The sequence below is a fragment of the Canis lupus genome, chromosome 27, assembly GCF_003254725.2.
Source record: "Canis lupus dingo isolate Sandy chromosome 27, ASM325472v2, whole genome shotgun sequence".
NCBI classification, from domain to species: domain Eukaryota; kingdom Metazoa; phylum Chordata; class Mammalia; order Carnivora; family Canidae; genus Canis; species Canis lupus.
This window is the reverse complement of record NC_064269.1, coordinates 19640001-19909886: the sequence shown is the minus strand read 5'-3', so window position 1 is coordinate 19909886 and position 269886 is coordinate 19640001. Positions and strand designations below refer to the sequence as shown.

At 38.0% G+C, this 269886-nt stretch overlaps 3 protein-coding genes and 1 non-coding gene across 19 annotated transcripts in view; 2 read left to right on the top strand and 2 right to left on the bottom strand.

Annotated features, from left to right (window-relative positions):
* Positions 1-36151: 36151 nt before the first annotated feature.
* Positions 36152-161835, bottom strand: PTHLH (parathyroid hormone like hormone). Of its 7 annotated transcripts, none has more exons than XM_035707364.2 (5): positions 161614-161835; positions 102859-102945; positions 46361-46483; positions 40038-40460; positions 36152-36627 (listed from the first exon to the last, which is right to left on the bottom strand). In XM_035707364.2, exons 3-5 carry the CDS (start codon positions 46459-46461, stop codon positions 36618-36620), a joined length of 534 nt encoding a protein of 177 aa, XP_035563257.1. In that variant the 5' UTR covers positions 46462-46483; positions 102859-102945; positions 161614-161835; the 3' UTR covers positions 36152-36617. The 7 variants fall into 7 exon arrangements, with proteins under 7 accessions (XP_035563257.1, XP_025311276.1, XP_025311274.1 ...); XM_025455491.3 differs by lacking the exons at positions 102859-102945; positions 161614-161835 and adding exons at positions 46866-46966; positions 47082-47353; XM_025455489.3 differs by lacking the exons at positions 102859-102945; positions 161614-161835 and adding exons at positions 46700-46966; positions 47082-47351.
* Positions 161836-184406: 22571 nt separating this feature from the next.
* On the top strand, positions 184407-184479 carry TRNAK-CUU (transfer RNA lysine (anticodon CUU)). The gene has a single exon. It is a non-coding gene; the product is annotated as a tRNA-Lys (tRNA).
* Positions 184480-227763: 43284 nt separating this feature from the next.
* Positions 227764-265369, bottom strand: LOC125753818 (nischarin-like). Of its 5 annotated transcripts, none has more exons than XR_007406416.1 (3): positions 264078-265199; positions 247377-247565; positions 227764-232360 (listed from the first exon to the last, which is right to left on the bottom strand). XR_007406416.1 is itself a non-coding variant. In XM_049102558.1 (2 exons), the coding sequence occupies exons 1-2, from the start codon at positions 264539-264541 to the stop codon at positions 247526-247528; spliced, it is 504 nt and encodes a 167-aa protein (XP_048958515.1). In that variant the 5' UTR covers positions 264542-265199; the 3' UTR covers positions 246963-247525. The 5 variants fall into 5 exon arrangements, 1 of the variants encoding a protein (XP_048958515.1); XR_007406419.1 differs by lacking the exons at positions 227764-232360; positions 264078-265199 and adding exons at positions 260816-261109; positions 265223-265369 and having other exon boundaries at positions 246963-247565; XR_007406417.1 differs by lacking the exon at positions 227764-232360 and adding an exon at positions 260816-261109 and having other exon boundaries at positions 246963-247565.
* CCDC91 (coiled-coil domain containing 91) overlaps positions 264002-269886 on the top strand; it is a 332348-nt gene continuing 326463 nt past the window's right edge. For all 6 annotated transcript variants that reach the window (XR_003140462.3, XR_007406415.1, XR_007406414.1 and 3 more), the window contains exon 1: positions 264002-264139. The gene's annotated coding sequence lies outside the window, so the exon portion shown is untranslated. The remainder of the gene's footprint in view (positions 264140-269886) is intronic.

The following is a 269886-nucleotide window of genomic DNA, read 5'->3' as shown; positions in this document are numbered from 1 at the left end:
GCTTCCTGGCAGCAAAGGGGCTGCTGCACTCAGGGAAACACTGAGATACAAATAACAAGGCTGAGCTCTCCCTCTGTGATATCTGCATTTTAATAATTGTCCCATTGTGAAGTACAAATCAAAACTACAATGAAATACAAATCAAAACCACAATGAGATACCACCTCACACCAGTGAGAATGGGGAAAATTAACAAGGCAGGAAACCACAATGTTGGAGAGGATGCGGAGAAAAGGGAACCCTCCTGCACTGTTGGTGGGAATGTGAACTGGTGCAGCCAGTCTGGAAAACTGTGTGGAGGTTCCTCAAAGAGTTAAAAATAGACCTGCCCTACGACCCAGCCATTGCACTGCTGGGGATTTACCCCAAAGATACAGATGCAGTGAAACGCCGGGACACCTGCACCCCGGTGTTTATAGCAGCAATGTCCACAATAGCCAAACTGTGGAAGGAGCCTCGGTGTCCATCAAAAGATGAATGGATAAAGAAAATGTGGTTTATGTATACAATGGAATATTCCTCAGCCATTAGAAATGACGAATACCCACCATTTGCTTCAACGTGGGTGGAACTAGAGGGTATTATGCTGAGTGAAGTAAGTCAATTGGAGAAGGACAAACATTATATGGTCTCATTCATTTGGGGAATATAAAAAATAGTGAAAGAGAATAAAGAGGAAAGGAGAAAAAATGAGTGGGAAATATCAGAAAGGGAGACAGAACATGAGAGACTCCTAACTCTGGGAAATGAATAAGGGGTGGTAGAAAGGGAGGTGGGCGTGGGGTGGGGGTGACTGGGTGATGGGCCCTGAGGGGGGCACTTGATGGGATGAGCTATGTTGGCTCATTCTATATGTTGGCAAATTGAACACCAATAAAAAATAAATTTTAAAAAATTGTCCCATTGCTCCCATTTTTACACTGCACCCTCCGCATCATTATCCATCCTCCTTACTTTTCCTCCTCTTCCTGTTCTCTTCCAATTGCTTTCATATTTCCAGCTTCCCCAAGTATCTGCCATGGTACTTTCTTCTCACTTTTGCCCACAACATGCTCCTAGTTCTTCTTTGCTGGCAACTCCACTGCTGCTAGAGTGCAGGGTGGCCCATCACCTCTCACACATGGCTTTCTTGGACTTCTGTGGTATCCTAATGCCTGTCAGTTTTTACAAATTTGTGTCTGAGCAAAAGAAATAAGAATACTTATTTCTTTGTAACTTGTTTTCTAGCTACTTAGAACTCCCAAATCAACAACAAACCAGTAAACTAATGAACTTGCAGTAGAATTAGATGAGTAGAGGCACTTACAGGCCACAGTGATCTAAATGGAATAGAAATGCATCACTTAGGATCTTTGGTTGTAAGAAAAAAGAGATACTTTCTGCCTAACACAGGGGAAAGGAATTTTTTGAAAGGATCTGGAGTAGCTCAAAAGAAAAGCTAAACAAAAGAGTCATCATGACAGGGTTAAGAATACGGGGAGCTCTGGGGGGTCTGGGCATCAAGAACTAAAGTACAGGCTCCTGAGGCATTGTGGCCTGAGAAAATACTACCTCCACTTTCCCCAGTCTCTGATTTACTCTGCTCAAGATACAAATGCCAAAGTAAGAGAATACGATGAGCCAAGCTTGGGTCACAGGCCCACTCTTTCACTGGTGACAGGTGAGGCACTGGCAAGAAGGAGGTATTTAGGCCCCTTGATCAAAGTCCAAGCAGTAGGAATCCAGAAGCAGTGAGGAGTTCTCCAAAATAACATCATGGTGCTATGATCGAAAGAGGAGGTGCTGGATGCTAAGTGGGCAAAGTCCACAGTGGCCACCAGAGTTGAGAAATAAGTAGATTCAAGTGAGGACATTCATTCATTTTTGTAAAAAGATGTATTTATTTATTTTAGAAAAAAAGAGCATGGGTGCACCTATGGGAGGGAGGGGGAGAGGGAGAGAATCTTCAAGCAGACTCCCCACTGAGCATATAACAAATGCTGATCTCTTGACCCATGAAATCATGACCTGGACTGAAACCAAGAGTTGGAGGCTCAACCGACTAAGCCACCCAGATACCCCAGGACATTCATTCATTTTTAAAAGTGAGTTTCTGTCTAGTGAGAGCAGTTCCTTACCCCCTCCCCTTTTTAAACAAGCCAAGACATTAGGGTTAGCATTCAAGGTCAGGCAGTCAAGAGAATTCACTGATTAAGAACAGCAAATATATAACCCTATGAGTCAGTATATACTAAGTGCTTTCCATATACTAATTAAATCCCACAATAACCCATGAAGTAGGCATTATTATCAACCTCATTTTACAGAGGAGGAAACTGAGGCCCAGAGAAATTAAGTAACTTACCTAAGACTGCACGGCTGATGCCATAGGTAACCAAGTAAGGATTCAAACCCAGGTCTCTTATGTTATCTACCTCAATCTTCATATAACAAAATATACTTCTATAACAAAATACTTAAAGAAAATATGGGGCTCTGATAATCTCTCCTGTGTTTGAGAGAGGGAGCAATGGAAACAGAGACATTTTAAATGATAGTTAATAGTCCCTCCCACCACATGGACCAACTTGGGGATTTTATCAATAAACACCTGTTCCCATTGAAATGTAACACACCAAGACAGAAATCACTGGCATGAGAAGACACATCCTCACATCCTGGGAAGTCAGCTTCATGATTTTATTTCCTAAGGGCAATTATTCGAAAGTACGGTCGTTTTATTTTTAGTTTCCTTCAGATTATACCCCAGAGCACATCTCTTCACTGTCTCTCCCAGACACTCCTCTGCTTTTCAAAAAGAGAAACACTGAACCTTCTCTCCTCCACACTAAAAGGCCTTTGTCCGAAACCACACATGTCGATTTTAAACAGAAAATAATATTAAAGCACAGAGCTTCCTTTATGTGCTTCATGCAGCTTTCTGAGTTCCTGTGTCCCTGGATTTATGATGTGCTCTACACTTTCCACATTCTCAGTGCTGTTTTCCCACATTTGAAGGAGAAATGATCAAGAGATTTGTGCTGGAGTAAATTTATTCTGTCTTGAGCTGGGTGAAGGTTCCAAATTCACCACAGCATGGAAAATATAAATGCTGTAAGCATCGTGCTTCCTTCCCAGACACTGCAGACAGGCAAACACTGGGCCTAGGGCAGAAATGAACGTTGCGTTCTTGTAATCACTCCTCTGCTCAGCGCTGTTTAGCTTTTCTGAATCGAGTGACAGAAATGACCAGATTTCATGACCCTACCACTTGGTTTCCCATTGGGGAGAAAAATTTTTTGTGCCCCTTATAACTCCCTCACTCTCCTGAGGGATGAGAGAACCATGAGCTTTGGGGAGTCTGAATGCTGAGCTGGAGAATTGCCCTGAGTCTTGGGACAGGACACTGGAGTAAGTGAATTTCTACCTCACATACTCTTCTAGAAATTAAACTATTTGGGAATAAAAGACACAGCTTATGGAATGTAGTCAATGATATCACAATAGCATTGTGTGGTGACAGATGGTAGCCACACTTGTGAGCAGAGCCTAACTGTATAGAGATGGTGAATCACTACGTTGTACGCCTGAGACTAATGTAACATTGTGTCAATGATACTCAAGTAGAAAAAAAAATTAAAGAACTTAAACCGTTGACCCAGTCATAATCCTAGAGGTATATGGCATTCCATTAAAAAATGAGAAAGGCAAGGGGAGAGGAAGCTTGGAAATCATGGTTTGCTAGTGAGATTTCTTCCCAGTGTGTCAGGGTGCCTCAGTCTTCCTGCTGACTTCTAGATGTCAAGTAACTGTCCACCTGCTCCTGTCATGTCAGAAGGCTTCCTTATCTATTGGATTAATCCAGAGGTCAGTCACAGGCTTGAGTAGGGCAGCAGCAGACATACCAACCTTCAGATTTGGGCAGGGGTATCAGCCACTTCCTCCTTGTTTGAGTTAGGCAACTCCCCATTATAATACATGTTTCTTATATAAATTTGGTTAGGTCAGATATTTCCAGTTTTTAAACCCTTCATGTTTTGCTGATTTTTTCCCTGCCCCTTTATTATAAAAACCGCTCACTTCATAGTTTGTCTCAGTGTCCTAATTGGCTGGATAGCAGGGCAAGGGCAGACAATATTCTACCTCTTGGTGATATTCTGGGCAAGGCCAAGAGTATCTTTCATCTAAAAGGAGGGACAAATGGCAGGATTGCACTAACAATCAATGGGGAAAGGCATGGACTATCAAGAAGGGATGCTAAAACGATTGATTATCTTTGTGGAAAAAAAGAATGGAAGACCTTTGCTTATTACCCCATTAAAATCTCAATTCCAGGCTTACTAAAGATCTGAATGGGAAAAATAAAAACTTGAATGCTTCTAAATAAAATATAACGTTTCCATTCCGAAGACTTTCTTTAAAGAGGACTCAAACACCTGCACACCGGAATCAGAAAGTTAATAAATTTGACTCTATTAAACTTAAAATTTCTATAAAGCAAAGCAGATACCTAAACTAATTGAGAAGATGAGCAATAGCCCAGGGAAACATTTGTCACACACATACACACGTACATGTACATATGTAAAAGCAGAGACCTTTCGTGCCTCCCTAACCTGGATCCTGTATCTCTCTCCTCACTTTCTTATCTCCAGTCAGGATAGCCTCCCTGGTGTTTCTAGAACCCACTAAGCGCTTTCCTGCCTTAGGGCCTTCGCTCTAGCTGTTCCCACTCCCTGGAATGCCCTAGCCCCAGATAACCACTTGGCTAGTATCCTCACTCTCTTTGTCTTTGCTCACTTTCTCAGTGAGGTTAATCCTGAACATCTTATTTAACTCAGCTACCTGCCTTATCTTCCTACTCTCAATCCCCTCACCCTGCTTCTTAATTCCATAGCGCTCATTCCTTCTCACAGCTGTGACCCCTATTAATGTATTGTGCTTAATACAGGTTTTCCATGTTTCCTTCCATTAGAGTCAAAGCTCGGGGGGGGGGGGCGGCAGGGATCATTCTATTTTTGTTTAGTGGTATATCACAAGTACTTTGAACACCAACTAGCATAACCACTCAAAATATTTGTTGGAATTCAAAAATATTTGAATGAATGAATGGATGGCCATTACTAGGAGTCAGTGCTCACCAATCAGTGTGACACAATACTTTGATGTGCCACCGGGGGTTAGAGATGTGCTGAGACATTGATACACTTAGCCTATGAGGCAGCTGGCCAGGGTTTGGGGCAACAGAAGACCTGGACAGCTATGTATTATTGCAGGTACTCTGCTCCATTTATGTTAATGTCCCTTATAATATTGCCAATTTTAAGTGTGCCAGGACATTTTAAGTGTGCCAGGACATTTTAAGTGTGCCAGGACGGTTCAGTAAGCACTGTGATGGCTAAGCTGTCCCTTGCCTTGTGAAAATAGACACATTGTCTGCTTTCACCCTATTGGATGAAATGCCTGGGTCTCTGCCTGTAAGTGCCTCTGTATCTCCACATTGGTATCCCCACCCCCCAACTCAATCAAGCATCAGTTCGATGACAATGTCTATAGTTGATCAATGAAATATTTTTTTAAACAGATGATTTCATGCCATTAACTGCATATTTTAGAGCATAAAGAAGAATGTATATTTAATAAATAAAAATTAATATGTAACAAAGGAGTTGGAGAATATTTAAAATGTTAAAATTATTGGTGTTGTGGAGAACAGTGGTGAGAAAATCAGGTCTGAAAGGTGGTGTGAATGAATTTAGCCCTAATTTTTTATTTCTCATTGCTCTAAAATGGAGGTTCCCTTTTTTAAAAAAATATTTTATTTATTTATTCACAAGAGACACAGAGAAAGGCAGGGACACAGGCAGAGGGAGAAGCAAGCTCCATTCAGGAAGCCCGATGCGGGACTCAATTCCAGGTCTCCAGGATCAGGCCCTGGGCTGAAGGCAGCGCTAAATCGCTGAGCCACCTGGGCTACCCTGGGGATTCCCTTAAGAGGGAAGAAGTGTGTTCAGGGAAGAAGGGTGGCTAATGGAAGATCTTTCTTACAAAGACATCAAAGTCTAGGGATCTGCTTCCCAAAATAATTCTCCTCAGCCCCTTGTTTATCACAAAGAAAACTCTTCACATCCTCCTCGAGGTTGATCCTAACCTGGATATAATGAGGAAGGTCATAGTACTAGATCTTTCTGTAGTAGGTTTCTTAAAAAACAGCATTGTGGGGCATAGGCAAGGTGTTGGCTGCTGGGTGAGTGGGTATTAAACCAGAGCTATAAAGAACTGACAGGCGATGAGCCAGAGATGGAGAATCAAGACCAAAAGAGCCAGGGGAAGCCTGGAGGAAAGCTCAGGCCAGACAAGGCTGTTGGCTGGATTTGAGAGTGCCCAGAATCTGGCAAGCACAGCAGATCTTTGAGCCAGCAGTTAGGCAGAAGCCAGGAAACTCTGGGTTCATGAGGTGAAGGCTAAATGGGGTGGGGAGAAAGAGTCAGGAACAAGGCAGCAGGAACCAGCAGCAGGGATGTCTTGAAATCAACACAACTGCCTCTGCCAAGGAGTCTCATGGATACCTCCTGCCAAGGCAAAATGCAATATCTGGAACAATGTGCCTGGGCCTGCAGGTGGGAACAGGGTGAAGAGGCTAACATGGCTCAATGGCCAGGTTGGAGCTACATCTAAGGGAAGATTCTGGCATTCAGAATCTCTCTCTCTCTCTGAGAAGTCATTATCTCTCTTCTTTTCCTAGATTTTATGCAACATGGAAGGATGAGAGTTATATGTACTGTGACCACCTGTTAGAAATTTTTAGGACAGTCATTAATTTTAAGCATTCCATCCCCTAATGAAGATGTGACCCTGTGTTGGTTCCTCCTCTGGTATCTCTCATGTTACCCTGATCCCTTTAAACCCCAATTTTGACTTAGAAACTTTTGGACAGACATACCAGGAAGCCAAAAATAATGCACAATCCCTAAAGTCCCTTCAATAGTGGGGTTATGGCTAGAGGAGTCATGACTGTCAACTCTGAAGACTCAAGGAAAAATTGATAATGTCTGAATGGGAGGAGTTCCAGATGGGACACACCCAGGATCTGACCATCATGCAAAAGACCTAGATTCTCTATTTGTGATTTAAGAATCAGTGCTCATCAGTTGATGTAATGAACATGGTTTCTTCCTCCATCTACCCAACTAATATTTACTGAATACCTGCTGTATGCCAGACCTGTGCTACTCCCTACTAGCGTTAACCTGACTCTCTTGGACAAGCCTAGATATTTGAATCGTGCCATTGAACTCCCCTTCCCTTTAGCTGACACTTAGCGCTCTGGAGTTTGCTACACCTTTATGTTACTCTTACCTGCTGCAGGTTTTTGCTTGTTTCTTCATTTCTAATCATTATGCAGACATCTGGAAGATGGCTGTTAGCCTTCTACATGTTATTTTTCTATTACACATTCCAAAGCAGGAAGGTGTTCACAAGGAAGATGAAAACTCAAGAAGTGAACAGTTACAATGTAGCCTGTACCCTGCTTTCCAGCCCCAAAGGCATTTGGACTTGGTATTCTAGGCCCTGTGAGCCATTAGGGCTTATACTACATTTGTGACATGCTTAGACCCTGGGGACAGATGTGTTGATCAAGTAGGTCTGATATTGAATATGAAAATATGAATAGAAGAGATGATAATAAATATGGTAGTAATTTGGGAGTCACTATAGCATAGTTATCAGGGAGAATGTAGACTTGAAAGTCAATAAGACACAAATAACAGCGGTGACACTTGCTATCTGTGCAATCCTGGTCAAGTTCACTAAATTTTTTAGGTCTTAATTTCTTCATCTCTGATATGAAAATAAGGACACTTACTTCTTAGTGAGGGTTGCTTTGAAGATTAAATTAACAAGGTCATGTATTTAAGGTACCTAGAAGATGAGTCATGTGGTTATGACACAAAATTGGTGCTTAATAAAAGGCAAGTCATAGTCAGTATAGCTGCTATGCATGGAGCACATGTGATGCTCTAGACTGTAGCTGCACAGTAATTTACTGTCACTTATGGGGTAAGACTTGCTCCCATTTTAGAACTGGGGACTCTGAAGCTTAGGTAAATGATATGAATTACTAGGGTTCACCCAATCAACAAGAGAAAAGTGGGCCAGGAAAGGGAGTAAAGGAGAAGCAAACGAACATTTATGGAACACGGTACCAAATACTGTACTAGATGCATTATAAGCATTAGTTCATTGAATTACTATAATAATCCTAGGAGATAGTGTTACAACCCCATTTTATACGAGGAAATTGCAATTTTATAGATACCTATACGTAGAGAGTTGGGATTCTAGCCCAGACCTGGCTGTTCCCAAAGCTTATGATCTTTTCATCTTGAAAGGAGGGAGGCAAGTTAAGGCTCTGAATTTGTCCACCATGAAATCAAGCTTGTCCATATCTCCTCTGATGATTTGCTTTGCTTCCATTCTCAGGCACCCCAAATGTACTCCAGACAAGAGCCACTATCCCTGGGAGATTAAACTCTGTAGGCATTCCTGATGCCTGGTCATTTAGAGAATCAATGTCCCTGGTTTGTGGGGTCTAGGTAAATGTATCAAATCATTCAGGGCAGATGGTCTCTAGACCTGGGCACAACACCAAGCTTTAAGAATGATAAAGAAAATCCCCTATTTTATCCTGAGAAATTAAGAAATATTGTTTTTTAGAAAAAAAGTCAAAATAAAAAGTAAAGAGAGGGAAACTCAGGTCAGATGGGGCCACTTGGTCTGGCAAGCTGCCACTTTAATGCATTCTCTTCCCAGGATAGTTCCATCCTGACTCAGAATCCTCCAGGGCTTCTAGAGACATTGGCAATATGATTGCTAAAGGAAGCAGGAAGAGAAAACAGAGTTCTCTACCAGGTGCACTGTGACAAAGAGCAGGAAGGTGAGGAGGAAGGAAGAAAAACAAGTACTCTTGGAAAGTCTGCATCTGATTTCCCTTTATGGTCTTCACAGTGACAAGAGGGGGTTCACTGTTATGCTCCAAGGAAGGGGGTCTTACACCCAACCCTGTGCTGGGACTTTATTTTCATTTATTCAGCATTCAGGAAATAATTATCAAGTACCTACTGTATGCTGGATAGAATGCAGTAGTGAGTAATCAAAGTCACTGCCCTCCTGGGTCTTACATTCTAATGGGAGGGAGCATGCATAGACAAGTAAATAATAGAGTATTTTATAGGATGATAACTTTCATGGAGGAAAATAAAGTTAAAAAATGGGGATTGGTACAGGTACAGGCTTCCAGGGGAAAAAAGCGTGGGGATTAGGAGTGCCAGTACAATCACTCTAAGAGAAAAGTATTCTTATTATATTAAGTTTTTAGGCAAGGAGACAGAGGCCAAGAGGAGTTCATTTCCTGAAGCCACACAGTTGAGTAGAGGAGCTTCAATTGTAAACTAGCTCTGTTTGAATGAAGCTCATTCTTTTTAATTTTTTTGAAGTGCCAACTATAATTTTAGAGTAAAGGACATTTAAAAAACCTTCAATCTGTTATCACCATCATTCTATAAAATAATGATTAAAATCTGTAGCTTTTTTATTGCTCATTTTCTTCTATATACCTCTCTGCCGTAGCTGTACGGCAATAAAGGAAGCTTCCGAAATAAAGGAAGACTGGAAAGTGCAAGACAACTTCTTATTGAGAAATCTTTTCTAATTGCCTGGTGGGCAGTGATGGAATTCCTTAGCATATGGCAATAGAGAATGAATGTGGACTATATGGTTCAGTTAAGAAATTATTTTTCCTCTGCTAGAGGCAAAGATGTTTTTGAGGTCAGCATTTCAGCCTTGGAGCCGAAGATGAGCTAGAATGAAAATTCAAAAAATTCTATTTTAGATAATTTGTATTTCCATTGTGTGCAAACCCATGGTAAAGCTTACATTAAAGTTCTGAACTTTGCTGTTGACAAGCATTGTTACCAATCAGCAGCCCATTTCCAGCATTGTGGTCATCATTTGATCTTTTATTAAAGAATATTCTTCCAAAAATATTAATTTAAAAATTAATGTCAACACTTTCTGACATTCCATCCCTGAATGCTGAAGAAGAAAAAAGTTTTAGAGTTTTTTAATAATCTTGGTAAATATTATTTGAACTTTACTTCAAGCCAAAACAAGTTTCACGGGGGAAAAAAAATCCTTTCTTCAGCCATGGGCAATAAATTTGGCCAGGAGGGCCTGGAAGCAAGAAACTGAACATGCTAAATACTAAGTGGGCATTCATACCCATGGACATCAGGATTTTCAGAGACATTTATTCTACTCCCCTAAAATGAGACATGTTTTCAAGAAAATCCTCAATTCCTGTTCTTCGTCTTTTTATCTCCTGAGTGGGTATAGAGATATACTACATGGGCTTTTTTCCCTTTTTTTTCTTAATATTCAGCGGTTAATAAAAAAGCCACTGACTGGACACATTATCCAGTGTTCCTCATGTTTGGTGGAAAGAAGAAAGAAATGGGAGGCTAATGATTCACTCTAAATCCAAACATCTCTCTCCAAGATCAAGGTTTTTAAGGATTAATGAACTTATGTGCATGTGGGGGGTGTACGTGTGCGTGCGCGTGTGTGGGCACATATGTGTATGCAGAGCAACTAATGTGTCAACTAAGCTTTCCCTCCTTTCCTGTAAATGGAGTTTTTCTTTTTCTTTTTTCTTCACTGTTGCTTATTAGGAAGAGATCTCAAGGGTTTGAAGTAATAGATAGGATTCCACAGGGTTTTTTCCCACCAAAAGAGAGTGTTTACTTTGTCTTATTCAGTAATTGCTTGAGTCAGTAGAGGAGAAAGGAAGACAGAGAAATAAAAGCAAGGAAGGGGGAAGAAGAGGGTGGAGAGATGAAAAGTGGCTTGGGGTCCTGGGGCTCTGCATTGGCTCAGACGTGGAAAAGAATGAAAACGGCCTAAAGAACTGGCCAGCAATTCTCTCAATCCTAGGCTCCAGATAAACCCAATCCAAGAAAATGATGTACAGATGGTGAAATGAATTTAGCCCAGCAACATTACTTGGTAAAAGAAGAAAACAAGCAACTTTTGTGTCCTCATGTGATAGAGATTAGATCTATTCCCTGAAAAACATGGGCAGAAAAGCCACTTACTGTGGGCTGCAGTCCATCTCTGCTGCTCTCCAGCTGGGTGACCCTGGACAAGCCACTCAGAATCCTTCACCTACAATACATTGGCAGTAATGTTACTTTTCATTCCTAATCCATATGGTTGCCTTGAGAACCAAATGAAATAATTTATTATATATTTTTTCAGTAAGATTGATCAGGTAAAAAAAAAATGGACAGACTCCTGTCTCATGAAGCTTACATTCTAGGTATATTCTAAATATATTTTAGTATATGTTGCAATGTATGAAATGTGTGTGTGTGTGTGTATATGTGTGTGTGTATGCACCAATGTATATATATACATACATGCTATTCAGTATAGTAATATACAGAAACATTTTATTCTGTAAAGATAGTTATTGTGTTACTCTTACATAGGTAGAAGTTCATAAGAGCATCTTCTTGTAATCACATATGACACGTATTTGTGTGTAGATATGTGAATGACAAATTTAATCGAGCAGCATGTGTGGATGGTTGGCATGTCACCTCACTGACAGTTGGCTCCATCCAGATCATCTCTATTCATTTAAGTTTTCCAATATATAACTGGTGCTGCCAGTAAAAATACCTTAGGGAGCATTGTTTTTTTTTTTTTTTTTTTTTTGAGGAACATCTGTAGGCAGCCTAACTGAAGATACTGTTAACTGCTTCACTCAGTTTCAATAGAACATTCACACCCAGACAGGCTCATTGCTCTCAGACTCACTGAGTAGGATGCTGTTGACTGCTATTCTTTAGCTGAGACATTGACTTCCTCAAAGGCAAGACAATCACTGCTCCAGCTGTTAATATCTGAATAAAATATACTGAGAATTTACTCTTGCCTTCTGGCAAACAGTAAAGATTCTTTTTTAGCTTTCTTGTCCTTGTCCCTTCCTATTCCAGTTTCATTCAGATAATTACCACAAGATGGAGGTAGCCAAGGCCAGGGGCAAATGGGAGTTCATTAACCCCCTGGAACAGCCACTTTGGGACTCTGACCCCAGGTGTTGGGAGTGATGAGACAGAGACTCGGGCCAGATGATAGTGTCAGGGATGGAGATTTGTCAAATGAAAAATAGTTCTGTAAATTATTTTTATTTCTATTTTGTAGAAATGAAAGTGAAAGTTCTGGGTTGAGATCTTAGAGATGTCATTTTGAAGAGATACATGCTCACAGTTACTTTTCTTTTGCAATGTTCTATTCTTCAGGTAGCCCTATGGTGCTTATTGCATGACCTTGTTTGTTCTCTGAATACACTTGTTTATCCATCTGATTTCCACTACCACATGTCTCCCTGGATGCCAAAGAGAGAAAATCAATGTGTAAAATTGTAGGAATGGAATGAGTAGAATGAAGTATAGCATTGATTTTCTTTCATTCTATTTAATCCCATCGGTATTACTACCACTAATTGTAGAAAGAATCTGTACCACTTAGTGATTACTGTGCCAGACATTTGTTAATTGCTTTACCTGCTTTATTTTAATTAGTTCACTCAACCCCATGAGGTAGATTTGAGTGTTATTCCCATTTTACAATTGAGAGAACAAGCTTAAAGAATTGAATAGCTTGCCCAAGCCACCCAGCTGGAGAGTGTGAAAGCCAGGATTTGAAGCCATGAGTTAATTCCATGGTGTTAATCACTCAGCCATTCTGCTTTGCCTTAAATTTTCTCTTTAGCCTCTTTCCTGGCACTATGTGACTCTTCTTCCTTTCTTTCCACTCCACTCCTCACCTGCAGTCCTTCACTCCCATCAGATAATTAAAGAACCAAATGGCAATGTTAACTAAAAACAACAATCTAAAAAAAGTAAAATCTAAAACATATAGAACATTAATATTTTTCTTACTCTTCTATGTTTGCAGACATATGTGTTCTCTCAGGTAGTCTGCAACAAGCCTAGAGTAGGTTTAAATAATGACATTTCTTGTACGTACTCAAAGCAGATTTCAGGCATAGAAGAGAACTTGCACTTTATTAGAGGGTTGATTTCTAAAGGCTTTGCTTTTGCCAAGGACAGAACTGTGAGATGATTACAGGCCATTGGTGGCCTATGGCAACCAAAGTGACAGGGCTCTTCGTTGCCTCCCAAGAGGAAAGACAGCAAATATCTGAAGACTTATGTGAAAAAAATTCCAACTTGATTAAATGAAATAGAAAACAAAGAGTTGAGTGATGCTTCAAGAAAGGTTTGCAAAAGTAAAAAGAGCAAATATAAATGACTCTGAAAAAAAAAAAAAGAAATAAAATGCCCCAAAGAAAAATCTCCATACTTGTTATGAATAGTGTCTTAAGTCTTTTTAAAGCAGTAGTTCCATTGGCTGGGAGCGCTTCAGGTTGTTCCATTGGGGTTGGGGTGGTCTAAGACAGGGAAGGGTTCCATGTTTCAGTGTTGGATAGGGGTGTAAAGAGCATGGCTCCAGTTGAGGGAATGAGCAAAAACAACATGAATTTATAATGCGCTAATCCTACATACAGCCCCTACCCAGATGCCAGGCTTGAATTAAATCAGCATGGAAAATTTTGGTTTGCTCAGTTCACTGCAACTCATCTGTGTGGGGCATTTAAAGTATATGTCTGGCAGATGTATTGAGACTATTATTAAGTTATTTGGTGAATATATAAAATCTATTTTTAAAGAACTGATATTTAATATTTTTGCCAGCAATTCACATATTATCCACTAAGCTGGAGTGGAGACATGGCATTATGCTCTTTATAAGCTCTTTCCCCTCATAGGCTCAGCCAGAGGTCTCTCCGCAAGTATATAACGAAGGCCTCCAGACTCCATGGTAGAAGCCTGCTCCTTCTTGCATGCCTCCCTGCTTTTGCCAACTTTTATTTCAGATTCTTGTCTTGTTCTCCACCTTGGCATTGATGCTTTAGATTTTCTCTTGCTTTCTGGACCATCTTCACTTAGAGGATATGTTTCAGTTACCATTTGCTTTTGCCTCACAGTTGAAGGTCAGTTTTGCCCACTCCCAAAAGCAGACAAAGTTCCTTAGACCCAAATCTAAAGCAGGAACCCGGCCTGTCTCTCCCACTCAGATAAGGGAAGAGGTTGCACTATTCCACAATGCTTAAAATGGGTGGTCTATATGAAAGTCCTATGTACCAATATATGACCAATTTTCATTTGTTCCTTACCTACAGAGTGGATCCAGGGATCCCCTTACTCCCTAAAATCACAGATAGATTTTTCTTTTTCCTCCTTCATTCCCCTTTTCATTCTCATTGCATTGCAAATTCTGTTGGCCTGGATCTCCGCTGAGGGGATGTCTGGTATTGCGTCTTGGTGTCTTGGAAGGAAAAAAAAGTGTGAGAAACAGTTTCTCTCAAATGCAGTCCTCTTAGTGCTTTACAGTCCAGACCAGAGGTAGATTCGTCTCTGTACTATGGGCATGTGAACCAGAATAAATCTTCCCATGACTGAGTGTTAAAGTACTTTTGTAACTTACTGAGTCATCACCAGTAATAATATAGTTTGCTACAAATGTGACTTTCTTACTTAAGGACACAGAGGATTCTAAAGATTATTTCCAAGTAGCTTCTGAGCACTTCCCATTATGCTTAACTGCTGGCAAGCTGCAAGTGTTCAGAAAATGTTCATTCCCTTTCTCTCTTTTCATTTATCTTTTTCTTATTTTCTCATTCATTTTTCCTTTCTTTCTATTTTTTTTCCTTTTGCCAATTTTCATTTTTTCTCCTTTCCTTCCTGTGCCTCCCTTCTACTGGTGGCCCTCTGGCTTGGAAAGGTTTGTGAGGTCTTCTGTTTAGACCTGCACTGTCCCATATGGCAGCCACCATGTGGCTACGGAGCACTGGACACGTGGCTAATCTGAACTGAGATGAACTTTGAGTGTGAAGTGCATACTAGATTTCAAAGATTTAGTATAAATAAAGAATGGAAAATATCTCACCAGCAATTTTCATAATAATTATATGTTGATATTTTTGGTATATTGGGTTATGTAATACATATTGAAGTTAATTTTGACTATTTTGACAGTTTTGTGGCTACCAGAAAATTCAAAAATTTAATTTAAAAAATTGAAACATTTCTATATGTGACCCTCACTTTATTTCTATTATAAAGTGCTGACCTAGACTATTTGCAGGTAGTTTTTTGGGAGTAGGAGGATGATCTGCATATTAGATTGCATTGCACAATCATCAGTAAATTGCATAAATTTACATAAATTTTTTTTGGCTTATACAGACCTGGAGCTAGAAAAAGATGCAATGTTATTCTCCAAAATAGTGTCTTATCTTTTATTTTTTTGAGAGAGGTAAATACAATACATAAATACATTCAATCTTTGGTATATTCTCCCAACCCTGAAGATTTTATTGAACTTTATTAACTGTAGTATGTATTAGAAGAGCAATATAAATACTGCTTATCCTAAACTACACATGTCTTTCCATCACTGTAGGGTATCATACTGTCCATCCCTTGGAAATACTTCTAAATGAAAACTGAAACAACAGTTGGATACAACCAACAGCCAGTGGCTTTATCTAAGTTGCAGCTGCTTTGACAGATCAGAGAGTATCAAATTATAAATCTGTGCAGTGATATACAACAATAAACCAGTATGGAGAAAAAAGTAGTTAGATTGATTGACATACATTTCAATTTTTCTTAAGAATCCCGATTGCTAGATCAAATGCAGTAAGATTTAAGTGGAAACAGTCTCAGAATAGACTTTATAGCGACTGAGATATTCAAATGCCTTTGCCACTGTCTAGTTGGGTAAATTATGTCAAGTCACAGAATTTAGCTTCATTGTGCAGTATATCTATTTTTAAATGTTTACTTTTTTAAATGGAGGTAATACCTGTTCAAAGAGAAAAATGCATTGAGAAAAATACATAAATCATTAACAGCAGCAATTCAAGGAGGAAGAAAATGACCACTAAGTAGAAATGTACGCAATGAACCTTAAACTTTGAATTTGTTGTCTGGAGAAACAAGCTTGTAAACTACTGGTCTACAATAATAAATGGATGAGAATCAAAAAGAATATTCTGAGTATGTGTGTTGGGGAGGAAGGTGGGTGATGGAGGCAATTAATAAGGGAAGGGTAGCTCTTGTAGGCGTATAACATATTGTAAAAGTAAACATAATCAAGGCACAGAAGACCTTCAAGAACATGGAAATCACTGGAACAAATAAATGGCCCAGAAATTCATTAAAGACAATTCAATAGGGAATAAATAGTCTTTTTAGCCAGCGGTGCTGGAACAACTGGTATCAATATGTAAAAGAATGAAGTTGGATCTATATCTCACATCATATACAAAAAGTAACCAAAAATCAAACTTAGATCTAAATGAAAGAACTAGAACTATAAAACTCCTAAAAGAAAACATAGGCATACTCTTTATCACCACCGATTAGGCAATAGTTTTTTAGAAATGACATTAAAAGCACAAGCAGCTAAAAGAAAACATAGGGAAATAGGTCTTCATTAAAAAAGCACTTCTGTACTTCAAAGGATATCATCAAGACAGTGAAAAGACAACCCACAGATTGGGAAAAAATAAAGGACTTGTAGCCAGAATATACACATAAATTTTTTGACTCAAATACGAAAGGACAAATAGTCTTATTAAAAACTGAGTAGAGGATTTGTATAGACATTGCTCCAAAGAAGATAGGCAAATGGCCAATAAGCAAATGCAAATGTATTCAACATCATTAGTCATTACTGAAATACAAATTAAAACCACAATGAAATACAATGTCACATCCACTTTCATGGCTATAATAAAAAAAGACAGATAATGTTGATGAGGATATGGAGTAACTGGAACTCATGCATTGCTGGTGGGATTGTGAAATGATCCAATTGCTTTATATACAGTTTGGCAGTTCCTTAAGAAGTTAAGCCATATGATCCAGATATTCTACTCCTTAGTATATATCCAAGAGAAAAGAATATCTCTTTATATATCTATATCTATATATCTGTATCTATACACACACACACACACGGAAACCTGTACACAAATGTTTATAGTTGTATTATTTATGACAGCCAAAAAAGTAGCAGTTACTCAAATGTCCATCCACTAATAAATGGATAAGCAAAATATGGTGTATACATATATCAAAATCTTATTTGGCCATAAAATGGATGAAGTACTGATACATGCAACAAGATGGATGAACACTGGAAGCAACTAAAATAAATCAGTCATAAGAGACCACATTTGTATGATTCTATTTACATGAAATGTCCAGAAGAGTCAAATTCTGGGAGACAAAAAGTAGATTAGTGGTTGCCAGAGGCTAAGGGAGGGGAGGATGGCCAGTGACAGCTGCTGGTGGGTAGTTTCCTTTTGGGGTGATGAAAATGTTCTGGAATTAGGTTATGATGATGGTTGTGCAATTCTGAATGTACAAAGCCTGCTGAGTGGTACACTTTAGAGTGAATTATGTTTCAGTAAACTTATTAAAAATTAGTTCATATAAATGGCTTTAATATATAATTGAGGCATTACAGAACAGTGAGGAAAGATTATTTAGTAAATGGCATTGGGACTATCTTCAATTTTGAGAAGGTAATAAATTTATATCTACACTGTGCTTCAACACCTTAAGACTTAAACATCAAAATTGAATAATAGAAAAAGCCAAACAAGAAAGTAAAAATAAATACTTATTGAGTATTTATATATGGAGAAAAAAATTTTCGACACTTAGAAACAATAGAAGAAACTCCAAATTAGGGATCCCTGGGTGGCGCAGCGGTTTGGCGCCTGCCTTTGGCCCAGGGTGCGATCCTGGAGACCCGGGATCGAATCCCACATCGGGCTCCCAGTGCATGGAGCCTGCTTCTCCCTCTGCCTGAGTCTCTGCCTCTCTCTCTCTCTCTCTCTGTGACTATCATAAATAAATAAAAATTAAAAAAAAAAAAGAAACTCCAAATTAAATGATCAATATAGAAATGACCACACTGAGAACAAATATGTAAAAATTAAGGAGTCTATGCTATCAATAGAAAAAAACACTAGCAAAAAGGAAAATAGATTGACAAAGAACATATTGCAAAAGTATGACTAACAAGGGTTAATATCTTTTTTGTAGAAAAAAAGTTTGATATGAAAACAGAGCAGTTAACGCACTAAAGAGAAAGTCATGCAATTCAAGGCAGGATAAAAGTTGTATAATAACTTTTATTATAAAAAGGCTATGTGCTGTGGTCGTGCAGAGAGAAGAAATATCCATTCAGCTCGGGGAGGGAAATAGTAAGGGGCAGTGCAAACAAAATGTGGAAAAATACTCATCCATGCATGTAATCAAGGGTGTATAGTTTAATAATTACCCGTTCTCCATCTATTAAATTAGCAAACATTATAATTCTTAAAGATGATGTGAAGGAAAAGCGAAAGTGGTATGTTCTCAAGCATAGACAATCAATGTAAGACAGATTAATATCAAATGATAATTCTGTTACTTACAAGCTATATAATCTTGGGTAACACAATCCTCAATCTGTATTATTAACTATAAAATGGTGATAATTCCTACCTTGTAGCATCGATATGAGGACTAATACTATATGCAAAAAATCTAGCTGAATGTTTGGCACGTAATAACTGTTCAACAAAAAGTAACTAGTATAATATTACTGTTGGTCTTATAAATTAAGAAAGAAAGTTAAGAAAGAAATTTAGCAATAAGTAACAAGATCAGAAGCAATAAATAATAAAATGTTTATATTAATTGATACAGTAATTTTACTAATGGCAGCATAAATTCTAAGGAAATAATCACTAATACTATTTTTATGGCATTATTTGGAATGGTAAATAATATCCCATAGTAGAAGAATGGGTAAGTAAATTATGATTCCACTTCCTAAGTGGAAGGATATGACTGTCATAAAGATTGAAAATTGTGAAGACTATGTAGCTTCCTTTTATAAAAAATTGATACTTCCTGTGCACAAAGAACAAAACAGAGTGAAAAGGCAACCTATGGAGTGGGAGAAAATATTTGCGAATCATATATCTGATACAGGATTAATATCCAGAAAATACTAAGAATTTCTATAAACTCAACAATGACGATAGAAAAACAACCTGATGAAAAAGTGGACAAAGTACTTGAATAGACATTTCTCCAAAGAGGAGAAAATGGACAAAAGAACTGAAAGCAGAATGTTGAAGAGATATTCATATGTCCCATATTTGTTGCAGCGCTATTCACAAGAGCTGGGAAACAACCTAAATGTTCATCAACTGATGAAAGGATAAAGTATATGTGATATATATACATACAGTGGAATATTACTCAGCTTTAAAGAGGAAGAAAATCCTGTCACATGCTACAACCTGGATGAACCATGAAGATATTATGTTAAATGAAAAAAGCCAGTCACAAAAAGGCAAGTACTATATGATTCTCCCTATATGAGGTATCTAACAAAGTCAAATTCATAGAAACAGGAAGTAAAATGGTGGTTGTCAGAGGCTGGGGGAGGGAGAAATGGGGAGTTGTTTAAGGGTATAGGGTTTCAGTTTTGCAAGATGACAAAAATTCTGTCACAATGTGAATATAAATTAACACTAGTCAAGTGTAACTTAAGAATGGTTAAGATGGGGAACACCTGGGGGGCTCATGGTTGAGCATCTGCCTTTGGCCCAGGGTGTGATCCTGGAGTTCCTGGATCCAGTCCCACACTGGGCTCCCTGTATGGAGTCTGCTTCTTTCTCTATGTCTCTGCCTCTCTCTCTGTGTCTCTCATGAAGAAATAAATAAAATAAAATAAAAAAGAATGGTTAAAGTGGTAAATTTATATTATGTGGGTTTTTTAAACCACAATTTAAACAATTTTTGTAGAATAATAAATATGAATTGAGTGCTTTTCACTGTGCTGGGTGCTGCAGCCTGAAGGAGGGTGACTTTGGAGAGGTAAAGGCCATATGGTCCAAACAGGGCCATTTGGAAGAAGCAAGGAGAAGCCACTGAAAACTTTAAAGCAAGGATAGAGGATGGCTCCATTTACATTTTGAATATATGAGTCTGACTACAGTGTAGAAAACGGATTAGATGAATATAAAATTGTTCACCACAGCTATGCAAAGATATGAATGTGAAAGAAAGAACTAAAGGGAATTAGCTTATGGGTGTCTGTTTTCCTTCATTAAAATAAAATTCTTGTTTTTGTCTTCTCTAACCCATAAAGGATGTAGCCAGAAAAGCCACACAATTTGAATTTATAACTATTCTATACCTTTCTCTGACTTGGCTTACCCCTCCAGCCATGCCAATAAAAGTTCAGTTCAGGCGCTGAATGTCTCCTGTGCCGCCACCTAGTGGTAACTTCCAAGCTGTCAGCAGAAATTAAGATTATGACAATAATATTTTGTTCATGTCAAATAATCGCAGCATAATCTAGGAATATGGTTGAAATTATTCTAGTACATAACCTTAAAGCATATTTCTGTATACTAATCTTGATTGCAGGTGGTTGGAGGATGAACCTTGGGATCTCTTTAAATCTCTTCCAGCTTTCTTTGACGTGGTTTAAATTGGAAAAAATATATTTTTTTAATCTGGAAATTTTATATTAACATGCCATAATTCACAATAAGAAATTCTATTGGTTAGAGTTCTTAAAATGCCAATATTTAATAATGGAAAGACACTAGAGGTTTTATAAAAGTGATTTTTATATACAGGTATCATGGCTAAATTTTTTAAATTGGCGAAATTGATATTGTCTTTGTCCACTTGTTATTTTGCAATTAGAAACCTCCTAAAGTGTACCATCAAATAGTCCTCAGGGGCCAAAAATGGTATACTTTGAGATTCAAAAAAATACATTTTAGTATAAGAAAATCTGTGGCACTTGCTAATTGATGAATTTTAAGTATGGACCAAAGTAAGGAGTTTATCTCATAATTTAAAACTACTTTGTAATTGATGGCAAATGTTTCTTCAGAAGAAAATACCATACGGGATCCCTGGGTGGCGCAGCGGTTTGGCGCCTGCCTTTGGCCCAGGGCGCGATCCCGGAGACCCGGGATCGAATCCCACGTCGGGCTCCCGGTGCATGGAGCCTGCTTCTCCCTCTGCCTGTGTCTCTGCCTCTCTCTCTCTCTCTGTGACTATCATAAATAAATAAAAAAATTAAAAAAAAAAAAGAAAATACCATACACATCAAACCAATATAAGATAATTTCAAAATCTTACCTTATGCATCTGGGATTCTGTTTCCCCTTACCTTTTCCTGTTTATCAGTTGTAAAATCTGTGAAGCAAACTTTTCTACTTTTTAAATTCCCAAAGGATGTCTCAATTTACAAAGGAATCCATATTTTACAAAAAGGGAATTTGGACTCAGATTTTCTGCTTCCAATTCTGACTATGAACTTCCTATACTTGTTCCTTGGACAAATGAGTCTAATGGTTCTCATCTGCAAAGTGGGGTAAAACCCTACTGACTTGTAGGGATTTTGAAGGATTAAACAAAATAATGCGTACATGGCATTAACAGTGCCTGGTTTGTAAGAAATGCTTAAGTGATCTTAGCTAACATTATTACAAATGAAGAGATTCTATGCTAATGAAATAGATCAATAATTATCAACGCATCATAACTCAAAAATCTTCCGCCCATCAGTGGCATGATTTCTTTAAAACTATGTATGTCTGTGTGTTGAATGACTTTTATTTAGGAGTTGTTATTTTGAAGAAATCATGATCACATACAGATGCCAGAGTCTCTTCTTCCTTAGATATCCATCCTGTACAGAGTATTCAGAATAGAGACAGGAAAATGAGCTTGACTCAGAATAAGGCCCATTATAAATTTCAATTAAAAGGATATAATAATTCAAATATTGTAAAAAGTGTATTCCTTCTCCAAAATATTTAAACTTGTACATCAGTGCCTTTTAAGTAAAGCTTTAATAACTCTTGAATTTAGCAATATTTGGTTCAAATTTAAAGGTCATTTTAATAAATAAGCCTTTTAAATTCCATTTGAAGTTCTTTAAAGCATTGATTGTTGCTTACCATGTTATTTAACTGGGGAAACAGTTAAGTAAAAATATGTGCAGTATAAATTAAGTACAGAAATCAGAGGGATGCAGAGGGAATTAGAGTTGGGAGTAGAGTAAGGAAATCATCTATGGAATGTTCTGGAAGGTGGTACATTGGCAAAGTTCTGGATTTTTGGAGACACTGTCATAGACTGAGTGAGATTCTGACCAAGGGTCAGGCTGGCCAGAGTAGATTTGGTCGACAGAAAAGTTGGCATCTCTGCTGGATCCTGAGAAACAGGGGAGGGTACTCAAGGTATCCAAGCAGGGGAGATGGAATGGGCAAAAATGAAGAATATGAAATATACATGGTATGATTTGGCCAAAGAAAGAATGCCTGGATGGTGCCTCTGCTAAACATTAGAATTAAATTCCAGACCCTGGTGTGCTGACCTAGGCTCTGTGCTCCTGAGGTCAAGGATGCACTGCTGATGAAGAGAGCTGCTATATCCCGCTTATTTAGTCATGTTTACTTAACTTATTATGTAGCAGAAACCATTCCACACTAAAGAATATGACGTAATCCTTGCCTCAAGGAGCTTGGTGGTGACAGCTATGTGAACTTGCAATTACAGAGCAGTGTGATGAGTGCTCAATAGGCTTCATAGCAGAATGCTTAGAGCAGGGGTTTTGGCATTATCTGGACCCGCATTCTCACTATGTAACCTTGGATGAGTAGCTTGATCTTTGTAAACCGCAGGTTCCTCATCCATAAAACGAGGACACTAACAGAACCTATTTTGTTCGGGTTATCATGAGTTTTATGTGATATGATGCCAGCCAAATTCTTAGCATAATCCTGCTCATGGGGAGTACTTAATACACGTTAGCGAGGAAAAACACAGAGCTATGAGATGTACAGGAAATAGCCCGATTATGAGGAAGCCAAAGAACATGTAATAGAAGATGTAACATAAGACCCAAAGAAATTAGCTTGACAAAGGTAGGGACATGGGGACTGGGAGGGAAAGAGTAGTTCTAGAGAAAAATTCTAGAGGTGAGAGAATAAAGGCATGCTGGGGGAACTAGAAATAATGAATAAAGGAACAAGTCTGCGGAGGTCGGCAGGTCTTTGATTACGTGGGGTCGTATATTGTTATAGAGTTGTTCAAACTCGCCAAGCACACCTACCTCACGGGCAATTGGCATTCCCTCTGCCTGGAATGCTGTTCCTCCAGATACCCACACACCTCTCTCCCTTAATTCCTTCAGGCCTTTGCTCAAGTGTCTCCAAATGTGGGAAGTCCCCCTTGACCACCCTGGATAAAATAAGGTTTATACAGTACAGGGCACTGGTAAAATATGTAATTTAGGGGTCAGACTGCTGTGACTGGGTTCCCAGCTCTGCCCCTTCCCTGCAGCAACCTCTTTTTGTGTAAAATGTGAATAATAATACTGATGGCAGAGAAGCGTCATAGGGATTAAATGAATGAATAAGAATAAAAATAATTGGCACTTAGGAGATACTCAGTACGTATCTGCTGCTGTTATTGTTACTGTTGATTTGTTGTTTTTCCAAATAATGATGAAGGAATGTGGCTGGGGCTATTCCACAGGTGAAGTCAGTGGCCCTTTCACTCTGCTTTGCCTTGGGGAAGCTGCTGGAACCTAGGGTTCCGTGATGAGGATTTAAAAAAAATTTTTTTTTGCATTTAAGAAATCTATCAAGCACATCAAAAAGAATGTACAATTATTTAATGAATACCTGTACACCCACCATCTGGCTTAAGAACTAAAACATTACAAATACAGCTCAAGCATCTTAAGATATTGTGGTTCTGATTTCTTTGGTATTGTCCTATACCAGCTTTTTCCAAGTGAGCCACTCGGAAGCTATCTCTGTGGGGTGTCGTATGGGAAAAGATATGTGAGAAAAAGGTTGGGGAATTGCGTTCTAATTTGCTTGGGAAGTACTGGATTTTAATATAATAAAATTGGATTATTTTCTGCAGGATTACTCAAAGCTTTCCAGCCTGAACACAGGATCCCTTTTTTATGCCACATCTTTTGGGACTATATTTCATAAAATATTTTTATTATTTATTATTTTTTAAAGATTTTATTTATTTATTCATGAGAGACACAGAGAGAGAGGCAAAGATATAGGCAGAGGGTGAAGCAGGCTCCACACAGGGAGCCCGATGCGGGGCTCGATCCTGGGACTCCAGGACCATGCCCTGAGCTGAAAGCAGAAGCTTAACTGCTGAGCCACCCAGGCGTCCCACAAAATATTTTTAGAAACACTAATTTATGCTATAGTTATCAACCCCGAAAAGTACTAGTAACTTGATTATTTCCACTCATTCAAAAAGGATGGATTAGTTTTAAGAAATAGGGCTTAATGATTAATCATCTTAGTGCCAAGATCAGAGCTAAATGAGCAGCTAAAGTTTAATAATCATAAAGGAGTCTATGGCCTGCTTATTTACATTTCAGTTTTCCCCATAATCTTGGTATTTTATTCTATTCACATTTTCCCTCTTCTTAACGCTACTTTTAATTGCCATTGTATTCTATGTGTTATAATCTCAAATTCCTGTGGAACAAGGCAGGAATAAACTTATTAAACTCAAATGAAGTACACCTAATTGTATTCACCCCCAAATGTTAAGTTTTACAGTGCTGATTTAATGACTATTGAATATTTCTTTTGGTTCTTTTAAAATCTAACATTGATTAATAGTGAGATTAGGCCATTAGTATTGACGTAAGCCAGAACTTGGACCACAGCCACACCATGCTTATAAATTCAACCATCTCAAGGTTATATTGTGGTAGAAGTCAGAGTCAGTGATGATCTGATGGATTGGAAGATGGGTGGGGAAAAAACTTCTTGGAGCAATTGGTCCTTGAGCTGTGATTTAAAGAGGAGAAACTTGTGGTTTGGTTGTTGTTCCATAGATATGGAAAAAATTGAGCAAAGGCTCATGGCCAGCAGAGGAAGAACCAGTGGAAGGAGCCACATGACAATAAATTTAGTTAGTCTGGAAGGTGAAGGCTAGGTTAGGGTAGGAGATGAAAACAGTTAGAAAGGGTGGATCTACCTGGGAGGAGCCTTTGAAAGAAATACTCGGAAATTTGTGTTTTGGCTCAAAGTGTAATAGGAAATCAATGCTAAGGCTACAATTCATTAGAGGTTATGGTCAAAGTGACGAACAAAGGAAACAAAAAGAGAAAAGAAATGACCTTAGAAAGTGTAGCCTACGAGCATAATTTATCAGAAAATATTTATTATACACTCTATTTGAAAATAAGTAAACTGTATTTGTCGAATGGTGAGTAAACAAATGGTTATGCCAATGAGGGTGGGCAATTCAGTTTATGAAACCCAAGTAATAAGGTTAAGAGCCCACAATCAGGAGGATGGTTTGTTACAGACTTCCTTTGGGAAAGTCAAGAGGAATAATAATATATATATAATATATATAATATAATATAATATATATATAATATATATACACACACCCACACATATATATTTTTGTGTGTCAGGCACTGCTCTGACAATTCTACAGTGAAAGAGGTGAGGTAGATAAGATCCTTATCTTTAGGGAAGTTAAAATATAGAAGTAACACATTCATAGCCATTCAACAAATTCTTACTGAATGCCTGATACTGGGCAGGCTATGCCATCTGGTAGTGGTGCTAGTTCTCATGGAGTTTACAGCCAGGATATAGGAAGTAGGTGGGCATTTACAACACAGTGTAAGAGGAATGTAGGAAAAATACAGAGAGCCAGAGCTAGACTGAAGGGGTAGTCTAGCTGTGCAGGGTGTTAAACATCACTAAACACGTACAAAATTGGAACAAGTTGTATTTTTAAGACTCAGGGGAGTGTAATTGTGATTGAAGGACTATTTTCATAAGCATCTTGATGTGGAGTAAGCAACACACCACAGGACTATGCTCGAATAATAATAACAGATTGCATTCTAAGGAAATGAGGCTGGTTATCATTGGTGCTTTCCTTTTACTAAACGGGATTGCATATCTGATACAGGGAACCGTTCACAGGCAACACAAGAAAAGCTAATTGTTGGCTACCTCAAGAGGTTTTCCTTCTCTACTCTTCCCCCTTATAGCATATGGCTTCTCTTCTATTTAATAATTAAACTTTAAGTTATTGATTTGAAGAGGTATTCATTGTTGCCTTATTTTTCTTGATCTTGATTCCACTCTGCATTGTGCTATAGGAGCATGTGAGTGGGGCACTGTGATGGTTAGTGTTCTGTGTCAACTTGACTGGGCTATAGGGTACCCAGATATTGGTTAAACATTCTCCTCCTCCCTCTTTCTTTAGTGTAGTTATTACCATCTGGCAATGCATAGGGTCATTACAATATTACTGGCTGTATTCCCTATGCTGTACTTTTCAACCTGTGATTATTTTATAACTGGAAGCTTGTACCTCTTAATCTCCTTCACCTCCTTCACCTCAAACACAACAGATTTTATATATTAATTTTGTATCTTGCAACTTCAGTGAATTAATTAATTTGTTCTAGTAGTTTTTTGGTGGAGTCTTTAGAGTTTTCTCTATATAATCACATAATCTGCAGATAGTGACACTTTTACTACTTTCCCACTAATTTGGACACTTCTTCATTCTTTTTCTTGTCTGATTGCTACAGCTAGGACTTCTAGTACTATGTTAAATAAAAGTGACAAGAGCAGACATCCTTGTCTTGCTCTGATTTTAGAAGAAAAGCTTTCAGTATTTCACAACTGAGTCGATGTTAGCTTTGAATTTTCATATATGGCTTATTTTGTTTTATTTTGTCCCTCTAAACACACTTGTTTAGGGTTTTTATCATGAAGTTAAACATTATTTCTGAGTGTAGCTGAGCATTTCTGGATGAGATTTACATTTGAATCTCTCTTTTTTCTATCTCTCTCTTTATATATAAAAGTCTGTATAATCCATATAAATCTATGATCTCTCTATGTATCTATATAATCTATATAAATCTATGACATAAATCTATGTATTCATATAAATTAATTAATCTATTATGAAGGAAACAATAATATGTAAGAGGAGAAAAAAGTTTCTTAAAGAGAGAAATTGATTTACTCTAAGAAATGGAGTCACGGAATTATGGAGGCTAAATTCAAGATTTGTAGTTGGCAAGCTAGAGACCCAAAAGAACTGATGGTGTAAGTTCTTGTTTGTTTGGGATGATAAAAAAGATCTATAAACTCAGGGGTCAATTGTCAGAGGAAGTTATTTCAGCCTTGAAAGGTATGTGGTAAAAAGAAACCCCAGAAGAGACTGCCTTCTGCTTTAAACCTGTCAATATAAATGAGTAGTGTGTCACTCCTTCATCTCACTTACCTTTATTATCTTAAAATGATCTTAGCTGCTCAAATAAGTTTAGCTGCTCACAGACATTTTCCGGAGTGGATAGATTGCTATTGGAGAAGAAGGGAAAATCAGGAAAGGTCAGAAGTCAGGTTTGTTTGTTTTTTAGGAAACTTTTAGATCCAAGTGACAGAACCTAACCAAACTAATTTAAGAAAAAGTAGATTGTTCCTCCTCCCCTGCCCCGTGCCATATAACTAAAAATTTTAGGTATGGGTGGATCCAAGGCACAAACCATGGTTTCAGGTTTATCTTCTTTCATCTCTTTTCTCTGCTTTTCTTTGTAAATTGGCTTCTTTCCTTCCTATACTAGTTTACTTCATGCAATTAGGGGCAATGATAAATAAAAAAAAGTGTAGACATTTTCTTACAACCTAAGACTGCAAAGAAAGCAAGAACATTATTCCATAATGCTCAGAGGAAGCTTCCAGGGAGAACTCTGATTCATCACTTTTGATCATGTGCCTGTCCTTAAACCAATCACTATGGTCGGGGATAATGGAGTTCTCTGTTCGTCGAAGTTTGGGTCATTTGCCCACTCTGTGGACTGAAAGGTTGTGTTAACTTTCCTGTCCCCACCTCCTAAACACATGGAATGAAGAAAGGGTAGATCCCTCATGTGAAAGATACTGGTGTTACAAGATGACTAAAAAAATAATAAGTCTAACATATATATATATAAAAGAGCATTTGTTAAAATTTTATTCAATACTCTAATCAATGAGGGACAGACAGATGCTATAACATGTTCAAAAAAGATCGAAATGAACGTGCAAATGGAGGCAAAACTTTTTTTCCAAGGGTGGGGAAAGAAGTCAATTGAACCTCTACCAGAAAGGACAAAATTGTAGACAAGAATTATTTTACATTGCTGTCAGTTACCAATAATTTACAGCACTATAAAATACTTCCCACAGAATCAGAATCGGATAACCTCAAAGAGTTTCCTCTAGAATCTAGTTACATAGTTTTCAACTGGAAACACAAATATTTTCTCTACACTGGGAAGACAAATAACACGTGTTCATGAAACAAGGGATGTAGTATTTGAAGGAAGAAATATTTCTCCTAATACCAGGTGATACTAGCAGAGAGCTTACCTAACTTGGATTGCAATAGGTAATCTCTTGGTTCTTTGAAATAGAGGGACACCTGGATGGCTCAGTGGTTGAGTGTCTGCCTTCGGCTCAGGGCGTGAACCTGGTGTCCAGGATTGAGTCCCACATTGGGCTCCTTGTGGGGTGTCTGCTTCTCCCTTGCCTGTCTCTGCCTCTGTGTGTGTGTGTGTGTGTGTGTGTGTGTGTGTGTGTCTCATGAATAAATAAATAAAACCTTAAAAAAAAAAAGAGTAGAGACTATGCCTCAGTTGTCTCTGGGTCCTGTGTGCCTAACACATGAGAAATGTTCATTAAGTATGTGCCATGAATGTTAAATAGGGCACTTGCTGTGTGGACTTCCTCTGGAATGATAGAAAAGTATCCCCACATTTATGTGACCTAGAACCTTTCTGAAGCTCTTAGTTCTTGGCCAGCAGAAAAGCACTGTAATTTTTATTACTACAAAATTCACTGGGGGCAGCCCGGGTGGCTCAGCGGTTTAGTGCCGCCTTCAGCTCAGGGTGTGATCCTGGAGACCCGGAATCGAGTCCCACGTTGGGCTCCCTGCATGGGGCCTGCTTCTCCCTCTGCCTGTGTCTCTGCCTCTCTCTCTCTCTCTCTCTCTCTCTTTCTGTTTCTCTCATGAATAAATAAACTAAATATTTAAAAAATTCATCGCATTTACTTCAAAGATTAGAAGTTTGAATTTGTATTGTGGATTACTCAAGGTGGACTGTGGTTCTATGGAGACATTATTTCTGCAGTAGCTGGCTACAGTAATACTAACAAGCATGAGGTGCTACTATTCTTACATTATAACTACCATAAAAGATGAGAGAAACTGTCTGGGATTTACCTTAATGTACAGTCTCTGTCAAATACAAGAAATGCAACTTCTACCTCCATTGAATAGGGATGTTTCCAGATAACTCAGTCACTCCTAACAAGATATGTATTTCCTGGCCGGTAGGCTGCGTGCTAGACCAACTCTCAAAGAAAAACTCAATAGGAAACAAAGGCTAAAAATATTTATGTGATAAGAAAAGACCAACAATTGTAGATTCTGCATGGAATCCAGAGAGATGAAGTAGTATATGAACTGTAAGCCCAACAATCAAATCAGTTTAACATAGTCTGCTTGACATTTACTTCTCAAGCTAATCACCTCTTGATTGTGACACCATAGGAGAAGGTGATTTAAGTACAGAATCAGACACCCAGCATAGTAGTCATCCACAGAAGAAGATAGAATTTAATCTGCCTTTAGGTTTACAGAGTTGCCTTCCCTGCTTGGGCACATGAATTTATATGATTCTTGGAAAATGTAGGACAAGGAGACCTGGAAATGAGAACTATAGCCAATTGGAGCGACATGGTCAAACAGTCTAGCGTAATAAAAGGTAAAAATATCTCCCCCTACCATTCAATGTATCCGTATAAAGTCTATGCAGCCATTACCCTAAGGTTTGTGTATTCCTTTGGGCAATAAAATGTATATTTAATTGCGTATCTCTTTAAAAGAATCACTTAGTGTGAAATGGAAAGAGGGTTTTAAGCAGGGCAGGGTTCTTCACAATCAGATTGAGAGTTTATGAAAAGGGAAGAATATGTAATTGGCTACAAAAGGTAGGGAGTTTCAGAGTCTGAGGACAGTTGGGAGAATTCGAGGGGCTGCAGCAGTAGTCAGTGCTTTCAAAAGTTAAGTCAAGCCAGCACCTCCAGGAGCTGGTGTGTTACCTTCACCTTTGCCCCCAGCTGGTTTCCAAATGGAAAGGAGCTGCAACTCCAGTCCAGTCCGGCCAGGTTCATTCTCTCCACAGCGCCCTCCCGTGATGAATGGCATTCTTCCTTCCTAAATCAAGTTGATCCCAATGGAAACATTTTCTTTTCCCTTTCCATTGCAATTTAAAAATAAATAAGTAAGTGACCAAAGCCAATTCGGAGATGAAAGCCCATTGAAAAGAAACCATGACGGCAGGCTCATTGTTTGCCCGGTGGAGGAGCACGCAGAGTGGGCACACTCATCTGTTAGGCAGGGAAATAATTAACTGCTGAGATTATTTCTGACTGCTAACTGGAGGAGTAGGACTGCCCTGTGATGTGCCAAGTGTTCCCATAGAAAATCTGCATTCTCCAGGGAAGTGGGGGGAGGGAGAGTGAGGCTTGGAAAAAGTGAATATTGGAGTTTTGGAGCAGGTTGAGAGGTAGCAGGAGGGGAAAGATTTCATCTCTGAGGTGGTCCCATTTTAAATATGTTTTAGCCTTCTTACAGAAAGTGGCTCTCTGTATACGTTTACACACCCGCCTGCCAGCCAGTGCTCCCTCGCCCTCCACTGCCACCCTCCTTTTAAAGCAACAGCTGCCCATTCATGGGACTGTGCAAACACCTGGGCTTCTTGGCTGCATGCGTGCACGCGTATGTGTGTGTGCGTGTGTGTGTGTGTGTGTCTGAGAGAAAGAGGGCATTTTTTTAATAAATTAATTTTTTATTGGTGTTCAATTTACCAACATACAGAATAACACCCAGTGCTCATCCCGTCAAGTGCCCCCCTCAGTGCCCGTCACCCACTCACCCCCACCCCCCACTCTCCTCCCCTTCCACCACCCCTAGTTCGTTTCAAGAGGGCATATTTTATGAGTTTTGCGGAATATAAGGCCATAGTCAGCCTTACAAGATGCCACGAAAGGCAGAAGTTAGTAAACATAGAGAATGGAGCAAAATAGGATTGTGTCAGACCTGCGATTTCACTGAACTCACTGAAGGCAAGACGGACATGGTTTTGTCTAAAAGATGTTGAAAGCCTTATTCCAATAGTTGTATCTGTAGCACGTGGAGTACAGACTTGGGAGGGCAGGTGAGGCTTGCTTTGAGTCTTGTGAGCAGCTGGGTGATCTTGCACAAGACTTTTAACCTAATGCAAAGCTGTATCATCTGTAAAATGGAGACGAAGTATCTACCTCAGGGGATGCTTGGAAGGATTAAATAAAACAGTGTCCATTGGATTAGTGCAAGGTCATAAAAAAACAATATTAGCTCCATTATATGTTGGCTTGCTGTTAGGCTAATTTATTCTTTCTAACATTCTGGTTGTTATAATGTTATAAAATGTTGTTACAGAATAAAATTTCCAATTCTTGAGGAACAGGGCAATTAGAATTTCTTACTGTGTCATCTGAAGAGGAAAACATTCTCCTTAGGAAAACATACCCGCTTTCTAGTTTCTTTTACCTGTAGGGTAGCCATAATGCAACTCTTCAGTATATTGTTTTGTATTATACACTGACTCAAGCACTCTACTAAAACTCACAATGAATTTAAAAAAGAGTAATATGAATATAAAATTACTAAGTCCAACATAGCATGGTTTCTTATTGTTTTGCATTTATTTTGTAGAACATGGAACTCAATATAGCCAGGTCCCATTAGTTTTTCAGTGGCAACCCAGTGAGCTATAACCATCAATTACCTTACTCAAATGGAAGATGGATAAATGATCTTGCTTTTCAGACCCCCAAAGCAATGTCGATTTGGCAAGGAGTAGGAGTTACCATTTTAAAACAATAAATTTTTTCAGGCATGACACATTTTTTATTTCAATTTTTAAATTGTCTTCCAGGTTGTAGGAAAATGTAATGACATTTTTCTGGAAGATGTTCTGAAGTTTAATTAAAATGCAGTTTTAAAACATATCCCTTGTGCTTTGCACTTGTAAATATGAGCATATCAGGAACTTACACAGAGATGTGAATGTTCTCATCCCGATGTTGGGTAGCTCTGGTTGGGAACTGTGTACATTAATCTTTTGACAAAATAGCAGTGTGCCTCTTTTGCACAACTGGGCCCTGTGGGTAACTTCTGTGCAGTGTATTCATAGGAAGAAAACCTGATATTTTAAATTCTCCTCCCTTCCTCTGGGAGGTCGCTGTGTACTCAACAAAAAACCCTTGCTTCTTGTACTTACAGAACTCAAAAAGTTCCTATTAAACCAGAGGCTGCAAAACAAAGGGCACTCTGGTGAAAAGTTGACAACTTAGAGCAGTTATTCGCCAAGCTTCTTGTTACCGGAATAAGAAAATGGCATGACATAGGAGTCTGAAATACTCAAAACTCTGATCCATCTCCTAAATGTCCTGGAAGACATTTTGCTCGACTCTGCTTTTCAGTTGATTCATTCAGAAACTGAAATAACTTTTAAATTTTGTTCAATGAGTATTTATTGAACACCTGCTGTGTACTACTCCTATTCTTTGGTATTAGGTGGTATATATTGAAAGATAAGGTTCCTATCCTTAAGAAGTTCATAAAGAATTAGGGAAGTAACATTGGTAACTTGGAAGGTATAGTACTTCTCTTTAGGAGTTAACCCCATGGCACATGACAATATAATTCATTGAAGTAATGTATTTAGCCTTTGGAAACTTAGTGGCTACCAGTATTTAATACATCCTCTGGAATGTTCAATTGAGTCCTTAGGGTAGCTCACCATGAGCAGCATTTTGCTAACTATATAACAGAATCTTTAGTAATGGTCTTGTTCTTAACACCTGCTGGGTTATTAAATAAAGGGAAGTGGCAAACATTTGTGATTGGAATGTCTGTTACCCTTTATTTGAAGAAGGAACGGTGGCTCTGCTGGGAACACTTAGAACTCTCAATACAAGTGTGTACTATTTACAGAAGATGAACCCTCTCTCAGCTTCAACATATTCCTTCTGTCCATAGCTGATTGTGTTTTTCTGTGGACTTTGTGGTCAAAGGGGGAAAATAGCAGTTAAACTGTAAGATACTCTAGAATTAAACCAAGATTATTCTCAAGTTAACACTCTGTGATGGTGTACGTATTTTAGGATTTCTTACAAAAAGCATTAACTTGTGTTCTTCAAGCACTAATGGGGACCTATTAAACCATATTTCAGTATTTAATTAATGGATTATAAGATACAATTGAAGTTCTACTTGACTTTGTTTTTGTTGGGTCCATTAGTGTTTGGCTAGAAAGAGCTTTTTGAATTTTAAGAAGATTGACTCCCTTTGTTCTTGCTCGGTAAATAAAGTTAAATGCTTGATTTGTTCAACTGGTACTCAGAATAGGTAATAGAAAATTACCATCAAGATATATGATTATGCTGTCTCCGAAGACAAGTGTCTTTCTCAGATTGGTGCTGCCTGCATTCCAAACTAATTTTTATAATGAGTAAGGGAGATGCCAATATTCACTTTATTTCAGGACAGGAAACACCTGGGTAGGTCAGTCAGTTAAGGGTCTGGCTTTTGGTCCCAGCTCAGGTCTTGATCTCAGTGTTACGAGTTCAAGCCCCACATTGGGCTCTGCAATGGGTGTGGAGCCTACTTTCAGGACCAATAATTGACATTACTGGACTTTGATTCATAATTTAATGTAGCCACAAACTTAATGTTCCCCTGAACGGTTGTGTTGTAAACACAAACCTTTAGAACACCCCTGTTTTACAACAATGGCTAATATAAGAGGAGAGGAATAGGGGCTCCACTATCACTTCTTGTCTGTTGAAGTTGGACTCTATAATGTCCATGACTATATCTTAGGTGTCTAATTCAATACCAAATTTGTCTGAATTAAATTGGAGGAAGTTAACACTGAATTAGTGGATTAAGTTTTCTTAATTCTAGAATATTCAGTCCAACTCACCCAGATTTAAATTGTTATTGCTTTATAAACATTACTTAAGTCAAAGCTGAGCCATATTCACTGAGGCTGTAATTTGCTAAGAGTTTATTTATATTTAAACACTTATTATCTTAAATTATATAGTTCAGTTTTTCTTTTGTAGAGAATGCAATGTCATTTAAAAAAATCACCATTTGTTCTTAAAAGGCTCTTTTTGCTTCCTTCATCTTCCCACTCCATCCTTTATCCTATGATTTTAGTCTTTATCATTGCTAGAAGGCCTAGGTATGACTCTAAAGGCAATAATTGTATTAATAATGCTTTAGTGAAACTTGATAACCATAAATTCTCAAGTTCCCTCTTCCCCCTTTGCTTTTCAGGAAGCAGTTATTTGTGAAGAAAAACTTCAAGATGACCTAAATCTAATACTTTATTCCCTTAATATTCAAGTATTTACCAAACCAGTATTTTTAAAAAACATATTTTTCATGTGAAAATTTTTGATGGATTTGGTGTAATCTTAAGCTTTAGAGTTTTAAATGGAGTTCCATAAAATGTGGTCATATCTGTTGTTATGGCACTCCATGCTAGTTGTATTATACAGGTTTAGTGTATTTGCCTTCAATTTTATCCATATCCAACAAATTCATGTGTGAAGCTAAGCACAAATCCTAGATTTTGCTTATTAACATAGATTCACATTTCTTACCAAAAGAAAAAAAAATAGTAAGATGGGCCCTGTTTTGAAGGCTTGGGGACTCAGTGAAAATATGAGTAAGTTCAATCTTTGAATATTTGAACATCCTAGAAACATACCAATCACCTACAGCTCAGACCAATGTCTCCTTATGTGTGTGTATTTCCTTTTTAAAATGTTCATAGAATTTTGGACCATTGAAGTTTCTTGAATGCAGCATTTAGTTGTTTCTTATAAATGTGTGTATCTATCTACCCACTGGAATGAGAGAGTCTTGAGGGCGTTACAATATTTCACTTCTTGTGCATCTTCCAAACATCTAATAGGTATCTAACAGGATTGGGAGCATAAACAGAATACTTCCTAAATGTGTGCTTGCTTGATACATAGACTTTTTGTTTTGTTGTGTTGTTTTACTGATGAGTCGTAAGCTGCAGAGAGTTAAAGAAAAAATTCTGTAGAGGGAAAGATGTTTGTTTTCATCCAAACATAGAAGGAGGAACAAGTAGGATGACACTCACAGTGGAAATGGGATTTCATATGGTGTTACACCATGCTGTTGGTGACCAAAGTCCCCAGAGCTGTGAGTGATACAACAGGAGAGCAGTCTTCCTCAGTGAAGGGTTCCCCCCACCCCCCCAAGTTGTCACATAACTCCAGGGACTCCGCCCCTTTCCCTTTCTCTGGTAAAATCCTCAAGTAGCCCTTTTATGCTTATTGTTGTTACCAGTAAGAGCAAGCTCTTTCAAAATCAGCTTTACATTGGTGAAAATTACCCCGGCCTTAAAGTTCCTAATCTGCCTCTCTCCCTTTTTTCAGCTTGGACTGACTCTCTGGACTGAGTTTCTTTAATCTTTTATCCTGACTTCTCTGCTTTTTTTTTTTTTTTTTCTGCCCTCTCCCATCTTCACTTCAAACTGGACATAGTTCATAAAAGATGTCTAGGTAGTTCAGTCATTCTATTGAATCAAACTTAAATATTGGACGAAATACATTTTAAGTGGTTTTTAACTAAAAGCTAATGTGAAAATGTTGGAATATGTACCAATATAAACATATTATACTTAAGACCATATTTAAATACAGTTACATGTTCCTTCTAGTAGAAATCTTAAAGGGTATACATAATTCACTTTCTGAGTCATGATGTAATTTAGATTATATTTTATTAGACATTCTTTACAAATTTAAAATACTGCTATTTTTACATGCACAGAGGAAAATCAGTTTGGATAATTATATTTAGGCATTATTAAAATCAACCACAAAATAAAGACACTTTATTGTGTCATTTATCAACATACTTGATATGTATACCTAAAGTGCATTATGTTACAAAAAATAGAGAAATTCAGCAGCACCAAGATACATTTACAAAATAAATACATCAGTTGACAAAATAAATTATGGTAAATGTGATAATAATAATTGGATTAGCCTTGGCAAAAAAAAATATTCACAATGACCAATGTGCAGTTTCATAGAGCAATGGGGAAGACAGTTTTATTCCAATGCATTTACAGTATTTACAGACAATAAATATTTCTAATACTTTCCATATGTTCACTATTACAGAATCCTGTAATACGTCCTTTGAAGGTCTTTGCTAAAAATTTCAATGCCTCCTGAAAAGAGAAGGAAGGGAAAGAAGAGGAGAAAATAGGTTAATTCACCCTAACAAATGAAAAGGCATAAAAAATAAACATAGAATTACAATGGTAAAGATTCCAGGGATTTCTTGTAAATATTCCCAAAAAGAGGTATCAGTGGGCTCCACCTGATTCTCCAGAACCTTTGCTATAGGCAGGGTCTTCAATATGATCAAATGATCAATGCAGTGCAGGAAGAGAAAGGGCCTGCATTTCTAATTCTATATCTCTGTCTGAAGGAGACCCTGGGAGAATTTTCCAAAGCTGCCAATTGGCAAGTCTGGGAAGAGAAGGGATACATTTGAGAGTCTGGGAATAAGGCTACGTTGTACAATCTATCATCAAATACACCTTGCTAGAAGTTTATTCCTCAGCGATCCCTGATGAAGGTGATCCAAAGGTTGCTTATTCTGTTCAGGTTTCCATTTGGCCAATCTTTCACTAAGATAATGGCTTTTAGGACAGTAAAGTGTGTGGCTTGGAGTAAATATTGGAAAGATGCATAATTAAGCCGTATGTTTGGTTGATGATTTGTTGATATCAACCATTCCATTAGCTGTCCTTAAACAGTAATGAATGAAACTATTTTTGGATTTTAGTTTTTGGAGTCAAAACTAAGAATTAATTTGTCTCTCGCTCTGCTGGTTTTTGGAACTGATCTGGAATTAGAAATTGAGAAAGCCCATCTTAAATTAGAGAATAAGAATCAATTGATTTAACGTTTAAAACAGCAGTGTTTATTATGCAGAATAAATCACCATCTGGGATTGACATTTCTAACCCTTTCTAAAAACACTATAGTGACAGTATTTTAAGATAGGCTAAGAGCATTTTTCTCTGCTTCTCTCTCTGCCTTTCTCTTCTCTTGTGTCATCTATTTTAGTGGTTTCTAGGGAAGCAACTATAGAATGGAACTCAATTGGCTGTGCCATTGCATTAATAGCCAGTGTGTAGGCAGAGTTTTGGATGGCAGACCCATATGGGAGTGAGACCTACAGAAGAGACAGCTCTTGACAAGTTAGGAACTTTATGTGCAGCTTGAAGAAAGAAAAACAAGCTGAACATTTAGGGGATTTTAATGTCTTAAGAAATGGCCTCTTCACCAATAGTTTTGATTGGAATGGCAAAATAGCTCCTAATTACAGAGAAAATAATTTCAGATTAAAAATTTTAATGGTGGGTAGATGTGGATGTATGTTACCAATAAAATCCAAAAGACCATAAAACTCAATAATTTGTGTGCTGTATCAATTTTAAAATGTTCTTGTACTGAGCAGCATCTAATGACTTGAACTTAAGAATAATGTAAGCAGGGAAGGAATGAAGAGTATTTTGAACAATTATTTCCTCAGAAGGAAAGAAAGAGAAAAGGAATAAAAGACCAAGGAAAAGATCTTTTAATTATATTTCCCCTTGTCCAGCCAGTTTGCTTGTTAAAATGGCACATTTTGGAACAGCCAAGCAAAACATATAACATGACCTGAAAATATATGTGTATATTTTGTGTGCGTGTGTGTATGAAAGCACTTGAGAGTCTCTTTTGAATATTTAAAAGCTTTTGTATTATTTCTAAGTCAGTATTTATGAAGGCAAAATATATGGTAACTAAATAAGTCCTACTGTATCTGGACATCTCATTTGCAACATCAAAAATTCCAAAACGTAGTTTCCAACATTTAAACTATATATTCCCCACTGGTTCATGTCAGAGGAGCGTGTTAGCTGAATGATTTCTCTTAAGAAATACTACTACATATACTGAATAATTTCTCTTAAGAAATACTACATATAAGAAATACTACATACGTGCTTGCCATATCATCAGACCTCAGATCACTGTATAAGAATGCAAAGAGACTAAAGAGAGGACACTAATAAAAGACTGTTTGCTTACAAAACTTTAAAGTAGTTATTCTGAAAAGATTCTCTTTGGATTAGAACATTTGCATGGCCCCATATATTCTCATCAGTACACTCCTAAATTTCCCCGATCTTCTCTGCACCTCTCTTGGGTTGTACTGGGAGAGTGCCAACATCCGGCTGCCAAACAAACAGTGCTTTCCATGAATGTCCCTCACAACCAGGGAACAGAAAGGAGAAAGTAGAAGCATTCTATTTCTTTCAGTCCTGGGTCTGGATTTGATTAGGCCACTGCCTAATTTTTACTAGATCTCCTTTAACTTAGGGTAGCTTTGGGCATAAGAACTGATGAGTGCTGAATTTCATTAAATTCCCAGATACTTCTAAGCACTGCAAATCCTAAATAAATGAAATCCATAAAAAAATTATACTTTTGTTTTTAGAACTCTAACATATGTATGTACACACACCGAGAGTAAGACAATGGATAAAAATAGGTTCTGACAATAAAGCCCTCGCATTAGGAATAAATATGTACAGTTAAGATCCTATCTCAAAATACATTGAATATGTGCTTTGAGCCAAGATTTATAGAGTTCTTTACCCACGATAGATCCATTAAGTATTTGGAGACTAGGTCATTCACTCTGCTGATGGTTTCTCTAGTTTTATTATTCCTTAGTTACTGAAGTGGAAATATTTGTCCAAGATAATTAGCATTTTATATGCTATTTAATGATGAGTTTTGTCAACCTAACTCAAAGAGCGAAGTGATGGTACACAGGTTCAAACTCCCCTTTGAAACATCACTCCGTAATCCTATCTCTACTAGTCAGAGGAAAGGCCTGCAGAAGTAACAAGGGACTCTAATTAACGAGATCATTAGCTGCATATGACATGTCCTTGTGTGGTTTCCTCTTTCAAACCCCACGGGAGAGCTAGGCTGAAAAGTAAAAACCAAGAAAAGATCCTGTTGGTGGCAATGCCCGAACCAAGTTAAATATAATTAAATGAAAAATGTGACCGACTCAGAATTGTCTATGGTATGGTATTGTTCTGTAGTGTTCATAGATAATTTCAAAGCCTTCTGTGTCTGCCCCTGAAGTGAAAAAAGGTAAGAAATGAGAAAACGGTCCAGAAATTTTGCCAAGGTGTGAGAGTAGGGGAATAAATACACTTCGCCAGCAATTGATGAAGGTGGTCCCTGGCTTCTGAAGCCTGACTAAGAAGAGAAATTCTTTAGTAGAGTAGTTAAGGACTGGTATTGGGGTTGTGATGGTGGACGAAGAGAAACAGGTTATCCAACCCCTGTATGCATTTAAGGGGTGGGAGGACACTGCTTGAAGGCAGATGATATACTGAACCATCTTGCTTTTGTAAGCTTTTAAATTGTGGAGCGATTGATAGAGGGACAGGAAGGGAGGACATTCTAGGTTTGTCCAAGCCTATGGACATGGTGGAAGGGACACTAACACACCCCAGCTGAGAGCACCAAGGAAAGACTATGAGGCATAGAAGCCAGTTACCGTAAATTGAGCTCCAGCGATGTCGCTGAGATGTCATATGGGTGGTCGCCTTCTAGCCCACTTTCAGCCACGCCAGAGTTTAGCCAGGCAGACCGAGTTCGACGTTTCTTTTTTTCCTGCTCCTTGCGTTTTCCGGGTTTGCCTTTCTTTTTCTTGCCAGGTGTCTTCAGTGGCTGCTCCTTGTATGTCTCCACCTTGTTGGTTTCCTGAGTTAGGTATCTGCCCTCATCATCAGACCCAAATCGGACGGGGTGGTTCTTTGTGTTGGGAGCAGGCTTGGAGTTGGGGGAAACCTCCGAGGTAGCTCTGATTTCTGCTGTGTGGATTTCTGCAATCAGGTGATGAAGGAAGAATCGTCGCCGTAAGTCTTGGATAGATTTCCCCTTGTCATGAAGGAGCTGATGTTCAGACACAGCTCTTTTGCTTTAAGAAAAAAAGGCAGGAGAGGAAGAAAAGAATTTTTTAGTTGTTGGTATAAACCTCAAAGACAAGAGGAAAGGCCTTTAGTTTTCTAGTTGGTCCTATACAGAGTGTAAGCTGGAAGGGCAGCAAGCTTGTGGAGCGGGGATAGAGCAGGGTGGGAAGGGAGTGTGGGCACTTAGGAGTCTGCAGCCCCAAATCTCATTTATGCTATTCTATCTAGATCTGTGACTTTGCTGAGAACATCGGCCTCTCCACTGAAAAGGAAGGAGTCAGATTCAGAGATTTCTAGGCTCTCTTCTCAACTGAAAACATTATGATTCAGTTATTCTCAGCAATGGACAGAAACCACTAAACTTATTTTCACATTTTTCAGACTTGTGTTGGGAAAATAAATCCAGAAGTTCCAGCTTGTGAAATTAAAAGGAGGGTGAATTTACCTGACTACTCACCCAGGCACATGCACCTCACACACACACACACACACACACACACACACACACACACATACATGCACACACACTCTGCTCCCCTAACAAGATGCCAATAGTACTGAAACTCAAAGAACTGCAAGCTGTAAGAGTAAAAGAAACAAAGGCTGAGGATGACGTGAGCAGTAAAGCCTGTCGAGGGAACTATCTAACAGACTGAATTTTAATATGATAGACTACAGGCTACCAAGGACCTACCTACATTTGAAAGCCAAGTGTCAGAGAGAGACAGAGTACGTGTATTTTTCTGTAAAGTAGTGGGTAGTGTCTTTAAAACGGTTTTCTCTGTGTTTAAATTGAGATGATTCTATTTCTCCCATGCATCAAGTTATTTTTAAGTTCAGAATTTCAGAGGGTATTATCCTTAATTGAGACATTCACTTTTCTACTTGTTCTCTTTGTCCTAAAAAACATCTCTAGGAACAAGTATGAAGTGACTTTTCTGTTTCTTTTTTATTTTTTTAAATATTTTATTTATTTATCATGACACACACACACACACACAGAGACAGAGAGAGGCAGAGACAACAGGCAGAGGGAGAAGCAGGCTCCATGCAGGGAGCCCGACATGTGACTCAATCCTGGGAATCCAAGATCATACCCTGGGCCAAAGGCAGGCACTAAACCACTGAGCCACCCAGGGATTCCCCGACTTTTCTGTTTAAACAACACTTTAATGAAAATATAGTGGAAAAGAATAAACTCATCTCCCATCAATCCATTCAGATGGCAGCCTGACTCTTGTTTAAATGTCCATCCACATTATTCTCCACATATATGATGAACCATATGTAGGGGTCACATACATTAATGAGTCATATCATGCCCTGCTTCAACCCCATCTTACCTTACTCCCATTTCTACCACTGTGTAACTCTTCAGAGTGCTTCATTTTCAAGTGTCTCAGGGTACCTCCCAGGGCTATCTACCATGTATTCCTACCTCTCTGACACACCATCGCTGGGTCCCTTATTTGCCTTCATTAGTACAGCTTTTTTAACTCCTCAGAGAAAAAGAACGATAAAAATGGCATTATCTTCATTTTATAGGTAGGGAAGTTGAGGTTCAGAGAGATTAAATGACTTGCCCTTGCCCACAAAATGAGAACAGATAGAACCAAGCATCTAAAAACCAGGTCCCCTGATTCGGAAGCCAGAGATTGCCTTTCAACTACCTCAACCCTTTCTCCTATGGAAGCAGAAGTATATGTTGAGGAAACCAAGAAGTGAAGGGCATAGAGTAAAAAGCCTGAGGTGGAAACCCTGACAGTGGGCAAATGGTAGCAATGTATCAGTTTCCTTGAAGGCCAAGCTTACTGCTCCGAGAAGTCCATTTTTTCATCTCCCAAATAAGGAACTAGGATTGCTAGAGTTTGGATGGTCCCTGGGGAAATTGAGAGATTTCTTAGGTGTACTGTGAACCAAAGAGGAGTAAGACATGAAAATACCAGCATTACTTCTCTAGACCCGATAGCCAGTATACCAGCTTCCTTTTAGTATTTTGGTGTGTGGACCAACTTTAAGCCATGCAGCTTGTTCAAAAAAGACATGACTTAATGGAAAGGAATTTAACAGGAGCCTGGCTTAAATGAGGCATGAAGGAGTCTCTCTTCCTTTTTGAAGGTGCCATATGTGACTAGATTAAAATTCACTTAGTTTATGGTAACAGCTAGTATTCTGGAAACTTTTAATAATATACAAATTTGAGGTTTGGGCACAATATAGTTATACTCTCTAGTAACATTTTTAAAGAATAGGACTGAATTAATTGCATATTTCCTAAGTATTGCAGTTGAATAAGTACCTTTTAGCAAAGCGTCAATTAAAAGAAGTTCTTAACTAGTGATCATTTATAGTATCTGGGGTTTTTATTTCTTTCGCAATTCCTGGCAGATAACCACCCCATTTGTATTGCTCTCCAAATGTATAATACAGCTCATTCTAGCTTAACCCCAAAGCCAAAAGTTTTAATGGTCGGTCTGTCCTAATCAGGCCACCACTGCTTATGCCCCCTCTGCCTGGCATATACGCCTGTCATCTTGGCCAGCCTGTCAACTGTGAGTCACAGTGCCTTCTTAACCCAAGCACTGCACTTTCCCAGGATGGTTCTCATGAGAAAAGGAATGATCATTCTATCCTTCTGTTTTATAAAAAGTCTACAAAGATGGTACAACTCTGTCCAGTTTAAAATAGCATTTCTCTTGTGAGGTACAAAGCTTCTTTCTGCCTTTTAGGGGTAATTGTTGATATAATATTAGAAAACAAAGATTTCCTTAATGCTAAATCTGAAATGCTGTTAACACTACGAACGGTTCAAAGATGTCTGCATTTAAAATATTGTGAAGAATGGATTTCTGACCGGGCAACTGAATTGGAAGATCAGGAATATAATCCTATCTTTATCATCAACAAGGAATAAGATCCATAGAGCATTTTATTTACTTTCAAAATATGACATGAACTGACACCAGGGTAAATAACTAGCATGTACAAACTGATATATATAGGTGAGGAGCAATGAATCCAAATTAAGGAGGCTTTCAACTTAGAGAAGTCTGAAATATTTAAGTTGTATATACAGCCTCAATAACAGTCTATTATTCTATTCCCCTGCGAATATCCCATAGCACAGTAGTTCGCATGGCATTTGTTACAATCCTAATATGGTATTGTATGGCCTGTGATTATTGTAAAATTTTTTTTCAGAAATATGGGGGAAATGCTTAATACTGATAACTATGGATTCAGTCAAAATGTAGCTCTTCTGCTCTAAAGAAAAATCATCCTCAAGGAAGTTTTCAGGGAGGAGAGTCAATTCAAGGAGCTATCAAGGAACGCAGGGAGTAAAGGGAATGATGGAACTGCCTCTTCCAACACGGGAAAGAGCAGCATGTTTGTGCTGATGCTCAGCTACTTAGGAAGGAGTCTGGGTTTGCGAAGAAAAGTTCTGTGGTACATGCGCAGGTCAGGGTTCGGGTGTTAGAGTGAAGATGACTCACCACAAGTCCCTTCCAACCCAAATGACTCAGTCAGAAGTAATGCTTTTCATTAAATGGAATAGACCCAGTCTGGCTCCTAAGCAAATCAGCCAATTATGTTTTCGGTTTCTGAATCTGCGGGAATTCCCTATCTAACTTAAACACAAAGGTTGCTATCTGCCAAAAGGGGGACAGAATTGGGACAAGAATATCTGTAGACCTCACTCTCCAACCTCCAATTTATTCACACTCTAGCTCCACTAATTAAAATCTTCTGAACTATCACAACTTATAATTGCTTCCTTGGGTGGCTTAGGAAGCATTATTGTTGTAGTGGTCCTCTTCCCTGCTCCCTAAAGTCAGGGCCTCCTTAGAAAAACATCTAAAAGCAATTTCCCCAATCCTTGGTGTGAAAAGTAATTGGGGTGTAATATGTTTGATTATATGTTAATATTTCTTTCAAGAAATTAGGTTGATTTCATGTAACAGTAGACTAATATTTTGTCTAGCACACAGAATTTACTGTTACTTGGCAGCAATGCAAAAATAATGACTTGTTTTTTTAAACTCCATGTGGCTGTGATAATTTGATGAAACATCTTCATCTACTGATGATTTCAGCCTTCATGAAAAACCATGGCTGTAATATGATGATCTATTAGCCATTAACTATAAGAATGTTTTGTGGTAGTTTATAACCATCTGCTGAGTGTGAGTGTTTAACTACAATATTATATTTCACCCACAAACAAAACTGTAACAGAGTCTCTGGCTGTTAAATGGTTTCTGATGTGTATTTTGCAAGGTGCAACAAAGAAAGAGTTAAAAATAGCCTTTAGGACAACTTAGCACTATTTTTATGTCGTAACTGTGGATTTAATCATGGTCCATTTACTGTTTCTCAAAAGAGAAAACAGGTATTTCTCAAGCCACTGTTAAGAAAGAACTGGCTCAGTTCCAAGACACTGTTTCTCGGCCAGTATTTAGGCGTGCTTTTAAAAATTCACTCTTCATCTGTATTTATATATGGACTTTAAATAATTTAATACAAGTCTCAAAAGGAGCAAAAAGTCTGAAGACAATTTTCAGAAACACATCAGCAAAATGCTGATTTGAAGAATACAATGCAGCTTTATCTTCAGTACAATGTTCTACACAATTTGCCTTAGGAGATTCATAATAGATTTTCATTTTGGTGCCAAGGTTCAGACACGTCTAAAGTAATTTCATTTAAGGATTTTCTGCTGTAATAATAATAGACCAAGGGCACATATAAAACAGTTGCCTTTTTGTACACCCTCGGGAATTTACAAGGAAGCACCATGAACTTGATTGTAAATATTGGATATTGCTATTTTTATTGTTGGTGTAAAAGCTCCTTAATTCCTTCTCCAGAGGCAAACTCCTTTCAGTTCTCAAACTTTTATGCTTTTCCCATCCTGAACACGGAGTCTGCAGCTTAAAGATCACCCAAAGATGGCATTTACACACATTACCGTACTGCTAGGTCCAACAGATTATTAAGATAGTGTTACTCTACTGCTCTTCCAACTTTTCAGTCACACAACATGGTAATATTTCTCTGGTGTGCTTAGATGTATGATTATGTTAAAGTCAAAATTATCCTGAAGAGAACCACCAAACGAGAATGCCAAAATACAAGCTTTCAGTCTACAATGCAAATATTTGACTCCAGATTAAAGAACTGTTAGCAATAATTCCAAGAAAAAAAAAATAAAAAAAAAAACAAGTTTCCACACCCAATATTCATTTTGGAGTCAAGCACTCCAGCGTTCCTGAACTGTATCAATACTAATGCTGGAGCTGTGCCATTGCAAAGTTGTTACTACTTTATTATATAATATGCCTTCATTATGTAATGTGGTCCATTTTATATGCTTAAAATTATGTCATTCATAATAAAGTCAGATGTAAGGCTTTTGCTTTTCACACACACACACACACACACCACACGCACACACACACACACACTGCCACCCACATTCAGTTTGTAAATCAAACGCACACAGATGTAGGTCCTCCCCGGCTCCCTCAGCCTCTTCCGAGTTATCTCCCACTTGTAATCAATCCTCAGGGTTCCCCCAAACCTTCCCAGGTCCTGAAAGTGGAACCTTCCCCTTTCACTGGAGGCAGATGAGCTTTGTCTAGCGGAGATCTCTGCGCTCCCTCTTACGGAAACTCCTGGAAAATTGGTCTCTCCTGCCTGTCTCCCCTAGAGGTCCGACCAGTTCTCCCGCCGGGGTTGCGGGCACGGTCTCGGCCCCCCGGCAGGTAGCCGGATCTCCCCGCTTTCGGAGTCGGGCAGGGAGCATCCGTGACCGCTGCGAGCCCTCGGCAGCGCCCCAGCCTGGCGGCCTCTCCCACTGGCCTTCCCAGCCCTCACCCGGCGCCCCGGGGAGCGCGGGGGCACTTACAGCCGGCGGCCGAGCTCCTCCACCGAGCGCCCGCAGGAGGGCACCGAGTAGCTCAGCAGGAACACCGCGACGCCCCACTGCTGAACCAGCCTCCGCAGCATCGTCCCCTGTCGCTCGCGGGACCTGCAACAGAGCGAAAGGGCCCGAGGGGTCAGCCCGCGATCCCCATCTCCCCCGGACTACCACGCTCCCCGTTTCAGCGGGCTCTCCAGCAGCCTCTTCAACCCCAAGGGCATCTCCCAAGTTGCAAAGAAAAGAAGAAGAAAAGAAAAAAGAAAAAAAGAAAAAAGAAAGAAAAAGGAGCACACGCAACTTTCTCTGAAGCCTCTCAGCACTTACTTATTTAGGAATCAGCTACTGCAACTGTGCTTTTCCCAAAATCACACAGGCGAAAAGGGACCAAAAGGGGGGGGAAAAACAAAAAGAAAAAAAGAAAAAACCAAAGCAAAACAAAATCAGAGACGGTCCTCTGAAATAACAACCACAATGAAATGCTTTTATATACGCATCAAGGATGAGCAGCGTGTGGACACGTCTTCCCTAGCAAAGTCTCATTAGATCTGGCCGGCACTTCTCCCGGGTTCGTGGAGCCGAGCTGACCCCTTCCTAAAAAGAGAAGAAAAAGTTTCCCCCTCGGAAGTCAGCTTCTTCGCGAACTAGGCCGTCTTGCTCCAGAGCCACTTGTAGAGACCCACGTATATATACATAGCTGTCCGTCTACCTCCTCTGGTGGGCTGGTTGCTTCCGGAAAGTTGATGCCGCACACCCTGGGAACAAGTTTCAAGTGCGCGTGTCGTCGACCAGGAGGGCCAGGTGGCCAGGAGGGCGGGGAGGCGGCGCGCGCAGGGGAGGCGGCGGCCCGAGCGGCCGGGCAGCGGCGGCCCCCGTCACGGGCGGGGAGGCATGCCGGCCGGGCGGCGCAGGTTGGACGCGAGTTGAAAGCCTAGCGGAGGAAGGTTCACACGCTCCCGGGCAAACCTGCCGGAGAAGTGAGCTAGTCGCAAAGAGGTGGCGCCCTTGGAACGCGCGCGGGGCGAGCGAGGGCGCGGGCGCGCGGGGGGCGGGGGCGGCGGCGGCGGCGGCGGGGAGCCCGGGGCTGGGAGTGCGCGGCGAGCGGCGGAGCTGCCCGGAGGCGCGCCGAGCCCCCCCACCCCGCCCACCCCGTCCACCGCGTCCACCGCGTCCACCGCGTCCACCCCCGTCCACCCCCGTCCACCCCGGGGCGCCGGTCCAGCCGCGCAGTCCCGGGGCCGGAGCCGGAGCCGGGGCCGGGGCCGGGGGCGGGGGCGGATCCGCTCGTTCCCGCGGGGACTGCGCGGCGGAGCGGCGAGCGGAGGTCCCCGAGGGCGCGCGGGCGGCCCCGGAGCAGCCCCGGCTCCCCGCGCGCCGCAGCGGCCGCGCCCGGCTGGACCCGCGGGCGCCGAGGCCGCCGAGGCCGCCGGGGAGCAGGGGCCGCAGGGCGCGGGCGCCCGGGATCCTCCGCGGGGAGCTCGCGAGCGGTTGACCCGGGGCTTCAAGGAGCCGCGACTCCAACCGGGAGCTCGGGGAGCGAGATGGGAACCCTCCTCCCCGGCCCTTTCGGGGGACCCGCTGAGTGGGGAGCATCGCTAAGGCGTGGGGGTGTAGGAGGCGGGGTGCAGAGCCTAAGCTTAGAAGAGTCCGAAAGACTTGAGACTTCAGGTCGGGATTGCATTCGTTGCTGTCTTGGAACAGCCGAGGACGTGTGGCGGTGGTCCCGGGAGACCCGCGTGCGTGCTGCACCCTCCTTTGGACTGCCGAGGGGCGACACTCCTGCGGCGCGCACGCGGCCCTCCGGCCACCCGCAGGCCTCTGACCCGCGCGCCCCCGGGCAGCTGCGCTCTCCCCCGCAGCCCACCGCAGCCCCCGCCCAGCCCCCTGTTACATATTCTGGGATGGCCCTATCCGGGTCGCTTCAGCCCGCAGATGAAGCGGAACTACCGCTGTGTACGCTGCTCGGCCTCGGAGGAGCGAAGGGAAAGCGGGGGACTCTTCCCAAACTATTGGGCGGGGAAGAAGGACGGCCCCGAATTACTGGGCAGTATCATCTGCAGAAAGGACTGCGGCGGCTGTGAACGCCCGCCCCGCGGACTCTATCTTTCTGAAATGAACGCGGGTAGTTGGGAACCACTCAAGGGATGCTTGTCTTCCAGACAGACAACCCCACTGGTACGTTACAGCACTCTCTGGAAGGCTTAGGGAGATTTGAGATGATTTCGGGAGCCTGACCTTTATCAAGCCTGGCTTCCTGGCGGATGCTCCACAGATTTTACCGACGGTGGGTGAAACAGCGCCCTCTCCCTCGCGGGGCTCGGCTCCCTCTCCCCCTCCTTAAGTGCAGATAGTCAGCCAGCAGTTCACATTAGCTGCTTAGTTTGGGTGGGAGTCACCCCTTCTTACAAGCTCCTTTCTTTCTCCCTCATTTGATTACTCTAAACTCCACACTTAAAAAACTTGGCTTCCTCCCACTGGAAAAAAAAAAAATCTGGGAATTTCCACAATTCCCTCGTTTAAGAATTTCTAAATGTTAGATCTGTTTGCATGGCATGAAAAGACAAAGTATCAGCGCTCAGAAATGTCAACCTTTGAACCCCTGACGCTTTCTGATTTATAATAATTTCTTTCCAAAAAGAAGCAGGAGCCTTAATGTAACCGTTAGATCTGAAGGAGGAAAAAATCTAGAAAGAAAAAGTAAATCACAAATGAACTATTTAATAGTTGCAAGTTATTTAATATTAAAATGATAATATTTGCTTCCACAGTAAAAAAAAAAAAAAAAAAAAAAACCCAAAGGTACTTAGCCAAATTTTAAACTACCCAGGCTTTAAAAAGTCAACCCTCTCCCAATAAAAGGTTAAAAGTCAGATCGAAAATATCAAATCACTTAGGCCGTAAATAAATTCATTATACTCTGAGAACGCTATAAATTAAAGACTGGCATCAATAGACTGCTTTGATTTATGTTGCTTTTTCTACTAATGAAACGAAATTGACTCTCCTCTCCCTCCTTTCTTTTCCCCCACACACTCTTCTGGTGTTAATGGCAAAACATCTATCAAATATTTTTAGAATTTCCTCTCCTCCACAAAAAGAGAAAATATAGACACAGGAAAAATAAATAGTCTTTATATACTTGGAATCCTGAAGCTTCCTCATAATGTATTACTTCACCTTTTCCTTGATTTACAGTCCTCTCTTCTCTTCTGGCCAAACGAAGGGGATCTTCTCAGCAGTCTCTTCCAGAAATTAATTTTTTTTTTTTTTGCTTCAAAAGAGTAAAATGAAGTCTTAAATGAATGAAAAACTTCCTAAGGAAGCGTTTCTATTCTCACTAAAGGCAATTATTAGAAAGCAGGTACCTCTTCTAAGCTGCCTTGTTACTTCAAGCAGAAATTCTCCTCAATATATACTCGGGACCCTGCCTTTCTGCCTTTCTGAAAAGGATATTTTCTGACATCATAATCTCATTCCCAATATAACTGAATAACCTCCATGATAATGCTGAGAACACATGACTACAAATGAGATGACTCCACACTAGGAGGGTTTGGGTTTTTTTTCCCCCCCTGGGCTTAGGCGGAGAGTGAGTGCCAACAGAGGCTGAATGTCTGCTTAGGCCTTGCTTTCACCTAAATGCACCTTAGCAAATAGGAGGATTTGAAGGCCTGTCTTTAATCTGAAGTATTTCCATGTGAAGACAGGTTAGCATTGTGAGATCTACACCTACACGAATGCCTAGCTCATGAGCAAGCCCCAGACTCCCATCTTCCAGTCCCTCATGGCAGCATTATATGCCAGTTTTAAGAAGAGATTTCTAAATTTTTAAGTTCACCTTTACTCCCCAATTCATGTTAAAATAACCAGTTTATGTATATCTCCAGGGTTATTTACTACTGCAATTTAGTAAGACAAAAAAACCCTAACACTTATGTTTCGCTTTTTCATCTCTCTTTTTCCCCTCCTCAGCCCCAACAACCAGCAAATAAATATACTAACCAAAAAGGTACTTAGAGCTCTTTAGGCAGTGCATCTGGGCTCAGAAATTCCCTTATGGCCAATCAGCATCCCTTATCTTATTACCAATAACATTTGCCAGTAGTTCCAAGGTATTTTTTTTTTTAAATCCTATGAAACCAAACAACTAAACTCATCCCTTCTCCTAAATTTTTCTTTGTTTACATAGGGAAGTTTGCAAAATTACCTCAAGTAAAATTACCATTTGATTCTGCTAAGAATGCAGTCTGAGACTTGAGAGGAGGCTGTTACCAGCTGACCTCAAGGTAGCACAAAGGGGGATGCCATGCCTTTAAATCCCAAGCAGGTTTAGGAAAGGGCGTGTGACTGTTAAATCTCTTCCTAGTTAGATGATAAGACCTAGAGCCTTTCTTCTCCAGGAACAGGACTGTCTGCTGACATCTGCAGGAACTGCCTCAGGGAGCACTGCCTAGACATGCATCGGGCTGATGGGATTTTCTTATTGGAAAAGTGGGTTTCACACCATCCTCACCCTTCCCTACGTCCTGGGCAATGCTCAGCTTTCCACAAACAGGACCAGGAAGTTCAGCAGTGCGGCACTTTTCTCTGAGACCACAAGCCAACGTGAGCTCAGAAGGTCTTTAGGAGATGGGGGTGTCTAGGGGCCCGTTCGCCATGGTCAAGCACGTGTGCACCTCCTAAACCCATGACCATCATAACTCCTCTGAGGAGTCTTCTGGCCAAGGATGGTGCTCCTGTGTGTGTTGGGTGAGGTGGGGGGTGGGGATTGGGGGGGGGAAGTTGGGGAGCGGTTAGGAACAGGAGTCCTGATATCCTGGACTGATGCCTGATGGATGCCCTTGGCTGGGCCCAGTTCTTGGCTCCGGGAAGTAGGCAATTCTGAACTTGTGCGAGACCACAGGGAGAGCCCCACCTGGCTCACACGACAACCCCTCAACCTGCAACTGATCTCCGGTGGAGCGGTGCCACACAGGCTTCCTGGCCGGGTCCCAGCTCCTCTGTGAGTAGAAGAATTGTCCTTTCTTAAAATGTGAGAGCCCTGCTGTCTGCAAGGCGCTGCCCCCCCCCCCCCCCCCCCCCAGCTCGGGAGTCACTGGGACCTGGAAAGCTGTTTACTTCCCCAACACCATTCTCCATCCCTGCAAAACAGGGCAGCTCCCAACCTCTCCCCAGAGCAGCACCCAGAGTAGGGCATCCTACTAGGATCCTAGTAGGATGCCCATCGCCTCCGGCACAAAGACATCCAGCAGCCTCGCTTGGATGGGCGTCGTGTCTGTTGCGCTTTCAGCCTGTGACGACGGTGTCGTCGGGTTCCGCTCGCCCTTCCTGGGACTCCTTTAAGAAGCGAGGCCTCCAGGAAAGCTGCGCCTTCGCTCTGCGGGGTATCCCGCCTCCGTCAATGCGCGCCCGACGCAGCAAGGCGAGGTGTGGGTCTCTTAGGGAAAGAGGATCTCGGAGGAAGCGTGCGCACCCCTCAACGGTCTATATCAGCCTCCCCCTGCCTCCCGCTACAGAATTAGCTCGCCCCTTTGCAGATGCTATCTAGCCACCCCCCCACCCCTCCCACCCCCCCCCACCCCCGCCCCATGTAGGATGCTGGCTTGGCTCCCGGGGATCCTAGGCTTGCTGCAAAGTTCAGAAGCCTGGGAGCCCGTTGGCAAGTCTAGCTGTGTTTCCTGGGTTTGGGGGGCTTCCTTCCCTGGGAATCTGGCTTCAGGCTCGTCGCACAGTCTGTCCCGAGCCGTAGAAACCAGGCCTTCGCGCCCCGCCCCGTCTCGCTGGGTTTTGCGCGCGGTTTCGCTCCGGGGCACAGTCAGAGTCGCCCGCCCAGCCCTCCCAGCCCCCCCGCCTCCTCCCAGGAGCCCCCCCAACCCCCGCTCCCGGCTGCAGGCGAGAGGAAGCCTGGGGAACAGTGTGTGACCCGAGGACAGGGTCCGAAGGCGCGAGCGAACTTCCTCCAAGTGGGGCTCTCCCCTCCCTTTCCCTCCTGGTCAATCTATGACTCAAACTTGACATAAGCCCCTGGCAGACGGTGACGACAAATTCCCGGTGGGGGTGGGGGTGGGGTGGGGGAGGAGAAGGGTGGGGGCAGATGCACCCCACCCTGCCACCGCCACCCCCTCTGCGCCCCGTCCGGGTCCGGGTCCGGGTCCGGGTCCCCGCGGGGCGCTGTGCGGGGACGGCTCCCTCCTCCCCGAGCGCCGGACCCAGCCCCCGGCCCGCCAGCCCCCCTCCGCGCCTGCAGCTCGGGAGCCCCGGGCCCGTCTGTTTTATTTCATTTAACACGATCCGCGAAGCCAAGGCGGGGTGAGGGGCCGCGCCGGCGAGGAGAGGAAATGAAGGGACTTGGAACAAAGTCCTCCCTGCCAACTCTCTCCGTCTGATTCTTCGAATCCAGGGGAACCTTAGAGGACCGGGGTGCGGGCAAGGAGGGCTATTCATTCTCCAAGCCCGCTCCGTCTCTACATAGCGGCTCGGTGGTTGCACTTGGCGATCGCGGGGGTGTGCAGAGCGTGGAACACCTGGCCCCTCTCCAGCGCAGAGGAATCCGGCGAGCCGGTGGCTCCCGTGGAGTTTGCGAGCAGCGCGGAGCCGGCTGGGGGAAGCCAGTGAGCTGTCCATGGTGGTTAAGAGTCCTGGACGTGCGTGTCGGGCGGTCCTGGCGACGCGCAGACCCCCCCACGCCGGGGGCCTGCCAGCCACCGAGCCGCTGCGCACCCGGCACGAGGCTGGGTGTGCTCGTTTGCACGACTCCAGGACGCTCTGTCACAGAGGCAGGACTCCAGAGATAGACGGAAACCAACTCTGAAGTCCAAATTGTGGGTTTCCTTTTAGCTCCTTCCTGAAGGTGTCTTTCCCCCCTCGGGCAACGTTTAGCTTGCTTCGAGAAACGCTGGTCCATCCAGCAGCCTGCTGCTGCCTGCCCTTCCCTGCTCTAAGGTTCCCTCCTCAAATGAAGGAGCATGATGATGTGGGTAGGCTTCTCCTGGAGAAGCCGGGGAGTATCGCTATGGTGATGTCCACAAAACCACTTTGTTGCCTGGGAAACTGCTTCTGGGAGATTGTCGGATGTCTCGGAGCTTTCCTAGGGGGTGGTTGGGGTCCTGTGTAGAGTATTATTGCTCAGAGGACAGACTTCTTTATTATTCACCAGAGCCCTAGAACCCTGTGATTGCCACTCTTAGGAGGAAAGGAGGAAACAGAAAAATTCCCATGGAATATGCGATACTGTAGGTCCATTCTACTGAAGTCGATTTTGCCCAGTTCTTGTGACATATTTGTTTATGAACCCAGTTAAGCTCTTATACATATGTACGGCAAAGAATATTTCGCCTTTTTGTCACCACATCTTACCTTTTAATTTCTCTTGTCAATTCTCACCCCTTAATATAAAAAATAGTGAAAGGAATAAAGGGGAAAGGAGAAAAAATGAGTGGGAAATACCAGAAAGGGAGACAGAACATGAAAGACTCCTGACTCTGGGAAACGAACTAGGGGTGGTGGAAGGGGAGGTGGGCAGGGGGTGGGGGTGACTGGGTGACGGGCACTGAGGTGGGCACTTGACGGGCTGAGCACTGGGTGTTATTCTATATGTTGGCAAATTGAACACCAATAAAAAATAAATTTATAAAAAAAAATTCTCACCCCTTATCTCTATTAGCCATTCCATTTTCATCTGAATAACAAATTCCCTTAAATACTAAGGAAAATTTAAAAATATATGTTGTAAACATTTATAGCTTTTATTTGAATTTTGTGCCTTTATTTATGAGGGCATATCTAATTAGCATCCAGTACATAACAGATCCTTTTATATATTTCTGTATAAATCAGAAGATATCAGATTGGAACACATTACTTGTTTGTTTTTACCCTTCTTTCTTATGGTGGTGCAGTACTTAAAAAAAGAGAGAGTGTGTATGTGCTGATAAACCACCTTGAGAATGCCTAATTTAAAATAGAAAGTGTGATGATTCAGTACTTTTTCATAGCTTTTGTCTCAGTTTCTGGATCTACAAAAATAAAATAATGAAGAAAGTGGAGTCTTTCTATATATTCTTCCAAGTATTTTCCCAAGTCAATAAAATTGATATAAAGCCTTTACTTTCCCCTTTTCTATCAAAATGAATGAAATAAGACTTAAATGTGTACCCAATTCCTTGAAAATTATGAAACTGGGATAATAATATTTTAGCATTATTATTTTGTAATCTAGATTAGTTTTGTTCTATGAATTCTTTGATAGTAAACCTCCCCCATACACCTCTTTACTCTCCTTTCATCGAAAGGAGAAAAAAAAATAAAATGGTATAAATAGATTTCATTCTTCTATCCTTTATGTGCTCATAACTTAAGGAGCTTCTTCCCCCTACTTTTCCTCCTCTCTATTGGTAGCTTAGCATTTTCCTCTGTCCCGTGGTGATATCAATTGAGAATTCTCCCTTCGAAGTTTATCTAAGTCCCCAGTTTCTTTATTTTTAGAAAATTAGTTTTCCTCAACAGCTCATTTATTAGATTTTTAAGATTTCGTTCTTTTATCCATTAAATTTGATAAATTTATTAGGGAGGGTTTTAATCCTTCTCACCAGCAGCTCCGTTAAACCTGCTGGACTGTTTTTTCTGCTTTCAAGAGCAAAATACTCAATTGGTATAATTGTCTATGACCTAAAAACAACAATAATAAAAAAAAATCTATCAGTTTCTCATTTGTGTTCTGCTTACCTTCCTAATGTGCCCAACACTGTTATGCGCCCAGAGTATCTGGAGGTATCTGTAGAATCAAATTGAATTGTAGCCCTTCCTACTTGCACTTTTGAGAAATGAAAGTGTAGTTTTAGTTATTTTAGATCTGTTTTTCAAAATTTGTTTATAAAGCTCTTTGATCTGCTACTGGGAACATTTTTTTTTTTTTGTAAAGCATATTCTTTTTAAAATTGTGGATTTGGGGGCATCCTGTGTCTCATTCAGTCTCAAAAGCTTCTTTCCTTCATGCTTAGTGCATGTATTACATACTTTCCCTGAAGATATTTCCCTCTCCATTTCATTTGTGCTTCACTGCCCAGAGACTGGTAAGTGAGGGGGAAAATGTGGACTTTTGATGTATCATAATATACTGAAGTCAATTACTATGTGAAAGTACTTATGTTAAGAAAATTTAGACTGACCTTAGCAGAATTTTCTTGCACTTTGTTCCTTTAATTCTCATCCTGCTAAGCTGTAATTATACGTAAAACTGCCAAAGTATTTTTAATGGTAAAAAAAAAAAAAGAAGAAGCCGCTTTTTGTGGAAAGGATTAAAATTTTTTTTTGTCCTATAAACACAGGTCATATTCTTTGTAAAGCTGTTCTTAACAGGCAAAAATGTACATGCCTATAGCAGTTAAATTACTCCTTAAAAGACCTATGATGGCCTTAAATGGAGCAGGAACTCAAGTGTGGTTGATATGGTTCCAAAAAACCCCCATTTTAAAAGAGTTTCATTGTCGAGGTGCACCAGGATGTTCTTTCAGTTCTATAATACACAGTCTGGGCATCATAGCCACATATTTCCCTCATCTCATTCCAACCCCGGTGTGGTAAAACCAAAGAGACACAGGATCAAGGAGAGTCTGAGGATTTGCAGGGAAAGAGCTGTGTAAGTACAGTGAGTACAGATCTTTAAGATCTTCCCCAGACTTCTAAACAGTTGAGAAGGTAGCTTGTTTGCTAAGTAGTGCAAAGTGTCTCCAGGTCTATCGCTGGAGCTGCTGACATAATTAATGATTTCATTCAGAGCCTGAAAGAAGGTACTTGTATTCCCTCTGGCATGGGCAGGCCAAGTTCTTGTCCAAACTCTAATACCTTGGGTTGATTTTAGCCAACAAGACTGTTGGTCCTCTTGTTGCACACCCAAAACTTGAAAGCCAAATATTATATTAGGCTATGATACTTCCCAGCCTTGAGGAGGTTGACACATCCTAAATATATAAACAGCCACTATTATCTAAAGACGGATTACATTCTGGTGAGAGATTCATTACTCCTAGGTCAAATTGGGAAAACGAAAAACAGTAGAACCCTCCCACCAAACACCCAACACATAGCAAACTACTTTAAAAATCAATATTTCCCAGTAAACCTTATATGCAAAAAGTTTTTCTTGTCCCATTTTACACTATGAGGTTAATGGCAATCCTTGAAAATTAATTACGGTACTGAAAAGACTTTAATAACATTTCTGCTAAAAATAAATTGGAGGCAGAGTATTGCCCTGGATTCATGATTGCTTACATCTGGTTTCTATTTCTGTGATTTTCATTTGGTTCTCAGAGAGTTCATTCACAGTCATCACAAATTTCGTTTCCTGTTCTCCAATGGGAGAACTTGTCTGATGACCCATGTATTTTTCATCCAAATGCTGCACTTTTCTACATTAGGAGATGTAGAAAGGAAGAATGAAAAATACATCAGACTAATTCAAGCAAACCAAAACCTGAAAGCATCTTTCAGCACCTGACTAATCCAGAATCCAGTGGCAAATAACAAGGAGGAAATCACTCCATCTTCTAGACCCTTGTAGAACGAGGTAGGGAAGAAAAGAGAAAATAGAAGGAAGGAAGAGGAAGAGAAGATGGAAGGAGAAAAAGGGAGGGAAGAAGAAATTAAAGGAAGGGCTTCTTCTGATTTTTCTTTATCAATAAGAATCCTCATGCCTACCCCATCATTCCTCCCATCACCTGTAATACATGGGAAGGTAGTTTTCTTTCTCACCATGTTAACTTTCAGATCTTTTTCAAAGAAGGGGATGAGCTATCCTGGCCTCTGGTTGAAAAATCTCTTGAACTCCCCCACACATTTAGGGAGGAGCCTCCATACATGTTGATCTGGACTTGTGTAGAACAATTTGACTCTTACTTCTATGCCATTCTAATATCTTTTTTCACTATCCAGAGCATCTCAGTTGTTCTCTAGGTAAGCAACACCTGCCTCCCTCTTGAGATGATTGTTTTATCTAAAGATCCTATCTAGTTCCTACTCCAAAGTTTCGGGAAGTCTACTCTTTTCACCTTACCATACGATTTTTCTTAATTTTCCTTCCTACTGATGTTCCAGAAATGTAGTCTCCAAATTATCTCAGATGCTCTCCACATTCAATAATAATTACAAATATTATTGAGCTTTTATCCTTAGGACGGCAAAGACTTTTCATTTCATTTGCCATAGATTGATGCCCAAACTACCATAGATAATTACTAGAACTGGGACCTGAATTAAGTTTGTCTGACATTACATTACCTCTAGTATGATGTAGGCTCTGGCTGCCACATTTCAAATCCATTGATCTGTTAGGGTTGATTTGGCTAATGTGACTGGTTAGGCAACTGGTGTGCTCTCTACTCATCCATGTGGGTTCTTGAAAGCTATGTATTTAGTTGAAGAGGTTGAGAAGAACCATTCTTTGATCAAGTGTTATTGAGGCATGAAACAATAGGATGGTCTAACTCTACAGACTAAAATTTAAAAAAGAATATTTTAAAAAATGCTGATTGTATGAGCCTATTACCACTCTATAGAAATAGTCCAAGAATTAATTTTATCTGATGGTCTTATGTTGTCAACTTTTATTAAAATTCTAATTTATGCCAACCAAGTTCTATTCTTGAAACTTAAAAAAAAAAAAAGATTTATTTATTTTAGGGAGAGAATGTGCAATTGGGAAGAGGGGCAGAAGGAGAGAGTGACAGAGGGAGCAGACTCACTGCTGAGTCCAGGCAGGACTCAGACTCAATCTCAGGATCCTAAGATCCTCCTTTTCTTTCAAAAATCACATTTGGACCTGCCCCCTCTCAATTTTTGATAAGGGATGTAGTGTATTCTTGAAAAAGTTTTGTAAAAATATGTATGCATCTTTGGGAAAATTGCTATCAAATATACTTTCATTTAAGCTATTGATCACCTACTATGTCTAAATCCTGTATTTTAAAGGAGCCATACATCATGACTCTATTTCTTCCTTTATTGCTTAGGCTATATTCTTTACCTAAGTTAATTCAAATCTTTTTTGGAAGAAAGAGGATAATCAATAAACACTCCTTGAATATCTCTTAAGTCAGGCACTGTGGTAAATTCTGGGATTATACTAATGATATGGGATTTACAGTCTCTTTAGGACTCTGAATCTCTTCTTATTTACTAAATATCTCACTAATGCTTTTATTATAAATCTTTAAATTTTGATATATTAAATATTTTACTCACATTGTTTATTGTCTATCTCTTCCTACTGGAATAAATACAAACTCTAAAGGCCAATAATTCATCTGTCTTTATTATACCTCCAGAACCTAGAGTAACACTTGGCACGTGGTTGTAAGTCAATAAAAGATTTTTTTAAATTTAAATTCAAGTTCGTTAACATATAGTATATTATTAGCTTTGAAATAAAATTTAGTGATTCATCACATATGCTTAACACCCTGTGCTCATCACAACAAGTGCCCTCCTTACAGTGTGCCCATTTAGCCTGTCACCCCACCCACCTCCAGAAGTCAATAAATATTTCAAAGGAGAGAATGAATGAAAATTAAAAGGTGCAAATACTTTTTTTCTAAATACTTATCGTGGTACATATACATATTTATTTATTTATTTTTTTTTTATAAAACAGATTTCTACCCTGAGTCAGCAATTTTCTTCGTGAGTGCCACACACTTATATCAATAAACTAAAGGATTACTGATAAATGAAAATAACGTCAGTTTAAACACAATAATCTTTTAAAATGTGCTATGTAATAATAAGTTAGACTTGTTCAGAAATGAATTATTTTTAGCATCAAAGGCAGGTCCTATTTTTATTCCTGCATGCATTTATTTTACCTCCCAAACTTTAACACAATTAGAATAGTCTCTATTATCAGATCATACAGTCAGAATGGAGAATGGTATTTTACCACACCCCAGTAAGGATTCCTACTAGTAGGAAAAGCTGGCTATTGTCCTTTAAGTGGTTCCATTATAGCTCAATCATTAATCAACCAAAGCCTTACGTATGTTGAATTTGTCTTTTTTTCCGACAGTAAGTAAATACATTTTATTGTCATGGCAGATGAGTTGGATAGAATAGTATCATACCTGAGTCAGTTCCTTACTCTTTTCCCTGACTGCCACATTCAATTGTATAATAATGCCTATGAATGCATTTTTCAGTTATGTTTTGAAACCACATTTTCCCCTCAAATGACCTGTTATAGCTGTGGTTTAAGTGCTACATTTTCCTTACAATAGCACTGAGCAATAGTCTTCCACTTCACCATGGAGTTATGAGCTTAATATATTTGCTACGTTAATTCAAAAGAATGCAGAATTATATTAAACACCTAAAATAAATCTGATCTATAAAATCCTATCTTGTATAATACTGTATATGACATTTCATTGGAGTTTCAGACATCTATGAATGCATGAAAGCTTTTTTTTTTTTCAATCCTGACAAGAAAGGCATAGCTCAATGTTTAAAACCTAAAATGCAAGCAACGTTGCATTACCTGTCAAGAACTCATCATGGGATAGAACTTGAAAATCATAGTTACTGTCCTGTTCAGTCATCATAAATGTTGGCCTAGAGTTCTTGGCAGGAAGAGTGTTTGAATGGAGCCTATCTCCAACTCTAATAGATGCTGTTAGAAGAATAAAAGTTGGCAACATTTTCCACAGAGAGCCAAGGGTAACAGAAACTTTCGTATTATAAACTGGAGATAATAGAGCAGCATGACCCTAAGTGTTGGTTTTAAAATGGACTTTACACAATCCTGTGTTTAACAGGGCATTGTACTCTTGATTTAAAGGAAGAAACTCAAATCATCAGAGCATCTGTGAATGCATAAATAGTGAAAATCAGGGTGTTCAACAATTTCAACGGAAGAATATTCCCTAGTGTCATTCAGCCAGGCTGTAAGCACATTGTACTTTCCAAGTCTCCATGGGAATATTGCTCATTCATTAGGTACTCTCAAATGCTCCATAAAGAAACATTATTGTGATCTTACATTAAACTGAAGAGAAGCAGACAGGAAGGCAAAGCTATAGTCTCCACATAAAGGAAGGAACACCTGAATTACAACCTGTTGACTTTCAATTTTTGGTACAATTGCTTAGGCAACGAGGGCTATAGCTTGTCATGAATGTATATTGGCAATGTGAGCAATGGCAAGGGTGAGTCGAAGATCTAGATTTTAGTCCTGTCTCTTCTTACCAGCTAGTTTTATAAATTTTTAGAAAGGCACAGAATCTCTCAGAGGCAAAGTTTACTCACCTGTGGAATGGGGAATGGCATTAGCACATACTTCACTAGGATGTCATAATCATCAAATGAAATAATACATGTGAAGTTACTTTATAGACTGTAAAGTCTTATTGAAATATTTAATTAAATGCATATATTACATGTGACTATTACTCTATATAGAAATACAAAGGTAGATATTAATCTAAATTATTCACTCCTCAGGCATTCAGATGAACATTTGATAACACATTGGGACAATTAGACAATGAAAATGACCTTAAAATTGAGGGGTTTTTTTGTTTGGTTTTTAAATCTCTTGATATTTTCCTTCATTTTCTTGACAAATATTAATTAGCATTGTATGAATCAGTTCAGGAAATACCATTCTCCCTGATTTCCAGCGTGAATACCATACTGAATATCTTTCAAATAAGGGGTAGCTAATTGATTTGTAACAGGGGTTGGTCATTTTTAATAGCTGCTGTTACCTAAGCATCTTTGTTTGGATAGTTATTCCAGCTGTGGCTATGACAGTCCCTGAGGCATCCCATGAATCAGCAACGTTCAGTTTGACCCTTTTGAGTAACCATGGTATCTAAGGACTTCTCAGACATAACAACAAACTTTGAGTCTGGGGACAGAATAGAGAGATAAGAATTGCAAGTCAAGGAATAAGAACCCAGGGTCATGAATCTGTATATTCAGCAAATATACCATGTCACAAGGGAGGGGGGGAAACCCCAAATCTTTTAACGAGGGGGATTAAATAAGAGAGGAGGATAGTAAAGAGAAAAAGGAAGAAATCTGAAATCACATAGAGAATTTCATCTAAACCTATTATTTGTGTGTACATCTGTCTGAACATGTTGAAGTTTTGATATTCTCTCCTGGGGGATTTTCAACCCACTAATTCTTTTTTTTTTTCTAACCCACTAATTCTTAAGAATGAGGAACCATCTGATGGGCAAAGCTAAAAGAAAATGGATTGGTAAGGTCTTATCAAAGTCTGAATTTCTCCAGGTAGTGCTTGTCTGATTTAAGCAATGCTATTTTTTTTTTTTCCAACTTAAGCCAGTACCATGACTGTGAAGAGCATTAGAATTCCATCTTGAAAATCCCTGCTTCTGGATGATACTTGTGGTTGGAGGCGTGGAGAGGAAAGTATCCTAAAGCCAAAGGATCTTTGCTAATGCACACAGGTTGGATATAGACCACACCTAGCTTGGAGACTTAATTAACTGTCACAAAGGTTAATCCTGGAAAGAACGAATGAGATTAGGAATTAGACTCATCATTTCTTTGTTGAATGGAATTCTTATTATATACAGCTAGCTTCATAGGATATATAAATAGTAAAAAAAGACACCATTTGTTCCCAGGAGAGGTTTATAGATTTGTTTGTTGGGAATGGGGTGGGATTATGCCTATATAAAATAATTAAGCTCTCCAGTTTTACTCCTTCTCTATCAGAAGGATAACTTGAATAAAAATAATTCAGCCAAATACAGTGTCATTTTCTAGCAAGGAAGAAAGGACATTTAGAGGTCTCTACCTCTTTTTGATGACTCTAGGCTTCTGATGGAACAGAAAGCACCCAGTGTGCCAAAGCATAGTAATACCTATTCCTAAAGAGCAGGGCACAGCTCTGTCACCAATGAGTATCCTTTCATCAGAAATGATTAGAGTGTACCATTGCTAAGAAAAATTTATAATTTAGACAGATTATTTATTTAAGAGATACCACTGGTTACCTAATATCTTTTCTTATTTTGTTTTGTTTTTTTAATTAATTTTAAAAAATTCTAGTAGAGTCAACATACATCTTTTTTTACACATACTACCTCCTTTCTAATAGGACTCTGATTTTGTTCAGGCTCTTCCCCTCTTTGTGTGACTTTATTCTTTGGGGTGGGTAGGCCCCAGTTTTGACTTCAGTGCTGGGGGTGGGTCCTGGTGGGACAAAACCAATCGTAGTAGTCCTAACCCTCTATAGTGATTGGTTCAGTATTGGCTTGTGATCCAATTCTGTTCAATAAAGTCTTAAATGGAGGACAGCTGAGAGATTCTCAGAAGAGTTTATTTGTTCCAAAGAGAAGCAGGGAGAGTCATCATTAACTTATGTAAACACTACTGTATCTGGATATGATGCCTAGATCTAGAGCAGCTATCTTATTTTCTAAGAATGAAAATAACCTACAGAGGCAGACCCAAGAGGGTCTTAGAGAAACAGAGTCAAGGTCACTTAGATTGATCTACCTATGAAATTTTGTTAGGAGAGATAATAAATGTTACAAATAGTAGGCCACTTTGGGTTGAATCTTCTGTTATTTGTAGCTAAGAAATTTCTAACAGATACAGTTACTATATGAGGCAGCCAGAGTATCCATAACTCTTACTGGTGTTCTGTGATACAGAGGAACCCACTTTCACCCTTCCCCATAACTGAAGCCCATTTTTTTTTTTTTAACTTAGACACCATGAGATTCAGCAGATGTGAATGTCAATGCTCATCTAATTGAAGCCCAGGATACACCTTGAGATAGAGAACTCAGAAAGCAATTAAGTATCAGATTTCATCCTGTGGAAATAATGCAATTTTCCTGAAGGAGGAGTTGAAGTCAGTTGGTCTGGGCGAATTTTGAGGCATGACATACGTGGGAATATGTTTTGAAATATCTTTCCTAGGGGCCCCTGAGTGGCTCAGTCGGTTATCCGTCCAACTCTTGATTCCTCGCTGGACATGGAGCCTCTCTCCCCCCGCGTCCCCCGCCCACTCCAACCCCATGCTCACGGGTGCTCTCTCTCTCTCTCTCTCTCTCTCAAATAAATAAATATATTTCCTAGTGTAGTACTGTGAAAGTCCAAATTAGCTAAGATCAGATCTTTTGTTCCTCCATTCTGAGACTGCTTATTATAATCCCTCAGTAAATTACCTTGAATATGTGTCATAGTCTTATGTGTTAGGATGGCGGAAACTGTAAAACAGGTGGCCAGAGGTAGAGGTATTTGTTTTAGGCACCAATAACCAGTTTTTCATTGGATGGACTGAACTCTAATATATCATAGCAATGGAAAGTGACTCCTACCCCTGGAATCACCAATGGCAGTAGAACATACTTCATTTTTTTCTAAAACACTTTTTTTCCCTAATGTATTTACCTCTCTAATTGCACTACTTTTCACAATTGCTGTTGGACAAGTGGCAGTTATGATGTAGCTGTCATTGCCTATTCACATGCATCAAAACTCATAGAATTGGCCCTGGTATCTTAGAAGAAATTCCTAGAGACCATAGCGGAGCATTCTTTTAAGAAATGCTGTGTCCTTAACAGTCTAAATGGCACAAAGGATGATATTGTGTGCCAAAACATGGGCATGGTTGATTTTGAGTCTGAAAGTCACTTAGAAAAGCCAGACTTTGAGGGGTGCCTGTGTGGCTGGCTCAGTTGGTTGGGTATTCTAACTCCTGATTTTGGCTCAGGTCATGATCTCAGGGTCCTGGGATCCAGCTCCACTTTGGGCTCTGCACTCAGTGAAGAGTGTACTTGAGATTCTCTCCCTCTGTCCCTCCCCCAACTTGAGCTCTTTTTCTCAAATAAACACAATCTTAAAAAAAGTCAGCCTTAGAATGTGAATAACTTAACCAATACTTTTTTATGAAAAAAATCATTATGTCTAACATGTTTTTGATAAGTATAAAATAAACATTCTAAGTTACAAGACCACATCATATCATAGCTTTATTGGAAGAATTAAAAATTATTTTAGAAGTATGAAATAATGGTTCTTCTTTAAGTTGATAACATCTTAGATTCAATGAAAGATGGTAACTAGAAACTCAGATCTCATTGTTACTGAAGAACTAGATGCTTCTTCTACTACATTTGCCGGAAGATTCCTTCCTCTGAGCAGTCACCTCTCATGTTTCTCTTTTGTTTTTTTTTTTTTTTTAATTTTTATTTATTTATGATAGTCACACAGAGAGAGAGAGAGATGCAGAGACATAGGCAGAAGGAGAAGCAGGCTCCATGCACCGGGAGCCCGACGTGGGATTCGATCCCGGGTCTCCAGGATCCCGCCCTGGGCCAAAGGCAGGCGCCAAACCGCTGCGCCACCCAGGGATCCCTGTTTCTCTTTTTGAATCAGTTTATCAAGCTGGTACTCCTTTTTTTTTTTTTTTTTTTTTTTTTTTTTAATTTTTTTTTTTATTGGTGTTCAATTTACTAACATACAGAATAACACCCAGTGCCCGTCACCCATTCACTCCCACCCCCCGCCCTCCTCCCCTTCCACCACCCCTAGTTCGTTTCCCAGAGTTAGCAGTCTTTACGTTCTGTCTCCCTTTCTGATACCTCCCACCCATTTCTTCTCCCTTCCCTTATTTTCCCTTTCACTATTATTTATATTCCCCAAATGAATGAGAACATATGTTTGTCCTTCTCCGACTGACTTACTTCACTCAGCATAATACCCTCCAGTTCCATCCACGTTGAAGCAAATGGTGGGTATTTGTCATTTCTAATTCAAGCTGGTACTCCTGATTGACTAGACTCAAGTCACATGACTTGAGGACTGTAAAGGAATCTGGGGATGTGATTTCTAATTTCTGAGGTAGAAAGATGGGACTCAAGACATGAATATATCCTAAATAGTAGAAAAGTAGCCATACTTCAATAAAGAAATGACACTTGAGATGGATTTCAAAGTTTAGATGCTGTTTTTAACAAGTAGAGATGAATATAAAAGATGTTCTTAGCAGAGAAATTAGTGTGGAGGCAGGAGAACATTGCCTATGTTTGGATAAAAGGGAAAAGCATTGCATATTTATGGGGATTATCAGAAGGCACACTGGAACTAGATAGTGGCAAGTCTTGGATTTCAGGTTTAAGAGTTTGTATGTATTTCAGGGGCTATATGGAACCAATAGCATGGGGAAGTGGAAGATGCTGTGGTTGCTTTTGTCTTCAATAATACATGGACTCCAGCATAATCCCAGAAGGACAGGATTGGTTCAAGGATATAAATGGGGGGGAAAAAGGATATAAATGGGAATTTAGAGGTAATCTGCATTCAAACATAATTTTCTTTGCGAATAGATTTTCTAAAGTATGAAAAATATATACTTAATTAGTTACCTCGGTTCCTAAGCAACTTTCTTTGTGAAGTGCTCACATTGTATGATTATTTTCTAAGAATAGTCATTGTGGGATTTGTTATGGATATGGATTCTATCCTAAGTGCAATCCCCTATTCTTTTTTCCACCCTCTAACAAAAGAATTTGAGTTGGTTTGAGGTTTGGAAGAAAGGTTGGAGGATACCATGCTTCAGCATGCCAGTCTTCAATATTGAAGGATTGTTGACATAACAATTTCTTTCTCTTCTTTTTGTTCTTTTCTCCTTTTGACCTTCAAACCATAATTCTTACTTCTTATTTTAAAAGCTATGACTAATGATCCATTGTGATGGGAAATGGATACAGATCAGGAATTATACTTAAGGTTGAAAGAGTTGAATCTGATCATTTCAAGAAGGGATGCCTCATATATTCTCATTACCATCTTAGCTCTCTATTATGGATGCACTGGGCAAAAAAACGATGCCCTGGAAAAGTAGTAAATTGCATAAATTGTTATCGGTAGATCAAATGGTTGAAGTGACTGTAGCTATTTGTGTTTTTTTCTGCTATTTAAAAACTAAGACACTATACGTAAAATTTATTATGTGCCTTTTCCAATTTCTAAATACACTACTAGTGGCAACTACTAACTCTGACATTATGACATGAAAAGCTAATGTGACTAGTAATTTTTATGCCATGCATTTTTTGTTCTTTAGCTCTACTGCTGTTGACAATGACTGTTGCTATTTGCAGATGGCATTTAGCTTCATGATTTGCCTGATTCTTCTGTTTCCAGGGTCACTCATTTTATCAGTTTCTTAATAAACACGTAGTGGCTTAAAATAACAACCATTGGGCAGCCTGGGTGGCTCAGCGGTTTAGCGCCGCCTTCAGCCCACGCCGTGATCCTGCCGTGATCCTGGAGACCCAGGATCAAGTCCCACATCAGGCTCCCTGCATGGAGCCTGCTTTTCCCTCTGCCTGTGTCTCTGCCTCTCTCTCTCCTGTGTCTCTCATGAATGAATAAATAAATAAAAATCTTAAAAAAAAACCCCCAACCATTTATTGTTATTCATGAGCTATGAGTCAATTGGGTGCTTCTGCCTATCTGAGGCAGACATGTGGGTAGCTAGGCTCACTCCTGTCTGGGGTCAGCTGGTGACTTGGCAGAGGACTATGTGTGAGTGAAGGTGGCCAAACTCCTATGTCTAGTGGCTATCTCACTGTTGGTGGGGAAGTTGGGGATGACGTGGGCCATGTGCCTCTATCATAGTCTGAAAACTGTAATGCTTATGGAGGCCCAAGTGCAGAGCTCTCATGTGGCAACTTCTTCCATATTCTATCATGTAAGTCACAAGGCCATCCTAAATTCAATGGTTGAAGAAATAGACTCCACCTTTTGGTGGAGGAGATTCAAAGTATTGTGGCCATTTTTGCAATCTATCACAATCATTTTCTTTCAAGATATAGTACCTGGCTGGTATGTCTTCCCCTATGTTTTCCATTTGCAAAATCTATACTATGCAAAGTTGTTTTCCTCTCTTCGTGTTGTTTATGGCTGATTCTTTCTGGCTATAAGTTGAAAATTTTGTTTTCCTGACTTCTTCTTAAACATTCAAACAAATATAACCTGGCCTGACCAATGTGAGTATGGAAAGAACATTAAGCCTTTGGTTTTATTTTGATATGTCCAGAGGCAATGGGAGAATTTTTGCAAGTAAAGCCTTTGCCACAATTTTAGAGGTTATATTCCACACAATGTCAACTAGTTAAGGTGGAGTGGGTATTCCACTTGCCATATTGACATCCTAGCTGCTTCCCCATGGAGCATAGATCATCTTTTAATTCATACATGGGCACTATACAGGCCTGGCATCCTGATTAAGAGCTCTCTGAGCCCCAGTTTCATCAACCTCAAATGGAACGGGACGAGGAACTCAACACAGTTTCATGATAAAAACTTTCAATAAGTTAGTTATAAAATGAATTTACCTAAATATAGTGAAAGCCTTATATGAATAGCTATGGGCTTTTCATATCATACTCTAGTGAAAAGCTGAAATCTTTTCTTCTAAGATCGGGAATAAGGCAAGGATGCCCACTCTTGCTACTTCTATTCAGCATAGTTCTAGGAGTCTTAGCCAAGCAATTAGGCAAGAGAATGAAATAAAAGATATCCAAATTGGAAAGGAAGGAGTAAAATAATCTCTGCTTGCAGATGGCATGATCTTATAGTTAAAAAAAACCCTAGAGACTAGAAAAAAACCACTAGAACAAATAAATGAATTAAATAAAGCTGTAGGATATGAAATAAACATACAAAAATAATTTCTCTACCCTAACAACAAACTACCTGAAAGGGAAATTAATAAAATAAAAATACTTAAGGACAAAGAAACTTAACTAAGGAGGTAAGTGACTTGTATGCTGAAGCTATAAAACATTGATAAGAGATATTAAAGACATGTGTGTTCATAGATTGGAAGATTTCATATTGCTAAAATGGCCATACAACTGAAAGTAATCTACAAGTTCAATGGAATACCTATCAAAATCCTAATAACATTTTTTTAGAGAAATGGAAAAAAAAAATCTAAAATTCATAGGGAACCACAAAAGACCCCAGATAGCCAAAGTCATCTTGAGAAAGAAGAGCAAAGTTGGAGGCATCATAGTTCCTGATTTCTATATTATAAAGCTACCATAGTTAAAATAGTATGGTACTGACATAAAGATAGATATGTAGATCAAAGGAACAGAATAAAGATCCCAGAAATAAACCTATGCATATACAGCCAAGTGATCTTTTACAAGAGTGCCAAGAATACATCATGAGGAAAGGATAATCTTTTCAGAAATGGCACTGGGAAAACTGGATATTCAGTTGCAAAAAGTGAGATTGGACCCTTCCTACACCATCCACAAAAATCAACTCAAAAACATAAGAACTGAAACTGTAAAACTCCCAGAAGAAAACATAGGAGAGAAGCTTCATGGCATTGGTCTTGGCAGTGACATTTTTGGATATGACACCAAAAGTATAGGCAACAAAGGTAAAAATAGATAAGTGAGATTACACCAACCTACAAACTTCTGCACAGAAAGGAAACAATCAATGGAGTGAAAAGGCAATCTATAGAAAGAGAAAAAATATTTACAAGCCACAAGTCTGATATTGGGTTAATATCCAAAATATACAGGGAACTCCTAAACTCAATAGCTAAAATAGCTAAATAAATAATTAGCTAAGTAAATAAACAAACAAAACCATTTAAAATGGGCAAAAGGCTTCAACCGGCCTTTCTCCAGAGAACACATACAAGTGGCCAACAGATACGTGACAAGATGTTCTGCAGCACTAATCATCAGGGAAATGCAAATCAAAACCACAGTGAGATATCACCTCACACCTGTTAGGATGGTTATTACAAAAAAAACAAAACAAAACAAAACAAAAAAACCCAAAAGATAACAAATGTTGGAGAGGGTGTGGAGAAATTGAAACTCTTGTACACTATTGGTGGGAATATAAAATGGAGTGCAGGTAGTATGAAAAACAATATAGGGATTCCTTTTATAGATAAAAAAAATAAAATTACCACAGAATCCAGTAATCTCACTTCTGGGTATATATACAAAACGATTTTAAATTGGCATTTTGAAGAGATATAGAGATACATGCATTCCTATGTTCATTGCAGCATTATTTGCAGTAGCCAAGATATGAAAATAACCTAAATTTCCACCTACATATGAATGGATAAAGCAAATATGGTGTATGCATTCAATGGAATAGTATTCAGCCCTAAAAAAGGAGGAAATCCTGCTATATGTGACATCATGGTTGAACCCAGAGGATGTTATGCTAAGTGAGATAAGCCAGAATGGTAGTTGTCAGGGACTAGGGGTTTGGGGAAATGGGGATTTACTGTTCAGTAGCTATATAGTTTTAGTTAAATGTAATTTAGTTAAATGTAAAATGAATATGTTCTAGAGATCTGTTGTACAACCAGGTACCCATAGTTAGCAATACTATATTGTGCACTTAAAATTTTGTCAAAAAAGGTGGATCTTAGGGTGCCTGGGTGGCTCAGTTGGTTAAGCATCTGCTTTTGGTTCAGGTCTTGATCCTAGGATCTTGGAATTAAGCCCCATGACAGGCTCTCTGCTCATAGAGGGCCTGCTTCTCCATCTCCTCCCTGGTGGTGCTCTTTCTTGCTATCTCTCTCTCCCTCTCAAATGAATAAATAAATGAAATCTTTAAAAAAAATGGTTGGATCTGATGTTAAGTGTTCTTTTTTTTTTTTTTTAAGTTTCAAAACCCTTTATTTAGATAAAAAGAAAATTTTAGTGAGTTCCAAACAAAACAAATAGATTACCTGAAAGGAATAAGAATCAGACTGACATCAGGCTTCTCATCACCATACTAAATGCTAGAAGAAGAAACAATGCCTATACATTACTAAGGGAAATTTATTTAAATGCATAACGCCTTTGCCATGTAAAATCACCAATGAAGGACCAATAAAGCCATTTTTAAACATGTAAGAACTAAGAAATCTTAACATCCAAGAATCCATTACAATGCATTATTAGAAGACATAGAATAGCAACACCAAAAAAAAAAATTTAAAGAGAATGATGAGAAGCAAAAAACAGTAACATCTGAACATGAACCAGGAGGAGTAAAAAAGCTGAAAATAATTAAAAGAGGCTCCACTGGAGCTTGACACTCAAGACCATCTATTCTGAGCAACAAGATTTTTAGTGACACAGGATTAGCTTTCCTTCAAAATGGGCACAATCACATGGCTTAGTTGTTGCTGTTTTGGGGGGCTTAAATTTTTTAAAGTCTTCAGAGCAATAACAGAAGAGTTTAATTTTATTAAAGGAAAAAATGTAAATGACATAAACCTTGACAATTTAGAAATGATAAAAATCAGAAGTTGAAGCAGGAAAGGGAAGTGAGAGGTAGTAAAATGCTTTTGATTCCTCCTGGGAGATGTACCATGCATTACAAAGTGATAAAGCAGGAAAGAAAGTTTAAGTGTGACTATGTTAGGTGATGAAATAGTGACTTGTCTTGATGTTAAGTGTTCTTATCACAATAATTAAAAAATTATTTTCAACATTTGTCATAAGGTTGTCCTATGAATTCAATGGCACAATTCCCATAAATCTTTGAAAAAAATAAAGTGTGACAAAACTACTTGGTTGCTATTCTTATTGCTATTTTAATACTAATGGATGGACTTATATTTTAGGGTCTCCCAGTAATGAGTGTGCTTTTGCTATTTCAAGTATCACTCATCATGATCAATGAAACCATTCAGGAAGACAGTATAAAGTATTTATTGCCATTATTCAAACAAACAACAAATTGCTAAGCTTCTTTTGTATATTCAGCAATGTCCAGGCACTGTATGAAATAAAAGTATGAGATGAACATCATCCTTGTCTCTAAGTAATTTAACAATCTAGTTAGGAAAATGAAGCTGTCATGTACAAGACAATTAACAAGGAAATAAGTAGAAATGAATCAAGTAATAAGCAGTCTGAGAGCCCAACTGAAGTTTAGACAAGAAGAATCATGGAGGCGTGAATGTTGCATAAAATCTTCTTGGAAAAGGTGGGACCTCAGAGAGTTAGGAAGAGTTGGCTCACTGCAGAACATTAGCTATGGGAGCTCTATTGGTATCATCCAGCTTTTTATGCTCTCCAAAACTATAAGGAACTTCTTGATTTAGTTGTCAATAATTAGACAGTATGTGGTTTAAGAGCAAAATTCCTTCTATAGCCTGGAAAGAAATTTCTCCCTATACATAAAGTTTCCTTCGTACAGGCTGGTGCATGACCTTGGCCCTTCTTAGCTTACAGAATGTTTTATAAAGTCTTTACAGCCAGTATAACTTCTGACAGGAGGATATCTCTGATCTTGATGATAATCATCAGACATCTACATTATTTTATTATGCTTTCAGAAGATGTGCAGTTACTAAATAGATTCACCCAGAGATACACATCAATCAACAACCAAATTAATTGGCATCCTCATTTTATAGTGTTTCTTTCTTTTTCCTTCAACAGTTTCTTAACGCAGTGTTTCTTGAATTGTGTTTTACTGGTTAAAATACAAGTTCCTGAAACCCATCCCAGGCCTCCTGAATTAGAATCTTTGGGGAAAGCTCAAGAATCCACATTTGTTGGAGCTGCTCATATGACCTTTAACACACCAATCATGCCTTAATGTTTGCTATGTTTAAAAACATCCTGATGTCCCCTCTGCCTCCTACCTCTGTCCCTTAGATCTCTGATGTTGTGCCTCAGGCATCAGTGTTTTTAACCTCCAAGGTAATTCCAATGTTCAGACAGAGTTAATGACCATTGGCTTAACAGCACTATGTTTCAAGTTTGAAGGCGCACAAGAACCTGGAAATCTTGTTAAAATACAGTTCTGATTTTACAAAATCTGGAATAAGGCCATAAATTCTGGATTTCTAATAAGTTCTCAGATGTTGCAGATGCTTCGGGTCAATGGACCACAATTTGTAACAAGAACTTCGAGAAGAAGACCTTTAATTGCACAACTGCCTTATTCTTCACTGGCACAATCTTCTGTATGGCTTCTCTGTGATTGGACCTAATTCCTTATTAACTAATTTATGGCCCAGCAAAAACTGTTTAAAAGGATCCTTTTGCTAGCTTCCCATAAAAATAGGATTTCTTTCAAACTTTGTACACCAGCCAAACAACCTGACATCTACTCTGACCTCCTCTCTTACCTTTCCTTCTAAACTGGCCTTCCTTCTGCTGTTCACATATACCAGCTAATTCTTGTTTCAGGCCTCTGCCTGCTGTTTCCTGGAAAGCTCTTCTCTCAATTCACTGCAAGGTTGGCCCTCTGTCCTTTTAGAACTAAGTTTCAATATTGTTTCTGTAGTGGGCCCTTCCCTGATGCCTTCCTCCACGCCATCGCGAGCATACATTATCTATTACATCATCATGTGTGTTTTTTTTTTTTTAAATAGAACTTATGATCTGAAATTCCTGTTGATTTATTTCTTTCCTTTTTAATTTGTCTATCTCCCTACTCCACCCCTATGATCATGTAGGCCATACCAGGATATAGGCCTAGTTTATCATGTTCGTAGCTGGATTCCAGTGCCTAGAACAACACCTGGTTTGTGGTGATTGATTAATAATTGCTGAGGGAGTGAGTGGTAGTCTGTAAAATCACCTAGAGGAAAGGGATCAGAATCTCTCCAGTATTGGTTTAAAATGCCAATTTCTGGATCCCAATCGCAGAATATTTCAGTACTTTAGGGATGGGCTCCTAAGACTCTAGACTGAGAAAGTCCTAAAGTGTGTATTCCATTCTTGTTTCACTGTATTTTCTTGGGTAATAACTATGGATTATCCTTAGCTATTAGAATTCCTTAATTCTTTTAGAAAGGGACTATCTCACAAAAACTGATTTTTTTCACTTGGCTTATGAGCTAGGGTGGATCTGGATGTGCTTCCCAAACCATGAGCACCATGTCAGACTGCACCTCTGATCTGCTGAGACAATATTCCTGGGTATCAGTTCCAATAATCTTTATTTCTTAAAAGATGTCCAGGTGATTCTGATTAGTATTCAATTTTGTGCAGCACTAGAGTATGAAGAACTTCTTATTAGAACTGATGGGATGTGAAGCACTGATGTTAATTCTCCACAAGCATATACAAAAAGACTCTGAATAACATGCCGTATCTGATAGAAATGCTCTCAGGGCAAGCAACAACAAAAAATCTGATTAATAGTAGATTAAACAATAGGTGCTTTTTTCCTCTCTCCTAACAAGAAATCTGAAGTTAGGTGTTCGCTGGCAACGGTTCAGTAGCTCTGCATGCCACCAAGGATTCAGATTGTTCCTATCTTTATCTTCCACCATCCTCATATGCTTGTTTTTTTCCTCATACTTATAACTTTGAATAAAGCCAACACAGCTTCAGGCATCACATTCACATTTAAGGAAAGATGAAGAATGAAGGGTTCATTTTTTTTATCTGGAAAGAAAAATCTCTCCCAGGAGCTCCCTCGAAGACATATTGTTTTTCCTTGGCCAGAACTTGGCATTCTACCCCAGCTGCAAGGAAGCCTGGGAATGTGAATAGATAGCTCTCCAGACGTTCGCGGGAAGTGGCTAGTGAGAAGGGGACCTAGAGTGGTTTTTAAACAGCCAAGAAACAGCATCTACTACATATGGCTGTTGTAGGAACATGGCTCAGCCCAAAATGATGTCCAAGAGGAAGCATTCCACCCTCTTTTGATCTGTTCAATCAATGTTTTCTAGGATTATTTTTCTTTTTGTCTAGAGGATTTCCCCCAAAATGACTGATTCTTATGTCCACGCTTTATAAAAATTGAGATACAATGGATATTTTTAACATTAGTTTCAAGCGTACAACATAATGATCTGACATTTGAGTCTATTGTGAAATGATTACCACAGTAAGTCTAGTCAACACATATCACCTCACATGATTACAAATTGTTTCTTGTGATGAAAATTTTTAAGATCTACTCTCTTAAGAACTTTCAAATATACAGTACACCATTATTAACGATGGTCCCCATGCTGTATATTATATCCCCAGAAATTATTTGTTTTCCAACTGGAAGTTTATACCTTTTGAGTTTCCTCACCCATTTTTGTAAAACCTCTAGCCTCACCTCTGGCAACCATTAATCTGTTCTCCAAAAGTTCTGTGGGTTTTTTTTATTTGTTTGCTTGCTTTTTTAAAGATTCCACATTTAAGTGTGATCATATTTGTCTTTCTCTGACTTATTTCATTTAGCATAATGCCCTCAAGTTTCATTCATGTTTTCACAAATGGCAAGATCTCTTTCTTTATGGCTGAATAATATTCCATCGTGTGTGTGTGTGTGTGTGTGTGGGTGTGTGTATACCACATTTTCTTTATCTATTTATCCATCTTTACTCATTTATTTATTCATGGACACATAGATTATGTGTTGGCTATTATAAAGAATGCTGCAATGAACATGGGGGTGCATATGTTTTTTCAAGTTATTCTTTTTATCTCCTTTGCATAAATACCCAGAAGTGGAATTGCTGAATCATATGGTAATTCTATTTTTAGTTTTTTGAGGAAACTCCATACTGTTTTCCATAGTGGCTGCACCAATTTACATTCCTACCAACAGTACACAGCTTTCCCTTTTCTCTACATCTTCACCAACACTTGTTATTTCTTATCTTTTTTGTAACAGCCATTCTAGTAGCTGTGAGGTGGTATCTCATTTTATTTGCATTTCCCCAGTGATTACTAAACCTCTGGTGGTAACAGCAACAAGTTCATATATGCCAGGCATTATATACTCATTTAATCTTCAAAACAAACTTATGTAGTAGCTCCAATTATTACCTACAGTTAACATGTGTTAAACTGAAGTATAGAGAAGTAATTTGCCCAAGACCACTTAGCAAGTGAATAGTAGGATGGGATTCAAACCCAAGCAACTTGGTTCTAGAGTCCATGCATCTAAGCATAAAACTGTAGTGTACTACCATCCATGTGTACTTAGGTAAAAATCCACAGACTAAAGAAGCAAAACTTAATCAAACAAACTTAGACTTTGTTAGTTGCTGTGAGGCACTTCAAAAGGGGAAATTAAGGAAGAGTACTTCAAGGGTTTAGAAGACAGGAGTCAGTCAAAGGAAGGTCTTAACAGGGATAGCTCAAGAATTTGTAAACTAGGAGAGTTACTAGAATTCTCTCGTCTTATCTTTAGAACATATGAATCTATCTGAAATTACTATTAGAGCAATAAAGTCTGAATGAGCTGGAGTTAAGAGAATTTGAGCTTAGATATTTTGTCTTTATCATATTTTGCTACAGTTTATCTGTTTTGTGAATCGTGCAGTTTTGCAAGTTATGATTTGTATTTCAATTCTTAGTACTCTCCTCAGTAGCTAACTACCAGCAGAGACGTTGTTCAGCTGTCAGTGTCTCCTTCTGGTCATTCCTCCATCTAAGTGGAAGGATAGGTCATTCTCTTTCAAAAGAATCTAAATCTGTACCACTGTTCAATTGGTTGTGATCTTGTATTGAGTATGGCTATCTCAAGTGACAATCCTTCTGATTGTTTTTGTTGGATAATTTATAGAATCTTCTAGAGGGAAAGTGGCTCTAGAATTATTCACACTCAGTGACTGCGACTTAGAAACACTGAGATGAAAAAGTACGTATGCAAATATGATTTATCTATTCCTTAAGCTACTTATATCGTTTCTTAAATAGCCACGTGGCCTTTTCCTTTGATCCGAGAAGGGTAGTTCAACTTTGTCCATTGTCTGGAGGTTGAAGTCTATTTCTAAGATATTGTATGTGCCATGATTAAGGATAAGAGTGTCTACTAATAATTTAAATTCCTGAACCAGTGGATAAGGCAGAAAATAACCAAAAGGATAAAGAACAAAAACTTGCAAAGAAGTATGTGGCAATCTGTACCTTTGGGCATCTGGGGTCTTGGACATAAGCCATCTACCTCACACTGTCTTCTGCTTTGGGGCCAAAACAGCCCTGGGAGTCTTGTCTTTGTCATAGATAAATTCCCAAAGTGATGAGCGCAATGATATCTATGAGTTTATTCTCTCTAGTAGCAATGGTCCTTTACAGAGATTCTTTAGATGCTTTTTTCCCCCCCAGAAAATTCATGTCTTCAATACTTTAGTCAGTACTCTTAAAGTTACACATTTTGGCCAAGAGAAGTGGGGATCTCCATCACAAGTACCAAGAAAAGGCTCTGAGTTCATGTTTTGTGTACTTAAGGTCAGAACGACATCAATGCAAACACATAACCGCCTATTTGAATATACAACATAAAAGGGCAATCCATCATTAATTTCCCCTAAAACACACTTGCACCTGCAGACTTCCTGGAGGTTTTTTTTTCTTCTTCTTTTTTTTTTCTTTAGGGGGAGTGTCTTGAAGTACCAGGACTCTCAAACACCTGGAGGCCAACAACTGCAGATGTCTGCCTGAAGGCAAAGATTTGATCAAGCTGATGAAGCCAGCATGGTATGTCCTAACAAAACAATGATCTACAGAGATTATAAAGCTTGAAGTGGTTTTAATTCTGAAGATATGCAAACCCTATGCCTGAAAAGAGATGGGAGATTCCACAACAAAACTATGAAATGATTACCAAATGTGTACCATCAAGAACTAGGATTTTAGTTGACATTAAGGATTTTGTTTTACACACATTAATTCTGTATTGTTTGAATATAATAATCTGTGATTGTCTCAAATATGGCTTAAGTAGAGAAGAAAAGAAAGTTCTTTGTGGCCATGCATTTAGGATCTCTGCTATTGTTACTCCAAACTAGGACTCTCTGAACTTTTCCCAGAATTTAAACTAAGTATTGTAGTTTTTAAAATAAAAAAAAGTATCAATATTTACTTTTTAAAAATCTCTGAAAACTTTTTGGCTACCTAAAATATATCAAAGAAGAATATTTGAAACAGTTCAGAACAATTAAGTAAATTTCATTTGCTTAATAATTAATTTCTATTTAAAACAAAAGAAGATATCTTAGAGTTAAATCAGCCAAGATGCTGGTTTTATATTTTTATATTTTTAAATTTATTTATTTGAAAAAGAGAGAGAGCACAAGCAGGGAGAAGGGGCAAAGGGAGAGGGAGAAGCAAGCTTCCTGCTTCTTCCCAGCAGGAAGTCTGTCAAGGGCTTGATCCCGGGACCCTATGATCATGACCTGAGCAGAAGGCAGACACTTAACCAACTGAGCCACGGAACCCCTAAGATGCTTATTTTAAAAGCTGTTGGGTTTGTCTATCCTTGATTCTCCTTTTCTGATTTCCTTGTAGGCCTATCCTGTTGCTAACAAACCTGACCATTATGCTAAATTACCATAGTTCACTTCTCTAAGTGAGATTCTTTATGGTACTGTGTAAAAATTAAGCATTTAGCAAGCTTAGTCACACCATATAATTGCAAAAGTTTTTAAGTCTAGGTCAACTTGAGCAAGTTTGTTCTTGATTTATGTGCTACCTCCAAAAATATGTCAAGGTATTATTTGCTTTCAGAATAGCTTACATTTCCCTTCACAGAGGAGTACTGAGGCAAATATAGTGATTGTGCACCCACCTGGGACTATAGGACCTGCATTTTGGATTTTGGCCACACCAATTTAAAATACATAACTTTTTATTTTTTTTAAGATTTTATTTATTTATTCATGAGAGACACAGAGATAGAAGCAGAGACACAGACAGAGGGAGAAGCAGGCTTCTCGCAGGAAACCCGATGTGGGACTCGATCCCTGGACCAAGATCAGGCCCTGAGCCAAAGGCAGATGCTCAACCGCTGAGCTACCCAGGTGTCCCAAAATACATAACTCTTATGGTCACATATTATTTATTGGTACTGATTTACTTCTCAGATTTGTGCTAAATTATTTTCTTTCTTTTTTTGAACCTCCTATACCTCTGACCAGCTAAACGCAGACAAATAGGTAGAAATGCCCCTTTAAAAACAGGTGGGAGCATACCAGTTGTTATTCTCAAACTTATTAAATCCAAGAGTTATCCTTAAGAATTCCTTGACTCATGCTATAAAATTTTCAGAAATATTTACTGGAAAAAATATTTAAACTCTGAGTCAGCTGTCATATAATCTCTACCATCATTTATATTGTACGCTTGGGGCTGTCATGCTGTTCATAGTAGTGAGGTGATACAATATAGGTAGGAGTGATGTGTGATTACTTATATTATTTAGCTTCAGGAGAACTAAGAGGCATCTCACACTGAAAGAGTCAAAACTTTGCTGATTTCTGATTGTTTCAGAGGGACTTATTTTACTACTGTCAATAGTGCTTTTAGTTAACTCCAGAGAACGAATACATACCTACCCAGCCAACAAATCAGCATATTCAGAAATGATCCTATTTTTTTTAAAAGAACTTTATGTATTCTCCTACACTTATCTCCCAACCAAAGTAGAGATGGAAACTGAGATTATTGAACAATGGTTCCAGGCTCTCTTTTCTTCAGCTGCGTTGATCAGCTGTTGTTTATGGGTGGAGTAGGGCTGATATTTGCCTGTTCCTTGTGCTTTGTAATTGAAAAGAAGTCAATTTTAGGGGATGGGAGGATGAGCTGATTGGATTACTTTAATTTTTTTAATTTGTTTTTTTTTTTTTAAAGATTTTATTTCTTTATTCATGAGACAGAGAGAGAGAAAAAGAGAGAGAGAGGCAGAGACACAGGCAGAGGGAGAAGCAGACTCCATGCACGGAGCCCGACATGGGACTCCATTCTAGGTCTCCAGGATTAGGTCCTGGGCCAAAGGCAGTGCTAAACCACTGAGCTACCTGAGCTGCCCAATTGGATCACTTTTATACCAGTTAAGAGAGAATATACCCTACTTCAATATGCAGGGGCTCAGTTTTATACATGCCTCACCTTTACCCATGGCTCTTTTAAATCAACCCTGAAAATGGAACTAAAAAAATTCAAGAGTTAACTGCATATAACCAATTGAAGCCATAAGTAGACTGGGTGCTCTCTGGGAATAGACCAAGCTTTTTACCTGAACATCGATTACTGAGCAACCAGAAATGGAATGTTACCAAGCTAGCTTTGAGTAGAAGACTAGAGAAGTTCTGGTTTAACCAGGATTTTGGAAAAAGTGGCATTTTTAAAAACCTTTATTTTCAAGTATGAGTAATGATGAGACCAAATGGATCTTCTCTGAAATCAGTCTATCCCAAAGTCAAAGGAAAATATATTAATAAGAACCTAACCCCCACTCACCTACTAGCCTCTTTTCTTTCCCTATTTTCATTTAAACTCCACTTTTCTGTCAAAGTTATCTTTCTAAAATTCCAATCTAACCATGCTATTTTCTGCTTAAAAGTCTTTGATGGGTCCCCATTCCCTTAGAAGATAAGGTCCAATTCCCTCAGCTTGACATTTGAGACCTTTCATAATCTGGTCCCAGTCAAAGATCCCAGATACTTCTTTTCTGACCCAGATTGTCTGCAACCACACTAAGCTTTTAATTATCTCTTGAATACATTGACTCCTCTGTACAGTTCTCTGTATCTGGAATGCCCTCTCCACACCAAGATTTAAGCATCCCAGATAGCAATTCCTCTGAGGAGTCTCTCTCATCTTACTTCTCCCCATTCTACTTAGAAAGAAGAAATAATGTCTCCACTCTGAACTTGTCATAAGGCCTTTTTTGGAATTAGTTACATGCTCATGAGTCTGTCCTACCAAACTGAAATCCTTCATGGAAAGGATAATATAATATTCATCTTTATTTCCCCAGCATATTGTGCAGATGTGGTACATAACACATATTCAATAATTGTTAAATTCCAGAGTGTTTTTTAAACAGTAAATTTGGTCAGGATATGCAGCAAATATGTGATAATAGTTTTAAAATACTGATTTATTTATTTTTAGTTCTTAGTACTTATTCTGTTAGAGCAGTGCCGTCCAATATAAATATAATGTAAGCCACAGATGCAAGCCATATATACATAATATAAAATTTTCTAGTAGCCACATTAAAAAAAGTAAAAAGAAACAGGTAAAACTAATTTTAATAGTATATCTTAATAGTATTTTTATTTAACCACATATATCCAAAAAATCATTTCAATATGGCATAATAAATAAATGATTAACAAGATATGTACATTCTTTTTTTTTTTTTTTTTTTTTTGGTCTTTGAAATTCAGTATGTGCTTTTCACATCTCAGTTTGGGCTAGCCACATTCCAAGTACTCCATAGGCTCTTGTGGCTTATAGCTACCATACTGGACAACACAGCTCTAGAGATTTCTATTTTCATTCTGGAAGTTGCTGGGTGCTCTACAATAACTGCTTCAGTGGTGGAATGCAAACCTGAAAGAAAAAAACAGGAATGATTTTCCTCTGGCGTTTGAGTTTCAAAAGTTTAGGTCCTTGAGGGGAAAGAAAAGCTGTGTACAGAGGAAATGAAATAGATTTGGGGAAAAGATCATGACGCAAAAAGGAGGATTCCTGTGGCATTCTCCTACAAGTACATACATGAGCAGAGAGTCCCTATGCCAGAGAGTGGGGAACAATTTAAGAGGAAGCAGAAAGTGAACTGAATCCTGGAGAAAGAAGGGCTCCTGCCTCTCCCTCAGGTTCAAAGGAGGAGGCCAACTGAAATTCAATTTGGTTTGGGGGGTTTGAGGGCCTGGATTCTCTCTTCTGGGAAGAACTGAGGAAGGTGGCAAGTAGAAAGTCTGCTATGTAGCGTGTTCAGGCTGATGGAACTGAGATGGCCTCATAGAATTTCCACATGTTTCTGGAGCTATCCAAGAGCAGTTTGCAAACAGTGATGGCTTCTTCACAGTCACATTGGGTTTTCTGTAACCCAGCCTTTTGTAAGGGAAACAGAAGGATCCCATGCCCCAAAAAGGGAGAAGCATGGACATTAGAAGAAAATGACATAAACGGACAGGTTTAAATAGGTAGGTATAAACAGATATAGACAGACATGGAGAAGCCTTGTAAATAGGAAGGGAGAACAACTGAGTAGTGACGTCAATGGACATGGAATCAAAGACCAGTTAGAAACAGAACAGCAGGACAAATGTCATTGTGGTTTGGTGATGAGGCTGATAAAATGACACCCCCTCAGGCTTGGATACCAAGACTTCCTAGAAATTAGACATAACTCCAGGGAGAGAATGACAAGCCTACGTTGACTGGGTTTAACCTTCTCCTAACTGAAGCATGAAAGTTTATATTGAAAATTAAGTTCAGTTATAGAAAAATACAGGAAGTTACATCTCTTTCACAGCTGATTTTGTGGACAAAGATTCATGACCATCATATGAAGGATATTCTGGACACCTGGTAACTTGGCTGTTTTGTTTTGTTTTTTTAAACAGTGTTTAGAATACAGTCTTGTTTTTACTCTTAAACATTTTTTAATGAAATATTTTTTAAAAATTAATTATTCATGAGAGACACAGAGAGAGAGGCAGAGACATAGGCAGAGGAAGAGGCTGGCTCCCTGTGGGGAACCTGATGTGGGACTCCATCCCAGGACCTTGGGATCACGACCTGAGCCGAAGGCAGATGCTCAATCACTGAGCCACTCAGGCGTCCCTAGCTCTTAAATATTTTCATTCAGGAAGGCCTTAAAGTTGCAAAAGGAATCTGGAAATGTTTTTAAGTATAAGTTATAATTAACCATAATTAAAAGTGTCTTAGATTGAGAGCAACTAAAATGGAAAGACAGATAATCTGCCTATAGTCAAAAAGGAGATAAATTAAAATATAGATGGTGTTGAGTATTGAGAAATATAGGTTCAATGAAATTAATAATTGTCTCTAGTGCTCTAAAGAAGTGCTAGTCATAAACAGATACCATCTTTCTACAAGGCCTCAGTGTACCCCCTTGATCTTGCTACGTTGCTTCAGGAATTCTTGAAGAGAAGAGGAAAATCTAAATTTTATGAAAATGAGGATTCTGCTGTAGATTTCTCATGAACAAAGAACTAGAATTATTGTTCTGAATTCAGAAGAAATAGGTGACTGCCCTCAGCCTATTAAAACACACACACACACACACACACACACACACACACACACACAAACACACAAACACAAAACCAAACCAAACAAAACAAAAATAAAAAAACCATGCCCATCATGGGTTGTTGGAGGTTATGGGACTGAGGAGGAATGCAGGTAAACTACATCTGGATTATGGATAGAATACATTTAAGAACCAAGATTTGATAAGGCAGGATATACACTCTAAAGTTACATAAGCATTAGCTCTCCAAAGACTTTGGTCTTTTATGTTTGAAATCCTCTACTCTCCCAAGACTAAGAGAGAGAAATCATGAAATCTCACTAGCTTCAGGGTAAAGATCTTTAACTAACCCCTTCTGGAGAAAAACTTTGGTTCTAATCATCCTGGAAGTCCGTCTGATCCAATTGGTCAAGGAGAAATAGAGATTCAGAGCTCTCCAAACTCAGGAAAGTACAAGGGCAGTAGCAGGGAAGTGATAAATTGAGAGCATTCTAAGAAAATCTACTTCAAGTGACTTGACCTCTGTGGGAATTGAATATATTGAAGATTTCTAAAAAGTTAGAAAAAGAGAAACTAATTTACCAAAAAAAAAAAAAAAAGAGTTGTCCCTAAGTTAACAGGGGTGCACACTGTCTCACAGGACCTGCTTTCTTATTTCTGCCATCTTCCCTAGGGAAACCACATTCTGCCCAGCACCCCACCCCCCATCACCAGAGGCTTGTTAAAGACTCCTTTCTTTCTTTCTTTTTCTTTCTTTCTTTCTTTCTTTCTTCTTTCTTTCTTTCTCTTTTCCTTCCTTCCTTCCTTCCTTCCTTCCTTCCTTCCTTCTTCTTTCTTTTCTTTTCTTTTTTCTTTTCTTTTCTTTTCTTTTCTTTTCTTCCTTCCTTTCTTTCTTTCTTTCTTTCTTCCTTTCTTTCTTTCTTTCTTTCTTTCTTTCTTTCTTTCTTTCTTTCTTCTTTCTTTCTTCTTTCTTTCTTTCTTTCTTTCTTTCTTTCTTTTTTCTTTCTTCTTTCTTTCTTTCTTCTTTCTTTCTTTCTTTCTTTCTTTCTTCTTTCTTTCTTTCTTTCTTTTTCTTTCTTCTTTTTTGGATGAGATAAAGGGGAAGAGATCACAAATGTTCACTTGTAGGATGGGAGGGAGGAATGCAGAAGAGTAGATGTCAGAAATCTTTCTAGAGATCCAGTTTAATGATTACTGTTTGTGATGGGAATTGCAAATGCTCTTTGCTGTTTCTTGTTTCTTAAAAGATGAAATGGTAGTTTCTTGTTTCTTAAAAGATGAAATGGTAATTTCAGTTCTCTCAGAGATTTCTTAAAGCTTATTTATTTATTTTTATAGTAATCTCCATACCCAATGTGAGGCTCAAACTCATGACCCCAAGATCAAGAGTCCCATGTTCTTCCAATTGAGCCACTCAGGTGCCTCAGAGTTCTCTCAGAAGTTTTTTTAACAGCTAGCAGAGAAAAGTTGAGGAACTAGAATCCACATAAGCACAAAACATTCCTGAAGATGTTAATTCTGTGCCCATGTCGATATCTTTTCCTTGGGATCCAATTTATTTTTATGTTAGTTGTCATGGCATTGAATTAGTAATGGTAAATGTAGTAGTAAGTGGAGTATTGGATATTAATTGAGACTTTATTATGTGTCAGGCACTGGAGCAAGTACCTAACCTAGAGCACCTAATTTAATTTTCATTATAGCTATTACTGTTATTATTTTAATTTTTAAAGATTTTATTTATTTATTTGAAAGAAAAAGAGAAAGGATACAAATATGGATAATATCCAGTTCATGTCCTTAAGGGTCTACAGTCTAGTCAGGAAAACAAACATATACCCAGAAGATTTCTGTTTTCAGGTAAGATAAAGCCACAGAAATCAGAGACAGAACAACCATCACCCAGCCTGGAACTTCTGAAAATACTAATTATTGTTTGTTGTGAACACAGTAATAGAAGGACCTCCCTTGATAGTCCTTTCTTTCTTTCCCTGGTTCAGAAACAGGACAAGGAAGTCTGAGAGAGATAAAATGTGGCCTTATGACTGAGAAACTGATTGGACAAGTGGCGGTAGTCATGTGGCTGAATGCGCTTGCTCCCATCCAGCTCCTGACTGAAGAATCCAGCTACCTGATTCTGGCACCAGGGATAACAGGGGACCCCATGGGCTGCCCATGGAGGGCAACCTGCCCTACTCAACCCAACAGAAGTGCTTAGGGTCTTCTCCAAAGGAGCAGAAGGAGCAGAAGAAATGTGAGTGAGGAGAGAACTGTCAGAATTTTTGTCCAGTAAGGTTCCTCTACATGAAATCACAAGGAGGGCAAAATGAGCATCCCTCCCATCAGGACTCAAAATTGTTGTGTTAGGGTGGATTGGCTCACATTTTGATCTGATTACCAAACCTTTACTTTCTAGCATGGAAGTATTGTTTTACTAATTCCTATGATCTTGTAATTCTATAATGATTTTTGAGGAATAGGAAGAGAGTCTATATTCAGAGTATCATCCTCCCAAAATTTTCAGTCCTCAGGGAGTAGAGAAAAGCCTTCTTGTCTCTAGATAGTAAGATGCTTCTGATTTATCCTTCTAAAGACAAAAGGTTTCATTTTAATGTTCTAGGTTAGATTATGGAACAACATTTAGTGTATAGAGATGGTTTGAGTGGAGTAAATGGATGAAGACATGAAAGCCCTCTTTGTTAGAGATGTTTAATATACTAGTAATTAGAAAATTAGTAAACAAAGAAATACTTTAAAATACTGGACTCCATAGTGGGCTTTTTTCTCCTCTTTTTAAGTGGATGTTATGAAAATGTTTCATTTTTATTTGTTTACTAATGTTGTGAGAAAATTCCAAGGATAGTACCCTGGGGTATGTATGTGTATGTGGATCTAGGACAGTGTCTCTCAAAGTGTGCTTTGATTCTTGGACTAACTATACCAGAATCACCAGGGCAACTGATTAAAAATGTACATTCCTAGATTCCACCATAGAAAATCTGCAGAAATCTACATGTATACTATGCTTCTTAGGCAAATCTTTAGTAAACTGAAGCTTCAGAGGCCCAGAAATCCATTTCAAATGACCCATCTCTGACAAAAGTCAGTAGTTTGTGGTGGATGTGATGTGGGTATAGAGGGAGTCATGATATGAGAGTTTGAAGGAGAAAGCATTCACCCTAAGCTGGGTGGTTGGTGAGGCTTTGAGCGCAGGGAGGAGAACCTTGAGCAGAGTGAAGGAAGGATATTTCAAAGGAGGAAAGAGCAAAAGCCCTGGGGAAAGTTACTATAAATTCTCTTCTGGAGGCAGATCTATATTTCATGTATATTTGGGATGGGGGGTAGAGGTAGGAGCATGTGAATTACTGATCTTTTCTATAATTTTTTTGTTCCTAATTCAGAGTGGAAAGCAGTTACTCTCTCATGGGCCTCCATAACAGTTATCCTCTTGGTCCTATATAGATGGTATATTGAGAAAGAAATGATGGCTGTAGATGCTATCTAGGAAGGACAGTATTACAATGAAGATGTTGACTGAGTCCACGAAAGAGAGAGAGGCCAGGCTTCATAATACCCATGACAGGCTGCCCAGAAAGTCTCCTGTGTTTGCAAGACCAAAGGAAATGAAAGAACTCATTTATCAGACTTCTTTGAAGCCATAATTGGGGACTTTCAATCATTTCTAAATTAGGGATCTACTTTTACTATCAATCTGTACCTCATGTCAACTCCCTTAATGAATCTTTACTCCCATCACCTTCACCCCCAACCGGTGAGCACCTGCAGGTGAAGCCCTTTCCCTTAGGAAAGCAGAGCCAAGTTTGAGGCCTGTTCTTGGGTTTGCTCAAAGCTGATCTATAAATCAGCAAGCCGAAGGTTGGTAAAATAAACTCATAAACCAAGAACCTGTTTTAGAAACACATTTTAAAAATGTATTTACAGGATTCTCTGACTCCACCCATTTCATATTTTTCAGCTGGGGTAGAGCACTTTTTCTATTTAAGTTTATAGTATCATTAAAAAGAGAAGCGTGAACCCACAATGAGGACTGTGTTTTTATTTTAATATTATCTTTAAATATCACACATTATTAAATTTCCACAGACTGAGGTGTTGTTTTATTTATTTTCACACTACATTATGAGCCCAGGACTGAGTTCTAGCCACAAAGACTTATGAAGTCTTAGAGGGCTGCCTGTCCTGGCCCAGACACACACAGCATCACTGAGGTGGCCACAGATGTTCGAGTTGGGGTACAGAACATCTGTGAAACTATCTGGGTCATGTTCCTTACTCCAAATCCCCACCTGTCCCAGGCCATTCCCTTTCTCTCACCCCCCCAACCCTCCATTTTCTTCTGTAATGAAATTCATTTTCTCTGTATGCCAGGGATATAAGAAGAAAGTAGGTGGAGGACACGTCTTTTGATCCCGGGGTAACTCCGGAACCCCTAAAAGAAATCGAATACTTGGATCCCTATAAGACTTTTCTACTAATTGGCTCTGTCTCAGGGTCTTTTGAGACCACCTTCATATTCAGTTATTTTCCCCAAGGCCAGCCCTCCCTGAATTCTCTTCTCTCTATTTCCAGAAGTAGTATACTTGGGGGTGGGGCTGGTGGATAGTAGGAGGTAGGAAAAAATCAGAGGTCAGTGAAACATGGGCAGCACATCCTTCAATGAAAAGAAACCCGTATGTTGAGATTTGACCTCCCAGGTGAATCGTTCTGACTGTGGGCTTGCTGTGTTTAGTGGCAGCTCTGGCCTGAGGAAGATTTGTAGCGCAGGAAACATTTGTTTGAGTATCCCCTACACTGCTTTACACACCCCTGGCTCTCCAGGGCTCTCTGTATTCTATGGTGTCTTTTCTCTTTTGACAGACATACCAAGAGATCATACAGACCGACACAATGTCATTACCATGCACTCTGAGGTCTTCATGGCTTCTCAGCTTGGATGTTTCTCCTTACAGACAGCAAACTTCTCTTGTATTTTCCTGTAACTTGCATGGCATAGGCCACACACCTAAGCAGCTAACTTATTAAGTGTTCAGTAAATATTTGTTCATTGAGAACAAAGTTTTGTTTTGTTTTGTTTTGTTTAAACCAAAGAATAAAATCTCTTATGGTGAAATTTCAGTTACTATGACATGAAGATGCAAGGTATTTGGGGGAAAGAGAAATTTATTTACACTTCCAGTCACATATGTGGTGTTCTTTTAGAGCATGGAGAGCTAGAAGCATCTCAGAACTGTAAGGATGTCTGCTGGGGCTGTGATGGCCCAAGCCTTCTATGGCAATGGTAAAAGCAAAGATGAGGCCTAAAGATTGAGTGGAAAATATTGGGAGGTGGGGAGGGCTTCAGGTCTTCTGAAAATATCTGGATTTCTTCTTTAAAAAAATAGTCTTCCCACCATCCAAAACTAACCAACTTGCTTGGTATTAGAAGTTTTATGAATACTTGTGTCTCTATTCATCTGGACCTCTGAAAAGGAGCAGATACTTGGAAGCTGCTTAACAACAGTGCATATCCCATTGTTTAATTACTTACATTAATACTTCTTGGGAAAAAATGTGACCTTCTATAATGATTTTTATACCAGACTCTAAGATGTTTGTTGAAGTGGCGTAATTTCTTAATCCTAATTAGTATAACTAATTATTAGACAATTTTTCCATTGTTAACATATTATTTTTATTGCCAGCTAAAATTACTATTTTCATTTGCATCACAAAACTCATAAGTGGTTTGAAAAAATGTGAAAATGTCACAAAACTTCCCTTGAGGTGCACTGGATACATATTGGATAGTTTTTATTTCTCTGTGTAAAACATGGAGATTTTGGCTGTTCTATTAATTCTTACCTCAGCAGATTTCTTTTTTCAGACTGAAATTAATTGCTATAACAGAAATTATTTTTCTCATTCTATAAGGAGCAGATTCTAGTTCAGGGTTCATTCCAGTGTTATGTCTGTTTTGCAAAGTGCATAGAACATAAAAGCCAGAGATCTTTGGAAATTCCAATATGGTATAGTAACTAAAGAAAATAGTGATAATTATTTTCTCAACAATTTATGCAGTCTTATTTGTTACTGTAAGAGGAAATGCTAATTGAAAAGCTAGACTGGTTGAATATATGGTTTCTTTGTAGGTATGCAATGTTAATTAAAAAATAAAGGAGAACTTTAATTTTTAGTTATTTTTCATGGTTTCTAAGTTAAATTTCAAATTACAGGAAGTTCCTCATTTTATTTTGTAGCTCTTCATGGCACAAAAACCTATTTCAATTAGAAAGAAACAAAGTAGGTCAAATTACTTAAATAAGAATCAACAATGCCTCATTCAAAGCCCGGAGGCCAATTTATTCCACTGTACCTCTCATCCCTGTCATCTTGGGCCAAGACTCAGTGGCAGAACTTTTGATGATCTATCTCCTAGATGCACAGATTGATACTGCGCTGTGCTTCCTCTTCTTGATCTATTCTGTTTCCACTATGCCTTTTGGAAACCCATTTCAATAGGTACCAAGATGAAGGAATCTTAATTGTTTTCTCTCAGCGGTAAGCCCATGAAGTGTTTTTTTGTGGTAAATGCCTTGGTTGGCCCACTCAGAGGCTGGGCCTCCTGGGCCTGTTGGCAGACTAGTGCCCTAAAAGAATAGGGTCAGAGCTAAATTTCCCTGGATAAGAAGGAAGAGGGATAGATGTAAGCGAGCACCATGTAAGCGAAGTGTCTAGGAAGAGAGAATGAGACTCAACAGCTGGTGATTTGTTGAGTGACTTGGGAAGACTTATCTAATGAGGATCTTTGCAAAGAAATGCTATGTCCTGGGTGATGTCACTACCCATGGTCAATCTCAAATTCTTAAGAAAATTTTATATGTTTAGCTGATGTTCTATGTAGTAGTCTTGTTTTTCTTTGTGGGGAGAAGGTGAAGAAGTATAGAATCTTAGTTAAAGTCTGACATTATGGGATCCCTGAGCAGCTCAGTAGTTAAGCGTCTGCCTTCGGCTCAGGGCATGATCCTGGAGTTCCGGGATCGAGTCCCATATCAGGCTTTCTGCATGGAGCCTGCTTCTCCCTCTGCCTATGTCACTGCCTCTGTCTCTGTGTCTCTCATGAATAAATAAATAAAACCTTGAAAAAAAAGTCTGACATTAGACAAAAAAAAAGGTTGTCCTAGACCTACTGTGTCTTAGAATGTCTCACTGTGTCTCACAATGTCTCATTGTTTGACCCCAGAAAATTTCTTGGAAGAATGCCCACTAATTGTTTCCACTTCCACCTCTAGTTTACCTGATCCATTCTCCTTAGTCAACTCCTGTCTGTGGCTAAACTATTAGTAGCTGTAGATGATTCACAAGTTGTTCTTTAATCCAGTCTGCTCTCCAGAAATTCAGGCTCATATATCTACTTCTACCTGGATGTTAAGTAGGCCTGAACTTCATCTTGATCCTTCTATGTTTCTTAATGAAGCCAACATGTGAAATCTGAACTTCTCTTTTCCCTATCTTCCTCCTCTTTTCCCTAAACCTACTTTTCCTCAGGCTTTCTGCAACCTAATGTCACCAATATCAATTAGGTGATCTAAGCTGAACATCATACTAGACTCCTTGAACTACCTATTCAGTCATCAAACCCTAATGAACACCTTCAACATCTGGATTTAGCTCTTTATAATTTCTCCTTTAGAAAACCTGCATGTGGGAATCCCTGGGTGGCTCAGTGGTTTAGTGCCTACCTTCAGCCCAGGGCATGATCCTGGAGTCCCAGGATCAAGTCCCACATCAGGCTCCCTGTATGGAGCCTGCCTTCTCCCTCTGCCTGTGTCTCTGCCTCTCTCTATGTGTGTGTGTCTTTCATGAATAAATAAATAAAACCTCAAAAAAAAAAAAAAGAAAAAGAAAAAGAAAACCTGCATGAAATATATGACTGCATTTCTTAAAAGGTGCCTTTATGTTTATATTCATCATGAGTTCCTTGATGGCAAAGGTTGTCTTACTCATCTCTTTCTTTGGCTATCTCTCTAGAGTCTAACACTTAACATAATCTATCATTATCTATTGCTACATAACAAACCATACCAAAACTTGGAGGCTACAAACAGTACTTCCTTACTTGCTCATGATTCTGTGGTCAACTTGTGGAGATTTCATTTGTGAAGCCTGGTTTCTGCACTACAGGGTATTGGCTGAACTCATTCAATCCTTTGCAGTCAATTGGCACATCAGCTGGGGCCTGGATGGTTTTATTTGGCTTCATCTATATGTCTGGCAGTTGACTGGGGCTGTTGGTTGAGGTATATTTGTTCTCTGCTATATGGTTTCTCATCTTTGAGATGGCTCAGCCAGGCTTCCTTGTATAGTAGTCTCAGAGTAGCAAGAGGGTAAGAGAAGATCATGCAAGGCCTCTTGAGGTCTAGAGTCCAAAGTTGCATAATGTCACTTTGGCCACATTTTTATAAAACCAAAGCAAGTGGCAGGGTCAGTCAAGATTCAATAGATAATGAAATAATCTTTACCTCTTGATGGGAGGAACAGCAAAGTCACATTGCACTGTTCATATGGGAAGGAATGATTCACTGGGGCCACAGTTGCTTCTGGCACATAGTTAAGCTTCACAAATGCCTGTAGGATACACTGAATAGATGGCTGGGAGGACGGACAGATGGAAGGATGGAGGAAAGACAGTATGGCATGGAAGCTAAAACTAGGATGAGGAATCCTAGTCCTGATGTTTGTCACTAATCATTTGGTCCTGGGCAAGCCACTTTGCCTCTCTTTACCCATCTTTCTTCACCTATAAAATAAAGGCAGGGAGTAGATAAAGTCCAAGGCCTTCGTTGAGCTAACATTTATGATTTTATAGCTATTAATCCCACTATTATACCACAGGTAGCAATAATTGCTTGCTACTTGCTTTCTTGAAATGACTTGATTCATCCATGGATGTACATTGCTAGGGAAAAATCATGTTGGTACTCATTTCATGGGAACATCCCAAATGGTGTTTCTATTGTTAGTCAGCCAACTAGAAGCAAGAACATGTTCATAATAGGTATTCTTTCAGCTTCTTTATTTTTTGTATTCGTGGTTCCTTTGAAATGACTATCAAGACTTTCTATTTAACACTATTAAAAATGTAATCCTTGTCCTGAAATACAATTTAGAATGTATGGGCTTCCTCTTCATTCATCTCCCTTAATGGAGGCAGTTGGGAAAATATTGTTGGCTACTTAGGGAAGAGATTAGGTTTGCTTAGAATTGTACTTACTTTGCAAAATATATTCTTTCAACTCTGTTCAACTTTTATTCTGTTCGGTATAAATCAAATAAAACATGTCAACCTGTGAGTTTGCAAAGGCTTAATTGCCAGGTATCAAGTAAGTTATTTCCTCTGCACACTGAAAATAATATTTAATCTTTCAAACCCCTAAAAGATCTTCAAATTACATAGTATGACAGAATTGAATTATATAAATATTGTTTGGGTTTTACTTTTCCAATTCCTTCTTTCATATGAGACAGCATAATATACTACTGATTTTTTTTTCAATTTTCTGTTCGATATCAATTTATACTGGTGGTGGTAGGATGAATGGGGAAGGTGGAAGGCAGGATTGGTAATTGTTCTAGAGGTTCACTGTAGCTGCCTTCATCTACTTAGATAATTAGCCTTTTGATATCATACTCAAACTAGTCTCCTCCTATACATTTCCAGGCTGATTTTATTTAGATGGCATTTCTTTTAAAGGGAACTCCATGGAAAGGGGTGTTAAGAAACCTTGAAAGAGAATCAGATGCAATGAGTTCACTTGTACTCTTATACTAGGTAAGTCTCAAAGCTGTATTAAAATGAGCTACTTAGATCTGTGAGTGGAATAACCTATAAAGTGAACAACTGAGTTGTGTGAGTCTTGCTTTTAGTCATGACAAAACAGCTAAAAATACAAAGCGCTAAAATGGAGCAAGAAGGATTAAAGTACAGGTCACATCCTGAGAGAAAAAGGGCTGTGGGGGAGGAAGGGGGTGGTTGCATGGAAGGGAATGGGGGAGGTAGTGTCCAGCTGGAAGCAAATGATGCCACGTAGTTCAGCTGGCCGTGAATTCTTACAGTACATCCTGTGCTGAGGTAGTTATTGCTGTTACAAGTTTAAAATAAAAAGACATCATGAGTAAGTAATTTGGTAGAGTTTATCTTAAGGGTGTTAGTTCTTTTTCAGGGAGGGAGTGGAAGTGAAGGCTGAAGGAGTAAAGGAGTTCGCTTTAATTAGCATTCAGATGATTTTTTTCTAGACAGCTAATGGCATCTGCCTAACTCAGTACTGTTCTACTTTATGTATGGCTTACTTATTATATGGTAATCTTTATTGTTATTCATTTATAATCCTTCTACTTCCAAAAAGGATTTGAAGCAACCTATGATAAAAGATACAGATATCATAAACCCTTCAAACCATTAACAGAAGAGTAAAAGTCAAAAATAAGTATTAGGAGTAGCAGAGGTAGAGGAAATAATTATATTAGAAACAAAGGGGGAAGGAAGTTGCTATAGCTCTGAACTTCTTAATAGTCAAGACAAGAATTTTTTTTCAAGTTACCAAAATTTTGGTAACTTATCCTACAAATAACCTGAGCAATTTAGATTATTTTTTTGAGAAGAGTAAAAGCAATTTAATAACAACATTAAAGGGATCCTTGGGTGGTACAGCGGTTTAGTGCCTGCCTTTGGCCTGGGGCGTGATCCTGGAGACCTAGGATTGGATCCCACGTCAAGCTCCCTGCATGGATCCTGCTTCTCCCTCTGCCTGTGTCTCTGCCTCTCTCTCTCTGTGTGACTATCATGAATAAATAAATAAAATCCTTAAAAAAAATAACAACATTAAATTGTGAGAAGTTATTAAAGACAATCTCTTTCTCACCTCTCTCACAGAATGACTTTTACTTTTTAAACATATTAACTTCTAGCTTTTGCCCCTATGCAAACATATTTTAATATTAGGGTAATCAGACTGTATTTTGTATTTTTTTCCTCATTGCCTAAATATTTTTCAGACTTTACCAATGGCTGCATATTATTGTTTTCAGCCTACATAATAGTCAATCACATTGTTGTAATGTCTTTTGCTTAACCATTTCAGTTTTGTTGACCTAGTTTCTAACATTTTACTATTGTAAAGAATGCTTTCATGCATGTAACTTTTTTTCTCTCCTGACGAATTTCTTCTTCATTCAGTCAATAAATACTTAATGATATTTTTTTTTGCATATGCCAGTCATGGGCTATGCCCTGGGGACACAGAGTTAAATATTTTCAAAGTCCAGAGGAGAAATGCATAACTTTCTTGGGCAAGGAGATACCACAAAAGGTTTCACAGACAATGTGATATTCGAATAGTCCCTAAGAATAATAATGAAAAAAAGTACTTGCCAAATTTCTTTCCAGATAGGTTTTATCAGACCACAATGTTGATATTATAAAACATTTCCTTAAAAAAAATTCCTTCTTTTCCTATATTTTCAAAACTATACCAGTATTTGTGTTATTATTAAATTTTAAAAAAATAGAATGCTTGAAATTTACCTCAATTTGCTTTCTTTTGCTTAGATTATATTTGAGGATAATATAGTATCTGTGTAGATTCTGTTCATGGTCTTCATGCTTTCACCTCTATGACAGGACAAGTAGAAAGAATAAGACTTGAGAGTCTTATTTATAAGACAACTTTGCCATTTGTTGGTAACGTAAATCAGGGTAAATTATCTGATCTTGCTAAGCTGTAGTTTTCCCAACAGCAACGTTAGAATAACAATACTTAACCTTGTATGATTATTGGAAAGATTAAATGAGAGAATGAGTAAAACATCTGGAATATTATCATGTATTGAAATACTGATGTTTTCCTGGTAGGGTTAAGGAGTTCTTTACATATGTTAACCCTATGTCCTATTTGGTGATAATAATTCCCCCAACGTATTGTTCTTCTATTTTCAATTTACAGTAAAAGAACCTTATATTTTAAAAGCTCTCTATTTTTGCTTTTATTTCCTTTATGTTTTAAAGTTGAGTAAGTGTTTTGTTAAATATTAGAATTTCTGACAGTTTTTCTATTGTAAGATTATATGGAATTCTTTGAACCATTTGGGATCTATTTACTTATGTAGAAATATAATGTTTGACATAGCAAATATCAATTGAACTTTTATACACGTTTTTCTGCAATCAAAACTACTGTCTCAAAACATGAGAGTTCAACATTGCTGGTATTTTCTTTTCAGTACCTAAAATCACAGATTTCCCCAAGCAGGTTACAATAGACCTGCAGCTTGTCGAGATAGATTTTTAGATAGAAACTGTAGACTTGATGTGAGATCAATGAAATCATAAAGGCTGAGATAATATTTACAGAATTATTCATGTCGACAAACACTTAGCTCAGGTTCCTTGCATATTTACTTGTCATAGAGCATTATAAAAAAAGGTAAACATTTCTTAGAACTGTCTTTATTATAGCCTGAGTCTAAAACCTTAAACAAAAATTCTGAGCAGTTGCAAGGTCTAACTTCCATAGTCTGTAAATTTAAATTCTATTTTTTGACATGACTTTGAAATGGCATCTTATGCATATTTAAGAGATGAAAGATAAAGGAGCAAGAACTCAATTAAAAATTAGTGTTTCATTTAATGGGAGAAAACTCTTTTGCAGGCCAGCTTTGGTTTATCAATTTACCTAGCCTCAGTTCCCACAGCTTTGAAATTTATACCAAAAGTTCTCACATTTGAAGACCTTTTTCTACCTTGTATGCCTTTGTGTGTTAGTCTTTCTACCTATAATGGACTTTCAAGTTTTAGAGTTCTGATCAACTTCTGATCTTTGTAGACCCAAAATAAAGGCAAAACCTTCTCTAAAACCTTTAGACATCATTGCTGACTCTTTCCCTTAGTAATCTCTGGAGTTTTTATGTTTTCACTGTTGTATGAAACCCATTGCCTATGTCTGGGAGGCAGCATTCACTGGCTTTGGAGCAAGGACTTTTAAATCGGTTGTGGGCTTGAGTCCTAGTTCTTCCATTTACTAGCAGAAGAGCCTTACACAAGTCAATGACCTCTCCATGTCTCAATTTTCTCATCTGTAAAATGGGGATAATAATAGTATCTTATGAAGTTATTTTGAGAAATAAGTGAGATGATGCATATTAAACATTTAATCTAGTTTCTGACACATAGAGACAAGACATATGCTAGTTACTTTTTGTTATATAACCATTTCCCCCACCCCAGCTGTCTATTGTTTCATAAAAATGCCCCAAAACTGGATGACTTAGAATAACAAACACCTATTATTTCCATTTCTATGGTCAGGAATCTGAGTGCAGCCTAGTTGGATGCTTATGGCTCAGAGTTTTTCAAAAGACTTTAATTAAGATATTGGCTAGGGCTCCATCTTCAGGCCCTTGTCTCATGGGCCACTCCATCTGTTCCTTGTCTCAAGGGCAGCTCACAGTACAGCAGTTAGCCTCTTTTACAAGCCAGTGAGAAGGTATACCTAAGACAGAAGTTATGGTTTTTGTTTTTTGTTTTGTAATACAATCATCAGCCCATCATTTTTTATTTCTTGTATTTGTTAGAATACAAAGTCCATTACTCTAGGTCCAGTTCACATTCAAGGTGAAGAAATGACACAAATTTCTGAATATCAGGAGGAAGAAATCATTGGGGTCATCTCAGATACTGCCTAGCACAAGGAGGGCTGGAGCCTCCAAATTTTTGTTTTTATGTTTTCAATGCATGGCATGACATGGCTCAATAGATCCTTACCCTATAGCTAAGAACTTTTTCTTAGTTCTGGAAAGTATGAGAGATTCTTAGTTATCGGCTACCTACACAGCATTGTTTTTGTTCTTCCTCCTTAGGGTAATAGCTATTACCAAAGCATGAACCCACAAAAGGTAGAAGGATATTGGCAGCGGCCTGCCTCACATCTTTGTAACGGGAGGGATGGACTCCCAGATAGCATGCATGAAGAAAGATTTAAAAATGGGGGAAATTTACGTATATCAGTTACTTACCTGAAACTTTTGCTTAGTGTGAAGAAAGAGAATGAACTTTGTATTCCTTCTAAACTTGTTAGATGTTGCTACATTAAGGGAAAGAGAATTCAAATGATAACCAGTTAAGACAGATATCTCCTATGATATAGCACCTGGTTGTATACATCTGATTGTAACCATGGCTTGTGCTGATCAATCTCCTAATAGCTGGCTAAATAAATTCCTAATATCCCAGGGCTCCTGGGATGAACCTCCCTCAGAAAATCCCTGGGCTTATGAGTCCTGGGCAGAAATCTTGTTTCATCTGATGTCATTGAGTATGGAGAGATGCTGGTGGAAAGATAATGCTTAGTAGCCAGCTACTTATTTTCTTTATTTTAGTCTTCCTGCAGAGTAACCACAAAATCCCTGGGTAGACCACTTAGAAAATATCCCTCTAGTCTCACAAATGTTAGTTTTCCTCCATGTTCTTTTAAACATCTTTCATGTTGATGGCTAGAAATTATTAAAGCAGTATCTGATTGCAATTTTTAAATTTTTAACCATTGGTAGGTAGGATTGAGGAAGTGTTTTTTCCATAATCTTAGGCATAGGAATGCTACACAATAGATCACCAATAAATGCAAGCTACTGTAATAATATTACTATGCTTTTTCCAAAAAACAATCCCCTCTTGATTGTTTCATAGCAGCTAATGATCATGCTCTGTTATTTATGCATTTATACATCTACAGAGAATTCTAGGATAGTAAGCAGTAGGCATGTGAAAGCCCCTTGCTCAAAAGGCCACCCTGCCTGGGGTGTAGGCCTTTTTTTGCTGTCCATGATTGCTTTCTTCTCTTTCCAACATAGGCTCTCATCATTCTGCTAGACTAGCCAACTGACAGTTCACAGAACTTCTTACCATCCATCTCACCCTACAGTTCCAGAGTGTTCTTTGTTCCTCCTACAGAGCAACTTTAGGTTTGAGGCTGCTAAGACTCTTCCTTCCTCTTTGGAGTCATGGAGCATCTATTTCCATCTAATCACCCATCTATTCATTCATTTGTATATTTGTTCATCACTTTTGAGAAAAAAAAAACGATAGGGTTCTTGGGATCCAAGAGTTAGCAGTCTAATAGGTTTGATGAGACATGAGCATAAATAATGGTGATGAAGAGCAGTGTAGGAGAGGCAGTGGGAGGCTGGCAGCCAGTGTTCCAAGGGTTTGGAAAAAGAAGGTCATTGCTGCCTGAAGTGATCAGAAAAGGCTTTGTGGAAAATGTATGATGGGGAGGATTTTATCAGGTTAAAATAGTGAGATGGACCTTTTACAAGGTGAGGAGAACATGAAGAAGTGGGAGAAGGCCGTGGATGGAAGATGGAGACAAGTCCAGTGTGCAAAGAAGCAGGTCTGTGGTGTGGAGACAGGGTTTGGATCCCAGGCCTTCTGGATGGAGAATAAAACAGTGCCAAACTGGGATGCAAATGCCCGATGTATTACTTAAGCTTTCTAAATCTGTTTCCTCACCTGTGAAGTAAGATTGTTTACCTCACAGAACTGTTATGAGAATCAAATGAGACAATATGTATACTGTGGCAAGCTAATTTTTTATATATTACCTGAGGTCCTTCCCCACTACTGCTGTCCATAAGTTCCCCTCCTCTGTCTTTATTCCTACCACCTTCTCCTTGCAGTAGCTAGACCTATTCCTTGTCTCAGGGCAAGAATGTGGCAGAGCAGAAAGAAGAGAAAAAAGGGAGTATCTTCCCATTTCCAAATCCCACCACCTTAGGGGAATGGGAAAGACTGTGGAATTATCCACATTTCTGAGAGTCTGATAATGTTAGAACTCTCTAGATTATCACTTGGATTCCCCCCAGGAAAGGTGGAGTGGAGAGAGTGAGGCACTGGTCCTACACAGCAAGGTTCCACTTGGTCTCCTCGATAGGTGAGCTATAAAACTCAGGAGGTGGACATGTGGATAAAGTCCCTGAAAGCTACTTAGCCTAAGAAGGGAACTGCTTTGCAGTGAGTATTGGCAAACAGGGCTACAGACCCACAGAGAATCCCATACTCTAATTTACAAGAAAGCCACAGAATGACTGAGCTGCTCCAAAGGGTGGAGCTCACCTAAAATGGCCAGGAGACAGGGGCTCAGGCTGTCTCAGGGCTGAGCTGGGAGAAGAATGCCGGAAGGGCCATAGATCGCTAAGCAAGGACACGGCACTTGGAGAACCAGATACTTCCCCAGACACTACAACAGCTTGATATTGGGTGAACCCTTAGATCTCTCATATAACCCTTGAGAAAAAGGGATTTCAGCTGAACTAATAATCAAATTTCTGTGGCCGCAAGCAATAGAACTCAAAATAGAAATTCAGTTGGTATAGAAAAAAATAAATAAATAAAAACATTTGCCTTGCATATCGGTGTTGTGGCCTGAAATAGGTATTCATTATAGTAACTTTAAAAACTTTAAAATGTTAACAACTAAAATGAAAACGAAGCTGGAAAACTAGGTGCGGACTGGAGTGTGCACTGCCCTGGAATAGCATCTGGCGAGGGTTCTCTACTTCCCTATTCTCAGCCTCAGAACAGTAAAAACTGTGGCCCAGCTGTTCTGGTTGTAAAGGGCAGCTATGTAGGGCAATACTCCCAGAAGCCTTCTGTGCTCCCAAATCAGCTCCATAAAAAAGTAAGTGTTCTAAATATCAGGCATGTCGATACCAACAACCACAGAAATTCAGCACCAAACGTTTTTATCTTTGTGGCAGATGGTGGCCTCTTTGTGAAACAGCATTTCTCAGAGCAAGGATGCTTTTCAACACTTGAAATAGCTGAGACCACTTACAATCCTTAAAATTAGAGGAAGCGTCATCTCGGAGAAAACCTTCAGGGCAACTTAACTCTTCGAACCAGATGCCTTGTGGAAGAGCATCTTTTCATATCTGGAACTTTTTTCCATTCCCTAACTGGAATTACGAATTGTGATTAATTCATATTTATTGAATACTCTCTCTGAGCCAGACAGCATGATAGGGGCTGGTGGTACAATAGTAAAGAGGCAGAGCTCCTTTCTTCAAGGAACTTAAAAAATTTTAATAGCATGTGTTAGTAACAATAAGGCTATAAAGAAAGTAGTCTTATTATCTTCATTTTACAGCTAAAAGAACTGAAATTCAGATAAATTAATAAAATAGCCCCAGGTCACCTAGCTAGAAAAGGCCAGATCTGTGATCTTAATCACGACACTAGTGTCCAGTAAGGAATGAAGATGAACAGGTTTGGGACTACAAAACAGCATGATGGAAGCTCTGATTAGGTTCTCTGTAAGATCTTGGGAAAGGCTTTATCCTGTCACAGGAGGGCAGGTGCTATCTAAGAACTTGAGATGGGCCCTTACCTGTCTCAGAAGGACAGGGTGGGGTTCCCGGAGGAAGCTACATAAACAGAAAGATTGTCAACTGGGTACCTGGTTCAGAGGATTTGCTCTGGGTGCTAGGTCATGGCCATTAGGATTCATTTTTCATTCTTCAGTCTATGAAAGTTAAGTTCAAAGCACATACTCTTTGATGTTTGTCCTCAGTGGAACAAGGACAATTGCTTTTCATTGAGCCTGGATTCTTTATTACCCTTCTTCTTACCCTGCAAATATAATCATGGAGCATTAGTGTTTACTGGCTGTGGAGACTACCTAAGGGGTGAGGCAGTGGGTGGGGCTACCATGGCTGGGGTCAGCTGGTCCTGCAGGCAGCACGATGGCCCTGGTCCAGCCTCCAGCCCATGCCAACAGCCTCTCACTCCATCTGTGTCGGCCAGCCTCCAGAAACACCATGAGACGGGTCTGAGTCCACACTGACCCTGCCTAACCCTTGGCCAGAAAATGACCTCACTAAGCATCAGTGGGGACTCCAGACACAGCCAGGAAGGAAGCACACCAGGAGAAAGCGGTGTGAGGCAGTAAATGACTGTTATTATTGATGTGTCTCGGAAAGGAAGGAAAAGGTAAGACTCTGTTTTGAGGTAAAATTCGACACAGAAAACCAATGCTCTCATGTTCTAGTCTTAAACCCTTGAAAGCACCTGGGAATTCCTGTCAGCATTACTTGAGCCACCCACCATTTGTCTTCTCTAATTAGATCCCCATTTCCTCACACATGAGAATCAAAGGTAACTAAGACCAATAATTTAATTATGTTTTCAACACTATTTAGTTACAGATGTCTCAAAGCGTTCCAGAAATTACTATATATTTTATTTTTGATGTATATTTATAAGGCCTAGGCTTAAATACGCATCTACTAGTTTGAAGGTAATACATTCTCCAGGATCATTTGTTCTTTTTGATTGCAAATATGCAGTATTTCAGCGACATGTGGGTCAGATATGCTTGGGAAAGAAGATAGTCTAGGACTGTCACTACGGTTTGTAATGTTTCTTTGGAAAATATTAGAAATTAACCACTTTATAATCAAATTTTACTAACACATTCAGGAGGAAATAACATACACATGTTAAGGTAGTTGTGATCTTTTCGTTAGTATGTTTTCTGGGTGCGTATGACAGGTAATCCAGTGATGTGCACCATCGACACTTGTTTTTTCTTTGTAGCTATTGATGAAGGGGGGACTATTTCTAGCTCTCTAGAAGTTAATGCGGCTGTTTAATGCTCAGAGAGGAATGGGGCCACCCTCTGGGCTTTTGTGGCTTGCTTATGATGTTTTAAAGAGGCCTGCCAGGAACAAAACAGGCAATATTTATGTAATTGTAAACAGATCTGTAGATCCTTTATAGCTGAGATAATCTGTACAAGGAAGGGGGCTCTCTTTATTCTTTAGAAGGGAACCAGGACCTTGTCTACTCGCTCTGTAACTGTCTTTGAGGCCATGTACTGTGCGGCTGTGTGTCCTGCTAAGCAAATGGTCAGTATGTGATAATTCACTGATTACTCAAGCCTTCCCGAGTTAGTGGCATGAGCTAGGTAGTGTGGCAACCTGTTATTAGTGTCTGTACAGCTTGGGCCAGGCAGATTGCCCCGAGAGAGGACAAGGTGTGCCAGAGAGAACTTGAAATGGGCATCAGGGAGGTAGATTCCAGACATCTACCTTTTACAAACTGCGTGGCCAGTGCCTCCTACCCCACTTCTTCAGGAGCAAAGTTTCTATACTGATTCTACACATACCAGAATCTCAATGAAGTGACAAGAAAGCCAGCCAGGTCCAGGCATTTCAGTGTCTGATACTGGGGTGGTTGGGACATAGGAAGTGGAGCTCTGACATGTCACATCACAATACAATACATATGTTGTAATAGAGAGGTTTATGATCTTCATACACTTTATTCTAATCTGACTGTTGTGTTTGCCATAAAATGTGTTAGATATTGTTAGTGATCTGACATTTTTTATTTTTATTTATTTATTTTTATTTATTCATGATAGACGGAGAGAGAGAGAGAGAGAGAGAGGCAGAGACACAGGCAGAGAGAGAAGCAGGCTCCATGCCAGGAGCCCGACTCAGGACTCGATCCCAGGACCCCAGGACCGCACCCTGGGCCAAAGGCAGGCGCCAAACCGCTGAGCCACCCAGGGATCCCCTGTTAGTGATCTGACATTAAAAAAAAAAAAAAAAAGAACAGATTCTGCTTTTCTTCTTATAACCCTCTGGATCAATCTAATGAGAAAGAATCCTGAGCTTCTAGGGAGGACTGTTATAAGAGCAACAACAACAAAGTATCATCCACAACTACTTACTCATGTAAACCAGGGTTCCCTCAATATTATGAAACAAAACAAATACAGAAATAAACCAAATTCTGAGGCTCATGTAAGAGTGCAACTATCTCAGTATGATTTTTTTCTTTTTTTGTGCTTCTTGAAATGATCTATGTTCTCTCATCAATTGGCTTAATAATAAATAAATATCATGAATTTGTATTTATAAAAAACATATTTACACTGGCAAAACAGAGCCTTTGTTATTTTATAACAGGGTGACCTCTATCCTCCTTTGCCTGGGTCTGTCCCAGTTTTAGCACTGAACATTCTTCATCCTAAACCCATCAAATGTCCTGGTCAAACTGGATGGCTGGTTGCCCTGTTTATATATCAGAACTCTATGTTAAGATTTAGTTTTTTAAAAGGATCCTGCTACTGAAAATAGTTTTTTTCAAATTACTGACGGATGTTCAAATATGGTGAGCAAATAATTTATTATCCAAATCTGGACATCCTTGAAAGTGAAAGGGGGCATGCATAGGACAAGAAGCAAACCCTATCTTGAAGATTCCTTCCAATTCTAAAAGGCTAGGATTCTCTCTGATTGAGAAGTATTTCACATCGTTTTATGCTTAAGGGTCATTGATCTGAGCATAAATTCACACTCTTTATTTGATCATAAACAGAAAAGAGAAACAAGATGAGCCAGAAAAGAATTTTGACTAATACCTGGTTACGCCTTGGAACTGGTTGGTTCAAAGATAAATCCCTCATGTCAAATTACTTTCTTGTGATTCACTTCATTTCTCATCGAAGCTAAATGAAAAGGAAAAATGTTAATTAAAGGTTGTAGTAAGTTAGGCTCCAGTTGACTAAGGCTTTATTTTGTCTAAACCAATCTCTAGGGTGAATAAACTAACTATTCCATGAATGAACAAAATTCATGTGGTCTGTTACCTCTGCACAATCTGAAGGAAAAACAAATGCCTGGCAACTTGCAAACTTCCTGTCCCCAAAAGGCGGTGGGAGGGATGCGTGGGGGGTATGACACGCCTGCTCTTCATGCCCACACCAGCTGTTTGTAAGGCAGTACGCAGGCTCTTGTCCTTTAGCAAATGTGCTTTGTATAAATCCTGTCCACACACATTGGGCTCTTCACTGACCTTTCTTAAATTGCTTTACTTTAGTGGCCATTACTAACTTCCTTAGCTCTGAATCAGGAAACTCCCTCCCCCTACCCCTTTTCTTTTTTTTTTTTTTTTTTTTTCCTGGAAGGGTACTCAAAGATCATCTAGCCCTTTTCTGTCAAGATAGACATAATAGCATGATGGCAGTGGCTCGGATGCTGGCGCATCGAAGCAAATGAGGTGCCCTTGGTAATTCTGCGATGGTATGGTTTCTCCCACTTTCAGGTTTTCACACTAAATATGATTAGGGTGCTTTTCAGGTCATAAAAAGAAGCCTTGCTCACTACTACTGAAATATTTATATTGTATTCTTTTTTTTTCTTTTGTATATCTGTATCTGCCTATTATCTTTAAATTTGTTTAGGAACAAGGAGTCTTTTCTGGTGAATGACATATTCACATGACCATTTAGGATATACTCTATATTTCAATCTTTTCCTTTTTTCCATGTTGAACATCGTAAAGTTATCTAAATGATGACAGATGAGCACCGCACTCCAGCCTCTTCCTTAGAGTTTCATCGCTGTCAGCATTTGCACGGAACTACATCATCGTTCTGATTCACCCGCTGAATAATCTGTTCTGTCTCTGTTCTATTTCCCCAACTTTGTAACACCTTACTTGGACTGTTTTTTTAGGTGATTCCAAGACCCCTTGTATCCTCCACAGAGAAAGCACCAGCACTGCTGCAAAATTCCTGAGTAATGTAGTCCTCTGAGCTGTGGATTTGAACATTGTATGTGTGGTTTATATGTAGACTTCAATATATGGATTTAAATGATTGATCCATAGATTAATATGGACATATAAAAATAAATATACAAATAGTTGATCAATAGATTAATATAAAATGGATAGATAGAAAAAAATGGATAGATCCATTGTGTGTGTGTGTGTGTGTGTGTGTGTGTGGCTAGCATGTCAGCTATTGGTAAGACAATGATCTGAACAAGGACAGACTTGTTTGTTGTTGTTGTTGTTTTTTTTAAGATTTATTTATTTACTCATAAGAGACACAGACTGAGAGGGAGAGGCAGAGGAAGAAGCAGGCTCCTTGCAGGGAGCCCAATGGGGGACTCAATCCCGGATTCTGGGATCACGACCTGAGCTGAAGGCAGGCGTCCAACCGCTGAGCCACCCAGGTGTCCTGTACAGACTTGTTTTAAACAGCTCCACTGTAAGCACCCATGTAGAACTGACTTGTCACTTATGGTCACATTGCTGGCTAAGCAGAGGTTGATCACAGATAATAAAAATCACCCATGTTTATTGAATGGAAACACTTATGGACACTCTTCCACACACTCTATTACTCACTTTATCCTCATGGCACTATTGAGGTAGGTACTTCTATTGTCCCACAGAATTCAGGCAAGTTTGCCTGGCTAGCCAGTTGTAGAACTTGAGTGACCAAAGTCTCGGTTTGTCCAAGACTGAGGGGGCTTGCAAGAGGTGAGACTTCCATCGTTAAAAATCAGAAAAGTCTCTTGCAAACCAGGACAAATGGGTCTCACTGTCAATATGGCCAGAAACTGAAACCAGGAAGTTGGGGTTCAGAGGCTGCCCTGCTAACTATCACATTACTCTGCCTCTCTTGGCTGAGTTCAATAGTAAGTCACAGTTTGCAACATGCATGACTGTTTCCCAGTGCAAATATTCAAGAACTTGAATAAGCCATTAATATTAGGGTGGACCTGGGAGCATCCTCACTGACAAGGCTTTCCTGCTCTCTTCCTCAGTTGCATAAACCTGAACATATAAAATGCTCTTATGTAAGTCAGCTCTAAATTACTATTTTCCCTTTTCAGGGTGTAATTTCTTGAATCCTTTCTCTTGTTTTTCCTACCTTACAAACCCCAATTCCTGAAGTTTAGTGTTTCCAAACACAACTTTATCCCCACATAAGGAGGGAGCTTTTCTAAAGTTGCTCTATGCTGTAGAGTTCTGCTGCATTAGGCAGAGCATTCTGGTTATGTGACTTTAATCTCCTGGTTTACATGATTAAGGGTGAAGAAAATTCAAGGGTTTTCTCTCAAATCCCTAAAAGAGGAAGACTACCATGCTTGCTTTCTTCTTGGAGCGTTGTTCCTCCTTGGATTCTGAACTCTGGAATGGAGTTCATCTTTCCCCTCCCATGGAGGACTCCCTTGTGCAAAATTCTTTAAAGACCCAACCTTTGCCCGAATCTCTCTCATGGCTGGGTCCTTGGGAGCTCCAGAGACAGCGTTTTACTTTAAAAAAAAAGGGCACTTGACGGGATGAGCACTGGGTGTTATTCTGTATGTTGGCAAATTGAACACCAATAAAAATAAATTTATTATTAAAAAAATAAAAAAATAAAAGCAAAATGGAAAAAAAAGAACTAATTGTGGCAAAGTTCTTTTTTATAATGTGCTGAGATTTGTCGGTTTTTAACATTATCCGTTCACTCTCCTGTTTTCTGAAGCAAATAGCATGAACTACTTCACTTTAAGACATACGAAGGTAGCTTGAATGTCTCCCTTCAACTTTTTCTTCTCCAGACTAAAGACCCCAGGTCCCCCCTCCGTATCAGTGGTTTCCACATATTTTTTTCCAAAGGAAACCTTACATTGAAATAAAAGGTGAAAAAAAAAAGGTGAAAAGGTGAAATCAATGTTTAATTAGTGTATAGTTATTTTATAAGTTTACATTTATAATATTTCCTTATTATAAAGTCAGTTAAGGACAGTAATGGGACTGTATATTAAAAAACTAAAACAATCGAAATGGAGCTTATAGACTTGCTGCAAAATTGCATCAGCACCCAGTTATCTTCTGTACTGAGGAGATCCTGATTTGCAAATAGTATTAGTTTTCTAAAGCAATGTTCGTTGCAATCTGAAGATTCTCTTTAATTAAATTGATGCAAATGATTGAAAGAGAATTAACAGGACACTTTTGTTTCAAAATTTCACTGCCAATAATATCTGTCAATTGCTTACTTTTTTTACAATGCATAATAAGTCACATAGGAAGCTCACAGTATGCCAAAGCTCTTTCACATTTTGTCACTATGACTCAACAGGTCTTGGTCATCTCTTCTTTTTGTACAATTCATTATTATATATAATACATATTATACATCATGCTAAAGGCATGTGCTGAACAAACTTAATGAAGCCTTACTTGACCTTCATTTGAATGTGGCATATCTGTACTCGACTCTGGAGAAAAGTAATATACTCATAATTTTATACAAGCATATATGAGCAGAACTGGATTTTTGTGGGTCAATCTGGAAGGTTCTGAGTGAGTTTTATCCCTTTTATTATTTTCTGCATTTTCAGAATGTCTTAGAGTGAGCTTATCAACTTTTGGAAATTATATTTTTTTCATTTTTATTCTTATTACGCATGTCTGCTTTAATAATGTAAAAATAATTGCATAACAAGAAATTCAGAGATATCGCTAATATAATTACAGAGTGAGACTCTGGGAATGTTTTTCCCTATTACACTTTAGGTTCTCTTATAGGAATATGTCATTTTTGACAGTTCTCTAATTTTTATTTAATGTGGCAAAATTAAAGAATTACTACTGAGCATAGACATTTTATTCAGGACTACATTAAAAAACTGGTTCAAAGCTGCAGCATTTCTGATAATATTTGCAGGAAATTAAAAGACATACAGGGTGATGTGAGGAAAAGCTTCATTCATTCAGAGTACTACGCAGTGATCATGTAACCTGGCAGTGCAACTCCATAAATGAAGGTCTCCAATGGATCCAATCTTGATACCTACTATGTTTGAATATTTTTATTATAGTTTTAAAATACTTAAAAATATAACTTAAAGTAAAATTCAAATTGAGCATTTGCAAAACTCCAAAATATCACCCTATAACCTATTTTGAAAACCCATGATATGTCCATACAGGAATTCATTTTCTCACAGTTCTGGAGGCTAGAAGATTAAGGTGTCAGCAGGTTTCTCCTGAGGCCTCTCTCCTTGGCCACCTTCTCCCTGCATCTTCAAAGGTCTCCCTTTGTTCATGCGTCTGTATCCAAATGTCCTCTTCTGACAAGGACATCATCATACTGAATTAGGAACCCTCCCCCCCCCCCCACCCACGCCATGATCTCACTTTACTTAATTACCTCTTTAAAGCCTCTATCTCCAAATATGGTTACAGTCTGAAGTACTGAGATTTGGGACCTCATCATATGAATTTTGTGGGGAACATGATGTAGCCCACATTGCAGAATTCTCCTGATTTTCTATATCCTTGTTAAAGAAACTTCTTCCCTCCGCAGAAAGCCATACCCAACTTCTCAATTTTTATTTAGTTACGTGTTTGTGTATAGACAGACACATTTATAGAAGTAAAAGGTCCATGTGTTGATGCATCACTTATTCCGCACTCATACAAAATTTTTAAATGTTTCTAAAGAATCATGTGACATTTTAAGGGAAAAAAACTGTTTTGGGGGTTCTGGAATGACTTCACCTTTGGCTATTTGCAATTATCACACGGACTTGTGTAAACCAACCAGTATCAAGTTAAAAGAAAATCAGATCAATGGTTAGAAAAATCAAAACAGATGCTCATTAGATTCGTCTAAGTCAGAATTAACTCCACCTTTCAAATTTTGTGGGAATTGTGTTTAACATCTGCAGAACAAAGCAAATACATTTAATTCGCCACAGCCTTGAGTTTATAGTTCAAATTTGGCCTCTCTGATCTGTTATATTTGTCCTAAAAAGCTGAGGAAGTAAGTTATAAAAACAAAGAAACTAGAAATATTAATTTTTCTAGTCCAAGATAATCATCCTCCTTAGCTTTCACTTTGTATAACTCGGGGAAGTTTTTGGTATTAAAAAGGAATACTATCCATTCTCAGCTTACAAACCAGTTATGTTCCAAAAATTCATTTGTAAGTCAGTTATTAAGCACTTTCAAGAAACTTTCCCATAGAAATAATGTTATTTATGATGATTACATCCTAGGCCAACCCATAAAATCTAGTGTAACTCTCATCCCCCAAAGTACGGTATTGATAGTATAGTGCTCTGAGACCTCCTTACCAACTAAAATACTGCCTTGATGGAAAAAGAAATAGTGTCATGAGGATAATATATATTTTTAAATCTATCAGCATGCTTTTCTTGTCTGTATTTCTCTCTGATTTGCCAGAGGCATCCGTTGGTGTCAGGGGGGTTTGGGCTTGTTACCGCAGGAATGCGAAGTCTGTATTCAGCTTTTGACAACTGGAATCGAAGTTTTGAGACTATAGTCTTAAAATCTAAAATTTATCGAGAGAAAGAGTTTCTTAGTTTCTTAACCAGTCCCTGCATAGCCACATGTGGACAAAGAGTTAGACCCTGAAAGCACTATGGCCAGGGCCTGTGAGAGCCCAGAGTTCCAGGAAAGAGGTCCTCCTGCAGCAGAAGGGGGGAGTGCCTGTGGAGTGGGAGACTGAGACAGGGAAGGTGGCAAGTGAGTTCTTAGACCCAAAGGTAAAAGACCAAGGAGGGATTTAGAGGGATTAAAGGAAAAAACCAGAAGAAGGGAGGCTGTTTCATTCCAGGCGCCATTTTGAACTCTGGCAAGGAGACAACCACACAGGATGGCCTGCCTCAATGCCCTTGATCAGGCCCAGCTAAGCAGAGAGTACAGGCCTGGTGCTCACCAGTCGGCCTTCAGCGTTGTTCCCGGCATGTGTACCCGGCGTGTGTCCCCGCAGGGCTCAGGCCCAGACACTCCACTGTGGAGAACAGTGCAAACTAAGGCCCTGGACAGAGATCCAAGCCCCCAGAACATGCACAGGGACTGTCACTTCTCAAATGTGTGGGATTTATTTCTCGCTACTGTGCCCCACTCCCAGCAACACTGGGGATGTTAAATTAGGTATATGAAATAAAGGAGATTTATTTTATTTTCATATCTTTGTAGTTTAATTAATTTATAAATCATTTATCATTGGAAAAGCCCTACTCTGTGCTTAACCTCAGCTCCTCTTTAGAAGAGTCTTATATGAATACAATGCCTGTACAACTGAGGAAATTGGAGCAATTGTGCCCCAAATTTCACAGCTTCAGAGGGAGAGAGCTGGGATTTGAATCAAGATGAGCGATGCTCTGAAATTCATGTTTTTTCAAAGAATTCACAGTTACAGTTTGTAGTATCTGGATCACATATTCCCTTTATCTCCTTTATTCTGACAAGGGAGAAGGTAGCCTATGGTGGTGAAGGGATGAATGCCAAGATCTATGGAGCGAGGGCTGAGGCCAAGACCTCAGGTGGATATAATTTCCCAGTGATGTTTCTCAGTTCTAGGCTGTTTTCTAGATACCTTCATTGTTTCTTCAGGGATTCACATATCTACTTTCTGTTTCCATTGCCACCACCTGACCAAGACCTCTCTTCTGTTATTCCCTACGTTTTTAAACTCATTTACCATAATGTGCTGTTGCAGTGTGGCAATGTTCCGAATGGTGTATAATGTCACAGAACAATTTGATATATCTTCCCAGAGATATATCTGGGAAGAAATATCTTCAATTTTACTCAATGATAATTGAGTCATTTTTTAAAAGATTTATTTATTTGAGAGAGAGAGAGAGAGAGAGAGAGTGGGGAGGGGCAGAGGGAGATAATCTTCAAGCCGACTCCCCACTGAGCATGGAGCCCAAGATGGGGCTTGATTTCACGACCTTGAGATCATGACCTGAGCTGAAATTAAGAGTTGGCTGCTTAATAAATCCAGATGCCCCACCGTTTTTTAATTATTCCCAAAAGGCATCTAAATAAAGGGTGGGTGGGTAAAGAAGCAAGCATGGTGTGAAATTTTAAGGTGTAGTGTTAGATTGCTAGTGAGAGCTGCTTTAGGCTACAACCCTAGGCCCTTGGGATATATGCTTAATTAACTCTGCTATTTAGGGTAGTATATTTTGATGGAAAATTTAGAGAATCAGAGTGCTAAAAAAAACATTTTTGAGGTTTCCTTAGGGGCTTTTCTGCTAAGAATAGTAAGCAAGCCCAGCTTTCCCCAGAAAAGTAACTAGGACAGGGATTTACCCCAGGAAACCAAAATATAGAGGGAGGGTGACAGAAAAAAAAATTAAACAATAATTTTAAAAGCTTAGCACTTACTTACCATGAATAATTAGCTAAAATAGGAAGCTACCAGATGGCTCAGCCTTGTTATTAAAACCCACCTGTGAGCTACGTTATAAATTGGGTTGTTTGAGGGAACTTTGGCCTCATGTCAGCTGCCCTGCTCCAACTGTAGAAGTGCCAGTGATGACCCCTCTCCCCTGATCCCTCCAGTCTCAGCTCCCATCGTTTTGTCTCTTTACCCACCCCCAATCTGGTTTGCTCGAAAAGGTTTGTGCAGAGGCCACACATAGGACTTTATATACACAAAGGAGTTAAGTCATTTAGCTGTCACATGCATGGTACTTTTCTTGGTTATTTCAGGATGGAAAGGGAAAATGATCTGGGGAAGACAGAGTTGGGAGACAGTGGTATATAACATGGAGGTGTCGGTGATATTACTTTAACAAGTGGGGTGGCTGGAGGATGACAAGAATATAGTGGCTTGGTGGGGGTTTACTCCCCTTTCCTCACTCTCTTCCTTTCTCTTTGGCAGCTACCTAGCCCCCATAGGATGACACAGGTGATGATCCCTCTCCTGGGCAGCCATGATAGGATGATTATGTGAAGTGACACACGGTAAGATTGCTTGTAACTAGACACACCATTGGTTCTTCCTTCAACTCTTAGAGGGCTGGGAACCTGGTTTCTGAAGATTCAAAAGTCTGCACAGTGGCAGATATTCTGGTGTGCATATAATGCTTATTGCTAATTAACGCACAAAGGAAAAACACCCCTGTGTTTTTCTGTCTGTGAGGCATTTTGTTTATCAACTCTTAAGTATTCTCAGAGCAAGTGACACATTGGTGTTTAATACCTGTATGTTTCTGTCCTTACAAATTTTTTCTTTTCTTTTTTTTTATAACATTTTTTTTCTCCCTTTGACACTCAGAATGCCAGGTTGTGAGACTCGTCACCTCCTAGACTTCATGTTAATTAGGTTAGATGCATTTATAGTGTTTTGCAGAGTCCTTAACACATGTGAATACTATGAATTTAGTTTCTGTGTTGTTTGTATTTTAATATTTTGTTTATTATGACATTTTGACATCTTAAAAATCCCTCTGGCTGGGAAGAGTTTACCTTCCCTGGTTTGACCAATTCTTAGATTTACCAAAGGACTCAATAGGGAGCCTTCCTTTTATATGCAAATTAGCTAATCTGGAGCCACATTTCCTTTATCTGGCCCTTACCCCAGGAGGCAATATTCCTCCTCTTTACTCATCCCAGGACCAGGTATCAGACAACTAAAGACTATCTTATAGCAGTGCAAAACCCACTGAAATTAGCCAGACTAGTCAATCCTAACCTACCTTGTCGTGCCTTGCCTTTGTGGCTGAAACTCAAATAAAGGCATGGTCTAAGTGCTCCCCATATTCTCTCCAGTCTTCTGCCTCCTGGTGTCATTTCCACGTGGTCCTGTGTGCCATGCTGTGCCTCCTGCCTCTAGGACCTGTGAATACCATACATTTGTTTCCCTTGAGACTCTCATCTGTCTTCTTTTGTGGCTGTACCTGACTGATCAGCTCATAAAATAATGCAAAATAGTAGGTATTAGAGTAAGAGCTCAATTCATGATAAGTCCTGTTGTTAAAATTATGTGGTCATTAAAATCTTCCTATATTCATTAAATACCTGGAAACTCTGGATATTGTAAGTGCTAGAGTAAGGACACATATTTTATTCTAGTCCCAAGAAATCTCTGTGCCGTTTTACATGGCATTTTCTTCCAGATGTTTTGGCTACAAACCATTGTTATAGTGAAGATAAAAGTAGTTAACAAGACCAGCAACATAAGAGCTAAAGTATAAAACCATGTAGAGTCCTTTAATCATTACCAAATTTTCAAATATCAATTAACCAAAATTTTGCAAGATTTGACCTCAATGGATTGTGGGTAGGAGACAATGAATTCCAAGGAAGGTAAAATTGACTTAAACAAAAGTGTGTATTAACTTGTTATTGCCAGCAGAATGAAGTTGGCACTTGTGACTGAGAAGTCAGGCAAACCCATGAAAGGTACGAAGATTTCAGTTAGATATCATTTTAGTATCCTGCAGCTTTGTGTAGACCTAGCAGGATGGAAGTGGAAAAAAAAAAAAAGGCAGAATTGAGGTTCTAAGGGTTTTAGAGTTCGAGGTTAAATGGGTGCCTGGGGCAATCAAATGGCTGGTTTGTATAGTAGTTTCAGACTTCTGTGAGATGAATTGGGATGAGGACCTCACCGAAGACAAGGCCAGGAGAGCCAGGAAACCAATACTTCTTTAACTTATATGTGGCCTCTGTTATAGGCTAGAAGTGGGCTTAGTATGTTCCCTCAGAGTTACCAACAAGAACCCAGGCAGCATCCCAGGTCAAGTCTCTGGGGGAGAAGTAGACTCAGTCAAGGAGGTTTCCTAGTGGGTATATTTAGCATTAATTATAGATGATTAAGAAAATCAAACATATAGCATTCATACCTTTTTAAATAAATAATCTGGGATGTGTATTATTTTATTTTGCAAGATTTAAGAATATTTTTGTCTATTCAATAATAGCTTAGCCTTATAATTTCAATTTAAAATGCATATACTTGCATGATCGATTAGATATATTCTTTTCTTTCTTTTTTTTTTTTAAGATTTTATTCATTTATCCACGAGAGTCACAGAGAGAGAGAGGCAGAGACACAGGCAGAGGGAGAAACAGGCTCCATGCAGGGAGCCCGACTTGGGACTCAATCCTGGGGCCTCCAGGATCACGCCCTGGGCTGGAGGCAGCGCTAAACTGTTGAGCCACCCAGGCTGCCCTAGATTTGTTCTTTTAAGTTAAACCTTACCAAGTTTATTTAGAGTATTGGAGGACATAAAAAAACCTAAAGCTCATCATATTTGTAAATCCAATTAATTAGAATGTTAAGATTCTAAAAGTACTCAGAAAATTATTGTCACAATAGCAGTACTTAAAAATACATTAAATGAGCTAATGCATTTAAAATTATATGAAAGTGTTTGGCAAAGTTTGTAAATGAAATAATACATTCTAAATGCTTTTCTAAGAAATTGCTAAGTTTTAAGGCTTATTTAATAAAATAATAATAATAATAAAAAAATAATAAAAGCTTTAGGTTTTTAAGTTTTTAACTTCGATAAATTGGAAGGTTTTTTTAAAAAAAATTAAGTGAACTTACAAATAATTTTTTCTGCCCAATAAAACACTTCAGAGATCAAAAAAGTCACATTCAGGCAATTATGTACATTGAAAAGCTAGCAAATTTGTTTTGCTGGAATGAAGAACATACTTAGGTGAATTTAGAGAATACAAGAGGGGTGCCTGGGTGGCTCAGTTGGTTAAGCATCCCACTCTTGATTTCAGCTCAAGTCTTGATCTCAGGGTTGTAAGTTCAAGTCCCTGTGAACTTACACAAGTTTAAAAAAGCAAAACAAAACGCAAGTAATACATCAGGATGGGTGGTGGCTTCAGATCAAGCTGTCTCTTGTATTGATATAAGGGGATATATTGTGGAGAATCCCTCCATATATTAAGCAAATTTCAACAACAAAGTGCCACTTTAAATCTTAATGACTAGCAAAATGATGGTAATACTATCTAGTTGGGAGGATGAAACACTGCTAATAGAAAATCTGAATTAATTATGGAATTATGTATAGGATAAAAATTAGAAATATTCCAAACATTCATGAAATTCAATGAACAAATTATGTTGGAAACATACAGAATACTATAATTAAAATGAAAATTATAAAGACTGTGAAGGAGCCTGAGGAAATATATTATATATTATAGGAAAAGGGGAAAATTCAGAAAACATACCTCTGTGCTAGGATTTTATCTATATGATCAAGTGTTGGAGGAGAATATGGGAAAAATGGGTGAGTTTGCCTTTTAAAGATGTTATATTTTGTTACAGCATAAATGCAATAAAAGCATTTTCAGGCCATACTTTAGAATCCATTCTTTGTTAGCATCCTATTATGGATCTACTATATATGAATTCATCTACATTTAATTTAGGATTCCAGGAATTTCCAAGTAATTTTATCCTGAAAAATCTGATAACTATAGCTATAACATTTACTGGAATAGGCATCTGTTGCTGTTCTGCCTCATAACCTCTTTTTTCTCTGGTAACAGAATGAGCACTGTGGTTCAGAGAACGGCCCTACCCCCACTGGATTCAGCCTTGTTGGTATTGCCAATCAAAATGTTTGACCCTCCTTGGCCAGCCAAAAAACACCTTTAGTGTCTGCTCCCTACAGCCAAAGAGTTACGCTGGTTCCTGTTGATTCAGAAATCTGTTTTCTCAACTTCCATTTCATTTTCAGAGTTATTCTCTATCCTTCCGAAACATTTCTATCTTTGCTTATGTTAGATTTCCTCCATTGGTATATTTAGATGTTCCATTTTTTCAGAATCAGCTCTACTATCCTCAAGGCTATTCCTACAGAAGCTATCAGTGTGAGTGTCTTAATATAGTTGGGAAAAATTAGCTACTAGACATTGCTCCAAGTCTCCCGAGAAGTGACTTCTGTTCTAAACATCAGGAGACTATTGCCTAATGTGAGGTCTGTTTCTTTTGCCTAAAAGACTATGCATGGTCAAATGTATAAGCTGAATTCAAATCCTATCCCTGCAAGTTACTGTGTATGTGACCTTAATATCTCTCTCTTCTGTATTGCAAGGCTGTCATTGCAAATATAGGAGAAGACAAGTAGAAAGCTAAGAACAGGATCTGGCACGTATTAAGTTCAAACAGTCAATAACATATCAGCTCTTGTTATTTAAATAAAAGTTGCTTTAGGGACACTTAGGTGGCTCAGTCAGTTAAGCAGTGGACTCTTGATTTGGGCTTAGGTCATGATCTGGGGTGGAGAGATGGAGCCCTGCATTGGGCTCCCCACTCAGCAGGGGGTCTGCTTGAAATTCTCTCCCTTCCCTTTTGCCCCTCCCCCCACTCATGCATGTTCTCTCTTTCTCTCAAAATAAATAAATCTTTTTAAAAATGTTGCTTTAATTTGAACTTTTAAAAAAACTGAGTAGTTTAGACACTCTTCTAATGACTCATTGGAAAAATAACGTGCAAGACAATAAAAGCCAATTTGACATATTCATTATTATGTTTGTGATGTCTTGTCTTTCCTATTAGATTATATACTTCTTAGAGCAAATTCCCAATGTTGTTGAAGACACATGGGCCTAACAGTGTTTTGCATTGTCATAGTCATTCAGTAATATTTACTAAATGAATTAGTTCAAATGCATGCTTTAGTACTCCTCATGTGCTGAGCATTGTATTAGGGATGGAGGACACAGAGGAGCAGAGCATGGTCCCTGTTGACAAAGAGCTTGCAGTCTGGTGGGGAATATGTATACATATTCAGTAGTACCATTAAGTTCCACTCGGACAAGTGTCATCTAGGAGATTTGTTGACTCATCCTTTTATCACAAGCAGTCATTCAGTAAGTGATAAGTTAGTGCTGATTTGGCACCCTGCAGGATGCTAGGAATGGAGATATATTAGTGAGCAAGAAGGTGTGGTCCTGGCCTTACTTTCTAGAAGATAAGTGCTATGGGAGTGCAGATAAGAGTCCTCGCGACACCTGGGTGGCTCAGTGGTTGAATGTCTGCCTTTGGCTCAGGGTGTGATCCTGGAGTCCCTGCATGGAGCCTGCTTCTCCCTCTGCCTATGTCTTTACATCTCTCTCTCTCCGTGTCTCTCATGAATAAATAAATAAAATCTTTTAAAAGAAGAGAGAGAGTCCTCAATTCTGACTTTGATGTTGGAGAAGTGTTCTCATAGGAGGGACCAATGCTAAATAGAATTTCTACCAGTAGTGGTAAGGTGGAAAGTACACTTCAGGGAGGGAGAACAGTCCTACAGTGGTGTAAGAATATATGACATCTTTGAGAAACAGTTAATAGCTGGGTGTTGCTAGGCTCAGGATACTTGCAAGGAGCTTGTGTGAGGTTCTTATAGTTCAAAAGACTGTTTTTTTCATCTTTGTGGTCTATAGTGCCCAACATAGAAAGAGTTCAATGTATTTATTGAGAAAATGGTTGAAATAGGGGAGTGAAAGTAGAATTAGGTAAAAAAAAAAAAAGGTGAGATGTAGATTATAAAGTTCTGAGAGTGTGATGCTCAAGAACTTGGGTTTGTTCTGAAGCCCTGGGGATTATCAGTGTTTCAAGGAGGGGAGTGAAACAATCAGAGAATGAAAATATAGAGGAAACAAATGTATGATGTTAACACTAACCAAAACATTGGAGCTGTTGAAAAACAGAAGTGAGCCATTCTGCAAACACGTGGGTCGTATGTGTTGTACACTGACAATATTAAAGTGGAGACTAGCCATCTGTTGGGGACATGGTATGGTAGATTTTCTCACTCCATTGAGTGGGAGTTGGATCAGATGGCATTTCTACACCCCAGACTAAAAGACTTCAGTTAGCTTCTGAAAAACTAATTTTTTTTCTCAGACCCACTAGAGACAATCTCATGGTTTTGTCATGGAATGCACCTTCCTATTTTCAGATCTAATCAAAAGGCAGCAATCTTTTTAAAGAGTGGCGTCCTTTAAGAGTGACATGACTAATGAATTCAGGTCAAGGGTTGGATACTAGAACCTTCCCTTGTGCTGTTTTATGCAAATTAATAGAAATGCCTATGATAATTGGATGCTATATTTGGGCAGTGGAATTGGCTGATTTTGCAAGTTACCAGGAAAGAGAATGATTTTGGCTCTAAGGATGACACTTTTGTTTCAGGAGCCTTGGGCAGGGACTGGGCAGATAGGATTGAGTAATGAGCATGTTGTGCTTTATTGTTAAGCCTCATTGTGCCTCATCTGTACAAGGCCAAACCTGCACATTCTGAGGACAAGGTGTCCAGGTGAGGGCTGCTTCAAGCTCCCCTTCTTTCTCTCTCCAGTCCCAACTTCCCTTTCTTTCAATTAACAATAAAACATGGATTGAGAAAATCCCGAAGAATCCCTCTTCTCAATATACCCTTTCTCTGCCCTGGTAAGAAAAGGAATTCCCAGTTAGATGTCATAGGAGATATTTGCTTTTTGCTCAAGACATGCAATGACTGTAGTCTCTCAAAAGAAGTAGAGGTGATAGAAGCCACACAGGAGTGTAGCTCCAATGCTAGACCCTTGCTAGAAGAAAAAGGCATCTCATCTAATACTGATGGATTTGTTCACCTGCAGGTTGTAAATATTACCATCAACTCCCTGTTTCAACTTTTCTCTATTTTTTCTCTGTTTCAAATTTCTCTATTGTATAAAAAGAAATAAAGAAATACTTATATGAATGGTAGAAAAGGTAAGTAGCAATAAAAAGATTAAATACAGATAGAAAAACAATTCCCCCCAAAACAGTCAATATGAATCTTTTCCTAATTTTACTCTACAGCATTGAATGAGAGGTAGACAAATGTGAAACTGGAAACAAATTGTGTTGCTCTTTGGTTTAAAACAAAACAAAACAAAAAAAATGCTCACTTTTTTTTCGAAGTTAAACTTTGCAATTTTGCTGGTATGTACATAGTGTATTAAAAATACAGCTTTAGAAATTACTGGATCTAGGTAAATTCAGAGGAGTTTTGTTATATGATTATGAATATAGTTGATCTATATTTCCCTTGATCTTTCCTTCAGATCTTTCCCTTGATCTAAAATGATATATTGGGGATCCCTGGGTGGCTCAGCGGTTTGGCCCCTGCCTTTGGCCCAGGGCATGATCCTGGAGTCCTGGGGTCGAGTCCTGCGTCGGGTTCCCGGCATGGAGACTGCTTCTCCCTTTGCCTGTATCTCTGCCTCTCTCTCTCTGTGTCTATCATGAATAAATTAATAAATAAATAAATAAATAAATAAACCTTTAAAAAATAAAATGATATATTGAGGAAAGGTTTAATCCATGCATTATTGTCTTTTTACTTAAAATTGCTATATTTAAATGACCTGTTGGGTCTGAGCTGGTGATGCTGCCAACTAAGTTAATTAATGTCATAAAGAAAACCATGAAAGGTAGCAATTCAGGAAGAGAACATAGGTCTTAGCCCAGAATGACACTGCAGCCTCTGTTGTTGCATTCTTGTTCTAGAGTAAAGGTAGAATTGGTACAATCCGCTCCAGAGCCTTGAGTTCTCTTTCCACCAGTGTGGTCTGCTTATCCTGATCCTTACCCCTTACCCTGCTTCCCCTGAGTGGGAAGGGGCTCCTCCCAGAGCACTTCCTACAATAATTCCTGCCCCAGAGAGCACTACTTTCCACCTCAGCAATGTTCTTATTTCAGTGGAGTGTGCAGGCTTTGCTCCTCTTAGACTTAGAGCTTTGCTCCATCACCAAGCAAGCAACTGGTAAATTGATGTGATTATGGATATTCATGTGTCATCCTCCCAGGTAACCATACTGGCATTTTAACATGTGCCTCCTGGAAACGTGTCTTAACTCTGAGGAGTGACTAATGCGGGGGGCGGGGGGGGGGGGTGCTCAGTATCGGTCACTGTGGGAAGCTATTTGGATCAAAAGCCTTCAGATAAAACGTTTCTACCTCTTTCACCTAGTTTTAGACCTATTATTGCCCATAACCAGACTGAAAAAGAAGCTTCTATAGTGGAAAGTTAATTTTTTTTTCACAAATCTTCTGTATTTTGGTCTTTCCACAGAGAAGCTTTGGCATTAGCAACCTCTGCTCTACGGTGGTAGCTATAGGGTATGCTTCTGTCTACCACAAAAAGAATTTATCAACCACCTTATCAGATCAGACAAGTGTCAACATGTAACCACCTGGGTAACTGCTTTTTATTAATACCGTAGGATGGATTTATATTAGGCTCTTAATGAGGTTAAAAACCCCAGCCTCTGATTACCTATCTCCTGGTTTAACTCTTCCACCTTAGATGGATTTCACTTTTCCTGATGTTTTATTAAAGCTGTTTAGCTTGTATGACAGCTAATAATTCTAGTTTGTGGGAAGGAATTAAGTGGTTTATGTTGTACTTTGGCAGTAGTACATTTAGAAATGAAAGCAGACTCAAAGTACGCTGATTAATCTAGGAAAACGAGCCTCCTTCCCCAGTGGGGATGCCTTCCGCCTTGGCAGACTAATTCCTGATGCCAGAGCCTGATCTTACGGATTTTTTGTCTTTTTTTTTTTTTCTTCCTCTTTTGTTGTTGTTTTCTTGGAAGAATGAACTAAGCACTACAGTCATGGCAATTTTCCTGTATTGAATTAGGGTTGTGCCTTCGTTCTTTCTGAGTTTCCTTTGATCTGGATGTTTTGGCTGCCCCTAGGGCAAGGACCGAGCAGCTGCAGCACCCTGAGCAATGCTACCTGTCCCTGTGCCACCTCGTTCACTCTTCCCAGGACACGAATGTACGCTTAGCATGGGACCCAGAGTGTTCAGCTTGTTATGGAAAAAAAAAAAAAAAAAAAAAAAAAAGACAGAGTCATCATTGAGCAGCACACTGTGAGTCTGTTCCGAGCAGCATGGTAATTTGGACTGCAGCTGCTACAGTTATAGCTAAATCTTACCAGATGACATGAGAAAAACTGAATTAAAATAAATAGACTTGAGCCCACGGATCCTTGCTGAGAATAATAGATTACATAAGGGGTGCTATTTACAGACTCAAAATGCTAAAATTTCAACAATGAACGTGGTACTTCCTTAGTTCATTTCTGTAGTGAATTCATATTCTTTGCAAATCTTCAATGAATTATAATAAATAGAAAGGCCAGTTCTTAAGAAAACAGCATTGTACATCAAATCAGCAGACGTAGGGATTAACAGAGCTTCTGTTTGGGAAATGACTTGGTAGGCTGGACAACAGACACCAAGGCTTCCATGGATAGGTCATCAGTGTAAATTCAGCACAGCCAGTGGTGGATAAATGTCACTACCCATATGGCTTGAGTCTTTTGGAAGTATCTGTCGCTTCTGGCCTCATGAGGCAAGTGTATTTTGGCTATGATGTGCCATGGTGCCAAGTTTAGGAGAAATAGAAATAGGAAGAGTACCTTCAGTCCTAGTAATCTATGATCTGCTCTGAGAATCACATTAACATTATTAGATGTTATCATCACCACTTTACAAGCAAAGAAAATGCAGCCCAAAGAGATTAAGCAATATGCCCAAGTTTACGTAGCCACATGGCACAGACACAGTCAAACCCAAAGTCCCCAGAGGCCTACCCTGGTTCTGGTCCAACTCAAGTAGAGTGCAGTGTTAATTCCCCAACTCTGAACTTTTCAACTTGTGTGTGATCTGAATCCATGAAAACCCTAATGCTATTATCAGAAATCTGTGAATCTATTGGTGTACCAAATATGTCTGTGGCTTCAAAATATCTTCTACATATATGCATTATTGTTTTTCAAAAGTGTATAAATGGCTTTATGGTTAGTTAAAATAGAAATTCGTTTAAATGTTTCTTAATAGCTAGTAGCAGTATCAGATTATGTACTTTCCTAAATAACATACACCAAAAACATAACCACAATTTTGTGTGCTTGCATGTGTATGTGTGGTATGTGTTGATGATTGCTTTTTAAATTAAAAAATGGCCTTCATAGGAAAAAATACTGAGAATCAGTGATCTAGTATGATAACGCTAGTATTTGAAATTATTTTGTTGCATCTTATTCATTCTCTTTGTTGCTCAAATCAATAGATTATATACTGCAAGGAAGAAGTTGCATTTCTTTTATTTTCTTCCATACAAATCTCCCCAACAATGACGAGTCAATCATTCCACAAATGTGGAAGGAAATGGAATAAAGACAGTAAAAGAGAAGTTTCTCTGCATCCTTCGTTAGCAACTAGAAACATCTGCTGGAGAAATTTGATGCCAGACAAAAACTCACAGTGCCTTTCGACATTCTCTAATCACCAAGCATCTTCATACCTGGCCTTCAAGGGCCACCCTGCAACCTCTGCTCAAAAACGGGAAACAGAAGGTGGCTTGAGAAAGATGCAAACAATCTCTGTAACAAACATATAAATGGAAACTTAATTGGTAGGGAGACAAATAATTTGTGAACATGCGTTTGTGTGACTTGGTGAGGTTTTCCCAAGTTAAAATTTTGTAACTTGTCCATGTTGGGCAGTCATGGAAAAATAAGAACGGCATTAAGAGCTCCTTAATTTCCAAGGCCAAAGAGATTTTTCTTCAAAAAGGCATCCAACATTTTGAAGCCAGGAGCTCTATGTGGTAATTTGGGTGTGTTGTATTGGACAAGTGAGAAACACGCTACACCCAAAAATCAGCTTAAAACATGCCTAAAAATGCCCACACGTATAATAGGCATCAAGAAAGACTCCATGGAAAAAGCGACCTTGTGTCCAAGACTGTTGGGGTAAGAGCCACCCTTTCTGATATTTCTCTTCAGTTGGATATGGTATCTTCTTGATCCAAGTCCATAAGTATATGAGAGGGAAAAAAACCCAACCAGCCAACCCATTACCTTGACATTGGGGGTTTAAACTACCTTCCAAACTAGAGCCTCTCTTTACCAAAATGTCACTCTAATTTGAACCTGCTTCCTTGTTTCAACACAGTATTTGACTGGATAAATCTTCCAGCAAATAATTGTGAAGTGGTTTGTTCCTCTACCCCTTGGATAAATCTAGAAAGCACAAGAGGACTTGAAGTTCATTTGAAAATTTCTGATAAAAGGACTGTGTTTCCTTTGAAAATGTTTCTCATTTGTTTTCCTTTAAGAGCAGAGTTTTGTCTGTCTTGCTTACTCCTAAATCCCTAGCACCTAGAAGACTTGCCAGGCCCTGGCAGATAATAGGCACTCAATAAATATTTTTTCAGTGGATGAATGAATCCATCTCAGTCACACATCTCTTCTTACGATTATGAGATGAAAAATGCAGGCCTGGCAACAATTGTTAGGCTAGGCTGGCTTCCACTGGCAACCTCTTCCGCTGAAGAAAGGATAACTAATTGCCACTGCTGCTAGATTTATGTCAGCCTTTCATCATGAAAACTGTCATATTGTCTCTGTGGCCAGGGATCAAATTAGGTAATATTAATCAAATTATTATTAAATGAATATTATGTTTCTGATATTGGGCTCTTAGGGGCTCTCCCATCGTTTCTTGCCTTGGTGGACTTAAATAGACAGCCTAGGGGATTTGAGTGTGGTTCCATACTAAAAACATTTGTGTAGAACTATGGCCTTGTGATTTTTCTTATATTTAGATATATTAACCAAATCCAAACCATTCCATCAATTATGGATAACTTAATTTGTTCTTATACATTTTTATATTTTCTAAATTATATCATGGGTGTATTTTTCTAATCAGAAAAAAAGAAAATGAAAACATTACCCATCCTACCTAGGACTTCAAATAGAATGTGGCATTTTGAAGGCATAACCTAATTTTCTTTTTTCAGGGCCTGAACAGCATATTTGGCTGTACTAGAACAGAAGCAAAACAACACACTTTGTGAATGAATGCAAGGACTGTGATCACTTTAGCAATTGGCCTGAATTGGCATTTGTGACAGTTGTTCTGGTTTCCAAATTTTCTGGATCTGTGGCCATTGAATCCTGACCATTCTGGTAAAGGAAAAAAAATGCTACATTTCATGGAAATTCCAGGTTATAGAGAAAATACCTGAGACCAGATCAGTACAATACCTGACTATAGCAAGTGCATTTTGAGGCATCATGGTATGAGTGAAAAGAGTAGGAGTTATGGAGTATGTGTTTGAATCTTGACTTTCTTATTTACTGCTCTGTAACTTCTGTCATATACTTATTTTAGCTTAAGTCTATGCATCTGAAGAGAAGGCATACTATTATTTTCCTTCTATTATCAGAAGGATTCAGTGCAATAGTACACATGAAGCACCCAGGACAAAACTTGGAGTACAGTAGGCACTCAATATTGGTTAGTTCTCCTTGACTATGTAACCATGTTCTAGGTCCGTAGGGGAGATATACTATATATGATGCCTCCCTAAGGAGGGCAAGTAATTAGAAAATAGTTATCCTAAAGTCTAGCTTCATTTAGTAATTTGAAAACTAGCCTTGAAAGTTGACTAAGGTATTTTTAGGCCTCATCTGGTGTGTGTGTGAAGGAGATATTCAGTAAAGGTTTAAATGGAATACATTAGATTTTTTATTTTTCTTCAAGACTTACTATGAGCTTTTAATTACAGGAGAAGGACAAGCTAACAGCTTTAGCTTCCACCTCCACTAGACAGAAGAGGAGATGCATTAGAAAACTTGCTAATCTTGCAGCCCCCACCAAGGAAATAAAAGGAGGGGGTCAATTTGTTTTGCTTCTGATTAGAGATATTTACTCCTGCTCTTTAGCCTGCTGACATAATGATAAATGGACACAAATTCTCAAATATTTTCGTAAGCTAAGACCAAAGTGTTGAAATAATTTTCTCCCTATTTTAGAGTGAACACAGAGAGAATAAAGGATATTACAGAAATGGGGAAAGTGTTGAGTGAATAGATCCAGGGTGCCAAAAATATGAGTTTATGAAAGAGTTCCATCAAGGGGGCAGATATTTAAAAATAACAATTCTCAATTTGCAAATGAGTTAGGAATAGTGTTTCTCAATTTTAGTTCCCTTGAAGTTTTTTTTAGTGTGTTGGCACTTGTTTTTATTCCTCAGAATCTGAGCCTCTTCTGGTGAGGGTACACATACCTACAGTTGAAGCTTATAACCTACAGTGAGCCTCTTGGACGCTCCCATGTGGGACTCTGAATTTTGAGGGAATGGGGCAAAGACACACACACAAAAAAACAGATTAGAAGTTATTCCTGGGACAGCAGTTGCTGTCATCTAGTGTAGTGTCCAGCTGTAGCCCTGGTGGAGATGCCAGTGGCAGTGTTGTGCACAGATTATTCATGTGGAACCAGTCCATGGTTCTTCATTTTCCTTGGTTCTGGCTTTTTTTCCTCAACCTTTTGTTCGCCTGCTTTCCTATTTATTATGTCATGTAAAGTATGCATACTCCCCATGATTTCCTTTTTTGTTTAAGTAAGTCAGAATGTATTTCTATTGCTTGCAACCAAGACCTGACTAATACATATTGAATTTTTAAAAATCACATTTACATTCAACTTTTAAAGAGTTCATGTTTTGTAAGGAAAGACACACTTACGTTTAAGTATGGAAGGGGGATATAAGGGAGAGCAGTGGACAAGTTCAAGTGAAGTTCATCTGTAGAGACTTCCCAGAAGTATGTTTTAAAAAGGTTTGTGAAGCACCAACAGACATGGATCAGCCTCGAGAGTTTGTCTTCCCAAATTCTCCAGGCTTGCGGTAGACATGTCAGTTATATCCAGCCCAGTTCCAGTTCATGAAAATTCTTTAAAAGGAGCAAATCTTTCTGAGGAGAATGAGAGATGCTGAGTGTCCTCAAAAAGAGACCTCCAGTCTGACTGGGTGAGTGTCATTTCCTATCCAACTCCCCTTGCAATAACTTAACAACTGCCACTTAATGATTTCAAACCTCTCGTTTCTGGGAGATGGTACAGAGAAGGCGGAAGTTGGCCAATGCAAAGGAACACCTGGAGACCAACGACATCTTTTTTCAATTATGTTTTTGACTTGGACAGGGAGTGAAAATTCCACTGAGGGCCCAACAGGTGATCTCCTTTGGGCAATGGACAAAGGCCACATGCTCATGCTACTAGTTAAGCTACCTGTTTTTGTGTTCCAGCCAAACATAATATGCTACCTATTTGAATTGAAGACAGTGAGTCATGCAGCCTCAGAAACTCACTTTCGTGAGAGGATGTATATCTGTGCCTGTGTGTATAATCTGTTCATGACCACAAAATACCATTACTGGCTTTCTGGAAGGTAATTAAACATCATGCCCCTAAGGGCTTGGGAGAAACCCTCAAAACTACTAGGAGAAATCATAATGTATCAGGGCTTGCAGTGCCACCAAGGAATGAGAACTTCTGTAGCCAGTAAAGATTGGACTCTTCTGGCCTCTTCAACAGTTGGGGTACATAGAGCCATCTGGAGAGCTCTAGGCTTACTTCCTCCTTGCATTTGTTTTCTGGTCCTCAGCAACTGTCAATTCTTTGAGTCAAGTTGGTTAGGAGTGGGAACAAAGGATTTCTGTTTGAATCTTAAGATTTTTAAGATATAGAAATGGCAACTTCAAGTGATGACAGGGCACGCGATTGCTGTTGAAAGTCAACAGGAAACTTGAAGAGCATACACTAGAGTCTTTGCTTTCATGGTTCTCTCAGTACATATCCTGTTAATGGGTGGGTGAAAACTTTGATGTCAGGGTGTTCAGAAGTGTATAAGCATACAACAGGCTGTGTGTTTAAGAAATTGGTTAGTTCCTTTACTCTGTGTTAACTTTTTGTGACTTTTTACTTTGTTATAATTTTTTAAATGTTGAAAAGTTACAAGAAATAGGACAAGGAGCTCCTATGTATCCTTTATCCAAATTCACTGATTATTTATAGTTTGATCTATTTGGTTTATCATTCTCATCTGTGTCTCTCTGTCTCCATGCATACATACACATACATACATAATACATACATATCTCTACATATACATGAAGTGTGTCTATATATATATATATATATATATATATCCTTAGTACAGTTATCAGGTTCAGGAAAATTAATATTAATACTAAACTTTAACTACTATCCATATTCCAAGTTTATTGTCCCAATGGTATCCTTTATAGGATTTTTTTCTCTACTACACAGAATCTAGCCTAGGATTCTGTATAGCGCCAGTGGTCTCGTCTCTGTAGTCTCCTTTAATCTGTAATAGTTCTTCAGCCTTTCTTTGTCTTTCTTGACCTTGATATATTTGAAAAATCTCTATCTTACTCTTAAAAATATGATACTCCTACTTCTGTCCTCTTAACTACTCTGATTCTTCTCTTTGCTATGTTCTTGTTACGTATTTCAACCATTGACCCTTTGGCTCCCTTATCTTTATTAATCTTTCTGATTTCCTATTTCTTCCTTCTCTCCATCCTGTAATCAGGTTTTCTGCACTCTTTATGGCAAGAGAGGAAAGTGTTCCTAACAGCATATTGAAATACAGTATCAGGCTGCAAGATAGCCAATGTGCTTTCTTGGACTTAATTGTCTTACTCTCTTCCTTTAATTGATCAAGTAATTTAGAGGTATCTCTTTCCTTAAAGTACAGAAGTTTATCTATCAAGAAAACCTAATACAGTATGCATGACACCCTGGATTTCTCTTTAAGAATTAGGCCCATTTGTAAAGATTTCAGCAATTAGGCACATAAGAGATATGTATTCCAAAGATTATTTGGAATCTGAATTCAGTTGGGATAAACTCCTAAATACTAGGTAAATGCAACCACCCAGATGTTCTCATCTTTCCACTTCTTTACACTAAATAAATAAGGTAAGGCTCTCAGCTTAGTTCCCATGAGTTTTTTCCTTTAGCAATTCTCTTTTTGGAAACACTTGAAAGAAGGGGAAGCTCTATCTCATTGGGGTCCAAATGATCAGTACTTGGCATTCCTTAACCTCACCCCATGATATTTTCTTGCGTACAATGTTAAGTCTGGCAGTTGATTCTGGGCAATACTCAAGATTCAATTTACCGCTCCAATGCCAGAAAATAGGACAATCATACATAGAGATAAACTCTTAATAATTACCTCTGTTTTATGAAATCTGAGTGAAAATATGACGTCAGAGTCAAATTAAAAACTTCAAGATTCACTGTGATTTCTGTAAGACTTAAGACTCAGAGTTTGAGTAAGGAGTCCTGATTTATACCTAAGACCCAAGCTTCCTGAGCAGTCTGGGCAAGTTATTTTTTTCCCTTAATTTCTTCCTTCCTTTGCAAAATGGAAATAATTATATCACTGAGATAACTTTATGCAACTGCTATAAAAATGGTAGCAAAGACTCAAGCACAGAATTAATAAATATTCATCCAGAGCCATGATCATTTATGAGGTGTATTGTGAGCTCCTGACACTGTTTCACACAATGGGCAGCTTACTGACAGAGCAATGTTCACCTCTATTTATTTAAAGTCACTTCTGAAATAGATGATGATGGACGATGACTCTAGGTCTGTGCTGTCAAACAACTTGGATTAAGCAGACTAGCATTGTGATGAAACTGGCATTTGTGGTGGCTTATAAAAGGATGAGAGTTACCTGTGAGCACTCTTAAAATATAGTGGAGACTTTTCTGGCCTTGGTGTATGTTGCCTCCTTTCCTCATCCCACAAATGCACAGATTCTTGGTTACACTGCACATGGTGGGAGGGTGCACATAGGCATGCATGTGGCACACATACATGCCGCCCACATGCCATGTACCAATCATTGCCTTTCATTCAGTCCCTCATTCCCTCTGCTTCCAACTGTCCCACCCTTGCCCCCATAAGCCAGCCCTCTTTAGTACTTAGCAAGCCTGTGTGGACCTTCCCACCATCCTCTCTTTCTCTCTCTCTCCCCCTCATACACACACACACGTAAAGACATCCAGCTCTGCCCTAATCCCCCCAGATACTGCTGAAATAATATGTTTGAATGAGATCATGAACAACAATGGCTTTATGTGTTTCTCCTTCTCCTGCCTTACTTCCACAAAAACTTGTTGCTGTCAGTGCCTTATAGCATCCTGGCAGACCAATAAATAACACTTGGCAGTTGGAACTTTTTTTCCTTTAAATCACACTGTTTAGGTTGGTAGTCCTTAGGGGGCTAGCTCTGGGTCACTGCACTTGTTTGCTAATTTTGCATTTTGACTAAACACAATTCCTGAAATAGAGCATCGAGTGCCACCATTCTTGGCAAAGAAGTTGGAATTCAAGGCCAGAACAACGGAGAGTGAGAGTGACTCACTTTGTTCCTGAGCTCCCAAGCCTGGAAATTTCTAGAAGATGCTCTGTTGCTCATCTAAGATAATGTTCGTATCTTACAAAACTAAAAGTCCCTACTAAGCTAGACACAAGGGCAGCCCGGGTGGCTCAGCAGTTTAGCGCTGCCTTCAGCCCAGGGTGTGATCCTGGAGACCCAGGATCGAGTCCCATGTAGGGCTCCCTGAATGGGGCCTGCTTCTGCATCTCTCTCTCTCTCTCGAATAAATAAATAAATAATCTTTAAAAAAATTAAGCTAGACACAAGAGTGTCAGTAAGAGTCTCTGTTAGGTCAGAATGAGTTGCTCTTTTGATACTGTAAAAAAAAAAAATGATGAAGTAAAATAGCCAATTTGAACAGGGAAGGTTTTTTGTTTTGTTTTGTTTTTGAATTCCTATATATAGTGACCAACAGTAGTATTTGATTTTTAGGCTTAGAAGGTAGAGGTTTCTTCATTCATTAATCATTCCCTGTCACCATCTTCTTTCTTTCATAATTCATGTTTCCATTCTCATTTTTGCTCACACGTATTTTCCTTGTATTCTTGTTCCCCTCTTTAATGCTCTCTGAATTCCTTTCTTTTCTTTTCACATTCATCCTTTTCACTTTGTAAGAATGCTTGTCCACCTTTATACCTGATTTCCAACTTTTTTTTTTATCTTGCGGTACTGATTCTTCTTATCTAACTTAAATGCATCTTCCAAACCTTCAAAGATCCAGTCATACTCTTCTTGGACTCATTGCAAGAAGTTGTCACTGAGTCAGGAAATGGAACAATTGGCTGTATGTTGGCATGAGATTTACCTTAGCACCAGCCACTTTGGGCTCATCACTGAATGCATTCTTCTAGAATAAAGTTGATCTGATCAGCACACTAGCCTCAAAGGATATTTCTAATTCACACCATGGTTACCTCCCTGCCTTTGTGCAACCATGTACAGACTCTTTATCCACACACATATATTTACTCTTACAAATGGGATTTGATATAGCCTTTAATTTGCAGTTTGCCTTCAAGGAATTTAGTTGCAGTACTTTTAGATATGCTCCCTCAACTGCATCAGTTTTAATAAAACATAAATTAGTGGATGGGGGCTTAAATTTGCCAATCCAGATAAAGTGTACAGGATCATCGTAATGTGAGCTTTCTAAATAAGAATTTGCTGGAATAAATATGATGCCTTGGGGAAAAGTTGGCAATATCATCAACTAATTAAGGAGAAAGAAACAGTGACACCACCTTTGGAAGGAATCTAAGATGCCACATAATTCCACTTTATTCTTGGGAAGCCTTGATGACTATGACATAGGTGATCCAGATAAAACATTAATTTCAAGACCTTAAGGGAGGAGAAATTGATTTGTTTCCAGTTCCAGAGCATATCGGTGGAGGCATCAAGACTTGATCTCAGTTCTTGGCAATTTATAGTACAGACATTTGGATTTATCCCCCCTGAGAATGTTACCTTAAAGTTACTATGAAATTCTTTATTCTAAAAAAAAAAAATGCAGTCTTAGAGTAGAAGCATCTTTTATGGTAGCTCTCTGGCCACTCAATCTCAAGTATTCATTGAGATGAACTCATATAAAGGCATATGGTAGAAAATAAAACACTTGCAACTATTTGATCTGATACTGTTATGTTAGCATATTGATGACATAGCCTTCTTTTTTTCCTTTCTGGCAACTCATATTTTAGTAAGCTTGATATATCCTAAACTTTTGTTGAAAGGAGAATAACAACTCTATTTCGAAATTGGACAAAAGCTCACTAGCCTGGAAGTTATTAAGTGGTTTGTCTCCTACTTATACAGTGAGCAACCACTTATATAAAGGTAGTGATAATAGGAAGTTTCCTAAGCAAATGTACAGTATACTATAATTTAGGTTCTTTGGTTCGTAGTTATGTGCTTTTAAAGGTTTGGGGCAAATTCAGGCAAATTAAAGAAGCCTTATGTTGACTCATTAGGCTACCTAACAATTCCATGAGCATTGACAGTCACAAATATAAGAGTGAAAAGCAGAATTTAGAGTGGGAAAGGAATCCCTTGTTCATGTGATGTAACTCCTCATAATAAAGCTGAGGCCCAGACAGCTCACATGAAGTCTTCTAACTCTGAAACTTGTACTCTTCTTTCTGTTGCCAGGTGAGATGTTGCCGAATAAATAAAATTTCCTAACATTAGGAGGATATCAGTAATTGCTTTTTCAGAGCTGAGCAGTTTTGTCCTCCAATCTTTATTAGGATGAGGACTAAAATTTGGACACAGGATATGGCTGTAGAACAAGGAGTATTTCCTGTGCAGAGTTAACTGACTTAACCAGAAATTGCATCCTTGATTTCATACTAAGTTGAGAGTTAAATCTTTCCACAATTTGGCATGTGGGAACAGATATCTATGAAACACTTGATATCCATGAAAATGGGCAAGAGGTAGAGATACTCCAGGAAAAGGAGAAATACAAATAACTTAGTGTTTGGCTTTTAAATGTACTGAATCTGAAAAATCCACAGGATTAGGGTGATTTTTCAAGTCCAAAGAAAATTTTTACACCATTCTATTTATAAATATAGATAGAACCATATTAAATGTCTGTTTTATGGGTCAAAAATGGTCAAACATCAGCAATGTCTTACAGTTATACCCAATAGCATGTAATAGAGATCTATAGGTAACTGGAATGTATCCATACATTTCAAACGACTATGGGTTTCACATTCATATTAGTCTCCTTCTGAGTTAGTTGCTGCAATGAATTGATAATTGATCCTGAAAAATAGGAGTGGATTAGCTGTAATCCTGGTCTGTCCCTTACATGTATCTATTTAGACCTGACTACCCCCCATAACTGCACATTTTACCCCCACCACTGCATTCATTTCTTCAGGATAATCTAATGGTATTACAAGGAAGCCTGCTGCCTACCCCAGAAGCCATCGTGCTGCTGCTTCTAGGCAGTTTGTCTTCCCCTGTGCCTTGTCTGTCAGTTCCTCTATTTCTTTGCTTTCTCACTGCTGTGCTCCTAGAAATGCTCCGTTGCCTCTTTGTTCTACATGCTCTGACACTTCTGCTTAGCTAAATGATGGCTAATAGCAGTGGGATAGGCTGCCAGCTATTATGAGGACTTTGTGGGGAGTCTATCTGACCTTTTTTATTATATAAAAGCGTTAAGCTAGTTATTAAGGGAAGAGAAACTGAAAAAAAAAAACCATATGAAGAAAAAAGTGGCAAAGCAAATCTGCTTCTAAATCTGCCGACCTTTAATTATCTCGGAAGCAAGAACTTCCTTATTATGAATGACGGAAGAAAATAAAGTTGAAGGCTTATCACCTAATGATAACCCTGTGTTGGCATCAATTATAGGTTATCTTGATGAATGTATTGGGATGTTGATTTCAGGAGCTCAGACCAGACTTTAGTGGTCAAGAAAGCAGGTTACTCAGAGTGATACAGAAAGGCTAATTCAAACACAGGCTTTGCTCAAAAGGGCAATCCTGTTTGGTAATTCAGGTTTTGGTCTTAAATCAAATAGGTGATGTTTCCTCAGACAGTGCAAGAGCTAATGTGTATCTAAAATGTCTAGATTCTACTTCTCAAGTGCTTTAAATGTCCCCCCCGACATCAAAAGCTAAATTCTAAACTGTGCTCACCTTTATCTCTTTTCCTTTCAGTACATAGTAAAAATTCTGTTTGGAAAATACCAACCTTGCTTTGGCAAAAGATAAGAAAAACTTATTTGGACTTTTCAAAATGTGTCTTACCCCCACACTTTGAGTCTTCACCCAAAGCACTCACTAAACCAAACATTCTTTGAGGTTTGAAAGTGTCTGGTTCACTTAATTATTAATTATTATTATTATTATTATTCCTTTGGGCATACCTCTGCATTTCAAGATATATTATGATAAACATTATCATTTCCAGGCCAAACACAGGCAAAAAGTCCTGGAAGAACACAATTTTGCAGACTAAAGATTTTCAGAAAAAAATTGGATAAGCCATGCACGAGCATTTAAATTTTGGGGTGCTTAAAATAGAAAGTATCAAAATGTATCACTAGCCCAAATCCTCATCTGACCCAGATCTTTTCATGGTTATAGACCTTGAAGTTTGCCCTCCATTAGTCTGTCAAAGACCCCCATGTTCTCTTCAGGATTGATTTCTTGGTTTTTATAAAATACGAGGGTCAGTTTCTCTAAGGAAGCTGCTGTTTATTTGGTAAGCCTTGCTAATCCTTTTCCATTATAACAAAAAGACAATACAGCTTATCAAAGAAGTAAAAACAGACTTTTGCTGGATATTTTCACATTCTAACTGGCACTTGGGTCTTGTACGTTTTGTTTTCGTGAGATATCTAGGTTTACATGAATAATACACTGGGAGGTTTGGGTGATTTCTCAAACATTATTTTTGGGAGTTACAGAAGCCAAACCCAAGAGGAATGTATATGTTTGTGACAATTTAATTACATTTCTATGGGCATAGGAGAGGAAACATCATTAAATCAATACTCTAAAGCACCTCGTTAGGGTGAAGTTACACTGTAGCCTCTATGTTTTGAATCAGGTTCTTGTTAAGCTTTTTAACCTTTCTGATACTGTCATTCGAAAATATTTTGTATTCTTTTCTTTTTCTATTTATCTGATTTGACTCCAATCCATTTTGTGGTGTTGGCTGGCTTTTTGGTTTGAGTCAAATTTTCCATACAACCCAAAACTTCTTTGCTCTCACTCTGAGAATGTTCCTTAAGTCAAGAATAGAGAGCTGAGGAAGAGCTTGTATTAACCTGTCTGGGAAACATGTTTGTGACTTTTTTTGGGTCGTCTTTCTTTCTCTCCTTCTTCTAGTAAAACTAATAACCTGAGGTCTTAGCTGAAATAATGGAGATGATAAAAGTGGCTATGAAGATGCTCATAGTGGGGCACATAGGTGGCTCTGCCCATTGAGTGTCCAACTCTTGGTTTCTGCTCAGGTCATGATCTTAGGATCCTGGGATCAGAGCTCCAGGTCTGGCTCCATGCTGGGTGGGGAGCCTGCTTGGGATTCTCTCTTCCTCTGCTCCTCTCAATTGCATACACACACACTCTCTCTCTCCAAAATAAATAAATAAATTTTTTAAAAAGAAAAAAACAGAAAACAAAAGAAAATGCATAATAGCTACTAATCATGCTGAGCTTTCTAGTGGTTCACTTGTGTAGTGCTTTTGAATTGACAGAGCAGACATGATGGGTGTTTGGAGGGGAACTGATACATGCCCTGATTTATGTGGCCCAGAGGCTAAGTCTACTTATTGGCAGGAGGGAGAGCAGAGGGGTCTCCTTCAGCTGCGGTTGGGGATGACCTGTTGCTGTGAAGTTCATTTAGGGAGAATGTTTCCAAAGGGCAGTTCAGTCTGCAGCAGAATCACAAGTGTCTGTCCTCTTGGTACCCCAAACGCAGAACTCAAGCAAATATCTAGGCAAATCAAACCACAGTGTTTCATACTTTGAGGTCATCCTGAAAGGTTATGGATGGTGAGCCCATGCATTTCTCTTTCTTGCCATAAGCTTTGTGTTTCCCCAAACCTCATCTTTGCCAGTTCACACCTTTTTCCTAAAATATGTGTGATCTTCTTACGGTTGCTTTCTTGCAGCCTCTTGGGGGTGTGTGGATTTGGTAGTCTAACTGCTTCTCCTCTCTCTGCAAATGACATGTAATTTTCCTTAAAACAGCATTAAATTAAATAATCCTTATATTTTATTAATGTAGGACAGGAATAATTAGTAGAATGGAATAAAAAGAGGGAAAAAGAGGAAGGGGAACTACTATTTACTATTTATTTATGAGCCAGGCATCCTGCTTGGTATTTTATGAACATCATCTCATAAACTTCTGTAATATAATTAAGATGGATTTAAAGCATGAGGATAATTATCCCCATCCTCTATCTCAATTTAATTAGTAGATACAGCTCCATGCTTTTGATCCACCTTCGGATGGCATTCTATGGATCAGACTACTTCTTCAGACCAAAGAATATGAAATTGTAGCTATCATAAGTAAAACCAGTCTTTAAACTGCTTTGTATACACCAACTTAGCAAACTTAATTGTTTGTAGGAGCAGTATGTCATGGTGGGAGCAAGACCTGAATTCAAATTAGAACTTTAATACTGACTAGATTATGTGAGTTGGTCACCTTTTTACCCTTATGTTTCTTACCAGTACAATGAAGATAAAAATAGTATCTGCTAATGCTTAAGTAGAAAGCATTTTATTCATCATCATCATCATCATCATCATCATCATCATCATCAAATATCCTGCTCAATGGCATGAGCAGATACTGGTTCTTAGGATGTAAAACTAAAAATGGATGTAAGCAAGGTTATAAAATCAAGGATAATGTGGGTTAGGAAAAACTATACATAGAAGGGACAAAAATCTCACAAGTCTTTTCATATTCCTCCTTTCTTTTCTCTTCTCAGAGTTAGCTGAAGGCCTACCACCTCGAACATGAATCAGACAGTGTCTAGCTTTACTAATGATTTCTGAATTTTATTCATCTGCCTTATTATTCTAAAGTATAGCTTTCATCATGTCAGTCTTTCTACTAAAGATCCATGTACTATTGGTTGTTTGTTGAAGCCCACTTTCTCAGTAGGGTGGATAAAAACTCTTAGGATCTGTCTCTAGGCTCCAGTTACTTTGCTTCCTCCGGTCTCTAGCACAAACATCCTATTTCATTTGACTTGTAGTTTTCATATGCCAATTTCATCCTCTCTCAGTCTACAACATACATCCCTGTGTTCCCTTGCTTGAAATTCTTTTCCTTTTCTTCTCATCTATCTAAATTTTAGCCATCTTTCAAGGCCCGTATCTTTTGTGTTATTCCATAGTAGACTAAATGCTGAATCGAAGTAGAATGAATATGGGCAGGACCTGTGAAAATGATGGGATAGTCCTATCTTCGATTAGGGTATGTCATATGCAAAAGTAATGGCGTGTCATTCCTATAATAGTGTGACATTACTTAATTACAAATTAATAGCGTGACATTGCTCTTTAGTAAACTGACTTTCAGAGATTTGAAGCAAGAGGAATGCTTTCCTGCTGGAAAAGCAAATTGGAGACACAAATTGCCATGTTAATGAGAGAGCCATGTAACAGGAAACTGAGGGTGGCCTCTGGGGTCTGAGAGCAGCCCCCTGCTGACAGCCAGCGAGAAAGAGGGGAACTCAGTCCCACCACAGTGAGGAATTAGCTATGGCAAATAACCAGTGAGTTCAGAAGAGGACCCTGAGCCTCAGATGAGATCACAGTCCCAGCTGATACCTTGATTTTAGCCCTATGGGACTCTGAGCAGAGGCGACTCAGCTAAAAGGTGCCAGACTCCTGCCCCACAGAAGCTGTAAAACAACAAACTGTATTAGTTTAAGCTATTAAATTTGTGGCAATTTGCTGCAAGCAATAGAAAACGACTGTAGTGGGTAATTGAAGGCTAGACCATCTTTGTGAGTTCTGATGTTTAGTTTCTGGAAGCCCAGATGACTGGCTCATTGATTCTTTTGTATATTTTCCCATGAGTGGCACAGGCATTGTTTCTGTCTAGGAAAACATTTAGAGAAGTAGAGCAACTATAAGTGTTACGAAATAAAGGATTTATTATAGGAATCAGACCACACAATTGTGAGACAAGCTGGAAAATTTAAGTTCAGGAGGGAGAGTTGGAGAATTAGAGAATTATGAGACTTACCAGTTCTGCAGCACTGTACAGGGGTGAACCTCTTTCTTAGTAATAAGGAGGGATAAAGAAAAATTATTCTTCATCTTGGACCTCTAAAAACCTCACTGAGATGGTGGGCTGACATTTTTTTGAAAGCAACCTTCTTGAAGTACAATTAAATACAGTATTTTAGTGTAAGGTTTGGTGAGTTTTGGCAAATATATACACCTGAATAGCTGCCACCACAATCAGGATATAGATCATTTCCATCACCCTAGACAGTTCCCTTTTGTCCCTTTGTAGGTAAAAATTCTCCTTCCCTGGGCCCAGGTAACTCTAACCTTCTATCAGTCACCCCAAATTAGTTTTCCCTGTTTCAGAATTTCACATGTATGGAATCATGCTATGCCCTCTTTTGTAATTGGCTTCTTTCACTCATCATAGGTTTTCTGGATTCTTCCATATTGTTGCTTGTATCAACAGTTTGTTCCTTTTTACGGCTGAGTAGTATTTCATCATATGGATGTGCTAAAATTTATTTATTCCTTCAGCATTTGATAACCATTTAGGATTCAAGTTTTTGGATATTATGAATAAAATTTCTATGCACATTCATGTGCAAGTTTTTTTTTAATTAAATAAGTACTAAGGTGGAATGGCTGGGTACTATGAAAAGTATATGTTTAACTTTATAAGAAACTGCCAAATATCTTTCTGAAGTGATTGTACAATTTTATGCTTCCATCAGCAAAATATGAGAGTTTATTTGCCTCATTTCCTAGCCCAGATTTGGTATTGTCAATCTCTTTAATTATAGCATCATAAGATATAAAATACTATCTGGTGGCTTTCATTTTTATTTTATTGCTGACTAATAATATTGAGTATCTTTTTATATACTTATTGGCCATTTATGTAACTTCTTGTGTGATAAATTTACCCCCAATACTTTGGCTATTTAAAAAATTAGATTGTTTGTTTGATTTTGAACTCTAAGAATTCCTTGTAAATTTTGGATATAAGTCTTTTGCATTGCAAGTATTTTCTCCTGTATGTGGCTTGACTTTTCAAAAAAATTTTTTAAAGATTTTATTTATTTATTCATGAGAGACACACACAGAGAGAGAGAGAGAGAGAGTGAGTGAGAGGCAGAGACACAGGCAGAAGGAGAAGCAGGCTCCATGCAGGGAGCCTGACATGGGACTCGATCCGGGGTCTCGAGGATCACACCCTGGGCTGAAGGCGGTGCTAAACCACTGAGCCACCCAGGCTGAACGTGACTTTTCAATTCTTAAAAAAGACTTAAAAAAAAAAAGACTTTATTTATTTGAGAGAGAGAGAGAGATCACAAGTAGAAGGGTAGAGGGAGAAGCAGACTCCCTGCTAAGCAGGGAGCCCAATGCAGGGCTTGATCCCAAAACTCTGAGATCATGACCTGATGACCTGAGCCAAAGACAGATGCTTAACTGACTGAGCCACCCAGGCATCCCTAACTTTTCAATTTTTTAAAGGTGTCTTTCAAAGACAAATGTTTAAATTTGATGAGGTACAATTTTCCAAGAATTAGTTATTCTGAGAAATCTTTGCCTACTCTAAGGTTGCAAAGACTCTTACGATTCTTTTAGAGCTTTCATAGTTTTAGTCTTTATAATTTGGTCTATGATTTATTTTGTATTAAATTTTGTGTATGGTAAAAGCAGGAAATGAAGAGAATATCCTTTCTCTGTTGAATTTCTTTAGTAACTTTGTAAAAAAACAATTTGCCATATAATTTGGATCTATTTCTAGACATTTTATTCCGTCTCATTGACCTATTATATGTCTAAACATATAACAATACCACACTTTCCTGATTACTTTAGCTTTATAATAAATCTTGAAATTAGAGTAAGTCCTTTAATTTTATCTTCCTTTTACAACATTGCTTTGGCTGATACAGGTTCTTCTGAATTTTCTGCAAGTTTTAGAACCAGATTGTTAATATCTACAAAAAGAGAGAAAGCCTTCTATCTTAGGTTTTAGTTGGGATTACGTTATGTCTGAAAAACTCCATTGGAAAGAATAACATCTTAACAATATTGTCTTCCAATTCATGAACTTGATATATCTCCCTATTTACTTAGGTCTCCTTCAGTTTGTCTTGAATTTTTTTTTACAGTTTTCAATATGCAGTGAATCTATTTTGTTAAAATGCTATCATTATAACATATTTAACATTTATAATATTTAACATATTTTTGTTAAAATGCTATCATAAATAATATTATTTTATTTATTTATTTTTAAAGATTTATTCATTTATTAGAGAGAGAGAGAGAGAGAATAAGTGAATGTGGGGAGGGGCAGAGGGAGAAGGAGAGAGAAAACTTACCAGACTGCTTACTAAGCTCAGAGCCTGACACAGAGCTCAATTTCAAGACCCTGAGATCATTAGAGTTGAAACCAAGAGTCAGATGCTTAACTGACTGTACCACCCAGGGGTCCCAATAATGTTGTTAATTTACTTCTACATTTAATTTATTTACTATTAATATGGTCAGTTTTTGTAATCGATTTTGTATAAATCTTGATAAAATCATTTGTAACTTTTAAAAAATTCCTTATGACTCTACATACACAATCATTCAAATGAAGACTTTTTTTTTACCCTCTTTCCAATATTTCTGACTTTTAATTCATTTTTCTTGCTTTGTTGCATAGCTAGGACCTACAATACAGTGATGAACAGAAATGGTGAAAATATACATTCTTATCTTGTTCCTGATGGGGGGGAAGTATTTATTCTTTTACCATTGTTATAATATTAGCCATAGGTTTTTTGTAGATGCCCTTTATCAGATGGAAGAAGTTGACTTCTACTCCTAACTTTCTAAGAGTTATTATCATGAATGGATATGAATCTCTTTTCAAATAAGCCTTCGTATATTCTTTATTCTATTAATATGGTAATTTATACTGATTAATGTTTTAAAAGATGGGCAGCCTGGGTGGCTCAGTGGTTTAGCACCAGCCGCCTTCAGCCCAGGGCCTGATCCTGGAGACCCAGGATAGAGTCCCATGTCTGGCTCCCTGCATGGAGCCTGTTCCTCTATCTGCCTGTTTCTCTGCCTCTGTGTGTGTGTGTGTGTGTGTGTGTGTGTATGTCTCATAAATAAATAAATAAAAATCTGTAAAAAAAAAAAAAAATTAAGGTTAAACTAACTTTGTATTCTTGAGATATACCCCAATTGGTCATGATGTATTATCCTTTTTTAATATTACTAGATTATATTTATTAATAATTGGTTAAATTTTTTTTGTTTATGTTCATGGGGAATATCAGGCTTTAATTTCTTTTTTTTATTTTTTATTTTTTTATTTATGATAGTCACACAGAGAGAGAGAGAGGCAGAGACACAGGCAGAGGGAGGAGAAGCAGGCTCCATGCACCGGGAGCCCGACGTGGGATTCGATTCCCGGTCTCCAGGATCGCGCCCTGGGCCAAAAGCAGGCGCCAAACCGCTGCGCCACCCAGGGATCCCCAATTTCTTTTATAATGACTCTGATTTGGTATCAGAGAAGTCTGGCCTGATACAATAAGTAGGGAGGTATATCCCCGCCCCCCCGACACTTGTATTTACTAAAAGAGTTTGTGTAAGATTTTTATTGTTTCTCCTTTAGACATTTGATAAAATTCAGCACTGGAACAAATTGGGCTGGGAATTTTCTGTGCTGAAAGGTTTTTAATTTCAAATCCAATTTCTCTAACATATGTGGGACTATTCTTCCTGTTACTGGTTTCTAAATTATTTCATTGTGGTCAAAGAACACATGATTTTAATAACTTTAATTATATTGAGACTTCATTAATGACCCAGAACATACTCTATCTTAGTGATTATCCCATGTTCACATGCTGAGTATACATTCTGCCTGCATTGCATGTAGTATTATATAAGTGTTAGGGCAAATTAGTTGGAAATGTTGTTCAAGTTTTCTATATCCACACTGATTTTCTGTCTGCCTGTTCTATCAATTGCTGAGAAAGGAGTGTTGAAATCCCCAGTTATAATTGTTGATTGGTCTATTGCAGTTGCCCATTTTTGCTTCATGTATTGTAAAGTTCTGAAATCAGTTACGCTTATGTTAGAATTACTGAGTTTTCTTTATAAATTAACTCATCAATTATCATGAAATGTCCTTCATTTCTGGTAACATATCTTGTCTTATTTATCTGATGTAAGCACTACAGCTTTCTTATGATTAATGTTTTCATGACATGTCATTTAATATCTTTTCACTTTAAATTTGTGAGTCTCTAATAGATAGCATATAGTTGGGTCTTACTTTATAAGTTTAAAAAACATGTCTCTCCTCCCAACAGATAAAAGTCCAGAACCAGTTGGTATCGCAGGTGAACCCTACTAAACATTTAAAGAAGAGTTAGTACTTATTCTTTTCAAACTATTCCAAAATGGAAGAGGAAGGAATACTTCCAAATTCATTTTATGAGGTCAGCATTACCTTAATACCAATACTGGATAAATACACCACAAAAAAGAGAACTACAAGCCAATATGTTGTTGAACATAGATTCAAAAATACTCAATAAAATAATAACAAACTGAATCCAACAATACATTTAAAAAATCATTCCCCTTGATCAAGTGGGATTTATTCCTACATTGTGATTCAATATTCACAAATCAATCAATGTAATTCATCACATTAATAAGAGAAAGGATAAAAGCCATATGAGCATTTCAATAGATGTAGAAAAAGCATTTGACAAATTGCAACATCCATTGATGATAAAAATCTTCAACAAAGTAGGTTTAGAAGGAACATACCTCAACATAATAAAGGCCATATATTAAAAAAAAAAAAACCCACAGCTAAACATCATCCTTAATGGCAGAAAAACAGAGCTTTTCCCCTAAGGTCAGGAATGAGACAAGGATGTCCACTCTCACCACTTCTATTCAACACAGTACTGAAGGTCCTAGCTGCAGCATCAAAAAACAAAAAGAAATAAAAGGCATCTAGATCAGTAAGGAAAAAGTAAAACTTTCACTATTTACAAATGACATGATATTCTGTAAAGAAAACCCAAAAAACTCCACCAAATAACTATTAGAATGAATAAATGAATTCAGTAAAGTCACATGGTACAAAATCAGTGTACAGAAATCTATTGCATTTCTATACACCAATAACAAAAAAACAGAAAGAGAATTGAAGGAAATAATCCTACTTAGAATTGTACCAAAATAAGATACCTAGGAATAAACCTAACCAAAGAGGTGAAAGAACTATACCCTGAAAACTATATGAAACTGATGAAAGAAATTGAAGACATGGAAAGACATTCCATGCTTACAGATTGGAATAATAAGTATTGTTAAAATGTTTATACTACCCAAAGCAATCTACACATTTTTAAACATTTTTTAATTTTTTTATTTATTTATGATAGTCACAGAGAGAGAAAGAGAGGGAGAGAGGCAGAGACATAGGCAGAAGGAGAAGCAGGCTCCATGCACCAGGAGCCCAATGTGGGATTCGATCCCAGGTCTCCAGGATCACGCCCTGGGCCAAAGGTAGGCGCTAAACCGCTGTGCCACCCAGGGATCCCCAATCAACACATTTAATATAATCCCTATCCAAATACCAAGAGCAGTTTTCACAGAACTATAACAAATAATCTAAAATTTGTATGGGAGCAAAAAGATCCCAAATAGCCAAAGAAATCATTAAAAAAAAAAAAAAAAGCAAAGCTAGAGGCATCACAATTTCAGACTCCAAGTTATTTTACAAAGATAGAGTGATCAGAACAGTATGGTGCTGGCACAAAAATAGATGCACCAACCAAAAGAATGGAATAGAAAACCCAGAAATGAACCCACAACTGTATAGTCAGTTAATCCTCAACAAAGCAGGAAAGAATATCCAATGGGAAAAAGACAGTCTCTTCAATATATGGTGTTGGAAAAAAAATTTTTTTAAAAATATGGTGTTGGAAAAACTGGACAGCCACATGCAGTTTTAGGTCTAGTAAACTGGACCACATTCTTACACCATACACACCATTACACAAAAATAAATTCAAAATAGATTAAAGATCTAAATGTGAGACCTGAAACCATAAAATCCTAGAAGAGATGCGCAGGAACCTCTTTGAGATTGGCTGTAGCAACTTTTTCCTAGATATGTCTTATGAGGCAAGGAAAACAAAAGCAAAGATAAACTATTGGGACTACATCAAAATAAAAAGCTTCTGCAAAGTGAAGAGAACCAGCAACAAAAGTGAAAGGCAACCTACAGAATGGAAGAAGACATTTACAAATGACATATCAGATAAAGGGTTATTATCCAAAATATTTAAAGAACTTACACAACTCAACACCCAAAAACAAATAATACAATTTAGAAATGGACAGAAAACATGAGCATACATTTCTCCAAAGAAAACATCCAGATGGCCAACAGACACATGAAAAATATTCATCATCAGTTACCATCATGGAAATGCAAATTAAAACTACAGTGAACTATCACCTCACACCTGTCAGAATTGCTAAAATAAACAACACAAGAAACAACAGGTATTGTTGAGGATGTGGAAAAAAAGGAACCCTCTTGTAAGGTGGATAGGAATGCAAACTGGTGCAGCCATTGTGGAAAACAGTATGGAGGTTTCTCAAAAAGTTAAAAATAGATCTATTCCAACAATCACACTACTGAGTATTTACGCAAAGAATATAAAACACTAATTCAAGGGATACATATACCCCTATTTTATAGCAGTGTTATTTATACAATATCCAAGATATGGGAGTAGCCCAAGTGTTGTTAATTTTTAAGTCTTCTTTGATTAATGAAGGGAGAAAGAAGATGTGATACACACACACACACAGAGAAATATTCAGCTAGAAGAAATATCTTTCCATGTGCAATGACATGGGTGGAGCTAGAGAGTTTAATGCTAAGAAAAATGTCAATTGGAGAAAGACGAATAAATGTGATTTCACTCATGTGTGGAATTTAAGAAACAAAATGAGCAAAGTGAAAAAGAAAGAGGGAGGGAAATCAGAAACAAAACGAGCAAAGGGGAAAAGAGAGAGAGAGAGACCAAGAAACAGACTCTTAACTACAGAGAACAAACTGATGGTTACAAGGTGGGGAGAAGATTACATTAAATAGGTGATAGGAATTAAGGTGTACACTTTTAATAAGAACCAGGTAATGAACAACTTTATTGTACACCTGAAAATGATATAACACTGTAACAACTAACTGGATTTAAAATAAGAACTTAAGAAAAAAAAAAAAACCCCACAGAAAACACTGCCTTTCAATTGGTAATTTTAGTACATTAACATTTAATATAATTAACAGTATGATTAGGTTTAAACCCATCATGCTATATCTTTTTTTTTTTTTTTTTTCATCTTTTTCTGGCCACTTGAATTTTTTGGTACTCTTTTTTTGTTATTTTTTTAATTGGTGTATCAGCTATTCCTCTTTGCTTTATTGTTCAGTGATTGCTCAGGGGTTTAAAATATGCATCTTTAACTTAACACTATCTTTAAAGAGTATTATACTACTTCACATATAATTTAGGAACCTTAAAAGAGTATAGTTCCATTTCCACCATTTTTTGTGTTATTTTTGTCATTCATTTTACTTCTATATTTATTTCATTTTTTTAAAAAAATTTATTTATTTATTCATGAGAATACACAGAGGAGAGAGAGAGAGAGGTAGAGACACAGGCAGAGAGAAGCAGGCTCTATGCAGGGAGCCCGATGTGTGTCTCCATCCGGGGTCTCCAGGATCACGCCCTGGGCTGAAGGCGGTGCTAAACCATTGAGCCACCCAGGCTGCCCCTATATTTATTATAATCCGCCAATACTTTACTAATATTTTTTTACTTCAAATTTTCAATTAATTTCTAAGAAATGAAAAATAAGAAAATGTCTTTTATGTAACACATATGTTTACAATTTTGCTTGTCTTTTTTTCTTCTATATAAATCTGACTTTTCATATGATTTTATTTTCTGTTGGCCTAAAGAACTCCTTTTAATATTTCTTATGATGTAGGTCTGCTGGTAACAAATTCTCTCAACTTTGTTGAAAAACTTTATTTTTGCAGACATTATTGTCTTTGTTCCTCTATGTCTTTTTTCCTTCATTTCACTGCTTTTAACATTTTTCTCTTTATCACTGTTCACCAATCTGATTATGATATGTTTAGGTATGGTTTTCTTTGTGCTTATCTTTTTTGGACTTGTTCAGCTTTTTAGATATGTAGGTTTATAGTTCACAATAAATTTGGAAAATGTTTGACCATTATTTCTTCAAATGTGTTTTTCTGCCCCATTCTCTCTTCTCTTTCTGAGGCTTAACTATATATTCAATCTCTTGATACCATCACACTTTCTAAGATTTTGTTAATTTTTAAGTCTTTTTTCTCCACTGTACTTTGATTCAGTTTTTATTCTCCAGTTGGTAATCTGATATAATTTTAATTATAATTATGCAGTTACTTTGTGGTAATCCAGCTGTATTAGTTCCCTATGGCTGCCATAACAAATAACCACAAAATGGATGATTAAAAACAATAGAAATTTATTGTTCCACAATTCTAGAGGCCAGAATTCTGAAAACAAGGTGTTAATGAAACCTGTTGGGAAGAATCTTTTGTTGTCTTTTCTAGCTTGTGATATTTGCTGACAATCCTTGACATTCCTTTTCTTGTAGAAGCATTGCTCCAATTTCTGCCTCTACTGTCACATGGCCATCTTCTCCTTGTGTCTCTTGTCTCTTATAAGAATACTGGTCATATTGGATTAAGCACCATCTTATTCCAGTATAATCATATCTTAACTAATTACATGTACAGTGACCCCATTTCCCAATAAAATTGCATTCCGAGGTACTGGAGGTTAGGACTTTAACATATCTTTTTTGGGGGGCACAATTGAACCAGTAAAGTTTTCATTCAGGTATTACATTTTTTACCCTTCTAAAAGTTCCCTTTAAGATATATTTTCCATTTGTTTCTTCATATTATAATAAATGTTTTAAAATCATTGTTTGCTAACTTCATCAGCTCTAACATTTCTTTCTTTTTTAAAGAAAAAGATTTTATTTATTTGACAGAGAAAGTACAACAGGAAGGGTGACAGGCAAAGGGAGAGGGGGAAGCAGGCTCTCCTCACTGAGCAGGGAGCCCAATGTAGGGCTCCATCCCAGGACCCTGGGATAATGACCAAAGAGCTACCCAGGTACCCCAGCTCTAACATCTCTAACTCTGTTTCTTTTTTTTTTTTTTTAATTTATTTTTTTATTGGTGTTCAATTTACTAACATACAGAATAACACCCAGTGCCCGTCACCCATTCACTCCCACCCCCCGCCCTCCTCCCCTTCTACCACCCCTAGTTCGTTTCCCAGAGTTAGCAGTCTTTACGTTCTGTCTCCCTTTCTGATATTTCCCACACATTTCTTCTCCCTTCCCTTATTTTCCCTTTCACTATTATTTATATTCCCCAAATGAATGAGAACATATAATGTTTGTCCTTCTCCGACTGACTTACTTCACTCAGCATAATACCCTCCAGTTCCATCCACGTTGAAGCAAATGGTGGGTATTTGTCATTTCTAATAGCTGAGTAATATTCCATTGTATACATAAACCACATCTTCTTTATCCATTCATCTTTCGTTGGACACCGAGGCTCCTTCCACAGTTTGGCTATCGTGGCCATTGCTGCTATAAACATCGGGGTGCAGGTGTCCCGGCGTTTCACTGCATCTGTATCTTTGGGGTAAATCCCCAGCAGTGCAATTGCTGGGTCGTAGGGCAGGTCTATTTTTAACTGTTTGAGGAACCTCCACACAGTTTTCCAGAGTGGCTGCACCAGTTCACATTCCCACCAACAGTGTATGAGGGTTCCCTTTTCTCCACATCCTCTCCAACATTTGTTGTTTCCTGTCTTGTTAATTTTCCCCATTCTCACTGGTGTGAGGTGGTATCTCATTGTGGTTTTGATTTGTATTTCCCTGATGGCAAGTGATGCAGAGCATTTTCTCATGTGCATGTTGGCCATGTCTATGTCTTCCTCTGTGAGATTTCTGTTCATGTCTTTTGCCCATTTCATGATTGGATTGTTTGTTTCTTTGGTGTTGAGTTTAAGAAGTTCTTTATAGATCTTGGAAACTAGCCCTTTATCTGATATGTCATTTGCAAATATCTTCTCCCATTCTGTAGGTTGTCTTTGAGTTTTGTTGACTGTATCCTTTGCTGTGCAAAAGCTTCTTATCTTGATGAAGTCCCAAGAGTTCATTTTTGCTTTTGTTTCTTTTGCCTTCGTGGATGTATCTTGTAAGAAGTTACTATGGCCGAGTTCAAAAAGGGTGTTGCCTGTGTTCTTCTCTAGGATTTTGATGGAATCTTGTCTCACATTTAGATCTTTCATCCATTTTGAGTTTATCTTTGTGTATGGTGAAAGAGAGTGGTCTAGTTTCATTCTTCTGCATGTGGATGTCCAATTTTCCCAACACCATTTATTGAAGAGACTGTCTTTCTTCCAATGGATAGTCTTTCCTCCTTTATCGAATATTAGTTGCCCATAAAGTTCAGGGTCCACTTCTGGATTCTCTATTCTGTTCCATTGATCTATGTGTCTGTTTTTGTGCCAGTACCACACTGTCTTCATGACCACAGCTTTGTAGTACAACCTGAAATCTGGCATTGTGATGCCCCCAGATATGGTTTTCTTTTTTAAAATTCCCCTGGCTATTCGGGGTCTTTTCTGATTCCACACAAATCTTAAAATAATTTGTTCTAACTCTCTGAAGAAAGTCCATGGTATTTTGATAGGGATTGCATTAAACGTGTATATTGCCCTGGGTAACATTGACATTTTCACAATATTAATTCTGCCAATCCATGAGCATGGAATATTTTTCCATCTCTTTGTGTCTTCCTCAATTTCTTTCAGAAGTGTTCTATAGTTTTGAGGGTATAGATCCTTTACATCTTTGGTGAGGTTTATTCCTAGGTATCTTATGCTTTTGGGTGCAATTGTAAATGGGATGGACTCCTTAATTTCTCTTTCTTCAGTCTCATTGTTAGTGTATAGAAATGCCACTGACTTCTGGGCATTGATTTTGTATCCTGCCACGCTACCGAATTGCTGTATGAGTTCTAGCAATCTTGGGGTGGAGACTTTTGGGTTTTCTATGTAGAGTATCATGTCATCGGCGAAGAGGGAGAGTTTGACTTCTTCTCTGCCAATTTGAATGCCTTTAATGTCTTTTTGTTGTCTGATTGCTGAGGCTAGGACTTCCAGTACTATGTTGAATAGCAGTGGTGAGAGTGGACATCCCTGTCTTGTTCCTGATCTTAGGGGAAAGGCTCCCAGTGCTTCCCCATTGAGAATGATATTTGCTGTGGGCTTTTCATAGATGGCTTTTAAGATGTTGAGGAATGTTCCCTCTATCCCTACACTCTGAAGAGTTTTGATCAGGAATGGATGCTGTATTTTGTCAAATGCTTTCTCTGCATCCAATGAGAGGATCATATGGTTCTTGGTTTTTCTCTTGCTGATATGATGAATCACATTGATTGTTTTACGGGTGTTGAACCAGCCTTGTGTCCCAGGGATAAATCCTACTTGGTCATGGTGAATAATTTTTTTAATGTACTGTTGGATCCTATTGGCCAGTATCTTGTTGAGAATTTTTGCATCCATGTTCATCAGGGATATTGGTCTGTAATTCTCCTTTTTGGTGGGGTCTTTCTCTGGTTTTGGAATTAAGGTGATGCTGGCCTCATCGAATGAATTTGGAAGTACTCCATCTCTTTCTATCTTTCCAAACAGCTTTATGAGAATAGGTATGAGTTCTTCTTTAAACGTTTGATAAAATTCCCCTGGGAAGCCATCTGGCCCTGGACTCTTGTGTCTTGGGAGGTTTTTGATGACTGCTTCAATTTCCTCCCTGGTTATTGGCCTGTTCAGGTTTTCTATTTCTTCCTGTTCCAGTTTTGGTAGTTTGTGGCTTTCCAGGAATGCGTCCATTTCTTCTAGATTGCCTAATTTATTGGCGTATAGCTGTTCATAATATGTTTTTAAAATCGTTTGTATTTCCTTGGTGTTGGTAGTGATCTCTCCTTTCTCATTCATGATTTTATTAATTTGAGTCTTCTCTCTCTTCTTTTTAATAAGGCTGGCTAATGGTTTATCTATCTTATTAATTCTTTCAAAGAACCAACTCCTGGTTCTGTTGATCTGTTCCACAGTTCTTCTGGTCTCGATTTTGTTGAGTTCTGCTCGAATCTTTATTAACTCCCTTCTTCTCTTGGGTGTAGGATCTATTTGCTGTTTTGTCTCTAGCTCCTTTATGTGTAAGGTTAGCTTTTGTATTTGAGTTCTTTCCAGTTTTTGAATGGATGCTTGTATTGCGATGTATTTCCCCCTTAGGACTGCTTTTGCTGCATCCCAAAGATTTTGAATGGTTGTGTCTTCATTCTCATTAGTTTCCATGAATCTTTTTAATTCTTCCTTAATTTCCTGGTTGACCCTTTTGTCTTTTAGCAGGATGGTCCTTAACCTCCACGTGTTTGAGGTCCTTCCAAACTTCTTGTTGTGATTTAGTTCTAATTTCAAGGCATTATGGTCTGAGAATATGCAGGGGACAATCCCAATCTTTTGGTATCGGTTCAGACCCGATTTGTGATCCAATATGTGGTCTATTCTGGAGAAAGTTCCATGTGCGCTTGAGAAGAATGTGTATTCAGTTGAGTTTGGATGTAAAGTTCTGTAGATATCTGTAAAATCCATCTGGTCCAGTGTATCATTTAAAGCTCTCGTTTCTTTGGAGATGTTGTGCTTAGAAGACCTATCGAGTATAGAAAGAGCTAGATTGAAGTCACCAAGTATAAGTGTATTATTATCTAAGTATTTCTTCACTTTGGTTAATAATTGATTGATATATTTGGCAGCTCCCACATTCGGGGCATATATATTGAGGATTGTTAAGTCCTCTTGTTGAATAGATCCTTTAAGTATGATATAGTGTCCCTCTTCATCTCTCACTACAGTCTTTGGGGTAAATTTTAGTTTATCTGATATAAGGATGGCTACCCCTGCTTTCTTTTGAGGACCATTCGAATGGTAAATGGTTCTCCAACCTTTTATTTTCAGGCTGTAGGTGTCCTTCTGTCTAAAATGAGTCTCTTGTAGACAGCAAATAGATGGGTCCTGCTTTTTTATCCAGTCTGAAACCCTGCGCCTTTTGATGGGGTCATTAAGCCCGTTCACGTTCAGAGTTACTATTGACAGATATGAGTTTAGTGTCACCATGATATCTATTCAGTCTTTGTTTTTGTGGACTGTTCCACTGAACTTCTTCTTAAAGGGGAATTTTAAGAGGCCCCCTTAAAATTTCTTGCAGAGCTGGTTTGGAGGTCACATATTCTTTTAGTTGCTGCCTGTCTTGGAAGCTCTTTATCTCTCCTTCCATTTTGAATGAGAGCCTTGCTGGATAAAGTATTCTTGGTTGCATGTTCTTTTCATTTAGGACCCTGAATATATCCTGCCAGCCCTTTCTGGCCTGCCAGGTCTCTGTGGAGAGGTCTGCTGTTACCCTAATACTCCTCCCCATAAAAGTCAGGGATTTCTTGTCTCTTGCTGCTTTAAGGATCTTCTCTTTATCTTTGGAATTTGCAAGCTTCACAATTAAATGTCGAGGTGTTGAACGGTTTTTATTGATTTTAGGGGGGGATCTCTCTATTTCCTGGATCTGAATGCCTGTTTCCCTTCCCAGATTAGGAAAGTTTTCAGCTAGAATTTGTTCAAATACATATTCTGGCCCTCTGTCCCTTTCGGCGCCCTCGGGAACCCCAATTAAACGTAGGTTTTTCTTCCTCAGGCTGTCGTTTATTTCCCTTAATCTATCTTCATGGTCTTTTAATTGTTTGTCTCTTTTTTCCTCAGTTTCCCTCTTTGCTATCAACTTGTCTTCTAGGTCACTCACTCGTTCTTCCACCTCGTTAACCCTCGTCGTTAGGACTTCTAGTTTGGATTGCATCTCATTCAATTGATTTTTAATTTCTGCCTGATTAGCTCTAAATTCTGCAGTCATGAAGTCTCTTGAGTCCTTTATACTTTTTTCTAGAGCCACCAGTAGCTGTATAATAGTGCTTCTGAATTGGCTTTCTGACATTGAATTGTAATCCAGATTTTGTAACTCTGTGGGAGAGAGGACTGTTTCTGATTCTTTCTTTTGAGGTGAGGTTTTCCTTCTAGTCATTTTGCTCAGTGCAGAGTGGCCAAAAGCAAGTTGTATTGGGAAAAAGAGAAAAAGAGAGGAGAGAAAGAAGGAAAGAAAAGAGAAAGAGAAAAAAAAGGGAAGAAAAAAAAACGAAAAAAAAAAAAAAGAAGAAGAAAAAGAAAGGAGAAAAAAAAGGGGGTGGGGGAAGGAAACAAATCAAAAAGCAAAACAAAACAAAACAAAAGAAAACAAAAAAAAAAAAAAAAAAAAAGAACCACGGGGCAGTATCTTCTGATTCTGTGTACTTTAAGTCCCTTGGCTTCCTCCGGAACTTGTCCGTCTAGCTGGTGTTCTGGGGGAGGGGCCTGTTGTGCTGATTTTCAGGTGTTAGCAGTTGGGGGAGCTGCTGTGCCCCTGCCTGGTGCAGGGCTCGGTGGGGGTTGTTTACCCCGTGAGGCCGCAGGAGGAACAGCCCCAGTGGCGGGGCAGCTCTGGAAACCTGGATTCAGCTCCGGCAGGAACTCCGTCTGCAGGGCCTGGAGGCTCCGGGCGGGGCCGCTGATCTGCTCAGCTCGGGGCAGGAGCGTCCTCGGTGTCCTGGGCCCTCCCGGCCTCTGCCTGTCCCGGGGGAGGCCGGATCCTGGGCTGTGTCCCGGCGCCCTGTGCTCCGGAGCCTGCGCTGGTGGATTCGCGCTCCCGCCCCGCAGCCCCCTCTGCGGAGCCGCCCCCGAGCCCCCCGAGCTGCTCCGGTCCCGCCGGGCCCCGCCGTGCGCGCTGCAGCCCTTAGGGAGCTCGGCGCACTCTCCCGGGGCGCAGGTGTCTGTTAGTGTCCCCGGGAGCCCGAGGGCATCCCCGCCCTCCTGGGTCCTGCTCCACCTCCCCGCGAGCCCCTTTCCGCCCGGGAAGGTCGGTGCAGCTCCTGCGTCTCCGGGACGGGGCTCTCCTGTCCTGGGGACACTCGCCCCGGCCTCAGCCCGGCTCCTCGCGGGCCCCTCCCCCTCGGAGGCCTTTGTTTCTTTACTTCTTTTTCCCCGTCTTCCTACCTTGATAGAAGCGCGAACTCTTCTCACTGTTGCATTCCAGGTGTTCTCTCTTTAATTCTCAGGCCGAATTCATAGATTTTCAGGATGACTGGAAGGTTTTCTAGGTAATTTGGTGGAGACAGGTGATTTGGAGACCCTGCTCTTCCGCCATCTTGCTCCTCCCCCCTCTAACTCTGTTTCTGTTGACTGGCTTTTTTTCTTTGTGACAAGTCATATTTTTCTGTTTCTTGATTGGTTGTCACACATTGTGAATGTTACTTTTTTATTCTTTTTGAGTGCTGGGTTCTGATTGTCTTCCTTTAAACTTTATTGGGCTTTGTTCTGGTATGTAGGTAAGTTAGTTGTGGAATAGCTTAATCCTTTTTTAGGTTTATTAGAGTGGGCCTAGAATAGCCATTACTCAAGAAATGGTTTAATCCTACTACTAACATTTGACTCTTTTGGAGTCTCTATTGAATTCTCTCTGAGTTCAGTGAAGTGAAGTCTCCCTTCTCTGATTGGTCAGAACATGAATATCTCCCTGCCCTGTGTGAGCACTGGGAATTATTCCTCCTGTAGCCATCTACTAGTTTATCTTTGCCTGGCATCATGAAGAGTCACTCTACACATGTACAGCATATTAATCAGCCAAAGACTCAAGGGTACCTGTAGTCAGGTTTGTAGAGTTTTCAATCTCATTCTCTCTCTGCATAGTTTCCTTTCCTCAGATACTCAGCCCCACAAATTTTGACTCCCTTATCCTCCTCAAATTAATATTTATGCATTTAGTGCTGCAGACTGGTAAGTGCTTCCATGAAGAAGTTGGGGTCTTATCTTGCTTGTTCCCTTCTCTTAGAGATCATAGTCTTTGCTGCCCTTTGTCCCAGTGTCTGATCAGTGTTGTTTCATCTTATAGGTCAAGTTTTACAGTTGCTTATGGTGGCAGTGGGTAAGTCTTACATCAGTGATGTTTGATGGGCCCCTAAGTATTTGTGGAATTGATTTCTCATCTTCAAGCCCTTATGGGTCTTCTCAAGCTTTCCAGGGTAATTGCTACTTTTTACTCACCACATTCAATCAGCATATCTTCAATATATTGGGAAAGTGTTCTGTAGAATAAAGAGGCAACCAAAGTCCTGTTGACTATGTTAGGATTGTCAAGAATTCATAAAGCCCTGAACAATGGTACAATAGTGAATGTGTATTGGTGATCCTCCAAGATGAACCTTGAAGTTGAAAGCAAAAAGGTCCTGGTGGTCTTTACCAACAAGCTTGAAACAAAGCAATACAAAAACCAAACAAATAAATGTTCACCAGCTCAACAACTGTATACCAACTGTCAGAGAATGTGTTGATTTGTCCAGTAAAGAGACTACATTTAAAAAAAGAGAGAGAGAGACTACATTTTTAACAACAAGTGCAGTTTGAGTCACCAGTTGATTAAGTTTATGATCATACACTGTCATTCTTCAGAATCCATCTGTCTTATGCACAGGCTTAAGAGGTTATTTGAATAGGGATGTGTTAGGAATCACCACTTACATATCATTCAATTCCTTGATGATGACACAAATCTCCACAGTCCTTCTAGGAATGTGGTGCTGCTTTCATTTAATATTTTGGAGGATATGGGAAAAGTTCTAGGGGTTTCCACCTGGCCTTTCTTACCATAATATCCCTCACTCCATAGGTCAGAGAACAAATATGGGGGGTTCTGCTAATTACTGAGGTTATATATTTTAGAAGGAATGTGCCTTCTGAAATTTTGAATATAACCATGAAGTAATTTTGGAGGCCCACTGGTCCATTGTGAGATAAACCTGTCCTAAAATTACACTGATCACCTGACCTTTATTAGCCTCTACTCTGACTGGTGAGCCTGTGTCTTTGGCTCTCAGGAGTTAGTTTCAGTTCAGAGTCAATGTCAAATAATTTCTTTAAAAAATGGTTATTTTCCCTTTTCAATATACAGTCACCAGGATAAGTGGCTGTGGTTCTTTTGGGGAAGGCCAAGAAGAAGAATTCCGATAGTAAGTTGATGGCAGTGTACCTGAGTTCTTCTTTAGGCTGAGTGCTGGCTTCTCCTAGAAGTGTGCAATATCCCCAGGCTACCTTTATCCCTGATATTCTCCTACCTATATTTACATTTCTATATATTCCACGCAAACCTCCCTTTTTCCTTTTCAAGGTAGGAGATAGGGGTGAAAGGCACTTTTGTGAGTCTGACCTCTTACTTTACTCATTACTTCTCACAATCTTTCAAGCTGGATGGATTTCTGTTTTATTTTCCTCTATGAAAGGGCCTTGTCCTACAGCATATCCGTCTCTACTTGGCATCTCATACTTCTCCTCTCCCTATTCTGTAAAGGTTGATGGGGAATAAGCAGATGGACCTACGTATGAGGACAGAGGCAATAATAGTATTCTCATTACAATTTTATTAAAGAGCTTATTAAAGTTTATTTTTTTCTCTTCCACACAACCCCTGGTGCTCATCACTACAAGTGTTCCAAAATTTATTTTTTTATAAGCTAGACTACATACTTCCTAAGAATAGACTTGTTATTTCATTTTCAATCCTTAAGCCTATTAAACTTTTGGCACATGATAGGCACAAATTAAATTTTGTTGAATGCAGAGCATGAATGTTTGAGTGCAAATGCAGTGTTATTATCAGCAGAAAGCCTGAGTTCTAATTGCAAAATTAGGATGATTATCCTGAGTTTGTAATGACTGTAGGCCACTACATTGGAAAGGTTTTTCTAACTAGCCAAATCAGGAATCCTTCAGGTACCCTAAGAAAAAAACATTTTCATACGCTGAAACCAATTATGTGAAGAAAAAGTTAACAGAGCTATTTTTTTTTTTAAATGATAGTCACAGAGAGAGAGAGAGAGAGGCAGAGACACAGGCAGAGGGAGAAGCAGGCTCCATCCATGCACCGGGAGCCGGACGTGGGATTCGATCCCGGGTCTCCAGGATCGCGCCCTGGGCCAAAGGCAGGCGCCAAACCGCTGCGCCACCCAGGGATCCGCCCCGCCCCCCCCCCTTTTTTAAATTTTATTTATTTATTTTTTTTAACAGAGCTATTAAAACAAAGGTAGCTTGACATCCTCAGCTTTTGCAGGACAGAACTCAGAGAAACTCTAATAGTTTTAATGACTTTTTGTTTGAAGTCTGAAGTTCCGTGAGTGAATCACTTTTAGCATATTTAAATTTATTAACTCCTTTGCTTCTGGCAATTTATTTTTGGGAGTGTCTTCCTTATGATCCAGTTGGGGAGTCGGTAGGCAAGTACTACAGCCATGTCAGAGTTCTAGAATCAAAGGGAAATGTAAGAAAGAACCGACTTCCTGTCCTCTGACTATTTCCCCTGCATCCTACACACCTTTTTCTGTGGGTGGTTAAATCCCTACTGAGGAAAGTAACTCTGAAGTTTTTTGGAAGGAAGGAGAAAGAATATGGGAGGAATGTGTAGGAAATATGAATATGGTAGACCCAGAGACTGTCTTCAATAGCTAAATGTCTACCAGTTGGGAACATATTATGTCCTTCTTTCATTTCAATTTAATCCAAGGCAGAAGAATGAGGCACTAGGAGAAAAGAGATGTAGTTTCCCTTCACAAAGGAAAATAAAATTCTACTTCAATTTTTCCTTTATTATATGTCAGATTTCTCAGTCTTTCTCTCCTTTGGAGTATTCAGTCAAAAGCTTCTATGACAGCAGGGAATATGTCCTCAGAGGCTTGTTCATATAAACAGGAATATATTAAATTAAATTTTTTATTTTAGTTTTTAAGAAAATTATGTATTTATTTTAGAGAAAGAGTGTGTGAGTGAATTGAAGGGAAAAGGGAGGAAGAGGAAGAGAAAGAATCTCCAGCACACTCCACCCTGAGTGCAGAGCCCCAGGTGGGGCTAGATCTCATGACCCTGAGATCATGACTTGAACCAAAATCAAGAGTTGGACACTTAACTGACTGAGCCACCCAGCTGCCCCCAATTTAAAATTTTAAGTGAGGGGATCCCTAGATGGCTCAGCGGTTTAGCGGTGCCTTCGGCCCAGGGCGTGATCCTGGAGTCTCGGGATCGAGTCTCACATCAGGCTCCCTGCACGGCGCCTGCTTCTCCGTCTGCCTGTGTCTCTGCTTCTCTCTCTCTCTCTCTCTCTCTCTCTCTGTCTCACATAAATAAATAAATAAAATCTTAAAAAAAATAAAATAAAATTTTAAGTGAAATATACATGTGTGCATTTTTTAAAGGCAAGCAGTATAGAAGAGTATGAAATACAGGTATTTATCTCCACTTCCTTAGCCCCTTTCTTATTCCCATGCCCCCCAAACCACCAAACAACCCATGGTTTTATTTCTTCTGGTGATTGTCTTCATATTTATTGATTTATCAGTTTTATATATCTTTGACTCTGCATTATAAAAGACGAAGACTCTATATACCATCTCCCAACTCCTCCCAGCAGGTCTCAGTTTTTATAGTTAACATTACTTGGTTTGGACAAGTTCTGGTTGAATGGGTGAGTGCACAATCCAGTTTCCTTCTTCATTTCTTTACCCAAATGATGGTACCTGCCTTTCGAAACCACTGGAAGCCAGACCTCTGGCAAACAGTGAAAGAGCTTCCCATGCTGTGCCATTGGGTATTTGTGTTGGTAAAAACCCTCTAACATGCTCAGTGACCTCCTGGTTAATTTTAAAACAGTATGTATGCCCTTCTCAGAAACATCTGAGTCTTATCAGGTCTCAAAGCTTGAAGGGGGAAGTCCTGACACTGGAACTTGAAAATGTTTAGTCTTGCTCTTTAAATCCTCCAGGATGCCTTGTAGCTTCCTAGTGAGCTGCCGACTTGGGCTGAGCAAGACAAAAGTCAGTGGAACTTATGCTTAGTGACTAGAGATCGTCAACTGTTTTTATTATGTCTGTATTCTGAGGCTTTCTCTTTGGCTGTTGTCGGTTGTATCAAAATGAAACATCTCCAGGAAAAAATATCAGAGGACCTAAAATTAATGTGTTATTTCAGATTTCTTCTATGCCAGCAAAAGAACGTCCCTCTCTGACTAACGTCTGATAATACAAGCCTCTGAGGCCAGCCCCTTTAACGTGCTGATTTAGGGCTCATGCCCGTTTTCCTCTTTCCTCTTTTCATCTCTGTCTCTCTGATGCAATCAGCATGCTGGCCTTAGGCTCACCTCAGTTTTGTTTTATTTTTTAAGGAAAAAAAAAGTCTTTTGGTTTTTCAAGTGAATTTAAGATTAAACTCTTCTCCCCTTTTACAACAGATTCCCTAAATCTTAGAGTTGGAAAGGTTTTTTTTTTAACTTTTTTGCCTTAGAGTGGGTCACAAAAAGTAGATTCTCATCAGTGATCTACTTTGATAACACCGCTTGACTCTCAGCTGTGGTTTCCTAAGAAAAGCATGAAACTCGGAATTGAAAAACCAGGTTTGAGCCCTTGATGTGTTTACTTGCTGTGTGACTAGGGGTAGGTCACCTCAACTCTCTGAGCTGTCCCAGCTGAAGATTGAAGATAACAACATAGCACTTAGCTCACAGAGCTGGTGTGGTGCAAAGTGGGTGCTCAATAAACTTATCTCATACTTCCTGTGTCTACAATTAAGTTACTGATCTTGTCTACTTCTAGTTCTTCTTATTCTGGTCAGTGGCCATCTAGATCTTCTAGTTCCTTCTGTCATGCTTGACACTTTCTCACCTCAGATCCAATACATCAGCAAGTCCTCTCGGCTCTGCCTTAAAAATATATTCCCCAATCTGATACCCCCACTGCCACCATTGTCTGAGACACCATTACCTCTCACCAAATTAGTACAATGGCCACCTAACTGGTCTCCCTATTCTACTCTTGCTTCGCTAGGGTCTGTTCTAGAGAGAGAGAATCCTTAAAAAAAAAAAAATGAGTCTGATGATGTCACTCCACTCAAACATAGCCATGATTTCTTGTTAAGGCTGATCTCTACCTGGCTCATACTGGAACTAGGTACCAGTTGTTAAAATATTGAAATCCTTCCATCTCTATTGGTAGAGAGTCTTTCCCCAAGGTACCCTTTTCCTGATGTTCCCTTTCAGTTCACAAGGGGATCTCCCCACAGTGCACCAACTCAAGGGATAATGCTTGACTCTTCAGGGAGGTCTCTAGGATGCTGCTTGCATGCTCTGGCCAGACATCCATGCTGATGCATTGGTGTTTGTGCTGTACCTGCTATTAAACATTTTGAATAACACCTGGTTTTGTCCTTTCATTCAAAATAAAAGCCAAGTCTCCACATTAATAGGATTCTTTGATACATTTTTTTACTGCATGTCCCACTACTCCCAGGCTTGTTCATTCCACACAAGCCATGAATGCCTTTTGGCCTTTCCTCAATCAAGCTAAGTATGCTCCTGCCTCAGGGCCTTTGCACTTGCTCCTTCCTCTGCCAGTAATGCCACTGTACCAGATATCCATTTGAGCAGCTCTTGTACCTCTTAGAGCTATCTGCTCAAATATCTTCTCAACAAGGCATTTTCTGACTATCCTATGTAAAATGGAAACCCTACCCCCTTGTCCACTGGTATACTGTAATTACTGTTCTTGACCATGTTTTTTTTCTCCACAGCATTTATCTCTGTCTGACATGTTATGTGTTTTGCCTATGTATTCATTTAATGTCTGCCTCTTTTCTTCCCCACCCCAACTAGAATGCAAATTTCTTCAGAGCAGGAATTTTGTCTCTTCTGCTACTGTTTTATCTCCAGTGCTTAGAACAGCATCTGACAAATAGTAAGTTCTCAGTAAAATTTTTTGAATGAAAGAACTACTCAGTGCACAGTTTTCTTATTAGAATAATAAGGAAAATAATACATCCCAGACAAATTGTGAAGATTAAATGAATAAGAAGCAAGTACCTTGTAAGGTATAAGGTCCTGAGTAAAGATTAGTTATCATCAGTCTCCCCTTGTTGATAAATATTTGTGGATCATAGATACCATCCCTAACACTATTACTGACAATAGTCTCCATGTTTGAAGGAATCTCTAAATATTCTTCCCTGGTGTTCTGAGTGTCACAGCCCTGACTGGCCTGTGGTACTGAATGTTCCCGGAATTCTGAGTGGACCAGAGAGCCTTCCCAAGGCATCAGGACAAGTTGTGTGGGTCAGAGGCCAGGGCAAGCACATGGCACATTTTTACTAGCTCTTTAATGTTTCTCTTGTGGGCATATGCAGGGGTGGAGGCAGTGTCAGTAGACATTTGTGCTCTGGTACTTTCATCAATAAACCCTATAAAGGGAAGATAAAGCAGAAGAGGAAGGAGTAGACACCTGCTTTATTCTCCATGTCTGGGAAGAGAAGTCCGACAGTAATAATAGGTTGAGCATATGGCAATGTCTATATAACTTCACAAGAGTGTTTTTAAAATTTAAAGATTTGCTTCAGGAGACCTTTTGGGAGATGTGATTAAGGATCATGGGAAAAGCATGCAGGGAGTTTTGGATTGAAAAATATTTAAACCTACTGAATCCTCATATCATATATTCCACTGAACTCTATTATTCATTCTCATGTCTTTAAAAATAAACAAGCACACAATACATACAGAAGGTGAGTTGTACTATGTGTTTGGAGTCTAGCATGTAGGCCTTGTTCTCAAGGTAATCTAAAGTAAACCTACTCGAGACCTGCGAAGACATATAGTCAATCCCACTGAAAGCACTTTTCCCTAAAACCTCACATCCCCTTTAATTCACAAAAGAGACTTGGCATCTTTACTACCCTCTTAGAATAAAAAAAAAGGAAAGATAAAGCACTCTTACTAAAGTTATCGAGAGTAGCCTGCCTTGTTACAGAATCCTTTTTCCCCTGTACCTGAGGAAATGAGGGATTTTGGTTCAGAATCAATCATAAACTTGTGGCAAAACAATGTCATCCTGGAGATTGGAAGGTGAGTCCTGCCCCCCAGGCCATTATTACAGGGACTAGACCCCACCTCTACTATGCATGCTTGCACATTGGAGATAGGTGCCCTTTCTCCAGTTGTAAGATAAATATTTAATTCTGTAAGGATAGGAGTCTTTAGGTTTGCACAATGATACATAGCTTTAAGTTAGTGGAAAATAATTTTGGAAAGCAGATCTTAGTTTCCATGTCATAAAAATATTTCTTTCTAGTATTTTGTCCTGACAGCTCAAACAAATATAATATGAGAATACTACCTGTGGCTTATTTTTTTTTCTTTTGGTTTCTAATGCTGAATTTATAATCTTCTCTTACTTTGTGCGACCACACATATTTAAAATTCCTGTATCAATTTGATTCACTGCCACATTTCCTTCTGTGTAGAAAAGGAAGTTACAGACCTCAAATGGCTTTTACATTGTCTGTGTGATAAGTATACTAAACATATGGGATATCAGATGCCTCATTTCAAGGCTGCTCTTGACATTGCTGCTGTTAATGATTCTTCCATTTCCATTCCATACCAAAAATCTATTGAAAGGGTGAAGGAAAGTGGTGAAAACAGGCACTCCACAGATGCCAGCAAGTTTCCCAATTGGCTAGGATCACTACATCATTCCAAAAGGGATGACTGGGGGTAGGAGTTGGGGTGGGGGGTAGAAATAAAAACAAATTTTGGCAGACCCAAGTTTAGAAGAAAAACAATACTTTCACCGAATTTAGCCTCTGCTCTCTGTCATAGAAAATTATAATAAATACAAGAGAATTGCATTCAATTTTGGTCAAGTATTATTCTTGGAATATGCATTAGTCAGAATTGGCCTCATTAGGAGGGCACTTTTTGAACAGCTATGTAGTGGTTCACAAAGCATGCAGACTCCTGAGAGGGTGTGATTCGAAGTTTAACAAGCTCATTTCAAGCTTGATAACATTTACATTTCAAACAAGGATTCAAACCAGGGCTTTGCTGCTTTACATGACCAGAAGTAGAACAGAGTACATTGCCACAGAAGCATGCAGTGACATTATCAGAATTGCCAGAGCCCACTGATTACAAACCTATCTATTGACACCACAACTAGTATACTAGGCTGCTTTTTTTTCTCTTCTTCGTTAGTCAACAACTGAACCTATAAATGCATTGAATTCACATACCAATCTACAGTGAAGCACATGTTTTTATTTTGCTTCCCTATTTATAATCTTTATTTTGAAAACAACAATTGTGGTTTGGATTTACTATGAGGCTGAATGTTACACATGTAAAGGCTCATAATATTTTTTTCCGGAGGCTCTTAAATCATTTTTAGCTATATTATCTGATTTGCCATCATCACATCAGTGTAAAAGTAGATACAGCATACATTTCCAGATATATTTAATGGATGAAGAAAAGGAAAGGAAGAAGATTAAACAGTTTGCACACGCTTACAGTAAAATTTAGGGGTATTTGGTTGAGGTAAAACTGGACTGCGGAGTAGATCTAAAGAGGCATAGAAGAAAATCTTATCTACTTTTCACTCAGGGCAGAAAGACCGAGCAAACTAAACCTCTACATATCCTGTATCTTGATACGAATGCAAATTCAGAAATTTGGTAACCCAGAGCAAAGAAGCCAATAGCTTAGAAATATCAAATCTATTTACCTGGAGGAGGTGCTCTGGGAAGGATATCGCAGCCTCAACCTAAGAGCAGAGATATTTCTTTCCAGCTGGTTTGGGCTTCTCCCTAAAAACACTGTTGTTGCCCTTTACTTCTACAAAGTAAACAAAGAAACATTCGCACTAGGTGCTGCCAAACTGTTTAGATCTTCAAAACTGGTGCTGATTTCAACCCTAGCACGGAGGTACTTTCCTCTCTGACTCCTTATAGAAGAAAGCTTGACCTGGGTGAAATCACTAGAGCTTCTGTTGAGATTTGAGGAGCATACATACATACATAAGCTTGCTTAAAGCTTTTTGGGTTCCTCTGAGGGAGTAAATTATCAGTGAAACTCGGTTCCTTTACTGGTGCTGATTTACATAGCCTTTCTCACAGAATTCTAGCATTCTCGCCTCTGGCCCAAGTCAGGAAATGCCCAGGTGCGTGTAACTCAGCACTAAAATTAACATCCATGAAGCTTTTTAGACCTCACATATTCGAGTTCAATTTCATTTTGGTAATTAGGTTTCAGGCAGGTTTTTATTTCTTTTGAACCGAGTCATCTAGCCCCGAGTTTTCATCAAAGAATCTTGGTTAACTTTGATTTTTAATTCTCAGACACCCAACTCGTTGAACCACCCATCCTGACTCAATACCCTGCTATTTTATTCCATATAAGGCCTTGAAATGTACTCACCTTACTCAGTGAAAATCCCTCTGGGATGGGAAGCTGCCAGCACATTAGAAATGTGATCTAGAGTCGCTCTGCCCGAGGTTGGTCATATCCAGGTTAGAAGATATCAGGTATAAAATGAGAAAAAAATATTATCTCCCAGCACTTATCAGACCATCTTCTTATAAGACTTTTTCTTGTTTAGTTTTTTAGTTCATTTCTTGGTTTTTCTGGAAAAAATGCTGCAGTTATGTTGCTCCCGCAGCCAAAAATCTGCACTTAATTGGGCACATAAAAAAATAGCAGACAGGAAGTCTATTTCCTCACAGAGAGATATTGTGGTTTATGGACTCTGCTTTCGTACTGCAAAGCCAGTGCATTATTTTATTTTTTAATACACTCCTGGTAAGATGTCTCTGGCAACCCAAAAGCTGTTTAAGTGCCCACCAGAATCAGTATCAGCCCAGGTAGAGCTACTTGATTACCAAATATTAGTTTACTCTGGGTTTGATTTTGAATCAGTCTCAGTTCTTGCATTTTTATGGATGCTAGAGAAATCGAGGATTTCATATTTGTGTATGCACTAAGAGAGTTATACATATTTGTGAGAGAGACCGCAGCATCCCACAAGCAGGGCTGCATTGACTCTCCATGAGTTCTGGGAAAACATTTAAGTTGCCTGTGTAACTTCCGTGGCACACACCCTCAATCCACTCCCCTTGGGAGCCAGAGAGCTTCCTGAGGTCTCTCAGGTTACAAAGGGGAAGGAAGCCTTTATCAGAAGTTTGAAGATTCTTACTTTTCAAGTTGTCTTGCCATCTCCTCAGCCCTATCCTTTACATTGTTCTTTAGTCATGTTAACCTCCTGTATTTGACTCATAATAATTACATTTCTGAGAATACTGAAGATCTCAGAGTTTTAGAGTCCAGCTTCCCCTTGACAGACGAGGAAAGTGAGACAAAAAGGAGTTCATGATTTTCTTTTTTTCCAAAGAGACATGAGACTCCAGTAGCAGAGACAGGACTAAAACCAGATTTTCCCCCTGACACCACGCTGCCTTTCTGCGTGAGTGGAGAAACAAAAATGAAACTTATGTTCTCTTGTCACTTGGTTTAAGCCATAAGACAGGGTACATTTGGTTCTAGGCACTTTCTATTTACTTGTCATGGGCACAATGCCTCATAATTGGGAAGAATTATATAAGCCCCAATTCTTTCCTAGGGCATGTGAGAAACTGCCATTTGTTTTTAGCAACCTAGTGTCATAAAGTTAGTGTGGGCCTAATCCCACCTAAAAGTTAAATGAGAGCTTTTGTGTAATTGCCTTGCCTTTTAATTCAGACTAAGCCACACGTAATCAAGTCTTTCCCTAATACCCTGGCTTTATAGAAACCCAAATCCATTGGTTTGTACAGGTATCACTGGCCTCAGACTGCAATTCTTTAATGCTCCTGGTCAACTCAATCCCTTGAGGGGATTTATGTCATGCTGGTGTTTTCACGTAGTTCTTTGTCTGGGACTAATTTTGACACTTTGCCTGCCAGAGAAGATAAAACTTGGGGTCTTTCCCCAGTCGCTGCCCTGTCCAGATTTGGCTGGGCACTTCATCAAGAGGATCAGAGAGCCTAGACGCAGTCTCAGTTTCTCAAACTTGTCTCTGATTCTTTGGCGCAGTCTTCAAAGGAATAAACCAAACAGGAAAGAAACTATTGCATATGGTCATGGCTGGGTGTATTTTGATTTTGTATTTTTTTCTCCTTTGGTTGTTATAGAAGGGAATTGTGTGTGTGCCTCAATATCTCTGCCAGCTGATTTGGGGATTTGGGGGTGGGGAATAGTACTCCCTTACTTTTACAGGAATGATGGTTCTGGATTTTCTTGGATTGTTCTGTCCTGACTTGGTACTAACTACCTCATATAGGAAGGGAAAAATAATGATACTCATTATCATTTATTATCAAGTTCCTATTATTCCTCAGGGCTGGTTCCAAAGTCTTCATCTGTATTATCTTCCGAATCACTGCATAAGGTAGATTTCCTTATCTTTATTTTATCGGTGAAGTGGGAAAAATCAAGTTCTTTCCCATTACCCTCAGGATAAAGTTCAAATCTCTTAACAGGAAGAATCAGGAAAAGGCAGTGGTTAAGGGTACAAACTGTATAGCTAGGCTGCCCGCCTTTGAATCCCAGATCTGCCATTTACTAGTGGTGCAAACTTAGGCACATTCTTCAAGTTTTCTCTGCCTCAGTTTCTGCATCCGTAAATGGAGACACAACCTTATGTGGTTATTAGAGAGTTAAATATTGAGTAAACTTAAAGTGCTTAGAACAATGCCTGGCTCATAGTTCTAAATGTTAGCTAAATTATTATTACCACCTTCATCATCCTTATTCCATTTAGCAACAGCAATGTTGAATGAGGCCTTATTATCTCAGGTTTCAAAGTTGAAAATACTAGCTGGTAAGTACCCTGACATTTTAAAGAGGAGTCCCAGACACTTCTCTGCAGGACTTACTGAAATATAGCAGAGGAGTCCTGATTCTATTACTCCCTACCTCTCAGGCAGAGAAAAGACTAGAAATTCAAGAATACTTTGAAGTGGAGAATTCATATGATTATATTCTTTCTTTCTTTCTTTCTTTCTTTCTTTCTTTCTTTCTTTCTTTCTTTCTTTCTTCTTTCTTTCTTTCTTTCTTTCTTTCTTCTTTCTTTCTTTCTTTCTCTTTCTTTCTTCTTTCTTTCTTCCTTTTTTTCTTTTGGATTAGTATGTTTTCAATCTAGTAGGTGGAGCTGTGATATTTCCCTAAAACAAGGAACTGGCTTTAAACATCGTGTGCTCCCAGGGAGCTCTCTCTGGTGAGGGAGACTGGGAACTTTGCCTCACCTGGAGGCTTGCTATGCTGGGGCATCTGTAGGTTGCTCTGGCATTGCCTGAGCAGAGTGTGAAGAGAAGATTCTGGGAAGTGAACAGAGAGATTCATGCCTGCTTCTTCCCTAGTGTATTCTTTTTTTCCCCTTAATTCCAGTATAGTTAACATATAGTGTTATGTTAGTTTCAGGTGTACAATATAGAGATTTAACAATTCCATACATCACCCAGTGCTCATTACAAGTGCACTTCTTCATCCTCTTCACCAATTTCACCCATCCTCCACACTCTTCCTCTCTGGTAACCAACAGTAGTTCTCTATGGTTAAGTCTGTTTCTTGGTTTGTCTCTATTTTTTTCCTTTGCTCATTTCTTTTGTTTCTTAAATTCCACATATGAGTGAAATCATGTAGTATTTGTCTTTCTCCAACTGGTTTATTTCACTTAGGATTATACTCTCTAGCTCCATCTGTGTAGTTGCAAATGGCAATGTTTCATTCTTTTTTATGGCTGAATAATATTTGTGTGTGTGTGTGTGTGTGTGTGTGTGTGTGTGTGTACCACCTTTTCTTTATCCATTTATCTATTGGGGGGGTTGCTTTCATAATTTGGCTACTGTAAATAACACTGCTAAAACATAGGGGTGTATATGTCCCTTTAAATTAGTGTTTTTGTATTTTTTGGGGAGGGGTAAATACCTATTAGTGTGATTACTGGATTGTTTCCCTGGTAGATTAAGGAGCAGTCCTCATTGGCAGGGTAAGGAAAGAGAGTTTCATGTGGTGAGGACTTGTAAGCTCCCTATGGGTCAGGTGGATGCCTTGAAAGCTTGGATCATCTTAAGATACTCTGGAGGGGACTGTCAACATTGGGAGTCTGGAGGTATATGGCCAAGGTCAGAGAGAAGGTGACAAGAGTGGGCTGTAAAGTTCGCTAATCATGTGAACTGTGGCAGTGGAGTCCCACAAAAAACCTACATTTCTGCCCCATGAAAAATCCAGCATCTGAATGCCCATAACACCCAGCCAGTCAGCATTAGTGCTCACTCTGAAGGAACTATATCAGTAGGACCAGTTAGGTTAAAATATATACTTTTATTTTATAGTTCTCTATGTTCCTCTTCCTCTTCCCTGACCCTAGAAGGACAATAGATGAAGAGAGAAAGAAAAGACCATGATATTTTATCCAATGCACATCACTGAGCCACATCTCAGAACATTTGGAGATTGAAATTTTAATTTAGACTTAACAAGGCTTTTTCCTATCTAAAAGTGAGTCCTAATTAATGAAATTAAACTATTCTTTTAGCAATAAGTAATCTAAATGTTATGAACTCTGAAAGATCAAGGAGCAGGGAAGGAATATTCAGCAGAATGTATTTGAATTCTTAATGTGAACAATTAAATATTTTTAGTAACTTGCCTAAGATTACACAGCTTAAATGGCAGAATTTGAAAATGAACCCATGTCTGATTACCAATGCCATGGTATTTTTACTACATGGAATTTCCCCTGAAATTTTATGGTAAAATTAACCAGAAGAATTCTGTTAAAATGTACTACAACTCATAAAAGACTGGCTAAATTTGCATAACCTATTAAAAATGACTTATAGAAATAAGCAGGGATGATTAAAGTATTTTGGCAGCCCCTTAACATTTAAGGCATGGTACCTTAGGGAGGAATATCTAATCATAAAAGAAGGACACTAGATTGACACCACAGCTAAGAAATATATATGTATGTATGTATCTCATATATATGCTTATATGCATATATATACGTATATACTCATATACATTTATAAAAACTATAGAATAACAGAATTGTAGGGGCATGGAGTCTCCAGTCAAACTTGTTATTTTAAAGATGAAGAAACTATTTCTAAAGAGATGAAGCTGTTAACTTAAAGTCTAGGAGATTAAGTAACAAAGTCTTTATTCCAAGTCAGTTATTTTCCCAGTTAATGTAGCTTAGGTGCTGGGCAGAGCCAAAGGAGATGTATTTCTGGGCAAGGTACCACAGAAGAACTCCTTCTAAAGTCCTGGATATGACCCCTCACCTTCAGGTGGTTACACGGACAACCTAAAGAGAGGATGTCCTTTATTTGGAATCTTAGTAAAAGGAAACAGACTTAGCTGTAGAGTTGGTTTGAAAGAGTGATCATTCTTGGCCCACTCAGGCTGAGTTGACATATGCTTATGGATCTAAAGACAGCCTGGAATGCTGTGGCCCTACAATCAGGAGCTGAGCCTGTGGCTAGGATTAAGTGGATCGCCCTCTTTGGACAAACAGTGGGCTACAATTTAACACCCTTGTCAACGTAGGGCAGGAAAATGGCAGAGGGTCTCCACTGAAAACGAATCTTTCCCTTTGGGAATCTAAGTGACACTGAGGTCCTTATAAAGACCAGAATGCTTAGTCTTAAAAATCTATATCAAGACCAGAACCTTAGCTGTGATTACTCACACATGGAAGCTGAGCAGAAACAAATGGTCTGGAAGGCTTTCTTGTAATTATAAAGGAATTGTATTGCCAGAGAAGCCAGAAAAACAGCCTGCCAAAACCTGTGACAAATCAACCCGACTTCTGGATCTATAAATTGACATCGACAAGAAACGGAGTGTGGAAGTTGTGGTGGCCCTAAGAAAGTGTACTCTCCAGTGTCTGCTTCAAATGCAGCCATGGAAGGCAATGGACAAAAGGAATCCTCCCAGATAGCTAAAGCCAGAGCTGCCAGATGTGTTGACTGAAGGACTCACACCACCAGCAGGACAGGAGTTTGTACAGTTCCTTTCCAACAAGACTTGATCATTCTCATAGATTGATGACAGCTGTTTGTTTCTCATTTTCCCTTTTCCAGTGGGAGTTTTATTTTGGTTTTCCTGTCCCTACTCCTTCATTTTTATATTGGGTATTCAGAGACAGATGATTTATCTGTTAATTATAGACCACCATATTATAAAGAGCCACATCAGGATCTTGATATAGCGGGCTGATCTCATCTAGAGAATCCCCAACCTTGACCTAGATGCAGGAAGTGGATAAGGCTTTGGGATTGTATTCCTTGGGAAGGGATGAGGGTATTCTCTGTGGAGAATGAATAATATAAACATGTTCAAAGGGATGGAATGTGGCCAAGACTATCAACTGTCCCTCAAGATCTGTCCTTTGCCCCCTTGTAGATGGGGTGGGTATGTGAAGTTCCACCTAATGGGTTATGTGCAGAAGCAAAGAACACAATTTCATACCCATGTCTCTCTTAATGGAGGGGACATGTTCTTCCTCCTTCCTCCCACCCATTGTTTGGAATGTGGATGTGATGAGGAGCTACCCAGGATCTTGCAGAAAGAGAACACACTAGCAATAATGGATCTGTAAGGCAGAGAATCGAAGTCCCTGGACAATCTTGTGGAACCTCGGACTGCCTGCCTTTGGACAGTTACATGAGAAACAATTTTCTGTTTTCTTTATGCAACAGCTATCAGGACCTCTGTTACATAGAGCCAAATTTTTATCCTTTCATTCATGCCTACTTTAATATAACCTTTAATACATGCTGTCAAGTTTACAATTCAGACTTTTCTTTCAATCTCTAAACACTAAGACCAGTTCCCTATATATTTTGGACTAAATAATATAGAGCTAAAATGTAAACCTACGTGGTCCAAGATCTTGTCTGCCTTGTTCATTACCACTGTATTCCTGGTACATGGTAGGCACCAGTCTTTGCTCTTTTGCTCCATGCTCATAAATGATCATTTAATTAACCAGTTCAGACATGTTTATTAAGTACCCAGTATGTGTGAGATTCTGGGCTTGGAGATCAGAAGAAGAAGGAGGAGGAAGAGGAAGAGGAAGTGGGGGAGGAGAAGGAGCATTTATCACTTACTGAGTACTGGGCATCACTCCAAGTGTTTTATTTTTTTTTTTTTTTAAGATTTTATTCATGAGAGACACACAGAGAGAGAGAGGCAGAGACACAGGCAGAGGGAGAAGCAGGCTCCATGCAGGGAGACGGATGTGGGACTTGATCCCAGGTCACCAGGATCAGGCCCTGGGCTGAAGGCGACGCTAAACCGCTGAGCCACCGAGGCTGCCCACTTCAAGTGTTTTAAACACACAGTATTTATATATTTACTCCAAATTGTAAATCAATAAAGCAGGCTCTATTATCATCCTCATTTACATATGAAGAAACCAAGACACTGAGAAGTTAAGTGACTTTCCTAAGGTCATACAGATAATAAAAGGAGTATCTGGGGCTAGAACCTTGGCAGTTTGCCTTGGAGCCTCACCTCCTAAGCATAGTACTTTACTGCTTTCCTGAAGAGTAGGAAGCATCATTCTCCCCCATTAAACAGTTATTTGAACCTCCAAAGACTGTAATCTCTCTAATGCATGTTCTGGAAAATGAAAGTTCATATTTAAAATCACAAAGCCCATTTTAGACAAAAAGTATTATGCATTTGGTTTAAATAGCAATTATTTTGTCAGACAGTAATAGAGCTCCTCAAATGGGTAATTTCAATGCAATGAAAGTAACTTTCTAGTACACAAACCTATTTTCTAATTTTACAAACCAACAATTTAATTTCCTGGTCATTAAAAAAAGGAAATTTTAGAGTCTTTACTAATTGTTTAATAATACTTTTGGCAAAATTAAAATACCATTTTTTCTTTTGATAACTACTCATTATATAAACCAAGCAAAGGAATAATTCTCTTCCAAAAATAATGTCCAAAATAATATAAAAAGACATGTCCAGAATAATTACTTTCTTTAATAAATTAAAAATAATTTTTAAAAGATGAATATAGTTACTCAAAGTACAATTCTCACATGAAAGACTTGCTGCTAAATATAAAACAGCTTATACACTAAATGGAATAAAAAGGAAGGAGAAAACAAAGTGCTTATACTCAGAATGCTTAAAATCAACTGGATGGTTTCCACCATGGACTATCTCAAGCTACCAAAGTAAGGTCACTGCACATAGACTTGGGAAGAGATGTGTACAATCTGGATTCATGGCACATCTGAGCAAACTCCAGTGCACCACTGGCTCATGAGTCACCACATTTCAGGTACAAACATGAGTGTCTACTGTGTGTAGACAGGGACTACAAGTAGAATGTATCCAGGACTATAAGAGTAAGAAGGTCTTGTGCAAGGTCAGAGATGTATCTCAGATTCAGAAGGATAATAATCATGATTTGCAAAATGTCTTCAGAGATCACTTAAACATATAGCCATATCTTGGAGATATTATAGGTTTGGTTCCAGACTACTGCATTAAGGTGACAATTACAATAAAGCAAGTTAAATGATTTTTTTAGTTGCTCAGTGCATATAAAAGCTATGTTCACACTTCACTGTAGTCTACTAAAGGTGCAATAACACTGTGTCTGAAAAAAAAAAAAAACAAGGTACGTACCTAAAAATGCCTTATTCCTATAAAAAAAAATGCTAACCATGATCTGAGCATTCAGAGAACTGTGACCTTTTTGCTGGTGGAGGGTCTTGCCTTGATGTTCATTGTTTCTAACTGATCAGGATGGTGATTGTTGAAGGTTGCGGTGTCTATGGAAATTGCATAAAATAAGGCAGTGAAATCTGCCTAGTTGATTGACTTTTCCTTTCATAAACATTTTCTCTGTGCCATCTGATAGCATTTTACCCAGAACTTCTTTCAGAATTGGAGTCAATCCTCTCAAATCTTGCTGCTTCTTTATCAATTAAGTTGATTAGTATTCTAAATCCTTTCTGTTATTTCTACAATCTTCACAGCATATTCGCCAGGAGTAGATTCTACCTCAGGAAACCACCTTCTCTGCTCATGCATAAGAAGCGACTCCTAATCCATTAAAGTTTTATCATGAGATGGCAGCAATTCAGTCCCATTTTCAGGCTACACTTCTAATTCTCTTGCTATTCCTTTTTTTGGATAATAAATTTATTTTTTATTGGTGTTCAATTTGCCAACATACAGAACAACACCCAGTGCCCATCCCGTCAAGTGCCCCCCTCAGTGCCCATCACCCATTCACCCCCACCACCTGCCCTCCTCCCCTTCCACCACCCCTAGTTCATTTCCCAGAGTTAGGAGTCTTTATGTTCTGTCTCCCTTTCTGATATTTCCTACCCATTTCTTCTCCCTTCCCTTCTATTCCCTTTCACTATTATTTATATTCCCCAAATGAATGAGAACATATGATGTTTGTCCTTCTCCGATTGACTTATTTCACTCAGCATAATACCCTCCAGTTCCATCCGTGTTGAAGCAAATGGTGGGTATTTGTCATTACTAATGGCTGAGTAATATTCCATTCCCATCACACCCTCAGTTACTTCCTCCACCCTCCACTGAAGTCTTGGGCCCCTCAAAGTCACCTATGGGGGTTAGAGTCAACTTCTTCCAAACTATTTTTCTTGTTGGTATTTTGATCTCTTCTCACAAATCATTAATGTTCTTAATGGCATCTAGAATGGTGAATCCTTTGCAAGAAGCCTTGAGTTGACTTTTCCCAGATCCATCAGAAGAATAGCTATTTATGACAGCTATAGCCTTATAAAATGTACTTTTTAAATAATAAGAGTTGCGAGTCAAAATAACTCTTTGATCCATGGCTGCAGAATAAATACGGTGTTAGCAGGAACATTGTACATTTGTATATTGGACATGTACATCTCCATCAGAGTTCTTGGGTGACCTGGTACATTGTCAATGAGCAGTAATATTTTGAAAGATAATTTTTTTTCCTGAGCAGTAGGTCTTAACAGTGGGCTTAAAATATTCAATAAACAATGTTGCAAAGAGATGTGCTGTTATCTAGGCTTTGCTATTTCATTGATAGAGCATAGGCAAAGTAGATTAAGCATAATTCTTAAGGGCCCTAGGATTTTCAGAGTGGTAAATGAACATTATCTTCAACTTCAAGTCATCAGCTGTATTAACCACTTAATGAGAGAGTCCGTCTATCCTTTGAAGCTTTGAAGCCAGGCATGAACTTCTCTTGTCTGGTTATGAAAGTCCTAGATGGCATCTTCTTCCAATAGAAGGCTATTTTGTCTACACTGAAAATCTGTTGTTTAGTGTAGTCACCTTCATTAATGATCTTACTGGATCTTTAGAATAACTCTCTTCAGCTTCTGCATCAGCACCTGCTGCTTCACGTTGCATTTTTATGTTATGGAGACAGATTCTTTCTTCAAACTTCATGAACCAATCTCTGCTAGCTTCCAACTTTTTTCTGCAGCTTCTTCACCTCTCTCAGCCTTCCTAGAATTGAAGAGAGTTAGAGTCTTTGTCTCTGAATTAGGCTTTGGTTTAAGGGAAAGTTGTGGCTGGTTTGATCTTCTATCCAGACCACTAAAAGCTTTCTCCATATCAGCAATAAGGCTGTTATGCTTTATCATTCATGTGCTCACTGGAGTAGCACTTTTAATTTCCTTCAGGAACTTTTCCTTTGCATTCACAACTTGGCTAACTGTTTGGCACAGGAGTCCTAGCTTTTGGCTTATCTCGGCTTTCAACACGCCTTCTTGACTATGCTTAATCATTCCTAGCTTTTGATTTAGAGTGTGAGATGTGCGACTCTTCTTTTCCCTTGAATACTTACAGGCCACTGTAGGATTATTAAGTGGCTAATTTCAATATTGTGTCTCAGGAATAGGGAGGTCTGAGAAAAGGAAGAGATGGAAAAACAGCTGGTTGGTGGGACAGTCAGAACACGCACACCCTTTATCAATTAGGTTTGCTGTCTTATGTGGGCACAGTTTGTGACGCTCCAAAACAATTACAACAGTAACATCAAAGATCACTCATCACAGATCACTGTAAGAAATATGATGAAAATATTTGAAATATTGCAAAAATTACCAAAATGTGATAGAGACATAAAGTGAGCAAATGCTGTTGGGGAAATGGTGTCAATAGACTTACTTGATGTGGGTTGCCACAACCTTCAATTTGTAAAAAATGCATTATTTATGAAGCACAATGAAGCAAATGCCTGTATTTGGATTTGTGAATACTAGTAAATCTTATACTTACTGTAGCAATGCAATTCTTTGTGTGTGGTAAACAGGAAAGGAGTAATACATCATAGCTTTCTTCATCTATAAGGAATCTGAGGTTTCACCAAATCTCTTCTTGCTGCAATTCTAGTATTTCCTTTAGGCTCTATAGAAAAGGATGATGAAAAGACAAAAAGGAACAGCAATTTATTAAAACTCTTCTGCCCTCAACTTTTCAGTTAGGCTTGTGTCAAAGTGGCTTTTGGACTCAGTGGCCACACCCTTTGACACAATCTCCATGCTTTAATGGAAGAGAGTGTTCTGCTTTCCTGGGCACAGTTGGCCTTGACAACAGTCCATCTGATATTATGGAAATGCAATGGTACCGTAAGTAAAAGAGAGAAAGCCAGGGAGCAAGACTAGAAGCTGCTTGATCAGCTGCCTCTTTCACTTGAGATTTTCCTTCCAAAGTTAACCTTGGAGATTCATAGATAATATCACTTAAAAACAACTATCACCACGGTCGCATCGTCCAACTGGTAGGACCTTCAGCTCTTTTCCACTATCTCAGTAGAGACATGAACAAATTCCTTCTCTTCTCAGTTCATTAGAGACAGCATCACATTTTTTCTGTGTAGTAACCTTTTCCTACCCCATTTAAATAGTAGGTGCTGTATTAAAAGATAACTAATGTTTTACAGAAATTATTGGCAAATTTAAAATTCAAATCAAAATGGGAGTTTTCCAGCACAGATTTCTTATCAAAACCTTTTTAAGGTCTATTCTACTTTACTTTGGCTGGAGCATTTAATGGGGTGCTCAGGTTTTAGCCTCTTTTCTCAACTTGAATTTACTATGAGTTTGGACATTAGACAACCTTACCAAGACCAATGTGGTGAGGGTGCTTCCAATTATTCCTACTACAGATAGATTTGGTGAGCCACCCCCTCCTGCCAGTAGCAGCTTGTAATCTTCCTCTTCCCAGTTTCTGAACTCCCAGCTGGTTGCCACTGTGCCTAGGATTCCCTGCACTTTTGCCTTCTATCACCTCAGAAATCTGTAAGAGCTTCAGGCTCACTGGGTGAGGAATTTCTGGATCATTCCCTACAAACTTCTCTCCTGGGTTTTAGTTTTCTCTTATCTTATAGGGGATCTTTACTTTGCTATTCCCTGCCAACCCTTTTCACCTCCCCATTTCCTGCAAAGGACGATTCTTCTTTTTCTTGTTCTTTTTCTTACTCCTTCTCTTCCTCTTCATCTTCCTTCTTCTTCTCCTCCTCCTCTTCCTTCTCCTCCTCCTTCCTTTTGCTTTTGAAACATTTATAATTCATTTGTAGAAATAAGATATTTTCTACAAAAATTTTAGGAAACATTTGTGAAAGAATCCAAAAGCAGATGCAGTGATTTTCTTATTAAACTAAAGAATAATCCTATTTAGTGCCTTTATCTGTAGGCAGAGATCTAAAGGAGCACATTCTGGAACCACAGTAGCTATGTGGAGAAAGTTCTTATTCTTTTTAGTGTGCCTTCATATCATTGTCCTACTTCAGCCACTCAGTGATCCTATGAAGAAAGACAGGTACTCTACAGCTTTAAAGATGAGAAAAATGAGTCATAAAGAGATGGAGTCACTTGTTCAAGATGGGCTCTTAGTTCTGGAGCATGTTATTGCCTTTCAAGGATTCTTACTATTGTCTGTCTCCCTGTACTATTCGCACTGTGTGAGGCCTATTCACAAACTTTATAGCCAGGCTGGTTCCATTCTTAGGTCAAGCCAATCTAGCCTCTCAGATGGTCTCTCTGCCATCCAAGTAGTCTTAAAGGCTGACACCATTTTTTGGGATCCTGCTATTTCACATCACTGCCCTCTATCCCCAACTCACCAAAGATCATCAACTCTACATAGCTCAAAGGTTTGCACCCTAGTGAATTTTCCACTTACTTATCTTTTTATTATTTGTTTCCAGTTTGTTTTTTGACCTGCATAGCTCAGGTTATCTGTTTCATGGAGTATCCCAGTACTATAATCATTGCATTATTTGCCTTTTTGCTTCTTCCTCTCTTATAGCAGGAAGGAAATTAAAAACAGAGAAGAAAATAATCCTTCATATGCAGTAAAGGCAATATATGAATAGCAGTAGGGGTCATTTGTACAATGGGTGAAAGCCAACAGTTTGTTTCTAGTATCTATGAGTCTGTTTCTGTTTAAACAGGCCTAGATTTAAAAATCAATTCTATCTTCTGCCAGATGCATGAACACAGTCAAGTTAGCTTCATTCTTTTTAACCTTAGATTTCCCATCTGTAAATAAGTATAATAATAATACCTATTTTGAAGTTGCTCTTGTAATGTTTAAAGAAAATTAAATGATACAACATATGTACAATGCCTAGAAGAGTGCCTGACATTTGGTAGTGTTTAACAAATACTAGATGCTCTATTAAAGATAACTAATGATTTAAAATTTTATGGCCTAGATCTATATGTTTTTTTCCCAAGATATTTGATTTCTATAACCTCTTACTTCATTATTTACTATAAGTCATGTTCCTACTCAAATGCATGGTTGAGGGAAGAGAAAGAAGTCAAACTTATTATTAGTTAGATGAACATGCTGAATTGTTTAAGTTATTTTCATTCTACTGAATATTAAGTTATACTAATTGATATTTTTATAATATTTCAATTATGGCATACTTTCCCATATATTGGAGTAATTTATTTCTTTCAAAATATGAGTATTAAGTTAGAGTTTAAATATAAATTTCATTAATGACATAAATTACTAATAATTTGAGCTTTAATATTCACTATGGAAAATACATGACCTAAACATTTAAGAATTAACAATATTAAGGGGCATCTTTTTCTTCCTGAAAATTGAAAACGGACAATATTTAGAGGCATATATTTTTATACTTGGAAGGCAGGTCGATCCTCTGTAAGATGAATCAAGAATTATTTACTATGGGTGATAAATACAGATAAATAATGAGTAGTTCGGTTTCCAAGTTGGGTGGCGGAATGGCGGAATAAAAAGAAAACAGATATAACAGGCACTTTTAAAGTAAGCATTAATCAATTTTTCCTTACTTAAATAATTCAAAATGGAAATACTCATTTAAAAATGTTTGTGTAGTTATAAACTCAGTAACTGAAAAATCCAAAAAATCCATCATCTTTGCAAGTAGGTAGTCTCCCATTAGATAAGAAGAGTGATTATTTATTCTGGGTGAGGAAAATGCTGATTTGATTTGCTTTTACTGTTCATGTTATCTCCTGGGAGGGGAAAATGATAAAAATTTTAGTAGAATGATGAACTTTCTAAACTCCTTTTTAATGGTACTTATTGCCAGTTTCTTATTGCCTAGAGTACTCGGTTACCATATCTGAGAGTGATAGAGTTTTGCTGTATCACTCTCTTCAGGCCTCCTGCCACAGAAAGTATTATAGGTGAAATCATGTGAGAGCAATTCCCTTTGGCACTTACAGTAACTGAATCTTCTTGGGTGGGATCCAAACTTGCTATACCAAACTTCACACCCCAGTGGGTTGTGTTATATAAAATGAGACTCTGATGTGCATGTAATGTTTCTCTTTGTTGACCGTTATGAGAGGATCTTGATTTCTGGTGAGCAAATTTGTTGTCAAATCACTCACCCTGTGAGAATTCAGAATTTATTTCTTGCCTCAGAGGATAATTTCTAACCCAAAGCTAAGTTTTTACATGATTATTTGAAAGTTGAAATAATCTTTTTTCCTCCCTGTCCCATCCCATGCTAAGAGGAGAAATTGATACTGGGAGAATTTTCAGGTCCTGGGATTAGTAATGCAGTATGCCTCCTGGAACATATAATGGTACTCGTACTACCATTTCCATTTTGAAGGAAGGAGGGGGAAGAGAGCTAAGAAAAATAAACCGGTGGGCAAAGTATTATCTCTGGAAGTTGTATTTTGTGTTGGTTGCTACAGTAGCATTTCTCAGACAAGCTATTGTTCAATGTTTGTTGCTCAGTTACTTCATTCAAACCCCATTTATACCTGAAATATAAGTCATGGGGTTATTATTTTTATTTTGATTTTTTATTTTTTTAAATCAAATTATCCATTAATCTCTAGTGGCTTCTCAGTGTATTGTCCTCCTTTAAAATTGTCCATTTTGGATCAGAATTCTAGTCAGTTTTTTTTCTTTCCCTACAACAGTGATGTGAACATGTCAAATGACTTAGTGGTTCATCTGGCACAAGTAACTGAAAATTTGAATGCTTATCTGAACTTTATCTGAACTATCCTGAGTTTTCTTGGGTCTGTAAAATTGGAACTGAAATCTCATGGAAACTGGCTTTCTCAAGAAATTTTTGGTGAGCCAGAAATACTGTGAGAGCAGCCTTTCCCGTGGTGTTTTGGCAATTTTACTTTGGCCCGGACAAAACCAGGAAGTTCAGAGGTGAATGAGAATGAAAAATAATGAAATGGTAACTGATCTTTTTTTTTTTTTTTTTTTTTTTTTTGGTACTTCAGAAAGATTCAGTTCAAAATGCTTAAAGAACATATCAAGTCAGCCTCAGTAACTATAAGCCTACGAGAAGCATTAAGAGGGAGTTGTGATGCTATTAACAATTAAGTCCATCTATGGTAATGAAAAACGAAATTAAAAACTACCATTTTTTCTTGTTCTTCACACTATTTGACTAATATATCATTTTTAAAATTGCAGATTCTACAAATTATTGGTCAGTTTAATTAACATATATCCCCTAACATTAGCAATGACATGGAAGATAATTTAATGAATTAATATCAACTTTCCTTACCATACCTTAATTCAAATTCTTACCACTAGGTAGATTGCATTTCCATGGATTTTCATATTTAGAGATGAGAACCTGTTACAGTTTACCGTAGATTTTAGTAGATAGATTATCACAGATTTTCATGGAAATCAAGTTTCTATTTGTATGCCAAATATCTCTAGAAGATGCGTGAATTATATTCGTAGAAGCATGCTGAAGGAGAGGGAGGAGGTTCTTATATATTAAACACTAGATCTCAAAAAAAAAAAAAACACTAGTTCTCAAACCTCGGTCTACTGTGGTATTTTTAAATGGGGATGCCCTGGCCTAACCCCCATCCACTACATCCAAATCACTGATTGTGGAGCCCATGCCGCTGTATTTTTATCTTGCTCCACTGGTTCTCATCATGCCCCACTGACAAGTGTTCACTTAGGTGTCATGATTGCAAAGAGCAATCCTGCATGAAAAATTGTATCTATATAAGGCTTGAAGAGGTTATTTCTATCATTCTTGCTTAATGGTTGAAGATACTAAGACTTAGAGAGTTTTAGTAATTTTCCCAGTTATTAAGTGGTAGAGTTGAAACTCAAATCCTGCTCTTTTGCCTCGAAGCTCTAGACTTTTCCCACTAAAACACCAACGTACTGCAAGCAGAGAAAGGAGGAACATCTGTTCCTACTATTTAAAAAAATTAAAAAGGGATGTTTTGTCTAAGAAAGATATGCCATTATAAACATTAACACCAAGTGTATGACAGACATCTATTTCTAAATTACCTTATGAGACAAAAAGGTAACTGAGTCAATCTATAAATAACTTCTCTCAGATACCTGTTCTTAATTGTGAGTGCTCAGTAAATCCTTTGTGATAGACTGTTGACTTGAAGTTTTTGTTCTCTTTGTAACCCTTCGAAAATCATGGCAATGGAAGTGCTAATTGCGGATTCTGAAGGCTGTATTGTCAGCCATTGGGAAGTGTCCATCTACCTTGTTAGCCACTCCATTAATTCTGTGTCCATTTGTGTGCAGAGGCTTGGACAACAAAGGGACCAGAAGCCATGCTGAATTATTCCATTTTAATATAATAACATATAATTCCTGTAGTGTTCTAGAAAGCCAAAGTTTACAAATGTCTGAAAATTTTCAAAATTTTTTATGAAATTAATGCCCCCCAAAGATTCTTACTTCATTGTTTTTGCTGGCTCTATTTTACAAGCCATTTACCTTCGGTGAACTAAGGTATTGGGCTTTGAATAAATGATGCCCTTTGGATCAGTTGTGTCTGCTCTGTGATTTGTACAGGATTGGCAACCATCAGCCTGGCCTTTATCCCAGGCATTCATTTGAAATGTAGTCACATAAGATAGGGTAGGGCAGGAGGACATGAGGGCAGTGGGATGATTTCCAAGCTCAAGAATAGTCAGGGGGAGAAGTCTATCCCTAGAGGAGAAAAGTAAGTGGAGTTTGTGTGTAACCAAAATAAAAAAGTGCGGATGGTTTCTGAAAAACACTGAAATGTATACAAGTTACAACAGACCGCCCTTAGGCAGTTTTAGCGAGTGCAATTGGCATTCGTACAAAAGATAACCTAACCTGACACTAACCCTGCCAGTAGTTCAGGGATAATATTTTCACTAGGATGAACTGCTCTTGAACTGTTTCTGTAATTTATTTGGTGCAAACAGGCTTTCCTTCAACATCAGACATGCATGTCTTATGGCCACCCATTTGTTTATTGTAAAAACATATTTGTTATAGCCAATGCAAGCAAAACCCTCCTTTCCACTAGTGTTTGAATTCCCCCTGAAGCCTTCTCATACTGTGTACCACAGCCCTGATGATGAAGTATACGCAAGCTTGTTCCAAACCATGTCCCATGTTTTCTTTGGACTTATCTTCAAAATCTATGGCTAAAGAGCAACTCCTAGTGTTTTATGACCTTTTAGCATGATGGTGCTTATCCTTTGGACTTGAAATGATTTTCCTTCTCTTGATGAAAATGTCAAGTGGGCCTGAAGATCCAGTGAGACACTGGACATTGGGCTAACTGAAAAGAAAAGAGAAGAGCTGACTAGATGTAAGAGAAGAATCTTGTTTTAGAAAATTATGGATATGTAGTAAAGATCACTCGGTGGAGTCTATATAAAGCACTATAATGTATGATCAGTTTCATCACCAGTATAGTCATTGATATTATATCATATTCTACATGAGTTGCCAATACTTAGCTACTGGACTGATCCTGAAATGAAGGAGATCTTGGATGATTCTAGAGATGATGGCTTCTATGGGCACTAATTGATTCCAGAAATATTTCCTTGAGTGGCTACTATGTGCCAGTAAACAATCCAGAAAAAAATAATTTCCTTTGCCAAGTCCAGTTATTCTTTTTGTGTTTGGAATGACTCAATCCCCATCTTGTGTTAGTAAAGCAGATTGTTTTGGGTTTATTCCCAAACTTTTGGATGCCATCTTTTAGAATGCCAAAGACTCAAAAGATCTAATGAACATTTTATTTATTTTTTTTTCTAATGAACATTTTAGACTTCATTTATGAGCCTGAAGAGAAAAGGAAATGAGGAATGATTGATTCTTGTTGCCCAGGAACTGCTTCGATAGAGTTGCAGTGATTCTACAGAAGAATTAACACTTTTTAAATAACAGATAGTAGGACTGTTGCTAACACATATGACATCTTCGAGTAATTTGGTGTCTTGTTGGGGATCCTTGGGTGGTTCAGCGGTTTGGTGCCTGCCTTTGGCCCAGGGCGCGATCCTGGAGTCCTGGGATCGAGTCCCGTGTCGGGCTCCCAGCATGGAGCCTGCTTCTCCCTCTGCCTGTGTCTCTGCCTCTCTTTCTCTCTCCCTCTATGTCTATCATGAATAAATAAATAAATATTTTTTAAAAATTTGGAGGCTTGTTATAATAAATATGCAAATCCATGACATCCATGTCACTCTCTTAGATATGTTTCTCTTTGCAATGCACAACTTGCCCAACCATACGTAGTGGCCCTATGTAGTGGCTGTCTCAGACAGTTTGGAGGGACTGCAAACAAATTGGAACAACACATCAATATCAATGTGTATCCTCCCAACAAGGAACATGTGTTAATAATATTCTACCACCAAATTACTATGACTTTCTCCTTCTTTATAGTTTTTTCCTAAACACATATTTAGTTGGGAAGCTGAATTTATCTCGAACATTTAAACAAAAGCTATTTTTACTACCCTTCCTCTTTAATTTCCCTAGATTTTTTTCTCAGTTGAAAGCTCTGTGTTTCTGGTTAATCTAATTTCACCTTGCTACCCATGGATTATAACCTGTTCATATTTCTGGCTGACTTCTTTTTAAGATATTTTCCTCTAAATCAAATGGATGATAAAGTCCATGAATTATCTGACCATGCAGGACAAAAATGATATATAAATATCAGACATCTATGTAACCCCTACATATCTGAACAGTGTGTCATGGAAATTCTGGAACCCCGTAATTCTAAACTAAACTAAAAAAAATGCGTATTTATTTTCCTGCCCTTATAAATGAACTTTCTATCATTTTTGTTAAGTACTTACATGGCAGAAAGAAGAAAGTGAATACAGAATAAATTAGTGAGGTTATCATTTTCTTTTCTAGCCTCAACATCTAGTTCCTGGAAAACCTCAATATCTAAACCTTCAGATAGCTTTTATACTCAGGCACTTACCTCACAGATTTTGCTAAAACAAAACTGAATTGGTCTCTTAGAATTTGGTTGATTTTGAAAAGCCAGCTTCTAAAAATGTGAGCTTATCTTATACTTATCACAATCTAAGACCTATGTGGAATACCCTAATATATACAAGACCTCCTACTAAATACGTGAAATCTTCAAATGTTTTGTAGACATTTGCATAGTGTCCATAGTATACACCAGTTGATGTGGTCAGTTGGGAAGAATTGAGGAACAAAATTGGCAGTAATTATCACAAAAAGTCATCCGTAGAAGTTTGGGTTTGGAACATCTGGTTTGTTGATCAGCAATAGAATGAGAAAGAAACTTGCTACTGTCATCTTTCACTCGTTTTTATCTACCTCTTTTTATCCCTCATTCAATTCTACTTTAAAATTGTATTCTAGTCTGTGGCACGACCTTCCCAACACATATAGCAGGAAACGGCTAGTACACATTAAATATATCTGTTCTCAACTATTTGGACAAAATAAACATATGTATATACAGAGTAGGGATTAGAAAAGTCTCTTTTTTTCTCCCTGAGCTATACTCTAAAACCCCCAGGAACTTCCATAGAGGAAACTTAAGGGTTGTAAGGAAGTAAGATAAGGGACCTAGCAGGAGAGATTTATAGTGTCCCATTCGTATTTCAGTCAGAGGAGTTCTGCTTTTATGTGTCTCATAACTTTGGCCTACACATAAAATTTCATTTGAAGAAGGATTCAACAAATGCAATAAATTTAAAACCCATTTGCTTTGGAAATGCTTTGGCATAATACAACCCTTAAGTAATTGCTGTGTATATTCTCCATTCTAACCTTGCCTCCACCTAAATCCTCACTTCTCAAGGGCAGGCCCTGTGTCATAATTAATTCTTTGGCTGGCATAATTGCTTCTTAAATAAACAAGTCTATAATAAAATGCTTCAAATAATTTACTGATATACAATGAAAGTAAACTAGCATCATATAATTTCTAGGGCTGTCGGTTGGGTTTAGACTGATGAAGATTGGTCAGAGAAGAGTAAGGCAATCATAAAGTGAATAATTTCCAAAAAATGCCTTTTAAAAGCTTTGAAGGTGGACTGGTATGCCTCCATGGCATTTCATGTTCTGAAACACTGGATACCTCTAAAAGTAGCCATATTTCAAAGAACACTCCTTTTTTCTTACTTAGTTACTACTTCTATTTCCTTTACAGTGGTCCAGGTGCATTTATTTGTCATCTGAAAGAAGAAGGAAATAGCTTTGCTTTTCAGGTTTTGTAGAACATAGTCCCAAAAAAATGTTCTAATACCTCAAGTGCCCAGCCTGTTACAAAAAGAGAAAGTGGTAAATTGTACTACTCATTTCCAATATCCAACGCCTTGAACTCAGACAAAGCCATGTGACTTGCTTTCATTGATGAAATGTGACAGGGAGTCTCATGTGTCCCTTCCATGTGGAAGCTTTAAGGGACAATATGTGCTCCCCCTCTTCTTCTGCAGCACTCAGTTATCAGCAGTACTGTCTGTCCCCTCAGGAGGTAGAGAGTGACGAGCAGAGAGCCAGCTGACCACCATGGGCATTGTAGTGTGAGCAAGAAACACAAACAACAGCAACAGCCACAACAACAACAACAACTTCGGTGTTTTAAGCATAGGAGTGAGAGTGAAAAAGTGGTTTTTGGACGTATGTTTTTATTTTTGCGTGTGGAGTCTGAGTCCAAATGTGTTATCAGACTCTTGTGGTCTTCCTGTGATCTGGGCCAAGTCACTATGTACAAAAACAAACCACACTGGTTTCTAGTCCCCCCTAAAATCAGAGAAGGGGGAGATGGAACTAGTGCAGCTGTGGCAACAACCTTATTGTTAGAGAATGAGGGTATCTGATTTATAAGTGCCTAGAAGTTTCAGTATGAAAAAAAGAAACTATGCATATCAGGGCAGAGTTTTTCATTTAGTGGGAAACCATTCTTGTGTGCATGTGTTGATTAGTTATTTTCATCCTCAAAAATTGAGATGTAAATTTAAAACTCTTACTTTTTACTAATTTAACTAGAATTGTTGAGTTTTAGTGTCTAGATTTAAGGCTACCTTGGGCCAAGTTGCTTTAATTATCTGGGGACCCAGCATTCAACCCTTTCCAGCCCACAGATTACATGTGGGCCTGTGATGGAGAATATCTGAGTGTTCTTCCTGGTAAGCATTAATTGCACTTCCATTGCCTCTCATGGAAAACTTGCCAGGAGCCCAAGCCAATATTTAGACTATTGACATTAATTCTGTCCCTCTCCTTCTCTAAGGTGGTATACAGTAACTTCTAAGATCAAATTGTTAGACAAGCAAAAACATTTTCAGATTTCCGATAATTTTATCTTTCATTTTATGCCAAAGATATAAATTTACATCCAGCATTTGCTATAATCACATGGCCCTCCACAGCTACCCAAGCAAGCAGCCAGCAGAAACAGGAAGTTTAATAAAACCCTATACTTCCATAAAATGTAGCCTGAAATGTGTCATGGACCTGGGCCTCCCCCTTCCAAAGTGATATACTAACATTTTATTTTTTTAAATTGCCTATCAAAATCTAAACATGTTTGATTCCTTAAATGACAAAAGGGAAAGACACTTCTAATGGCTACAGTCCTTGATTTGAAAATGTATGAGAATATGTTTTCATTATCAGTTGCCTTGGTGTTTCAAAATAATACCTTTTTATATCAGCTTCCCAATTTCACACAAGCATAACTTTTATACAATGATCTTTATGGTGATATGTGTATTTTGGAATTAACTGTAACATTTCATTTGTATGTTATACATCATGGTGTTTGCTGCTTATCATAGAGAAAAAGTTTTTTCACAATTTCATTGTGATTTTTCTATTGAGCATATAATTATAAAATTTTCTTAATTGTAATTCTATACTAAGAAGTGATAATTTAGAAGACTAATAAGTGGGGATACCTGGGTGGTTCAGCGGTTTAGCGCCTGCCTTCAGCCCAGGGCATGATCCTGGGGTCCCAGGATCGAGTCCCACATCGGGCTCCCTGCATGGAGCCTGCTTTTCCCTCCTCCTGTGTCTCTGCCTCTCTCTCTCTCTATGTCTATCATAAATAAATAAATAAATCTTAAAAAAAAAGAAGAAGACTAATAGTATCCTTAAGTATATACCAGAGGTTTTAGGCAAGGCTCTAAAGTAAATTGTTTTTTATGCTTTGTAGGGACTATGCCCTTATTTCTAAAATTCAGTTGCACAGGATTGAAAATAAGTTGTAAATAGTCATAAAGAAAGGAATGAATGTGACTAAAGAGTTAGAAATCAAAGCAGTGAGAAATTAAAATGGAGTATTTAAAAGTTTTCTGCCATAGAGACTCCTTAAAATTTAAATACAGAATGTACAGTTTTTAAATGGATAAAATGGGGGTGCCTGGCTAGCTCAGTTGGTAGACCATGAGACTCTTAATCTCAGGGTTGTGAGTTCAAGCCTCATTTTGGGCATGGAGCTCACTTAAAATAAAAATAAAAGTAAATGAATGAAATGAAGAAGATATTCTCATCTTCTTGTCTTAGAAATTACACAAGTAAAGAAAAAGAACAGGAAATAAAAACCTAAAACTCAGTTCCCTGACACTAAGAGATACTTTTAACTCTGAAGCCTGACAGAAGGAAGGCTACCAAATCTTTTGAAACAGAGATGCAAGAAGATGCTGAGGGAGGGTCCTGAGGCTGTGGATCTAACTGAAGGTGGGCAAAGACCAACTCTTTGTTGGGGCAGCATAGTTAGATGAATTGTTTAATTGCAAAAGCCTCCTTAGACAAGGTCTGGTAAAAAGAAAGGACAGGTGGAGCTGGGTGAGGAAATAGAAACACAAAGATAAGCTATTTTGCCCGAAGCAGTTTCTTGGTGAAAACTGGGTAGAGTAAAAAGAATGCATTGTGAGAAGCCCTGAAATATCAATCTCTATCAGCTGGAAAGAGTAATTCACTAATACTCACAGACTAGTATATTCAGAATTCCTTGTGATCTAGAATATAGCCCTAGTCCTCCCACAAACATATCACCCTACAGATAGCTAGTTCTGGAAGAAGTAACTTCATTTAAATAGGAACTTTGAAAAAATTGCCATAAATCATTCAAATATAGTATATATAACCATTCAAAAACTGAACAGTAGAAATGTGTGGGAAATATCAGAAAGGGAGACAGAACATAAAGACTGCTAACTCTGGGAAACGAACTAGGGGTGGTAGAAGGGGAGGAGGGCGGGGGGTGGGAGTGAATGGGTGACGGGCACGGGGGTTATTCTGTATGTTGGTAAATTGAACACCAATAAAAAATAAATTAAAAAAAATAAAAAAATAAAAACCGAACAGTGTTTGGCATTTTAAAATGTTAGGAAGTTATTGCTTCCATTAAATAGGAATTCTAAGTATAGACATACGAGTGTAGGAAATGTAGGGGGAGGCAGCAGAATGTAATGTAATTTGAATTGGCAAGCTAAAAAGAAGTGGAAGAGAAAACAAAACTATCATAGACATAATGGCCTCACTGGATGCAGCACAAAAGAGAATAGACTATACTGAAAACAGTGAGGGGTATTAAATATTGTAAAGGGAGGGGCACCTAGGTGACTCAGTCAGTTAAGCCTCCAGACTTGTGATTCCAGCTCAGGTCATTGGATCGGGGTTGTGAGATGGAGCGCCTCAACTGGCTCTGCACTCAGTATGGAGTCTGCTTGAGATTCTCTCTCTTCCTCTCCCTCTACCCCTCCTCCTACATACTCTTTCAAATAAATGAAGAAATAAATCAGTACAATCTTAAAAAAAGTATTGTAAAGGTTGCAAAATAGAATAGAAAGTTAAAAAGAGATTAGAAGAATTCGAAAATGTTATTCCTGGAAAACAAGTATGAACGATCTAATAGAATATCAACACTAGAATGAAACATAAATTATGAAAGAATAAAAATATTTAAAGATGTAATTAAAGAGGGATGCCTTGGTGGCTCAGTGGTTGAGCATCTGCCTTTGGCTCAGGGCATGATCCTGGGGTCCTAGGATCGAGTCCTGCATCGGGCTCCCTGCAGAGAGGCTGCTTCTCCCTCTGCCTATGTCTCTGCCTCTCTCATGAATAAATAAATAAAATATATGTTTTTAAAAAGATATAATTAAAGATAAATTTATAACACTATAAGTAGCCTTAGATATTTAGATTAAGGGGTTATGTATAGCATAAGCTAGGAAAAATTGCCTTAGAAAACAAACAGAAACACACTCTGATAAGTTTTCTACCTATTAAAAATAAAAAAATTACTTGAGTCTCTTGTTAAAAAGATAATAGTTAAGGTGGACTACAGAAAAGTTTATAGAAAGAATGAATTCTAGAACACAGACAAGAAATAGAAAGTATAAACTAAGAATTTTATATCTGTCCAAATTTATTCAAGAACAAGTAAAGATAATTTTCTAGAGGAAAACTTTCAGTGAACCAAGAACTTAATGTATTAAAAAAAAAAAAACCATAGGATGGAGAATTGAATCCATGTAGCTGTCAAACTCAAAAAAACAGAAGACAGAGTTTATATATTGGGGGATATAAATATTTTAAAAACTGACAATGTAGCAAACAAGCAATTAACAGAAAACAAAAGACAAATATGCTTGAACGCTTTGCTGTCTTATAAGAAAAGAAATAGAAAGTTTGTAATGAACAGCAAGAGACTCCAAATAGCCAATATAATCTTGAGAAAGAAGAACAAAGCTAGAGATACCACCTTTCCTGATTTCAAACTATATTGCAAAACTATAGAAATGAAGACAGTATGGTACTAGCATGAAAACAGACTCATAGATGGATGAAACAGAATCGAGAGCCCAGAAATATACCCATGCATGTATGATCAACTAATATTGACAAGGGCACCAAGAACACTCAATGAAGAAACAATAGTCTCTTCAATAAAAGGTGTTAGAAAAACTAAATATTCAAATGCAAAAGAATAAAATTGAACCTCTGTCTTATACCACTCACAAAAATGAACTCAAAGAGTATTAAAGACTTAAATGTAAGATCTGAAAATGTAAAACTCCGAGAAGAAAAAAGGGGAAATCTCCTTGACACTGGTTATGGAGATGATTTTTTGGATATGACACCAAAAGCATAAGCACCAAGCAGAAATAAACAAAAAAAGGATTGTAGCAAACTTAACAAACCTCTGGGATAAAATCTTTAAAAAAAAAAAAAAAAAAACACTTAAAAGCTTCCGTACAGCAAAAGAAATGACAAAATGAAAGGGAACGTATGGAATAGGAGAAAATATTTGCTGATCATATATCCAAGAAGAAGAAAATATCCAAAACAGATAAGGAACTTCATGTAACTCAATAGCCAAAAAACAAATCAGTCAATTTAAAAATGGGCAAAAGACATTAGACATTTTTCCAAAGAAGGCATACACATGGCCAACAGCTACATGAGAATGTGCTCAACATAACTGATCATCAGGGAAATGCAAATCAAAACCACAATGTGATATCATCTCACACCTGTTAGAAGGGTTAGTATCAAAAAGACAAAAGATAACCGATGCTGGTGAGGATGTGGAGCAGAGGGAACCTTGTGCACTGGTGAAGGGAATGTAAACAAGTGCAGCCGTTATGGAAAAAAGTGTGGAGGTTCCTTAAAAAATTTAAATAGACATATCTTATGATCCAGTAATTTCACTTCTGGGTATATATATCGAAAGAAAATGAAATCACTGCTTTGAGGAGATAGCTGCACTCCTATGTTCATTGCAGCATTATTCACAATAGCCAAGACATGGCAACAGCCTAAGTGTCAGCCGACAGATGAATGAATAAAGAAAATGTGATGCACCCACACACAGGAATGTGTCATGAAAAAGGAGGAAATCCTACCATTTGCAACAATATGGATGAACTTGTGGACATTGATAAGGGTAAAATATTAGTAAGTAAGGTCTAAAACAGAACAAAAAGTACATATCAATGATGCCACAAAAAGGGGGGAAAACCTAGAGCATATTAAACTCAAGATAAACATTTCTGTGAAAAATTCAATAGAATGAAAGGGTTTGAAGACTTGGTCTGCTGGGCTACACGACAGGAAGCACATGCCAGGAAGTGTCATAGCTTAGCAGTTGAGAATGTGGGCTTTGGTACTGAATTGCCTGGGTCAAGTTTTAGTATTTTGCACGTTAGCTGCATGAGTTGGAACAAGTGTCTTAACTTCTATATGCCATGAATTAAAGATATGATAAAAGATATAGTATACAAATATTTAGCAAAGCTGCTATATTAACATTAATATCAGATAGATAGAACTTGAGCAAAAAGCATTAATAGAAATGAGGATGTACATGACGTAATAAGTCATGATCCATGAAGAACATATAGCATGATCTTCAAATTGTATTCAATAGACAAAACCAAAAGAGATATAGAAGCTTTAAGTAAAATTTATATAGCTTTATACCCCCCATTAAAAATTTACATTTCTTTCAAGTCCATATGAAATATTTTTTAATTGACTATTTTTTAGGCCACCAAGGACATCTTAATAAATTATAAGAAATTAATATATATAAACCAAATATATAATATATATAAATATATATATATTCCAAAGAAGGCATACACATAATATATATTTTATATATATATAACCAAATTAAATAATATAATTAATTAATATATATAAACCAAATATATAATATATATAAATATATATATTCCAAAGAAGGCATACACATAATATATATTATATATATATAAAACCAAATTTATGTAATTTTAAATAAATTAAAAATAATTTTTAAGAACCCACATATGTTTGAATTTTGAAATATTTCATATGTTAGGTGAATATTTAAATATAAATAATGATAAAAGTAATATTATATGGAATACCTGAGGGATATACCAAAATGGGTACATGGTAGCACAAGTAAAGACTTTAACATATTTAAAATTTTTAAAAAGATTCAAAACAAATCAGTTAGGCATTCAATTCAGGAATGTAGAAAAAAAAAGAAAACAATAAAAACAGTATACATGATAAAGTAATAAAGATAAGAGCACAAATTAATAAGTAGAAAGTAAAGAAATAATATAGAGAATCAATAGGCCTAAAAATTAGAGCTTTGATAAAAAATTTAAAAATAAGGAGTACATATAGTTAATAATAAAAAGAGACATAAATATAGACATAATACAGATATAAAAAACAATAGGAACATACTAAGTAAATCAAAAGTTTAGATGAAACAGTAGTTTCCTAGAAAAATTAAAATTACCAAAATTCACTGGAGCAAAAATAGAAAACATGAATAAACCAGTAACTATTAAAGAAATTAAAAATCTCTTGCTCCAAAGACACAAAGCTAAGACATCTTTATAGGTGCATTTTAATAAACTTTCTAAAAACAGATATCTGTTAATTTATATAAATTGTTTATGATAAAAGTAAAAATAAAGCTTGCTGGCTCAATCTATGAGGCTAATTTTCTGTTGATACCCAAACTAGTCAAGGACTTTATTAAAAAAGAAAACTACAAAATAATTCCTAAATGGATATAAAAATTCTAAATAAAATATTACAAAGTGAATTTAACTGTTTATTAAAACTACACATTCATCATGTTCAAGTAGTATTTGTTCCAGGAGTACAAAGCTGTTTCAATATCAGAAAATCTACTTATTAGCACATAATTAAATCATAGGTGCAGGAAAAGGTAAAATATTGACACAATATTCCCCGGTAATGGGGAATATCACATAAATAAAACTCCTCTGCCTCATGGATTTTACATTTCAAGTGGATGAATTGAAAGATAATCAAATAAACAGTTAATTATAAAACATCATGACATAATAATTGCTACAAAGAAAACCAAAGCAGGAAAATGAGGTAGAATGTAATGAAGAGTGCTATTTTGAACAGATACTTGGATGAAGTGAGGAAGTGAGACAAAGTTTTCAGTGCGGGAGCACATCAGGCAGAGGGATCCATGAGTGTGAAGGCTCCAAGGTAGGAGTCTTGCTTGGATCAAAGATTAAGGAGGAACATTTAGGAGCATGCCTGGTACACATAAGAAGCAGTAACTTGGACAGAGTGATGGAGCTAAAGATAGAAAGTGAAATTGGAGAGATTGCTAGAACCCTGATCATATACAGTTTTGGGTGCCAAAATAAGGACTTTGAATTTTATTCTGGATGTAATGGAAAAACCGTGGAGGGTATTCAGAAGAAGAATGACAAGATCTCATTTGTGTTCTAAATAACCTCCCTGGCTACTGTGTAAAGAATAATCTATACTAGTACAAGTGTAATTTATGGGAAAGCCAGTGAAAGGGGATAAACTAGTTCCCAGAAAATGGCTGTACCTCAGATGAAATGCATTGGTGGCTTCTACTAGGGTAGTTGCAGTGGTGAGCATGATTAAATTGATGCATATATAAAACCTGGTTGCAAATGCATTGGTCAGGATTTTCCAAAGAAACAGAATCAATGGGATGTATCTGTGTTTTATCATAAGGAATTGGCTTGTGCAATTATGGTGGCTGACAAGTTTCAAGATCTGCAGTTGGCAAACTAGAGAGCCAGAACAGCTAATGATGCAGTTCTAGTCCAAGTCCAAAAGCCAGAGAACCAAGAGAGCCTGTGATATAGTTGCAGCTTGAAGGCTGGTAGGGTCTTAAGCCAGTTTCAGTTTGATATTGAAGGCAGGAAAAAAAATTGATGTCCCATTTTGAAAGCAATCAAGCAGGAAGAATTCCTTTTTACTCAGTGAAGGATAACCCTCTGTTCTATTCAGGCTGTCACCTGATTGAATGGGGCCACCCACATTAGGGAGGACAATCCACTTTACTCACTGTACTGATTTAAATGTTAATCTTGGGACACCACCCAGGGACACCTAGGTGGCTCTGGGTTGAGCATCTGCCATTCGGCTCAGTTCATGATACCCAGGTCCTGGGATTGAGTCCCACATCAGCCTCCATGCAGGGAGCCTGCTTCTCTCTCTGCCTATGTCTTTGCCTCTCATGAATAAATGAATAAAATCTTTTAAAACATGTTAATCTTATGCAGAAGCAGTACTGCAGATATACTCAGAATAATGCTTCACAAAATATGTAGGCACCTAATAGCCGAAGTCGACACACAAAATTAACCATCATGACAAACTAGGAATAGTCTGTAGTAAAGAATATCTATGAAAAGCCTACAGATATCACACTTCAAAGGTGAAATTTTAGAAGTGTTTCCAACAGCAAGACCAGGATATCACTATATCCATTTGTAGTCAACAGCATGTTGAGGGTCTGATCCAATGCAATACAAGAAGAAAAAGATTAAGTAGTACAAAATTTGAAAAGGAAACAGAACTACCTTATTTGTAAACTATGTGATTTTAAACAAAGAAAAACCAGGAACTCTTCAAGCTACTAGAATTAATAAGAAAGTTTGATAAGTTTACTAGACTCAAATCAGCATGCTAAAATCATTGTCATTCCACAAACCAGCCAGAAAATTAAATAGAAAGAAAAGCATATAAAATACATGGTGATCAACCTAGTACATGATAGTTAAGATCTCTAAGAAGAAAATTAAATATATTTGAAGAACAAAAAAATATTTGAATACAGTTAGCACTACTACCTTCAAGAATTGTAATGATGTCGATTTCCCTTCAAAATACCCTATAAATAAAACTCTAAGCAAAATATGAGACTTTATGGAAATTGACAAGCCAATCTTAAAATTAATATGGAAGCACAAAGAATCAAGAATTGCCAAAATAAATCTGAAGAAGAATAAGTTGGGGGGAGGGGGAAATTTGTCTGAGCCAATAAATCAAGAATTTATAGAGCTATAGAAAATGAGACAGTGTGGTATTGGCATAGAAAGAATCGAATAAACCAAAGGAACATAATAGAGAGCCTAGAAACAGATACTTACATATGTGGAAACTTGAAATATGACCAAGGTGGCACTACAAATCAATGAGAAGAGGCAGGACTGTTCAATAAATGGTACTGGGACAATTGGTTAACCATATGGAAAAAATAAAGTAAAATTGGATCCCATTCTCACACCATATACAAAAATAAAGTCCAGATGGATTAGAGATCTAAATGTTAAAAGCAGCTTTTGGTAAAAAATATGGAATATCTTCATAACATTTAGATGTGGAAAATTTCTTAGACAAGACACAAAAAGTAGAGCCAAAGATTGGTGAATTTGATGATACCAAGATAAATAAAAAAACCCTCTTATGTTTAACAAAGACACAAAAACAAACTGAAAAAAGAAACCACAGAATGTGAAAAGATATTTATAACTCATATAAATGACAAAGGAATTTATTTATTTTTCTAAGTAAGTGAATAGAAGAATGAACAAAGTCCATTAACAGGCAATTCAAATAAAAAGTAACCTAATACTAAACATATGAAAAGATGCTCAACTTAACCAATAATTAGAGGGGAAAAATAACAGTGAGATGTCATGTCAGATTGGCAAAATTTAAATAATGACAGCACCAAGAGTAACAGTAACTATCATAGACTGCTAGTAAACATGTGAATTGGTACCGCTATTTTGGGGAGCAATTGTGAAATATCTCATAAAGTTGACATCATAATCTCTAAATTAGCAGTTCTACTGGTGGGTATATAACTGGGAGAAAATTTGACATGTGTGGAAGGAGATGGGTGTAAAGATATTTATTGCAGGTTTCTAATGAAAACGATTTAAAAGTAGAAATGGCATTCAATAGAAGAGCAGATTAATAAATTATGACATAGTCATATACTGGAATACTATATAGCATCTGAAGAGAACACACTAGAGGTATCTGGGTGGTACAGTCGGTTAAGCGTCAGTCTCAGTTTCGGCTCCCCTTGTGATCTCAGGATCGTGAGATTGAGCCCCACATTGGGTTCTGTGCTGAGCATAGAGTCTGCTTGAGGTTTTCTCTCCCTCTCCCTCTGCCCCTCCTGCTCCTACTCTCTCTCTCCCTCTAAAATAAATAAATAAATAAATAAATAAATAAATAAATAAATATTTTTAAAAAATGAAAAGAATGCACTAGAGATACATGTATTAAGGTGAATCATCAAAAGCATAGATTGCAACACAAAAAGCAAATGGCAGAATGATACATACAATAGCACACAATTTAAGTAAACTTTAAAAACCAGTCGATAGTGCCGCATGACGTAGTATTCTCTATGTTGATGAATACACAAATACCAAGTGAAGATATAAATTATACCTAAACGTTTAATCTGTGACTATGGTGGGAAGTCATAAATTATATGTATTTAGGTATATATAATTATATTTGTTATTACTTATGTGTCATCTTTATTATATATACATATATCGAACACGCACACCACACTGACACCACTTCCCTGGCATGGTTTCAAATAAATTAAGAACTGATTGGGGGTCGTTTTTAAAGAACATGAGACAACAGTCCCACTTCTCAATACAAATGCCACACCCAGTCCCTATCTTCCTGCCCCTCACTTGGCATGGGAAAGGCCAGGATCATTTCACATTTGTCTTCTCATCCTCAGCATCTGAACAAATGAATAAAGTAATGCTTCTCGAAGTATTCTTTACATTTAGAATGTGATTGTCCACTGTCTGCCATGTTTTCAGGGTGAGTGTCAGAGTATTTCTGAGAGACCTGAACTATCTTCAGAGGTGATTCGTTAAAGAATCAGATACTGCAGTTTTCAAATTAGATATATTTCAATTAAAATGATTTAAACTGGAACTATCAAAGCCATAGAACAATTTTCTATAATTACATTTTCCCTTTCAGCTGGAAATAAACTTGGAAGGTGAGGTTTATACTAAAACAAAGGAGAAATTTCAGAGTCTGAAAATAAATGAGCTAAACAGAATTCCCCTTCCTTCAAGTTCTGAAGATAAGCTACAGCTTTCATAAAGCACAAACTCATTACTGGAATTCACTGTGTTGGTTCATTTTGCCTCTGTTTACTGTGTGGCATCAACCTGAGAAGCTTGATTAAAACAGTTGTGTCAGAGGCCTTGATGAGTTAATGCCCAAATGGGTTTTAAAGTCTTAATTCTTCATTCAACTAGTAATTAAAATCCAAAGCTTAACTCAGCTAAGACTTTTTTTCTTCCATTCAACAGGTAGCATGCTTGTCATGGCAGGGGGTTTCTAAACTCTTTAAGCCCTGATTAAAATATTTTTACAAACACAGTACACAATCACCTGATAATATGTAGTTGGGGTTTTGTTTTTTTTTTAAATCTTGTGTTAAAAACATAAGCTGATAACAGCATTTTTTTTTCTTTTCTACTAATTTAACTCTACCAATTAGTTTTACTGAAGATTTATGTCATTGAAAAAGTAATTCATACTATAAAAAATCTGGAAACTCCAGAAAACGAGCAAGTGGAAAAATTGATAAAAACTCCATAGCCCCCTCACTTAAAGTTTAAACTCTTATTTTAAAGTTGATGCTTTTCCTTTATTTTCATTTAATTGTTTCTGAATGCAGGAGCATTTTGGTTTGGGCTTTGCATCATTATAACACGGCACAGCATCATTTTGGGGTTTTGTTTGTTTTGTTTTTAAGGAAGTGATACAAGCCTAAAAAGACTTTCAGGCCAATAGGGTTTACCTGATTCTTTTCTTCCTTGAAGCAGGATAAATAAATCAAACTTTGGTTGCATTTTCTTTGGCATGATTTTTAGTTAGTTTCTTTAGCTCATTCTTTAGCTCATGTAGGACTTGAAAGCTGTACATTGTAGCCAAAAGAAGAGGGACTTTGGAATCTCACCAACCTGGGTTTGAATACTAGTTTCACTTTCTGGTAACTGTATGTCTTAGGTGTGTTCACTGTAACAAATATGTACTTGGGCTATTTTTTTTGTGTGTTACAGACACTTATATTCAATCTGAAGCCATGTAGTTAAGCTCTGGGAACCCCTCTTTTTTACTCTGTCAAATGAGTCACACACCCTCCCTAGCATGACTGATGAAGGTACTAAAGGAGGCATATGAGAAGTGTGCATCACCAACTACAAATTTCACTAAATAATGCTGATTTTAGTCACTTAGAAAAGTCTCCATTGATTTTAAACACGTGAGCTTCAAAGTACCCACACAAGCACTGTTAATGACAGAAATAAAAGTAATTAATTCCAAAGGAGCTGATTCACTCTGAAGAAGGTATTTTAAGTAAATCAACAAAAGAGTTTTCCTCTTTGCTTGGAAGAGCTGTAGCAGCCCAGAAAGTTGAGACATATTGGAGGAGGGGGAGGAAGAGAAGGTGGAAGGAAAGGAAAGAAAGATGAGGAGAGAGAGAGAGAGAGAGAGACCCAAGGAGAAGAGGGTGGGGAGGAGGGAGGAAGGAAAAAAGAATGGATTTGACTTTGATAGGGAGACTAAAGAAATGTATGCAGTATGACTTGATTAGAAGAAATGCAAGTGTCTATAAATAGCTAAAAAGATTCAAATCCTAAAAGAAGAGAAACGGACATCAGACAAGAAAGCAATACTAAAGCATAGTTGCATTGGCCAGCATCAGGAAAGGATGAATTGGTCCCATGGCTGGGTGGGATGGTCATTGTGATTGTATTCCAATAAACAAACCTTTTAGGAACAAAGCAAAACACTAATTGCCCTCTCAGATATGGAAATCTGGAAAAAGTTTGTGGCACCTCAAGTCCTTTGGGTTAAATAGCTTTTGGGACTAGTCTAACCCTGAGTGACAGCCTATCACTCAAAACAGTCCTAAAGTTGGCCAACTCCCCTCCTCCACCTAATTGTTTTCCCCTGAACACCTCTGACCAGAAAAGGAGGTTAGAGCTGAGGAGGAAGGGAAGCAGTGGTAATGCCTTCGTGGCATTGTGAAGTAACTACTGATCGTAATGAAATAAATAACCGCATCATTGTATTTGTCCTCCTGATCCTTTCAATAAACAGAAAAGAAATGCATATTTTATAACAAAATGTATTTGTTCATCAGTACTAAGTTGCATCAAGTTGGAGTTTTTTTCTTTGCTGTTTCTAAAAAAAGAGCATATAAAATGTAAGGGTTAAAATGTACACAGTGTGTAAAGGCTAATGCAGACGTGAAACTCTGGGCTTGGGTTTGGAGGCCCACAGGTTTGCAGGGTAGGTTCATGTGGGTCACTGGCTGGACAGCCAGCCCTTCAGCAGCTTCTCCTCGGATCCCTCCTCCCAAAGGCAATGTCGCTTTTACTATAAAGAAGTGGAAACTCCTTTGATAAGTTTTTCAACTTCATTATTGAAACTTGTACGTGGTACTCTACCTAATTCTCTGGTTTACAAGTTTCGGTTTTATCTCTTTAAGAGGATTGCCAGCTCTTTTATTTTTTTATTTTATTTATTTTATTTTTTATTTCTGGATTGCCAGCTCTTGATGGCACATTTGAAAATCTTCTATATTTCCTTCCCCTTCCTTTGCTCTTCTCAGGTAGGTTTGACTTGGTTTTCTGTAAAGACTGAACCTAAATCATGACTTTTCTTCTTTTTTTTTTTTTAAATCATGACTTTTCTATCCTTTACTCAGTTATAATCAGTACCACTTTTAACCAATTGTAAATTCAGGGTATTTTTTTTCTTTTTTTCTGAAATGTGAAAAGCTTCATCTTTATTTAGAGGACTTTAATCTGAGGTAGCTCTCTCATATATTGTAAATTATTTCCTTTTATGAAATGTGGAAAAGAGTTTAAAAGAAGGCAATGAAAATAAAAAATGTAAAAATACAGAATCTTTAAGTAGAGCTAAGATAAAATTACATTAGTAAGAAAGTAACATTAAAACGGAAACACAATCCATGATGGCAAAACTTTTTTTAATATTTAAATACCAAAAAAGTTCAAGTTAGGAATGTAAACAGAAAATGAGATAAATGTATAAGAATGGAATACATTCAGGGAATGATAGTTTTTAAAAGAAATATATACAAGAAAGAGGCAGATACCATAAGTTTTGGGATGCCCTATTTCTTAATGTTTTCTTTAAGAATGAGGTTTTAATTATCAAAGGAATGTTTAAAATGAATTATTGCATACATGTATTACATTAAACAATCTATTGTGAATACCGTGTATCAATCATTTGATACCTTTGAAGTTTATACTTTGACATCCTCAAAGCAATGAAGAAAAATCAAATTCAAGCCCTAGGGTATAAACGGGAACAGGGAAAGGTCAGGTTGAATTTTTTTCCATGTTAATGATGGTGAGAGTGGGTTTAATTCTTTATTGAACAAAGTGGACCTTTGTTTTGCTACAGTTTCTCTTCTTTAGAAAATTGGATGAAAACAGCCGACTTAACAGCAGACGAGAGAATTTCTTGCTGTAAGAAACAAATGCAATGCTTAATCAAATTAAGAAGTGCCACAGAAATCCACACAGATAGGATGGAATGCCAACTGGCTTGGGCACAAAGCTCCTGGCTTTGTTGAAAACATCCAGATGCAGCGAAAATATGACATTTCTTTAAATATCTTCCTCTCTCTTTTTTGTTGTATTGCAAACATTTTGGTTACGGGTTCCCCTGCCATGCTCTCCCCAATTTACTAATAGCAGACAAATATTATAGTTCTAAATTCTTTGGCCTGTTACAACTGGCATAACTTGTTTATTCTTCTTCCAAGGAATATTTTATGTCTAACCTTTCTTCATATTCTGATGCATACTGATAACAAAAGGATCTCCAGTACTTTTTGTTTCAGATTAGAAAAGAAAAAAAAAGATATCACACATCATGTACAGTCCAAAATAAACAAAACTGAAATGCTTTCAAGCATCTGGTTTGCTCTAGCTTTCAAAGTACTGGGACTTTAAAGGAGATTCTTTTTTTAAAAAAAAAGCACTTTAGTAATGGAGTAAATTAAGGGAATAAAGATTTCTATTATGAGAAGGAAACAATTTTTCTGAACATTTCCGTTTTTTAGTCACTTATGTTCAGTAATTTTTTTCTCCATTCTTATTTAAAAACATGTGAATAGAGAGGTCTTATTTCAGGGGCACCTGGATGACTCAGCCTGTTAAATGTCTGAGTCTTGATTTCTGCTCAGGTCATGATCTCAGGGTTGTGAGATGGAGATCCCCTGTTGGGCTCCTCACTGTAAGTGGAGCCTGCTTGAGATTCAAGAGTCTCTCTCCTCTCTCAGCCCTTCCCCCATCTCTCTCTCTCTTTCTCTCTCTAAAAAAAAACAAAAAAAAACAAAAACAAAAAAACAAGTTCTTATTTCAAACTATTATAAAAATGTTTTCCCTTGAGTAATTAAAATAGTCTTCTGGATTAGAAACTGATAATGATAGAGTTTATTGATTTAACACTATTTTTGACTTTCAATGGAAAAGTAATATATCTTTTGTCTTAACTATTTTGTAACATAGAATAATAGCACAGCATTTTTCCCCTCCCCATGCCTCCTATTTCCAAATTATGTTCCTGTGTTAATTATGAAGCACTCTTTTTTCCATTCGTGTAAGGAAAAAACTGCAACACCCAATTCCAAGATTTATATAGATTTATCACTTTAAGCAGAAATAATTTTGAGACAAAAATTGAAATAATCCAGGTCCCAGCCCATTGCATAAATTCATTAATTGTGTGTCAAGAGTTCCCTCAATTGTTTTATCTCATTTTTTGAAACTAATCACTAACAAAGGACTTTCCAGTAATTGTAGGTTCTTCAGATTTTAGTTTCTGACTTCAACACTGTTTTTTAAAAGTTTGTGTAGCTGTAATATTATGATAAACATTCAATTAAGAAAGAAGAAATCAAAAAGCTTTTTATCTTCTAAGCATCTTATAGATGAATTGCTATCATTAATCACAAAATAAGTCGATACTGAATTTTAATACTGTAACAAATACGCTCTTTGATTATAATTTTTATTATTATATGTAGAAAAGTTTTATCTTACTATACAAACCCTTGGCTAAATTTCATGGAGAATTTATCTTTTTGTCCACTATAACACTCAGGTATAGCCATGTGCATAGTAGGTACTTAATAAATAATTGTTCTTGGGTGACGGGCACTGAGGCGGACACTTGACGGGATGAGCACTGGGTGTTATCCTATATGTTGGCAAATTGAACATCAATAAAAAATAAATTTAAATAAAAAAATAAATAATTGTTCTTTGGAAGAATGTAAAGTCAATATCATTTTACATAAAGTGATCTCATGTGAACTTTCCTGTTCATTTCCCAAAAGAAAGATTTTTTTTTTTTTGGAAGAAGTCTTGTCTCCTCCTGGCCTTATTTCAACTGTAAACACTTCCTTTGGCAACCTTCAATGTAGATTTTTCTGCAACTTTCTTGCTGATTAACTCACTCATATTTAATGTTTCCTTTATTCATGCCACCATACATTCATTCATTCCCTATTCCCCTGAAGAGACCATTACACAGGTAAGGATGATTGCCTGTCTGATTTATACCAGTGTTCTAAAAAACCATTATCTTTTACTTTCTTCTGGTTCACTAACTCTGGAACAAATTAAAACAAGTATCCTCCAAATGTGATAAAGGGAAAAATTACATATTTGTACCTCTTTCCTCTTAATGTCTAATTTTTTTCCAAAATGAGTGATTTCCAGTGTGAAAAAGCACCGAATGTCTTGCATCACAACATCCTTTTTTTTTTTTTGTAACACTTTTCATTCTAAAATGCTGTCGAATCCTAAACTCCAAAATAGATGCACATCTAGAATTGAAATGCTATAGTAATGGAAAAGAACACCTGCATACCCCATCAGTTTCATTATGCAGAACTGATTCTGTACCTATGAGAACTAAGCAATTTGAGGCCAACAGTGGAAACAACAAACTCCTATTCCTGCTTTGATCATGAGGAGTGTGATAGTGGGCTGATCTGGTAAAAGCCAATGCAAGGGAAAAAGCCATTCAGATATTCTCGTTTTCACCTCTCCCCACTTCTGATTCACTGCTACCTTGGGTACATCTAGCTATTTTGGGCATCATGTTATTCAAATGAAACTCCTAACCAAGGTATTTGCTGACCTACCTCACAGAAGTATTGTGAGCTCAGCTATTAAGCTATTATGAGGCAATCTAGAAACATAAGATGCTGTATAAGCCTTAATGGTACTGTCTCAGTGAGTAAATCAGAGGCATTGTCTCCTTCCTTTAGTCTTTTGTGGTTATTTCCTGAAGGAAAAAAAAGGACCTCTCCAGGGTGACTAGGTCTGAGCCTGCTCCTAGAAGGTCACTAGGGGGAACTGAATTTGAAGACTATAAAGCCATGGACCATATTTCTTAATTACTTGGGGAAAGTTGATTTTGTTTGTTTTTTAAAGATTTATTTATTTTAGAGAGACAGAGAGGGAGGGAGAGAGAATATTGAGTAGGGGGATGAGCAGAGGGAGAGAATCTTCAGATTCCTGGCTGAGTGCGGAGCCCCACTGGGGGTTCCATCTTGGGCTCCATCCCATGACCATGAGATTATGACCTGAGCCAAAACCAAGAGTGAGGCTCAACTGACTGAGCCACCGAGGTGTCCTGTTTTTTTTGTTTTGTTTTGTTTTTTAATTAGTAGAAATTTTTTTCAGAGCAATTTTAAGTTCACAGAAAAATTGATCAAAAAGAACAGGGAGTTCCTACACACACACACACACACACACACACACAACACACACAGTTTCTGTGATTATGTCTTGTATTAGTGTGGTTTGTTTGTTATATTTAATGAACTAATATTAATACATCATTATTGACTGAAGTCCATACTTTATATTAGGGTTTACTCTTTGTGATGTACCATCTATGGGTTTGAAAATCAGTATTTTGAATAAGCTAAAATGGGGGAGGGGAATGCAGTTGAAATCATACAAACAATATGTGAGGAAACAATGACAAAAGAGACCACATTTTAGAATGGAGAATGCCTTACATCATTCATTTACACTGTAATGGAATATGCTAAAGAAAAGGGGAATAGGCTGGAATGAGAATGCACATCATCCTAATGAGGATGATACAACAAAATATTGATAGAAATTTATAATGAAAGAATATTCTTCTGGGGAACCTGGAGTCATGCAAATTTATTTCAAGCAAATGAGGTAGGACAAGTCCTTAAAACTCTCCCCTGCAAATGGTCAATAAGAGCCTAAAATCAGACTTAGGGTAAGCCCTGGAGAGATATCAGGGTCACAGAAAAAGGAATTTAAAGCAAAGAATATAGTAGGGTAATTTTGAGAGTAGTTCATATCTGTCAAAAATAAGAGCTTGAAAATGTTTGAATTGTGATTTTATGAAGCCAAAAGAAATCTTTGAGAAAAGAATGTTCAACCACTTTCTTATTTGGTTACCTTTTTTCTTATGAAGAACCAGACTTAACCTGTCTGGGGCAAACCCCTCACCTATTTCCCTCCATGAAATATCACCTTATGATTTTTTAGAACTACCAATGAAATATGGGGCATTGTGAATGAAAAAGTGTTTTAGTGAGAATTCTGACTCCTTAAGTTCATGTAAGGAGCTTACTTGCTATTAAATAAAAAACAGTCTTGAATGCTGTAATAATGAGATCACACAAGAGAGAACAAATAGACAAAATACCAGGCTTTGTTGGATCTTAAGCAGTCATCACCTGTAAGAAGCACTATTATCTTATGCATCACCAAAGAAGGGAAAGATTTCCCAATTATAATTTTAATAAGAATCTTAATTTGAAATGTGTAACTATGAAAAAAAGTGTGCCTTAGAGTTGATGAAATACAGCTTATGGAGTAATCTAGAAGAGAAAGAACTTGATTCTTTCAGACTCCATTTAGAAATGTATTACATTGCTGGTAACATCTTTAAGGGACCCTCAAATAGTTTTGAGTTTAATCCTCCATTAGAGAGTTTTCTGTCCTTTTTGCCATTATATTTTGTTCTATTGAATTTTAGTTATTTGCCAAAAATATCACTGAGTTGCTCAATTTTAATCTTCTAATTTTGAGATACTCTTCTCAGAAAAAATTTGGTTTGAGTCAGTATCAGTTTCACTTAATTTTTCTCTTACTTTACCTGAACTCATTAAGCTTTGGTTTTCTGATCTGTTAAAAAAAAAAGTATCATAATAGTGCTTATTTAAAAAGTTTATTATGAGGGACAAAAGAGCACAGTGCCTGGCATCTCATAAACAATAATAATACCAGCTATTGAGATTATTATTTGGCATATTGGAACCTTCTTTCTCTACCATCTTCTAACTTAATTAATATTGATTATTCTGTGTGCCTCAGTTTCTTCATCATAAACAAAGATAATGACACTGGTCTTCAGGTTCTTATAAGGGTTCAGCGAAGTAACTGAAACACTGTATATCACCTTCCCTACATTATGCCAGCCATATTCTGCTGATTAACTCAAAATGGGATACTAGTACCTGACATCCTTTGAGCACTTCTGTGTTCAAGCGCTCTGATACGGTCATTGACTCCTTTAGTTTTCACAGTAATCTCAGGAGGTGGCTACAATTATTTATCCCCATTTTACAGGCAAGTAAACTGAGGAACAGAGTAGTTAAGTAATGGTCACACAGCGTTGGCAATGCGGAGTATGGAGTCCAGGCAGCATGTCTTCAGAGCTTGTGTGCTGCTCAAGCTCCTTCCTCACTAGCTTTGACTTTACCATTCAGAATATTACAAGGGAGCCTTACCAGATGAATGAGGCCTTCTGCTACGCTAAAATATTAGGGAAATAACAATAATCCAAGATATGAGTGGCAGCCACAGATATGCTTCTCAGTGAAGGCAAAGGCAAGGCACAGGACACCATGTTAAAGAGGAGGATTGCTCACAGCTACAGCATTTGGCACGCAGCTCAAGTTGAGTCACTGACAACTCTGCACAGCCACATAAGCTGGGGAATAACATGGAAGGTATTTGACAATCTGTATGAACACGTAAACCCAGTGTAATAATGAGCAATCTGTCCCTAAAATTAGCAAAAAAAGAAATAGTTCTAGGCAAATCCGGACATTTATGAAGACAGCCATGTTTTAGGGTGAAAGGAATGGAATACTTGTACTTGAAAATATTTAATAGATGAGTCAAATGAAGTTTAAGGGAAGGCAAGCAAATATGCTAAAATGGTATAGGGAGATGGACAGATTTAACAATCCAGGGCTCAGAAAATTACAAGAAAGCTGGTAAGAATGGAAGAAGTATAAAAACTGGAAAATCATGTTAGCTTACAAACTCAGACCTCCATTGTATTTGCAAGTAATAATGCAGAGTTTTAAGATTTCATGTTTCTTAGTTTCATGTGTGTTTATGTGGGTTCCTAAGCAAGATCATAAACTCTGGTGAGTGCCACGGTGCCGTGGAAAGCATACTAAATTCGGGATCAGAAGAGAGTTATCTAAGCCCTGGCCTGCCTCCCCAGCCAAATGCCCACAGACACACCACTTCCTCTCTGGCAGACTTGTCTACCCAAGAAATAAAGATAAGAATATCTACTTAAAATAAGAATGCATGTGGAAGAACTATATAAAATGTGTATTATGTCACAAATGTGAGGTATTCAGAAGCAGGGGCTCAAACAATGGTGGGAAATTAGAAGACAAACACTTGAGGTCTGAAGACCCGAGGTCATGACTTTGTGACTCAGCAGGTCCATGACTTTGGTGCAGAGTAATCCAAGGATGCTACTTCATCTCTGGCTTCCTCATCTGCAGACCAAATTCATGGTATTTAACTACTTCAGTGGACTTCTGGGTGATACACTCCAACTCTACACGGTAGGTAGGGTTTTCTAGCCAAGAGAACCATGAAACAGTGGGGTTTTTTCTGTCATTGTTGTAATGATTCTCATAAAGTCTGTAAAAGTTCTGGACATGAAACAAAAATAAGTATTTGTTGGTTGATGAATGTAAGTGCATAGTTATCTTAGTGGAGGAGAACCAGATGTCAAATAGAGAGAGGATCTCTTATCTACTCAAGAAATGCGTGTTGTAAGATGCCTTCATGGGGTAGTTGGTCCAAATCATCTCTCAGTGTCCCTTTCGGTTATATGGTTCTGGGAAATCAAGTAGAGACTGAACAAAGGACATAACAGCAGAAATGAAATTACTGCTTTTCTGTAGACAGTGCTATTTGTCTGAAAATTGTAAAATGTAGATGGGAAGGAGGAAATAACAGGTCTGTGATTCATGACACTAAATGTTAAGAAAAGGTGGGTTTTCTTTGTGGCTATAAAACAAACAAAAAAGTATATAAACCCAGTATTTAAATGTTAATTTGCTACAGCACATCATATGTTTATAGCAAGAATTTGATAAAAGCATCAGATTGAAAACAAAACAACAAATCTTTTCCCATTGCTCTATGCTTATAAAGAAGACACCCAGCCGTCTCCAGCAATGCATATTTACATTTCTACAGGGAATACCCTGACCCTTTTTGCTGTAGGGACCGTGAAACAATGCTTCCATGATGGGTAATATGAAATATTTCAAAACAAAGGAAAACCTTGTGGTTTCTTAGATAAAGAAAAGGATACCCTATCTTGCATTTCTCGTACTTGCTGCTATGTGCTTGGTTTATCTATTAGCCAGTATACCCTGGGTGCTTTGTAAATGGCCTTCAGACTTTCTCAGCTATCCACATTGTAAAACAGAAGTTTGAAATACAAAATGCTTAATATGGTATCTTAGATGTTACAAATTTTAGAGGAAAATTGGCAAACAATTGAATTAACGAGGCATTGATTATTCATCTGAAATAATACCCAGGCACAGGGCATGTTTCTCCCTAACCTTTCTTTCTCCAAACACACTTTTATCCACTTTGAGTTTACCTTATACTGCAGCATAAATCAGAGAGGAAAAAAGAGCTCACAAAATTCCATAGCATTCCATTTTACAAACTGTAATAACTAGGCTGTTCTGTAAAATGTCTGGTCAGGGAAAAGGCTGAAAGTACTGACTAAAATGAGGTCTGAGTTTCTTCTGAGAATTATAATTCCTTGGGCTCTTCCAAATCCTAGATGACATAGATAATGGAAAATTAATTTTAATGCTAATGATATGCTTAAATTGGCAAAGATCAGTAGTTATTATGGCCTGGTTTTTGTTCATGTCTTAATTTTGCCATCCTAAAAATTTGAGCAGGTTTTAAAGTACTTAATACAGCACTCCCCAGACTCCAGTATTTACCTTCCTCCAAAAATCTTTCTTTCATGATTTCACTTTCCTTCCACATGTAGAAGTTAAGTAAGAGGGCTTTGGAGCAAGACTATAACTGAATTGAAATCCCAAGGTTTTTGCTAAGCTATGTGACCATGGGCAAGTTATTTGACCCTTCTGTAGAATGGGATAACATCTCACGAGATGGTCATTTTACGAGTGAGTGAAGAGGAAATGAGACAGCATATACAAGCTGGTCTAAACAGTGTCTGGATTAATTTAGGATTTCTAACAGATGTTAGTTATTATTACTCAATCTCATAAATGAAAGTATGTGAATATTTAAACTTTTTCTAGCAGATGTTAAAAGTACTTTTGAGTTTTCTCACTTCTGCATTGTAATAAAAGTTGGCTTATTAAAACTATGTGAAACTGATGAACTCCACCCAAAGGAAATAGATTCTGTATGCAAACTAAAAATTGTTAGTGAAATGCAAATCTGAACAACTTTAGTAAACTGTTGGATATTTTAATTCCGAACTCTTCTGTAACTCTATGAAGTATGCCTTAAAAACTCTTACAGATATGTGAGTTTGGAATTGATTTTGGCCTTGGTGTTGGGAAGGACACTTTTGAGTAAAATAGAATTTTAGAATTAGAAAGGACTCAGATGTGCAAGTATAACATGGAACATGGACTTGGACTGTGAACTTGGACTGCTGGAGTGAGAAGCCTGACTTACAAGCTTTGAGACTTTGAACAAGTTACTCCACCCCTTTGTCCCTTAGTTTTCTCATCTGCAAAATGAGGGTATTATTAGTACCAACCTCATGGTGCTTCTATAAAGATGAAATGAGCTAAGATATTTGAGAGTGGAATGGTGCCTGACATCTCCAGTGAGTTTCCACTAAATGTTTGCCATTATTATTATCATTATTTTTCAAATGAGGCTCTCAAGGTTGGGAGAGGAAGTGAATTTCCCAAGGTCATATTTGAGTTTGTGGTGAGGTGTCCTATATTTCTGACTTTCTGTCTGTTGCTCTTTTCACTCTAAGACCAATATACTCTTCATCTTGGCCTTGCTTCTAGGCAATGCTTCAGTTCCTACATTCTTGCACCTATAGCTTAGCCAGTGCAGATTTGGTCATTGATCTTTATGCCAGTGATGTCTGAAGATTGACTTTGGAGAGTGAAAGGGCCAAGTTCTATTCTAGATCGAGTCTGAAATTTCTGCTCAGTTCCCATCTGTGGCCTCATGAAATATGAAAACAAACAAAAACAAAAAAACCAAACTGCAGCGAAGCAAGAGATGAATATTAAGAAAAATGTTCAAGAAGAAATACAAACTGTAGCTATTCCTCAAAGAATTCATGAGGTACTTAAGCAAACTACTTGGACTCTTCCCCAAACCTGCTAAGTAGAGGCACACAGTAAGAGCATTTGGTGTTCAGATAAGCTGGGAGAAGGGCCTGTTTGCAGTTCCCCTGAGGAAATTTCCCTGTAGGAAATGAGCAGCGGCAAAGAGAAAGGGAGACAAGAAATCAGTAAACCTCATTTTCTGTTTATCTCTTTGCACACCTTCACTTCACCACCCACTGTGGCACCTAACCTATTTAATCTCCTGTGTCATAATTCCAGGTGCACTCATCAGCATGCAAAAAAACCCCACATATGAAGGTGGATATATTTGCATATGAAGATGGATAAATCAAATCTGAAAATGGATAACGATATGAGCAAGTTTATCAGTGTATGCTTATAAACAACTTTTCAGTTAGACCTTGAGAGCAAGGACCATGATAGTCTTTCTAAAAACTAGTGTAGGTTTCTTTTTTTGACCTAAGTTTTTTGGTTTTGTTTTAAGCAAATTTCCCAAATTTATTTTGAATGTTAAAAATTGGGTGTCTGCTAATAGGAAGTTGCTTGAGCTTGGATGTTTGTGCTAAGATTTCTTTAGGCACAACTTGTCCAATTTTTTCACCAAAACAGACTTAACCACAGCCAAGAGTGTATCAACGGTTAAGGACAAAACCTGAAGAGCACAGCCAGAAGCAGAATTTTTTTTTCAAATTTCCCATATGTATAACATAGAAGTTAAGAATATAGATTCTTGAAGCCAAGTGGTCTGATCTTCAATCCCTATAACACCATTTATTTGTTAACTAGGTGACCTTGAACAAGAAGCCTATGCTTCCTTTGCCTCTATTACTTTATCTGTTAAATGGGGGTATTAATAGTACCCTTTCTCTGGGGCTGTTATGAGGATGGAATGATTAATTCAAGTAAAGTACTCACAAGAAGGCCTAGCATAAGGTGAGCACTCAGTAAATGTTAGCTCTATTTTGAAGATACTCACTTGTATTGCATGCTATGACATACTCTGGTTTGTTTAAAAGAAAAATAATGGATTCTTTTTTTTTTAAGCTTTTATTATTTATTTGACAGAGAGAGAGCAAGTGAGCACAAGAAGAGGGAGCGTCAGAAGGAGAGGGAGCAGCAGGCTTTCCGTTGATTATGGAGCCCCACACGAGCTTGATCCCAGGACCCTAAGATCATGACCTGAGCCAGAGGCAGGCACTTAACTCACCATTCAGGTCCCCCAAAATAATGGATTCCTACCGTCAAAAAAATCATCAAGTAATTTATCCAAGAAGAATATATTGAGGACATATGAAGGACTGAGGCAATGCTAAACATTGTGAAAGAGACAAAAGATAAATAAAACACACAGTTGGCTCTCAGGAACTCTAAGTCTTCTAGAGAAAAATGCATGAAGTAGAGGAAGATCCAATAACAAAAATAAATATTTATTTAAAATATGTATTGACCAACTACTATGTACCAGATTTTATGAAAATTAGCTAGACTCTAAGATAGCCCTGCTAAGTAGATATTATTTTCACCATTTTACAAGATCCCATGTGGAAACATGCTCAAGTCACATGATTTGCAGGTAATGTTGCAGGTAATTCACAGTCGCGTCATTTGCACAAAGGTTTAAAATCATGTCTCTCTGTCTGATGTCACAGCCTGTGCCTTTTCTACTGCACTTCCATAATTCCATTTCGTTAAATATGTGGTCTTGGCCTGGAAGTTGGAAGCCCCAGATAATGACTGGTAACCAAGGAGAAACCGAAATGGGAAATGTTGTGTAGGGATGTTTAGAAAATGAGAGGAAAAAAAGAGATCTCAAAGAAAATCCAAATCCTTGGCTCCATATTGGAAAGCCTAAACTTGGGCAAGGATGAAGGAGAGAGGTGGGTTTGGTGGCGTCAGCTGGGGACACTGGGCAGAGAAGTGTTAGGGAACACCTGGACTCAGTGCGGGAAGGGTCTCGTCCAATCAGCAGTCTTCTGTGGGCACAAGCGCGGGGGTAGGTGGCAACGTGGAATCTGCAAGTTCCAGCCTGGGGTAAACAGTGAGCCAGAAAAGCAATTAAAGCAGAAACAGATGAGGATAATTAGAAGGGACAGCTCCAAAGGATAGAAGGAGGCAGTGAAACTATAACAGAGGATTGAGCTATTTCTGTCCATCCCTTGATGTCTGGAAAAATGGTCTTTTTGGTCCAGACTATGGTACCACGCCCTAAATAACACTGCAACTGTTCTCAGCACCGTGCCCTTAGTTTGGATTCAGTGGCATCTCCTAGATTCTGCTCCCAAATTACCCCAAATAGAACAGTGGCCCTTTGGGCATCTCCATTTGGATGTTCCACAGATTCCTAACTCTACTACATCAAAATTCAACTTCTTATCTCTTCACACAAAGCCGTCTCCTTTTTCAATAGTCACCATTTTAATTTAATGGAACTGAATCCATCCATTCATCTAACACTGAAACTAATTCTATGTTTAAATAGTGAAATGCTTCCCTCAAGCTTTCTGTTTATGTGCTACCCCTCTCTTCTCTATCCAAAGTTCAAATGAGTTGATTCTTTGGATGAAGATATGTCACTGCCATTATGGGGTGAGTAAGGAGCTGCTGGCTGATAGAGTCCCAGGAACCCCCTGCTGGCATGTTAAGCCAAAGCCATGAGGTTGCCAGGCTTATTTCCCATAACTTTATAATGATCTAGGAGGAAATACTGGAAAAGTGTATCTTTTGTGAGAGAAAAGAGAGTAGAAAAGTTGGGGATGTCCAAAAGCTTCTAAAAAGAGAAATGAAAAAGGACTAAGAAAAAACAAACATTTCCCACTTTGTTATTCTGTGTAGGGAACTTGGTCATAAGGAAATGGGCTTAGAAACTTTTCAGCACTGACTCCAGAAAGGTGAAGGCTGAAAATACAAATTGGACAGTCCTTTCTTCTTTCATTCTGCTGTCCCCACCACTCCTTTAACCTCTTAGATGTGTACCTTCATTAGACATGACAGAGAGGTCATAATTGCATAATTTGGCTTTTCACTAAAGTCCTTATATATTGAACTTTTATTGATGTAGCCCCAAAGTCTTGGTGTAATATTTATATTATGAAAGCACTGACATCATTTCACATAATTTAGTGTTCTTGGTATACTCAAGAGCCAAGAACAAAACCTAGGGGGCACAGGCCCGAAGTATGCTGGCAGGGCTGTCTGTGGGAAACCTCTTGTGTGTCCGTGCAGGTGTAGATTAAAGGCGCTACAAATTTCTAAATTGCATTTTCCCTAAGTTTACTGGAGGTTTTAAAGGTTAAATCATACTAGTCAGCGTGAGAGATCCCCCTACCCTGTGATATAAGTTGATACATGAGTTACCCTTTTGAACTATGTTGCTCTATTAATTTTTTTTAATTTGCCATGCTACCCCAGGTAAGTTATGTAAACTGCTCCAAACTGCAATGTCCTCACCTGTGCAGCAGAGACAATAATATTGCCTAATTCACTCACCATTTTGAAGATTAGACAAGCAATTCTGACACATGGTGTATGCTCAAATAATGTTAGTTGTGTAATAACAATAATAATTCCACCAGTGGACTACTGATTTTGAGATAAAGGAATGAACCCCCAGAAAACTTCTCTACTCCTGCTATTACAGAAAGGGGTAGGGAAAAATATCTACAGAGTTCCCTTCATAGAAAATGCTTGGGTTTTGTCTTGTCTTTCTTAGCCACCACTTCTATTCCTTTTAAATCAAAGTACTATAGGCACATAATTTGAAAAGTTGACTAGTACTTCAGGAATCATGGTGGAAAGAGCAGCCACCTGCACAATCTCCTCCCCACCCAAACCCTGCTCCCCAGAAGTAATCCTTTAATTACTTAATTCTGGAATTACTAAGTAACATGCTTAGGGTGATATTTTTGTCTCTTTCCTTATATTTCAATGTTAGAATGTATCCATTGGCTTCTAAGTATGGGAGATAAGATTGATGCTTTTTAAAACTTTACACACATTTCTTATCTGCTAGGAGACTTACTATATATATATATATATTTTTTTGAGACTTACATTATATTCAGCATCTCTGTTTTTTCCATTTTGGTCACCATTGAGTCATATGATGTGCTGTCATTGCATTTGCCTTATTACACGACTTTTTCGTTTTCCTTGGAGTTAACACATACCATGTTTTTGGCTTGTTTGTTTTTTCAGCTTCTTTGTTTTCTAGGTAACTGTTATTAAGGTATACTCAAATCTCTGCCTTATCTATAAGACTGCTGTAAATATATTCTCAGACACACCGGGTAACTTATCAGCTCCTTTTTTTACTCTGAGCCTTGTCCCTGTCACTTTCTGCTACTCTGCTCCAATCTAAATGTGTTACCCGTTGGGAGTACACCTAGCTGTTCTTGGGATTTCCTTTGCCATCATCCTAGAATTTCTCTCTTCCCTTTGTTGTGGTTCCCCCACCTTTCTCATTTTTGATTTAGTTCCCTGTTTTAGTATATATATATACATACTCCAGTAGCTATCCAACAAAGATGCAGGGAAGGTATATTGTTTGAGCCCTTACAAGGCAGAAGCTGTTGGTTGCCACCAACCCTTCTCGTCAGAGTGATAGAGTATTTAGTTGAGCCCAAGATTAGCTGCTCAGATTAAAGACTACATTTTCCAGCCTCTTGAGCACTGATGTGGGAATACTGTGACTAAAATCTTGGAGAGTAAACTAGGAGCAAAAGCATAGGGACCTTCCATGAAAGAGAGAGCTATAGTGCACCCTTTTTCATCCCTAGAATGTGGGTGTTATCATGAACTACGGGGACATGGCTCAAATCTAGGGATGATAGGGCAAGAAATTGCAAGAAGTCAGGGTCCTGGAGGACATTAAGGGGCAAGGCCTCCATGCCAGCCCTGGACTAAATAACCCTGTGCTCTTATATAAGAGAAAAATTACTTTTATCCTAAGGAATAACTTGATCTTACACCTTTCATGGAAAAACATCTCTTTTATCTTTGTGCTTGACTGAAAATTTGGTTGAGTTTAGAATTCTAGGTTGGAACATTGTCCTTCAGAATTTTGAAGTTTTTTCTACATGCCTTCTAGCTTCTAGTATTACTGTTGAGAAATCTGTTGCTATTTTGATTCTTAATACTTTTGATAAAGCTTCTTATTTTTACTCTCTCCCTGGAAGCTTTTATGCTCATTCTGATATTTCATGATGGCCTGCTTTGATATGGGTCATTTTTCATTTGTTATGAAGGGAATTTGAGGGTCCTCTTCAAAATAGAAATTCATGTATCTCTGTACTGGGAAACTTTCTTAATTTATTTCTAGGATAATTTCTTCTCCCTTCTGTATCTATTTATGGAACTCCTATTACCTGGATATTGGACTATTTAGATTGATCTTCTAAATTTCTTCTGTGTTCTTTCATAATTCCCATTGCTTTTATCTTTTATAAATCTATATTCTTACATGCAACCCTTCTATTGAGTTTTTATTTCAATCATTTTTCATTTATAATATGCTCTTTGTTCTCCAAATACATCCTTTTCAAATAGCAACCTATTTTTTAAGGATACTGATCATGTTTTTAAAGTATTTTTTTCTCTTTCCTGAATTATCTGTTCCCTCTGAATATCTTTTTATCTTTTCTCTGCTTTGGTCTCTGTCTGTCATGCTGGAGCTTTCTTCAAATATATATTTGGCCCCATGTTCATATTTAAGAACAATCTACCAAAGAGCAGACTATGAAATCTGTGTGTGTGTAGAGTGGGAGAACAGGAGTTTCTCACAGCTCACCCTGCAGGCTTTCACTTATATCTCCTATTTTAAATAAGAGGCCTCATCCCTGACCACCATGAGGCCTCCTCTCAACCTGAGTCTCTGTTCAATTTCTCCAAAGATTAAACTTGTAGTTTTTTTTTTTTCCCAATCTTGGAAAAAACTAGTTACCTGGTCAAATGAAGTGAAAAGAGGACTAGGGGTCAAATTTCTCTCATAGGAATGTCAACTGATCTACTGCTTTAGTTTGCAAGTCTACCATCCCTCCACTTTTGTGGTATCTGGTGCCTCCAACTCCTGAGACTTACTTGTTTTCCATTTTTGAAAAAAAAAATGTATTGATAGTCCATGACCCACTGATTGATGATTAATAGACATCATCTTGCCCCTGCCCTCTTAGAGCTTATGTTTTGGGGGAGGAGACAGATGATAAAAACATAAAATATGTCTAAAGGTACTAAATGCTATGGAGAGAAATACATTAGGGTGAGAGAGAGAGAGTGACGAGAGTGCTGTTTTTACATGAGATGTGCAGAGAAGTAACATTTGAGGGGAAACCTGAAGAAAGTTAGGAAAGGAGATATGCAGATGATCTAGGGGAAGTGAGATCCAAGCACAGAGACATTCAAATGTAAAGTACCCAAAGTAGGAGCACTGGGTTGGCCTATGTAAGGAACAGCAAGGAGGTCAGTGTGTTGGGAAAGGAGGTGACGTCAGAGACTAGTGGTGGTGACAGTGTTTGTGTAGGCTCTTATAGCCTTGGTAAGGACAATAGACTTTAAGTCAGATTGGAGGCTATTGATGGGTTTTGAGGTGGGGAATCATATGATTAATCTTACATTTTCTATCTGATGTCGTCTCCTCTCCTGTTTTCTTGATCCTTGTGAACTTTTTATCCTTTGTGATTTTCATGAGGTTTGTACACGTTCAATCCACATACTTGACCAGGAGTTCTAGCCTCCTTATTTTAAAACTTTCTTTAAAAAAATTATTTATTTATTTATTTATTTATTTATTTATTTATTTATTTATGAGAGAGAGAGAGGGCTTGAGCAGGGGGAGAGGCAAAGGGAGAGAATCTCAAGCAGATTCCCCACTGAGCATGGAGGCAGATGTGAGCTCCATCTCACCACCCTGAGATCATAAGCTGAGCTGAAATCAAGAGTTGGTGCTTAACTGACTGAGCCACCTAGATGCCCCTTAAGAATCTTTCTAACAGGGAGTAATGTCAAAAATGAAATGACTTGCCTTGAAAGTCATAAGCACAGATAATCATAGCAACTCTAAACCAAATGGATTTTGCTTTCTCTGTGTCCCTGTGGGTTGTCACAGTGAAAATGAGCTAATGAGACAGAGTATGTTCTTGGAATATCCCACAGTCCAGTGATTCTCACCTGGCATTGGACCTATCCCCAAAAGGGCATTTGTAAATGTATCCATCCACTCATCCCAAAGGAAGCATTGGAAAAGTGTGGAGACTCTATAGTTTTCTTGCTAAACGAGGGCTCCCCTTCCCTCTGCCACTGTTATGCCACGAAGAATTATACTGCCCCTAAAGCCAATAAGTATGCCTACTGAGAAATGGCTTTCATCCTTCTCCCAGGAGGGAATCCAGGAATCCCAAGCTCCTGTATCATTTGAGAATGTGAGTGAATCTCGAGTGCTTAAATCTGGTTCTAAGCACATCATTCCTTAGTTGTGTTGTTTTACACATGGAAGTATACTGGACCATTACATTTGAGTTCAAGCCTTCACTACCTCTAAGTCAGACTGCAAGCTTCTTTAGGAAAAACAAGCAGGTCTTGCAATTACCACACTTGTAGTCACATAGTTTCTGAATAAATACTTGTGGATAAACCTGAGCTCAGATATAATTTTATCACTGAGGCATATCTTTGACTTTGCCAAGTCAGACTTCTGTATATTAGCTTTTCTAATGAAAAATCAGTATGGCACATATTACTCTAGCTTACACAACCTGCCTTCCACCTCAAAACTCTGTGAGGAATAATTGCCATTATGACTACAGAATGCCATGAGAGTGTGAAATATTATGTAAGAAGGAGGTGAGGTAGGTTGTTATTACATAATGCAGTTCTTCCTATCATGGCTTGGCTGTAATGTGGAAGGCCTTGCAGGCAAGCCGCAGAGTGCAGACTATGTCATCAACACACGTCAACTCTAAATAATGAAAACTCACTGCTTATAATCATAGATACAGCTGAGCCCACAGGAAATACCTAACCTGCAATCAATCTCCTCCTCGCTGTGGTCTGGCAGGACAGGTGATACCTGTCTTCATGAATTTTTGTGTGAGGAATTCATTTTTATTTCAGCATCAAAATCACAAATTTTTATAGGCCAGTTGGAAACAAGCTGATGGTCTATAATGCTTTTATTTGTTTTTGTAACAGCAACAGACCATCCATGGTCACTGTGATTTATTTATATGACAGCATTTTTCATGTAAAAAGTTATTTTCTTTTAAAGTACTTTCATAATCTTTCGCTTGTTAGTCTTCCAATGGTCTTGTGAAGAGGTTAGTAAAAAGACACTGTACTTTATGACAAATGTAGATGGCAAAGCCCAGGGTGTTAAATAACTTCCTTGCTGATATCATAGGGAAGAGAATTAAATAAATGGTTAACAACCTCATGGCAAACTCACAGTAAAAATATCACATTCTTTGTGAGATTATGGTACCATTTCTTTGCTATAATATAAACATTTGCTTTGGTTTGTCAGTCTAGCCATTCCAAAAATCCTTATCAAGGGCTTGCAGTGTGTCAGTGTATCAGGCATTATGGCAAACCAGGATGTGGTTCATACTACATTTTAAATCACTTTTGGAATAACTGGACAATCCCTACAGCCAGGTAAACTATCTGAAAACAGAATAAATTAATTCCTCTATATTTTTAAAAAGATATATATTATGTGTGTCTAATTAATAGAACTCCCTTACAAGTGACAACAAAAAGAACAGGGAGTGTTAAAGAAATGAGACAAAACACTAAATTTTAATAGCATTAAATTAATAAGAATAATAAATGCAAAATGGCTTGTTTTGTTATTAATTAACATCCATTTAGACTCTGATGGATATTTAGAAATAAAAACATTACAGAATAATGCTTACTTAATAAAGAAGCAAGAATACCTAAATATATTCCAGATGAATGAAAGATTTAAGTTCATATCAGAAGCATTAATATTACTAGAGGTAAATTGCTTTATAATTTTGAGTCTGGGATGCCAACAATCCTAAAGGAAAGGATTAATAGGTAAGTAGGTAAGCATTATAAATTGCTATAATCAAAAGAAAATTTACAGACTAATGGCAGACTGCACATAAGTTTCATATTGGCGTAATATATGGCAGTCATTAATATACCTAAGATATGAAAAACTTTACAAAGTAATAAAAATATGTATAGTCCAATAGAAAGGTAAGCAAAGACCCAAAACAGGCAATTCACCAAACAAGAACTATATATGATCAATAAATGGATGAATACATATTTTCCCTCACTAGTAAACAAAGAAATGCAAACTTAAATGACATTTTTCACATATTAGATTTGCAAAAAGTGAAAGGAATTGAAAATATCCAGTGTTGGGATCCCTGGGTGGCACAGCGGTTTAGCGCCTGCCTTTGGCCCAGGGCGCGATCCTGGAGACCCAGGATCAATCCCACGTTGGACTCCCGGTGCATGGAGCCTGCTTCTCCCTCTGCCTGTGTCTCTGCCTCTCTCTTCTCTCTCTCTCTCTCTCTCTCTCTCTCTCTCTGTGCCTATCATAAAAAAAAAAAATCCAGTGTTGAGGAAGTTGTGAGAAAATGGACATGCTTATTGGTGAAACAAATTGATATGGTCTTTTTTCAGACAGCAATAGATTCCAAACATTTTTAGACACATTCCCTATGCCTATTCTTTACTAGGGATTCTAAGGACAAACAAATGCGTTAAGAGACAGATACATTAAAATTCAAAGCAGCATTATTTATAATGTTTTAAAAAGAGAAAAGTCAAGGAGTGCCTAGGTGGCTTAGTTTGTTAAGCATCACTTTTGATTTCAACTCAGGTCATGATCTCTGGGTCATGATCTTGGAAATGTGAGATCAAGCTCTGCATCTCGCTCACACGGAGCATGGAGCCTGCTTAAAATTCTCCCTCTCTTAAAAAAAAAAGAAGATAATAATTAAAAAGAGAGAAAAGTTAAGCAAAGAGAGATTACCTTAAAAATTATAGTTGGGGACTCCTGGGTGGCTCAGCGGTTGAGCATCTGCCTTCACCTCAGGGCATGATCCCATGGTCCTGGGATTGAGTCCCACATCAGGCTCCCTGCATGGAGCCTGCTTCTCCCTCTGCCTGTGTCTCTGTCTGCTTCTCTGTGTCTTTCATGAATAAATAAATAAAATTAAAAAATATATATATATAGTTGGGTTGGTCCATATAGTATTAAGTGGCCATTAAAATGATCTTCTATATCCATACTTATCTTTTGCAAAATAATCTTTTTTGTTGCACAGAACTCTCTATCTTCTCAAACAATTCAAGAGTGAACATGTCCCCAACCAAAAGCTCCAGAGATAATTCCTATTAATAGATAGACATACAGCCTTTCAGGAGATTTTATGTAAATATAAATATATCATTAATATAAATGACAACCTGTTGAACACTTTGTTCTGTAGTTTGATTTTTTTACTTAAATATGTTGTAGACATCTTTCTTTGACTGAATAGTTGATATATGGTCATTGGCACAGAAAAATGTTTGCAGCATAAAGGAGCAAAAAAAATTATTAAATTACATCACAGCAGTGATTCTCCAATGGAGAAGTGGGAAAGGTGGGATAAATGACTAGATCATTGATTCTTCTCTGTCTTGCCTCAAAAATTTGATTTGCCTTTTTAGGAGTCATGTTTGAGTAAGGTAGGGAACCATGTGTACCTTGAGAAAGATCCCGACATGGCTCTGAATCAACAACCTCATCCCCTCTTTCCAACACAGACTCTTGCCAGATTGAGAATCATGGCTGTATATATATATATTTTTTAGGATAATAATATGTATGAATACAGCACAGAAAAAATACCCAGAAGAATGTTACTGACTGCAATTATCTTTGCAAGGAAGATATTCAGGTGATTTTTACTTTTTTATATTTTTTGGATTTTTTTATTTGTTGGATTTTTAATAAAAAATATGATTTTCATTTTAAAAAAATGAAGCAAACAAGAAACTTGAAATCCTTGAAAACCACTGCTGGAGAAATCAGGTGACAGCAGTCCAATATGCAACCACAATCAAAACAAGCTAAAAAAAGTTCATAACAATGGATATCTTTTGTACTAAACCATAATTACATGTTTTAACCCAAGAAGCTAGATAAAGTCAAGTGTATGGCATAAATGAGCTAAAGGAGCAGAAAAAGTTTAAGAATCTATAGTTGGAAGATGATGATTAAGTGTCAGAAACATCTAAGTTTCTAAAATCATGAATCCCATTAAAAACGTATAACCATCCTATTAAAAAGGGGAATGTCTCCATAAAATTTGTTAGGAATTTAGAAGAAAAACATATATTTTCTATGAAGGACAGAAAACTTGGAATTCATTACCTCCAGAAGAGAATGGAGACTACATACACAAGTGGGTTAAAGAAAGAATTATTGCACAATAAAATTAACATTAATTAAAAAATACTGGAGAATTTGGGAGTGTAACTCTAAATATGATAGTTTGAAGTTAGAAGATTCAACCACTCAGTTCTCAGTGAATATCTCTTACTATTCTTGCCAGAGACAGAGAGACCTGAGTTAGATGAATCTGGATGTGACAAAAGACTTATTTTTTTCATTATAGATTACAAATTAATAGAATAAATGATTGCCTGCCATTATTATTTGCACTCAGAATTGGTAATTTAAGGATGCAAGTGGAAATATTAATGGGATAGTTTTTTTATAGCTCTACTAGGAAGATGAAAAAATAATGCAAAGCTCATGCTAGTCTATTTTTTGTTTTCTATGCATTTGGTGTTCAAGTTTGACTGGCAGTTAGTAGAATTTGACTGCGCTTCTGCCTAGAGTTTCTGGTTTCTGGAATTGGCAAAGTTACTCCAAATAAAAAGAGCAAGGCACCCCCAAGCAAAGAGAGAAAAATTATTAAGGAAGCTCTGAGCAACTATTACAGATAAAGACGTGAAAGATAGGAGTGTGGCAAGGGAGGAAAAGTATAGAAAGTGTTTGAGAGGGAAAGATTTGACCAGGCCTATGGCTCATGGAGTTTCCTTTATTTTTGTTTCATATTCAGAGAACTAATATTCCAGCTTGTCCTCCTTTTTTTTTTCCAATCTGACATCACCTATCATCCAGAGAAGGAAATTCCTTAACTTAAATGGAAATGTCTTTTGCAAACTGATCATAATCTTCACCTCTGACTATTCTTCTTCACCCCATTCCCATCCAAAAATTAGCAGAAATCTTCTTCCTGAAAAGCTATATTGTCATTACAATTACCCAGGTATTGGGCTGTTTAGATTTATAATTCTTTGTTCCAATAGTTCCCAGAATTATGACAAGTCCTTCTTTTGTTAGCCTGCTTCTTTCCTCGTTCCCTTTTCACACGTACACACAAATGCCCCTTCCATTTAGAAGCTCACCCAATCTCGGCTTTGTTCCCTCAAAATCTCCACCCCTGTTGAAGTCATAAGTTTCTGAATATGACCTGGTCGTCTAGACACACTGTTGATGTGTTTATTGTCACGTACAGGATCTTATAAAATCAGAGGCTTGCATGTAGATGCAGGCCTGCTAGAGGATTTTGCAAGGGAGACAGTGACGCACATGTCCATGTTTTGTTCACTGGGCAGAATTGACCCCACAGGCTGTGAGATTGCTTACTATTTTCCAAATATTTCTAGTGGAAGAATTAACAAGGAGAAAGCCAGACCTAATTGCTCTTATTTCATCAGTTAGTAACAATAGGGCAAAGTTTCTTTTAGTTTATATACTTGTCTTAAGAAACCATTTGTTTTAAAGGAGTTTGGTTTTCAAATGTTTGCTTGATTATGCAGTTCTCTGAAAGTCTGCTTTTAAAAGATTGAAGACAACGAGCCCATGCTATTACCTATAGGCCAAACGGCACAGGAAAGGGATACCAACCACTTTGAACCAGCTGGTCTCTCTCTAGTCATTGTTTGTATTTTTTCGTTATTCATTCAACCAATGTGCATTGAACGTGTATTACACGCGGGGCATAGTTTAAAACACAAAAATAAAGACATTTCTCAGGGGCATCATGGATTAATGGGAACTCCCCTCATGTTATAACCTATAACACAGTGAGAAAAATGTGGATGCTTCTGTGCTTATGGATGAAGAGTGTCATATGAAGATGGGGTTGATGTTTATGGAATTTTCAAATACTGAACAGGAATTTGCCAGGTGCAGGAGCAAAGAAGAGAATTCCAAGCAAATGCTTCAGCCTGCCCACAAACTTGAAGATGTGAAATAGACTGGCATGTTTGGGAAACTGCAAAGAGGCATTAAAGGCTGAACCATCATGAGTTAGGGCAAGTAGGCAGATAACGATTCACAGGGGACAGGACAATCAGATTGTCAAGGGCCTTTTATGTTCATCAAGGAAAGGAGCAGATTTATAGATAGAGATTTTTTTTTTTTTTTACAGGGGTGAAAAGTCATTGAAAGATGTTAAGCAGGGAAGTGTGTAAGTGTTGTGCTTTAGATACCAGAGGCAATGGTATAGAGTACAGATTCAGGAGGAATGAAAGGTGGGAAAGCCTGCAGGCAGAGAAGTCTGCTGGGAGGCTCCTGCCACGGAATAGGTGAGAAATGATGAGAGTGTTAAGTCAGGCAGAAACTGTGGTCATGGAGTGGATCCGAGAGATATCTGTAGACTCAGCCAGATTTAATGACTGACTTGGGTGAATGAGTAACAGAAAGGAAGTGATCCTGAGGCTTTTGACTTGGACACTAAAATCAAATGAAGTGGAGAAGAATTGGGAAGAGGATAAAGGAGATTTAACATTGGACATGTTCGGTTTCAGGTGTTGGTAATATACCTAGCAGAGACGTCTGTTCGGAGCCCAGAAATACAAATCTGGACATCAAAAGAATGCTCTGTGCTAAAGACAGAAAGTCAAGAGTCATAAATACATGGTGCCTGGTGTCACAGCAGTGGAGGAGACTGTTGTGGGAGAGTGTGTTGAGAATAAACAAGAGCAGGGTCAAAGTCCTGGAGGAAAACCAGAGTGTGAAAGGACCTAACATAGAAAAAAGAGGCCAAAGAGGGGGTAGGAGAGAGCCAACAGAGATAGGTGATGAAGTATCATCACATAAAGAAAGGGAAGCGTTTCTAATAGAGTTTGGTAAATATTTTGAAATCCATGAAAAATTTGTTGCAGTAATAATTGACAAATGCCCAGCACATTTTGCATCTATGGGGCCCCAAGACCATCACAAGAACAATTTTCTGAATGCAAGAGGGAGAAGTCAGATTGCAATGGATTCACGAGAGGAAAGGAGGCAGGCAGTGGTAACATTAGGGTTTTACTATTAGGAAGTTTGAGTGTAAACAGAGGTAGATGAAAGCGAGTTTTCTTTCCTGCTTCCTCTTTTCCTCTTCTTTTCTCTTGTCTTTCCTCCTCCTCCTTCTTCTCCTCCTTGTCCCCTCTTTCTCTGAGAAATGAAAGACTTTTAGGCTAAAATAAAGGAGAGAGGTGCTCTTCCAAAGAGATGCTTTGTTTTGGAGAGGCTACTACAAACATCTGCTTTGGGGGACAATTCTTTCATATTAGGTTTTTCTCATTTATAGTTATGTTTCCGGGAGCATTGAGCGGTAGAAAACCAGCCTCTATGTTATTAGCCCTTTGTCCTAGAGCAAGAGTCTACTACTGCATCTACACAGAAGAGTATGTGGCGTGAAGCCAGCTGCTAGAAATTCCAAGGATACTGAAATTGACAATCACCCAGTAAAATTAAGTTCTTTCAACTCGGTGTGTAAAAGTGTAGGACCTATCATAGTATTTTGAGTTATTCTCTTTATTTAGTCCGTTTGAGAGATCAAACAGTAATTTTAAAACTACTCAGCAAGGATTTATTTTGTACAAAGTTGAAAGTGTTATGGGTAATTTTACGACAATTATGTGTAACATACCTGAGTCTCTACTCAGGTTTCTTACATATGTAAAAAGAAATGAAATGCATAAAGTGCTTTGAATCCATATGGTTCTTATATTTGGGAAATTTAAAACTTCTTTCAGATATTACCTTAGTAATCCTCACAGATTTTTAGGTTATTTTTTTTTTCTGAATTCCATATCATCACTTCAGGTAGAAAGTAAGATATGTGTCATTATGACAAATGTTCCCTCTATCCCAGGAAACCTAGCTTTGGCGGACAGTTTTGGCTGACGACACAGTTTTCTAAGTCCTGCTAAAATGAACTACTCTGTTAACTGCTTTTCGACTTACTGCCTCTATTTTACAGGTGAGAAAAAGGAAATGTATAGCCTCACAGCATTTTAGGGCAGAGAGCAATCTTGAAGGTTAGGACTGTTTGTTGCTGGTAACTGAACAGGAGAGTAACTGGAACTGATAACAGAAGGCTCTCGAATCCTGGCAGATCCTATCACTTATCTCTTGTCTGTGCTTTGTTCTTCTGTCCTTGTCCAACCCTGCTTCCTTGGTGTCTTGGTCAGGAAGGTGGAATACGGCCCAGGTCTACATGCTACAATGTGAAACATGCTCAACAATGCTAAGCACGGAATTTATTTCTCTCCACCACAGTTACAAAGCCTGGGGGAAGAGACACTGACTGATGTTCACTCAGAGTCCAATGAACTCTGGGCCGGAAATGATCACGTTGTCTAAAATGGCTTTCAGGAGTATATCCCTGTAGCTTGAGGTGGGGTGGAAGTTAATTAGGGGATGGTCTTAGGCTAAGCAGATATTCTAAAATATGCCCATCAGAAAGGCTACTCTCACCTTGCCCACACCCCCTGCCACAAACACAGCATTTTATCAGTAAGGAGACATTCCCCAAAATATGAGTTGGCCAAGGTTATAAATTTAGTAAGAATCTCCAACCCAGTGCTATTTTGGTATGTGAGTTAACTTTCTTGACAGTAAACCTATCAGCACTAAGTAAGCCATACCAAAGCACCAGTTTGCTTCTCTTTGTATCGTCTAAAATCTCATTGTCCTTTTTCCATTACTTTCTTATTTATTTCTAAGAAATTAGAGAAAAGGCTACATGTAGGTTAAAGAGACAGTTTTTCAAATGATAATATATTGATATATATTATATTGTACCCTAATATGTTGATTTCAAAGGCTAACATATTGATACGTATCATATTATGCCCTGATAATATATTGATTTATCAATTCATTTTTATGCTCGACAAACACATTTTATATATAAGGGGTAGGAGTTATCTTTAGAACACAAGGACAAAAGAACAAAACATGTGACCTCTGCTTTCCCAGATAAATTTTCTAAATAATTGAGAAATCTATATATGAACAAAATAGAGAGCACAAGCAAATTTATATATAGTAATGTAAGCCAAACTGCATTTAAATTACTGAAGAAATAGAAAATAATGACAAAAGATGGAATTCTTCAGTAAGACTTTCTGAAAAAGGCTAATTTTTAACTGATCTTAAAGAAAAAAGTGATCACACCTCAGAGATTGCCACATTTGTGGCCCACAGGTCAAATCAAGCCTATTTATGTTTTGTTAGGCCAGTGGAGTACTTAAAAAAAAATATTTAAATTGTATTACCTTTTCATGGGACCTACTCTTTCCAGGTTAGCCATACTCTATGCCACTTCTTAGTATTTTATTCCAACATTTGGTGAAAGAAATGGGCAAATCATTTTTTCTTGGGAGACCAATATATACAAAGGCAAAGAGATGTGAGCCATGGCTACGTGCACATAAAATAGGGATGTGATAGGAACCAATAGTCTCGTAGCCTACATGAAGCTAACAAACTGTTGGACTAATGGTAGAATTATATAAATGAAAATGCATAGTTTTAGAAGGACCTGGTGACAGAGGCCCATAGATAGTGGGGTCAAAAAACTTAGACTTTTTTTCTTTTTTCCATCCAGCAGCTGTCAGTTCTAAGTTTTGAGAGTTACCTGAGTGAGTTGAGAAAAGGTTAACTATCTAATGGTTAAACTTAAAGAGAAAGATACTGAGCTCAAAACCTTTTCCCGTCATCTTGGTAGGAAATGACAATCTGGGCGAAGATGGTTGCTCTGACAATAGAAAACCAGAAAGAACTGGCAGGTAAGAGAAAATGGGATATGACAAGAACAATACAGGAGAAAGAAGCTAAGAGGCGGCTGTTTCACAGAGACTAAGAAAATTGGAGAGAAATGGCAGACTATAACATTCGGTTACAAAGGTGCTGAAATAAATAAAAGCTGGTTTTCATATTAGCACACAGCAGCTCTCAGCCCCGCTCATGGGTCTCTTTCCTGCCAACACAGTTACTCACGGCTCCAGCTACTTGACTCTGCTGCTTGTCAAGAAAAGAACAGGCGGCCGCATGGGGTCTTCTGTATTTTATTCATTACAGCTCCTTTTATTTGTTGTCTTAATGTATTTAATTTACTCAATTATTACAGATGTTTTCTATTACAATGCTAATAAGAAAAATCTGAAAAGATACTCAACTTCTTTTAAGTCTGGTAGAAGTGGAAACATTTTTCCTTCTTGCCTCTTCAAGTTTCTGTTGATCCTTTCTGAAAACGCTGACTGAAAAATGGATGGTCCATACTAGTTTTAAGTAGAGGGAAAGAGGAGCAAATTCTAAGTGACATTTTGAAGAAATCTTTATAGATTCCGCTTTGAGAAGGTTTGAGACTAAGAATTCGAAAGCCTCATGAAGATACGCACAAAATGCATTACGGGTCTTTTCTGGGATCTTTGTGACTCTTTGAGAGTGATAAGTATATGCGAGATGCTTCTAACATGCCAGCATTATTTGGTGTTAGTAGCTGTTGGAGGGGGTGAAAATCTCACACCTAGGTTTTGTTGGTAGCTTTTGTGGGCTTTTGTGGACCCTTCATGTCGAACCAAGAGAAATGGTCTCCCCAAGAACTGTATTTATGTGTGGTTCATATACGTGGATTAGAACACTTAGGGAAAAACTCAACAAAGAAGAGGAACTTTCCCTCCGGGCTTCATGATTTACACAAATTAAATTTGTCACTGTGAAGACAGATAGAGCAGGCTGCCTTAACATGGTGTGCGCCAAACCCTGGACTGCATCAAAGCTCATGAGAGAGCCATAGGTAACTGTGTTAGATTTTCTTTGAACTCGTCCTCTAATCAGAGGCTTGTCACTGCAGAAAGCAGTTGAAATTTAATTAAGGGACAGGAAACTCCCAAGTCTAATTTTGTCCTAGAGGTGCTCTGTGGGTTGTCTCTCAGGACGTCAACAGCTATTGAGTGAAGGTTTTGGCACAGATGCTAAAGGCTGCCCCCTGAGGCACCACCCAATCGTGATATGGCATGATGGCTTATTCTGAGGTAGGCTAACTCTCCGCCTCTGTAGACACTGTGTTACACTGATAGATGCCTGCTTGCCTTGATGCACTTTTTAGGGACACCTGCAAATAAGGGCCCAATTTAATCATGATAGAAATACTTTATCAGGGAAGTTGGTTTGTCTTTCTTCTACTCCGGTTGTAAATTTTCTATTGTTTTTGATACTAAGTGCCCCCAAATAATCAGGTCATCTGAACCTAGTGGGGAAAGCTGAAATGCAAGTAAGTGAGAAAATACACGTAGAAAATATCTTTGCAAAGAGTGAGGAAAATTTAAGATGTTATCAAAACACTCTTTTAACAAAAACAAACTTCTCAGACACATTTATAAATTTCTGTGAGATTCACATCAAGAGGATAGCAGAACTCCACTTCTTCCAACAGGTCCTTGGAAAAGGCCCAATGTGCTACCTTAGACAAGAGCATGTCTTCCCAGTAGAGTGGATTTCTTTCAACCACTCACCCATGCCTGAGGAGGATCTTTTACTACCTGATTGGATTAGACCATATAGAACACATCTGATTTTTAGCAATCCAATATACTAATCTGCAGAGCAGTGTACCGTATAAATATCATACCTACTGTGCAATGCCTCCAGGTCATAATAAAAACATTGTGTTAATCCTTTCATAATATGAAAAACTTAATTGGCAATGAATAATTTCTACTTTGGCATATGATCTACTAGGTTTAAAATTACTTGCAAGTTGAACTGGACTAAGTTTTTGGAATGGCTAAAATCCTGAAGGTTCAATTCAAAATGATGGTCATGTGGTGTCAAAGCCTGAGTCTCAGACTGAATCATATCAGGACTACCCTTGAGGTATAAAGCAAAGATTTTGAGTGCTACTTTTGCTGGCTTGCCGTCACTAATATATGCACTTATGGACATCAAATAGAGCAGTGGAGAAATGTGGTGTATCACTTCTAACTTATCATAAGCCATCAGACAACTGAAAGGCATATTGGGTGCCAGCACTGAACTCCTTTAACTGTTCCATCCTTTGGGAAATATAAGGGAGGTGGGGAGTTGGAATGGGAATCATTTTGACCAGATTGCCGGTGAAGGCTAGAACTTTATGCTGTACAGATATGGGTGACTTGCTTTAGCCATGGACATTCCACTTTTTTTTTTTTTTTTTCAGAAAACAAAGTTGCATATGGGGTAGATATGATTAGTAAATATCCCCAAATCACCAATTCTGACCTTCTCAACATTACCGACACTTCTAAAAAACTGGACGTTTTACTTCAAATGAAGAAACAGTGGGATAACTCACTCTTCTTCCAAATATGCTGTTTTGAGTAAATACAGCTTAAGAATCTCTCTGACATATTGTTACCATGTTACTGTGTGCTGTAAATGCAACAGACTGGTTAAAGATCAAGTCCTAACCGCAACCATGTATTTCCTTTGTTTTATATATTTAGGTCAGACTGCTAAACATAGCTTTAACATATTTTCTTTGTGGTTTAATTTCCTTTGTGATTATTTCTTTTATTTAATGGGAGTGTAAAAATGTCCCAAGGACTAAAAAACAAATTGCAGCTCATTTTTAACATAGGCATTAGGAGGTAGTCCGTTAGCTTGCCTTTGGGTCAAGCTTTCAGGATCATTTCGGGTTAAAAATCCAACAGTGAGACATTTACATTTTCTTAACAAAACAGAGGGGACTATATTCATGTGGTGTTCTTTCATACCCCCTTGGGCCTGAGTTTTATAACAAACAAGGAATGAGAAAATGTGGGCTTCATAGTGACTCTCAGTGATTCTCTGGTCTGCACCTCCCTAGAGATGCCTATGAGGCGCCTGCAAGTGGCACCACCCCACAGCTCATAATGACTCCCTGGAGGTGTGGAGGGATTCCTGGACATGTAAGAAGGAAAGGCAAACTAAGTCATCAGGGCAGCACCCCAGGACCACCGTGAACTTCACAGCGGTGCAAAGAGTGATGTGTGTCTATCTCCTAAGTGTTAAAGCTGCAAAGAAGTTTTTCATTACTATCCAGCTTATTAATGTGTGTTTGCTTCTGGCACTTCATTCAGTTTGCACCCTGATAGTGAACAGGTCTGTTTTAATGGTATGTGTAATTCTCATTTCTCAGTAAAGTTGTTGAAATATTTGCTTCTTAAAGAAGACAGAAGTTTTCTTTTTCTTTTTTTTTCTTTTTCTTTCTTTTTTTTTTTTTTAAACATTCACTTACCTGTTCGTTTAGTGAATAGCAGAAGTATATTTTTCTATACTTTGGCCTTTGTGAACATAATGTATTCATCAAATCCTAAAAGGCATCCCTAATAGAATATCCTTTGATTTTATCCAGGACTTAATATATTTAACACCTGGATAAATTTAGAGTTCTTTTGAACTGAATGAAATCACTGAGAATCTAACAGTTACCAGACAGCTGTTAATAGTTTTAACAACTACTTGCAGTTGCCCAGAGGGAAGAGAATGTGGTCCATTTCAGGTCCTTCTATAAAATACAGTGAATTACAATGGGCACAATAGTTTGACTTTAATAAAAAGGAGATCTGTTTATTTTAATAGGAGTAGTATTTCAATTGTCAAAAAATTCAAAATTATCATTTTAATTTCCTTGAGTTAAAAATAAGAATCCTGGAAGAAATAGACTCATGGAAAAAAATTAGTAATGATTTCCTTCCTATTTACATTCTCATTATGATTGGAGAATATATTTTGAAATAACATAGATATGTGTTCTTCTAAAAATATTTTTTATTTGAATCACAAAGTACAATTTTTCTAAAATTATACTGAGAATCAATATTATGTTAAATTAATTGCAAAAACAAACACAATTTTAAATAGTCTCTTTTTCTAGGAATATGTAGGATATTTGAGAAAAGGAAGACATACTTATTAAATGAATGTTAGCCAAAAATATACAAAATTATTAAACAAAATCAGGCACTTAAATAGCTGAGTTTTAATTTTAATATTAATAAAACCTTCCTAAATTCTTGTTTTTTCATCCGAGAGGCAAAATCCACTGTACCACTTACCTAATTTGTGAAAATGGATTTTATTATATGAACAAATAATTGCATATAAACATAATTACACAGATTTAATTCACGATGTTAAAGACTAACCATGCTGATTTTCATAAAAAATATTTCCCTAATAAAGTCTTATTACTAACTTTTTTTCATGAAACATGTGTTTCCACCACTTCCAAAGACCTGGTAATCGTTCATGCAAATGAAAAAAAAGTGTATGTTTTCCACACACACATCAGTTGTTCCACAGACATCTGGTAACGAAACTTGGAAAGCTGCTAGACTCTGAGCCAGCCCAGGTGCTCACTACAACATCTCTAGAACTCAGCAATTGCCTGCAGTAATTTGTTGCAACTCGTATTGGCATTTTTACGGTTATGATGAGGCAAAAGGTGATGACATCATGTTCTAATGTTACGAAGGTGCTGTGAATTCAGTGTGAAAATTCCATCAATGAGTGATTGTTACTGAAATTGACTACATTGGTGGCCATTGCATTTTGCCAACTGAAACATCTGGGCATAAGTTAGCAGTGGCGCACCTTGTAAATAACTTCATTGAAATTAATTGCCAGAAGTTTGCAGCACCCTAGGTAGTTTATAAGTACCAGTTCTTATTCTACTGCTGTGTTTTGCACTTGAGAATCTTGTATTCTCAGATTCTGTTTTAGCAGCTGGGGATGAAAGTGAAAAGTGTAGAAAATGCATGATGAAACAGCAGGACCACAAGGAAATTAACATTATATGTAAGGAAGAAAACATTGCTATTTGTCTATACTTTCACTGATAAAGTATTTTTCTCTCAGAAATAATATTCAAATTAATGTATAAAGCAGTTTTTTAAAAAGAAGGCAGTTAAATGATAAGATATAGGGTCTCTGTTTCTCCAGAAAGAAACATCTAGCATTTTGCCCATGTTGTAAATATTAAATGCTTATTGTGTTGAGAAAAACATGTGAAATTATTACCTACTATAAAACCACATATTTGAAGAGAAAAAGGGGCTGTTCTGTGGAAAAACTAGGAGACTGATTAGGAAACATGGGTTCTGTTGTTGCTGTACATATTCTGAATCATTTAGAATAATTTTCTAAGTTATTCATAGCTTCATGCATCATAAATCCAAGGAGAGATAACCCCAAAATTACAAGGATACTGTAGTCAACAAAATGAATTATTCAATAAATATCTATGTCAATTCCTTGCTCCTTCCCTTCTTAACTCCTTACCTTTGAATTTTTGCTTTTTAAAAACATTTTGCAAATGTGAAGATGTTTAAAGATATTAAATGTTGATAGTTTAAAATTGAATGAGAGCCCAATTAGTACACTAAAATATACATTTGTCTTGAAAGTACACAACTTATATAGTACAATATAAACTTCCATAAGGCCCTCAATATTTCAAAAACTTTTATAAAATCTCTGCTTTAAAAAATAAATATTGTTTTGTTCTGTACATTCAACAAAGATCTACATAATTAACTTTTTAAAAAGTTGAATGAGGGAAGAAGTTTTTCTAACCAGTATGATATTTGTTATTATTTAAAGAAAAGCTGTGTAACCCTATCGACCCCCAAGACCTTGGCTGCCTAGAAGATTAAAGCTCATTTATGATAAATCAATCATTATCCTGAGCCCATACTTTCTGGTACAACTAAATTGTTCTTTCTGCCCCTTTCCCTTTTATATTTCTTGGCATTTGTTCCTATAGTTGCTTTGATAATCAGTTTATCTGTTTTTTTTTCCTATGTGAATTAAAGTAGATAGGGTTTAGATAATAAATACTCTAGAATATCTAGGACTACCAGTTGGTATTCTTTCATATAAAATATTTACAATTCAAAAAATCTGCTCTTCCTAGAGCTGTGAGATATTTCAAATTTGAATTTTTTTCTCCTTATAGCTCACTATAACAAAAATTGTACTTTATATAACAATGTTTTGCTTTGTTTTTGATAACAGAGACCCTTATGTTCACAAATGAGCTTTTGATATGACAATACAACCTAGCTATTCCCAAAAAAGACTGGAATTCTTTTTTTGAACAGAAAGAAAAAAAACTGTATCTTTATACTTATTCATAAAAGTAATCTTGGTGCTTTGTCATAATGGACATATTGTTCAGGCAAAGCAAGTTCAATGTACTATCCAAATGCAAGAAAGAATTCCATTTAATCTTTGCTTTTGTTAGGAACAAGCGTGGAGAGTATGGGCAAAGAAGCAGCTTTAACTTATGGTTTTAATCTTAAACGTTTGAATCCCTGTAAATTTCCCTGAGGTTAATATTTTAATGGTATCAGATCAAATTAAATAGAGAATATGTGGAAGGAATGGCAGGCAATTAACAGAGCCATACAAAATCAATGACAGTTGTTTTTTAATCAGATTTCCACTCAGCTGTTTTTCACTACAAATGAATGCATTTTACGACAAAAATGTATAAATCTTTGGAGCGATAGATAGAACTCTATGATCTTAGGATTTATCTTTACGATTTAAGGAATAAAATCAATCCCCGTTCTTAAGGATTTTGCTATTAATAACAACAGTTACATTTATTAAAGCTATAAAAAAGCCTAAAGTAAAAAAATGAGTCAGGGATTTTGCTAACGAGTTGCAGAACTGACAGGCTATTCAAGAAAGTTGTTAGGAGGCAGTGGCAGAGCTAGAAATAATAACAGAATGTGACAATTTACAGAAGGAACAGGCAAGCTAAAAGAGATCTCTCAATTGGCAAAAAGTGAATAGTTTTAATACTTTGATAAAGCATTTTTATTACCATTTTCCACCATTGTTTTGTTTTGTTTTCATACACAGTAGTAAGAGAATGATTTCAATCAAAAGCAGTTGCAATGGCCCTGAGAAGGTCATAGAACGTTTGTGGAGTAGGAAGATTAGTAGCATGGCAACTGATTATGAGGATCTATCCTTTCATTCAATTAATTTAGTAGCACCTATAACACTTCAGGCCCTCCACCAGGCTCTATGGATATGGAAGCCAATAAGGTTAAGGCTACTCCCTCTTGTACTTTGTCATTATTATAACTATCCTAAGTTATTGAAACATGTTAGATTAGTTACATTTTATTTTAAAAGACAGGTAAGTACAGAGACAATAATGCTGATCTATTGTGTTAGATGTCAAGCTAATAGTTATGCTCGGCAAAGAGGGGAGATGGGTAGAGAAAAGAGGAATGTAAAAAGAGGCCTTTGAAATTCTGGTAGTTTGTGGATTTATATGTTGGTTCTGAGTGGTTCCATATTCACTTTGTGAATATTCTCTGAATGTACACTTAGGATTTGTGCACTTTCCTTAAGTTATATGTTAATAAAAATTTACATACAATTAAAGAGAAAAAAGATAAAGAACTGTTTAATATATAATAAACGATTTGCCTTCCTTTTCTTTTTAAGCCGAGCTTCCTTATCTTTTTGTTACTACTCAATCCTCTACAACAGTCTAGTACATTCCATATGATCTGGGCTCTCTATAAGATTGCTAATGACAGAATCACTATCTCTAATGGCCACTCTTCTATCTTTACCCCCTGGGATGGCTCTATCCTTTTGACTTTCTAACCATTCTTTTCTCTAAATTAGGATAGCTCAAAAAAAATTTTTTTTTCCTAATTTGGCTTTTGTAACACCATATTCTCCTAGTTCTTTTTCTAATCATAAATTTTTCCCTCTTAGCCCCCTTCACTGGATTTTCTTTTAACCATTCCTTAAATATTGATGTTCTCCTGTTTTCTCAAACTTTCTCCTTGCTCTACCTTCTTCCAGGGGAATTTGATTCAGAGATTTTGTTTTTGTTTTTTTGTTCTGTTTTTGTTTTTAACTACAATCTATTGATAATGCTCAAATCTTTATCTCCACCTCCCAAAACTTGAGATCTAGTTCCAAATTTTAGATTGTCTACTTGGCATTTCCACCTGTTTTTCATTTAAAAACCCAAACTAAGTAAGTTCCAAACTGAAATTGTCTAAACTCAAGAAGTCTGATTTTCCTCCATTTCCTGTCTCAATTAGCAGTTAATCTTTAAGCCAGTCATCCAAGGTAGATATTTCTGAAAAATTCTTTATCCTGTCCTTTCTTTCAATTCCCACATGAATAAACCACTTTGTTATTAGTACCAATTAAATATTTCCGAAATTGAGCCTCTTTTCACAATTCCATTGTGGAATATGCCAAATTGGTATAGTCTGGGCCCTCATTATCTTTTTTCCCTCCTTTTTTTATATCTTCATAAGTCAGTCCCCTACCTAAGACGTGAACATCCTTCTTACCTGTTTTTCCACATTGCTGCTGGAGTCATCACAGGTATGATTGCTGTCTATAGCACCATTCAAAGGGTACTTCCTGCTGGCACGGCAACAGGAACACAGCCTGCTAACTCCTCTTTTAACATGTTCCTTTTGAGATGCAAAAATGGTTAATCTCAGCAAGAGCACAGGAACCTATGGAAGACTACCATTCACCAGTCATAACATCCAAGAGATTTCCATTGGTTATAGTGCAAGTGGTACCACATTTTTAAAAAGGACTTCTCCTATGTATTTTAAATGATCTCCATAAAATAATGGAAGAAAGGCCAGAGAGCAGATCTGTGAGACAAAGAGAGGTAATTAAAAAAAAAAAAAAAGAACAAAATTTCAAAGTAGATGAATTAGAAAAAAGTAAGATTTAATAAAAATGCAATTGGATTTTTAAAAATCTTAATTAAGAGGCAACGTTATAGAAAATTAAATTAGTACTTAGAAAACAAATATAGAGACCAAGGAATGGGAGAGAAAATGATAGATCTATATATTTTCTGTTATAAACAAGAGTGTAAAGATAAATCTTGCATATAAATCTTTGCATGCTATCTCCTGTTCCTTAGAACAAATTTCTAATCGTAGGAATACTGGGTCATAAGCTTTAAATTTAGAAAAGTTCTGGAATGTGTTACCTATTTATTTATGAGAGAGAGAGAAAGAGATCACAAGTAGGAGGGAGAGAAAATCTCAGAGCCAACTGGGGCCCAATCCCACAACACTAAGATCACAACCTGAGCTGAAACCAAGAATCAGGCACTCAATGGACTGCACCATCCAGGCACTCTCCAAATTATGAAATGATTAGATTTATTATTTTACCAATAGTGACTGCAAAAACAAATTCCTTCGTGTCTAAGCTCATACAACTATTACAAATCTTTTAAAAAAATTCTTTGCCATGCTGTTTTAAATCCCATTAATGATTATCTTTAATCTTAGAAAATATTTTATAGTAGACATCTTTTAATAATGTTTTGACATTTGTGCTAGGTTTGCATCAGTAATTCCAACAAATATTTGAATTTAGTGCAATGCTGAAGTGCCATTGATGCTCATTTCAATTCTTTTTTATAATAATTTCTTCTCTCTTTTGTCATTTATTTTGATGCATTTCCCATTGCACAGGAGCATATCTTTGAAAATATTTTCATTAAGAAAATTTATTTTTTTCTATATATTTTTTAATTGAAGTTTGATTTGCCAACATATAGTATAACACCCAGTGCTTATCTTGCCAAGTGCCCCCCTCAGTGACCATCACCCAGTCACCGTATACCCCCTGCCTGCCTCCCCTTCCACTACCCCTTGTTCATTTCCCAAGTTAGGAGTCTCTCAAGTTTTGTCACCCTTTCTACTTTTTCCTACTCATTTTCCCTCCTTTCCCCTATAATCCCTTTCACTATTTCATTAAGAAAATTTAGATGGTACACTTTCTGAGCCCTGGATATATGAGAATGTCTTTCTGGTAACTTTACATGTAAAAAACAATTTAGCTGAGTTTAGAACTTTTAACAAAACATTCTCTCAAAAGGAGGATACGTGGTTTTCTCTCAGTGTTATAGTCAAGCCCAAGGCCAATCTGATTTTTACTCCTTTATAGGCAGTCTGTGTTCATTGGCTTTTATGCTGTAGAATATTTTCTTTTGTCTTTGAAATTAAAATTTTTTATTCTAATATGTCTATTTTTAAAAGTTAATACAGCCTGACCAAGTTATTGGACTATTTCCATTACAAATGTACATGTTTCTTCACCTTTGGAAAGTTTATTCATTTTTATTATGATATTGGCTAAATTGAGAAGAGCACAGATCAGTATTTACTCATAAAACGAGGGATAGGGGTGGGGAATGGGTAAAAAACAAATATCAGGCCCAGAAGTTTTTCTGAGTTATTTCTAATTATCAAATAGCAATAAGTAATTCCCATGTGATAAATTTAATTTCTTTTCAGAATACAAGAAAAGATAGAAATGTTCTCAATTTATTTTATTTTATTATTTTATTTTATTTTATTTTTTAAAGATTTTATTTACTTATTCATGAGAGACAGAGACAGAGAGAGAGAGGGAGAGGCAGAGGCAGAGACATAGACAGAGGGAGAAGCAGGTTCCCTGCAGAAGCCCGACGCGGGATTTGATCCTGGAACTCCAGGATCCTGTCCTGGGCCAAAGGCAGGCACTAAACTGCTGAGCCACCCAGGGATCCCCCTCAATTTATTTTATAATGCAAATATCTTGATAGCAAAACCAAAGATACCATAATGTGATATCACTGCACAAATCTTTTATAAATATAATACAAAAAACCCAACTAATAAAATAATTTTAAAGTTGACAGTATCTTACAAAATACACCAAAATGAGGTAGGGTTGTTTTGTTTGTTTTGTTTTTTTAAATATGGTTTAGTGCTACAAAACCCATTAATATAATTTATCACATTAAAAGAAATTAGATGTTCATTGCAATAATGCTGATCCTAAATTGGACTGGATAGTTGTTCACTTGCCATTACTTCTGTACCCTTTTATTACAGAGGAGAAACCATAGACTGCCAATAAAAAACACTAACATGAGATTTATAGGGCATGAGAGAAGGAAAGGTCATTATTATCTGGATGTAGTTGTAAACTGACAAATGAGCAAACATTAGTTTTACACTGGTTTTCTCAAGAATTCTTGAGAGCTACCTGCTGTGGTGTTACAGGCTGAAATCTTTACTTTTGAACTCTCTGACCTGTTTCTCCTGTTCTAAGAGTTGTGTAAGCCCATAATTCCTATATTAAATTCTTTGTACCTGGATTACATGGAGTGCCTTCTGTGTTCTTGGTTGATCCCTGATCGATATAATACAGAAATTATATTTGATAAAATTCAAAATCCAGTGCTTAATCAAACATATAATATATATTATGTATAAGATGTCAAACTTAACATTATGTAGGAAGTACATAAAGAAATTAAATAAAACTTTTCATAGAGAGATATATCTTGAATAAATGGAAAGATGTACCTAATTCTTGGATGTTGAAGATTCAGTGTTAAGAAGGTATTAAGTACCTTCAAATTCATTCATATATCTAATATGATTTAAATGAAAACTCTCATCAGAACTTTTTTAAACTTGATAAAAATTTCATAAAGCTTTCTTGAAAAAAATCATGAACAAGATTAAATTATTTATGAGAAAAGAACAATGCATAGATAATTGGCCTAATGAATATTAAAGTAAATTATAAAATTACAATAATTAAAAATGTAATATGATGCCATGTCATCATAGACATAGATCAATAGAAATGGAATAAAAAAACAAATAAAAGTTAATATACACAGGAATTTAATAATAGCAAAACTGCATTTAAATTTTTCTTCCACCAGATTAGTAGATTCTACTGGTTGTGTTTCAATTTTTAATTGACAAATAGCTCCAGTCTTTACTCCCTCATCAGTGCTTGGAATTTGACATTTTGAGTTCCTAGAATAGATTGTTTACAGTTCCTTTCATCCAAATAAATGGGCTTTTTAGAAATGGTTCTTGTTCTCAGCCTTAAAGGTATATCTGAAATTGAAAGATGTTAAGATATCCAAACTACCCAAAGTGACCAACTGACCAACACAATCAAAATCCTATCAAATCCCAACAATATTTTTGGAGAATTAGAAAAAAAAATCCTAAAATTCATATGGAATCTCAAGGGAACTTGAATAACCAAAACCATCTTCAAAAGGAAGAACAAAGTTGGATGTCTTGCACCTCCTGATTTCAAATATTACTATATACCCATGGTAACTAAACAGTGTAGTATTGGTATAAAAACAGATATATAGACAAATGGAATAGAATAAAGAGTTCAGCCCAACAGAGCAAGATGGCGGAAGAGCAGGGTCCCCAAATCACCTGTCTCCACCAAACTACCTAGAAAACCTTCAAATTATCCTGAAAATCTATGAATTCGGCCTGAGATTTAAAGAGAGACCAGCTGGAATGCTACAGTGAGAAGAGTTCGCGCTTCTATCAAGGTAGGAAGACGGGGAAAAAGAAATAAAGAAACAAAGGCCTCCAAGGGGGAGGGGCCCGCGAGGAGCCGGGCTGAGGCCGGGGCGAGTGTCCCCAGGACAGGAGAGCCCCGTCCCGGAGACGCAGGAGCTGCACCGACCTTCCCGGGGGAAAGGGGCTCGTGGGGAGGTGGAGCAGGACCCAGGAGGGCGGGGATGCCCTCGGGCTCCCGGGGACAGTAACAGACACCTGCGCCCCGGGAGAGTGCGCCGAGCTCCCTAAGGGCTGCAGCGCGCACGGCGGGACCCGGCGGGACCCGGAGCAGCTCAGGGGGCTCGGGCGGCGGCTCCGCGGAGGGGGCTGCGCGGCCCCGGGAGCAGCTCGGCCGGGCTCGGGCAGAGGAAGAGGCTCCGTGCGGAGGGGCCTGCGCGGTTCCAGGAGCAGCTCGGAGGGGCTCGGGCGGCGGCTACGCGGAGGGGGCTGCGCGGCCCGGGAGCGCGAATCCACCAGCGCAGGCTCCGGGGCACAGGGCGCCGGGACACAGCCCAGGATCCGGCCTCCCCCGGGACAGGCAGAGGCCGGGAGGGCCCAGGACAGCAAGGACGCTCCTGCCCCGAGCTGAGCAGATCAGCGGCCCCGCCCGGAGCCTCCAGGCCCTGCAGACGGAGTTCCTGCCGGAGCTGAATCCAGGTTTCCAGAGCTGCCCCGCCACTGGGGCTGTTCCTCCTGCGGCCTCACGGGGTAAACAACCCCCACCGAGCCCTGCACCAGGCAGGGGCACAGCAGCTCCCCCAACTGCTAACACCTGAAAATCAGCACAACAGGCCCCTCCCCCAGAACACCAGCTAGACGGACAACTTCCAGGAGAAGCCAAGGGACTTAAAGAACACAGAATCAGAAGATACTCCCCTGTGGTTCTTTTTTTTTTTTTTTTTTTTTGTTGTTGTTGTTTTGTTTTTTTGTTTTGTTTTGCTTTTTGATTTGTTTCCTCCCCCACCCCCCCCTTTTTTTTTCTCCTTTCTTTTTCTTTCTCTTTTTCTTCTTTTTTTTTTCTTTCGTTTTTTTTTTTCTCTTCCCTTTTTTTTCTCTTTCTCTTTTCTTTCCTTCTTTCTCTCCTCTCTTTTTCTCTTTTTCCCAATACAACTTGCTTTTGGCCACTCTGCACTGAGCAAAATGACTAGAAGGAAAACCTCACCTCAAAAGAAAGAATCAGAAACAGTCCTCTCTCCCACAGAGTTACAAAATCTGGATTACAATTCAATGTCAGAAAGCCAATTCAGAAGCACTATTATACAGCTACTGGTGGCTCTAGAAAAAAGTATAAAGGACTCAAGAGACTTCATGACTGCAGAATTTAGAGCTAATCAGGCAGAAATTAAAAATCAATTGAATGAGATGCAATCCAAACTAGAAGTCCTAACGACGAGGGTTAACGAGGTGGAAGAACGAGTGAGTGACCTAGAAGACAAGTTGATAGCACAGAGGGAAACTGAGGAAAAAAGAGACAAACAATTAAAAGACCATGAAGATAGATTAAGGGAAATAAACGACAGCCTGAGGAAGAAAAACCTACGTTTAATTGGGGTTCCCGAGGGCGCCGAAAGGGACAGAGGGCCAGAATATGTATTTGAACAAATTCTAGCTGAAAACTTTCCTAATCTGGGAAGGGAAACAGGCATTCAGATCCAGGAAATAGAGAGATCCCCCCCTAAAATCAATAAAAACCGTTCAACACCTCGACATTTAATTGTGAAGCTTGCAAATTCCAAAGATAAAGAGAAGATCCTTAAAGCAGCAAGAGACAAGAAATCCCTGACTTTTATGGGGAGGAGTATTAGGGTAACAGCAGACCTCTCCACAGAGACCTGGCAGGCCAGAAAGGGCTGGCAGGATATATTCAGGGTCCTAAATGAGAAGAACATGCAACCAAGAATCCTTTATCCAGCAAGGCTCTCATTCAAAATGGAAGGAGAGATAAAGAGCTTCCAAGACAGGCAGCAACTAAAAGAATATGTGACCTCCAAACCAGCTCTGCAAGAAATTTTAAGGGGAACTCTTAAAATTCCCCTTTAAGAAGAAGTTCAGTGGAACAGTCCACAAAAACAAAGACTGAATAGATATCATGATGACACTAAACTCATATCTCTCAATAGTAACTCTGAATGTGAACGGGCTTAATGACCCCATCAAAAGGCGCAGGGTTTCAGACTGGATAAAAAAGCAGGACCCATCTATTTGCTGTCTACAAGAGACTCATTTTAGACAGAAGGACACCTACAGCCTGAAAATAAAAGGTTGGAGAACCATTTACCATTCGAATGGTCCTCAAAAGAAAGCAGGGGTAGCCATCCTTATATCAGATAAACTAAAATTTACCGCAAAGACTGTAGTGAGAGATGAAGAGGGACACTATATCATACTTAAAGGATCTATTCAACAAGAGGACTTAACAATCCTCAATATATATGCTCCGAATGTGGAGCTGCCAAATATATAAATCAATTATTAACCAAAGTGAAGAAATACTTAGATAATAATACACTTATACTTGGTGACTTCAATCTAGCTCTTTCTATACTCGATAGGTCTTCTAAGCAAAACATCTCCAAAGAAACGAGAGCTTTAAATGATACACTGGACCAGATGGATTTCACAGATATCTACAGAACTTTACATCCAAACTCAACTGAATACACATTCTTCTCAAGCGCACATGGAACTTTCTCCAGAATAGACCACATATTGGGTCACAAATCGGGTCTGAACCGATACCAAAAGATTGGGATTGTCCCCTGCATATTCTCGGACCATAATGCCTTGAAATTAGAACTAAATCACAACAAGAAGTTTGGAAGGACCTCAAACACATGGAGGTTAAGGACCATCCTGCTAAAAGATAAAAGGGTCAACCAGGAAATTAAGGAAGAATTAAAAAGATTCATGGAAACTAATGAGAATGAAGATACAACCGTTCAAAATCTTTGGGATGCAGCAAAAGCAGTCCTAAGGGGGAAATACATCGCAATACAAGCATCCATTCAAAAACTGGAAAGAACTCAAATACAAAAGCTAACCTTACACATAAAGGAGCTAGAGAAAAAACAGCAAATAGATCCTACACCCAAGAGAAGAAGGGAGTTAATAAAGATTCGAGCAGAACTCAACGAAATCGAGACCAGAAGAACTGTGGAACAGATCAACAGAACCAGGAGTTGGTTCTTTGAAAGAATTAATAAGATAGATAAACCATTAGCCAGCCTTATTAAAAAGAAGAGAGAGAAGACTCAAATTAATAAAATCATGAATGAGAAAGGAGAGATCACTACCAACACCAAGGAAATACAAACGATTTTAAAAACATATTATGAACAGCTATACGCCAATAAATTAGGCAATCTAGAAGAAATGGACGCATTCCTGGAAAGCCACAAACTACCAAAACTGGAACAGGAAGAAATAGAAAACCTGAACAGGCCAATAACCAGGGAGGAAATTGAAGCAGTCATCAAAAACCTCCCAAGACACAAGAGTCCAGGGCCAGATGGCTTCCCAGGAGAATTTTATCAAACGTTTAAAGAAGAAATCATACCTATTCTCCTAAAGCTGTTTGGAAAGATACAAAGAGATGGAGTACTTCCAAATTCGTTCTATGAAGCCAGCATCACCTTAATTCCAAAGCCAGACAAAGACCCCGCCAAAAAGGAGAATTACAGACCAATATCCCTGATGAACATGGATGCAAAAATTCTCAACAAGATACTGGCCAATAGGATCCAACAGTACATTAAGAAAATTATTCACCATGACCAAGTAGGATTTATCCCTGGGACACAAGGCTGGTTCAACACCCGTAAAACAATCAATGTGATTCATCATATCAGCAAGAGAAAAACCAAGAACCATATGATCCTCTCATTGGATGCAGAGAAAGCATTTGACAAAATACAGCATCCATTCCTGATCAAAACTCTTCAGAGTGTAGGGATAGAGGGAACATTCCTCGACATCTTAAAAGCCATCTATGAAAAGCCCACAGCAAATATCATTCTCAATGGGGAAGCACTGGGAGCCTTTCCCCTAAGATCAGGAACAAGACAGGGATGTCCACTCTCACCACTGCTATTCAACATAGTACTGGAAGTCCTAGCCTCAGCAATCAGACAACAAAAAGACATTAAAGGCATTCAAATTGGCAAAGAAGAAGTCAAACTCTCCCTCTTCGCCGATGACATGATACTGTACATAGAAAACCCAAAAGTCTCCACCCCAAGATTGCTAGAACTCATACAGCAATTCGGTAGCGTGGCAGGATACAAAATCAATGCCCAGAAGTCAGTGGCATTTCTATACACTAACAATGAGACTGAAGAAAGAGAAATTAAGGAGTCAATCCCATTTACAATTGCACCCAAAAGCATAAGATACCTAGGAATAAACCTCACCAAAGATGTAAAGGATCTATACCCTCAAAACTATAGAACACTTCTGAAAGAAATTGAGGAAGACACAAAGAGATGGAAAAATATTCCATGCTCATGGATTGGCAGAATTAATATTGTGAAAATGTCAATGTTACCCAGGGCAATATACACGTTTAATGCAATCCCTATCAAAATACCATGGACTTTCTTCAGAGAGTTAGAACAAATTATTTTAAGATTTGTGTGGAATCAGAAAAGACCCCGAATAGCCAGGGGAATTTTAAAAAAGAAAACCATATCTGGGGCCATCACAATGCCAGATTTCAGGTTGTACTACAAAGCTGTGGTCATCAAGACAGTGTGGTACTGGCACAAAAACAGACACATAGATCAGTGGAACAGAATAGAGAATCCAGAAGTGGACCCTGAACTTTATGGGCAACTAATATTCGATAAAGGAGGAAAGACTATCCATTGGAAGAAAGACAGTCTCTTCAATAAATGGTGCTGGGAAAATTGGACATCCACATGCAGAAGAATGAAACTAGACCACTCTCTTTCACCATACACAAAGATAAACTCAAAATGGATGAAAGATCTAAATGTGAGACAAGATTCCATCAAAATCCTAGAGAAGAACACAGGCAACACCCTTTTTGAACTCGGCCATAGTAACTTCTTGCAAGATACATCCACGAAGGCAAAAGAAACAAAAGCAAAAATGAACTATTGGGACTTCATCAAGATAAGAAGCTTTTGCACAGCAAAGGATACAGTCAACAAAACTCAAAGACAACCTACAGAATGGGAGAAGATATTTGCAAATGACATATCAGATAAAGGGCTAGTTTCCAAGATCTATAAAGAACTTATTAAACTCAACACCAAAGAAACAAACAATCCAATCATGAAATGGGCAAAAGACATGAACAGAAATCTCACAGAGGAAGACATAGACATGGCCAACATGCACATGAGAAAATGCTCTGCATCACTTGCCATCAGGGAAATACAAATCAAAACCACAATGAGATACCACCTCACACCAGTGAGAATGGGGAAAATTAACAAGGCAGGAAACAACAAATGTTGGAGAGGATGCGGAGAAAAGGGAACCCTCTTACACTGTTGGTGGGAATGTGAACTGGTGCAGCCACTCTGGAAAACTGTGTGGAGGTTCCTCAAACAGTTAAAAATATACCTGCCCTACGACCCAGCAATTGCACTGTTGGGGATTTACCCCAAAGATACAAATGCAATGAAACGCCGGGACACCTGCACCCCGATGTTTATAGCAGCAATGGCCACTATAGCCAAACTGTGGAAGGAGCCTCGGTGTCCAACGAAAGATGAATGGATAAAGAAGATGTGGTTTATGTATACAATGGAATATTACTCAGCTATTAGAAATGACAAATACCCACCATTTGCTTCAACGTGGATGGAACTGGAGGGTATTATGCTGAGTGAAGTAAGTCAGTCGGAGAAGGACAAACATTATATGTTCTCATTCATTTGGGGAATATAAATAATAGTGAAAGGGAAAATAAGGGAAGGGAGAAGAAATGTGTGGGAAATATCAGAAAGGGAGACAGAACGTAAAGACTGCTAACTCTGGGAAACGAACTAGGGGTGGTAGAAGGGGAGGAGGGCGGGGGGTGGGAGTGAATGGGTGACGGGCACTGGGTGTTATTCTGTATGTTAGTAAATTGAACACCAATAAAAAAAAAAAAAAAAAAAAAAAAAAAGAATAAAGAGTTCAGAACTAAACTTTTGCTTATATGGCCAAAGGATTTTTCACAAGGGTGCCACAACCATTTCATGGGGAAATGACAATCTTTTCAACAAATGGTGTTGGGATAACTAGCAAGATACATAAAAAAGAATGAAGCTGGACTTTTATCTTACATCATTTACAAAAAATGAACTCAAAATTATCAAAAACCTACATGTGAAGAGTTAAAACTATAAAGCTCTTAGAAGAAAACAGAGGAGAAAGTCTTCATGACATTGAATGTGTCAATGATTTCTTGGCTATGACACTAAAAGCACAGGCAACTAAAGAAAAAATAAGTTGGACTACATAAAATAGTGTGTATACTACATAATACTACTATGCATCAAAAAGACATAATCAATAGCGTGAAAAGGTAACTTACATAATGGGAGAATATTTCCAAACCATATATCTCACAAGGGGTTAATATTTACAATGTATAAAGAAACACAGCTCAACAACGAGAAACCCCATAGAACCCAGTATAACAATGGGCAAAAGGCTCAATAGATATTTCTCCAAAGAAGCTATACACATGGCCAGTAAGCACATGAGGAGATGCATAACGTCACTAATCATTAGGGAAATGCAAATTAAATCCACATGAGATACTACCTCACACCCATTAGGTGGCTACTATAAAACACACACACACACACACACACACACACACACACACACACACAAAAGAAGTATTTGCAAAGATGTGGAGAAATTGGACCCCTTATGCACTGTGGGAATGTAAAGTGATGCAGTAACTCTGAAAAAAAAAATTAAAAATAGAATTATCATATGATCTAGCTGTTCTACTTCCGGGTATATATCCAAAAGAATGGAAAGCACTTCTTGAAGAGATATTTGTATATCCATGTTCATAGCATTATTAATCAAAATAGCCAGATGGTGGAAACCACCCAAGTGTCCACTGACAAATGAACTGATATACAAAATGTGGTATAAACATTCAATAGACTATTATTCAGCCTTAAAAAAGAAAGGAAATTTTGAAACATGCTAAAACATGGATAAACCTTGAGAATATTGTTAAGTGAAATAAGCCAGTCACAAAGAAACAAAAACTTGATTCCACTTCTATGAGTTAGTCGAGTGGCCAAATTCATCCAGACAGAAAATGGTAATGTTTAGGTTCTGGTGGGAGGAGGTAATGGAGATTTGTTGTTTAATTGGTACAAAGTTTCAGTTTTGTAAGTTGAAAAGAGTTCTAGAGATAAATGGTGGTGATGGTTGTACAACAATGTGAATATATATAATGCCACTGAATTGTACACTTAAAAATGGTTAAGACAGCAAATTGTATGTGTATTTCATCATAATTAATTATATGCATATACAAATAAAGTTATATTGGAGAGCTATTTATAGAAAGGGAGACCAGTGATGTTTAATTCTCTTATGCTTTCTGATCCTTAGATAATAATCTTATTTCCTGGTACCTCCTTTTTTTTTCCCCATTAGCAGAGAGTACCAGCCAATATTGTGACTTTTCCTACTGCCAGAAATTCTGGAACCAGCTGAATTTTCCACTCCCTCCTTATTTCTGACAAGCTAGTGTGCTTGTGTGCTTCTTAAACTAGACACCATCCTTCACCTCATCTGGCCTATATTCCAGTTGGGGGTATATGAACAGCAAAAGGCACAATTGAAACAAAATGTGGTGGTGTCAATTTCTAAAAAGTTCACTGGAAGCTCTGCTGATAATTCATCAGGGCTTCCTATAGTAATTTAGCACATGTAGGTGACTAAGAAAAGTGATGTTAAGAATAGAATAAAGCCTTGAGTTCTAATTTTATAAGACATACACTAAGAAATATCATGTACACTATTCCATCAAGATGAAAGGCTTAGTTTGTTTTAAATTACATAGGCATGAGAGCAAGGTGTAGAGGACACGATTAACATGTAAAACATTCCTTTGTGGTTGACGTGGAAAAGAATTTAAAATATGGACAAGAGCAGGCAGCTCAGGTGGCTCAGCGGCTTAGTGTCGCCTTCAGCCTGGGGCGTGATCCTGGAGACCCAGGATGGAGTCCCACATCAGGTTCCCTGCATGGAGCCTGCTTCTCCCTCTGCTTGTGTCTCTACTACCACTCTCTCTCTGTTTCTCATGAATAAATAAATAAAATCTTTAAAAAAATATATGGACAAGAGCTATTTGGTTAGCAGATGTTTCAAGGGTCAAAAGTGAAAGATAGGAATATAAAACTCAAGTGGAAAATTTACTACTAGAATTTTTTTTAGTGGCTAAGAAACAAGTCCATACCACTTATGATGTCATTTATTTAATTTGGTAGAAAACCTAACAGGTAAATTCAAGGCAACTATAAAACTTCCTATATGATTGAAAATTTTGTAACAAAAGCAGATGCTTCAATTGGAAAAGTTTCTTTCACAGCTTGGTCTCTGGGTTTTCTGTCAACCAGGTTGGGCAAGAATATTACCATGTATTTGGGCAAATGAGAGTCTACCATAGGCCTTTTCAGTTAATACATTAAAAAAGCATTTAAAAATATTAAAGGAAGTCATATTTAGTTCTTTTTGTTTCTTTATCAAGATTATTATTGACTCCTTTAAATGTTCTACTATATTTTTCTATTAGAAAGAAAAAAATGCACAGAATGTGGCTGTATCAGTGAAAGGTTACAATTCTTTCCTCTTTATTAAGCGCATGAATTCACCATTGGTAAAATTAGGGTATTCTCATATTTTTAGCAACAGTAAAGTTTAACAAACCTTATTTTCCTCGGTGGTGGGAGAACACCTTGAAGTTCCTCCCACGTAACATAATGGTATAATGTAAGTTTGTTAACCCTGAGTGCTCAATAAACTCTTCTTAAAATTTCACATTTAAAATTTTCAAAACTGGAGATCCCTGGGTGGCTCAGCGGTTTAGTGCCACCTTAGGCTCAGGGCATGATCCTGGAGACCCGGGTTCGGGTCCCACATTGGGCTCCCTGCATGGAGCCTGCTTCTCCCTCTGCCTGTGTCTCTGCCTCTCTCTCTCTCTCTCTGTGTCTCTCATGAAAAAAATAAATAAAATCTTTAAAAAATAAATAAAATAAAAATTTCAGAACATTTTAATGAACAAACGTTTGTTGTTTCAGCAGACTTTTGAGAGTTTCAAGAGTAAGGAGTCCTCCAAATTCATCTGAATTAACTTGGAAAAACAAAGAAAAGTATTTAGCTTCATAAAGATTTCTTCGAAAAAATTTTATCTATTATCTATCTATCTATCATCTATCTATCGAGAGAGCATGAGCTGGGTGGGCAGGGGCTGAGGGAGAGGGACAAGCAGACTCCCTACTGAGCAGGGAGCCCTATGAGGGGCTCCACGGGAGACTCCATCCCAGGACCCTGAGGTCATGACCTGAACTGAAGTCGGATGCTTAGCCAACTGAGCCACTCAGGTGCCCCTACTTCCATAAAGGTTTTAACTAGGATATTCTATTTAATACTTTTGGTAAATATATCAATGTATTTCCCAATCCTGCTCTTCTGGGTCCTGTATTTCAATGAATGAAGTCATCATCCTCCCACTTCAACTCAAAACCTCAAACTCTTGTTTTGACTTCTTTTTCTCTTTCCCCCACTCACATCTACTTAGTTTTTACTCATACCAGTTTTATTTTTACAGAACCTCTTGCTTGTCTTATTTTCAATCTCAAAGTATGCAGCATTATTGAAATTGCCTTTCTAACTCAACTCCCTATCTTTGCTTTCTTATCTAATCCATCCTACACAATAATGTCAGATCAATTCTCTTAGTATACTGTGCAAATGCTGATGTTCTGCTCCTACAATTTCCCATTATCAGCTCAGTTTTTGGAATATCCCATTCTGATATTCAATACTCTCAAGGACCTATTCACAATATAGCTCTCTAGCATTATTTCTACAACTACCTTTTACATTCTCTAAACTCTTAGGTCCTTTAACCTACCATACCCAAAATGTTTCCTTTATCTAGGATGTACTTTTATCACTTTCAATATGTCTAAGAATTTTGCCTCAGCTGTAAGAACTCAAATTCTGAACCCTTCCCCAAAGCCTTCATATCTTCATCCTCTGAATTTTCACTTTATTTAAAAATTTTTTTTAAAGATGTTATTTATCCATGAGAGACACACAGAGAGAAAGAGGCAGAGGCACAGGCAGAGGGGGAAGCAGACTCCATGCAGGGAGCATGACATGGGACTCGATCCGGGGACTCCAGGATCAGCTCTGGGCTAAAGGGTGCGCTATACCGCTGAGTAACCCGGGGTGCCTCTTCATAGCACTTTATATATATCTTCCACATTGTATAATTTTGATCGTGTATTTAATTTTCCATTTACACTATAGTCTCTTGATAGATTTCAAGCTCCTTTTGAGCAGGCTTTATAGGTACTTTATCTTGTTATATCCTGCACTCCAATTTTTCAGTAAGTATCCACTGAGTTATTTAATCTGTGTGTAAGATTGAAAACTCTTGAAACTTCAGGTGTAAGATGTGTGAAGGAAGGAAATTTATTCACCTTTGAATAATATTATGCATTTGTAAGTCTAAAGAAGAGAACAGAGTTTAGTAATTCCAAAACTATTGTCATAAATTTGAAGCTGTAACATAGGGTTTCCTAAACACTCATTAAAACTCATTACCTTATATATCATGTGGCGACTGATTAATTTCTCAAATTAAGAATTTCATGTAGGAGGCACAGATACAACAAAATCTAACAGAGCAACTTCCATGATCTATTTATTATCTTGTCTGTTTTCTGGTTCTGATGATTTGACTGGCTGTTCCATAGGAAACATCCAATGCAGGAAGCAGTAGAGCTGATTACTGCACACTGCCCTCTGGTGAGCCACAAGGGTAATCTAGAGGGGAAAATTGAGGGTTGAGAGTATAACTCACTCTCCATGTCCACGATGCCCACTGGTGCCAAAGAATGATGTCACATTTTGTGATGTGATCACTTCTCTCAATTGTGCTCTCCTGAGTCTACCAATTCTTTCCATGTAGGTCATCAAACGGCCATCAGCTGGTAAAACTTTCCTCTTCGCTTAGCCAAAAATGGATCCAGAATAGTTGTAATGAGTCTTACTAAACCAAGAATTAAAAAAAAAAAATTACTATTACTTCCACCACATTTCCCTGCATCTTCAAATATTGCCAAGGCACTGAATGAAAGCAATGATAAAATATATTCTTCTCAGTTTGTAAGGAAAATGGAGTCTTAGTAATTGCCGTGCTAAATTCTTCTATGTTCTCATTAACAAGTTCTATATAAAAATATAGACCTTTCTCATTCTTAAAGAGAAGTCCAAAACCAAATAACCAACTTAACAGCATTAGAAGTACTGTTTGACTTGGAAGGATCACAAGCATATCTGGCTTTTGACCATATTAATACTGCCATGTTGCTGGGTGATATTCATTTATTCATTACCACTTGACCAAATACCATCTAGGACTGAAGGGATAATTAAAAGTTTCAGAACAGACATGCAACTGCTCAAAACTCATTTTCTAGGAAGGATAAAAACAAATAACCCAGTGACCCAATGAGGTGTTTCATTGGCTTCTGCAATCAACTGTATTTACTGTTTGTGTGCAATGATGTTCATTATTTTCTCATCTTATTCTTTATTTTGGGAAACTACATTTTGTGCGAGTGACACCAGTAATGGGTAATCTTCAAATAGATGGAAATTTCCTTTCTGAAGAAGAAAGAAAAAGACTTGCAGAAACATAGAATAAGTGCCATCTTGTTGTTTTATGGCATGCTAATCTTGTTTAAAAAAGAAAAGTAAAAAAATAAAAAAAAAAGAAAAAAAGAAAAAAGAAAAGTCCTCTTTAATACAAATTTTGACTCCTCAAACTCCAAGAAACAGGCCTTGCTTTAGAAGCATACTCTAACCTTCTAAAATAAAAGTGTAATTTTTCCTTATGTTCTTTATTATGTAGCTGAAAGTTTAAATGATACTTGAACTAAAATCCTTTCTTGACTCTCAATCTTTTAATTTTCTGAGGTTGTTTACATGCAAAGTCCTTAAACTAGTTTTTACTTATTGTTAATTTATGTTACTTTCAAGTGAAAAAACACTCTGTGGGAGGTTTTATACTGGTTTCTCCTGAGTTGTTGCTTAAATGTGGGTAAAGGGATTCCTGAATTCAGAGAGAAGTTTAAATAAAATAGCATGTAAGCTCCTTTGACTTCCAGAATTCTTTTTCCAATGATATCGTACACTGGTGAACAATTTTTAAAAATTTTAAAATATTAGTTATATGTGTAATATGTATTTAAACTGAATCTTTATGCTGTTATATATTATGTAACTGAAAAGGTACCATGAGGAGAAATGGTATAAATAAAATTTGTCTTTCACCACAGAAATAATGTTACTCAGGCTTTGATTACATAACTACCAACTTTATGTCTAGTAACCATTTAATCAAACAGAACATATCCTGCATTTTGCACTGTAGTAAATCTTTCTAAAATAAATATTTACAAATCAAATAGGGAAATGGATAGCACTGTATATGAATCAATACAATATTATAATCTATTATAGGTTCTTTTCTTCTTTTTCTTCTTTCTTCTTCTTCTTTTTCTTCTACTTCTCCTTCTTCTTCTTCTTCTTCTTCTTCTTCTTCTTCTTCTTCTTCTTCTTCTTCTTCTTTCTTCTTCTTCTTCTCTCTCTCTCTTTTTTTTTTTATGGATACCAACCAAAACGTGAAAGACAACCACCATGGTCATAGAATTTAAAAGGCTTATTTAAAAATGACTTTGATTAATAGTGTATTTATGCTGTTGACACCTTTTCTTCAAATAGGGCTTTCCAATTTTATTTTATTTTATTTTATTTATTTTATTTTATTATTTATCTTATTTCATTTCATTTCATTTCATTTCGAGAGAGAGTGAGAGAGTGCATGTGTGCTGGTGTGGGTGGTGGTACCAAGGGAGAGAGAGAATCTTAAGCAGGCTCCATGCTCAGAGTGGAGCCTGATGTAGGGCTCTATCTCATGACCCTGAAATCATGACCTGAGCCAAAATCAAGAGTCAAACACTTAACCTGCTGAACCACTTAGGTGCCCCAGGCCCTCCCAACTAAAATAAAAATAAACATTGTTTTAGAGCACTTTTAGCACCATAGCAAAATTGAGTGGAACTATATAGAGTTCCCATATCTCCTTATCTCCACACATACACAACTTCCCTCCTATCCATATCCTACACCAAAGTGGTAAATTTGCCATAATCAGTGAACCAACATTGACGCATCATTATATCCAAAGTCCATAGTTGACATTAGTCACTTAGTGTTATAAATTTTATGTGTATAAGGTATACAAATGTATAATGACATGTATCGTACAGTTATAGCAACATACAGAGCATACTTATTTATCTACTTACCTTCTGAAAGACATCATGGTTACTTCCACTTTTAGCAATTGTTAATAAAGTTGCTATAAAGATCTGTATGCAAGTTTTTTGTGTGGACATATTTTCACTAGGGTAAATAACAAGGAGTGTGGTTGCTAGAATGTATGGTAATAGTATTTTTAGTTTTGTAAGGAACTGCCAAACTGTCTTCCCAGGTGACTGTGTTATTTTGCATTCCCACCAGCATTTGGTGTTCTCAGTGTTTTGGATTTTGGCTATTCTAATAGGTGTGTAATGGTATCTCATTGTTTTAATTTGTAAATCCCTAATGACATATGATGTTGAAAATCTTTTCATATTCTTGCCATTTGTACATCTTCTTTGGTGAGGTGTCATTGAAGTTTTTTAATTGAGTTGCTCATTTTCTTATTGTTGAGTTTTAATAGTTCTTTGTATGTTTTGGATAACAGTTGTTTATCAGATGTCTTTTGCAAATGTTTTCTCTAAGATTGTAGCTTGTTATCTCATTCTCCTGACATTGTCTTTTGGAAAGTAGAAGTTTTTAATTTTCATGACTTCTATCTTTACAATATTTCTTTCATAAAAATGCCTTTGGTGTTGTATTTAGAAAGCCATCATCTTGGGATGCTTGGGTGGCTCAGCGGTTTGGCACCTGCCTTCAGCCCAGGGCATGATCCTGGAGACCTGGGATCAAGTCCCACATTGGGCTCCCTGCATGGAGCCTGTTTCTCCCTCTGCCTGTGTCTCTGCCTCTCTCTCTCTCTGTGTCTCTCATGAATAAATAAAATCTTAAAAAAAATAAAAAAGATAAAAAGCCATCACCATACTCAAGTCATCTATGTTATTTCTAGGGGATTATAGTTTTGCATTTCACACTTAGGTCCATGATCCATTTTGAGTCATTTTTTTTGTGTGCAGGGTGTAAGGTCTGTGTCTTGGTTCATTTTTTGCAGAATGTCCAGTTTTTCCAGCATTATTTGTTGAAAAGACTAAGTTTACTCCATTGGATTGCCTTTGTTCCTGTCAATGACCAGTTGACTCTATTTATGTGGGTCTGTTTTCAGACTCTATTCTGATTTGTTTGTCTCATCTTTCACCAATACTAAAGTACTTATTACTGTAGCTTTATAGTAGGTCTTGAAACTGGGTACTGTCAGCCCTCCAATTTTATTATTCTTCAATATTAAGTTGGCTGTTCTGGGTCTTCTGCCTCTCCAAATAAACTTTAGATTCAGTTTGTCAATATCCACAAAATAACTTGCTGATATTTTGGCTAGAATTGCACCGAGTCTATAGATTAAGTTGGGAAGAACTGGCATCTTGACAATATGGAGTCCTTCTATCCATGAACATGGAATTTTCCATTTATTCAGGTTTTTTTTTATATATAACTTTCATCAGAGTTTTGTAGTTTTCTTCTTATAGGTCTTGTACATATTTTGCTAGGTTTATATTGAAGTATTTTATTTGAAGGAGTGATAATGTAAGTGATAAATATATTTTCAATGTAAATTCTACTTGCGTATTGCTGGTATATAAGAATGTGATTGACTTTTTTATACTAACCTTGTATCTTGCAACCTTGCTATATTCACTTATTAGTTCAGGCGTCTTTGTCCATTTATTCAGATTTCCTATGTAGACAATCCATCTCTCCTTCTCCCTCTGCCCTCCCCCACTCCTCCTCTGGCTTGGAATCTCTCTCTCTCTCTCTCTCTCTCTCTCTCTCAATCTCTTAAAAAAATAATAAAATAAAATAGGATAAAAATCCAATAAGAGATAAATAAAAGTCAAGAAATATTTTGGGGTCTAATTTTTACATAGGAGATAGGAAAAGGGATAGGGTAAAAACAGTTTCTCATTTATTTAGGAAATATTTACTTCTTTCTCTTGAGAGACATTGTTTTAGATGTTAAGGATACAAAAATGGCACAAGGTCCAATTAAGATTTTAACTATTGGTGAATTGTGCGAATGAATCAGATATTTGAGATGTATGGAGAATACAGTAGCTTATAAAGATAATAAGATTGCATGGCTATTGTTAAGCAGCTCTACAGAAGGATAATGATCAAAAGCTGGCTGGGAAGTTGAGGAGGCCTCTTTGGTCACATATAAAGAAGCTCTCATTTCCTGCAAGGAGAGGCTGAAGAAAGCTCAGGACCAAGACCAAGACTTTATAGTCAGAATGGCTGAATTTCAAAGATGGTTACATGCCAATCAAGACAGATGGTCCTTGCTAAGCAAAACTGAAATGCTAGGCTTGCCATGGCAGGAAGATGTTGGAAGGGGTAAAGCCTCAAGAAAATAGGCAGGCTGGACTGGATACACAAATATGGCTGGCAGACTGTTTGATGAATATGTTCCACAGGAAGACTCAGTGGATATGCAACTTATCAAGGCTAAAAAGAATATGTTGGTGAGAAAAGCCCCAGGATCTCTAAACAGTAGATTGGTAATGCCAGAGACGATAGTAGGAGAAGTCATTATAGAACTTGACTCATTAATAGCAAAGGAGATGATAGGACCCTGAAACAAAAAGGCCAGAAAGTGGTATCTACCAGCTAGAAGCCAGAGGTGTTCAATTATTTCAATGACCAACAAGTCAGAGTGACAACCAGAATTCACAGGGTTACAGAAAATGTTAATAGAATGTGACTGACCCTAGGGGCAAATAGATGGGCAGTAACAATGGAATCACTCAGCATATACTGGTAGAAGAAATCAAGGATGGATACCTGGGTGCCTGAGTGGCCCCCACATTGTAAATGTCATAATTCCAATATATGGATCTGTGTCAGTTTTCAGGCCTAGATTCCATTAATCAAAATGGCTATGTCCCCATGGGGATGAACCCTGTTATACCATGGCAAATATACCTGGTTATGATTCCCATTGTTTATCCCTAAAAAGATCAAAGGCTATTTACTCAGGAAATGTGTACCCAAACATTTCAAAAATAGTTGGACACTGAGTATTAGTTGACACTGATACCAGGAAGCCTAACACATCATCAAGGCCCCCCAGTTAGAGTGGACACATACGAAAGGCAATTGAAAAAATGGGAGTTCTGTTAGAGGTTTAGCTTATAGTGGGTTCACTGGCTGCAACAGAGACTGCATGGGCCACAAAGCCTAAACTATTGAATATTTGGTCCTTTAGAGAAAAAGTTGCTGACCCTGGATCTAAAGGATGCATGAGTGGTGGTCCCCACTGGATGGGTCATGGAAGATGACCATAGACTACCTCAAGCTCAATCTAATCACAGCCACTGATGATGCCAGATGTGGTATCTTTGTCAGAATTAATTCACTTTGTTAGAGTGGATTAATACAGCCTTAGGTACACAGTATGTAGCCAATGGTCTGGTGAATGCATTTTTTCCTATTTCATTCAGATTATAGGCTCAGAAACCATCCAGTGTACATTCACATGGCAAGCATAATACAATATTAATAAAACAGCAGCAGTAATGAAGTAGAGGAAAAAGGGTTAAAGGGTTTCTTACCATACTGGATATGAGAGGGACTGATGGTTGTTCTCTAGTATATATTATCCCTTCCTCTTTCTTAATAGAATCCTTGAGTTTTAGCAGGCTGCAAAAGCTGCTCAGCTGAAGAGGGCATTTCCCAGCTTCCCTCGTAACATGACTATATGGCAAAATTCTAGTCAATGGGATGTGAATTGAAATGTATGCCTTCTGTGCCCTCCACTTAAAAAGAGGTATTACCTTCACTTTCTCCATTCCTTTTTTCTTCCAGTTAGAATGCAGATGTGATGGCGGGGGCTGGATCATATTAATTAGATCATGCAAAGAAAGCCATGTGTTAAAAATGAGAGAATAACAAGATGTAAGGAGAGTGGGTTGGATCTTCATGGAGCCTCCATACCAGCCCTAAATTACTATGCTTATGTTTGCATGGAGATAGAAATCAAGACTTCTATTATTTAAGCCATTACTATTTTTCAGTCTGTTAAAATTGCTGAAACTAGTGTCCTAACTAATGCAGATTATGCAAAAGCAATTAAGTGAGGTTGGATAAAAAGGTTTTGTGGAAGATGGATAATGAGTTTGTTCTGGAACATATAATTTGCCAGTGGGACATCTATGTGCATGTCTCATAGGCAGCTCTAAAGTGTATTCTGAGCTAAAAAGATAATTCTGGGCTTAAAAAAAAACTTCTATGGGATCATAGGTGGATAATATGAATGGGTTTTATGGACATGTAGGATGTATTAATGTAGATTGAGCAAGAAGATTTTATACAGAAGACACCAGTGTATTCCAGAATCATTTGCCTTAAGGAGATAAAGTGTGTGGAGAATAGAAAAAATTACTCACAGAGAATGGCCAAATCTGAGTGAGAAGAGAATAAAGGAGGGAGACTTGCAGACAGCTAATTGAGGTAGAGGGTAAAGGAAGATGACCCTATGAATTGGAATGAAGACAATAAGAATGGTCTGAAGAGTCAGACAATCAGTAGAGAATAATTTTGTTGAGGTCGATGGGGGAGTGGATTTCTATAGAGACAGTCACTGGTAGTCTCAAATCCATGTATATTTTAGTCAATACATATAACTGGGAACTATTTATCTATCTTACACTTACATGCAGTAATGTTAAGCATATTCATGTCACTATAGATTGTTAACAATAAATCTTCATGCTACATAAACTTGGAGAACATGTTGCCTATCCAATATTTAACACAGACATCAAGGATTCATAGCATTTTACTGGAAAACGAAGAGCATATCATTGTTCATACTCCTTGTAACAGGGTTCATATAATCCATATTTTACTCAGGAGCCTGATTATCAAGTATTTTCATAAGAACCTAGATTTGGGGTATCTTATAAATCTAATTTTTCAAAAAAATAAGTTTGTTAAGGTAAAGCTAATTTTATTGTTGCTTAATCTTTAGGTATTATTATTATCTAAAGGCATTATTAACCTTTGTTACATTGTAACTTTTGGTAGAAAAATTAGGCAAACTATCATAATTATAGTGTTTAAGATACACATCATAAGCAAAGATTCTGAGAAAGGTATTAAAATAACAAAATCTTATAATATGAATAGCAGGCAAAACAATGCCTTAGCTTTTAGAGAATTTACCTTTCCCCTCCCAAAAGCAGTGGGTATCTGGCTTATTGCTAGAAACAGATTTAGACGCTGCAGGTTTGATACATCCTGTACCTTAACATTCTTGTAACTTTTTATCCTTATAATTATGCTTTTGAACTTAGAAAATTATTATCAAAGCAAAATTGACTAGTCTTTTATTTATTTATAATTTACAGTGCTGCCAGGTACTCTTGAATTGACAATATAAGAAATGCACAGGCAGAGTCAGACTCTGATAGGGCTAACTTTCTTTCAGATTTTGGGATGATTTTTTTTCCTACTCTAGGTTAATGTTTGGTTTAAGGATACAAAATTCTCTTTAACATCAGAATTATTTAATATCTAACTTAAAAGAAGAGAAATAAATGGAAAGGCTTTCCACTGTTCATATGTAATACTTGGCTTCTCTGGTCAACTTAAAAGAGTGATCAAACTCTCAGGAGAATGCTGAGTAGGGTTCCATCATGTTCTTTTAAACCCCATTTTTCAAACTTCAGAGTTTTCTCATGATGTGTTAATTTTGTGGTTGCACCAAAACTTTTGAAAAAATTTAATTTAAATTCAATTTATCTTTGTTGTCTTGCATGGCTTTCTGCCCAGACTATTGCTTGTTCCATCTGCATAAGTGGTACAGCAACTTCTAAAGAAGCAATATAATGGTTTAATATAGATGCAAAGCCTAGCTTACTTTTTGATTTTTCAGTATCATCATAAAAAGTAGTGTTTAGCAGCCAGAGATGTGACATGCAAGTATTGGAAATAATGTGAATAATTTAGGTGTTAGAATTAATTCAAAAATGTAAAAAATATTCCAGCATTGATTTTTAATGTTTTTAGAAAGTTTAATTCCACTGACTCCTTTTTATAAAGGATAGAATGGAGAGTAAAGGCAGTAGAGTGGACACATGTGCTTCCCATCTATAGTCACCATATATCTGAGTTATTTGGAGATCATAGTTAAAGGCGACTGATCATGTAAATTAAATTAGTTTCTATCAACTTATTATAATGATTACATGGATGAAATGATGGCTTCTCTTGTATCTTTTTCTGGCTTGGGACTTCTGTTGTACTGTAATAGAAGCAGTTCATATTTTTTAAAGACATATAGTTGACATACAATATTATATTAGTTTCAGGTGTACAACATAGTGATTCAACATTTATGTACATTATAAAATAATCAGGACAAGTCTGGTTACCATCTGTCACCAGATTTGATTTGTTTGTTTTGTTTTTTAGATTCCATATGTAAGTGAAATCATATTATATTTGTCTTTCTTTGTCTTATTTAGCATAATGCCTTCTAAGTCCATCCATGTTGGTGCAGATGGCAAGATCCTATTCTTTTTTATAGCTGAGTAATATTCCACTATATATGTTTCACAACATCTTTATCCATTCATCTATTGATGGACACTTGGGTTGCTTCCACATCTTGGCTGTTGTAGATAAAGCTGCAGTAAAATAGGGCTGCATATATCTTTTCAAACTAGTGTTTCCATTTTTTTTCTCATATACCCGGAAGTAGAATTGCTGGATTATATGGTACTGCTATTTTTAATTTCTTGAGGAACCTCCATACTATTCTCCATAGTGTCTATATCAATTTATTTTCCCATCAAAAGTGCATGAAAGTTCCTTTTCTCTAGATACCCACCAACACTTATTATTTCTTATCTTTTTATACTAGCCATTCGGATAGGTGTGAGGTGATATTTCATTGTAGCTTTGATTTGCAAATTTTCCTGATGATTGGTGATGCTGAACACTTTTCCATGTCTGTTGACCACTGTATGTCTTTGAAAAAATGTCTGTTCAAGTCCTCTTCTCATTTGTTAATCATATTTTTTTGGTGTTCAGTCATATAAATTCTTTATATATTTTGGATATTAACCCTTTATTAGATACATCATTTGCAAATATCTTCTCTCATTCAGTAGGTTGCCTTTTTATTTTGTTGGTTGTTTCTTTCATTGTGAGAAAGCTTTTTAGACATTAAAGGAGTGGTTCTTGTTCAGCTATGAATCAAGCCAAACTGTGCAAACCAAAATGGTGGCTAATGACAATGTACAAATGAGTGTGAGGTTAGGGATTACGTATCTCCTATATAATGGAGATTTCCTAAATGCATTAGGTGCTGTACAGAATTCAAAGGAGACCTGATTAGAGGAGGGGCCAGTAAGGTGCTTATTAAAGACTTTCACAGTTTACTCTTTCCATCTATTTTATATAATATTACAAATCTATACTTGAAATAATTTCTATTGGTTTAATGTGAAAGCTGAGTATCATAAATCTTAAAGAACTGCTCTCAGGGACATTATATCATTTTTAATCTCATTCTGGCATGAACATGGCATGGAAAGGGAAGAAAGTAGAAAAGTTCTTTTCCATTTTAAGAAAATGACAAGTAGTCATTTTCTGACATTTGATATGAAGCTAGAGATACAAAATCCTTCTACCAGTTAAAAGACTTGAGATGAAAGTAACAGAAAACCTAATTTAAACTGGATTGAATAATAAATGGAAATTGTTTAGATAAATGAAAAGTCTCATGGAGGTGAGAGAAGCTTTAGAACTGATCTGATCAAAGCTTCAGCTCCATTTCTCTGAGTTATATCAGTTTTGTTCTACAATCTGTATCTGCTTTTATCCTCAGACTAGTTTCCTTCATGGTCACAAGATGACTGTTAAAAGTAGAAATTACATGCTCTTCACTTATATCTTCAGGAAAATAGAGAATTCCTTCTAACAACTACTGAACAATGGTCCTGAGTATTGTGCTTGTCAGATCATCCCTGAAACAATTCTTATGGTTTGGGTAATGCCATAGTTGACTAAGACTGGATTTGCCAGCCCCCATTAATTGCGATGTGGCGTTTGGCGAAAGAGTGAAATTCATGTTTGGATAACAACTACCATGCCCACTGTAGTATACCCTTTTGCTGACCAACCACTGTAATTAGTAAGTGTAATTAATGAACATATTCTGTCTCTCCAAAGTGTTTTAGCTTCATCTGGAGTTCCACAGGTTCTAATAACCAGTGACAAGTTACCTAATCCCAACAAATGCAAAATGCAATGGAAGAGAAAGGACACAGTAATTGCAATGAAAACTCCCAACTAAAAAGAGTATATCTGGAAACTACATAGTAGTCACTGATCCTTGTCATACTCTATAGATAGGAATAGTGAGGACTCCTGAATGGCAGTGGTATGAGTTCTTTGGGCAGGTACTGTTTTGCTCTCAGTGTCCTTTATGGCCCCATCTGAGCTGGTCATTGGGGAAGATGCTCTTTTCAAGAGGTTATACTATTTTGGCAGCTTATTTCCTATTAGGTTGAGTGCAGAAGTCTGAGGACTGTTTTAAGATTAAATAGTCATCATGGGCTATTATTGGTCAGGCTTGAGGTTTATTTAATAATCTATTTTCCCATTAAGTTTTTGAACTATTTTCTTCTTGTTACTTCTGTAGGCAAGTGACAATAGACAGAGACCATATATAGTCTAACTTTTTGTATCTTGGAATTTCTCCTTCCTAGTAGCTCTTCATACTTTGCCAGTCTGAATTTAGTTTAATGCACCCATCTTGAGATCTCAGTTTAATGGCATCTGCCCTGGGAATATTCTAAAAAGGAACTTGCAGTGTGGAGAAAAAGGCACAAATAATCTATCCTTATTTCCGTAATTAACATGATGTCTCCAGTCACCTCCATAATGAACGTGATTCTCCCTTTAGTTAAGCAGAAATTAAACTGTTTCATTTTTGGCATATTGAAAATTATTAGGATTTTAGACATTTTTTTTGTTTGAGGTCTGAAGGGTGCTGTTCCTGAAAGTGTAAACTACAGTTTGCTAACTTCTTATAACCTTGGTCATCCAAGGCAGGGACTGTCTCTGAAATACTTTATTCAATATACATATCATGAACACTGCTAGTTCATCAATAAGAGCCAATTTATAACATCCATCAAGCTAATAGAAAACCCATAATTTCACTAATGAAAACCCACTTATAACATCAATTGATTAACAAGGTCTCAGGTATTAATGGAAGATAATGATAGTAGAAGCATTTATTGTTCTTATGTTTGGAATGCAGCCTTTCTGATTAAGTGCCAGATGAATACATCTAAAGTGCAAATTCTAGATTATGGTAACTGACAACCATTAGAGGGTAAAGTAAGTTAAGCAGCACATATGTGCACATTATATCACATAATGTACATCAAAGTATTTTGAGGTGAAGTAAAATAGTAACAAATTCAAACTGACTTAACCAACATTTAATACACTATTCAGTATTTAATACTGAGGATCAGTAGCAAAAAAATCAAAGTCTATGTTGATTTGATTTGAAAGCTCACATAATGGAACAATCTGGTACAGGAGAAGAAAGAGGTCAGAAAAGTGCTTATTTAAAAATTTCACAGTTTGTACTTTACATCCTTTTGCTTATATACAATATTATAGATCTTTGTTTATTTGATTAGGGTTTCAGCTCCATTTCTCTTTCATTTTTTCAGTTGCCAGATGACTGCCTTCAGCAACAAGGATCATATGCTTTCTCATTCACATCAGGAGGGAGAAAGGGAGCCACAGCACACAATTTTGGGGCAAAAGTTCAATGATTGGTGTTCAATCCCACTCCATTTGTGGGCCAAGGGAACATCATGGGTCAGGATTATCCTGATTGGATTAACTTTGGGATAAGGATGAGGTTAATTCCACCTAAACTTCTGAGGCGTGTCCTGCACAATGTGGAAAGAATGAAACAGATTTTGAGAAGGCAGAAAAAATATAGGAAAGAACTGAAGATGTATTCCAGGTTTCTGATGCCATTCAAAGATGTAGGGGATTCAGGAGGAAGGTGGTACACTTGCCGATAAGAAAGAAACACTACAACTTAGTACTGTTGCAGTCACCCACAGAAATAAGATGGGTGCCCTCCTAAAATTTGGTTCACCTTTCAAGATTTCTGATACCACGCATCACAAGAGAGTGTAAGTTTATAAGTCACAAAATGAGAATTTCTAGGAAGAGGAGGACAGGCTTTCCAAACAAATCTAACATGGCGGGGAGAGGATGCAGGGAGGTTGGGAGAAAGACTGGCCTTTGGGGATTTTATGGTGACTAGGGCTTGATACTAGGGTGAAAATTCCTACACAGAGGCCACAACTTGTGTGGCTTGAATTACCCACCGGCACCAAAGAAGGGAGCACCCAGGATTTCTTATCAGCCTGCCCAGATGTAGGGCAAGAGGGAATGGATGAAAGATTGAAAGTTGTCAACCATCAAACTGCCAAACATCAACTATGGAGTCGGAGTCTTTATTACCTGTGTTTAGAGTTTTATTTATTCCGACAAGAAAATAATATAATTTTTATATGTTTATATGCTTTGAAAATGATTTTATTGGACATTTGCTTTCTCAATATTTGTTTGCCAATTTCATGACTACCACCTCAACTCAAGCTTCCATAATTCTTCATTCTAGCTATCAGTCTTCTAACTGGTTTCTTTGTTTTTCCAGAGAAAAACCTATTCCCTGTCTAATAACCCATCCTGTGCACCGCTGCTGAAGGAATTCTCCCCAACCCTGCTTAAACAATCCATTAGTTTTCTACTGCCTTCAGAATAGATTTCAAACTCCTTAGCGGTTTATAAAATTCTTCATCCATCTTGACCTACCTATAGTTCCCATTTCTCCTGCCACATTCCCACACATCACATCATCTTTGCTTCCATTATATCTCCCTACACACGACACTTACCTCCACAGTTCCTAGTCAAGGAGATACATACCAAGGTACGGGTACTTTTGTTGGAAACACACTTCGTTTCTTTTTAGGTTGTCCAAATCCTTTGGATTATTCAAGACTCATCTTAAGCTTTACTTTTTATGAGAAGTACTTCCTGTTTAACACAGGTTGAATATGGTGCTCCTCCTCCACATTTTAATAATAATCTTGATTTCAGTGCTGGTTATTACACTATTTTATTGTCTACATCTTTCTCCAAACTTGATCCTCTTGGGGGTAAGGAACCGTGTTTCTGAGCTCAGAAGGTCACAATCTATTAGGATAATGGGCCTGTAGCCTGCAGATATATACATAACAAAGATAAATAATAATGCCAGATGGCTTATGAAAAATACTCTGACAAGAAATAGAGCCATAAGTTCTAATACTCTTAAGTTCTAAGGAGATAAGAGGCACTATAGAGAAATTAGGACCTTCATACATTGCTAGTAGGAATGTAAAAATTGTACAGCCATTTTGGAAAACAATCTGGCAGTTTCTCAAAAGGTTAAGCATAGAATTAGCATATGAGACAGCAATTTTATTCCTAGGTATATATAGCCATGAAAATATTATCTTGACACAATAACTTTGTATGAATGTTCATAGAAACGTTATTCCTAATACCCTCAAAATGGAAACAACCCAAATGTTCACCATTGTATGGACAAATGAACTTTGAAAATCTGATGTGAAGTGAAGGCAGCCAGAAAAGACTACCTGTTACATGATCGCATTCATATGAAATGTCCAGAACAGGCAAATCTAAAGACATAAAGTGGATTAGTGCTTGTCTAGGCCAAAGGGGCAGGGAATAGGAGGGATGAAGTGTGACTGACAAAAGGCATGAGGTATCTTTTTGAGGTGACAAAAATGTTCTGAGGTTGATTGTGGTGATGGTTGAACAATTCTGTAAATATACTAAAACCCACTAAATTTATACTTAATAAAAAAGAAAGAGCACAGATTACTGTGTGAAGGAGAGAAAGACTTCACAGAATTGGTGAAATTTGGATTCAGTGATGAACAAATGATGTGAAAAGCAGAGGCAGTGTGCTGTAGGGAAATCAACAAATGCTTTCGTTGGGCAGAACTGGCTTGGAATCCTGCTCTGCCACTTGGTCAAATTACCCTCTCTAGGGATAGCCCGGGTGGCTCAGCGGCTTAGCGCTGCCTTTGGCCTGGGGCATGATCCTGGAGACCTGGGATCGAGTCCCACATCAGGCTCCCTGCATGGAGCCTGCTTCTCCCTCTGCTTGTGTCTCTGCCTCTCTCTGTTTCTCTCATGAATAAATAAATAAAATCTTAAAAAAAAATTACCCTCTCTAGCTCTTTAGCATTGTTTCTCCCTTTATCCTTACCAAAAAAGTGAATATATTAATGTAATATATTAATGTAATTACTTCGGAGGATGTGATGACAAATCAGATAATAGATTTAAAATATTTAGCCAGGCACATAAGATAATTATGGCAGGCACATAGCAAGTATTTAATAAATATCAGCTTCTATTATTATGTTCGTTTAATTAATCTTAAATATTGGATTAGGTGGGACAGAGGAAACATATAGATCTATCAATGAAAACTCTCAGAAACTCATCTGAGGTTCCAGTTGAAAGGGATATGAGATACAAAATGATATAAAGGTAATTGTACTCAGTTTAAGAAACGTTTATTAAATACCTTTCTTTTAATCACTAAAAACTGTGATATTGCTGCATATACAAAGACTAATAAGTAGATTGAGATATATACAAATGAAAAGCAGTCTCTGATGTGGTGGTGTAGTAGATGGGTAAATAAATTTGTTTAAGGAAGCATCATACTTGCTATAAGAGAAACTTGTTCACTGTGCACATGACGATGGAGGACAGAAAAACTGGATATAGAAGAGTGACATTTGTTCTCAACTACTCACTAACCACTTAAGCCTGCACTAACTGGAGAATTGTTAGGATTCCTTGCTGACATTTTCCACCTCGAGTACACAGCAGAGATTATTAAAGGCTTGAGCTGATTTTGTTCAGTGGAAAGATGAGAAAAATAACATCCAAAATGTTAAAGAATGCCTGTTAATTTGATGACTGTGAATATTCCAGAGACTTATGCCCAAAGTTCCCAGATTACTTGTCTATCTTTCTTACTAGACTATAAACTCCTTGCAGGCAAACATCTTGAATGTATCTGGTCCATTCTCCAATTGCCAGCAGGCCAAGTATACATTTAATAAAAAATTGTTAAATGAGTGTTCCTCAAATCCCTCCCTTGTCAAAAATGGAAGACTCTTTAACGAGTGACCAGCCAGTTGACTGTTTAACAGTTACACTTTGAAATGGACAACCCCCCCCCCAAAAAAAAACAACCCCTATATAATCATGTTTCCTTTCAAATAAAACCCTGACAGTTATGTCATTCCCTTTTCTTTTCCTTCAGGAGGAATTATTTGATTGAAGGCTTGGAAAAAAGTGGGTGGCTTGGCAGCTGAAAATAAACTCCCTCTGAAACAAAGATGGCATGTATAAATTGCTGTGATCTGGAGCTGAGGCCAAGAACAAAAAATAATTCTTGAGCAGTCTTCCCCTTAATGTCATAGGGTCTGGAGAGGCTCTGGGCTTCGGTGCATTCCGTTGCACGCAAAGATGAACTGGAACCGTTCTCCAGTCAACTGTTTCTTGAGCACTTACTACCTGTCAGGCATTTAGCTAAGATGGTTGTTGTTGTTGTTGTTGTTTTTTTTAATTGAACTCTGCCTGGAGGTGGTGAAAACATCAGGCGGGGCTTTTCTCAGCAACAATCCTGCAGAATCCCAGAGGGGAGTATCATTTTGGGGGGAGGGTTTTATCTGCATGCATTAGGCGTAGCCACTGGGCCTGTCACTCGTGAGGAAGGAGAAGCTGAAGCTAACAGGAGGTGCTTCCTGCGTCCCCCTCCTTTGCAGAAGGCAACCCCCGGTGGGCTGCTCTAGCCATTGGAGGGAGGCGTGGCTTTAAGGAGGCGTGGCTCTAAAGACGCGGGCCCCCGGCTTGGATGGACCACGTGACGCGCGTCCGGGCGTTGAGTGACAGGCGCAGCTTTGGGCGGGCCTTGGAGGAAATCAACTTCCGGGGGCAGAGGTGTTCGAAGCCGGGTGGTGCGTGGGGTGTCCCAAGTGGTGTGGCTGGGGTCGCCGCGGTTCCCCACCCCCGTCCCCCCCCCGCGCCCCCCGCCACGGGCTTGGGGTCGTGCCCCGGGTGTGCGCGTGCGGGGCAGTGTGCCGGGGCTCACCTGGCAGCGTGGGGGAGCGGCGCGGCGGCGGCGGCGGCGGCGGCGGCCAGAGCGGGGAGCAGGTAAATGGACGCTCGCCTTCCGGGCCTGGGGCTGGGGGCCGGGGCGGCGCGCCCCGAGGCGGCCTGGGCGCGGGCGGGGAGCGCGGCCGGGTTCCGCCTGGCGCAGGCGCGGGAGTCGGAGCCGGACCCGGAGCGCGCTGACCCGGTGCCGGCGGGTTCCGGCCCCTGCACGTTCCAGAGTCGAGGATTTCCGAACGCCCGCGGACCAGGACACGTGATCGTTTGTGTCACCGAAGCTCCCACCGAGCGGAGACTGCGGTCCCCGGCGAGTCTTCTCAGCGATGTCGCCCGGGTTGGTGCCCCCCGCCACTCCGCGGTGGACACCGGCGTAGAGCCCCCACGACGTCCGCCAGCCACATTCCCGTAGTTACTCTGGGCCACAGGTTGCAGTCCCAGCGGCATGCGGGGGGGCTAAGGCGGGAGCCAGTAACTTTCCAAGTGGTGAGGCATATTCTTCGTCCCTCATAGCGCGCCCCCCTTTTCCGCACAATAAAGATGTCTCTTCCGTCTGTCTGCCCGTGGTGTGTACTGTGGTGGAAAGCTCTGGACACGAAGCCTATTTGTGGCTTCCCTTTAAGGAGTGGTAGCCCTATGAAGAGCAGTTCTGGATGTCTTCTTGGTAGGATGCTGCTGCTGCTGCTGCTGCTGCTCCTCCTCCTCTCACTTGCATCCATGAGGGGCGTTGGGGCAGAGCCTGATTTCCTGGAGGGTAAAGTCCTGGCCACAGCTGTAGGTGACTCAGCGGCCCCTTAAGAATTCCGACTCCTTTCCTTCCCTTCTCGTCTGAAATGTACACATACTGATGCCACCTTCCTCTCCAAATATGTGTATCCAGGCGGTCGTTGGGTGATGGCTTTTGGGAGTAGCGTTTGCATGTTGCCTGGTGGAGTGATGGGGTTCGGCTAACATTTCACCCTACAGGGTAAGGTAAAATGGCCAGAATATCTAGTTGGGTGGGAGAACAGGGAGTGGCAATAGATTCACTTTGTTCTCTGACATCAGAGAGCTCTACACTTCTGATCATCCTGTTTGCCATGTGCTGTAATTTCTGTTGCAATGAAGGAATTGGCATACATACTGTACCTGTTAGGTAAATGGAGCATATGGAGCATGGGGGATGCCAGGGAGAGTGCACCTGTGTGGGGTGCTGGCTGGCCAGTAAAGTGTGTGGTCCGCAATCGCCCTGGTTACAGAGTTGACTGGCTAGGAAAGTTGTTCTGTGGGCTTGGAAATCTTATTACGTATTGGTATCCTAGCAACAGTATAAGCCAAATGGAATAAACATAAAACAGTGATGGAAGTTACAATTTACCTCTTATTACATGGAAAAATGTATCTTCTTATTGGAGTAATCAGCTCAAAACTTCTGAGAGCTTTTTGTAATCATCTTAATACCAGTCAGAAAGAAGCTGCAGAGTCATCAGAGAGGGACAGCACTTACTTATTTTCGGTGACAGTAAAACAGCAACAATAATAATAATAATTAGCTGATCTGAAGGGTTAAATGGATAAACAGGAATTTGCCCAGTTAGAGGCATTTTATCTTATACACTTGTCTGTAGATGTATGATTTATAAAGTATAGGATTGTTATAAATGAAGTTACTTGAAGGTTTATTATATTTCTTCTAATAGAAGTTGGGGTGGCAGTGCATTGGACTGGATGAGAATGTCAGGTAACTTGTTTCCAAATTCTGGCTCACAATCAACAGTGCTCCTTTATGAACCTGCTCTTTGTGACTTTTGATCTTTTTTGGAAGCTCATCAAATTTTGTTGTTTTCAGACAATGAGAACGTAATAAAAAAGGCAACTCTCTTTAGATTTTTTTATATCAATGTCTGTTTCTTATTGACAAATCTTGATCATAGTCAATTTTTTTGATTTACAATATGCCTAAGGATTTTTTGGTTTCCTCACTGTCTCCCCTACCTCCAAACCTAGTGAGCTGGAGTTTGGCTCATTTAATTTGATATATATTTTTCAAAAATGCATGTCCTATGTCCTTTAAAATTTTGGCTTATTGAACTACATAATTTACAATTAAAATTTATCATTTGGTCAGAAATTGTATGTGGATTTTCGACTGTGAGGTGGGTAGGTGCCCCTAACCGTTGGGTTGTTCAAGAGCCAGTTATATTTCATTTTCTTGTCTGATTGCACTGGCTAGGACCTCCAGTATGATGTTGAATAGGAGCAGGTGTCATTGTCTTGTATCTCATCTTAGTGGGCAAGTCATGTAGTCTTTTACCGTTAAATATTAGCTGTAGGTTTTTTGTAAATGGTTTTCATCAGATTGGGGAAATTTTCTTACTTTTAGTTTGCTGAGGTTCTTTTTTTTAGATCATGAATGAATTTTTTTTGTTGTTGTTGGTGTGGAAATCATAGTTGTATAGTAGAAAATTGGGAAATAATCCTATGAAATCAATCCTATTTTGCTGGCTTTTCTTTCAGTCTTTATTTTACAAACATTTTTTAAAAAACTGTAAATATTGTTTTATGTTTATTCCTTTTCACTCAGCATTAAGTTTTTGAGAACTTGATTTGTAAGTTCTTGATTTATAGTTAAGATAGTTTTCTCAATTGAAATTAACATTTAATATCTTTGTACATAACTCTGGTAAGATTCTTTTAATCAGTTTTTAAAAATGTAGTTATTTAAAGTGCATGAAATTTTTTCAGATTCTTAATATATACTGCCTCGTTTAATTTGATGTTTTTAAAATTTTTTCTCTGGGTTATTGTAATAAAATTTGGAGCAAAACTTTTGGGCATCACTGTAAGGTAGAATTCTAGAATCTCAGAAACTCAGAGTACCTTAGATTTTATCTAGTTTGAACCATTACTTTTATAGGTTTAGGGTATAAAATAAGTAAATGATTTTTCCACCAGCGTTGTTGTTTTGCTGCCATTGCTCTAGGTAGAATTCTTGATGCACTTTGTGTAATGTGAAATACTATTCATGTTCTTCTTTTGATAAGAATTATAGAAGTCTTTGAGCCTAGCATCATGCAGATACTCTCTGTATGTTGTTTTATTGAATTCCAACCTGTACCTTTTGAGGTAGATAGTATTTTCCCATTTCTTAGCCAGGGAAATTGAGTCTCAGACGAGTGAGGAAACTTATCGAAGGTTGCATTAATAGTCAGTGGTAGAGCTGGGCTTTGATCACGAGTGTTCCTGAATCTTGTTTTAATCATAGGCTATGCTACCAACAGTGAGTTCTTGTAAGCATTTTGTTGTGTTTATTCTGAATCTGTCTTAATTTGATGCTTAGAATAAACTCATTAAACAAATTAATAACATGAGACAGTCTCAGTCACTTCTAAAATGTTTACCCAAATTTATGTCTTTTTATATTTTTAAATTAGACATTTCTTTTCCTGTACCCTCTTTCCTTCCCTGTGAAATCCTCAAACACTGGTACAAAGACTGTTGTTAGCTATATGCCATAGAATCCAATTAAAGAATTTGGAATATATTTAATGTTACTAGCAAGGGATATAACAATTTTTTAAAATTTTGAAATGAGAAGCAGTTTTTTAAATTACAATTTTAATACATCAAGAACAGAGATGATGTTATTCATTTTAAAATGCAACACATAATAATTCTCATAAAGCTGTTTTCCTTAGAAGCATATATACATTTTGGTATTTACATAATGCAGTCCAATACATATAGTTCTATAGAGTAACTGTATGTATTAAGTAACCACTCTTTTGTGAAGTGTGAAATCACTTTTTCCTGGTATTCTGAGAAGACTGACTTTCTTTTCCCTTTGTCAGCTTTACTATCATTGACCATGTGCATTTCCTACCAAAAGTAGGCCTAGATAATGAAGAGACCAGCCAAATTGCCTTTATGTTGTGACCAACCTTGTGTTAAGAGAGGATCTGTACGATCATTTCAAGATGCTTGACTTTTATATTATGAGAATTCAGAACTTCCACAGTTGTAGTAAAGACAGTGTTGCAGTATTATGCAAACTCCATTAATCTGTGCATGTGCTTAACAAATAGACAGGAGCTTGCATGAATATTACTAAGAAACTATATGTGTAGTCATCAATACAAGATAGTTAAAAAAAATTGAGAGTATCAATTTTAATTGTGAATTTTAATTTTAATTATGAATTTAATAGAGACAACTGAAAGTGGGGTTGCACCTTTTATTCACAGTTTGCCCAGATTGGGCATGAAAAATTAAAAATAAACCTATGATATCTGAATGGTGTTAAATGGGCCACCTGCCCTGAATCACAAGACAAATTGAAATGAGTATTCATTTTCTATTCTGTAGAATGGGGGAAAAAAAAAAGTTTGTTTATTGACTGCTGATACTTTTCTTGAGGCATTTGGATATTTTAGGTTTCTTCTTTTGTCTGTTATGCAGAAGAGGTACATTTTATTAATTTCTTAATTAATGGCTTCTACTTAGGGTGACTGGTGTTGTAAAATATCTCTTGCTTATTTGGTCTATGTGTTTTCCCCCCAGTCATATTAGTTAAGGATAGTTGTGTAGTACTTTTTGTTGCAAGAATCTTTTGTAGAAGACTTTACCTTCGTCGGTGTATTGAGTTTATTTTCTGTAGTTCCAAAGTTAGTTGTTACTGATCTTGCTTTTCTTGTTATCAATTGGAAAAGAAAGGAGTGCCATAAGGCTACTCTCAGTGTTACAGTCTATCAAAGAACGTGATTTCCATATGATTGCAGAGAAGTCCTGTGACCACTTAGCATCTAGTCAGATTGCAAAATGTTTTATTGTGTGATTCGTACAAAATACTTAGGAGTAGAAAATCTCATGAACAAGTGAGACAGCACATATGTGAAAATTTCGAATGATTTTTTTTTTTTTCTCCCACGTAGAAGGGCCATGGATATCATAATAGTTACTTTCATCTGATCAAAATAATTCGGCAAATTGCTCAGGTAGTGAATTAGGAATCATAAGGCTGATTCTTTAATCAGCATATACTTTTTCCCCACTTTATCAGCATTTACTTTTTCTCCACCAATCCATCTGTTGGTGATGTGTCTGTGTCGTGTGTGTATATATATTTTGGGAAGTACACTTTGGGAAGTTTTTGGTCATTATTTCTTCAAATACTCGTTTTAGCCCTTTCTCTCACTATTCTTTTGGGACTGCCATAGTGCATATTTTGGCTTGCTTGATGGTTTCCCACAGGTCTCTGAGGATCTGTTGTTCATTTTTCTTCATTATTTTTTTTTCTGTTCCTCAGATTGATTACTCTCAATTGAGGATGCCCAAACATTGGCCTGTAGGTTGGTTTGTCTCTTACCTATTGAGTGTATTGAGTATGTTTCCTGGTGTATAACGCACAATGTTAGACAAATGGAAAAAACAAAACAAAACAGTCATTTGGAAGGACAAAGAGTGATCAAGGAAGAAGTCAAGACAAAAGCTTTACCAATAGTAACAGTAAGTTCGGAGTTACAAAGTGGGGTTTTTGGTAGACTGAGAGGATAAAGAGGGTTTGGGATACTAAAAGTTTGAATAGGAATGAATGACAGGTTCAATGGGAATGATAGCCTACTATAAATAGAAGGGTACAGAATTGTAGTAAGAAAGTGAATTTTAGAGGTTAAGATCCAGGAATTGAGGCATTTGTGTCAATACCACAAATATAGTGACTACCTGTGTTTATGGACCAATTACTGCAATGATATATTGTGATATATAGAGTAATACATAATAGAGGTGATAATAGTAGCCACTATTTTTAAGTA

Coding starts and splice junctions, on each gene's coding strand:
- PTHLH (XM_035707364.2), bottom strand. CDS start 46,461: ATGCTGCGGAGGCTGGTTCAGCAGTGGGGCGTCGCGGTGTTCCTGCTG. Junction 40,461..46,360: donor GAGGAGCTCGGCCGCCGGCT/GTAAGTGCCCCC, acceptor TTTTTCTTAAAG/CAAAAGAGCTGTGTCTGAAC.
- LOC125753818 (XM_049102558.1), bottom strand. CDS start 264,541: ATGCCGCTGGGACTGCAACCTGTGGCCCAGAGTAACTACGGGAATGTG. Junction 247,566..264,077: donor CCGCTCCCCCACGCTGCCAG/GTGAGCCCCGGC, acceptor TTCTTGGTTTAG/TAAGACTCATTACAACTATT.